The sequence below is a fragment of the Pipra filicauda genome, unplaced genomic scaffold (assembly GCF_003945595.2).
Source record: "Pipra filicauda isolate LSUMZ 115617 unplaced genomic scaffold, ASM394559v2 scaffold144_size1929842_pilon, whole genome shotgun sequence".
In the NCBI taxonomy this organism is placed as follows: domain Eukaryota; kingdom Metazoa; phylum Chordata; class Aves; order Passeriformes; family Pipridae; genus Pipra; species Pipra filicauda.
In genome coordinates, this window is record NW_024103929.1 from 960,962 (window position 1) to 1,249,319 (window position 288,358).

General features: G+C 41.0%; 3 protein-coding genes, 1 long non-coding RNA gene and 1 other non-coding gene across 7 annotated transcripts; 2 read left to right on the forward strand and 3 right to left on the reverse strand.

Annotated features, from left to right (window-relative positions):
• Positions 1-16,722: 16,722 nt before the first annotated feature.
• On the reverse strand, positions 16,723-68,659 carry HS1BP3 (HCLS1 binding protein 3). The gene is made up of 7 exons (XM_027710197.2): positions 68,429-68,659; positions 63,508-63,673; positions 54,096-54,303; positions 51,717-51,927; positions 29,764-29,915; positions 29,128-29,263; positions 16,723-18,478 (listed from the first exon to the last, which is right to left on the reverse strand). The coding sequence occupies exons 1-7, from the start codon at positions 68,470-68,472 to the stop codon at positions 18,256-18,258; spliced, it is 1,140 nt and encodes a 379-aa protein (XP_027565998.1). The 5' UTR covers positions 68,473-68,659; the 3' UTR covers positions 16,723-18,255.
• On the forward strand, positions 68,520-71,195 carry LOC120322705. The gene is made up of 2 exons (XR_005562546.1): positions 68,520-68,702; positions 70,909-71,195. It is a non-coding gene; the product is annotated as an uncharacterized LOC120322705 (long non-coding RNA).
• TRNAS-AGA lies at positions 68,613-68,694 on the reverse strand. Its single transcript has one exon. It is a non-coding gene; the product is annotated as a tRNA-Ser (tRNA).
• Positions 71,196-87,884: 16,689 nt separating the features above from the next.
• Positions 87,885-99,835, forward strand: GDF7 (growth differentiation factor 7). The gene is made up of 2 exons (XM_027710198.2): positions 87,885-88,215; positions 90,618-99,835. The coding sequence occupies exons 1-2, from the start codon at positions 87,885-87,887 to the stop codon at positions 91,538-91,540; spliced, it is 1,254 nt and encodes a 417-aa protein (XP_027565999.1). The 3' UTR covers positions 91,541-99,835.
• A 3,840-nt stretch (positions 99,836-103,675) lies between these two features.
• LDAH (lipid droplet associated hydrolase) lies at positions 103,676-221,633 on the reverse strand. Of its 3 annotated transcripts, none has more exons than XM_027710190.2 (7): positions 221,453-221,633; positions 207,437-207,595; positions 189,088-189,222; positions 169,271-169,440; positions 144,104-144,344; positions 119,700-119,782; positions 103,676-106,873 (listed from the first exon to the last, which is right to left on the reverse strand). In XM_027710190.2, exons 2-7 carry the CDS (start codon positions 207,588-207,590, stop codon positions 106,682-106,684), a joined length of 975 nt encoding a protein of 324 aa, XP_027565991.1. In that variant the 5' UTR covers positions 207,591-207,595; positions 221,453-221,633; the 3' UTR covers positions 103,676-106,681. The 3 variants fall into 3 exon arrangements, with proteins under 3 accessions (XP_027565991.1, XP_027565990.1, XP_039234652.1); XM_027710189.2 differs by lacking the exon at positions 221,453-221,633 and adding an exon at positions 220,698-220,801; XM_039378718.1 differs by lacking the exon at positions 189,088-189,222 and having other exon boundaries at positions 221,453-221,535.
• Positions 221,634-288,358: the final 66,725 nt, after the last annotated feature.

Below are 288,358 nucleotides of genomic sequence, written 5' to 3' on the forward strand. Positions count from 1 at the left end.
GGCTCTAGGTCATGGCTTAGCAAAGAAGGGCTGTTTCTTGAAAGAGGACAGTGTGCTTGCCTAACGTGGAAGGTTCCTGACAGGCCATCTCAGAGCCAGTGCAGTTTTTTGGTCTGCAATCCCAACATGCAAGGTGAGGCTCTGGGTTGTTAGGAGCTGGGTCAGTTACTGGGAAGCAGGTTTTGCAGAGTTGAAATGATGGGTAAAGCCCACGGGACAGCAGCTGATTTCTGACTGATTTCAAACAGGCAGCTGCAACCACTTCCCTCCACAACCCATCTGTGGCTTTGGTCTCATCTCCAAAAATTGTCGTTTGTTGCTACAGGGCCCCTGGGTTTCAGCCGGAACCCCTTGTCCTTATACACACCTGGCATTGGATGATGATTCTGGTGGTGTAGATCTCTGAGGAGGCAGTGCCACCACACGGTGCACCACCAGAGGGTGCACAGCAATCCCACGTGCCATGCCATGTGTCAGCTAGCTCTTTCCAGCTGCAATGGCTGGAGACCAACATCCTCAGAGGGCATGGAGTTACTGACACAGCTAAATGGCACAAGACCTTGGTGAGAACTTGGCCAGTGTAAGGCTCCAGGTGTATCCACGGCAGGACGTGGAGCTTGGCTGGATCCAGCATTGCTGGATGAGAGCAGAGACAACATCCTAAAATAGCCAGGGGCAATGATGAGAGCGTGGGGAGCATCTTGAGGCATGGAAGGCATATTCTGCATGGTAGACGGTCAGACACGTTTGTTCCCATGTGTAGTGGTTGCCTGGACCAACATTCAGCCTTCAGGAGATATGAGGGAATTCAGTGCAGCTGTGTCCTCTCTCACTGCAAGCTAAATGATGTCATACCTAACCTCTGCTGCCAGAGGCTCAGATCAGGCACTTGCTGCTGCTGAGGAGCTGTGTGATAACCTGCCAATCTGCAATCGTCTGTCTGAGCCTCTTAATGGGTGCAAATCAGGAGCAACTCCATAAAAGTCAATTACACTGGTGTAAAACATGGGCAACGAGCCTTCTGTGCACTTATCAGTGAGGCTGGGCCTGTTAGTCATGAATTACTCAAAACTGCACAGAAAAAAACCAAATGCCTGGCTGGCACTACTGAAACAACTGCTTCAAGCTAAGATTTATGGGAAATGGGCTGTGTAATGGGAAACAGCTCTTTCCTTCTGAGTTCACGTGCCAGTATAGTTTACTATCTTCCACGTGTCCTTGCCAGTCATCTTTTGTCATGTTGAGCTTTCAGTAACATCCCTTGGGAAGTAATGGCATTAGGAACTTTTTAATTTAGAAAACATCTTCCTTGAAAAAAGCTCATGTAGCAAGAAAAAAGGCAGTTCTGAGAACTGCTGTGCTCTTGCTTCATGTTGTGACTTCCAATAAATGCCCCCGCAAAACTGCAGTCCCAGTGCTTGGGTTGGACCCTTGGGAAAAGTCAACTGCACCAGCCCTGGGCTCCAGGCACCAGAAGGACTTTGCCTATGAAGCTGTTATGAGGTTCTTGTGAGTAGATCCCTTGGGGCACATTGGAGTGAAAAGACACTGAATAACTGGTGTATATGGCAGATTTATTTTAGAACAACTTCGTTGCAATGGAAAGGAGGTATGTAGCTGTTTTGGTTATTATCTGTAGAAATATAATAATATAAAAATATCATTTAAGAAAATATATAAACCCCCTAAATAAAAAGTTCTGTGGATTAATATACATTCAGGTCCAGATGGGAATGCCCAGGTACCTCCCCTAGGGTGGGAGTTTTACACTGTCTGATGCAAGACTGTGGATCATACTCATCCACTGGTGGAAGGCCCCAGAAATGAGTCTGGGGGCACTTTGGGGGTCTTTGATGTTTAATAACCCCTTCTAAGACCTCACATCTGAGTAGCTGAGCTAGTTATGCCTTATCAGAAGGGATAAATACCTTCAGGCCAATGTGTGAATGTCCCAACACCACCCCAAGGGGGGAGTTTTACAGGTGAGCCTTACTGGGAGGGAAGACACTGGCTAGATAAACATCCCACGTCACAGGATCTGCTTCCTATTTGCCTTCTCCCTTATCTGGCTCAAAAAACGACTTGTTGCTAAACAAAAGGTTGGTTTGTTGTGGTCATCCTCCAGTGGTGGGTGTTCATCCCCTCTGCACCTGGGCTGTTCTTTTGCAGATCAGAGGTTTCACCATCACACACCGAAAAACTCCCCTCTTCCCCTTGGTTGGGAGGTGCAAACCTGACCTCAGCAAAGCACCTGCTGCTTTTGCAAATGGCCGATTGTTTGAGCCACTAACCCTTAACATTTCAGTCTCTCACAGATGTTGAGGTGGTTGGTGGTCCCCAGCACACACTGGCCCTGATGGTGTCCCCAGGTCTGGGAGCCAACTCACACCATGGACCACTTCTACAATAACATGATCCCCCTATGCCAACTGGTCTCAGTGCTGGAGGTCCTGCAGGGAATCTTCTGCCAGTAGGGTTGTAAGATGCTTTTTAATAAACACCTGAGCATGTCCTGGGCCAGCAGAGAAAGGATGTGAGTAGTCTGTGGCAAGAAGTTAGGCAGCACTGCTGGGGGCTGAGAAAGAGTGTTCCTCTCATGGCAGGAGGTACTTTCCACATGTCTGAGCCTTACAGTTCTGTGTCAGGCTTTCCTCAACAGAGGCTGAGATTTCACTATCCCAGGTGAGAGTCCTGGAGAATGTATTGTTGAAGTGATGTTTCCTGGGAGGGGGCAACCAGACCTGCTAAAGAACATGGCCATGAAAAAGTGGCAGGAAGCACCAGCCAAAGCAGGGATGTTGAAGGAGAAAACTCTTCTGTACTGGTTCCTCCACCATATTAGGTGGTGATTAAGTGCTGCCATCCCCAGCACTAGCACCTCTGCTGGGACACCCAGTGCCATGGTCCCCATGATATGGCAGCAGTGGCGTTTGCTCTCCCAGGGATGTGCTGATGCACCCTGGCTGTTCGCTGTTCCCCCAGGTCTGGGCTGATGTGTGGTCCCAGGCCAGACATGGAGCCGAGGGTTTTGTAGCTTCAGGAGAGAACATGTTCATCTCAGCCTGACCTTTCTCTTTCAAATCCCAGTGGTAGAGGAGTTACTCAGATTAGGGACAAAATTGGCAGAACGCAGCAAAGATTTCTGAAAGGTTTCAGTATCAACAGAAATTTCAGCTTATTGAAGCAATTTCCTGAGTCTTTTAACCTAACTCTAAACCCAGCAGTTTTATTCTGAAGGGCAAGGAAACATTTGGAAACCTATTAGGCTCTCTACTGTTAGCTATTCCTATGGGAAAATGGAAGTTGGCCGTAGAAACAAATGAACAATAGTAATACCCTGCAAGTCATTCCCTGCCATTTTTATTGCATAACAGTACAGATCACACAAGTATTGTGTCTGTCCACGTGGAGGTGGGGGATATGGACTCTGGCATTCCCCCAGCCCCTGTAATGAGAAATATCTCAACACTCCCAAATACTTAAATTAAATTAAAAGCCAATTCTTCCTATATGACATGAAGGCAATTCCAAATAATCACTTGACACACAAAAGCCCCAGAGCAGTAATCCCTTTAAGGTCAAAATATCTGTGGAAATGTTTTTAAAAAGCAGTTACAGGTTTTAGGTTCCCTTGACACTTCTGCTCCCATTTGCTGGATTTATTTTGCTGGAGGTGTCAGGCTGGTGTCAGAAGGGCAGTAGCCAAGTGTTGGTACAGCAGCTCATATTCACATGTGTTGAACTGGAGAGGGAAAGAAGGTCCTGGTGCCCACAGCACTGCATCAGCTCCACAGCCACATGGCCAGGTCTGCCCCACAGACCACACCAGCAGCTGCTTGTCACTGATCGTGCTTAAAACACGTCTGAGGAAGATGTGTCAAGACCTGTGTTTTATGCTCTAGGTCACTGGTTAGGCAGCTGCTGGGGGAAATGTGCACAGCTGTGCCTCCCTTAGGGGAGAGAGACCTGTGTCCAGCCAGCAGACACTTTGGACAAGGACACAATAAGTTTTCCTTGTGAAAGGCGTTCTATTTTGTGTTCACTGGGAAAAAAAGGGTGTGAATGATGGGTACCACCTAGGAGTAGAGAGACCTGCTATCAACCCCCACTTCAGGGGATAGCTTGTGTAAAATTACACATCCTTCCTTTCATCTTAGTGGGGCACTAAAATCAGATACATACCCCCATGTCTATATTATGGAGACATGCTTATTTATGTGCACTCAATGGACTAGAGAACAATCACTCTTCCTATGCATACAAAAAAGATGAAATAATGCAAATTTGCTCCCTCATCACCATGTTCATGAGTAGGCTGTCCCCGAGCAGGTAATGACAGTGGCAGTCACTAAAACCAGGCAAATAAATAAGGAACTGGTGATTGCTGTCACAGATGAGCAAGTTGCCAAAGCAATGTCTATGGCTTGCTAGTTCTAAAAGCCATGGGGAGAAACAGCTTGGGTTGTTGCTAACAGTGGTTCAGCCTTTTTATAGCAAAATTGAGCACTGCTATTTTCCACCTCTGTCTCTCCCATGGTGGCACTGTGTTGGTGTTCACAGCAGATTAATCATTAAAATGTTATCTATCTCATTCTATATACAAAGAAAACACCCAGTCCTTAGAATCTGCATCCAGTGGAACTAGCAAAGGAAACATGGGTGCATATACCTGAGTGCTTTGCCTTGGATGAAGTGTGAACTTTTGAAGTTCCCTACCTACTACTTCAGTTCATATCAGGGAAAGGTCTCATCCCACAGGTCAGCTGCAGGTACAATTCTCTTTCATTATTCCTGAAATATTTATCACTCAGCCTTTCCAAAATACCCCGCTAATTCAATGGATTGCAGGAGACCAGAAGGTGTTTTTCTCCTCCAGTGTTCCCTCCCTCTGGGTTTTACAATATTCTTCACTTTGAGTTTGAAAGAAACTTGTAGTAAATATGAACTGTGCACAAGAGCAGGGTGACAACCCTCTGCAAAGGCTTTCCAATCGTCTTCATGTAAGCCTGAAAAACTGTAAAGCAACAAGAGCTTTCCACCACACAACTTGGATGTTTCTCCTCTGTGTGCCACTGCCTTATGACATCTCCACTCCCAGACACACAGACACCCTCTCCCCTTGCCTGGGGTAAAATGGTACAAGAGGAAACACATTTGGGTTTGGGTTCAACCCTGGCACAGCACTTTCATGATGGGCAATAATCTGCTGACATCATACCACATACTAGTCGCCACATGATGGGCAAATATTTAAAGGCTTCACAGCCAGAGAATGTAATTTTTTTTTCTGCTGAGAGGTCTCAGAGCCCTCTGTTCTTCTGCTTAGGGAGGCCGTTCTTCACATGAGTCGCCATTCTCGAGGAGATGATGCTTGGCTCCCTTCCTCCTCCCAAAGGGTGATTTAGATCTCTTAAAGAATCACCATAAAATGTACTAGCAGAAGCGGTTTTAATATAATGTTGTAAAAGTGCAACTTAACAAAATTTAATGGCAAGGTTCACTCTATTACTGCCCGGCACAATCATTTGAGCAATTGTTTAAAACTACCAAGGAACAAACTGAAGTTACCACGACAAAATCAAAGTAACCAAGTGTATTTGTGCTTAATTAGATGCTGCTATTTTTTGGCCTGTGGTTGGCCCAGCCACCAGTGAGAGTCTATTCTTTTCCTGCCAAGTTATGAGAAAACAAGCACTGATAAATGAGAACTTTGTCCTTGAAGGAAGCATCCTGTATAAACTGTAATTAATTAGTACCTCACTATTGGCTGATGGCCCTTCAAGGGCATTTGAAGAAGAAAGTGAAGAGGAGGGTGATGAAGTAAGCCCCCAGACCCATTTAGCCCCAAGGTGCAGCACGAAGGCATGGGGAAATTCCAGAGTACCCACGCATGCACAGAAGAGATGCCACTTGCATAATGGAGGGAGGGACCCAGCTTGTGCTGGGAGTGGAAGCCAAGCTTCACATCAAAGGACAACGTTGCCTCTTGCGGGGATGCCTGCTATCTTGTGAGCCTGCTGACACTCCAAGAATGCAGCTTCTGCTCTGGGTAGTTCTAGGCATTCTGGGGGCGGTAAGATAACTTTGTAAGCAACATCTGAGTGAGAGGAGGAGTCATACTGAGGGCTTATTTTCCTCCCCTTTCCTCTCTCTCGGGTTCTCGTTTTGTTGGCCACCTCTTGGTAATAAATATTGGGTTTGTTGAGCTTTAAACAGTGTACTGGTTTCAGTTTCAGCATCCTTCCCTGCTACACCAAGGCACAAATCAAAGTTACCATACTACAGGGTAATGTGTGATACCGGTCACTCAGTGAAGATCTGCCATTGGTAAAATGTCTCTCTGCCTTGAGGATTAACCTTGAGAGGTGTCCCAGCTCGGGGGGAGATCACCACCATGCAGCCAGGCTGCCTGGCCAGGAGACCCCAAAGGTTTTCTTAAGCTGTCATATTGATGGCATAAAGTGGTTGGCTCATAGTCAAATTGCATATGACGGGAAAAGTATGCACGAGACTCCTTATATCCACAACCTTCTTTGTTCCTTGATAAATGTGTCTTGGAAAAGGCACTGGCTATTCACGTGTTAATGGCATGATCCATGTGCCAAGCTCATATGCATTGGTGCTCCCTGTGTCACTCTGCTCCTTTGTGGGTTTTCAGAGAACAGATTGAAATTAGAGTTCTCAGACCAGTTGTCTCAGACCTTTTTCTCCTTTTCAGCCTGTACCAAACCACTGCTAGTTTGGTTAAGGGGTGCATCCATCACAGGTTAGCAGCCATATCTCTCCAAGGATACAGTGGCACAGCCCAGCTGAGGTCTGTAGTGGGGCAGAAAAAAATCTTCCATTTTAACACCCCAAACTGAACTTTTATTGAAATAGGGCAGTATCTTTCTGAATGAACTTCTGGTTTTCAGAATTTTAATTTTATTTTTAAAAGCTGTGGATGTCACAGACATCCATATATCTCATCCCTGTGTTTTGGTTCAAATTTAAAATTAAATTATAATTTTATATTTTTAGGGGGAAAATGATACTCCAGATGAAAACCTACTTCGATTGATTCTGGTTCTTTCTTGTATGTTTTTTCTTAGAAGCTTTTGTCAGTCTGTTTGAGATTCTGCCTTTGTGCAGTGATTTGAAACTGAGATTTCTGAGGTTTCTGAAACCTTCTTATTTCCCTACAAATAGACCCACCACCACAACACTTCCAGCTACTTCCAGCTCTCTCAGGATTAATATGTACGAATCAATTTTTTTAAAGAGTCCCTGTGAAAATGCACTTTTGCCACGAGGCCAGCCCATCCAGAGAGGGACAGACCTCTGTTCACCCATGGAAGATGGCCCTTCATGGCTTGAGAGGAGACAAGTCCCACATGGGACAAGCCACCCCCTCTCCACTTTCCCTGGGCTGGCTGACATGAACTGCCTCACGTACCCGCTGCCCATGCCTGTTTTGGCTGCCTTGTCTGATAACAAATGACCCAAAGCACATGTGCAGAACTAGGGCCAAAATAACACTCATGGCATGATTCCAGCCAGCGGGTCCCAGCCTGGAATAGCCTCCCAGCAGCTGATGGGAGGCAGCGGCTGCCTCCTCCACTTACAGCTCCAGGGAGACCCAGCATTACTTTTGGGGATAAGGGCTCCTGGGGCAGGATCCCTTTCACCTAAGTTTAGATGCTTACAGCCTGCAGCTGAGGCACTTCCAGAGGGCATGTCACTTGACCCCAGGTTAGGTGAAGGTCAGATGAAGCAGCCTGGAAACACCAGTTGTTTCACTGACTATAAAAGGGTTCTCAGTTGCCAGTTCTGGGATAGGATACACCATCCTTGAGGTTTGGTCCTTTGCCTAAGCGCAGATGTCCAATATCTGCTTCATCTGCAGCTGCTGACCCCCAAAGTCTTCCTTGTCCCCAGCTTGTCAGGTGCCACAGTTCCTTCAGAGCAAGACACTGGCAGTTGAGAGATGTGCTTGCAGGACAAGTCTTGCTCAGCCTCCTCCTGCACTGGGCTTTGGGAGGAGACATATATCCAGTATTCAGGTCTTTTTTTTAAAAAAATTATTTTTTCTTTCTTTTTTCCTTTTATCATACAGATAAATTTGGGAAAGTTTAGGCTTTATTTGTCTGCTTCTAATTAATAAACAAAAGGCACAACTCTTGAAATTCAAGTGATTCCCAAACGCTTCTTTCAAGATATGAGACCATAAAGACTTCTCATCCACACAGTTTTGAGAAAAAATATACAGGCTAAAAGAACTTTCTACAACTACTTCATCGAAAGAGTACTGAACTGTTTGAGCTGAAACTTTCTTAGTATCTCTGCAGGAGCCAAATAATGGAGTATGTGAAATGTTATCCTGTACAAATAAAACCTGGCAAAGTTTAAGGAGCTAAAATTGGGAAAAAGAAACATAAAGGAAATGGCTAGACATATTTAGCTGCAGCAGGAATAACTTGCCACTTAATACTAATAACCATCATGTTCATATTGGTTTAACCAGGTGCCAAATGGGATTATTGTCTCATTTGCGATTTGTAATCAATAGGGAAAGAACAGCAGGAAGTCTCCAACGATTAGCAACAACTCAGATCCCAGGAAACTATGCTTTTATTCATACTCCAAAATCTCACTTCTCACTCTGCCTGCAAGCGCCCTGCCCCCCCCAGCACGTAACAAGGTGCAGTGATGGCAGAAAAACCTGCTGTCACAGTGACCCAAAAGCTTCTGGGTTCAATCCCTGCCCTTGCTTTCCCTTTTAGAGAAGTGCACAGTCACACTCCTACGCAATGGCTCGTTAGTCAGCATTTCCTCACGCTGTGAGAATTTCCATAACTGTGTTTCTAAGGAGCAGGGCTGTCGTCACCGTGGTGCTTTCAGGCTACAACCCAACGCTCCGCTCAGCCATTTCCATTTCAGGCATGGCTACACCCCTGCCTGTGCTGGAGGGGCAGCAGCCTTTCTCTGTTTTGTTCAGAGAGCAGCCTGGGAAACTGAAAAACCTCAAAAAAAAAAAAAAAAAAAAAGGGCCTGTCCCATATTTATATCCAGTACCTATTTTTCTAAGAAACCACAAAGTCTATAGTCCTAGTGCTTAATCCTAGGGAAAGCCACAGAGGCAGTTTTCTAGTGTTTATGCCTCTCAAGGCATCTGTGGGGTTTGCTGTGACAAGTTGACTATGATTTAAAAAGAAGTTTCTCTAAAAAGTTTTGTCCCACAGTGTTCTGGCACAAATCTAGTAAATGCTTTATTCACTGCAATTCTGAGCAGTCTCGTGGTGACTGAACGGTGACTGGAGACTGAAGGGGAAGAGAAGGGTGATTTTTGAAGGAATTTCCAATTTGGGCCTGTTTTGTTGACATAATAAAGAAAACAATTAGGCCTTTCCTCTTTTATTTTTAAAAGTCAGTCATTTCCTTCTTATATTTTATCAGGAAAAAATAGGAGGAAACTCATATTCTCACACCCTTAGTATTGGGAAAACTCATTAGCAGACCTAACAAACATTGTTTTTATCTCAAATATTATTCAAATATTGTTTGTCATTTTAAAATGAAACAGGACTTCAACTGGAAAAGAAATTAAAACTTGTAATACCAAAACAGATCGTTTTTCCTCCCTTTCATCTGTTGCAAAGTCACCAGCTTACTGGCTATCCAGCAGCCAAAGCATCTTCATGAATTTCTAACAAAGCAGGAAGAGCAGGCAAAAATTTTTTAGAGGAAGAATATTTTGAGTCATCCTTATGCACATCACAAAAATGCGAAAACAAATCTGAAAATCCCTTACCCAAAAGATTGCTTGGTTTATATTTTTAGTTCAGCCTTGAGGTTCATGGCCAAGATAGGAAACCAGACAAAACTTCTGCTGGCTCTGCTACAAGTCCCTCTTTAACTGTGGGAAGATTAATGAACCTCTCTGATTTTTCCATGTTCTCATATGTACTATATACATACATATTATCAGACAGAGAGAAACACGGAGCCTATAAATGACTCCAAAGTCTTAAATCCCAGTCTCTACTGAAGTGTCTAAAATAACTGAATGTTGTTTTCATGAAATGGCTGTTATTAAAATAGCCACAGGAAAGAAAAGGAGGGCAGCAGACAGTGCATCCCCTGGGCTGTGCTCCCTCTGTCACCCTTTGGTCACCCTTACCCAGCATCTTTTGAAATGTCCCTGCTAAACAGCACAGTCTTCACAGCAAGGCAAGACAGCAGACAACAGTGATACCTACTATCCCAGGATCTCTTACTGGATCTCTTACTGCTGTCCTGTGAAACTCTCTGTGTGGATCTCTGGAAGAATTAAATGGAATTCGTTATTGAAACACGGCTCAAGGAAAACTTTTTTTCCCACTAAACTCTCAATTTTTCTCTTTTTCCTCTTATCATATGGCTGAACCATAGAAACACTATGTTTTTCTTCTACAAAACTGGTAAATCTGCAGGCCAAATTGGAAAAAGAAAAATTAAAAAAAAGAAAAGAAAAGAAAAGAAAAAAAATTAGCAACTAAAATGGAAAAAAGCTGTGGTAAATGAAGACACTACAGATTTCATCCACAGTAATTACAGGATGAGCCACTGCAGGCCAGTACTTTGAAGGGGAAGGTAGTCAATCTGCTAATTACTGCATAAACGGAAATGGGTCAGCTCATGGCTACTCTACAAAGCCAGTCCTCATGCACAAACTTGCAAATACCAGACTGGAGCTGGTATATCTAGCAAGTGCAACATTATTCAGGATAGCCTTTGCTTGTCAGTCTCAGCCAAAAGCACACCTCTGGGCAGAGCCATCCCAACCCCCTGACACCCCATCCAGCCTGGCTCTGTGGTGCCAGCTGGAAACAGGATAAAGCAACAAATCTCATAGTGACCCCCAGTGACTACTTTTTTTGAACCAGGCTTAGGATTGAGTTTCCTGTCTTGTTACTTAAGGAAATCTTTATTTCTTCTAACTTTTTCCCTGGTGCAGTGCCCAAAGTACTCACCCAGGAGGGAGAAATGTGAGCCTTTTGCCTTTCACAGCCACAGGGACTTTCGAACTCCATTTCCCATTTCTCCAGGAAATATGAAACAAGGCAGTGCCAAAATCATACATTACGTTCCCAGCCAAAACTGGAAAGAAACGAGATTTCTAAAAGACGAAACAGGGATTTTATAGCAAGTAGGACATCTACTCGGGAGTAGGAGGTGTGGGAATTTGCTTTGTCTCCTGCCATCTCCACACAATACAGTTTTTTCCTTTAGTTGAGCCAACTAAATACAAAATTTTGCTTAATACAAAACTTATGAACAGCCTGGAGAGCAGAGATGGATGAGCAGAGATCAAGCTGCTATAGGAAGGGGACCTGGCTGGGTATTGTAAAACCCATTCCAGCACCTGCTGACCAGGGAACTAGGTAGCTTTGATTCTCAACATTCAAGGTAAAGAAATGTTTGATTTTATTCACAGTAAGAACTTGTTAACATCCCCAGACATTACCAAACAGACTATTTCTTCTGAGGTAAAACCAGTGTCCTTAAATTATTATTGCCAACAGAGTAATCTGAGAATTTTGTGATCTCTAACACAAATTCGCTGGGTGAACTTAAAAAGCAGATAAATTAGCAGAGAAGTAAGAAAAGTGCTCAGTAAATACCTCAGGAATTTTGTAATTTTATTTTGTTTGCTTATATGTTCACCTGAAAACCCCTGGAGCTCCTCTCGCCAAAGAACCACTAAATCAATTGTTGATTTCAGCCTCACAGTCGTAATATTTCAGGGGAAGTGAAAGGCTCTGGAGCTGTGTGTATAAATCAGGCAGATGCCTTCTTTCATTCTGTCCTGTCACTCCTGTTTCTCAGTGGTGCTCTCCAAGTTGATCACGCTTGACAGTGGTGTCACATCCTATTCCTTTGCCTTCTCTCTCCAGCATCAGCATCATCAGGCTTCTACTGATCTGCATGGGATTCTGACAGCTTAGACTGACTGCATGATCCTCCCAGCAGCCACAGGAAACAACCCTTCGATGACATCAATGGCATATAAACATTGTCCTCAGCAGAAAATAGCTAAATCATATTTTGAGTGTACTAAATGAGTTCAGGGAGAGACTGGTTTGCACCTTTTTTTTACCAAAACCCAACAAAATGATGGTTTTCATACATGGTTGTGATTTGTCAGGGTGACTGGAAGTCCCCCATTGAGAGGCCACACTGACCACAATGCTTCCCCACAGCTTTAACAGCTCCAGACCTCCAAATCCGACAGTATGATTCCCTGGCACTGGTTAATAAAAACAATATATCTGGGTAACAAATTACAGTGCCTGTTGATGCAGCAGGGGCCAGTGGGCTGTTAGATCTTTCTGTATTTGGTGATGACTTCAAACTCCGAGGTTCCTCAGCACCTCACTGAAAAAGATCATGACGTAGCAGCAGATGGTCTGTTTAGGGGTTATTCCACTGCAATTTGCTGGGTGTTGTGATGATGCCATTTGTTGCCTGGTTACCTTGGGTAAATCTCCTCCATCTGACATCCTAGGCAATTTGCAGTATCTACTAACCTTATCATTCAGGGTGGGATCATAGAATCACACAATAGTTTAGGTTGTAAGGGACCCTAAAGATCATTTAGTCCCAACCTTCCTGACATGGGCAGAGACACCTCCCACTAGACTCGGTTGCTCAAAGCCTTGAACACTGCCAGGGATGGGGCATCCACAGCTTCTCTGGGCAACCTGTTCCAGTGCCTCACCACCCCCACAGTAAAGAATTTCTTCCTAATATCTAATCTCAACTCTCTTTCAGTTTGAAGCCATTTCCCCTTGTCCTGTCACGACAGCTCAAGCCCCTTTCTGGCTTCCTTGTAGGCCTCCTTCGCATATCGGAATGTTGCTATGAGGTCTTCATGCAACCTTCTCTTCTTCAGGTTGATCAGCCCCCACTTTCTCAGCCTGTCTTCATAGGAGAAGTGCTCTAGTCCTCTTATCAACTTCATGGCCTCCTCTGGACTTGCTCCAACAGTTCCACGTACTTCTTATGTTGGGGACACCACAACTGTAAGCAGTATTCCAGGTGGGGTCTCAGAGTAGAGGATTTGGATCTGGAAGAGCATGTAAGAATGGTTGAAATCTCCCTCTGATATCATCAGGACTTTTACTGCTCACTACATGTCAAAAGTGAGTTTTGAAAAAGGTATATATTGCAAATCAAAATTGCCACTGACTTCAGGAATCCTTCCTGAGTAAGTAGGAGAAAAGGCTTTGTTGTTACAAGGATCTTATGGAGGATGCCGGGAAGCAGGATGGTAAAGCACTGATGTTCTTTCAGTCACCAAATTCTTCCTGAGTAACTCATTTGGTGTGAGCTTTGGGTTAGCCCAGAACAGAATTCCTCACAACAGCCCAAAGCAGATCACTATAGAGAAATATCATAATACTTACTTGTTGAGTATTCTCCTTCTTCCCAGCAACTTGAAGCTCAAGGACTTCCCAAGCTCTAAGTGGCATAACCACTGATTGATTTCTCTTCCATGAGTCTAACCTTGAGTCTGTATAAATATTAAGTATCCATAACATCTTGGTATGAATAAAACTTAGTCCCTAAATATCTATGACTAATCAATCCTTTAAGCAGCTTCATTGACTTCTGAACTCCCGCAGCAGCACTTAATTTGACTATTAATTTAATTTACCACCTTTCACTGCTAGTATTTTAACTCAAAGCAGTGCACATGATTTTCCCATCACTTGAATTCTTCATTAGGTTCAATGCACGACATGAAATACCAGTATGCAGGAGGCCATAAAGGAAGATCAGTTATATGGTCAGGCTTGAAAAAATTGGGTCAGAAGGGTTTAAAGATGAATCAAGGAAGGAATGGGTGCACTACAGAAAGCAACTGAGTGACTTTATTCAGTCCTGTTGTTCATGTTGAGATGAAAAGTTATCATATAGATATAAGAAGAATATAGATAAGAACTCACAGTAAAAGCCTTCTCTCCTCTTGACTTACAAAGGTTTAAACTCACAAATGTGTGATCACACTGATCGATATGAAATGTGGTTGATGCATACACACACACAGATTTGAGAATCCTTGGTGACATTAGTTAGAGTCATGTTTTTAAGTGAAATATCAGTGCTTTCTGGTACTCTATATCAAATCTAAAAACCTCAGGGTTTGCCCATTCGTGGTAGGTAATGCCATGAGCGTGCTGGATTTTCATGACCTTAAATCACAGGCTGACTTATGTATTCTGCTGTAGCAAGCTCAGCTTCTCTGCAGAAGCTAACATCTGGGCAAAACTTAGCAGAAATATCAGTTTCAATTAATATATTTTTTTTAGAACTCAACCCAAATTGTCACTGACAGAACTAGGCCTTAGGTGCTACATGGGAATTAGCTTTCCTAAAAATTCAGCAACTGAACAGACCAGAGCAGATGACCCACAAGCCATCTGTGAAATACTCAGCTTGGTGAAGTAATTTGTTTAAATGTGACCTGAATAATGAAGTATACAGTGTTATTTGTCAATTAGTGCTGTACCACATAGCAAGCAAAGGTTATGCAAAACAAGAAGCTGCTTGTAAAGCAATAGAGATACCTCTTATGAGTGCTAATCACTAAAACCCCCATCTTTTCAAATCTTCTGATGAGCTGTATTACTAATGTTGGAAGGTGATGCCTGTCAGCCAAGAACAACATTAAAGACCATAATTGAATTTCAAGAGTTGTCAAGAGCAGGCTAATCAAATAGCTGCTACTAGAAGTGATATATGAAAGAAAGAAAAAAAAAAAGTTCTAGTCTGGTAGGATGCAAAGTATGTTGTATGGCTTCCCTATGGCATTTCAAATAATATGTTCAATTTCTCTGGGCTACATTTGTCTGACATTCTTCTCTTGTATAATAATGATTCATTACATATAATTTATTCAAGGATTGTAACTCACCTCTAAGTGCTCACAAATATTACTGCAGCTAGATATTTGCATTGTAAAACAAATGCATAACACCAGGGTTTATGAAGGATCCTATATTAGTTTCCTGACAGGAATGACAGATTTTTGGAAGCAAAACATTGACCTTAAAATAATCTTAAAAATTTAGCGCAGGAAGCAATTAACAGCTCTTCCTTCCCTCTGTTTAGGTAATTTGAAAATTTTAGGAAGGCCCCGGTGGCAAAGTATTCCTTGGCCATTTAGAATGGATACAACTGTAAGGCTGTTACATCAGTACTACCAGGAATGTTCCTACGATTATGAGGGTAATATAAAATACACACCCTCCCACTGCTCTGCAAAAGCATGAGCCATTTCAGAGTGGAGCTTTAGAGGTGGTGGAAGGCAGACAGAGGACATTGCTCTGAGTGAAACAGTGAAAGAAAAACAGTCCCAGCTGGAACAAAGGCTGTGCCTTGTGTCACTGCACTGAGCGGTTTTAATGACAGTGTGTGGGACATCGACATCCTTTACTGCTCCTGGTATACTGGTATGTGGATATGTAATAATTCTTCAAAAAACAGAGCAGAAATCCAGTGCAAGAGGACAATATTCATCCAGGGCACATCAGGTCGTGAGAAGCTGATACCACAGTGATGTCCTGACCCCTCTTGCTGCCACCCTCACTGGACAGAGTTGTTCAGTCTGGAAAAGAGACTGAAAGGAATATACTTTTCTCTCTTTCTGTGGTGATGAGAATTAGAGGTAACAAGATTAGCTGCAGGAAGGAACAGTTACGTCAAACAGTAGCAAACCATTTCTAATAGGATGGCAAAGAACTGTAATGGCACACCCAGGGAGGCTATGACATCTCCAGTGCTGCTCTCTAGACAGGCAAACTTTTAAGAGCAGGTTAAAAAAATGTCTATGAGAGATAGTACCAGCATAATTACTGCCACTGCAGGAATAATTCGGTGCCCATGTTCAGGTTTATCTCCAGCCTAACTGTGCTCAGCCACCATGTCCTGCTCTGGCACCTACCTTTTCTTCCAGTTGTGGCCTCACATCAGAAACACATTATCCCAGCCAGTAAGACCTGCTACCAGCAGGACACAGGACAGATGTTCCCACTCAGGACAGGATAGTGGACAAACTGGTCTCCCAGGGTGCTGCCAGCTCTGTTCTTCATTGATTTCTCTAATGCATTTCAAGAAATCTTAATCCTTTTCCCTTGTTGATCCCCCACAGAGGCTGAAGATCTGCACTCAAGGTCGCTGATCATTAATGGCCTGCAGTGTGGTGGTTTTAACAGTGTTCAGGCTGTGTGATGGGCTGCAGGTCAAAAATACAGGAATGCAAGCAGTGTCCCCACATAACATGGAGATAATGATTCCTCAGCCCTCAGTTAAATATACAGTGGCTGTTCATGACAGCAGGTACTGCAACAGGAAGGCTGCCCTGAATTAATTTATCCTGCCTGCTGCTCCCTGCCTGCTCTCTGGCAAGTCATTTATTTTCTTCCCACTGCTTCTGTTCCCCTTTTGCAGGCTAGGATAAATAGGATTCCTAATTGCACCAGGACACTGTGGGAACAGACAGGATCAGGTACTACCTTTGCCCATACATAGTTCTACTTTTAACTGCTCTCAAAGGAAATGTGAGTGCAGCTACACTCCTGGTTTCATACCTATTTACACTTTAATACCATGTAACACTCCTCATGGGTTAAATGGAATCCATCCTTTAACTCTGATTTGTTGCTAATGTACAACTGAGAGAACAACAACAATAACACCTGTGGGTTACCAAAATGCTTTATTATAGTAAAACATAATAGACATAGACAAAAGCCAATGGTTACATTTTATCTGTCCCATCAAACCAAAATACCTTCATAATATTTTCCATTGGCTTAAAAAGGGAATACTAATAGAAATAATTTCATTATTAAAAATATATATAATTATTAATTCTATTAATTCTGCTCTGTATTAGAAAGGCAAATATTGGGATAGTGATATGGCTTAAACATATTAAAATTTTCCCTCTGGGAAGCTGGTCTTCACCTCTGGCTAGACCACACGTGGAGCAAGTTCAGGAATCTCTTTCTGCATGATGGCAGATATCAACCCACATTAGATGCAAACTCAATATGTTCAACCAGAGCAGCTGAGCCAGACAAGAAGAGGGGTAGTCTGTGATGCCTATTCTACCATGGTTTTCTTTTCCTGCATATTAGAAGTTCTTCAGTATATTTCCTTTTTATTATTTTTCCTCTGGATAATCCCAAGTTTGTCCTCCCTCTTTTTATCCATTGCATAGTAAGGAATGGACTGTTGTTTTATCACAAAAACTCATTTTACCTTAGTAGAATCAAGCACCATGGCTGGTTCTTTAAGTTCTGGGTAAATTGAAGGAATAGGAGAGAAACAGTGACTCCAGAGAGCAATTCAGAGTTCTTCCATTAAGACACCTGCACTGAATCACTTCCTGGAGAAATCTCTGTCTCTCCGCTAACTACAGTGTAAGCCCAGGAAGACTTGGCTGGAAAAAATTAGCCCTTGTGAATCTGGAGTTCACAGGAGTCCTACAGCATCCAAACATCCCACGTACTGCAAACTCTGTATATGTCTGGAGCTGTGCTCTTACCCACCTTCAGTCATTTGCAGTTCTACCCAGGAGTCAGAGATGCACAGTCTGGTGTTCACAGGCCTAAAGTTCTCTTACAAGTTGGCATCTGTGCAGCAACTAAGGCAGCAGGTAGTCAGGCTTAGCTGGGATTTCAGTGCTTCTCTGAAATACTGAGGAACTATTACCTATACTCAACAGTTCCTGTTATAAATTACTGAGATACCAGTCAGGCAAGAAAAGGCTGCTACAAAAATGCACTGGAGAAAAGAAAAATGGCCTTTCCAGTGAGCTGAAATACACTGTCTAAAAATTACAGGAACAGCATCCTATCCTGCTTCAGACCATTTGTTGGACGTTATTCACAGCTGACATATGTACAACATTCTTACCATTTTCAATCAACCAGCCAAAACTGTAATATGTTGAAACTAAAACAGCAGTAGACAATCTGTAGTGCTACTTCCTTGTCCACATTCCCTGCAAACCCTTGAAAAACTAAGGCAACATTATACCACAGCTGCACTGTTTTGAAAATCTCAAGTTGAGGTTCTTCTACTCAAACTTGCTGCTCTCTGTGTCCTGGGACACAAATAAGCACTGCGACAGTAAAAACACCTGGTCAGCTTTTCCTTCTGTCACTAGAGCTCACCATGAGTTAGGGCCAAGAAGGCATCATTACATTTTAAAAATGCCTATGTTCAAAAAAGACTGGTATCTTCGTTGTTCATATTTTCCTGGATATACTGGAGAATGTCCACTTCATTCATTGTCTGTATCCTGCTTTCATTTGGCTTTGCCAGTGAAGATGAATTGGTGCTCCTGGGGGCAACTGCTGGCTTCTGAGACAGTGGTGGTTTTGGTGGTACCTTGGGTTTTGGTTTAGAGGTAACTTCCAAGAGTTTCTCAAAATCATCTGCAACTCTGGAATGAAAAGAAAATATTACTAAAATCTTGGGAATTTTTGAATTGCTTTTTGTTTTCTAAGAAAATGTAATCTTTCAAAATATAACTTTCTGCAGGAAAGAATCTACTTTGATGAATTTCTCTCTTTCCACAGAACTTTCCATAAGAACTGTCTTTTACAATGTGGCTTCTCAGTTCATTGTACAAGTTAATTAATTTTACAGCATGTTTTCAAATGTCTAAATTAAAAGCAATTTGCAATTATCAAATGAAAAAGAACTTTATTTTAGTTTGGGAAACAAACGTTTTTAATTTGTGACAGGATGATTTGCTTCCCATACATTTTCATGGGAAACTAAAATTTTTCACATTCAGCTCTGATTCCTCTTCATTCCCATCACCCAAAACTGAGACTGTGCTCAATCATGAGAAACTGGAAATGCTAATGGATTTAAAAATATCGTGTTCACATTTGCTTCCGGGAAACTGAAGAAGTTTTGCAATCTGTGACCATATACAACAACTCTTTTTTTGTGACAATTTCCCTCTATTTCCTAGTGAAATAACCCAGAGCACTTCAAACAGTTCAGGATATTTTCTACCTGCATTGTTTGACCTTATCAGAGATGCAGCAGACTGTGTGTGCCAAACTCTGTTCCCACATGAGCTGTTAAAGATTTTGAGAGAGCCCCTATAATAGACTGTCTTGTAACTCCAAGGGCTGTCTGCCTTTGAAAAGTGAATATGTGGAGGAAAAGAAAAGAAGGTTGCTCTCCAGCACCTCCACTCACTGGAACAGGATAACACATAGGAGTCTAAGGAAGACGCCTTTTAATTTCCCCTTCCACATGCCCCATAGGTAGGCAGTCCCTGGAGCATGAATGAGTCATTTCACGTCAGGTATTTTTTGGTTCTTCCACTCTTTGCCTTTTGTAATTAGAATCATAGAATCATAGAATATCCTGAGTTAGAAGAGACTCACAACGATCACTGAGTCCAACTCCTGGCCCTGCACAGGACACCCCAATAGTCACGCCATGTGCCTGAGAGCATTGTCCAAAACGCATCTTGAACTCTATGAGGCTTGGAGCTGCCCTGGGGAGCCTGTTCCAGTGCTCAGTCACCCTCTAGGGGAAGAACCTTTTCCTGATATCCAGTTAATATCTTCCTCACTACTGGGCAATGAGGTCATCTTAGGGGAGGTATTACCTATATCCCTGTGAAACCACTGGGATAACTTCTGTTGACTAAATGGGACACTGATTCCTCCCTTTCTTTATTTGCCAGTAGTCTTAGGAGAAATACTGTAAATGCCTCTGCCACATGGCAGAACAATTGGCAGGGCTTTCTGCAGACAATTAAAGCAAAGCTGAGCTTTTCCATAATTTGGGAAGCAACTGATGAGGGCAACTGTCCAGGACCATGAGGAACATGATCAACAGAAGAAGCAACCTCACAGAGACACTTTATCCTCCATCTCCAGTGAATATTGTTGAATGTAAAAACCACAGGTACTTCAAGAGCTCCAGACCCCTCAGCTAAGGATCCCACTATTACTAAGACAAACTGCATGATTTCAATGGTTTCTTTTTTGTGTTGACTCTCATTAAAAGCTGTGAGGAACTTACAACTGTTCTGCCCAGGCTGAGACAAACTACACTCACCATGAATTGGCCATAAAGTCAACATGGTTCAGCCCAAATTTTCTGCTGTACAGACATTCAGAATCTTTTAAGGAAAAGCCATTCCTGAAATCAGACAGGTCTTTCTGTGACTCCCAAAAGGAATCTAAAAAGAATCAGTTTTAACCAAGGCTACTCTTTTAAAATTAATTGCCTGAACACTGATATCTAAAACTGGGAAATATCTAAACAGATCAACTGATGGACAGAGCAGTCCACTGCCCCAGAGCTCTGCACCTTGAACTCTACCTGTGATATCCAGCAGGCAGCTCCTCAAATTTCATCCTCCAAATAACTCTAGAGATTATATTTTCCTTTATTTACATAAGATTTCTGATGTCTTTTAGTTTTCATGATTCCCTGTGGGTGACACATCCCACTTAACTTACAAAACACACTCTATGTATTTCTGAATTTCTCATCTACGTAGAAGAAATTAATTTCATTTAAGACCAGGCCTTTCTGTTTGCTGCAAACTCTGATATCCCAGAGATATCACACCTGTGATCACATTGCCAAGACATGTTCTTGTTCTCTTTGGTCTGTAATAAACAAAACATGTTAGGGCTGGTATTTCTGAGTCTCACTAACTGATCTGATGCCTCCTTTCCTGGCACAAACAAATACTGAATGAATCAGTGTCCATGTCACAAAGTTCCGGTCATAAATAACAGAAACCATAATAACCAGAGAACAACACACAATATACATACAGACCCTATGGAGGAAGCATGATTTTGAAGTAGATGCACTGCCCAGAAGGAGCAGCAGTAAATCCAGCTCATTACCTGATCAGATGGTACAGATTCCTGAATTCTCTACTCCTGTGTGGCTCTATACTAATTTCTGTGCTAACCACAGCAACAAAACTACTCAGCAAGCCAAAAGTACCCTCAAAAGGTCCAGTCCAGTAGGTTGTTGGGTTTTTTAGGAAGTGGGGGGGTTGTTACAGTGCTTTGAAGCCAAAGATTCTGCAGGGGATGATTTTTCAAAGTCTGGAATCTGTTCATGTAATTTCCTTTGTCCTGGATTTTTTCAAGACTTGGGTTAGACAGAAGTCTCTCACAGACAATACAGATAATATGTGGTCTTTGTCTCAAAACCTGCTTTTCAGTGCTGCAGTGGCAGGCAAACTGTTTGATCCACTGCTGTTTGATCATGTGAGACACAACTGTCTTTGCAAAACTAAAGAGGTAAAATGCAAAATGCCTCAGGCAGAGATAGAAACAAGGACTACTATTTCTTGAGAAGCAAATGTTGTTACAGTGCATAACTACTACCATATTTAACGCCAGGCCAGGAGGAGGAAGAAAAAAATCAAGCAACTATTCTGAAACAAGATTAAAGGAAGAACCTCCCCATTCCCATCTTTTTATAGACCACCAGGCACACAATCCATGTAATTAATCATTCTTTAATTAGTCTCTCTCATTTTCTGTAATGGAAAAGCAGTGCCACATTGTTTAAAATTCCTGCCATACTGTTGTGCTGATTCACAGACTCTATTGGTGCAAATTCTCTTTGTTTCCAGACACAGAAAGCAATCAAAACCCTTACTGAAGAAAGGCTGTCACAAAGCCCTACAAAATGACTGATGGCATGTGGTCTTCAGGAGAGCAAACGAGTTCTGACTTGGAGACGACACAGTCGCCATCCAAACATCAACATTTTAGATGCCACTTCTCTGAACTCTGTCCTGTCTCTTTGGACAAAATCTTTGGGACAGGAATGACTATGTGCATGTACAGCATGATGGGAACAGTGTACTCTGCTTGCTGGGAATGCTCTAATGAGAAGAATCAGTAATGAAAGCGAGAGACAAAGACTCCCATAATTTCCTAAAGTATCCAAAAAGGCTCTTGAAGCTTGAAGCTCTGTTGTGCAACTAACAGCAGTTCTTGCAGAACAGACTTTTATCTTTCCCTATCTTATTATCTTTATTTTGTCTGGTGTTAATTACACGCACAAGAGATACCTTAGTGAAGCCTTGGGGAGTGGTGTAATATCACATCTATAACTTTAGAAAAGATTTGGGCCCAAAAATAGGCAGGAGGCTTCAAAGTATCTCTGAACCATCACTGCTACCATGGTCACTGGAGACAGTGTGGTGTCTAGCAGGGCCCAGGGAAACACACAGGTTGGAGTTAACCACAGGAATGCCAAGCACTGGGGGCCATGTAGAAGGTATCTCCCTTTCTGCTTCAGCTTTCCCCTGCAATCCACTATAGGTAAATTCATAGTGGTATTTTAACCAGGACCAGGAAATATGTCTGGATACTAGAACGTGCGAATTTGTACTGCTGAAATGCTACAAGAACCACTGGCACAGCTTTAGTCTGGGACAGATCAGCCCTCCTCCAAAAAACTCTCCGGCACAACTCGGAGCTGGTGCAGGACAGGGACCATTCCCAGGAGGCAGTTGTATACACTCACCTTGTTCTGAAGCTGGAGAGAGTCCCAACAGCATGGATGCAGACCCTGGCACTGCCCGGCCAAGAGCCAGAGAACGGGCTCATTAGCACAGGTAAGTCCTACACACATATGCTCACAAGCCCTCTGAGGAAAACGGCCTGCTGGTTACATCACTCACCCAGGAAATGAGACAAGTCAATTTTTCCAGTCTGAAGAAGTTCAAACCTCTGTCTCCTGCTTCTCTAGAAAGTTCCCTAATCACCAGATAAAGGTGCAGCTGGGGCATGGGAAAGCAGGCAGCTTTTGCCCCCTGAGCTGACAATGTCTGTCAAAAATGCAAACGGCCTGGGGCAAGATCCTTGAAATGTGGTGAGTCTCAAGTCCCGCAAAAACATTTCTTGCTACACTAGGAGAGGTCAGGACTTAAGACCACCTCTCTGCATTATTCTGTACAACCTATACATGTTCCTAAGGGTAGGGCAAGGATTAATGTTTCCTGTCTGGCAAAAGCCTTTTTATTCTGTTAGCCAAGTTTATTTTATAGCTGTTCCAGTGTTTGTAAATAGCAACCCTAAACATCACATGAAGAATTAAATGAAGAAAGTAAATGCTTGAAAACCATCACAGAAGAATGTATTTGTTTATTGTAACCTAAATCAAAGACCTTTCCCCACAGTAAGATCACAGCAAGCGAGAGAAACTGCCCTGGAGTGGTCAGGAGCTTTCTGACTCAGTTACTGCAATCTCCTCTACCACCTGCCCATTGCCCAAACAACCCTCTGCCCAAAGGATCTATATTAAAACCCTCTGGAGTTTCTCAAAGCTCTTTTTCCAACTATGGTGCTGTTCTCATACCCCCAGAACGAGGCAGAAGTGCTGGAGATGGTGCCCCACATGACTTCTGGCTAGTCTGAAGATGTAAGTATTGTTCTCTGAATTCAGTATCTCCTAATGCCTGCTCAAAGATGATCACACAAACTTTTTCTGCCTCAGAGGTGGCAACGGCTCCTTGGCAAACTGGAAGCTGACAAACCTCTAGTCACACAACCACAGAAATCTTCTGAGTTGGAAGGGACCCTGTCAGAGACTGAAATGTTTGATGATTTATGCATTCTAGGAGACTTTTGCAGGCTTTTGACTTGCATTATACCTCTGATGAGCAATCCGGCCCCTCCCTCCCTCCAGTGCTGAAGATGTGAAGCCCTGAAAAAGCAAGAGCTGAGTTTGCAGGCTTTTGACGTTTGATGGGCAATTGAAGGGGCAGGACCTCTGATGGCCCATAGGAGTCCATCCTCCCCTCTGGCAGTCGGGAAAAGGGCGGGAACCAGGCCAGACACAGCAGCTCTTGCGCAGGGCCCAGGGAGAGATTGGAGGCTCGAGGCATGGCCCGTGACACTGACCATGGATATAATAACTCATAACTTCTTGGAGTGTGGGGGCTTCCCTCTTTCACCTCCGGCGGATCAAGGCCACCACTTCAACTGACATGGAAGCTGCAACTACCAAGTTTCATCGCTGGACCCCGTGGGCGGTGACTATATACATCTGTCCATTCTCAGCTTTTCTTTCCCTTACTCTTATCTTGCTTTTCTCTCCCCTATGCATTTTCTCCCCCCCCCCAAAGGTCATCTCTATGTCACATTGTTATATGACAGCACCTAAAATTCTAGCATACCTGTTGATGCAAAATTGTCCCCTATGCATTTTCTATCTCTATGCCACATTGTTATATGACAACACAGAAATGCTAGCATGCCTGTTAATACAGCATTGTTAAAATAAACCTTGCCAGTATATGTTTTCAGACACCGATTATTCAGTGTCGTTTCACTCTAATCCACCCCAAGGGAATTATTGATAAAACCTGGGTTACCCCTCTCCCTTTTTCTGGGGTGGGTTGTAACAGACCCACAAGGACCACCAGTCCAAATCTTCAGTCAACAGCCCACATGGAAATCAAGCCCATGACCTTGGCATTATTAACACTATGCTCTAATCAACAGAGATAACTTCAGGGTTTGTATAGACTGAATGGTTAGAAATGGGCAGTGTTAGGATGTGGTTTCACAAACAGCTTCAGCCTCTAACATTGCAATGCTCCTGAAAGGGTCATCGGTGTAATCCTAAGAAAGAACACACCAGGTCTGCCATCTCAGGGCAACAAAACTGGGATCCTGCTGCTAACACGTTTTTAAGCACTGGAAAAAGACAAATGTTGTGCTGACAGCTGCTTCCTTCCATCTCAGCTCCCTATTCATTATCAAAGGTGAAGCTAATTAAATCTCTCCTAAAAAGCTGCTCAGACAACTGCGATAATTACTTCAGGCTAGGATGTGCGATAATTTATGTAATTCTGTGGGCCCACAGAGCTGCTGCAACATTCACAGGATCAATTCTAGCATTGGTTTTCCAAAAAAACCTGATCCATCACACCAGACAGGCATGATTCAGATTAATGAGGTAGAAAAGCGCATGCCTGCAGGGCTATGATCTCACTGGCATAATGGAGACATGGTGGGAAGGCTCCTGTGACTGGAGTGTTGGATTGGAAGGATATAGGCTCTTTGAGAAGGACAGGCAGGGGACACAAGGAGGGACTGTCATCCCCTATGTCAATGACTACCTGGAGTGCATGGAGCTCAGCCTGGGGATGGATGAGGAGCCATCTAGGAACTTATGGGGCAGGATTAAAGCAAGGGCAGGGATGGGTGACATTATAGTTGGGAGTCTGCTACAGGCCACCTGGTCAGGAAGACTGAGGGGGTAAGGTCCTCTATAGACAGCATCAGACTCATGTTCACAAATCTTGGTCCTCAAAGAGGACTTCAACCACCCCAATATTTGTTGGAAGGACAAGCAGCAGGCCATAAGCAATCTAGAAGGTTCCTGGAACGTGTTGAGGCCAAATTACTTCTCCAAGTGATAGAGAAGCCCACAAGGAGAGGTGCTATGCTGGACTTTATTCTCACCAACAAGGAGGGGCTGGTGGAGAATATGACGCTCAAGGGCAGCCTTGGCTGCAGTGACCATGAAATGGTGAAGTCTCTTAGGGCAGTGAAGAGGGTGCACAGCAAGCTCAGTACCCTGGATTTCAGGAAAGCAGTCTTGGCCTCTTCAGGGACCTGCTTAGTAGAGTACCATGGGATAAAGCCCTGGAGGGAAGAGGGGCCCAAGAAAGCTGGTTAATATTCAAGGATAACCTTCTCCAAGCTCAGAGCAACACACTCCAACAAAGAGAAATCAGGCAAAACCATCTGGTTGCCTACCCCTCTCTTTCTCAAAGCACATCCTATGAAGGAAGAGTAAGACATGATCCTGTTTTTCTGAAGGCAACGCAAGGGGACTTGACCTTGCTGGTTCCTACCACAGCAATTATCTCTTTTCCACAGGTTCTGGAAGGACATGAAGTATAGACAGACACCTTACTGATGTATTATGGCAGACCTAGTGGTAGGAAACAGTGCCTGCATCTACTAAGCCAGTGGTTAGGGTGAGGTAGCTCAGCAAGATTTCCCATCACCATCACTTAATATCTGTCAGTAGGCCAAGAAATTAGTAACCAGTAAAAGGCTGGTCAATGGACAGGAAGAGGGAAGATATTTGTTTGAATGGGCATGGGTATTTTTCCATAAAAAGAAACCCTCCATTACATTTACAGAGAAATTGGTTCTTCTCTATGCTTGTTAATGTAAAGTAGGTGATTCTATTTAAAACAGTAGTTCTCATTTCATATGAGCAGGTATTTAGAGAGAGCAGTCTTCAGTTTGCAATGAGAATATTTATCATATTCTCTTCTCCCTCATGTTGTGACAAGTACAGCCCACGTACATTTTGCAGACTCGTTTGTCTCCCTAACAGTCTCTGCCTCAAGATTTACAGTCACTGCTGAGGATTCACTGCTGTGCTGACAGTGCTGCGGTGCTACTGCTGCTACAACCACCCAGGTACCATAAAGATCACGAAAGATTTGGCAGCTCCTGTGTTCTGCTCTGAACAATATCTTTTTCCCATCTCCCCTTTGGAAGAAGAAGGTTCTGCCTTCCTCTGCCTTGGGCAGTGCTCTCCTAACTCTGCCCATGATTCACAGTGAGTCAGACACTTCTCAGATCTACCACATGCACATGAACAGACTCTGTAGTACATGTGAATGTTCACTACATGAGTGAGGAGCTCCCACACCTGCATCATTCAGCTAATCCACTGGTGAACACGTCCAGGTTTCTGACCTGGACAGACCTGTTGGAGCATCATAGCTCAGGATGGTCTTGGATCTTAACAAAATGTGTCCAGGCAAACTTTCTGTGTGGTATAACAGAGTATGTCCAACAGACCCAGACGTTTCTGTTTTCCTCTAGCAGCTCATACAGCTCGAGCCCACTGAAGGAATGGGTTGTCACAGCTCCTAATTTGATCTGAGGGCTGGGGAGACATTTCTTCAGTCCCCTTTGGGAGAGTACTTGTCAAGACCTTCAGGGCAAAGGCAAGACTTATTCTTAGGCTTCAGAATATGCTCAAACCCCCATGCCGGGGAGATTGCAGGGTTCAGCTCAAGTTGAACATTTCCTTTCACCACAAAGGGTCACTGCCTGAAAAAGAGACTGTGGCACTGCCCTGCAAGAATATGCAAACACCAGTCCAGTGGTAAGGGAATGTGGGAGATAATTCAAATGCTTCCCCTAAATTTATGAGACCTGACAGTTCTGCTGAGGCTGAACAGAAAAAAAATGCAATGTGCTCAACCACTTGAGAAAGTTTAGATGTGGGGTTTCAGGTGACTGCAAAGAATTGACATAGAGGCGAGGTGAAGTGTTGGTTAGGTGAAAAGAGCACTGCCACTCCTCCCGCCCCATTAACAGCAGTTTCTCCTTGAGCCCCAACTGCCCTGCATTAAGACCACCAGCTCTCTATGATGTGCAGATAACACCATGAACTGGGGTTACTAGGGGAATTTCAGAGGGTGTTAGGCACCTGAACAGGTCAACAGATCCTGACCTATCTGCCTGTACCTCTTGCGCAGCCAGGAGTTGCCTCTGGATTCCCATAGCAACTTTCCCATTGGACCACTGCCATGATTTTCTGCTTCATTACGTGCATTCATTTCCAATTGGATCTTGATGACTTGTCAACTGTTGAAAGCACTGGGACAAATCAAGGATAAAGAAAACTACTGGAATTTAAAAGAAATATAATCTTTTCCCATGGGTTTCCATACCCATCTGGGTGTGCTGCTGTCACTGATGACCCAAAATGATTTAAAACCACGGTCTATTGGTCTCAGAGCAGACTTCAGAGACCCTTCTCTGCCACAGAGGAAAAGAACATACATAATCCAAAACACATTAACATGACAGAAGGAAAGGCTCTCTCTAGAGGATGAAAATGCAAGGAGCGCATTGGAACAGGCACTTCTAGCTGTATGAACACTCTGGATCAAGTGCTGTGTGCTGAGATTGCTAAAGCAAACATGAAAATATAGCAAGCACATACGTGTCTGCTCCCAATATACCACTGCACCAAATCAGGTCATGTCCTGCCCCATCAGCTTCTATAAACATCAGGTGGGCTGTCAGAATGTAATGCAAGATGGTACTCAACCCAATTTAACCTTTGTTTAAAGTAAGCCAGGTATTGCTGTTAAGGCAGACAGCACTTCTGCATGCATAGAAAGCAATAGCTGCAAAATTACCTGCTTCAGGAGTGGTTGGAAACCACACACAGCTTCTCTCTCCTGGGCTTAGTACCTGCTGTGGAAGTAATACATCCTAACAGGAGCTGGCTGGCACGAATTAGCACTGGAAGCAGGCTGGCCTCATCATTCAGATGCCAGCCTAAGATCCAGAAGGCATGAATTTGACTCATTACTGCAGCACAGATTCCCTGGTGATGCTGGTCTCTCCAAGCATTCGTTCCCTGCTTGATCTCTTGAGGATTATCAGTGCAGGCAAACTAGTCTTGTGAGAGAGATGTCAGGGATAAAACACATTATGTGCTGTTCCAGTGCTACACTATCAAGGGGGAAGCAATACATTATTCCCTCCTATAATTCTGAGCTCCAGTCCTTTCCACTAGATTAAAAATTAAATGCAGGGTGATAAAGATTTTAATGAGAGTCCTTTACTGCTGTGGAGGTATGCATAGGATTCCTCCTGGAAACATGCACAGAGGTCTGTGAACCATCAGCAGAAAACCCTTCCTCCTGTGGCAAGAGCCCCTGATTTCACCTCCCTGAAGCTGAACTGTTCTGTCTCTGGGCTTTGTTCCTCACTTCTCAAAATGGAGGTCAGGTTCCCTGTGGATCATTTGCAGAAAGCAGAAGTGTCATGTTAGAAAACAAGAACTAGATAGCATGCCTGGGGCCTTCAAGTCATTTCCTTTGGAGTCAGAGAATAATACCTTGCACCTTACCTTTCTCAGAGAGTCTTCCTACTTTCCTTTTTAATGTGTTTGATTTCCAAACTCCATGACACACGTCTTACATTTCACTTGTCAATACAAGTATTGATTCACAGTTTGCATTTGAAGTATTTAAGCTTTTCCCTCATTCACCCCACATGACAGATTTAAGATGAGTACCTCAGCAGTTCCTCAGTGTCCTCCTCGGGACCCCTGCTCAGCACATACTTGCTGTTCTCACAGGCATCTGGCAGCAGCAGTGAGTCACCCAGTCTCACCACCCCACCAAGGTCTGGATCTTCAAATAATTTCAGATCTAGAAAGGGGAACCAGAAAATGCTGTAGTTAGATCACACAATGTAACACGATGCTTGCACTAACACTAGCTAGTAAATGTGCCTACTGGGTTAAAAAAACAGATCATGTAGACAATTATGTTTTTAACAAAGACTTCCAATCCACAAAGTGCAGTGATACTCTGCACTCTCAGGACTTGGTAAATCTGCTTTTTCCTTGCACTCAGCAGTAGATCACATTACTCTTGTTAGAGTGGCATGAGTGACTGTGGGACAGACAGCTCCTACACAGACCTTAATATGCCAGTTCAAAATGTTTACAGTAAACATCTATGGGACCTGTATAGGTCTTATTCTTTCTGAATGATTCTAAATGATTCTGCTCAGCTGAAGATTTACCTTAACATTCCCAAGTCATTATTTAGCTTGTATATTCTGTACCACCATAATTTAAAAGCTCTATTATACACATTTTTTAGATAAAATAATCTGTGTGTTTACAAATATAGAACAGATTTACTCTCTTTCATCTTCTTTCTGGGACCAACTGATGAGAAATCTTCTTCTGGACCAAAGAGTCCTTCATCTGGATCCACTTCCTCTTCAAAAAGGGTTAATTTGGGTTTCTCTTCCTTGGTTGGAGGAGCAGGTGCCTTTTTTGCTTTTTTAGTTCTAAAACACAAGAGCAAAAGGAAGTCAGCTCCAATTCTTCATTTAACAAGGAAGATTTATGTTTAGAAAGTCTCCACTGAAAATACATGGCAGGAGGCTACGAAAGGTCTATAGAAAGGTGCACAGACATCTTTTAGTCACTGGCAGGAATGGGATACTGAGCTGGAGGGACTGTTGTCTGATGTACTGTACATATGCCTATGTTGTGTATTCCTAAGAACTGTCAAGGAGCCCAGCGGGAATGGGAAGAGCAGGGCTAACAATGCTGTACTGTGCAAACTGCCACTCAAAACCATTTATTTTAAGCAGTTATACTCCTCCCACACAGAAAGCTTAAAATAAGAAAGAAGGCCAGTTTCAGCAACACTGTCCTAGATGGACAGAAAGGGATGGCTTGAAAAACAAAGTGCAGGTTGGTCCATTGCATGATCCCTTTGGACAGGATTTAAAAAATCTCTTTGGCTCCATTTCCCCACCAGTTCCTGCTGCTGTTTCTGATTGCTGCATACTTCCTTCATAAAGGTGTTAGACACTCCCCTCATCCCCTCAGGAGATGTACTATCAGACTACACCACCTTTAAGCTAAAGCAAGCAGGAACTGGAAGAGACTTGGTGGACAGGCTGCTATTAGCAGAATTTACAAATGTCACCCATACTTTCTTGAACCAAAGACAGGATTAACTTCCTCTAAATTTAGTCCTCTAAAAATCTGACAGTGAGACAAAGTTAATTTTTAGGCTTCTTCTCTACTCAGTGGACAGAGACACACATCTCCATAGGGCAATGAATCCCACCTTATTTTTAACATTGGATATCTGGATACAATAAATCTCTGAAGATCTCCTCCTCTCCCCACACTCTGGAGAAAGAAGCTAAAACCTAGTTTGGATAAAAGGCCTCATTTGCACACGGCTTAAACAAGGAGAGTTGAATGCCCTTCCAAGAGCTGAGTGAAAAGTTCGTGCTGCTTACTTCCACACCCAGGACTCATGTTCCACTGGCTGAAACTACAAGGCCCCTCTCACAAGAAAGCAACTTGAGCTATGAGCATACCCCAATCTGTTCCTAAGCCCCCACCTTCCTTATGCTCAAGGGTGTAAAAAAGAAAATTTAGAGAACGGGACAAAACCTTTGGGTGAAAAGTCCAATTCAAACTAAGCTGAAAGAGAAGCATTCCTTAGGACAGCATGTCCTTCCTAAGTAATTGCCCCATTTCAGAGACCCTCAGAACCTTACTCTCAGCAGTCTTGGCCTTGCAATTTCTCAGGTAGACCCTTTGAGGCCTCTTACAATAGAAGATCTGATCTTCTGCTTTGCGTAGAGCAGGTCAGGTTTCAGCCTAAAGCAAATCCAATTATCAGCACTTATCATGCCACAGTCATCAAAAACTAAGAACAAGGTCAAAAGATTACACATACATTCCAATTACATTAAAGAATCTTGTAAAATCCTCTTCCGATTACAGCTGCACACAAAAGAGTGGAGTCCAGTTACTTTCAGTTATTTTCAAAAGTTTATTATCAACAAGAACTCATGGATGATACTACCTTGCTACCACCACTTTGTCTCAACAATGGCAAATGCAGCACTTAGGAGGCCCAAGAACAGGCCCCATGGAGAACTTAAACATGGCTTTATTTGGAAATATACCCTATTTGATATAGTAAAGGTATCTGCAGTAGTCAGCAACTAGTTTGCTGTACTATTTATGACATAAACCTTCACTTTAAAGCAGAAGAAACTTCCATTTTTTTTTTATTTTGCATTCATATTCATTATGGATATGCCTTGAGAGACTTCTGAATTTGAGCTACTTTTGAAAGCTCAGCTCCAAGGAACTGCTTCAGACTGAAGCATTTGTAAAAGACCCTTCTTCCAAAACCTGTCAAAATCTAAAGGTATAATATGTACAAATCAGACAGCTTTCACCCAGATTTCTACACGCACTCAAATTCTTTGCTTTATTAACTGTGGTAAGGAATCTATCACTCAAATGAATCTTAGTATTAAAGTAAAAGGTAAAAAATGAGAGCCATTATATTTAACCACAAAATCAGAAGAACAGTAAGACTGAGTCTTTCAGAGCTGACAAACTGACTAAAAATAGAATTATTAGACACAAATAAATCCAACCTACCGGGGAAGAAGCAACCTTTATTTGCATAATTCAAGCCTCATAGAGTAGTCTTTGAGAGGTGAATGACAAAATAAATGTGGATTTGCCAACCTACAGAATGCCAAAAGTCTTTGACAAGATCCCTTGTCCATTCAGAGGGTTACAACAGCTCCCTTGATGCATAAGAACCTGTTACGCCACAGATACTTATATCCATGAGCAGTACATTTCCAAGCAACTCCACCCCAGTGAAGTTAAGAAGGAGTTTACTAGCAGTCAGCTGAAGTATTTGCAGTAAAGTTTACCAGTGTGGTGGGAAATACCAAAGAAAGGGAAGAGAACCATAAAGACTGTCATAAAGAACAGCATGTAAAACAAAAATAATTGAACTGAAAGGTCCTAGTAACAACCCTCTGTTTAGTCCAACCACCAAACCAGCCCACTGACATGGGCTCACTTTCTGTTTTGCCAGGAGACTCCACCGGCAGTAACGGCACAGGGCCAAAACCCCAGGGCTTGACCTGCTACTGGTAGGAACATAAGGAAGTTGTTTTTGTGCCTTCAAGTTGTTTCCCCTCACTACCCTCCTAAGGAAGTCACAGCTGGACTGCCAAGTAATTCCAGCATATCCATACAGGGACTCTGTTGAGGTCAGGCTCTAACTGGGAAACAGGATTCCCACGGTTCTGTATTTAGCTGTGCCAGTCCAGACTGTGCACTGCTGAGCAGAGGTCAGTGGATGAGAATGGGTGTGTTAAGAAGTTTCAGAGCCTGTCTGAGTTCTGGTTTCAGAATCAGCTGCAGCTGGCTTGAGTGTGCATCTGCCTGCCCTCTCATTCCCCCCTCTACATATTCCTGCTACCTCCCCATAAGCAGGGACTTAACTGGAGCTGAGCTGATTGTGAAGCCACACGCTGGTGGCCCTTCAGAGGAGAACCTGCAAGGACATTTAATTTGATGATCATGATGTGCCAGGGTGCAGTAAACTTGTGCAGGGATGCAGAGGCTTTTGGGATGACAGAAATGAAGTAACATTTGGTTTTCCAAAGTATTACTGTACTCAAGCCCTGCACTTCATTAGAACTTTCCTCATACATCACGTTCACAACCTTGGGATCTGACATTTTGAAACTACCAGCATCCAGCTGGTGGAAGATGACCCGTGTCATTGCTATTTTTTTGTTGCTGAAATAAGTGAACCTTCGGAACATCACTCTAGTGAATTATTAAAAATATCAACAAACACCAAACCAGCCCTAAAGAAGATGTATCCTTTATTCAGTGAAACTACTTACCCAGTTGAGCCAATTGAAAGAACTGTGAGAATCACAGGAATAACACTGCTGTCTCCTGCTCTGACTCTTCCACTGGCTTCCTAACTGACATGGACCAAAACTGGATGGTCAAAAATGAGAGTATATGAATCCAACTAGTCAGTCTGCTGGCACACTTGAAAGTCCAGCTGAGACTCCTGGCTCCCAAATGATTCTCAAATCACCCAAGAAAATGCCAACAAAACCCTGCATGCAAAGACACTTTCAAACCTAACCTGTTTTGTGAGCACAATTCTCTTGTTATTGTTTACCAAACACAATGTAGGTCACTCATTTGGCAGCCTCCAGGTCTCACTGGCACTGCAATCATGCAAATATGCTTTCTGGTCAGCTGCAGAAAACAGCAACGAGGATGACTAAGACACTCCAAAGTCAGAAGATTCCCAGAACTGTATGTGTGATGGCTGTATTATGAAACATTGGAACTCCAGATCTAACACGTGGTGACGCATGGCTTAAATCACAGAGTATTGTGCTCTCTACAGAGGAGTCCCTAACCTATGATCACTGCTGGGTTAAAACAGTGAGTGTTGTTATCAGAGTATGTGTAATCTCAGCACACTGACAAAAATTTACAGAATTTATTGTTCTGAAAATGTGACCATCTCTTTTTTGTAGAAATAAAATTATGCTCCAGGAAAGAAATGTTACAGCAATATATTAAAAAAAAAAAAAAAGACTTATTCAGAATATACATACACCTATTTTAAGTATCCATGGGATTTTACACGGGAAGAGATCTCTAATATAAATGGACACCCCAACTCCTACAAATCTACAGAACAAAAGAACAAAAGAACTACAGCTAAAATAGCAGCAGTACTACCACATCTTATTGAAAATCATTTCTGAAAAACAAAGAACCTATACACTAGTTCCTGCAGAAAACAAAATGTCATCTGCTGCTTTCTTTTCATTCAACAGTGCTCATTTTCCAAAGCTGCTTGATAATAACAGACAGGACAAAAGGGGTCATTCTCATCCACTTTGGCCAAGGGATGCCCAATAGAAATTCTAAGCCCGTCAGCTCAGCACAGCCTGACTGCTAAGCATTAAGCAACCATGACAAGTGTTGGCCACAGGGATACTTTACCTCACACAGTAATCCTTTTCTTGTGGACATCACAGTAACATACAGTATTTTAAATGCCTCTGGCATATTCCAAAATAAGATAATGCATAATAGATGGGATAAATCTCCTATTAGAAATCATCTGGAAGAAAAGCATTCTGTTGCAGCCAAAGTTTCTCTGCTGCAGCCCCAAGATTAGGTCAGTCTTGGACTACTGTTCCAGCAGAGCAACAGATGGAAAGAAAGCCTGAAGGAACAGATTTTAAAGAGTTCAGGTCCCATCTAGGGACCTGCTTTTGCGGAGAGATTTTTCTGAAGGGCTCAGCACTGAAGTGTACCTCTCCTTCCTAAATGAAGTCAAGCTGGTTTTGTAATCTGTCCTTAAGCTTTCTGATTACATTAATTTTCAATTTAATTTGAAAACAGATGAGAAGACCACAGATGGACTTTTGTTTAGTACACAGCTCATTAGCAATAATCATAATACAGAAACATTTCCTAAAATGTTTTCAACTAAATAACTAATAAAGCACACAGGCACTCGTATGGCTGGCAAGGGAACTAGGGTTACAGAGTAGATTGCAAAGAAAGGAAATTATCATAAAGGAAATTTATAATTTTCCTCTGATTTTCTAGACTAAACCAGAACATGAGACTTGCTGAAATAAGGACAACAAAAGACAAGTTTCAAAACATAATCATGTCTGAATGAAACCACAGTAGTCCAGAACAAGACATAATAAAGTTGCCAATAATGATGTGAAAGAGCCAAAAATGCTCACTAGAATTTGGGGTTTCATCTGCAAAGCAGCAGAATGGTACTTTCAGGGTTTCTGCAACAGTGAATTTTTTCTTATCCTAATACTCATGGTAATGATGCACATTTTCAAATATGCAATACCAGATAGCACATACTAAGGTGTTTAGAAAAAACTGGCCAGGTGTCTTGGACCACCCTAGATACAACAACTCAACACATTTGAGAACTCCAGGAAGGTTACAGAGGAATAAAAATGAAGCCATTTCAGAAATCAGAAAAGTTAGAAAATCAGAAAAATAAAGAAGCAGAGGCTGGTGAGCATTGCCCTGGTGCTTGGTAAGATTATAGAAAGTCAGATAATCAGATGTAATCAGCAAGTAATTAAAAGAGCATTCATTATTAAAATCTGGCTGGAATCATGCTGCTATTTTCTTTTCATGAGCCTACAGTAATGGCATCTTACCCAAGGACTGACACAGCAATCATGAAGTTCCCACTGTTTTCTTCCAAAGCAGAAGCAGGGCGATGGAAGCTCCTATCCTCCAGGTGCTGCAGGTAGGGATCTCACTGCAGCATTGCAGGGATCTGCTTCTCCACAGAGAGATCTTGAGCTACCTCTGCATTAACTTGGACACACACATGCCTCAAGGAAGAAGGGATGAAACCAGAACACTTTTTTTGGTTTTCGTCATGTATTTGGTAGGACAAGGAAGAGAAAATATTGTCTTTCTGTTCAGTCTATGAATTAGTAGAAGAGGTACAATTCTGCCCAATTCCACTCTATTTCTCCTTTTCATGCCTCCTCAATAATTTTCCCAAATTTCTGGCCAGCATCAGATATTTTGTTGCTCCACCTCCAGAATCTGCAGTGCTGCCTTATCCTCTAGACTGCTAATTGGGCCTCCTTGTCATCTTCAGTGCTCTTCTTCACATTATGCACCTCTTACCTTCTAGACCTCTGTTCTGGACTCTTTCTGCTTTAACCCTAAAGATTACTATCATGGTCAAACTATGCTTTTGAAAAAGACCACAGGCAGTAACTGAAGGAGAAACAGGAAGCTTCAAAAAGAAAGTGGGAAAATGCAGATGGGAGGGAAAGTTAAAAAAAAAAAGTATAAAATCAGCAGAGGTAACAGTAGGCAAGTTAGCAAAGCGAGAGAAAGGGAAGAGGTTGAAACTGATAAAAAAAATAACCAGCTATAACCACCAACCACTGAAAATAAACAACATTTACTAGTCAGTCAGTTTTAAAAAAAAAAAAAAAGACAAAATTCATGTCAAATCTTAAATAAATGCAAAATCTTTCTGGAGAAAGGAAGCTTTATCGAAAAAAAATTACACTGAACAGTTTGAACCTAAAAAATTCTGCAAGAAATTATTCCTTAATTTATTTCCTTTAATGTCATTATTCAAACTAATGGAGTTACTTTCAAGAATAGGCCCTAGCTTTATGTTCTAACCCTATAAAAATTACAGTCTAAGAAAGAAAATCCATTCTCTTACACTAATTACTGACTGTTACAGGTCTGTAGCTCCAAAACCAACAACTTCTATAGCGAGTACTCTGTTTCATGCCTGTAAAGTGATGCCTACACGCAGTATAACTCAGCAATAAAATGTGCCACATGACAAGAATTTAAATGTAATGAAATCAACCTGCCAACATCGTGCCTGTATGAGACATTCTTCACAAAGCATCCTGAGCAGCTTCACAACCCAAGTCAACCAAGCTGAAACAAAGAGAGTGTGAAAAAACTGGCTAGTGAGCATGTTAACTGTCACATGACAACAGATTCAGGACCAAACTCAAAAAAAGAAGGCCTCACAAAGAAGGAATTGAAGGTACTGAAAGTATCCACTGTTGTAGTAAGAATTCTTACAGCTAACCAAGTAAAAGCAAAAAACAGCAACCATTTTGGAGAATCGACTGGTTTCTTCAACACTGAACCACACACACGTGTGAACATACCACCTTCTTGTTACTGAACATGAGAATACCTGATGACTCATTTTCAGAAGTGTTGGGTGCACCTCTGAGTCACAGAACTCTAGTGTCACAAAATGGCTTGGGTTGGAAGAAGCCTTAAAGATCACCTAGTCCAACCCCTCTGCTGTGGGCAGGGACACTTTTCACTAGACCAGGTCGCTCAGAGCCCCATCCAACCTGTCTTTGGACACTTCAAGGGATGGGGCAGCCACAACCTCTCTGGGCAACCTGTGCCAGTGTCTCACCACCCTTATTGTACTTACATCTCATCTAAATCCACCCTCTTTCAGCCTAAAACTGAAAGTTTTAAAGTTGTCCTCTCACTACAGGCCTTGGTAAAGTCAAGTCAGCAGGACCTGCAAGTGTTTGGTGCCTCCTCCCAAGGACAGGCAGCCTGACTGTTCCACATCTACTTCACACAGTTTTAACTTTGTGTTACCTAATCTTCAGCTCCTCACAACAGAATGCCATCATAGCCAGTGGCATCTCCTGCCACCTATGTTTGACAGCCCCTTGGCCTCACGTTGTGCTCCTCAGGAGGAGACCATTTCCCCTGCAGTGCTGCCTCACCTGAATTCCCTCCTCACTGCATCCTAAAGTAGAATGGGTACAGGAGCCCAGGCACAACTCTAATTTTCATCTGTCTGTGAACAGGAAAGCCTCAAAGAGATAACAGAACAAGAAAGGATGCTTTTATCAAAATAGTCTGGCCTTTCTAATCCCAGATACTCTGTATAAAACTCAGTCTGAAGGGTGCCTTTCCTTTTTTTTGCCTGGTACCTGCACAGATTGACCCTCAACCTACAGAAAACCACTAGCAACTTGCACATGATGTTCCAGTCTAAAATTCTGCCTGACATACCTGTCACACCACATCTAGAGAGCTTATGAAAAGCCTGAGAAGGGCTGGTTACCAGGGCAGTGAGCAGATTCCAGCAGTAGCCAAGCAGGATTTGGAAGTAGGGGCAGATTGCTTCCAAAGCACAGGGTCTTGACTGCCTGAGGAGGGACCATAGGGCTGAGCCTGGCTCCCTCACTCACATCTTGCTGTTCACAGAGGTCACTTTTTCCTCTTGACTATGTCGTGGGTAAACCAAACCTATCACCACAACTCAGAGATGGCTCTACAGGAACTACAATAGAGAAGGACACAGTGAGACATTGTCAGAGCTAAATGACACCGCTGTTGCAGAAGTAGCGCCCTGCTCCCGCTGCTGCCTCTCCTGATGATCATGAGATCAAATCCTCTTCCACAAAAAGAGAACACAGCTTTCCTGCCTAGAGGTTTCATGTGCTGATTTTGTTTTTTAAACAGAGGTAAGATAAAATTGCTCTGGGTGAAATATTCCCCAGGCCATGGATATACCTACTGCACGAAGCAACTCCGCTTGTGATGTTGCAGACACTGCTGGAGGTCAGACTGTAGGAACAGCCACACCAGCGAGCACCACAGACAACAAACTCTCCCTCCTAAGCAAGACACTGAGGCTCTGCAGTGGTAGCTTTTCTGCTGCAAGCAGAAAAACAGATGACATAATTCTGCATTTTTTTAAATTGGACTCCTGTTTTTATCACTAACTGGCCTAACTTCACAGCTCAGAAGCTTCTGCAACATAAGTAATTTCAGGGGCTGAGCACTGAGCTCAGTGTGTCCAGCAGCTGGTTGTCAGGATGAAGGGAAGGTCCTGCTGGGGAAGCACCAGGAGCCCTTTGTGGAGCACAGTGGGGCCAGGCACTGAATTACAGAAACCTGCTAAATGCAAGCAAACCACAACACATGATTAAAAGAAGAAGAAATAAGTAGTGTGCACAAGTACACAAGTATTCTGCCTTGTGCATGAGGTCCAGTGCAGTGCAGGTGTTATTTGGTAGACATGATAATATTCTAAAATTATAACCAACATCATTCCCCTCCTATTGGCAAAAAAACCCTCAGAGCTCAGCTCAGTCAGAGTGACACTTGCTATTCCCACAGCACTCTAAAGAGATGGTAGATGGATGATCTCAGCAAGGCCTCCAACTAGCACCTCATATCCCCAGAGAATTATGACTAGACATAAGTGACACAAGCCTGTAGATCCACACATCTGATTCACTGCAGACCCTCCTCCTCACTCCTGCTCAGCCACCTGATGATCTGCTACTGCCCACTGGCCCCTTGGGGCTGGCTCCATTAAAAATACTGACAATTCCTGTGCTGCAAGGGATGCTGCAGGGAAAATGGATCAGGGAACATAGCCTGTGGTAGAAATGCTGGCATGCATCTCAGGCTATCGCACACCAGATGACGTGAGAAGTCAGGCTTGCATGGCGGCAAAAAGCACCAAGCGTGTAGTGCTCTTTGAGCTCCTTCCAGGTTTAGCTGCTGTTGACTCACAGTGTGAGCCTCAGCCAGTAATTTGATCCTTTCGGTCAGTTTGCTGACTCAAAAATCCTAAATGCACTCAAAGAACATTAAAGTTATGCCATTTTACAACAGTGAAGAGTCTTGTGCCATCTAGTAAGTTGGAGGCATGCGAGAAATTACCTGAGGTTTGGTAAGGGGGATCTTTGGTTGAATACACAGAAGGGGGAGCAGAAACCATATCACTGATCTGCATCAGGAGAGGGACTCGTGGAAAAGTGCTGAAATGATGCTGATGACAGCAGGGGAGTAACAATTACAAATAACTGCACGATGTTTTAAGCTTTTACTCCCTGGTGTTACAGTGGGTATGGCAGCGTTGGAGAAAGAATGATGAGTTCAGACAGAAAACAGACCCAGGCACTTCAGGATTTGGATCCATAAGGCAGAATGCTACAGAAACCTTTCACGTGCCACATAGCTAGGACAGAGAACCAACACTACAGGGTCAATGTGGTCATAATGTCCCCCTGTGCTGCTGAGGGGAAGGAGGTAGAGAAAATGGAGAGTGAAGTTGAGCCCAGGAAGAAGGGAATGGTGGGGGGAAGGTGTTTTATAATTCAATTTTATTTCTTATTATCCTACTCTAATTTGATTGGTAATAAATTCAATTCATTTCCCCAAGTGGAGTCTGTTTTGCCCGTGACAGTCACTGGTGAGTGATCTCTCTCTGCCCTTATCTTGACCCATGAGTCTTTCATTATAATTTCTCTTCCCTGCCTAGCTGAGGAGGGCAGTGATAGAGCAGCTTTGGTGGGCAGCTGGTGTCCAGCCAGGGTTAACCCACTACACCTGCCTGTGGTCTCTCCAAGGAAGGGAAGGGTTTTGAGGCTGCTCACCTTCCCACGACTGGCAGAATTCCACAGCAGAGGTGCCATGAGCACAGGAGGCAGCACCCCCCCCCCCCCCCCCCGAACAAGAGAGCTGGGGCAGGACTGTATCCATACTATAAAACACTTGGCCTTGGTCTTCCCTTCCTCTGTGTGATGTTCTGGAATTATTATTTATTCTGTATCCGATTTTCAGTTCAAGTGCTTGGAATGACATGAGGGTTGTGCTAGAGCTCTGCAAAGTCACAGCCTGAAACAGTGCTTATGACATGCTTTGGGCACAGAACAAAGGCACATGGGGGTGTTTGAAGAAGCAAAGGTTGGTGAGATATTGCCAGAGGACTGTATATGGAGGCAAGTTTGATGCAGTCTTCCCTATGTCACCTTCTGGAAGTGGTCCTCGAGAGAGGCCCCTCCAAGGAAGAACCGATAAGCAAAGAGCTGAAAGGAGACTGTTCTTTGCCATGTTGTCCATTTGGCTGCATGGTTTAAGGACACCTTGGCATCCTTCAGTATCCATCAGTAGCACAGAACAGCACCATGACTGCATCCCTCCTGTGAGCAATGGTGCTGTGCTGCCAACAGCTGGGAAATGCCTGGCAGACCAAGGATGTTCCTCTATGAGAATAAGGGATACAACAGGCTGGGTAACATCTCCCACCACCTCCCAAGGGCAACTAAAACAATGCTTATTGCCAACAAACCGCTATGTTTGCCAGCAGACCCCAACCACCTCACAATCCTTCAGAATTCATTCTCTCTGCACCTCTGCATGTCAGAGCATGCCAGTACAGTTCTTTTACAGATCAGGAATAAAATGAGGTCCTGAAAACCAGAAGTGAGCTATCTGCAGCCTAAGCAGGATGTCTTTGAAATGAAGAATTGAAAACTAATTCTTCTGAGGCCTTGGCCAGCAGTTCTGGACCACATGCTTCTCCTTCCCATTTCAGCATCCCACATTGTGTGGCACTGCCCTTGTCTCTTGGCAGCACCACTGAACAAATAAAAACAAATAAACAAAAAGTGAGGTCAGGGTTTGCAGTAACAGCCCCTGAGGGAGGAAGAGAGGGTTAGCCCTCAGGAGCCTCCTGAAAATGCACTTGCCTTTTTTCATATTACAGGACAGTAGGGGCCACGGCTCTGTCATTCATAGCCAGGAAAAGTAAGATGGATGACTTGGGAACAAGCTTCCAGGACAAGAGTGTTATACACAACAACAGCCTATGCTGGCAGATAACACATCACATAGATGAAAAATGAGATGTCTGTTGCAAATGGGTCTAGATAATGTTATAAGTTGGTTTTGAGAGCATGACACTATGTTTTGTGTTTAATGAAGCCTTGAAGTATGCCTCAGATACTATCACAGACAAAAAGCAATAAAGGAAGAAGAAAGCTTGGAAGTCTTCCATCCAAGCCACTCCAATCCATCTGTGCCTTGTGCCAATAAGCAGCAGTTACTACAGAAAACTGTGGTTCAGAGAGCAGACCTCAGAAAACAGCCTATACTAGCAAAAACCCAAGTCAAGACCTTTTCCAAGCCACCACAGCTCACACCCTCATGGCTGAACTCTGTTACAGTTCAAAAGAGGCAGGCTGCACCCATCCAGTCCTGGGTGAGCTCCGGAGCTGTGCCATCATCCAAAAGAGTGCCAGTTGAGAGGAAACACAGCAGCCAGCTCCACTCTTGCTGCAAAATGCCCTTGGTGGTTTATGATCACAGAGCATCCTCAAGTGCCAGGCATACACTCATCACTGCCTGCACCAAGAAAAGCCTCATTACAGGATCCCAATGGCTTCAATCCTGACCTCTAAACACGCACTTTCTTCAGGCTGCCCTGTTGGCAACGAAAAGCCAACACGTATACCAGCAAACAAATTTAGTCAGAGCTTGTGCTGAGATGATGGCACATAGTAACTGCCCTGTGAGTTTCTAGCATGCTTCCTGGCATGAACTTGGCCCAGGCTAATCACTGCTTTCCCAAATGATGCCTGGACACAGTTTAGGGATCGTTACAAGCTTAGGGCCTTTTCTGTTTTGGACATGGCCAACTTGCTCTGAGGAGCAGAAGGATTTAGCTGTTGGACAGAAGCTACTTTATTCTAGTTGGCAAAAGCAACACTACAGTCCCTGTGTGCTTTTATTTACTAGTTTAGCCACAGTCAAATCACCTACCACAGCTGTGTATTTTACTGTGATGACAATCTTAGCCCCCTTATGATCTGGACATAACTGGGCATCTCAGGCAATATGGAAAGAAAGGTTTCAAGTCTTTCCAAAATTTATAGAAGGTACTGAAAAGCATTTCTTTCACTTCAATGACAATGGTCATTAACAGCTATCCGAATGCCACATTTTTGTGCAAAGAAATGAAGAATTTCTTTTCCCCAGGCAGATCTACAAAATTAGTTTTATTCCTTTTACCAAAGGGATAATGGAGAGATCCAACCTTTTAGTACTGTGATATGACCCAAGAAATTCAAGTGCAAAATGAAGAGCTGCTGAGTCCCAGATGTGTGTCTGTCCTTAGGGACATTCCTCCTTTAACTGGCACTTCAGATGACTCCAGACCTGGCCAACTGCTGCAAGGGCAGTAGGAAGAAATGTGATCCCCAGGTGTGTCAATTAGTACTGGTCTATAGTTACAATGGCTAATTCATGCATTTTTGGCAAAGTTTTACAGATTGCTTCCAAAAATGGTTTTCCAAAAGCTCATTCTTTGATCCTTTGAAACAAAGACAGAAGTGTCTGCAGCAGACCCATGGGGAAAAGGGAACAATGATTTTATTAAGTCTGCTGAATTAGGAACCTGACAGCATCAGATGAAAGGAAAAGCAAGTCTCCCATCTCAATTTAAACTGAGCACACATTCACCCTACAGACAGCTTCTTCTATGGCAAACAATTCTGTTATACTTGGTGAACAGAAAAGCAATAGGGCAGCTCTGAATCCATCCCTCATTAGCAGTCTGCCTCATCTAGGAGCAGTTCCCTGCATCTGTCGATTAAAGATTCCCCCTCGGTGCCTTGGTGAAAGGAGCAGGCTCATCGATGAGGTAATGCTTTTCTATGCTAATTAAGGATTTGAGTCATCCTATTATTGTAAAGTCCATGAAACAAAACATGTTTAAATCTGCCCAATTACATCATGTACAATCCTCTTCCAAAGCAGAGGTAAAAAAAGACACACTTCTGATTCTGTGTAGTCATAAATTTATCCTATGGCCCTTCTAAAGGATCTCCTGCCTCCTACGAACCTGTCTCAGTTAAGTAAGGACTTGCTGAATATGCCTGGAGAACGGCTCCTGCGTGCCTTCAGTGCTGCTTAGTTCTGCTACAAATGCCTGCACATCGCTGTCAAACAGGATGTGGAAACCAAAAACTGAGAGTTCACTCAGAGGACTATGGGAATTATTTGAAAGCTGGTGCCAGCTAGCGGCAATGGTATTTCATTCCAGTTCTCTGATGTTACTTTGCTCTACAGTTCTTCTATATACATAAAAGTGTGTGGTTTTATTGCTTTAGTACATTGTAAACAATGAACCAGGTCTGTTAAAAATTCTGTGAAATCTTCCTTAAAAGCAGACTATCTACTTTAGCAATCTAGTCGAATTCCAGACTGGGTATTTATGTTGATGCAATTCCCTCTACGTTCCCAGTTGAATTAAGTGTTCTTCACTTACAGTCTGATGCTGCAATGAAGTGTTGCACTAAGCTTTAGGTCCTTGCTGCATTTTACCCCAGGTGTAGTTACATTTGTGTTCTGCTTGAAAACACCACCGGATGGTACACACAGCTGTAACACTACACAGATTGGAGAGCTATTTTCAGCCCTTTGGGTTTAGGATGATGGCATAAACACAAATTAACTATTTATAAAACCCATTAAAGTATATTCTGTGTTCTAATCAGAAAGAAAATGAAGCACATTAAAATAATTACTTAAACTCCTTCCCAAAGGATCCTTGTGTTCCAGCTGTGTATGTACTGGAATCACTCAAGCCAGTCATGACAGAAACTTACCACTGAAGTATAAGCCAGGCAATTGCTTAAAAACCTGGGGAAATAATGACTGCATAATCTCATGGGACCAAAAATCCAACACTAGACAGGAAAATATGAAAGTAGATAAGGACAATGCTGGCACAGGGAAGGACTCTCACAAGTTTTCCTTAGGTCAGGGAAATACTATTTCCAGAATACAAGAAAACACAGAGTAGACAACTTTAGATCTCTAAGTTATGTATCCACTCCTCTCCAAACCTCTCCCACAGTGTGAGTTGCCTAGCTCTGATCCAAGGTACAGTTCTTTCTGACAGCCAGAAGCAGACATAACAGCAATCACCTGTCCAATACACTCTCTTGAAGGAGTGGTTATGGATATAACACATGGCAACTACAAGCCCAGAAGTACCAGAACACCTCAGTTTTCCTGACTGCACTTCCATTCAGTTGGCTCTCCCAAAGAACAGCAATGAGAGAAGAGGACCAAGTCCTTCACACATCCAACTTGATTCACATGGCTGGAAAGTACAGCTAGGAAAGGTTCTCAGTTCCACCCCTTGCAGTTACACAGGCCTTAGTAAAGTTCTTCCTAGAGAACAGGTTTATTCTAGTCAGAAGACAACACAGTATGAATATGGATTATTCTGTGAGATCCAGCAGCTAAACATGGTTTCATTTTCCAATGTTTTCTTTCAATCACCTTCAACCTTTCATCTGTGAGGTGACAGCAAGATTTCCATTAAAGAAACACACTGGAAGCTGTGCTCAGGAGATGGGATTAGCAGCACAAGAGAAAGGAAAACCCACTGCATGGGAAAATACCACTCACAAAGCACCTATAAACATAAAAAAGTTCAGGAGAGAGAAACCGGAGGGACTGAACTCCTGCAAGGAGAGCATCTCTGCCATCCTGCTTTACTCTCTAGCCACTCAGTTAAAACACCTTCAAGAAGAGGCTACAAGGTTGCCCCTGAAAAGGGTTAGAGCAGGCAATTTATGAAAAATAAGTGAGGCTTATCCTTTAACTGGGAGAGTAACAAAGACTTCTTTGCTGTCTTGTCTTCTTTCTCCTCACTTTGACAGGGAAGAACACCATACTAGACTATGTCCTTGGTTTTCAGAAGAATTTCAAATGGCAGTAGAGGACCAGCGGAGTTGTTTACTGGGATTTTGTGAGTTGCCAATCTGACAGCAGCTGGATTGGAATTGCGACAAATACTTGTGTCACTTGGCAAAGTGATGGTTGAGCATGCCTTGCAACCTAAGCTTGTGACCCAACAACCAACAGAAAATAAAGATCTGCCTGTTCAAATCTCTGAAGGCTTCACAGCTGTGAGCGTGCATACACACACTGCTAGGAAAACAAAGCTCTTTATTCTCTTGTTCGTTGTTTAAATGATCTGAATTAAAGAAAAATAACCTGTATCTTTTCTCTTCTCTGATGTTTTGACACCTTCACACTCTCTCAGCTGATCTAGACAGACTAGTGTTTCCACTGCTGTGTATGAATCCTACTGGATTCAGAGGGGAAGTCACACACATACCTGGCTAGACCAAAAGGCAGCTGTGAATTTGTGAGTGGCTGAGGAGTAGGAGGATGCCTGAGGAGCGGCAGAACAACCCTGCCAACCAAGGACCAGAAGGCACAGCAGCTGAACACACATTTTTACAAGTTTCCTCCAGACCATCTGTCCAGCAGACAGCAGCTGTGCCATGACACCACTCCAGCCTGCAGAAATTCTCTGCCTTGGAGGTGAAAATCCACCAGCAAGTACATTGCCCTCACCTATTACAGCTTTGGGCACTGCATCAACAAACATAGGACTCCCCTTAAGCTGATTTCTGCCTCTTCATCAGCCACTCTCAGCAGCCCAAGGCTTCTGGCAGAGGAAGCAAGATCAAATGTTGCCATTCATTTCTTCCCCAAAGACAAAAGGCTGAGGCCATCTTGGCTTTTTTGCCATGACAGGGAAGAAAAGGCAAGGGAAGGAAGTACTGGGATGAATGGTCAAACTATAGCCTGGCTACCATTAAGGGACTGGGAAACACGAAGGTGTAGGATACAACTAGGAACAACTGCTGGCTTGTGTGCCAACCCACCTCCTCCTGCAGCTTGCCTGGCTCTGCAGGGCTCTGGCAAGGCCAGGGCTGGCTCCTGGCTGCTCACTCCCTGCCAATCTGCTGCTCAAAGCCATCACCAATTTCATCTGCAGCCAGAAAAGGCCCTGAGTCCTTTAATAATCTCCTTACCAACTAAACCCAGCAACGGGAAACCTCTGGCACTGGAGGTGCTTGAGCTTGGCCCCAGCTACAACCAGCTACAAGGCTTTTAAAAACCTTTGGCAGAAGGCCCCCAAAAGGTCAGCCCTCACCAGCCCCATCCTTTCCTAACTATTGTCAGGACTTAGCTGTATCTGCATTTAAACACAACAGATGCAAAGCTTCAACCCACCCACGTGTCTGTCTGTATTCCTCAGGAAAGGCACAAATTTGGATGGGAGACGCCATGAGGGGAAATCCTCTGAACAATAGCAAAGGCAGAGAGTCAAGACAGAAACTCCCAAAGACTCATGAGGAGACAGAAAAACTCTTGCCTGGGGAATACCCAACTTTGGACCCTGTGCAGTCTGCCAGGAAAAACCTAAGGCTCAGGAAATATATGCTGTCACTGGAAGATTTAGAGAGGCAAAGGAAAAAGGACGGAAGGGAGGAACCATGTGGGGAGGAGAGGTTCCTGCAAGGGCTCTGGAGGGCTGAAGAAGACAAGAAAGGAAAGCACCGGAAAAGGTGGGTTCTCCCAAAATGGTGAACAAATATTACCTCAGAAGTTAATTGCAGCTGAAGAAATGCATGCACTGAAAGGGCTGCTGCATGTTTTAACCCATGAGGCAGTCACAGTCCTTCTGCAAAATTGTTGCTGCTTTGTCCAGAGGAGCTGGTTCACAGCCATTTTATTTTAATCAGCTGCTGTCTGAGGTTTATTGGAGTAAACTGAATACAAATACTAAGTTGAGTTGTTTTAACTACACAGTGAGAGGAGAGAGATAAAGCTAAAGCTAAAGCTCTTGGCTTCAACCTATAAACAATAAAACTCTGTATTTCATCCATAGTGGAAGAAGACAAAACCAAATTCAGTTGCTGTGATGTGTTTTTTAAATTGCTTTAAGATTCAGACCAGAAATGCTAACTTGATCCTGCTTGGATCAAGTAAAAAAAATCCACAACTGGATGCCTGAATTCCCTACATAAAGCAAAACTTTAGGGAACCTTGAGGGCAGACTGGGGCAAACACAGTGGCAGGCAGAAAGCTCTGTGGGCAGAGGAGCTCAGGGCCATACAGTCTTTTCTAGTAATTCCTTCACACCCCGGGCCTGAGCATAGGAGCTCAGTTCAAGAGTTCAGCTGTTCAGTTCTTGGTACCCACCCTGGTATGGGACAACCTGTCTTCTCCTAAGCTATCCTAATCACAGCCCAGGAGGCAGCACAGGTCAGCAGCCATTTCCAGGGGGGCATTCTGGATGCTGCAATCCACATTTGGAGGACAGGAGAATGTAATGGTATAGACACAGCCAGACACTGCTCAGTCAGGCTCAGCCAGGGCACCCTGGCACAGCTGAGCTGACTTAGCATTGGTGCTGCTCTGGATTCCTGCTTCACACAGCAATCCTCACTCCCTGCCAATCTCCCCTCAAACCACTGGCAAATTACACCTATTCCCACTGCAGAATTTTTAGCAGTACCATCAAGACCACACTGGCTGCAGGTGAATAGCTCATCCAACTTGTGGCTGTCTTCCTTGCCTTGCCCTTCAGAGCATTAGCCTCTTTCAGATCTAGTGCTCTTGCTTCATTCATCCCTAAAGGCATTCCAGTTGGAGAACCCCCTGCAGTTGTGACTAGACTCGCAGTACTACTTTGCAATTTATGAGGAAAATCTTTTAAAACACAGCAGTGTTAAAAGACAGTGCACCTCTAAAAATCCAGATGTATTGCCAAAGCAGCATGGTAGCCTACCAAGGGCTTAAAAATATGTATATGCAAATGTTGAGATAGATGGATTTAAAGAAGAGTGATAAAGAGTGGTGAAAAAGATAAGTCACTATACCTAACATTGTCCCTACAATATGGAGTTAAATATATATATGATTTCCTACTTGTACAAAGAATTAGAACATTTTAACAGAAATATTATAATGTTTGTGATTTACCAGAAAATAAAATGAAAAAAAAAAAGATGCTCACTTTAAAAAAAAAAGTTTGCTATGAGAGCTGATCTTTTCTACAAAGGTCCAGGAGAACTTGCAGAGTAACTGGCGACAATACATTGGAATGATAATACTCCAAACTATCAAGAAAGTCAGAGGATGAAGAAGAGAAAACATATTTCAAATGATTTTCAACACTGAACTCCACAAATGTAACATAATTTTGAGCAACCTTTATTCTAAGAAGAACTAGGCCTGGGATAAAAAATATTAAGGAGAAGGGGTGTTAAAAGCTGAAAACTTAACCACAAGCATGTATTATGGTTTTTGATATGTTCCTGATTTGGACAAGAAAAAAATCCAGTCTTTCTGTTGTGAAGAATCCCAAGATCCCCTTGCTAACACAGAAAGAAAGCTTTGAGGAATGAGAATCATAGAGCAAAGAAATACAAAGTTTGTAGATCATCATTAATACCCACAAAAGCTGAAGAGCTGAATTGGCAAGTGAGTTGCCCACCTGACATCAAAGAGCAACTCAGACAGCCTTGAATGCGAGGCAGAGCATCAGCACAACTGGGATGTCTCCTCCAGGCAAAAGGAACCAGGCCATTATGAGCTTCCACCTGGATGATCACCAGCAATACAAAAACAGAAAATAAAGGCCCTAGCTTAGCATTTTACCCCTAAGGCCAGTATATTTAACTGGATGTCAGGTGGTTCAGCAGCACAGCAGCAGCGCTGGGCTAAATCCAAGTCACAGCCTTCTGGCCCAGGAGGAGAAGTTGTTATCAAATGAAGCGTGCTGACAACATATGGAAGCCTGTGCTACTGGAGCAGTTTCATCCTCATCCAGAAAGCAAAAAACCTATAAGATTATGCCAAACACATGATTCAATTTAGGTCTGAGCTCTGCTGCTCACAGCACTCTGGCCACCAATACTGTATGGGATGGACTGGCTTGTTTCAGTGCTGACTTTACATCTTTTCAAAGGTTTTCAGAAAGAAAAGGCCCATGGATTTTTTTTTTCATTTTTATCCTGAATTTAATAGGCATTAGAGAGCAGTTTACTACTAAACAGATTAATCTGTGTCATCTCCTCTTTTATTCATTTCCATCCCAAAGTAACTTCAAGCACATCTGAAGCACTCAAGCTGTGAGGCCTGCAGCTCCCTCTTCAAAGCATGTAAGCACATAACACTTTAACAGGCATAGAACACAGCCTACAATGGTCCTCCAAGAACTGCCCATCCCCTGACAACTAAGCTCCTGAGCCTTTGGCCTCTTACCTACACACCTACTGCTAGATGGCACAGAGCTGGGACACAGTGCTTATGTACAGTCTGATCTCCATTGATGTCAGCTGAAAATAACTTCCATGGAAGCAGGGTGAGCTACATGAGAACAGAGACAATGTAAGATCAGATCCAGGATTCTCATTTCCACTTTCACGTTTCTGCCTCAACACTGTACATGTGAGATTTACAAAAATAATAAATACATATGCAGATTTCTTTTCTAGATAACCAACCAGTGGTTCAGAGTAAAAAACATCTCACTGCAGAACATGTCATGCTACAGCTCTGTCCCAGTGAAGATCATACTTATACAAATTAAGTTATTTTGATTCAGTAGGAATTCTGTTCTCAAAAGGAATGGAAGCAATAAACTAAATGAGGATTAAATACCAGATCTTGTCATCCTTCAATGCATTAAAAGACCAAAATAATCAAGATTTTCAAATAGTATGTCAAACTGTTCAGAGCAGAAAAGCAAACTTCTTGCTTGTTTTGGCATAGCAAGTTCTTTATAGCTTCTACTTGTTTTAAGTTGGAAAATACAACATTGCATTTGCTAAACCAATAGATCATTTTCCTATCCAAAAAAGGACAGCTTCTTTTGTAAACTTACCAACTAAGGACCATTTTATGGGAAGTACTGCTTTATCTAACTTCTCCCTGTAAATAGTTATTTAAATTTTTAAACTCTTCTTCAACAAAAGAATGATTTTGATGCTGAGTAATTAAGCACATTTTGTCAAAAGAATAATATTAGAAGTTTTCTGGTGATATGTAAATTACTAAATACTTCAAGTAAAAAGGCTTAGAGCCTAGAGTGAATGATCCCCTGGAAATGATTCAATGTAATTGGGAAACACCAAGAGTGGGCTCTGACTTGTTATTATCAGTTACTGCCTATTGCTATGAAGAAGCACTTTGACAGCACTGTCTGGACCCAAGACAAAGAACATTCAGTAGTGGCTCGTGGCTGAAACAGTTCAGTTGAGTCAGTCAGTGCTTACCGAAGATCAAGAACAGCTAAGCCTTCTCTACTTGGACATCTAAAGCCTGAGGCACCCTAAAAAAAGTTGTCAGTACTCATGATCCCAGCTGCCAAGAAACTAAATTTCCTTCCAGGCTTCAGTAGAAATGGTTTAGGAATTCAGTGAGAAAATCCATCTTGAAGTGAAGAAAATAACCGTCTGAAAATTACTGGACAGGTAAACCAACCCGGATACTAATATCAGGAAGCTTTGATTCAATTACTGTTTCTTAAGCTGTTATTGCTTATGCCTTAGTGGCATTAAGAATGTGACACCTTCAGACAAGGGAATAAACAAAGAAATGCCTATTTGTGAATATTATTACTGAAATGTTAGGTCTTTTGGTCTTTAAGATGCTCTAACTTTACCTCCTTGTAGACACAACTGAGCTCAAAAGCAGTTTCAGACACTGTAAACACCAGTGTACTCCAGAACAGCACATCCACTGGATGCTGATGCACTGATGCTTTGTGGTAGAGCCCTGCAGTGCCCAGTAAAGTGTCTCCTGTAGTTGGGATTGTAATCAAGGCATTCAGAATGTCCCAGTCACTTGGACTTCCTGAAGAATGCACTGAAGAACAATTACAAAGTCTCTTCCCTCTACCAAGGCACTTCCTTTGCCAACTGCAGAGGCCTCTCCTCCTCTGTGAAATTCAGCTGAAAGTGGTCAATGTGATAAAATGTTGGGATCAGGGGACAGTGACACAGAACAGCCTTACTTAGAAAACCAGGCTAAAATCTAAATAAAAAAGGCACTAGCAGCCATACCTGATTATACCAAGGGGGTCTAGAACTTCTTCTTCCTCCTCTTCCTTTTCTTCCCTCTTTTTGACATTCTGCACTGATAAAAGCTGTGAGATTAAGTCAGGTGTCTTCTCCTCTTTGAAAAAATCCATCACCTCATTTTCTTCATCTTCTTTATCCTTGTCATCAGGCACGTTTTTACCCTTGAAGTCAATGGCACTGGAAGATTTTGTTCCTGCAAGACATAATAACAGATGCAAAACTGAGTACACAGGATAACAACTAGTTTATTTAATACCTTGCACCTGCTCTTGATGGTTTTGTTTGAGGAATGAAGGACATGATCAGCTTTTGTGAAACTCTTTCAACATTCCCACTGTTCCCTTTATCCACTGTGTGTCATGTGTCCGATCTGTTTACTGATTTAAAGTAGTTAAGTAGATAAAGACAGAGGAAATGAACCTTTATCTGAGACACAGCAGTGCATGTCAAATCTGCTTATTTATGTTCCCTCTATATCCAACACAAACAATAGATTTTCCATGTGGTTATTCATCCCATCCAAATAAAGTCTTACGAGAAGTTTCTCTCTAAAGTGCCTTTTTCTCTCCACTGGCTACACAGGGGCTGTAAATACTCTGCTTAGATGTAGATAACCAACTTCCACATAGCTAGTTGAGACGAAATCCACTTTTTGACATTTATTTAATTCATTTGGGTTAAAATTAGAGTAGTGGACAGCATGAAAAAGTTTCCACAGCAGCTCTTCAATTTACACTCAAAAATGACGCCTGAAGTTCTAACACCCTTCAGAATGCAAGATCCATCCAACTGAGCAAATTCACGCAACTGAAACATGAAACTAAGTCTTCTCACCATACTTGTCATATGCAGAGCCCAGGAGAACGAGGAGAAAACTGTTCCTTGCTGTCAAGTCTCTGGATGTCCAGGAAGTAATTTAAAATAATGAGACTAGGTAAAAAAAAGGCTAGTGAAAACTATGATGGATAAAGTTAATGGTTTCATCCTTTTGACTTTTCAACTAACATGGCATGGGAAATTCATCTCACCCAGCTTTTCATGTCTGCATCTGCCAAATCACCCAGGGCAGACTTCACTGACTCAGTGTGGGTGTCCACGCTCATCATGTGGTTTTATGCTCCCCTTATAGGCAAGAGAGCACTGGGCAGGTAGGCAGTGAATGTTAGGATGCTGCTTATCTTATCCCCACAGTTATGTGTTTTACCATGTTGATTTTCCCTAAATATCCCTGACTATATCAACCAAGTCTCCAGAAAAGCGTACACAAGTAGCCTGAGGACCTGCAGTGTACGTACTGAATTCCACCTGCTTTGGTAGGGTGGCACTTAGACTATTCTAAGGCAGAGTTCGATGAATGGGTCACATTACCTGCACCCAATCTCTCCAGATATAAAGACAGTCCAGCCCAGTTTACCTGTAGACATGTGTACCACAGTTAGGTTATCAGCGTGCCAAGATCAATCGACATGAATTCCAAATTCTCTGTGCAAGGGGTCTACTTTCAAAAGAACGCTGCCAGAGGAAAATAACCAAACCCAAACAAAAACCACTCCAAAACCTTATTAGCAAAAGGATTTTACCCAGCATTACACAGCTTTGCCCCCCTTGACTTTAGGAAGCTGCCAGTTTCACAGAACTTCTAATGAGGCCACACCTGACACTTTTTGCAAAATGGGCTGTTCACACTTGTTAGCACCTTGCAATTTCACTTTCTTAAAACTAACACTCCACTAAGAATCCTGCACAGCACTGGGCTGGAGTATTCCCTGCTCAGCAGCTTTCAGCTGAATTAGAAGCAGAGAGCCCATATGTTCCATTCATTCTGTGACTCCCTTCTATCCCCAAGGGACATAAGAAAGAAACTATATGAATCACTGGAAAAGGTAACAAGACAAAAAAACCCAAAACAACAGAGGGCCAGAGAATGTGTTTAGCTAATAAAGAATCTGTCTTTTATTTAAATTTTTCTCAGAGTCAATAATTTGCATGAAAAACAGAAAAAACATGAAAGAGTTGCTCACTAAGGGAGACCTGTCCCTTTAGTGTCCATCTCTCCACTGACAATATATGATTATTTAGCCTTCTAGAGTTACATGTTCTAATTCACAGCAGGAAATCAGAGACAGGACAGCACAGTGCTTGCTTTGAAGGTATCTATCAACACCTCAGAATGAGGCATGTGTCCAAACAGAGGAGGGGAAAACACTGGCAAAGACAACTATGCAGCACTGTAAATGATGCACATGAGGATATTTTCCATGACAGCCTCTATTCTGGCATTCTCTAGTTTTTGACTACCTGAGACAAATGCCTTCATCAAGCACATTCATGGGAGAGGGGACACTCACATCTTTTAGTTACCTAAAAATTCCAGTAACTCAGGACTCGTTGCTAGATCCGCGTCTTTCGAGATGGATTTCATGATATCATTGAACATAGCTCTTCGTTCACAGATGTCAGATTCCCCCACGAAGAGAACTTTTCTAGGCAAGAGTGGAAGAGAAGCCTGTGGATATCGTGCTGTCAGCCTCTGGTAGAGCTCCTCTATCTCGCTGTACTTCTTGGAAACCTGCAATGAAATGTGCTGCCTGGGTATGTTTCTTTACAGGGGAGACAGGAGCAGCAAAGCAGCAGTTTAAGTGCTGTGAAACATTAACCATGGAAACTGAAGTGGAAAAACATGTATTAGCAAGGAGCTTTCCATACAGCCCAGTCAAAGCCTGTTATGTATCCAGTGAATCCCCAAGCATTGTTGCTGGTCTTCTAGTTCTGTTATTAAAATCTACTGCCTAATGGAATGGGAGTTCATTGCCAGATACCTAGCATCCATTTGTCTCACTCATCAGTGAAATACTGGGGGGGTCACTGCTCCAGATACTTTTCTACCATCAGAAATCCTTGTCCACTAAAAGTGATGCTCAGTCCCGAGAGATAGGAAGAAAAGCCCTGCCAGGTAAGTATGTGATGGAGAAAGCTACCCGAGCCTTTCCACCATTAAGCCAGACGTCCCATTTCTCATTCCTTGTGTACAGTGCCCTTTGGCTGTTTAGGCCTAAAAAACTGGCATATTTGCTGCCCTGCAGAGCGCATAACACAGAAACCTAAGGGCAAAGACCTCAGCTGATCCCTGACTATTCAGTTTATCCATGAGAAAATAAAACCCAACAACTTGGCCACAGCCTACAGGTTCTCATACAAGGAGAAGATGCCAACAGTGAACGGAGTCATTCCTCCTGCACACAAAGACAGGAAGCCTGAGGAGAAATAAGGCTCAAGATACTACAAGGAAAGCAACAGCTATGGGAATGTTGGGTTAGAAAAGGTGTGGCTACTATGTCACATTAGGTTTTAAATTCAGTACCTTAAAAAAAACAATACACAAAACTCACACAACAAACAAAACACTATCTTTAAGTGATGTTACAGATGCAAAGGAGACTGACTCTCATGCTGTGTGGTATTACACAAATAATATATTCATCAAGGCCTTCTATGCTCCCATAATCTATGTATGTGTTTTAATGAATACAGAGATGAAAATAAACAATCCAAAAACCTAGTGCTAGTAGAGTGCATACAGCCCAGGTCCTCTACTAGGGCCCAGCTCTTACTCTCCTGTAACATGTTGGTGAACTCTAGTGAAGTGAATCCTCATTAATACTGCAATGTGTGCAGTATTGCATTTACTGAGATGGATATAGAGAGACTCAAGCACCACATTTTGGGATGGCAGAAGGCAGAGTTCTTCCACCAGATGATAAAAGAAAGTGATAAAAGAAAGTCAACCTAACAAAAAGCACAAAAGTAGAAGGGAAATTAATTATAGATTAATGCAGAATCCCTAAACGGCATCTATGCCAGCAAACTAAATAGGAGCAGGCATATTCTCAGGCACTGGAACCTGAGAGTGTCTACTAGAAACCTTAATAGTGTCTACGGGAACCTGACGACGCCTGGAATAGTTTAAAGGTAGCACTCCCCCAGATAACTTGTCAGCCCGAGGTTTGGCCTGGTGCAGGGACTCCACAGGAGCCAGTTTGGGTACTGACACCCCCTGCAGATGGGTCAGAGTTTCATACCACAGATGAGCCAGACTGTGAGAGCTGCCCTCCAGGCCAGAGAAGAGGCCCTGACATTACCAGACACACCTCGACTAGTTTACTAAATCAGATTTAGGCATAAAGAGCAATAACCACCTCAGCTTTCACACTTCCCTGCCTTTCACAGTAATTATCAACCAAGCTGGCTGATTTGAAAAGCGTTTGTGTTTCAGCTGTACAATGTTCACTGTGGGTTCAGTGTCCAGCCACCAAAGGCAGGCAGCCCTGTAACAAAGACCTGAAGGAGAAAACCCAACTCGAGCCCTCAGGAGAATGAAAAACAAGTATTTTAGACTTGTCTCCTGAAAGCAGTGAAGGTGTCAGTACCACTGTGGTCCACATGCAGGATCTGAAACACAATTCACCAGCCAAGCACTAAAGTGAGGGCAATAGAGGATGTTCCAGAATACAGCAATCCTCCCTTCAAAAGATACCCCAAAAAGAGTGAGGAAAGCAATTCCAGAATTCTGAACTGCTGTAGTTTGCTAGGTCCCAGTAGCACTCTGAAGAGGGTATGACAGCAGAGCCTCTCCCAACAATGCCACATAAGCACAAATGTAAGGGCAGTGAGGAATTTACTAGTACTTTTTCAGAAGAATAAACACTATTACCCTCCACCCAGGAAAAAAAATTGAGTCAGATTTGTGAAAAACATTTAACGTCTAATTAATTTCAATAATAAATACCAAATTAATGTCTGAAAGCATTACAAGACAGCAGCCAATCAAGATTATGCCAAAAGTTTTAAAATAGTCTTAGCACTAAGCTGAGATACACAAACTTATTTCTTTCCCCACTTAATTTTCATTCCTTCTCTATTAAACTCTGTAAATTATTCATAAATCTCAATTTATGTCTAATTACACCACTGAACCTAAAGCAAATGCACATCCTAATTGAGCCTTTGTGGGACTGCGTGGGCTTTGAACAACACCAGCAACCGTACACACGACACAGCATACCAAGTGTGACAGCACTATATCCAAAGCATACTAATGTGCTTCCCCAAAGCCTGCACCACACCATGCAGGCCAATATCCAGCAGTGCCGGGATGCCCTCTGCTGGAATAACCCACAGTACCAGTGAGACGTCAAAACTTCAGCCGAAACCATTCCCCACTTACCTAAGCCCAGTGCTGGCCCCTGCAAGCCCTGCCAGCTGAGGCTCCTTGCCCGCTGCTCCTGTGCCTCAAACCGCGGCACCACTGGCTCCTCAACACCTTTGCTCAACACTGCTGTCAGCTTTTCCTTGGGTTTGGTGCTGGAAATGCAGCAGTAAGGCTGGCTGAGCCCAACAACCTCAGACTGATGCATTTAGAATCACAGAATAATTTGGGTTCTAAAGATCATCTAGTTCCATGGGCAGGGACACCTTCCCTAGACCAGGTTGCTCAGAGCCCCATCCAGCCTGGCCTTGAACACTTCCAAAAATGGGGCATTCACAGCTTCTCTGGGCAACCTGTGCCAGTGCCTCAACACCTTCACAGTAAAGACTTTTTTCCTTTTATCTAATCTAAACCTTCCCTCCTTCAGCTTAAGTTCATTCCCCCTTGTCCTATCACTCCAAGCCCTTGCAGAAGTCCCTCTCCAGCTCTCTTGTAGCCCCCTTAGGTACTGGAAGGGGCTCTAAGGTGTCCCCAGAACCTTCTCTTCTCCAGGCTGAACAATTCCAGCTCTCTCAGCCTCTGTCCACAAGAGAGGTGTCCCAGTCCTACAACCACTTTGGTACCACCTCTGGATCTGATCCAACAGGTCTTTCCTGTCCTCAGGACCCCAGGCCCAGATGCAGCAGCACAGAGGCAATGCAGGGGCCTTCTGAAGTGCTGGCCAAGTTCCATGGGGTGTATTTTCTCAGGTCAAGTCCCACACATCACCCAGAGCATTCTCACACCTTTCCAGTCAGGCACCACTGCTCTGCCGTGACAATTTCGTACCCTTTGAATTTGACATCCTCTGCCAATTTTACAGGAGAAAGGCATATCAGCACGTAAACAAAATCAAATCTTGCTTTTTCTGGTTATCACTCACAACCCTTTGAAAATAGTTGATGGATCATATGGCCCAAAATGTCAGGATAAAAATAAACATTGCTCTAAACCCCATTTTATCAATCCAATTAAGTAAACAAAGTCCCATTTGATTAATATTAAAATATTTTCCTTCTGTTGCCTGTAAATCCTCCAGGTTATGATCCTGCAGTTATCCTCCCCCCCTCCATGCCTCTAACTGAACTCTGTGAACACTGTGGAGCTAAACCTCCACCACCTGTAAGTCAGCCTGAATGTATACACTTCAAGGAGTTCTGTCAAGTCACAGTATCAAAGGCTCAATCTACTTCACTTCAAAAGAGTTAATCATGCAAATACAGCAAAGCATGTGCCTATTTGCCAGGTCAAGACCATATTTGCCTGTAACAATTAACATCCAACACAGAACTTAAAGAGAGACAGCGATGGGCTGAATATTTTTTTTTTTCACCAGGAACAAATAAAGTTGAATGTGATCAAATATAGCTGGAAGGTTAAGAAAACCACCAAGAAGTTCAAAGTGAAAGCCTGAATTTTGCTGCTAATCCCTCAAATCTCATGCATGTGCCTTGTCCCCCTTCTTCACAAGAACCTCATGCATGAAAGTACACACACCAGAACGCCTGTAGGATACGAGCCCAGGACTCTCAGTTGTGCCTAGAATTTGATCCCACTCAGTATTAATGGGATTTCATGTGCCCTTTCCCTTCAAAGCTCCTTTTAATGCCCCATTTCTGACCTCAAGCTTTTCTTCATATGCTTTGTATCTACTGCAAAAGTTTCAACAAAACGGAGATTTCAGAGCTAACTCGAACCCTTTGCCAGCCAATGCAACCCAGCCAAGAGCACTCTTGATTTTACAGTATTTCATGAAAAACATGACTATTGTGACATTCTTTTTACAAAGCCCACTTCTTAACACTGTCAGAAAATGGAGATCCAACAACACTATCCTTTAAAACAACCACTAGCTTTGGGTACAGGAATCAAAAGCGTCCCTTCTCCCAGACAGCACAACCCAAGTTTTCACTTGGACACTCCCAATTCAAGCCATACCAGAATTAATGTTGCTTGGTGACCCCATGGGTATGCATTACAGTAGATTTTAATTACATGACCACATGCTGTTCTCCCCATCTGTTTTGCCCAGCAGAAGAGCAAGCACTCAAATATTTCTTTTTAATCAACATGAATTCTTAATGGCTCCTGAACCCATCACTATGCTGAGCATTGATTTTTTTTTCAACCCCTCTCACATCACAGAGATTATAAAGTGAAGGAATTTATCTTCACAACACACCTGTATGGTCAGGAAAGAGCAACTCCAATGCACAGATTTTGAGGCCCACAAAGAGAAGGCCAACATATGCAAACAGGCAATGATGAAAACATAAATGAATACACACCCACATACTTATACTCCCTCATTTTATGAGAAGAGACAGTTCTATAGTAAATGCCTTCCTAAATTATGCTGTGCCTGTCAAACACCGGTAGTTATTTGTTCAGCTTTGAAAAAGAAAGAACTTGACTAACAAATGTAACTTGTAAAAAAGCATCAATTAAACTGGGTGCAGATAGAAAGAGAAGGCACTGAAGGCTGGGTGGATATTTAATAAGGTTGGGAAGACAGAGGTTAATTGCTAAAAAAGGTAAGATGTGGCTAGAAGAAATGTATGCAAGAAAAACAAAAACTTCTCTTCTTCTCACAGAAAATTGCAGATCCATAGGCAGTAATTAAATATCACCCTGGCAGCAGTACCAAAGAGAAAACAAATTTCCCTCTTTTGATGGGGCAAGAGTATTCTGACCTTTGAAAGAAATGCAGCTGACTTTTCCTTCAATTACCAATTATAACCTCAAGGTTAAGCAGTTCTACAACTCATTTGCCCTATTTTACAATTAGCATTCTTTAAAATTAAAAGATCTCTCCAGTTTCTAAGAATTTAGATCGTAAAGTCATCACAAAAGCTAATTTCTTCTTCTGTTAATGTTTCACAAACGTTTCCATTAGAAATGCTATGGTACTGATTTTGCATAGTCACATAAAGGCTGGAGAACAGGGAACTCTGGATTGTTTAGACCCACAAGTCTAGTAAAGGCTCCACAGGTCAAATCTGGAATATCTATTTGATGTTCATCTGGTTTTGGTCACAGGCCCTTAATATATCTCGATCTTGACAGGATGAGAGGACATAGCTTCAAGCTGCACCAGAGGAGGTCCAGGTTGCACATCAGAAGGAATTTCTTTATGAAAAGGGTTGTTAAACATTGGAATAGACTGTCCACAGGGAGGTGGTGGAGTCACCATCCCTGGAGGTGTTCAAGAAATGACTGGATGAGGCACTTACCGACCAAGTGGTGATTGGTCAAAGGTTGGACTCGATGACCTTAGAGGTCTTTTCCAGCCTAAATGATTCTGCGATTCGATCCAGTGTGGCCCAAACAGCATACCACAGACCACAGCTAGCTTAGAGGGTGCTTGTGCCTTGCTCACCATCATTTTCCAGGGACAACAGAAGCGCTCGTGGAACAGCAAACGCGGGTCCGCCCCTCGCTGCTGCCACCTGGTGCCGGACAGGGAGCGAGGCCGGCACCGCCACAGGGAAGGGAGAATGGTCGGACAGGGAAAATCCACTCACCTGATGCTTCAGGGGGAGGCAGAAGGGGAGGAGGAGCTCTCAAAACACAGACCTGGCTCCCGAGGTGACCAAAATTGGACTAACGTATGCAGAGCCAGTGAAAATCCTACCACGCCTGCCTGTCGTCTCTAACCTACCTGCCACCTCAGCACTGTGAGGCTCCTTCCTCTAACCTTTCATATCTAGCAGCTTCAACAAAAGCAAAAAAAAAAAAAAAGTCACCTCTCCCATCCTGCTCCAGAGCGTGCACACAGTAGTTTCTTTTTGCTCCTTCAGGTGTCTCATCTCACTCTGCTTTCTGATATAAATTTGATATGTTAGATCTGCTGCCCAGTGTACCCTCATTCTTCTCTACTGTTCTCCAGCCCCCTGGTTCTCTTACACTTCACCTGCAAGTCCCTGGGAAAGGGTGGTGGTTCTTGTTTGTCCTGGTACAGCATCCAGCAGAGCAGATAATCACTGCAGACACTGTGGGTGCAACTCACCTCTCCTGGAAGCACAGGGTTGAGACTTGTCTCCAGCTTAAGCAAACTGCCTACATGCAGGAGGTGCCCCAGCCCTCATGACAGACAGATACAGTCCCTACACTTTGGCAATATGTCACTGAAATTCAACTCACCTGAATACAGGCAGCTAGTGTTACCTTGGATGATGCCCTGTATCTCACCTCACTCTGTTCCAGGGCAGTGCTAATGCCTTTATGCCCCCTGTCACACCTGCCAGCCCTGTGCACATACCTCAGATAATTTAGAGTTTCTCAAATGGTACCAGCCGTGTATGTTATGCAAAGTGGGTTCCTCCACACCACAGATGCTCAGTTACATTCTTCCCAATAGCACTGCCCTGACTGGGATGGGAGTTTAGAAATCCACCAAATGCAGACACCTAATCATAGAGAGCGGATTTTTCTGCCTAGAGACAGGCATCCCATGGCATCCAAGGGGCTTGTGTGGGGCAGGCAAATAACACACAAGATCTATGGGAGACCCACAACCTTCTGAAGTTCGGGTGGAAAATCCCAGGGCACCTTTGACTGCACACATAATTTGTGTGCAACTCTACTGACCCTTAAGCATTTCAGCCTGGAGTTGAAGCCCCCTGCTGCAGCTGTCTAAAATATAGATGCTTTCCCTTTATGGTCAAAGAAGAGAGACATTTCCAGAGGATGAGTCACCTCATTCCCCTTCTCCCCACTGACCATAAAAGCAAGGACAGTCTCAGATTAAAATATCCAGCTTAGAGAGATAAGTTAGGACAGGTGAATCCCCCTGTTCCTTCCAGTAACACATACAGATAAAACTCATTGGAATGAATTGATGCAAAGCATCCATCCTCCAACCTCCCAGCTCATGGTTTTAAATTACTCTCACAAAACAAACTGTATATCAGATTCAGTCAGCTGAAAAAAATGTAACTGCTGAGATAAATGTTATTCCTGCCAGGTTCCACCAGTTTTCTTGTTCACGAAGAATGAAATATCAGGAGGTCTAACCAGAGGAAAAATCAGGAAGGTTCATTTCACTTGAGTGCTAAAAATCCTCCTAGAGAGAGCAGACATGGGAACAGACAATTCCAGCAAGCAGGGGGGCCACAGTAGAAAGTTTGTTTATCCTCTTTATAGACAATCTGATTTTATCAACTTATTCTTAAGTTAAGTAAAATGAATTTAGATGACAATAGCACAGTTTAACACCTCTGGATTAGTCAGATCCTTTTTTGCACAGAGCTGTGTGGGAATATTACATAACATAAACAGGCATTGCTGCATAAAAAAAGGCAACTGCACATCCCCTTCTCCCATCTGCCCATGCCTGGCCCTTCCCCTGTCTTAAAACAAACTTTAATGGGGCTGTGCAACTCACAGGCTCAAGAAATATGTGTAACTCTGTACTGAATAACAACCCCCCAAACACCCATTTTTAGCCAGGACCAGTTCCTCAGCTGACGTTATGGAACAGCCACATGACACTGGCACACAAAAGGAAACACTGAGGGAGTGAGAACAAGCAGTCAGGGACCAGGAGGGAGAACAGAACAGACTTACGCCAGCACTGCTGCTCTTACCATAAAGTTATATATAGCATAAGGTGTGGAATAAATGAATGAGCTCTCCTTATCATGCATCTCTTTACAACACTGACAGATGTTTATCTGCAAATCACACTGTGTAAATAACCATTTATCAACTATCTTCTATGGAGTGTGAGTTACACTACAAGTAATGGTCCACCAGGTAACCACACACTCACATCACTGTGACATTACAGTTACTGCCAAAACATCTGAAAAGAGCACATGTTCACAGCATGCAGCAAAATGGGTCCCTTTATAGTTAATGGACAGAGAAATGCACTTCTTGGGAGCGGTTCAGCAGGTCGCTAAAGAAGATCAAATAAAACATACCCTAAATGCACCTTTTTCCATCAACTTAATAGACAGTCCCAGGTGAAACAGCTTAAGTGGATGTGCATATGTTATAGATGAGATTAATTTCACCTGGTTTAAGTCATGTGCTGTGTTTTCAAACCTCTACTCTGCAGGTATAATGACAAAGACAATCCAACTCAATAACGTTTTATATGGACGCTTCCTTGTAAAACTCTCTTACTAAGGATTTTAAAAGCCATGCCAAGGCTAATATATCCATTCAAATAAGCTATTATATATTTATTTCAAGTTTATGTACCAAGTCCAAGAGCTTGGAAGAAGACAATTTTGTAGCAGGACTTATAAAAAGCTTAATTGGTTTCTATTTGTTGACCCATAATGCCAAATGCCTTTAAGGCAACAACAGTCATTATTGCTTTGAGCTCCTGGAATAAAGAGTTCAACTAATACATGTAGAATACTCCTACTGCAGAAATAATACAGACTGTGTTGTGCTACCAAGGACCTTGACCCAGAGAGGCTGTGATTGATGATAAAGTATCTGCTACATCAGGACAAAAATAATCAAAGCTGATTAAGAAAGTGGTCACCAACACAGCTCTGATTAAATACTTACCATAAACTGAACTACATCTTCAGGCTTGTGCTTTGCTGATTTGAAGGCAGCCAGTCGTGTGACGACGACGATGTGATACTCCACGTGGCCAGACATCATCTTCCCACGGATTTCCTGGTATTCTGGCACTGACAAATCCAACCCCGTGTGTGTATTCTGAATTTGCCTAAGGGAAGAAAATACATGCAGAGTTCAGGCATTGGCACAAAGACTTTTAACTGACCCTCTCCAAGGATCCAGTTCAAAGCACAAGAAAGTCAGTGCAAAGACTCCCACTGCAACAGGACACCAGACAGACCCTGCCCAAACACTGCTCCTACTCTGCATCAGGACAAATTTAGACATGGCTTGCTTCCTATCCATGACTTTCCATCCCAAAGCACCTGCCACTGGCCACTGCAGGCAAAATGTCAGAAGCACAGCATTTCTGCAAAGAGAAGATGTGGATTTCTTCAGAACAGGACTTCACTCACAGGAGTAGAAAATGCTCTTACTCAGCAGGGCAAGTAAGAAGATCCCATGATCTCTCATCTCAGTTTGTTTTGAGGCAAAGGTCTCTTCATCACAACTCATGCCAAGCCCTATCCAACTCTCCTCTGTCTAAGGACATTCCCAGGAATGGCAGCAACAATAAGCTAAAAGGGGCCACAAAAGGAAGAAGGAGTTTGCTGGAGCACAGGAACCACTTGAGGTTTGTGAAGAGGCAACAAGGGAACTAGATAAAAGCCTGGAACGCAAAGGAAGCTGCTGGAGCAGACTGATGGGCCAAGCATAGTTTCCATCTGCGAAGGTCATTGAGGAAAATTAGACAAACATCTATCAGGACTGAGCAAGTTAAAGGAGGACATGATCCCTTGGAGCTGCCAAACACCTAAGGGTGCACCAGCTAAAACATCTCAGCTTTCCCACAGAAAATCTTACTGGAAACAAAACTACCTGTCCTTTCATACCCAGTTAAATAGACAATCACAGCATTAACCTCTGAATGTTGCCAACGGTCAGAACCACCCAGAAAGTCAGAACGTCTCCTTTTGGGAGGAAAATGCAACAGAGGAGCTGCTGCAGCAGTTTACTCAATGCATTTTCTTCTCCTGCCAGCTTCAGACCCACGGAACCAGGGTGTCACCTTTCCCTAGATTCCCATCTGAGGAATTATCTATGGTATTTTTGTAAGAGGAATGCCAGAACTGTATTATATTTCTCACTCATCAGGAGTAAGACCAAGCAGTTGCTGTTGGGGCACAAAACAGTGTTTCCCATGTGTGAATGCTTTTTAGTGAAATCAGAAGGGATCATTTAAAAAAAAACAAACTAGAATCATTAAAAATTTTTTCTGCCTTTTTTAACCTTAACTATATGGGGAATATCAAGTCCCATCTTCCATGGACTTCTGTTGATTGCAGAGGTGTCTTATGGAATTTACTTCTTTCTTTAGCAAGTTTAGATTCCTTAACACAGGCACCTTTCACCTGAGGATGCACGATGCATAGAACTTAAAATATAGTTTCAAGAGGTTTAAACAATCTAGTTTCAAATAAAGTTTCAAAAAACTCCTCTCATCATGTTAAAACTTGACCAGTTCTTTTGAAACTTGAGCTTTCCCAAGAAGACAACCTCTGAATCTCCAATGCAAAACTTTAATAAAAAGCACTTCAAAGAGAGTATCTTGAGAGTTCTTGATAAATAGGACAACAACCAACAAGGGTACAGTCCCAAATTTTGTACCCAATCCATGTTTAAAACATTAGGACTTTAACAACAGCTCTACCATCGCTCACATTTTATAGTATTTACCTCAATGCGCTATTCTGTCTGCTCTGATTCTGTTCTCATTTTCTGCCAAAATGCTGACTCAAAGGGCACCTGCCAGTAAAATCAGCTGGATATGGAGTTTTTTAGAATAGACCTGCAGCAGAGGAAATGCTCTCCAGATGTGTCGTCACTCAGAAGTTGTGCCTGCAGCTTAGGCAGCAAAAGGGTTTGTCTGCTGGTACTCAGGAATAACATAGGGAATAGCTTGAGTCACCAGTCCTGGAGATATTTAAAGGTCATATAGATGTGGCACTTGGGGACATGGTTTAGTAGTGGACGAGGCAGTCCTGGGTTAATGGATGGACTTGATGATCTTAAAGGTCTTTTCCAAACTAAATGACTATAATTCTACTTCTGTTAACACAGAGTATAAATAGCAAATTAACCTGCTTTTCTCCTTATGTAAATAAAACAAATAACCAGCAGTGAACCATCCTCCCTGAGTGGTTCTCACTCAGCTGAAAACATACAGATATTCCGAGATGACACAACAACTTCACCTTAAGAGGTGTTGCCTCAGAGAGCCCTAAAAATGTCACGAACCTAATAAGTACTTTATCTATACCCCGGGTTTCTTTTAAAGTTGTTAAAAGTCTGACATAAAGTGACTGTAATGGGAAGCAATTAGAGGGAGGGGCAATAGCTACATTTTTGTTTGTTTGCTTTAGGCCTTATGATCACTTTCATTACCATCTCTTACAGGAACCCCCCCCCTATTACCTCTTCAACAGCAACAGGATTTTTTTTAAATATAAAAATGATTCTAAACAGAAATCAACAGGGAGGCTGTGACAGACAGTGTACTCTCCAAAGTGCTCACTGGTTTTTGTAATGCCTTCATTTCAAAATAAGCAGCCTCAGTGTTTTAATTCATTAAATACTGCTATTATTGTTCAAACAGAAACAGCACCTGCAAATCCCAAGACAGAACATAGTTTCATTGCATTTTTCACATAAAACACAATTATTTTTACACTTGTTCCTTTAAAAAAAAGCAACAAAAGGAGAAAGCTGGTTGTTTAAATTGGACACACAGGTTTATTGCTTCTACTCCTTATTTAAATCTAGCTTGTTTATCCCCAAGTTACACTTTTGTCTACAATACCGATGGTTCAGGGGAGACCTGGGCACATGGCTAACCTTCCTAAGACGAAATCACTTCACCTGAATACAAGGAGACCATTCATACCAGTAACACTGTGTTTGCACAATCAGATCATGAGGGGCTGGCAAGGGACAGAGGAAGTGGAACTTATGTAAGGGTCAGCTGAACAGAGCAGCTTCCACAGCTCATGGAAGAGACAGTTTTTCATTCCTGTCTTTTGATTTGCATGTAATAATTAAATTTTACTTTAATTAATCTCCTTTCTGTGCTGAAAGGCTAAGATGGGGAGTGGGGGAATACCCTCTGCAGGCAAGAAAGCAAAGTAAAAGATAAAGTGCTAAGACCACAGAAACTTTATTCCAACGTCTGTGCACCCAGGAGAGTGAACTCTGCACTTCCTGCCTCGATACAGTCAGCCTTGCCAGCAGCACCCAGCTCCAACAACCTCTGCCTTAAGGGGGCCAAAACATGGTGTTCCAGATCATAACAAAAGGAAAAAAACTTGTACAGCTAGTCTATTCATTAAGTGAAGGCAAAATATCTGACACAAATTACCCCCAAACATTTTATTCCTCTGTATAGTCTAAGTACAAGTATACAGATTACAAGCTCCCCAGGGCAGTGTTCACCAAGCCTGTCTGAGTTCAAGAAGTGTTTGGACATTTTCAGGCACATGGTGTGATTCTTGAGGTGTCCTGCACAGAGCCAGGAGTTGGATTCAATGATCCTGATGGATCTCTTCCAACTCAGCATATTCTAAGATTCTATGATTTTTATTACCACAGCAACTAGGAGTCCCATTCTCAAAACCAGTATGTGTAAAGAGTGGAAAAGGTCACAACTGTAGAGCTATTTTACCTCACAAGATAAAAAATGTTTATTTGCTAAAGTCTTAATCCCACACATACATATATATCTCATTTTATCACTGAAAGTATTCCAGTATCAATGGGACAATTTGCAAGTGTGTCTTTTACAGTCTACAGACTGTAAAACGAGTCCAGGTGTTCAGATTTCCATTTCCAAGGCTAAACCTAATATCAAGTCAGTCCTACAAAATATCTATTAGTCAAGTCAGATACATTTGAAGGTTCAAGGCCACTGCTCCAAAGGAAGCCAGATATTAAGGGATTAATATAACAACTTTGAAGTTAATGAGACTGAAATAACTGTTATTTATGTCCTAGGAGATAAGGACTTTGCTGAATCAACACTTCTTCTCATGACTCATCTGACAGGAAACTGCTTTCATGTGGTTTCAAATATTTTGTGGGGATAAAAGAAAAAAACAAGAGAGAGATCTCTATCATTTTTCTATAAAGATTGCCAGAAGCATTTTCTTCTTGAGGCATTTCTCGCGAGGGTTCCTTTATCACATCTAGGAAAACCCAGGTTTTAAAAGTTTAATGCAACGGAAAACAGCGCCTCTGCACCCGCCTGGGGCAGGTTTACAAGAAGGTGGGAAAAGAGAAAAAATCCATTTAGCCCATCACTGGGCTTCCAGCCAGAGGGGCTCCCGGTGGGCACGGGGATCGGGATACAGGGCACGGCAGCGGGGAATGGACATCAGCCAAACCACTGATGAAGCCAAAGCTTCGGGATAAATTCTAATTCCTTCTGACCCACCTCAGAGTCACGACAAGGAAAAGGCGTTTCCGCAGGGCGGGAGCACAGGCTGCGTCAGCGTGGAAGGGAAGCGACCCCAAGTTATCACAGGAGGAAAGGGCCAGGGAGGGATCTCTCCCGGCTGTGAAACGCCAGAAAACTCGAGGATCCGCACGTATCCCAAATGTCCCGGGGCAAACCCACGCAGCAGCCACCCGGCTTCCCCTCAGCTCCGCCACCCCGCGCTCCTTCCCTTCCTTCCCTCCCTCCCTTCGCTTTCCCGGGACGGCTCCCGCCACCAGCGCAGCCGAGGCACAGCTGGCCCGGGAGGGGCATCCCCAGGGGCATCCCCAGCCCCGCCGGGGCCGATCCGGGTGGCGGGGCCGGTGTCCCCGGTACCTGGTGGTGACCAGCACGGCGGGTGCCGGGCCGCGCTGCTCCATGGCCGCGGGAGGAGGTCCCGCCTCCCTTCCCGGGGCCGGCCCTGCCGGATATCGGGCGGCGGCGGCGGCTCCGGTGCAAATCGAGCGGGGGGAGGGAGGAAAATGTCCGGAACGCGGAGAAAAAAGTAGCGGCCTTGGTTCGTAGTCGGCAGGATTCGAACCTGCGCGGGGAGACCCCAATGGATTTCTAGTCCATCGCCTTAACCACTCGGCCACGACTACACCGACGGGTGGGAAGTTTCCCACGGAAACCCCACTAACTCATCCTGTTCCCCACGGGACCAAAACATCCCCCGAGCTTCGGTGCATCTACGCGCTCTCCTCCTCCTCCTCCTCCTCCTCACTGGAAACAGCTCGCGCGCGTCTCTGCCTTAAAACAATGGGCACGGCACTGCTCGAGAGCCCTGGCCTTACCCAGCCCCATCCCGAGGCAGCGCCAGCCGGGAGCAGAACACGGCCACGCACCTCGGCTGTGTGCTCCGAAATTTGTTTTGGGAAGGAAGAAAGAAGCAGCTGGTCCCGCTGCTGCCCCTCACGGCACCCGCGGCCAGTCTGGGCAGACCCGGTTGGTTTGCAGGTTTCTGAGCTCTCGGTTATCCCAGCGCTTTCTCTACACTGGTGCCCAGGGCTTCTGCAGGGAAGCAGCGGGGGCGGGGGGGGGGAGGGGGGGGGGGGAAAGGAAGCTTCGCACCGGGGGCTGCTTTCTGCAGTTATGAGTTATAGAGTCGTTATGGTTGGAACGGACCTCTAAGATCATCGAATTCAACCCTTAACCCAGCCACCATGCTCACCACTACACGGTATCCCCAAGTGCCACATCCACGGGTTTTTTTAGCACCTCAGGGACAGCAATTCCACCACTTCCCCGGGCAGCCTGTTGCAATGCCTGACCACCCTTTCAGTGAATAAATTTTTTTTAATACTCAATCTAAACCTCCCTTGGTGCAATCCGAGGCCATTTTCTCTCCTTTCACTTGGGACAAGCGACCGACCTGCAAATGTCGATAAGGTCCCCCCTGAGCCTCCTCCGGTCTAAACACCTCCAGCTCCCTGAGCTGCTCCTCATCACACTGTGTTCCAGACCCTTCACCAGCTCCGTTGCCTTCTCTGGACAGAAGATTCCCACTAATATGCAAGGGATTATTAGAAAAGCAACAGAAACCAGATTCTGAGACTGCATCAATGCAGCCAAACAAGGTCTGCACACCAGTGGGTGTGCAACATGGTCCAGGGGTGTCCCCAGAGAGGAGCAGCATCTGAAAGAAGACCGAGTGAGTGGATTAGGACTTTTCACCCCTGAAAGGAACAGCTAGAGGAGTTTAGGATGGGATGGAAATCTGTAAAAATAAAGAGAGGTCCAAAGTGGCATACACAGAACAGTCTTTTTTGATGCTTGTCGTGAAACAAGAAATCTGGAGCATGGAACTCAAAACAAAAAGGGGAGACTTCATAGGTGAGCTTCTTTTTTAAATCCCAGTTGTTGTCTCTCCTTGCCACTAAAAACTTTTTGTAAGCAGAGTGTAAACACCATCCCCCAGCTGCAGCCTTTCTGGCACAGGAGTCCTGGTTGCCAGAAGTGCTACAAGCCACCAGAAAGTGTTTTTGGAAGGTGAATTGTTCTCATGTGGCCTCTGACAGGTTAAACAGCTCTGGGCTGGAGCTCCTGAAAGCGCTGGTATATCATGAATAGTTTTATGTCTAAATGAATTGCTTCTCTAATGGCACTTTTATCCCCATTTGGCTTCCTGGATAATCCAATTTATTCAGATAGTAACAAGGAGTAAGCAGCTGGCAGTTAGCTGCCTGAGACAGCAAAAATAGAGCAGGACCTGAGCCATGAGTTCCCACTGAGGCTTGTCATGCTCACTGAGCACTGTCCTTCCAAATATTGCCAAGTGCCTGTGAAGATGCTTCAAAACCTGAGGCTTTTCTCCCTAAACAGAAGTGTTTGCCTGGCCCCTGTATGCTGCCCCTCTTTGTCCTGGAGAGGCTGTGTGCACTATATCAGTATACTCATGAAGAAGTCCAAGGGCTGCCTGTTTATCTGATTTCCTAAGAAGTCTTATCCTATATGGGATTTTTATAACTCCACAGCCCATATCATCGTAATAAATGAATAAAACAAATGCTTCAGTGGTGCTAAATTCTGAGGTTGTTGAAATAATCAGCTGACTTTCCTGTGAGGTTAGGGCAGGGTCTCTCATCAGATGGTGACTGTGAAGAGTGAATCTCAGCATAAAAGGTGCACGTAAATCAAACCTGACAGGAGAAGACTGTAATGTGCCCATAGAGCTGCCTGCTGGAGCTGAGCAACAATCTTTCCTTTTTCAGAAACAACTTCCCAGAATACTTGCAGTTTGATTCTCATGTTACTTTGGATGCAACAGACAAAAGTTCTTCCACTGAACCCTATTTTTTCTTTTTTTTTTGTTGCAGAAATGAGCCCATCGATGAACGTTGGCCAGACCCTACACCTTGGCCATCAGTCACGGTGGCACTGGGACTTGTTTAGTGTAGCTGGTTGTCAACCGGAAACCTGCAGGGGAAGGCTTATGGGAGAATGTGCAGAGAATCTAAGAAGCAATACCACTGAAAGTCATCACTAATAGAGTTATGATTTCCTACCAATACTTGGTAGGAAATCAGCTGCTCCTCTCACCTTCGTGGGTCTCCTTTGCCTCAGTTTAGTTGTGTATGAGTGAAGGAAAGATGAGTAAACTCTCTGAAGTTTCAGGGCTATTTTCTTTGGGATTTTTTTGCTTTTTTCCTTCCTCTTAACTCTCCAGTGCTGACTGGTTTGGTAGGTTGCTTCATTTATTTTTATTCATTCATTTTCCTTTTTTTTTCTCCCCCCTCCTCCCCACCCCCTTTCTTTCTGGACCCTCAACAAACTGAATCAACATACTTGTGCAGTCAGTATTCAGCAGCCTAACGTGCATAGCTGCAGTGCACCTCTGTAACAAAACTGTTAATGAATTTGCACGGAATAACTGCCCACATACAAACCCATGTTCTTTTGCTGCAGGTATGTGTGGTACTGTGGTAGAACCTCAGTGGTTTCTGACTAGATGAGGCAAGGTCAAAGATGACTGCTCCAAGTGAAAGAAGATGCTCAAAGAAAAGGAGGCAGTTGGATTTCAGTCAAAGGCCTCTAGAAAGTAAAGGGAAAGCATGAATAGGAGACAAGTAATTAAGCTTAATAAAAGGTTGAAGGAGTTTTATTTGTGTTCAGGATGTCTGAGCATTGGGAAGTGTCCATATAAGAGGAGCTCTTGATGAAAGGCGGTGTCATCCTGTGTTATGACCCGCCCCAGAAAAAGGGGAGGGGGGTTCTTATCAATAATTCCCTTGGGGTGGATTAGAGTGAAACGACACTGAATAATCGGTGTTTGAAAACATATATAGGTAGGGTTTATTTTAAACATATATAGGTAGGGTTCATTTTAACAATTTTGTTTCAACAGGTATGTTAGCATTTTGGGTGTTATCATCTATATCATCTATAGCAATATGGCATAGGGATAACCTCTGGGGGGGAAAATTCATAAGGGAGAGAAAGGAAAGACAGGATAAGGGTAAGGGAGAGTAAGAGAGAGAAAAGCTGAGAGTGGAAAGATGTCTATAGTCACCGCCCACGGGGTCCAGCGATGACGCTTGGTAGTTGCCGCTTCCATGTCTGTCAGTTGAAGTGGTGGCCTTGATCCGTTGGGGGTGAAGGAGGGAAGCCCCACACTCCAAGAAGTTATGAGTTATTATACCCATGGTTATTGTCACGGGCCGTGCCTCGAGCCTCCAACCTCTCCGTGGGCCTGCGCAGAGTTTCTGTGTCTGGCCTGGTTCCTGCCTTTCAAGATTGGCAGAGGGGGGGATGGGCTTTGATGGGCCATCAGAGGTATAATGCAGAAGTCCTGCAGAAGCCTCAAAAGTCCCTTGGCTACTCTAGAATGCATAAATCATTAACTGTTTCAGTCTCTGACATCCTGGCAACTTAAGATAATAGCTCCCACAACACAGAGGTAATGGAGAAGTCAGACTTTAAATAGAGTTTAAGGAGAGATGCATATAACCTCTGTAAATGGCGTAACTATTTCATGAGTCAAGTGGCTGTTTCTGGTTTTAATATGACCATCGTAAAAATCTTTTAGCTGTCACTTCACAGAAATAAAAGGAAAATGCGATGAGTTAGTCTCAGAATTCAAAACTCAGATCTCATGATTTTCAAGCACCTTTTGAACATTTGGGTTCAGTAGTACAGTTCTTCTTATCTGGGAGCACCCACTACATAACCACTTTATGGTCTGTCCCGTGAGCTGACTTCCATAGTAACCTTCTTGTCACACTGAAGTAGTTTGCTTCTGCTATATCCAGTGGGTTATCACTTTGTGCTATGAAACAAGAGCTGTTTTTCCTCAGAGTGTTTATGTTCAGCACTAGCAGGGCTTTCAGAGCAGAGGACTCCTGGAGGCTCATCAGTGGCTGGTAAATGAGTTGATATAATTTTCCCTCACTTCCTCATAAAATCCCACGACCAGTGTTTCTACTGTCCTTCCACAGTACCTCTGTGCTCTTCTACCCACTGACTGCACATGCAGGAACGGGTCCTTCAGGTGTTTCCTTCAACACAAGGAGAAGTACTGAAAAGCTGCGTAAATGGGAAGGGACTGGGATGTTACCTGTGAGTCAGCTCTTACCAGACAAGGTGTGTATCCTCTGCCACCCTGCACTGCTCCTGCATCAAACCTCTGCCCTGCAGCCTCACGGATCAGGAAGACTCAGCTTTGAACTGCCCTCCCAAACCCTGCACCAGACACTCAGCACAGGCCCGTGGTGTGCGGATATTACAGACCCAATGCCTGACACCCAGGTGAGGGTGACTGAAGCTCAGAGAGCGCCCCATCAGCTGTGTTCACCTCTGGACTTGCTTTTCTGTCCACTAGAGAGCACTCAAGTACAACCTATAGACCCGGGATGGGCTGCTGGTGCTGACTGCAATCCTCAGCTGTGTCTCACTCTGCTGGTTTTGGCGGGGGTAAAGTTAATTTTCTTCCTAGTAGCTAGGAAACCATGACACTCACCTTTTGGGAGTCAATGCCCATCTCCTGTCTGGCACCGTTCACTTGCACACCCAATCCCACTAATTCCATTCTAACCCTCAGCTCATGCTCAAAACCTGACTCTGGGACCAGATATGCTGGGATTTGCTACAGAGCTGAAGTCAGTCAGTGATATGACCACATTTTCAGTCAAGACTGATGTTTGTATTTATTTTTGATACAGTTTTATGCCCAATAGCTAAACTTTCACTGACACATAGCTCAGAGAAGTTTTCTCAACCACCTTCCTCAGCATGAAGAGGGTTGTAGGGGACCAAGTGGGAGTAGAGTGAAAAAGGGGGAGAAGAAAGAAATGAAAAAGATTGGAAGTCAACAGCCTACAGCTCCTATTGTCTGTGAGCTCTCTCAGCATTAACACAGCACTTTTCTGCCAGAGAGTAGATAATTCTCCATCCACCAGCCTGTGGCAGGACAGACAAGAAAATACAGATAGACATGATGGAGATGCAGCAACCACCCCCCTCCTCAGAAAGGGGCACAAACACATTTGATCTCCTAGACCAGATGTGGCTCAAAAGCTCTTCCCTTGGCCCTCCTTATGGCAACCTAAAAAGCATGTGAAAGGATTTTGCAAGGACTGGGGCAAGCCCTGATGGTCTGGGGGCTGGCAGGTGACTGCAGAGCTTGTGATCTGACAGCTGTTGGGTATCTAGGTCCTCTGCAGGGCTTATGCTCTGATGCCTGTGAAATAGCTGACAACCAGGTCCTGGCCTCCTTGGGGAACAGCTTGATGTCAAATTGGGGAACTGTTTGGTGAGCGGGCAAAGGGAAGCACTGTCAGTGAGGAGCGTGTTGGAAGGCAGTTGTAGTGGAGATCCCAGACCTGAGAGGTAAAGGGGATGATTCTCCCTCTCCTTCAGCCCCGACTGGGACATGGAAAAAGTAGGTTTACACCAGGTAGCCTTTCACCACCTGTACTGGAGGACTGCCCACCATCCATCTTCTGCAGGCACTGAGGTCCCACAAAGGGTTAAAGTGAAGAAGGAGAGCCTCTCAAAGCCTGTTAAAATATGGAGTGATTTGTGGCTGGGGTCTGTTCATTCCGTCCATGCAAACGGACTGCAGCCCTGCAGTTTAATCCCTCCCTGTTCCTCACAGGGGCGTGGGGGGACGAGGGGTCTCTGTCAGGGTCAAGGTGTGACCCCATGAACTCATCCCAGGGTCACATCTGTCTCCTGTACACTGAGCAGGGACCAGCTCTTGCAGCACTGTGTCCCTGCCTGGGTGTGATTCTTGGCAGCTCGTGGATTCGCTTTTCATCTCCCCCAAAGCAGAAGGAGAACAACAGTGAGTTTATAAGCCCAGGGGGTATTGTCCACCAATTTTTGAATCCCTGGCAGAGGACTCTGCCTGTAATCATGACAGGATGAGGGGAAATCAGAGCCCTGCTTAGAGTATAGTAAATAAAATGAGAGGGGAAAAGCAAGGGCAGAGGAACATATTTAAAAACAAAATAAATCAGCTATGGAAACACAGTTTAAAAGCTGAACATGAAACTTTTTTCAGCCTTGATTCATATGGGGAGAAATACAATATCATTTCATTACTGAAAAAGGCTGCACTAGGATTCCAGTGAGATGACCACTCACTTATCACTCCTAACACTCTTTTCAGATGACAATTACAAAACCCAGATGTGAACCACTAGGAGATTTTATATTAGGACTGGGCTTCTCAGTGAGTTTCAAAGGTAGCCAAAATGGTAGATTTAAAGTTCACTCTTGTTATATGATGTGGTAAGTTTGTTGATAGCTTGTCAGGACAGTCTTTTAATCTACGCACCTCCTAAACTCAGTATGGATTTATTCTGGGGAGAAGGAAGGAGAGTTATATAGCTGTTATTCATTATGCCTCATGCTTTCCTCCCCCCTTTAAACATTTAACCTGTAATATGATGAGCCACATGTCAGGAATAATCTAGTAGAAACCATAGGTAATCCCTGCTGAAAGATAAACCTGGCTCTTGACCTGCTGCAGCCCTGGAATTCAAATTCCACCTCTCTTAAGTTTGGGGACCCTAGGTAAATCGTGGATGAATTTCATCATAGCCAGTGAGGAAGAAAAGATGAGATTTCCTGGTTTGCCCCAGTTTAATAAAACCAAGCCTTAAAGTACAGAAAATTGTCTATATTATTCAAAAATCACATCTACAGTAAATAGGTAGAGTAGAATCTTTTTTTCCCCCAAAGGAACCATAGTTTTTGGGTAGTTGACTCTTTACATAGGTTCAATGAAAAGTGTTTCCCCAGATCCAGAAAAGGTGAAGGAACAGTCAACAAATTTCCAGGTAGACTCCCAAATATGCTGCCAAGTTTTTCAAGTCCATCTTCACCACACGCCTGACCAAAGCTGTTGTCCAAGTACTTTGCCTTGATTTCCCTCACTCCCACCAAATAAGTTCTGGAGGTGTTCGTGTCCATACTAAGTTATTTGGTTGGAGATGAGCAAGAGCCCAAGGCCTGCCTGGCTTTGGTGCTGGCTCCTGGTTGCTCATTAGCTGCATGAAGCATAGAGATGACTCCTTTTATGAAGCCTCCTGCCTGCAGGAGTAAAGGCTGAGACTCATGGAGACCCAGACTTCTCTGCTGAACTACCCACCACAGCACAGTGCGAGCCAGTCAGGTTAGAGCTGGCCAGATTTTTTTTCCTGGATTTCTTTATAAAATTAGGAAACCTTTCTGGGACATTGTTGGAACAATTCTTCCATTTTTATGACTGATGCTGGACCTGACTGAAATTCTCTCAAATGGAAAAATTTCAACTCTCTGAATTAGCAAAAAACTCAGAAGGGACTGGGAGGAGGGATGGTGTTTTTCTTCATCATCTCTTCCTAAATAGGAAGTGTATGCAATTGCTCTGTCTGTTGCTCCATGTATCTGCCAGTCTAGCTGTCTGCTCCCCACTTAATAACGTTGCAACAACCCAATGACCAATTTTAATCAAATACAACAGAAAAGAAGATGGCTGGACAACTTTCAGCTCCTCCAATTATTGTAAAAAACTGGCAGCTCAATAGGTGAGAGGCCTGGATTTGTGTCCCTCCAAGGGAAAGGCTGAGGCATAGACTTAAGCAGCTACCTGTTTGATTTGGCTCACCAGTAAGCCAGTCACTTCTGGTGTACCTCCAGTGCGTGATGGAAATAAAAGGGAAGTAAAATGCAGGGGTTTTGGTAAACTGAGTTGCATTAGTTCTGCTGCACTCTTTTCAGTCCAAGATAACTGATTTGGCAGATGCCATGAGAGAGATTGCAATCGCCCAACCGTTTCTTGGTGACAGCAAGCCAGGATAGAGTTGCCCAGTTGTGCAGGGAGATCTGTAACCGTGCATCTGTCTCATAGCACAACCAGTACAACCCATCTCGTCAACCAATCGTTCATACACAGCTGTAGTAGGAAGATGAATATCTTTCCAGGTCAATGCTGTTTCTTCCAGTAGCAGAGTTTTGCTCACAGGCATTTTACAACAAGCATTTTAAGTCAAATGCTCTGATTCTTACTTAGAAAGTGGCTGACAGTCAGACTCTGGGTTTCACCAGGCCATGAACACAGGTTTCTACATCCATGTTTTTTAATGAAGATGTTAGTATTGCAGTTGTAAAGATGTTATAAAGCAGTAACAATTTGCCTACCCAGATTCACAGAGAGATATCATTCTTGCTTAAAATTAGATTTTTTGGCCTCCTCAAAGTCTTGCTCTGTGCTGGTCTGGTAGACTGGCTTTGTAGTCAATGGAGAAGAGGAAAATTTCGGGGAGCACTGGGGTCTGCTTCAGGTGCTCACTTAAAGATTTGTACCCTAAAAGGGCTTACATTTTCTCCAGTGGCTATAGGGGAATGGTAACAACCAGCTTAGGTGCTCAGGTCTCAATTCAACTGTTCGGCTGTGGTTTAGTGCCCTTGAAGAGACCTTGGTGTATCCCGCATGGCATCCAACTGCTGCCCTAGAGGGTTTCAGGTCTTGTGCTGGTCTTGTGCTATGTCTACATGTCCAGGCAGGTGTCTTGGATCTCTGTTACATCCCAATTTGCAGTGTCTATGCGTAGAAAACAGAATGAGGCCTAAATGGTTGAAATTCATGACCTTAGAAGCAGGTGTTTGTGCTGTCATGTGCATTAAATATATATATATTGTAGTAATAGAAAATCAATTCAGTGCAGTCTTTGGAGTCCAAAGAGTGGTACAGCTGATGCATGTCTAACAAATTTCACATTCTAGATCAAGTGAAATGAATCCACCCTAAATGCTTCCTTATCACACTCCCCCAAAACAGTAACTACTAAAATAGCACTATAAGGGTGTTGGAGGTTTTATAGAAATGAGTGATTGTCCTTCAGAAAGACAGAGGAAAATACATCCCTAGAGACAGATGTAGCCATTTATGGTACAATGGTGTAGCAACACTTTGGATATTTTTCTCATGAGTCAAGTTCTCGGCTTTCCAAAATGCAGGAAGAAGCAACCACCACCTGGTGAGAAAAACAATCAGCCTGAGGAGAATGGAAATGAAGTCTCCTTGGGAGACCACATTTTTCTGTCTGGTCCTACAACCAGCTGTATCCATTCCCACTTCATATGACTGGTGCCTCTGCTGAAATCAGTCACTCGGGTGTTCAAATCTACAATTACAAAACCAGAGTGGTAATTTCTACCCAAACATAACGCAGTCAGGGGAGTTGGTCTGGGCTGTGATGAGCTGGGGAGGGGAATGGGAAATGCAGGACTTGTGGAAAAACTAATTGCAGGGAAGGTGCTTTTCTTCCTGAGACTCCATCAAGAACATCCGTGTGCAAGGTTGGAAATACACCTCTACTATTTCCTTAATCCTTTTCCCAAGCTGCCCTCGAGAGCAGGCAGGGACCTGTTACTACAGAGAGGGGAAAACTAAGATGTGAAGGACTGTGGCTGTCCCAAGCTCCCACCCAGTGGGAAGGAGCTGGAAATGAAGGAGGAGAAACAAGGAATACTCGCTTTTATCAAAGCTGAACTTGGTTCTGCAAGAAGCTGGCATCCCGAGCACAGCTCCAACCTGAGGGAGGGAAGGACAGAGAGGCTCAGCCAGGGGCTGGCATGGGCTTGGGATCCCGCTGGGATGAAGCTGGCTGATCACTGTGCTACATTTTCCCAAAAATTTAAACTGTTCAGCTACCACAACTCTCTTCTCTGAACTACCAGCACAAGCCCTATTTCTGCTCCTGGGATTGTGGCTTTTCATGAAAAAGCCAGAGGAACTGCAAAACTTGGAATAGTGGAGGAATAAATACCTAAATTCAGGAACTATGGTACAAGGTGACCATAATTGTGGTTGTTATTAGGAGCTGGACTCAATGATCCATGTGGGTCCCTTCCAACTCTGGATATTCTATGGTTATTCAATCATTATTGAGTATTTACATTCACAACCTGTCTTACACATACTGTATCCGCAAGCCATCACTGTACAGAGGAAAAAAACATGGAGAAGATTTAGAGGAAAAAACTATGGAGAAGATTCAGAACTGGGTTCACTTGCAGTTTCCACATTGCTAAATCATCAAAGACCAGAACAATCTTTCACAGTCCTTGTGCCTTTGGTTCTTATACAAACTGTCAGCCCAGACAGAATCTGCACTGCAGGACAAGGCCCTGCAGAGAGGACAGAGGCAGAATTTAATATCTCCTTGTTCCAAGTGCAAAGTGCTTGTTAGAAAACCAACAGGTGACCACTGGACCATCATTTTTTTTCATGCAGGAGTCAGTCATATTAAGTAATTTTCAGCTGCACTTTTCTTCTGTAGACAGAACAGGGAGCCCAAAATGGCATATTTTGACTTATGAACCTGGTGAGATCAGTATGTGAACCACAGAAATAGGCAGAGCTCCCTGTACACTGCTGAAGTGACCCACACACAGTGCTGTGCTCTTCAAGGATTTCTTCAGTATCAGAAAGTCCCATCTCATTTATTTTTTTCCTACTAAATTCTGATTATCTTCTCAGAAGAGCAGGTGCTTGGGTGCTAAAAGAGGCACCTGGGGGCTCTCTTCAGATTGCAGGGCACCCAAGATGTTAACATGGAATCATAGGATCTTTTAGGTTTGAAAAGATCCGTAGGCATGGTGCTGGTCAATGAGGCTGAAGGGGTAGGATCGCCTCCTTTTCTGAGGCAGCAGCTGGAGGTCTGGATGTCTCAGGTGGCACCATATGCTCACATTTAAGCATGTGAGATGATCTCAGGTGCCTGAACCTGTGCATGAGCATTTTTGGTGTATAAGAACACCCCAGCTGGCAAAGCAAAGCAAACATGTTCCTTGCATCAAATATAAATTATAGAACCATGGAAAGGTTTGGGTTGGAAGGGACCTTAAAGATCATCTAGTTCCAACCTCCCACCATTGGCAAAGATGCCACCCACTAGACCTGGTTGTTCAGGTTGTTCCTGAACACTTGAACACTTCCAGGAGTGAGGCATCTATAACTTCTCTGGGCAACCTCTTCCAGTGCCTCAACACTCTCACAGTAAAGAATTTGTTCTTAATATCTGATCTCAATCTCTCCTCTTTTAGTTTAAAATTTTTCTCCCTCATCCTGTCACTATCTGCATGTGTAAAAAAATTGCTTTGACTCTCTCTTATAAGCCCCTTTTAGAGTACTGCAAGGCTGCAATGAGGTCTTCCTGGAGCCTTTTCTTTTCCAGGCTTAACAAACCCCTACTGCCTGTCTCCACAGGAGAGGTGCTCCACCCTTGTGGTCATCCCTGTAACCTGCTCTGTTTAACAGGTCTGTGTCTTTCTCGTTAAGGCACAAATGGATGTTACCTAAATACTGATGTCAGCACGGCCCACACCAACTTGCAGTGTTGAGCAAGAGAGTTGAGTTGAGCAAAAGAGCTGAGTTAGGAAGTTGTGAAGACACACCACTGTAATGCATTAGGAAATCAAGTTCATTGCTAATAGGGTATTTGACATCTCACCCAGTGATGTGTGTCAGTGATTCAACTGCCACTGCCCAGAGGCATGGCTTTAACTTTAGTGAAAGCACTAAATAAATGTACAAGGACTGCAAGATTTAGTACATTGCTTTTATCTCCTTCAAATACATCTACTAAGGAAAAGATATGTGGGCAGAAAGCTTGTTCTGACTTGTATAGTAATACTATGCAAAGGACCCTAAAGTGAGGTGTGATTTGCTCTTTATATTAACTCAAGGGTGCTTTGAGAAGAGAAATACAAAGATGGAGCTTCACCTGATACACCCATAGTAAAACTGTAACATCTGATCCTGCACCTCACACTCAAGTCCATCTAATGCACGGCGCAAAGGAAAAGGTTTGTGCCCACATAACATATTCCTGTTTTCCATCTCTCTTTCTTGTATACAGGACACACTCATAGCGGGTTGATTTGCATGTGTTTCACAGCCTAAGGGGAGAGAAACAAGAGTGAGTGCCTTCGAAACTGCTAGTGCCTTCCACATTTCATAAGTGCGACAGGAAACACCTTACGCAGAGGCTCAGTGCTATAAATCCCTTCTCCAGGAGATGGTGCTCCTGCCCTGGGAGAGATCCCTGCCCGCGCGCTTCCAGATGATGCTCGGTCCCACCGCAGCCACCCGACCCCTCTGCTGGGCTGGGACGCGATGGTTCTTGTCGTCTGAGCTTCTCTTGCTGCTCAGCAGCTGAAGGAGAAAGAGACCTAGGGCATGAAATGTTTTCCAATAAAAGTTGGAAAAGGCAAGATGGAAAAAGAAAGCAGAAATTGTTGGGTTAAAATGCAGAACTGCACAGGAGACCAGAAGGTACGAGTGGTAAGTAGTTCATGAGCTACTTAGTTTGCCCTATGGTCTGTGCTGGTTTCTGTGGGGCCTTTTGGGTGAGGGGCATCTCTCCTGAGTGCCTGGCCCAAACCACCCACATTCATCATGAAAGGACACGCTGCCCTGGCAGGAAGGTCAGACAGACAGAATCTTCAACAGAAGTGATCCAGACCATGAGAAGTTGCAATCAAACAGGACTTTGGACCACATCCCTTTCCGCACTCAGGCACCCACCTTCCTCCATTCCTCCTCCTCCTCCTCACAGCCCAGCACAGCAGCTGGCACAGAGGAGTGAAGGGAGGAGGACTGGGCTGCAGTTGAGGACTGGCAGGTCTGCTCTGGCCCTCTGCACACCTCAGCTGACACCCATGGCTTGTTGGTGTCCCCAGAGCAACTGTCCAGGAAACCAAAGTTGATACCTCCAACTGGATATCTTGCGTTGCCAGCAGTACTTTGGTAGGATCCATCCCCCTGTTGATTCCTAATCAGGATGATATCCCCAAAAAGGAGGGAAATCAGTTCTTGGGGAAAGGCCTTCTTTGCCAGATCCCTCTCACTGGTGGAGAACTATCGGGCTGACCTAAAAACTTCAGAGTTTATCTCCATTTGTCTGGTCTATAGAGGAAAACAAAAACATGGGATTAGAGCACTGAAGTAAATGAGAGAGAAAAGAGTTTCTGACAAAGAACAAACAATACCAAAGGATGGGAAGATAACTTAAAGGGGAACCCCCCCCCCATTCTTCCTTCCATGTTCATAGCGGTGAACATCTGCATGCAGAAAGTTATGAGTGAGACAGAACTGGAGTTATGGGTAAGACTTTGTGTTGGGATAGAAAGCATAAGACTTCATATGGAGAAATTCTGTCTCAAGTGGCAGAGAAATGAGAGTGACAACAGTGGTGAGTAGCACTTGTTGGAGAGGGATGGGAAGAGGGGAGAGGACTCTCCTAGGAATAATTGGGAACTGGAAAGATGGGGGTGAGCTACTGTGAGCAGTGTTCCTTTTCTGGTGCTCCCTTGGGTCTCCACTCTACTCTCCCAGCCGGGTATCACCTTCAGGTCCTGATACCCCCACATCTGAGGGGCCTTTGCAAAGGGGCTGGGAGCTGGAGGACAAGAAGTTGGGGAGAAACACAATAATGTGGAAAACAGATGAGAGAAAAAAGGACTCAGTGGAGATCAAAGGATTAAATATGGAAAAATAAAGAATCATGGAGCAGAGTTTGAGGAAGGCTGTAGGAGAGCACTTCCCCTGGTGACCTCTCACATGGACAGCCAGGGGTGGGTAGGAGGCAGCTGAGGGCTTTCTGCACCTCTGTAACAGCTGTCCCAGCTGGGGTCTGTGTTAATGCTGTAAGAACTGCTTTCTGGAGGTACAGCTCACCCTGCAGTAACTAGTGATGGGAGGAAGGTGACTGAGAAGAAACCAGAATGAAGTGAATCCCACCCCTTCCAACTAGATGCTAGCCTAGACTACCACCATAAGAATACTTGAGTGAGTCGCCACCATGGTCCAGCATCTGGGCTTGGTGCATAGACAAATTACCTGCTGACTCTGCACCCTTCAAAAAGCAAATGGGCTTTTTTTTTTCTTTTTTGAGCACGACTGAGTGCTCAACTGTGCTTTGACTCGCTACTTTCAGGTGGCTTATGCCCAATCCTGTCGACCAGATGCTGAATAGGACAATTTTCCCTGAGGGGATTGGAAAGCCTGTTTCAAGAAGCTTTTATGTTTCCAGAAGGATTGAATTTTCAGTAAAGCATTTCCATAAGTCTCCTGTCCTCTAGCTAGAGCACAGTGTTCAAATAGAAAGTGATGTGAGACAAGCACAGCTTTAGGCATCCAGGCTGTGGTGACGTCAGGTCTCTGGGCCTGAAGCAAAGCAGCCCATGGGGTCCTTGAATCTGTCTGATGTTTCATGCATGGAGTTTGTACCTTGATTTGTCTTATCTTCTCTGGCTATCCCTGTGCAGACAACCAGAAAGAATTCAGCTTGGCTTGAGTTTAAGTACGTTTTGGAAGGAGTTGCTGGAAGATTTGGAAAGAAAATGATGCCGTTGCTTGGTTACTTGCTGAGCTGGCCTTGCTGTCACTTGTAGCCATCTCACTAGAAGACATTTGTTAAGTGAAGCCTCAAGAGGCTTCTTGTGTGGTCACTACATGAAAACACACTCTTCCAAATAGCCACTGGCATCAACATTCTGATCGCTCTGAACTTGCTCGAGACTTGAAAAGTTGATGGAGCCCCACTGACTTAGTTAACAGAAACAGCCACTCCAGCTTTGAAGGGTGGAGGGGACTTGTCACTGCAGTTTGGTTTTATTCCATCAAAAAGGGCTGATGATAGGGAACGTGAGGTGGAGGTGCAGAGCTGTGGGAATGTGGCTGTGATGTGAGGTACGTGGTTATTATTCCTTGAGGATTTCCCTTCTGCCTCAGTTTCCTCCTTTGAGAAGTGGTCTTCCGTGACTAGTGGGTTCCAGTTAAATTGAATACCCCGTTCTTTCCTGTGCCAAAGAGCATCTGTAGGGCAGCCCCTCTGCCAGGCTGGGACCTTGCCCACAGTTGCACAAGAGGATGCAGATGTGGTAGGGGAGTTCACCCTGCCCAGGACTCATGGAAATGAATCGGTGCTCCACACACAAAGGTCCCCAGCCACCATGGACAATGCAGGAGGACAAGCAGGGCAGTGCTGGGGACCAAGAGAGGGAGCAGAGGGACGGAGACTATGTCAGAGGGACTAGCCTAAGTATCAGCCAGGCAGAAATGATTCCTTCCTGATCCTGAAGGAATCAGCATCCAAAAAATGTTCCCAATAAGAAAACAGGCTTAGTGAGTTGACTGCCCCCTTCTTTCCAAAAACCTGACCTGTTGGTGAAGGGAGAAAGAGATCATAGTGGGACAAGGTGCAAGCTGTTATGGGAGTCAGGATCCATCCTGGGCATACAGCCACTGGCTTCATGTTGTCTGGGACTAGTTCTTAGGGAAAAATTAGAGGTAATTGGGGCCCTTTATCTTCATCTGAGGTTCTGGCACACTTCTGATTTAATACTTGGTGAACAGGGTGACAGGACAGTCTCAGAACTGTTTTTCAACCCGTGATGGAGGTACCCAGAGGATTTGTAAGTGTAAAAGCAAAGAGAGATGGAGCCAGTGAGCAGGTCTGGAGCCAGGATCACCACATTGGTTAAGGGCCCCCAAGGGCAGGAGCACGTTGCTGTACCCACAGCAGTGGGGAGTGCCCTCAAGAGGAACAAGTCTATTTACTGGTGGAGCCGAACGGACATAAAATCTCCCTCAGTTATATGGGTGTTTTTTTCTGTGTAAACTTGCTAATTGAGTTGTAAAATAAAACTGCAGTCCTTCCTCTCCAATTTCTGCTGCTGCAGCAGCGTGCTAATTTGGTTTTGGAAGGGGGCTGGTAGAAGGTGGCTCTTTGCCAGTGTGAAATTATGCGCAAAGGTTTGCAGTGGGAGATGAGGGAGCCCGTCCTCGGCACAGGGAAGGACTGGGGGCAGGAGCTGCTGAGCAGGGCTAGAGCGGCTTGGGAAGGTCCTGCAGCTGGGCTGGGCTGGGCTGGGCTGATGGAAATTCAAGAAAGCCCAGAAGGGTTTAAGTGAAGTTGCAATGGATTACAGATGGGAAAGTTAGCGCCTGTGCACCTCAGTAGATGCTATGTGGTTGAGAGGATGAGCTGTGGGATTTCACATCTACCCTCTGGCATGGCTGGGCAGGATTTGCCTCTTGGGTCTGTGTACCCATGTGTGTGTGGTGTGTGTGTGTGTGTGTGAGTGTGCCTTTGGTGTGGGCATGTGTGCCTGGTGTGTGCAGACATGTGTGTCCATGTCGCTCGGGGTGGTGTGGGTATGCCTGTGTTGGGTCTCCATACAGATGGTGAGGACAGGGATCTGGCTCTCATCACCCAGCAGCACAAAGCTCTGTCACGGGGACAACTGTGCACAGGAACAAGGATGGTGTGGTGCAAACTCATGCAGAGGAACCCACTGCTCAGCTCTGCTGACTTGCACCGGGCAGGGATTTGGCCTTGCTGCCCACACTGGGGGCTGAGAAGAGGACTGGTCTGTAGGGAAAAAAAAACTGTGATAAAAAAAAAAAAACAGAAGGCACAGCCTGGCTGTCTGTTGCATCAGTGTAACTTTAATTTTTGAAAAACACACAGAAAAAATGCAGTGACAGTTCCAGTCCCAGGGTGAAGCCTGGGGTTCCACATGTTTGGCAGGTACATGCACCCCAACATGCAGGAGGATGTAACGTCTCAGGGGACCCAGGACATGGACCACATTCACCATTTTTGTGTCTTTCAGTGTTTCACATAAAACTGACTGTGTGAAAACAATTCCAGGCAGCAGGCTCCAAAAACCATTGCGAGAAGCCCAGAGGTTTATGGATAGATTTGTCTGCCCATTTTCCAGAATTCAACAGTCCTTCCTGTCCCATCATCCTTCCATCCTTCTGCGGATCCCTTTGATCCCTTCTCTGGGCAGCATTGGGAAGGGATCGCTGCCATACCTTTCAGTGGGAACATCAGGAGCACAGTTTGTGACCCTGGAGCTGCTAGTTGAGGTGGGATTGAATGGGGCAGGGCTAGACAGTGTTTTTCAGCCTTCCCATCTTTGGGAAGAACTGCCCTCAGCATTCAGCCCTGCTGCCGCCTGCTCTCATTCTGTGAGGGCACACAAGTGGGATCTCAGCACCCTGGCAAGGGGGGAGTGAGGCCTCAGGGGCTGGAAGGTCTTGTCAGGTGCTTTTAAAAGTGACCTTTAGTGTCTGAAGAGCATCAGGCTGGATTTAATAAGGGACTGACAAAAGAATAACAATTACTAAAGCCTTCCTCTGCCTTCCCTTCCTCTGCCTCCTGCCCCAACTGGGTTAGGGTTCCTGGTGGTCACTAACTGCTGGGTGGGTGGTGCCAGTGGCAGCGTGCAAGGCCCTGTGGTCTGTGCAGAGTGTGCAAATGCTGTGCAAGCCACACAAACTCTATGTAAAGGCTGTGCAAGCCCTGTGCAAATGCTGTGCAAAGGCTGGGCAAAGTGTGCAAAGTGTGCAAATGGCTTTGGGCCTGGCCATCCAGCACTGCGAGAGACAGGGATTTCTCGGGATGCGGATTTCTTGGGATGGTGTCATGGGAGCTGTGTCTGTGTCTCTGCACAGTGTGTGCGTTCATACCGAGCAAATCCGCTGGCTGGCATTAGAAACCCGCTCGTGATACTGTGACAAAGCACCTGTAAAATCACAGCAGAAAGAAATCCGAGAGGTTGCAGTGACAAATGCTCGTGAGAAGCAATTGTTTGGGGGGGGAAAGGGAAAAAAAAAAAAAGCCATGTTTGTTTTGGCAAAACACCTACATTCCTTCAAATAAATCATCGCAGCCCTTGTTTTTGTATTTGTGGAGAAATCTCAACAGACATAACCAGGGACTTAAGAGACTTGAAATAACATCCTAGTAAATACCCCACTTTGTTATTTTAATCGAGACCCAAGGAAACATCTGAATTTTACCAAGGAAACCCTCCGTGCGAGGGAAAACATCAGCCCGCAGCCCGGCCGGGGCTTTGTTTTGCTCCGGTGTCGGGCTCCCGAGGCGGAATTGCCGGGGCCGATGGAGGTGCGGGGCAGCCCGGGACAGTCGCTCCGGCTCCCTCGACGCTCCCGGCCCGGCCCCGCAGCCAGCATCACCCCCGCAGGCCAGTCTGGGGGTGAGAAGTCAGCCCGAAATGTGGGGTGACGGTTCCTCAGTCCGAAACAGAGCCGGGGTGTGCCCCACGTCCAGTGTGGGACCGGGACCCCCGCCCCAGTACGGGGTGGCGGGTGACCCCCTCCAATACAGGGTCGCCTCCCATCCGCATCCCCCCTAATTAGGCTGGAGTGACGCCGCGGCACGGGGCTGTGGGACGCAGCTCTCCCCGACAAATGAGGGGGTACGGGTGCCCCCACGGGGGGCGCAGGTGCCTCCCACTAGGCGGGGCAGGAACCTGCGGGGGTCTCACCTGCCTGGGAAGGCGGGGAGGGGGCCGGGGAGGGAGTGTCCGGGGTGGGGTCTCACCTGCAGGCGGAGGCGGAGCGTGGACGGGGTTTCTCTCACCTGCCGGGGGAGGCAGAGAGGTGTCCGAGGGGACGGTCCGGGGGTTCCCACCTGCAGGTAGAGGCGGGGCGGGGTCGGGAGGGATCCGGGGTGTCCCACCTGCCAGGGAAGGCGGGGCGGCATCCAGGAGGGTGTCCGGGGGGGTCCCGTCTGCCGGGGGAGGAGGGGCGGGATCCAGGGAGGTGTCCGAGGGGGTCCCACCTGCCGGGGAAGGCGGGGCGGGTCCCGGGGCGCGGGCGGTGCTCGGGCGGGGAGGGGCGAGCGGCCGGCAGGGGGAGCCCCGGCGGCGGCGGGCGAACGAGGAGCGGCGGCGGCGGCGGCGACGGCGGCGGCGAAGACGATGTTCAAAAGCGGGCGGGGAGCGGCGGCGGCAGCAGCTCCGCGCCGAGCCCCGGGCCGCCGCCATGCGCCTCCGCGCCGCCGCCGCCGCCCTCTGCCTCTGCCTGCTGGGCGCCTGCCGCCTCCGCCGCGGGCTGGAGGCCGCCGCCGTGCGCGGCCCGTCGGCGGCCGCTCCCCAGCGACCCTCGGCAGCCGCGCCTTCCTCCGCCTCCTCCTCCTCCGCCGCCGCCGCCGCCTCCCCCTTCTCCTCCCCGCCGCGGAGGGACGGGGCTCTCCGCAACGGCACGGTGGTGCCGCACCACTACATGGTGGCCCTGTACCAGCGCCTGGCCGCCCGCCGCGGCCCCGGCGGCCGCGCCGACACCGTCACGGGCTTCGCGGAGCGGGCGCGCAGCGGTGAGTGCGGGGAGCGCGTCCCCCCGGGACCCCACCGTCGGGGATGCTTGGGCTTGGGAACGGGCTTTAGGAGGAGGATGGGGTTTGGGAACGGAGACGGGGCTGTGCGTGGATGCGAGGATCGGGCTCCTGCGTGGGAGCAGGGATGGACGCGGGGTTGCGCATCACTTTGAGCGTGAGTTTGGGGACGTGGTGGCAACGCGGAGAGGGACCTCGCGCGTTGGTCCAAACGCGAGGCTGTGCCTGGGATGGGGTTGTGCGTTGGTTTGAGCACGGGGTGGTTGCAGGGGCTGGGGGTAGCTCACGGGATATTGCTTCGCGGGATAGGGGCTGCGCATCCCGGTTGTTTAGCGGAAATGGAGCCGTGCGCGAGACCGAGCGTGGGAATGGGGACGAGGACAGTGCTGGGAGTGGGGCTGTGCGTGAGCATAGGGCTGAGGCGACGATAGTGACAGCAAAGGGTTTGTGTCTGGAGGTGGAAAAAGGGATTGCCGATGGAGATGAGCGTGAGGTCGGGGGTGGCGATGGGGTTGCGCGGTCAAAGATGACGCTCGGGGTTGGGGCTGGGGTTGGGGAGGGGGTGCGAGGTGCAGCCAGCCGGGCCGGGGCAGGCGGGGCTGCCGGCGGCTCTCGGAACCTCTCGCCACCTGATGCGGGGCCGGCGGCTGCGGCGCAGTTTTGAGGCAGCTTCTCTGAGCGGCATCCCCGGGACCGGGAGCGAGAAGACCCGACAGAGCCTTTGCAGCCCGAAAAACTCCGCAGGGCCTCGCGACGGGCCGGGCGAGGCTGGGGAGGGAGCGCAGCCGCGGTGCTCCGGGGAGCACTCCAGAGCGGCTCCCGCCGACCCGCCGGCTGAGCTTGGCATCGCGCTCCCCTTCTCTCTCTTCCTCCTCTTTTGCCCTCTTCATATCCGCGGATCTAATGATGATAACACATAAACGCATTTAACGATACATTTTTAACGCGTACATCGCGCACTGCCGCCGAAGTTCGCTCGGCTGGGGAAAAAAAAAATAAATTACGGATCGAATAAAATTAAAAGACAAACTGAAAAGCAGCCCCCAGCCTCCCTGCGGTGCCTATCGCCGGCTGCCCCGGGGTGGGAGAGCGGCGGCTGGTCGTGTGGAGCTCCCCAAGCCCCATCCTCACACCCAGAACGGGCTGTATCCTGCCGGCAGCCTTTGGGGGGAAGGGGTGCTAAAAGCTGATGGGGCAAGGTCAGGGGAGCGAGGTGGGACGCGGGGAAGATGATCCGGGAGGGTGGGCAGTGCCCGGCTTGGGAGAGCCGGGGGAAAACTGCGCATAGGTCCTGGGAAGTTTCAGAGCAAAACGAAACCAGATGAACTCTTCAAAGGGATCTCCTTATCTGCTCTTATCTGCTCCTCATAGGAACGCTAGATCTGCTTTTAAAATAATAATTACAATAATGACTATAATGAATAATAATAATAAGGATAATAATAACAATAATAGTAGCAGCAGCAGCAGATGACAGGGAGAAGATTGTTTCCCCCCTGGCAGGGGGTGCAGACTGCACCCAACGGCGCTGCTGGCGCGGGGCGGGGGCTGCGGTGTGGGGATGTCGGGCAGGGCTCTGCTGGCAACGGGTAAAGAGGCTCGGGCACAGCAGCGATGTTTGCAGCATGCTCAGGTCGGATTTCTCGTTAACGAGGGAGAAAATAAAAAACAACCCTCGCAGAAGTCATTCATGTCTTCTCCCCAGTGTCACCTCCTTTGGTGTTTTGTTTTTTTTTTTTTTTTTAATTCACATTGAGTATATTTAATCAGTGCTAGAAACTGCACAAGTCTGTGTTTGGGCTTTGGATCCACCAAAAATAGTGACAAAGTGAAGCTGGGCTCGCTTTCAGCCTCTAGTGGTGCCTCTATCAGACGTGTGTCTGCGAGGGGAAAATGGAATTTTTCACAGCTTTTTACTTGGAATGGATGGGGCTATGTGTGTGTGTGTGACACTTAGGGCAGAAGAAATCGGTGACCACCTCCTGACTGGGGATGGGACTGCGGCACAGTTTCAGATGGGGCTTCCATGCCAAAACAGAATAGTGATGCAACTGGGGTCAGTGGAACACCTATGAGGAGGCAGAGAAACCTCCTTGGGACATGGGGAAGAGTGCTGATGAGAAACCACTTGATTCAATTGATGCCTCTCTCCCTCTGTACTTTCTCCTTGTTAGTTTTTGGTTCCTCCAGCCAGGGTGACACTCCTGGATGCAGGACACACAGGCTGTGTCCTGCTGGGATGCTCGGCGAGCCTTGCTGCACGACAGGATCTTTCCTGTTAGTTCTGTGTCTCTTGCACCTCCATAATGAGAGCTTGGCTTCAACTTGCTGGGATTTTAATTTTTTTTTTCCTTTTTTTTCCCCTTCTGTGTTATCTCTTCCAGATGCCTCCCTATCCACCTCCGAGCAGCGATACCTCTTCGACATCTCCAGCCTGCCTGAGGCAGAGGAGGTGACGGGCGCAGAACTGCGGATCCTGCGTGCCCTCCCTGAAAACCGGAGCTTGGCCCTGTCCCCCGAGGGCACCTTCCACCACCTCCTCCTTTCCACCTGCCCAAGCCAGGATGGTCAGGAGCCCCGGCTGCTGGACTCCAGGGCTGCAGACATTTTGGACGCAGGCTCCTCCAGATGGGAGGTTTTTGATGTCTGGGGAGCCTTGCGAGATCGGAGGGAGAGATCTCTCTCGGGCAAGCTGCTGTGCTTCCTGCTGAGGATCGTCTCGGATCAGTCGGGGCAGCTCCTGCCCCCCCGACAACTGGGGTTCAACAAGCCCCAGCCCCAGCCCCACGAGCGAGCCCTGCTCGTGGCCTTCTCCCACACCCAGAGGAAGGAGAATCTCTTTAAGGAGATCCGGGATAAGATCAAGGCCCTGGGCAGCCCCCCATTCCTGGAGCCCCCTGACCCTGGCCAGGAGGTGTATCCCAAGCGGAGGAAGAGAAGGACCACGATTGCTGCCCGGTCTGGGGGCAGAGGCCATGGGAAGAAGGCGAAGACCCGCTGCAGCAGGAAGCCTCTGCACGTGAACTTCAAGGAGCTGGGCTGGGATGACTGGATAATCGCCCCCCTGGATTACGAGGCGTATCACTGTGAGGGGGTCTGCGACTTCCCCCTGCGCTCCCACCTGGAGCCCACCAACCATGCCATTATTCAGACCCTGATGAACTCCATGGACCCGGAGTCCACCCCCCCGAGCTGCTGTGTGCCCTCCAAGCTCAGCCCCATCAGCATCCTCTACATAGACTCTGGGAACAATGTGGTTTACAAACAGTATGAGGACATGGTCGTGGAGACGTGTGGCTGCAGGTAGCAATTTCTGCAGCTCTCCTCCTCCTCACTTCTCCCTGCCCTGCCCAGCAGCCCTGACCCATTTTATATATATAAATATAGATATATATATATAAAATATATATATATACACATACACATTTTGGTGTGTGCCTTTCCAAAAGCCAAGCTCAGAGCAGGTGTCCCTTGCCTTCCCTGGGCCACCCTGGCCATGAGCCCCCCTGAGGCTGTGAGGCTGATGCCATCTCTGTGCCTTGCCTGCTTCCTGCAGGAAGGGGGGGGTACACAGACCGGCAGAGCCCCCAGGAAATGCCTGTTCTGCCTCTGAGCTCTGCCTGCTAGGCTTGGTTTTCCCAGGTGGAGCTGACACTTTCTTTCCCAAAGGTTTTGGAAAATGTCTGGCCAAAATTGTCTTGGTGGGAATGATGACCTGGGGTTGGGGAGCAGACAGAGTGGTGGCTGTGGGAGAGGAATCTTGTCAGCATCACCTTCTGGCTGGGGCAGTGGGATGGAGGTGAGATGGGAATGCTCATTTATTTGAGTTAAAGGAGTTTTTCTGTCTGCCTTCAAATCACCACACCCAGGTTTTCTGGTGGAAAAACGAGGGATCCCTGGGGGAAGGCAGAGGGTGGAGAACCTGTGGCTGCTGGGGGTTGAAATCATTTGGTCCAGGCCTGCTTGTAGTGGGGAGAGATTTGTGAGTCTGCTGGTGGGGACAGGAAAGAAGGTCCTTGTAACTGGAGGCTAAAGCAATAGTCAGGTCTGAAGTAGAGCTCGAGAGCTCGTGCTGTCAAAAAGATGGGAATGGTCCTGGGAGGTGTTAGCTGGGGATACCCTGGCTCCATGTAGTCCTAAGTGCTGGCCCTGTTGTTGATGTCCTGCAGGGGGTATTGGCTGGTGGGTCCCCTCCCTTTCCTGCACAAAACCCCATTTCCAAGGCATACTGGGAACCTGGCATCAGGCCCACAAGTCACACAGATGTCCTCAGCGTGTCTGGAGAATAACAAAGGTCCTGAGTTCCCCAGGGAAGAACCATTTTGCTTGGGTTCTTCTTTTTCCAAATAATCTCTATAAAAGCACTAAACTCCACCCTATCTTCCTTTGGCATCGATTTCCCAGTGAGCTCCATCCCTCCCTGGAGCGCCGGCCTCTCCCCGCTCCATTAAGGGAACCCGGATCCGCCAGGAACAGGCCTTTCCCATGCTGTGGGCTGAATGTCACCCTTGGGGACTGCTACATAAAATGGGGTGCTTTGACCTGTACTGAAAGGGCTGCAGGATTTTAGTAACTCAGGAGCTGAGTATAAATTATGCCTTTAAATCAGAGAAACCTCGTATCCATGACAGGGTGTGTTTTGGATGCTGGGAAGTGTTTCTGCTGCACCTCAGTGGCTTTTAGTACCACACTCCAGCTTTGTGGCTGAGTTGGCATAGTCCACAGATGTATTTGCACAGACTTTGTGTTTGATGGTTTGTTTTTTTACTGATGGTCAGAGTGTTGGTGTGTAAACATCAGTGCTTATTAGTGACAGTAGTTTGCTTTTGGAGGAGATAAATCCCTGCTGGAAAACGTGGCGTTTTCCCTATATAAAATGAGTTGTTCTCCATGGTAAGGGTGTTCTTCTGGGAAGGCTGAGCCTGGCTGGGGCAGAGAGGGGTTCACCTCAAAGAACTCTGCTGAGATCCAAATGATTTCAAGGATCAGAAAAGCCTTGGTGAGGTCCAACAGCCGCTTCAAGAAAATAGTGCATCAGCAGGGAGTAAATTGAGCACACTGATAATGGTGATAGATCCACTGGACTAACACCCCCCAGCTTCCTTCTATCCTCATCCATAGAGGCTTGCTGTGCATCCTCAGGCTGTGGCTGGTGGCAACTCAGGAGAGCAAATGTGGTACCCATAAATCTCGTGTAACCCCCTTGACTCCCGTGGAGCTCCTCTGACTTTACATCCATGTAAGCAAGAGGAAAACCCATCTCCCTACCTCAGCATAAATGTAAATATATATTAATGATGTAACTGTCCCCAGGGGGATGCTCAGAGATGGAGGTTGGTAGGGGAGAGGAAGAATCAGGTCCATGCAGGTGGGTTTTCTCCTTGCCGGTGTCTGGGGAGTCTGAGGTGCAACTAGTGGGTGAGGAGGGGTCATAAGGAGGGCTAGTGTCTTTCCTTTGCCCTTTGGCTTTAGCACAGATGGTTTGGGAAGGAGAGTGGCACAGCAGTGCCTGAGTTGCTTGCTCTGGAAACACTGCACCATTTATAAAGTAACCAAGCTTTTGAAGTGCCTAATTTTTCAATTACCATGGGTTGTTTGATAGCTTTTCTCACTGCTGAGACAATATTTTTTAATGTTTTTGTTTCTTTTACCCCCTCCCCTTCCTCCAAATATTTGTGGTGGAGGTTTGTGGGCAGTTCAAATTCAGGCAAGATATATATAGCTCCTGGCAGCCCCTGCTGGCTGGTGGCTCTTGTGAGCCTCAGCCAAAAGGTTGGCCTGAGACCTGCTCCTGTGGGACCGATTCCAAGGGGGTGTTAATACCAGTGACCCTCAGTTCTTGTGGCTTTTGTTCAGCCACAGCTGCAGGGAACAGACAGATGTCACGCACCTCAGGCCTGGAGGTGGCTGACGGGGAGCAGGGCGATGGGTTGGATCTTGCAGTGCTTCACCTCGACCCCAGTGCTGTGTGCTGTGCTCTGCTGAGGCTCTGTCCTGAACCCCACCGTGGCTTTGCTGGTCCTGGGGGGAAAAGCAGTGACTCAGTCGCTGCAGTTTTGTAGCGTGGATCGCTACAGTAAATGAAAGGATTTGGTGAGAGCGCAGAGGCCGCTGCTGGCAGTGATGCCATCCATGGTTTTGCCCATGTGGGAATCAGTCCTGGCTCTCCTGGCTGCAGGTACCTCTTCCAGAACGGGCATGTTTGGTGGGACAGCAAACTTCAGCCCCCTGAGGTGAGCCCAGCAGCAGTGGGCCCTTTGTGCTCGCACCCCTGGTGACACTGCTGTGCCAGCTGCTATTTTAAAGGAGCACCTGTTCCTTTCCTGGGCTGACAACCTCTGGAGGACAACAGGAGGGAAAAGGATGGAGTCAGACCCTCTTTCTGCCTCACAAGAGGGAAGGCAGCCAGGGGCTGCTCCAAGGTGATGTGTATGGGTGGGGCAAGGCTGGAGGGGAGCAGGGCTGGGGCTCTTGGTGGGTAACTGTGTTGCTCCCCCTGGGAAAGTGTATCAACCGCAGTGCTCAGCTGTTGCATTGCTTATTGCTCCTAGAGGAGTGTTTCCAGAGCAAAAGCACTTCTTCTCCCTTTAGGGATCCCTGCATGCCAACTGTAAGGGCTGCCTCTCTATCCCCAGGTAGATTTGGAGATTGCACCCAAACACTGGAATGAGGCTTGGGCAACAACCATCAGAGCCATTGCAAATGTTTAGAGGTTTAGATTAGATATTAGGAAAAAAATTTCATGGAAAGGGTTGTAAAGCATTGGAACAGACTGCCCAGGGAGGTAACAGAGTTGCCATCCCTTGAAGTGTTCAAAAAATGTGTGGATAAGGCACTTGAGGAGACAGTTTCATGGTGAACATGGTGGTGGTGCTGGGCTGACAGTAGGACTTGATGGTCTTTTCCAGCCTTAATGATTCTATGACTCTCAATGGAAGTGGTGGGTGTGAAAGCCTTTTCCAGACAGGGAGATTCCCTCAGCTGAGTTGTTGCAGCCCTGTCATGTTGGGGAGCAACACAGGGACATGTCAGCAAAGGGCACGAAGCAGTAAATCCTGCCTGTGGAGGCAGGTAAGTGGGGCACTGGCTGCAGGATGGTGGCAATCCAGCCCAACCCTCATCTCTGAAGCTGGTCCTTGGCTGAGCATCACCCTCTAATGCCATAGAAACGGTCCAGGAAAAATGTATTTCTGATCAGTTGCCTCTTGCCTGAGCTGATTTTTGGCCACATGTAAACTTTATGAGACTAGAGGTTGAACATGGACAAATATGAATTCAGTAGGCTCAGAGTGATTTTAATGGATAATTATAGGTTCTTATTCTGCAGTATTTATACAACCTTTCCAGTTAAAAAAACCCAGTTTCCATGCAGTGTATATTCTCCTGGAGGATTTGTTTGACCTTGAGCACCATTTTTATCTGCAGGATATAATTACAGTGAAACTAGAAATATTAACCTTTTTAAAAAAGACTGTGTATCTATGCTTAACTGGCTCCTTCCCCTCAGACACGCAAATGTAATCGTGCAGGAGCAGGGAAACATGGACCAATCCCATTTAACTTGGAAGTGCTGGGGCTGTGATTCAGGGAAGCACACCTGGTTGGGACAGGACTGGTGTGTGTGCCTTGAGCTCTGTAAAACCAAAGCCTGTGCTTAAGCCATTGCCTGTGCTATGTCCTGAAGCTCCCTGTCCAGCGGAGCTCCATAGCAGGAATAGTCAAAAGCAAAATGGCTTTATGCCTAGTTTAACTGCCTAGTGACCAGGGGTGCTTCTGGCCTAGAAATAATTCCCCAAAATCACAGATTTCATCCTTTTTTCTTCTAAGGAATAATTAATTTTTAATTCTCTTAAAACAGGGCTTTTGTCTAACCACACACCCCATTTTTTTTTTAACATATTTCAAATCCAATGATAGAAGGGAAATTACTATCCTCTGGAAGAGAGAAGGGTGTTCATATGGAAAAGGGCTTGATTCAGGCTTGTAGAATCTTCTCCCTGGCATATTTGTGTTGAATCTGGTCAGCACTGGTAGACAGAGCCACGTTTTCTTTGCCTGTTGGTTGATGCTTGGCATACTCATAAGGAAAAGACTGCAAAGGTATTAAAAGTGAAGCCCAAACCTTGAGCCCTCTGCTCAAGTTCGAGTGCCAGTGACTCCTGGGTGTTTTTGCACCGTGTGGGTTTTAACTCAGGTTGTGGTTACACAGCTGTCACTGGGCGATGCTGCATTGATTTATCGGTCACACTCCTGTTGCAAAACAAGCAGCTCCTTTTACAGTTTTAAGCCTTATGCCACAAACCCAAAAGTGGTATTTAGGGACAGTCACCTGTGCTGGCCCCCACGTAACAGCAGGCACATGCTCTGCTGTTGGCAGCACTGCCTCTCCAGGGAGAGACAGAGAGGCTGGGGCATCACTTAGGACCCCTGGGGGATGTGGGTCCTAGGGGGCCACAGCAGGGCAAATGGAGCAGAGCACCTTGGAGTGCTGATGGGATGCCACAACTTTACTCTCCAGACTTAACAGGAGTTTTGCCATGAGCTTTGGTTTTTTGTGCTTGTCTCGATAGCAGCATTTGCAGTTACATCAAAACCCCCATGACCTATGTTAATGTGACAGATACGTCATAAATACCAATCCAGCTCATACTCTTATTGGAACAAACCTGGTGGGAAATGTCAAGGTTTCCTGCCAAGCATGTAGTGAGCTCTGAAATCCAAGTGCCTTCTCTTTTGTCTGTGCTGGAACAGCAGGGCCATGTGCCAGGGAGAAAAAAACCTAAGTGGGGCAACGGCAATGAGAGTCTTTCAGAGGTTGTCACCTGAAATGGGGCAGTACCACTGGGTTTGCAAGATGGTCAGACTGAAAGGCTGTCACATGAACCTTGGCTGGATGGTCCCACCACATTGCTTGCTGTGTCCCCTGTCCTGTGTGCAACTGCAGTTATGGTGTGAATTTTTCTCTCCACATCACACTCTGGGAGGTGAGTGGGTGGGAAAACCTGTGTGGGCAAAACCAAGCACTGGTCTTTGAGAGCAGTGTGGTTCTTCTTTTAAGTCACCATGACCAGCAGATGGAGAGACTACGTGTGTCTCACTGGAATCAGAACAGCTCCTCTGGCATCAGGGATCCCTTTATGGCTATGTGGGGCCTGAATGGAGATGCTGAGTGGCAGGAGCAGAGTATTGCACTATGCTCACTGTGGGAGTGCATCCTCCCTGAAAACACAAGTTGAGGGCTAACTGTTCATGGACGGGTTGTTGGTGATGGTCAGGAGCTTGTGACCTTGTGTGGTGGTGGGAGAGTTTTATCTTTGAATTAATGACTGGTAAAAGAGCAAGGTGTTCCACCAGGCTGGTGTGTGTGACACCTTTCAATTTTGTCATAAACTGGTTTATGTCTTCCAAGGTAAAACCAGCTGCATTCAGCTTTTTGAAGCTCCTTATTCCTAGTACAGAGTGTTGTGAGATACACAGAGGTGCAAAGATGTCTCTGAAAATCACTTTTACCCTATCAATCAGTATTCTGGGCCTTTGAAAAATGACCAAAATTTGGAACTCCTGCTGGTGTAACCCACTGACCAAGGAGCCAGAGCCCACTCTACATCTGAAAGGATATTTTACATCCTTGCACCTCAAGACACAAGTAGCCCAGGTGGCTGCTTTTTCCTTTTCCTGGCAGCAGTACCCAAACAGCCCCTGAATTTTCCATGTTGGAGAGGAACCTGATGTCAGTGGTGATGGAAAGGAGCACATGGGCAGGCTGGCAGATGCACTGTGTTTAACTCTGGCTGAATGGACTAGGGTAGGAAACTTGGGCAGCAGAGCATTTTCATGGAGCTGGTATTGAAACATCTTAAACCAAAACTCGATTCATTCCCAGAAATGGCTGAAACCAAAACCTGCCCATTTTTCAGTGGTTTTTCAGCAAGTTTTGCTCTTCGTTTTTCTGTCATCACCACTTAATAGTGCATTCATACATTTTGTAAGCTCGTTTTTCTGCTTTGGTACTGGTGTTCATGCTTTGGGTTTTCAGGATGGGGAGTGCAGACTTGCTGTGGTGTTTGGTGAGGGTAGGATGGGGGGGAAGGGAAGACTGAGCCTCAGCAGCAGGAGGATGGGGGTCAGTCTGTGCCCTCGAGTAGGGGACAGTGAGAAGATGGGTCTGGCAGGGTTGAAAATGGTGGGAGGAGGGGACTTGCTCATGATGGGTCCCACACTCATGTGCTTTGCTGATGGTACATGGGAGAGTTTGGGTCTCCCCTCCCCTGCTCTTTGCCACAGTGTCAGCCTATGCTGGTGCCACCCTGGTCTCCATCATCAGGAATGAGATGCAGAGACTGGACCAAGCCTGGCCTCCCTGGGAGCTGTGGCATCCAGTTGGTCCCAGGTTTTGGGGAGATGGTAATGTTCCCTGTGGTGTTTCATGAATTTCCTCCATCATGCCTTGGTGGAGAGAGAGGAGGGGAGCAGTAGGGAAAAAACAAGAGGCAAATGTTGGGGCTGCTTTGGTCCCAAGCTGGTCATCCTAGGGAGCTGTGTGCCAGCTGTGTGTTGGGAACTGCTGAGTACCAAGGGGCTCACAGAAGCTCAGCCATTAGTAGCAGAGTATGAAGCAGCATCCACAGGCCAGGAAAAGGGATGGTCAGACATGGAGGGACTGGGCTGTAGTCCTTGAAGAGGTGTTGGAGTTAAGTGGGTGTGTAGGTGGTCATCAGCTGGGGAAGAGCCACTTTGTAGGGGCAGCTCATCCCCTCCTTGCTCAAGGAGGGGAGGGATCATTCTGGTTGCATTCATCCCACGCACTGTGAGTAATGAACCTTTTAAAGAAGAGTCTGAGTTCCTGAGGTGTTGAACATCCAGTGCTCGCACGTGCTTCAGACGAAGCCATGTTTGTGCAGTGCCTTTGCAGATCAAGCTCTGACAGCCTGAGGAGCAGTTGGGGGCTGTGCCCAACTGGAGTCACCAGCTCCATCCTGCACTGTGGCTCTCCACTGGGAAAGCTGGTGGAGATGCTGCTCACAAGAACTGGGCATATGTCTGTGCAGGACAGACCTGCTCTGCTCCTGGTCCTCCCTGTTTTGGATGCAGCAGGAGCAATGTTGATCCAGTTTGCTCAGTCCCTCCATATCCCATCACCATGTGCTCTGTTTCTCAAGCCAAGTCAACACTATCTGGAGTTCCTTTGACAAAACGAGCCTCTCTGCTGGTCAGTCATGGTTTTATTTATATGTTCTTTTCTTTGATTAGAAAGGAAAATATCAAAAAATGAAAAAGGACTCGAGTTTCCAATAGCTGTATCTCTAGTAGTTATGAATTTTGAAGCAATACTCATATCCCTGTGTGTGCCTCTGAACTATCCATTTATTTGTTCAGCTTTTTCAGGTCTGAGTGTGTGAAATATCTCTAAAGAAGATAGCTCTGTACGTGATGGTGTAAATGCATTGTTTGTATGTATCTAAAGTTTAAATAGATTGTACATATGGGATTGTAAATGAACTGTAAACAGCAATCTATATTTTCTTGAATATATTATATAGCAGTATATATTTGTTAAATAAGTATTCTTGTATACTCTTCAATAACCTTTTTAATATTTTGTACAGATAAGTTTATTAAATATTTTATTGATAAATAGACCTCTCCAAGGTTTTTTTTTTCTTTTGAAGACTTGTGCCTGTGTCCTGAAACCAGATACCAGAACAGCTTTCGTAAGTCATCTTTACTCCCTGGTCTACCTAAGGTGTTAAAACCAAAAATGAAATACCCATTCATTTTAAACTGTCTTCCTATGCAGCCACAGTTATTTTCCAATAAATAAACTCACAGCACAGTGAGTGTTTGTGATGGATTTATCATCAAAATGTGCATCCCTTTCTTCCTTGTGTTCATGAATTCAGTTCAATTGCCTTGACTGCCGTGGGTCTGATAGTTTCCTGTTAGGTATCACTGGTACACGATACATCACTTGATGTACCTGAGAGATTAGGCTGCTAATTACCATGGCAGAAAATGCTTTATCAAAGTTTGCTTTTTATTGAATATTGGGTTTTATTAGTCCATTATTCCTGATTTCAAAGTATTTTTTTAATAGCTTTGTAAAGCACCCTGTGACATGAAATCCTTTTGCATTTATAGTAGTTGAACTTCAGAAGTTCTCTGCTTTTATCAAGAAAGCAGGGAATCTGCAAGATAAGTTTAATCCATCACATTAGATAAGTGTGTCATGCACGTTGAGAAATGGGCTGTCACATAGTGACATGGTCTTTTTCTCACCTGCTTTCACTGGGACATTACAGTGGCAAACCCAGAAGTTTGAGGGAGAGTTGCTTTAGTGCATTCTCCTGCAGTGGACATAACAAAATGCCTTGGAGACAATGAGTGAAGGTAATAAATAGGGTTGTGACTGCCTCTGCTACATCCCTATGCACACGATACTGAGAAGATGCAGGTGTGGAGCAAGGCACATTTGGAAGAATGGAAGAAGTCTTTAAGGCATCAGGTTATGTGTTTTAGACACAGCAGAGCCAACCTCAGCTTTCAAGACCCAAGAGAAACACATGGAGAACTGAAAAGAGACATTTGCCTGAAGGACTTAATTCTTACAAGACTGATATTTTCTAGGCTGTCCCTTCCTCTTAAGCACACCCACAAATATATGGCTCAGTTGGGGTGAGGCATGGTCATTTCTATTCCCAGTGGCATGTGGAATGACAGACCATGCATGAGTCAATTTTTAGGCAGTTTTCTGCATCCTCACATGCCCATTTATGGTCCCACTGGCTGAAGGGATCTTTCAGTACAAGTTCTCCAGTAGGCACGCAGAGGGAAGCAGGATGGCATTTGCCTCCATGTGCCCCTGTCCACTCTATGAGCAGTTTTACAGGAATGTGTTATCTTAACAAGTTATTTTCAACAGAACATTGAGGGATGAGAGCAAATGGTTATTCACAGACTTCCCACCATGTCTTCGCTGAAACCAGTGGGAGTGGTGGGTTTGCGTTCAGTGGAGACAGGTTTTTAGTCCACATCACTTCAGACTACTCGTGTGATTGACAACATAAACTAGTCAGTTTATATCTGAAGAGAAATCAAAGGCACAGCAAAGACAAGGGAGATGTTCAAGGTCACAAAAGGGTACAATGGAAGAAAATGCAGACCATTGTTAAAACAGGACATGGCCTGACATGGACACCTGGTGACTTTAACCCTAAAGCAAATGCCTAAGTCCCTCAGGTAGTAAAAAAACAAGTTGGTGCCTTCCAGGACCTCAAGACAGAGATCTGGTACCCCCTACATTTGGATATCTAAGTTAGACCAGACAGGGAATTTAGACATCCATTTGGGGAGCACTGCTTTATGAACTGCCAAGCTCAATTTTGCTTGGAGCACCAGTTTTCCTCTTAGCAACTAATCCAAAGCCCAGTGAAATTGGTTTTAATGTCTGTAATAACCTCAGTAGGTTTTGGACCAGGCTTAACTGAGGCCTCTCATGTACCATCCCACACTGTTCTCCATAACACAGCCCAATCCAGAGGTGCTTGGGGAGATCACTGGGACATGTGCTGGTGTGAGGCTCAAGTGCAGTCCCAAAGTATTCTAATAGGAGAACTTCATCTTGTTTTCAATAACCAATACTAGGCAGGCATGTTTTCATTGCTATGAAAACAAATCCATAGGAATCCATCTGCACTGGACTGTCCTATTTTGGTGCAAACTAGTAAGGATACGAGGATAAAAGGAAACTCATGTCTTGCACGTAGTATTTTTGTACTGAAGCAATTTGTTCATGTCATGGCCCCTCTGTTGCCCGAGTCTCAGTCAATCAATCACTTGGGTCTCCCTAAGCCTATGTGCAATCCTGTTGACTTTATTGAGGCAGTACTGGGGCTGGGTCACTCTGGATGATTAACATCCTGTGGGTTTATTTTGTGGGTGAGAATACATGTTATTTCCTAATAAACACAGATGAGTTGCAGTACCCCCTGCATGATGAGAGCAGATGATGTTAGCAATTCAAAGCATTTATATTCTGTAAATGGTATTCCTGTATCCTGCGAGTTAGATTGGAATAGCTGGATCCTTATCAAATTGTAAGGGTGCCTGTTAGGGAAAAGGAGTAGCTGAGTCCTGACACTGGGAAAGCCTAATTTTTTCCAATTCCAAGCCACCTCACCTTCATGGATTTGTCCCAATGCATGAAGCACAGTGTATTTCAGAGCTTGGGGGCTTTGAGATGAGTTTGTTGAAGATGTTCACAAACTGAGAGGTCTGGGGGCACCCCCCACTGCCTCTTTCAGTGTGAATTGCATTAAATAGGATGGCAAAAGATCTCCTTCAAGTGTCTGACTGGCAAACCCTGCAGTCAGGTACAGTCAGTCAGATGTTTTAAACAAAATCCTGTGTTTTATCAGCTGCTGCAAACTACTTTCCTCAACACGGCTATTTTCCTGCAAGCACGTTCCTGCAACAGGCAAGACCTAGGCCACTGACTGTCAGCTTAAGCACTCTGAAACAGTTTTTAATCAAACCTCTCCCTGCTGTCCCATCTGAGCACACGTGAGCCTGTCCCATAAGTTCTGCATGATGCTACTGAGAGCTGTGCTTGCTCCTGGCAGCTGCCTTGTGCTGTTACTGCTGTATCTGCTGCTTGTACTCAACCCCCATCAGCTGTTCCAGAAATATATGCTGTTTTAATATTCCTGGTCACTCACAAATGCTCTCTGGATTCTTATTTTGTAAATGTGCCAGGAAAGAGAACATTTGCCTGTAAGTGAAGAGCCTTAGAAACTTATTGTAGTTGGGAGTCTGAGCATGACCTGTGACACAGAGTAAAACAAGTCTCTTGGGTCTAGTAAGTTTATCCAAACCCAGTAATAGTTTGAGTGACTTTATTAATGATAACACTGAACATCTTGTTTAAAGTCTTTGCTGGCAATTAGCTAGACCAAAGAAAGGGATGGGGAGTGGATGTACATATAAACCCATTTTCTGTAAAATAAATACATAAATGACCTCAACTGCAGAGAAGAGATTATCTGCTGTGGCTCATGTATGCAATCTGTCTCCATGAGTCAAGAATCTGGTGTTTAGCTTGGAGTCCAACTCCAAATTCTTCACCATAAACACTGGGCAAGCACTCATCCAGCTTCCTGAAGGGACAAACCTCACTGATCCGTGCACTCTATAGCTCATTCAAAGCAGCAAACACAGAGCTGGAGGAAGCAAGGGGAAACACTGGTTGATTATTTTGGAGGGGCTCTGGATAAAAATGCTTAAGCGAGTCAGGTGCCTACCACCCACGGATTTTCTGTGCACTTGGCAGATGTCAGCATCGCATGTGAAATCTGGGGTTTGGAAAGTATTTTTGTAAATTTTGTATGCATGAAGTAATAGAGAAGGTGAACTAGGACTAAACAAGTTATCAAAACAAAGAATCAAGTTACATTTTACCATAAACGTCTTTATTTTTGTTATTGGAGTTGTGTACTTTTAATAAAAGGTATCGATCTAGCAAAATACTTGCACATGAGTCAAAGTCATTGAACTAGCAAGGGTTACTTGTGTGGTGAGAATTAAGCACAGATGTGAAAGACAGAGATTAGGTGCTACAGCATACAGTCAATATATTTGTGATAGGTTTCTCAAGAACTCTTAAGTAGTCTAAAATAGGCAAGACCACACTGTATTTTCATGGTAAGTTGGCACTGTATTTTCATGGTAAGTTGGCACATTTGGACCACAAGCACTTTTGACACTCTTTGCCTGGGGTGACGGTGAACACCACAGGCTTCAGAGAAGATGGATTCTCATTGTGTGGGATCTGCTTCTCTTAAGAAATACAGCTGTGGAAACTAGACCCATGCATTTTTGCAATGAATAGAGCAGCAAATTTTCAGATCTTAGCCTTACGGTAACAGCTCCTAAGAGGAAGGTAGCAATTGAATCAATATGGTTTTGATAATATTAGAGAAAATTCATTAAGAAAATTGTAAGGCATTCTCCTGCAGTAGATCTGGTCATCATTGACCAGACCTAGTCCCAGTTTAGGTCTTAATGCAGTCAGTAGGATTTATTATAATGGATTAACAATTGTATAAAAGGCATACACAGGTCAAGTATTGCTAAATTAATTCCTCATACAAAGTATACGAATAATGCACTGTAAACAACTGCTTCTTGTAGGTGCTTCAGTCCACAGGCTTTAATAGTTGCTTATCATCTTTGGTTAATACAAGATTTCGTCTGGTCTCAGGAGATCCACTACAACAGCTGAACTTCCACCAAGTCCTTGCTCGATTCCTTGATTCCATACACTTTGAAGAACACGTTTTGTTCAACCAGATCAATGTGTAAACCAAAACAACCAAGTGAACTGTAGTTTTTTATGTTGCTGACATACAAACGTGCACATGTATATATATGTGTGTGTGTGTACATTTATATATCTCCACGTATGTGAACGTGTCCCCTGGCTCTGTCCCAGGGAGCACCTTGGCCAACAGATGCATGGAGCATCTGACCCAAGGCCGTCCAACAGGAATGATGCCAACATCTGGGGGCTATTCAAACACACACAGACACAGACAACTATGGATTTCTGAAGTGAGAACAAGGATTATGACTGAAAATGGACCTGTAGAAAGAAGGAAAGTCCATGACTCTCCAATAAACAGAACTAGTTGCATGGGCACAGTCCCTTCACTTTGAATCTGCCCAGTTCTTCCTCACGCTGCTGCAACTGTGGTCTCAACATTTCTGCCTCACTTATCTGTACCATTTCATCACATGTCAGTGTAATCAGAAAATCCAGTGGTTAGTCCCAAAAACTAAACCAGTTTCTGATACAAAGAAGGTCACTTAAATCCACTGTCAGTCTGCAGGTTTGAAAACTCGTCCAAAATACCCAGAAACTGAGTTCTATCATAGGTTGCTCTAAATATCAGTGAAAGGTTCAGGGGGGGTTTAGAGAGCAGTGTAAGGTGTGTGTATAATTGTGTAAGAAAAGTAAGTGACTAATCAATCTTTCTGCATCACAGAGAACATTCTCCAGAATCGTTCTCACCGGTACCACATCAAAACTGTTAATAAATCATGTAAGGTAGATACCCAGTGCATCATTTAAATTCATCTGTTTGCAAGGGCAGGATCTCCCCTGACTGTACTCTGTAGTGTTTTGCTTATTTATAAATGTCTCTGTGAACTCCGCAGGGAGACTATTTCACAGGTTCATGGCTAGAAAGCTTTTCCTGATTACACTTGGCTCTGATCCCCTTACTTGCATTGTTTTAATTTCTAGCTTTTGCCTGTAACTTCTTCTGTTATCACAACTGGTACGATGTTTTTTTCTATTTTTTTGCCATTTGTAAAGGAGAGGGATGAACAACTGTGAGGAACAGTGAACTTGTCAATAATGTGCAAGGGTCTGGCTCTCAACATTAACATTTCATGTCATGTCACGGGTGCAGCCGTGGCACACTAACAGATATTTTCTGATGGTGAATTTATCTAATTTGTGGCTTGGCAGAAAATTTCATACTTCAGTTCTTAGAGCAAAAAAATGAAATTTAGACATGCAGCAAAACTGGTTTAATTCTTGAAAGTTGCTGAGCAAGCACTGTTCTCATGGACTTCATTAGGAGAGCTAGGCCACCTAGAAGTTGTTATACATGGATTCTGCAATCCATTTTAACCTTTTAATACTGGCACTTTTGATCAGTGTCCTTTCCAGTCTCTACAGTCAATTGAAAAATGAAACATTTGGCCATGTTCCAGACAAGAGCTCCTTGTGTATTCACTGGCTGAGCAGCCACAGTTACCTTATGGCATTTTTAATACCCTGTGGAGTCCTGGAGGCACCCTAAACCCCTTGTGAAAATAGGAGAAACTGCACATCTCCTCTACACATCTCCTTTGTACTCATCCTGAACTCAGCATGACCTTGGACTGACCACCAACACCATCTGACCCTGAGGAGACAATGTCAGGGTTGCCCAGGGGCCTTGGGCTGTTCTGCCTGTCATGCACTTACTTGGTTTACATGGAGGGATGAGACACATAGAGAGGGCCAGGTCTTTCACAGCATATCAGGATCCATTGTCAGAATCCTCCACATCCCTGACAGTTCTCCAGCAGGTGAATGAGGTGGTAGTAACTCAGGTACAATTGTACCAGTGTTGTCTAGAGCCCTAGCAGACAATAAATATTTCACCTTTTGCCAAGTCCTGCAGAGTCCTGAAGACACAGGACAAAACTACACCCGCACCGAATCAATAAAACTATACTTTGGACCAGCCAGTTTCTCTTTAACTTTCTCTAAAATATCTCAGTAGAAAACAAGCCATAATCTATAATAAACTGAAAAAAAATAGGACAGACTCTCTCACAAAAAAAATTACACGTTCACAAAATAATTACATTGTTTTCTTGTTAATCACTGAATCCATGCTTATAATTTGGTCAGATCATCCTGTAGCCAGTCTGTGATCATGGCAGCCATCTCCTTGCTGGCATCCAGCACAAAGGCATGGCGGAGCCCCTTCTCACAAAGCCGAATGTCCCCATCTGGAAAATCCATTTTGATCTCATCGTAGTAGTGCTGTGGACACCAGCTGTCTCCAGTTCCATAGTAAAAAATCAGCTAGAAATTAAAGCATAGCAAATAATTAATTTGAAAAGTTACTGGTGGAGCAACCAACAGATAATAAGTGATACTTCAAGTCCCAAGATATACCGTGAGGGATAGCAAATTGGTAGTTCTTGGTTGCTTCCAAGTCTGCAGTTATAATGAAGACAATTAAATGCCCTGTGAAACCGGGGAACATGGAACAGACTTAATTCTGAAAACAGAGATCTGCTGAGGGAAGCCTGGCTGCCTTAAGAAATTTCTTATTACAGATCAAAACATGTAGTTGTCCATGGAGCCCACCCCTAACCAGCCCAGCTGCTGTTTTTCCCAAGCTGTTAGCTCCTTTCTGTGTTAGCTTTCTAACTATTTAACCAAAAGCAATGACCAGGGACATCTTCACCTCTATCATGTTGCTCAAAGCCCCATGCAACCTGACCCTGACTGTTTCCAGGGATGGGGCATCCTCAACTTCTCTGGGCAACCTGTGCCAGTGTCTCACCACCCTCATTGTAAAAAACTTCTTCCCTGTGTCTAGTCTGAATTGATCCTCTTTCAGTTTAAAATCATCGCCCCTTGTCCTATCACAACAGGTCCTGCTAAAGTTTGTCCTCTTTTTCTTACAGCCCCCCTTTAGGTACTGGAAGGTGCTCTAAGGTTTCTTTTCCAGGCTGAAAACCCAAGCTTTCTGTCCTGTCTTTGTGAAATGCTGCCTGTGTGGAGTGAAAGCAGCTCCCAGAGATTGATGGGCAACTTAGTTTGGGTTCTAATGCGGAATAAAATTCTGCCAAAGTCCATTTTGTTTTCATCTTGCCCAAATAACCTTGGTGGATGACATACATGAAGCAGGGGCTACAGGGTCCACCTAAATGCAAAACTCATAAATTCCAGGCAAATATCATATTCAGTGAAGTGTCTTTTCTCTCTGTTAGAAACACTAAATGTTACATTTTCCCAAGTCACCACTTCCCCCCATTTTCATCTCAACTTTGCATGCTATAGTTATGTTTTTCAATTTCTATAAAGTATATGAGGGGAAAGTGGTTGTCTGGGAGAGAGTAAAAAACTATGGATTTAAGACTATACAAGAACAAGATTAATGACAAGCAGTCCTCATATTAAAATGTTTGAATGCAGGTACCAGAAGGATGCTGATTGCTCAACACATCACACACATAGTTTGGCCCAATTCCATTACTCTCATTTGTTTCATATTTCATTTCTGTACAAATTCTGTACAATTCTGTACAAATGAAAAATTGAGCATTACTAACATAAATTAGGGGGCAAGAAGTTTTCCTTTCATCACAAAAATCTTCAATTCCATAATTTTTGTATGGGGAATACAAATAAAGGGACCCACTGGGGTAGAGGTAGGCTAAGAGCCCAGACTGCATTTCACAAAATATTACAGGTTTTTGTCTAACTTACTTTTCTCTTGTTGAAGTTTACCCAAATCTTGTACATTACTGACTATGGGCTGTATCCAAAACATCTCAGTTGCACAGACACCAACCCAAGTTAAACTTCTACATATCCCATGTCAGCAAACATTATTGGTTTCCTTTGTCACTCACTAATTGCTGGAAACAAGGTGTGTCATTTGCTTTAGCAGAAAATTTCTTTTGATCTTGCCTTTCATTCATCCATCACAGGATGTCACACTAGCAAAAGCTCTTCAAAAAAGCCAATGTAAAATGGCCAGCTGCTTTCAGGCCTTTTGGAAGCCAACCATCTGACTGAATTACATTTAACCCTGGGCTCTGTTACCAACAGATACAAAAATAAAGATTATGAAACAGAGGGAAAAAAAGCAATGGAGCAACTCCAGTTTGAGTAGTTCTTGAATTCATTAGGTTTTTTGAAAGGTCAGTTGCAGAGTCTCATTACATAATGATCATTAACAAAAAGATGAAAAGCTATTTACAGTTACAAAGGTGGATAAAATACTTGGCTTAGTCTGCATGGACTGTGAAACGGGCTGTTCTCCAGGTAAGGTTGTAAACTTGAGAACTCACAGATTTGGAAATGCTAAATAGAAGATTTATGTGCATTCTTAGCTTGCCTCTGGTATATTTGCATTACAGTTTAATCTTTCACTACATGATCCAAGGGATCCTTGACTCGTTCAATCCACTGACAGGATGATGTTCAGCTGATGAGCTGCTATTTGATAGTATTTTTCGTTTTAAATTCTGTGTGTGGTCTGAGGATTTATTTACTACATATTTCATGGTTTACAGACAGAATTTATTTTCTTTATGCTCTGCATTCCTCTGGCACACATCACTACAGGATCTGCATGCTCACATTTATTAATTTAGTTTTGCAACACCTTAGTGGCCATTTTTATCTCCATTTTGCAGGTGAGGAGCACAGAAATTAATGTAAAACTACATATATTAATTTGAAAGCATGTAGTGTAGTCTGAAACACCTCAAGCTCGTTTTCCAGTGTGTGCAGCATTACACAGAATTGACTATACTCAAAGGACAGCACTCCTGGACTGCACTTGCAGGTGCTCTGAAACACTGTCTATCTGTCTGCAATACACATTTCAAGAACTTAAATGAGATACTCAGAAAAGTGAGAACAAACTGTGGCCATCTATGAAAAATATTAATGACTTCACCAAGAGCCCATTCTTGGATGTGCAGTTTACATGCCTTTACCATGAAGTTATTCCCTTTCATTTCATACAATTCCCTCTTTTTTTTTCAACAGGCATTTTACCCCTTCCACCACAGATAAAGTAGGAGTTCTTCATCCTGTCTTCTTCATTACACAGCTCCTTTGGTTAATGAAAGAGGAAAAAGGAAAATGAAAGCAGCTCTGAAAGGATACAGAGAAGGCATCTGAAATGAGACTGGTGTTCCCCAACTGTGAAATGCTTGGTAATGCAATGTCAGCTGGTTTTAGCAAAGCTTGTGTACACAGACTACCAGGCTTCGAGGAGGTAAACCAAAACCCAGGCGTTTTACATGTGGCACCTACATGTCTTGACAACAGTGTCAGCACCTCTAGATTTGCTGCTTTAGGCCTCTGTCCCTTAAGGTCATGGTGTAATTAAAAGAAATAGCACTGTCACTTTCTGGCCAGAGGAACATGGGACACTTTCCTGCTGGGTGTCACACTGGAGGTGTCCAGCACAGAAATCAGTCATCTAGTTTGAATATGTAATGTGTTTTTGAAGCAAATGCCAAGATTTTCCAGATTTACAGTACTGTGATTCACATCGTGGAGGGTCTCAGAGTGTATCAACTCCTTTCAACTGAAACTAAAGCAAAAATGCTCTGCAGGATCAAACTTGATGAGCTCAAGTCACTAATGGACATTCAGTCCATGGGACCAGACAACTGTTGGGTAAAGTAATAACGCTCTGAGATGCCTACACTGGGAACACCAGGTCATCACTAGTTACTATTTATCTCTACAGTTCTCTTCTATTGTGCTGTTCCTATTCTTAGGGGAAACATTGCCAATGGCACTTGATGAGAACAGAAGCAATAAGATTTTGGAAATTTAGGTTCCATTACCAGCAAAAAAGGGCAGAATATTTACCAACTACTGGCCTTGCTGTCCAGTCATTTGTCCACTCTCTCCAAATATGACTTCTTCTGTCTTGTCCTTTACTGGTCTCAAGACTGCTCTAAACCCCCTTTGGCTCATTATTCCAGCTCTATTCTCCTTACCTCATCATTTCCGGTTTCTACTCTGCTTTTTATTCCAGTCCCACATACTTGCCATGCAAAGTCCAAATTTTAGTCTTCTGGTTTCTCCATCCCATTCTGAGTCTGAATTCCAACCCTAGTTGCTTTTTCTAGAACCCCTATTCCCAGTGCTGCTCCTCAGACATCTCTCAGACTATCAGTTATTCCTAATGTCAGGTTCAGTTCAGCATAAAAACATCTAAATACAGTACCTGTATTGTGGTGTTTACATGTGTACCAGGCATCCAAACTTCCATCACAGAGTCAGGAAAGATGGGCTCAATAAAGGCATCAGTGCTTAGAAAGCTATTCAGCTGACACAGCAAGTGTTTATTGTGAGTGAAGCTGCAACTCAGGCTCCACTAAGAACTCAACTGCCAAAGTGTGGGTACCTACTGCCATGTGAGATGCTCTAGATATCTGAGGCACCTGCATGAGACTGGCAGGTATGACAGGTTAATTTATAAGAGACTCACAACATTCTGGCAAAACAGTTGGAGGCCAGGTGGGGATATTTCACAGTGCCCAAAACTGAACCAGAGGTCTACATTTAAGGACCACATTCCACCTTGATTTCTTCAATGGATTTCTGTTGACTCTACTGGGGTCACCTGCATCTCTAATGCCTGCTGCACCTTTAGGTTCCTACAAGTGTACTCATAAAGCACAGTTCAGGTGCCCATACATAAATATCTAGCCATGTTAGTTAACGCTTGGACTCCTTCTCCAAGCCAGGAATTGTTAACATGAGAAAACAATGCATTTTCCCCTGAGCCTTATTTGTAGATATTGTAGAATCCTTTCCACTGAAATAAAAACAGTCAAGGTAGGACAGACACTTGTGTCATATATGCAACTAAAGTTTGGGTATGTTATGACCAACTAAGTAAGAACAGTTTCAAAACAGGAGACCTGGGGGCCTTGATTTGATGTTACAGTCATTTTGTCTGTTCATTTCATGTGCAGATGTTGGTGTGCAGGCATTGTCTGTGTGCCTGTGCCTGCACATCCAAAACTTTAATGTGCTTCTTAACTGCCAATAGAATTCAGAATTGTTTTCAAAATGCTTCCTTATTAATGGTTTATGCAAAAGAGCAGGACTGCAATCAAGGTTCAAATTTTCAGTGATCCAGATGTTGGCCTATGAAACCTGACAACTACTTGACTGCCATTTGTGGAGTTGAGGGTCTCCCTTTGAATGACAAAATGTGTCTGCTCTTTGCCTGTGTCAGACACAGACGTGAAATATGCAGACTTTAGAATATCACCAACTTTCCTAATATATTAAGACAGAATAATTTCAGACATATTTAAACAAAAGTTTCCAGAATCTAAATCTTCTCATCTTCATTTTCACATCAGGAGTTTTGCTATTGCAGCAGGCAGGCAGGTATAATTAATGAACCATGTGTAACCAGAGGCACATGGGATCTCTATCAATTGTAGGGAACACTGGCATGCGCTGTATGGTTTGCATGGATCTATAAAGTGCATATTTTCCTGTGGACGGTGCATGGCTGTAAAGACATTCTGAGTCAGCACAACCAATGCACCAGCCATGGAAAGCTGTTGCCAATCTAAGCATTCAGAAATGGTGAGTCAGGCCCCCAAAATAATGAGACTAGCTTAAAAAATAAACAGATTTGCAAAACAATAAATAAAAGATTCTTTCTATTTTCTTACGGGCTTAAACTTCTCAATATTTGCATTTTTTTAACTTTTCTGCCATGAGGGCGAGAGGATTATTTTTATTCTTTTGCAATATTGAATGCTGAGACTTCCAGGTATTCCTGACTCAGAAGGGAAATGGCAGCTTCCACTGGACATGAGAAAGACTTTATGATTCCTGATGCAATATCCTGCTTGCTGTGAGTGACTGAAACATGTCCTCTTTCAGGATCTGATGAGAGCAGAGTAAAGGGGATGTGGGCTGTCTTTGCTGGTCATTTCAATACCATGTTTGAAATAGTTATGCAATTTCTAAATTTCAAATAGCTTTAAAATAACAGTAGTATTGTTGTAAGTTGATTTCCATTAAATGGCTCAGAAGTATGTTCAGCCTTAGCTTCTGTAAAAAACACGTCTGAGTAGGGCTCAGCCTCGTACCCTGTAATATGGTGTGTGTACTCTGACACTGCACAATGATGGCAGCTGCTAAGTAAACATCAGAAGAATCTGAGATTTGTATCAACAGGATGTTTACATTTTAAAGAGTTTCTAAGAAAATAATAAAGATTTCCTGCAGTTGACTCCATTGGCACTTGTTATAGTATGTATGACAGTTCACAAAAGTATAAATTACAGAGAGATTTCTTTTATGCCTCTTCTGTAACTGTCATAGAGCAGCACTGAAAAAGAAACCAAAAAAGTTAAAAAATATTGAGTTTCTTCTATCTCTCTGGAATTCGTTACATGTTATAACAACTTTAGGATCTTATTACATGGCCAGGCACCACTCCAGCTGATGGCAAAGAGCGAAGGTCTGATCTCTGTGGATATAAACGAGCAGCACGGGTGCAATAGCAGGACTGCACCAGTGTCCTTGCTGAAATCCTTGTCTCTGATACACTGACATTTTATCAGCATTACTCCCACATGCATTCACTGGTTGCCACAGCAGCTTCTCTCTGGCTGACATCTATCAACAGTAACCAGCAAATAGATTCATTTGTTCTTGGATGAAAACTAGTTTAAAAGGCATTAGCCCAGAATTAATTTTAGTTTCAATCATGGTTTATAGAAAATGACCTAGCTTCTCTGGAATTATGAAAGTGTCTCCACCTTATCCTGCTAAAAGAATAGGATAAACGACATGGGAACACACTGGTTTGGGACACGCTTTTTTTTTTTTATTATTTGCTTTAGTTGTACTTTGGCTTTACTAATGGGAATTCAAAGAGCTGGCATTGCCCTAGGAAGCCCTAAATGCTTTGGGATCTGGCTCTTCAAGACACCGTCTCTCTCCCCTCACTATCCTGGTTTAGATCAGCCAGTGTGATGGCAAGGTCTTGGGAACTTGCTTCTCAGCTTGTTTTACCAGAACTGGTTTTTCATAACTTTCCAAGGGCTGTGCAAAACCAAACATTTTCAGTTGGACTTTTTTGAGAAGAGGCAGTTGACAATCTGGGGTACACAATGCTCTTTTTAAATACTGCCCTGTAGGGCTTGCAGTAAAGGTGTAATGGGTAGTCCAAGTATTTGTGGTGATTTTATTTAACATAAGGATGGTGGTCAGTTTTGTTAAACCAACATAAAAAATAAACAAAACTCGCTTTCCTGTCTAGAAATGGGGTGGAGAAACATTTTGCTATTGGAGAAATTAAGATGCAAACCTTGAGACACAGCCTGATGCAGTGGGTACTTCACATATGATTTAAGGTGTGTTACTCCTCTCCCCGGTGTTGGGCATGGTGTCCTACGTACTGTTTCCATGCCTTTGTCAGTGTTGAAACTTGGTAAATTGGCAAAGGGAAAAGGGTTTCTCTTTAACTCTGCTGCAGTTTGTTAGCAATGCTACCAGCTGCTCTGCATGTAGAACCATGAGATCATGTGAGGCCACTTTTATTTCCACTTTCTCACAGATAATGATGGGTCAAACTCAATGCAAAGTAATACTGTGCTTTTAAAAAAGGATGCACAGGATTTATCAACAAATCAGGGTGAATAACTTATTTATATTATCTATGTCACTTTAAAGACTTAAAAGCATTTCGAGGGTATATATTTAGATGTGTCAGGGACATGAATATTTCAGAAGTCAAGTCTGTATAAATACCAAAATAAAAACAAACAGACCTGAAACCACTATTTAAGCAATACTATTACTGGGCTAGATTCTTCCAACCATATTTACTGCAAACAGTATTTCCCTCTGAGAATCAGCCCGACACCATCTACATTCAGTGGGACTTTATCTAAGGTGAATCAGTCAGATCTCTCTTGCAACAGCAGGATCAGCATCTGGCTGTCAAGCGCAATGCTGTGCATTGCTGTGCACAGTAGAAGGTAAGTATGGGGTAGTAAATATTCTACTTTTAAATATTCTACAGAAGGCTGGGGAAATATTGCTGTCAGTGCTTACTGTGTGCAGCACACACCTTATACTCACCTCAAAAATGTCATCGCTTCTTTACTAGAACACCACACAGCATGAACGATGGTAACAGGAGATCAGTTACAGAACAAGTGAAATATCACAGGTAAGTACACTGTGGTATACTGGACTTTTAAATGCTCACTGGGATTCTTTTCCATCAAGGAGAGAAGCTGACAGTCCCTGATTAGGCATTTTGGGCACTTCAAGGAGAAGGCTGTTCTTGTGGTTAAATGACAGGGGCACCAAAATCCCCAAGCACATGTGCAGCTTCCCTGGCTTCAACTCTGCACCTCCAGGGAGCGCAAACCAAACTGGATGTGAGATCAGACAAAAAAAGAGGTGTTCTTGGCTTGAGAGAGCACTTTGTACCTATTCGGAAAGAGCGTTTGGAAAGTTTTTCACAAATGTAGGCAAGCACCTCACTCAGACTGTGGGCAGGCAAAGTATTTGTAGTATTCTTTTAAGCACATATCTTCAGATCATGCTCCTCTCACTGGGAATAATTACTAAACCCCCATGGATGTCTACAGAGACTCAAACAAAAACACTGCTGCCCAAAAGCTGGGCAACATCAAACCAGCTGCCTTAGGGGTCAAAATAGTTCTTGGTTGCTCAGTTTTAAAAAATTTCTCTAGCAAAGACAATTTTTCAAAAGAAAAACCTAGCTCTTCTCTGTGGAAAGGAAATTCTTCAGCTTTTATTCTAAATTTCTGCATGCCACTGTTTAGTTGATACTCTTGGAGAAGACATTTTCTTTGGAATTACTGGTGTGATATAAACTTGCATGACTTCAAATTCTAAATACATCACTGAAATAAGCATGAAATAGTAAACATGTATTTCGTTCATTTAATTTTTACAAACCTGAATTTCTTCCCCATCTAACCATCTATATATGCCACTCACTATACAGACTTCCACTAACTTAGTGAAAATAGGTTAATGTGTCCATAAACTTCCAGTTTATACATTTCTTCTGAGATAAAAGGTTTTCTTTTTTGATCTTTGTATCTCTCCTTCAGATGTTTCCTGTCTTTTTCCTTATCCAATCAATATAACTTCTACACCAAACCACTGGCAAAACTAAACTCAAGGAGCATATAAACCTTTTTTGGTTTAAGATGCTAACCAAAAGAATCATGATTTTCAATTGGAGGAGATGGTTTATTGTCTTAAGAAATTATGATCCACTGCAGAAAATTCACTGATTCAAGAATTCCTGAAGTCTGTGGAAGTTCTTCTATTGATTTAGATGGACTTTGGAGCAGATTCTACACTTCAAAATAGGACTACTGTGTATTACATATGGAGCAATGGACCAGATATATCTCAATAAATATAAACTCTGAGGGGTAATTTTTTAGTGACTTTCCTCTGTAAGCACCCTAGTTTTACCTTTCGTGCAATATCTTCCTGATTTATACAAGGATTTACTTATTATAACAGGTTTATAAGCTTATTTGACAGAAAAAAGTCAATAAGGCTGTCATAAAATAGAGCAATGAATGGGGCACGATGCAGACAATAACAAGTTAAGTGCTATAGAGAGCCTCTATATGAAAATATTGTCCATTCCAGGCATGCTAGTGAATGCCCAACATATCCATTTTCCTGTTCAAGTTTTTTTTTTTAATTCTATTTGTAAGAGCTCCATGATGCTCAGTGCTGATCCATCTTTTAAGAATACAGAATTACACCCACTTCCTTTTGTGCAGGAATTACAATAAACTTCCTCTAGTTCAGTAGTATCTTTGCCTCCAGTTTCTGTTAGGAAAGGGAGTTGGTGTTATTACAATGAAAGAACATAGCTCAGCTGCCTTAGACACGATCTAATAGCTAATAATTAACCACCAAAGCCAAGCAAATCTTATATCAGTATCCCCTACCTTATTTGTTTGGATTTTGTGGTTTATCACAACCCCCATGTCACTGAAATATGAAGCTCAAATTCCTGTATATTCACATACTGCTTGATCCAGACAAGTGGTTTTAAAGGCTCTATCATATATTACTTTTTTAGAAGACAGGTCTCCATCCTCCTCATACAGTTCCACTGCTATTTAATGTGCACGACTTCTGACTTTAGAAGATTATAAGTGAAAAACCTCACTTCATTATTCAAACAATATTCCAGCTCCCATTCTTTCAACATAAATCCAAGCAATTAGCATTGTTAGACTAAGAATCTGGGGTCTGGTGATAAAATTTCTCCTGGTCTCTAACTAGTAACAATTATAGTTAAACCTGGTATGGAAAGATTGGAATAATTTTGTGTCTCTTCTTCCTCCTTCTTCAGATCACAGAATGCAAACAAGATCCAGAAATAACTGTTCTATTCCACAGCAGCTGGCAAAGTCAGGTGTTAAGATTGGCTTTTACCATATGATCACAGTGACTACTAAACAGTATAAATTTTTTTGAAGTAACAGCTTGCCAGTTCTATAGCAACTTGGACTATAGTTCCTGTTTTCATAAACTTCCAACCTTTATAAGTTAAGCCCATTTTTATTGTCAATACTCTTCAAGTTTAACGTGATGCCAATTCAAAATTTTTCCCTTAATTCTTACATTCCCAGAAATTACTAGGAGATGAAAAAAGAGAAGCATTTTTAGACCTACTTTTTCTTCAGTTTGCCAACTCTTATAAGCGCGCTTCAGCTTTTTGTTTTCTTGAGTATGTTTGCCACTTTAAAAGTATGAGGACATAGAAGAATCAATAAAAGAAAGTTAACACAGGTTTAAAACACTTCCAGCCTGCCAAGGCCATGCTTAGATTGACAGAGTCAACAAAAGCACAGATGGAGCAGACTTGGACACCTGCAAACTCTAACTGTTGGCTATAGGCCTTCATTCAGCACACAAAATCAGTATTTTTTGTAATGTGAGGCATCTGATAGACTACCTGAAGTCACTGGAGCTGCAGCTGATTGTCACCACCACCGCCATCCCCACCCAATGAAACTTTTATGCTTAACTTCAAGCACAACAATCACCAGTGTGTGCCTGTGATTTAACATTTTCATGAGCACCTGAAGTTCTGCTTCTGCACACTCTGCTTTTGCATCCTGGCTAACAGGGTGACCTGCAGTCTCACCCTCAGCTTCAGGGCACTAACAACCCTACCAGCCTCGCCTGGCACCTGACCCACACTCCCTGCCTATGGCTCCGGGGTCTCCAGCTCTGTCCTTCACCTTTAGTCTCTGTCTCTCAGGCTACACTGTAGAGTATCTGCCTCCAGCCCTTGCCCTGAGTCATAGATTGACAGTGGATCCACCTCATACAGTTTGTTGCCTAGATGGCTCCCACCTTGCACCTTGCCTTACCTCATGTCTTTGGCAACCCCTCCTGGGTGGACTTTGGACCCATGTTGTAGTCTTGTCTCCACTCCTGTCTCTGGCCCCGTACCCTTTTGATCCTGACTGGATTCTCTGAAGAGACACTGGACCTGGTTCATTATTTTGCCTTGTCTGGGACAGTCAAAGGACCCTGTTTCTGTATTCTCCTCAGGTGCTGTGGGACTGGATCGTGCTTGGTGAGGGAGGGCACTGCCTGTGTGGGGTCACCCGTGGCTCCCCTTCCCTTAGGGAACAGGCAGACCCTCCAGCTCCCTGGCACTCGGTGATTCAGTCAGTAAAATCAACCACTTTCCTTAAATTCACTGGGCTTTGGATCAAGCCATGAAGAGTTCTGTTTAAAACAGTGGGAATATTTGCAGTCTGCAAGATTAGCCTCTCAGTCTCTTCACAGAGATTCCCCATTCGCTCAAAGGAGAACTTTGTGAGTGTTCTGCAGCAAAAATGTGAAAGCCCAGGCACGCCAGGTGCAGTGTAGGGATCCTTGTTCATGTGTGCTATTTCAAGTCCTCTAAAATATGAACATACCTTTCAAAGTGCAGAGAAGGCAAATGGGATAAATAAAAAAAAAAAATCTATTTTTAGCCAAAAAAAGAAAGACTGATTTATGAAATGAACTTTGTACCATATCTACTTAAAAGGCACAAAGTAATTTTACAGAAGACCTCTGTCCCAGAAAATTCCATTCTCTGATGAAAATCTCTGCCAGTGCAACGTGGTGGAATCATTCTTCCAGTAAAAAGGCAGGGATGATACAAAAAAATGGAGGGAAGGAAGGGGACACAGTAGAATAATATGTTATACTGATTATCTACTCACACAGAGGCTACCCCAATAGAAGTTTATTAAATGTGACAGTTTTCTGGCTCATGAGCCATCTGGAATTGTCTGACCATGGCCAGACTATTAAATTATCTCAGCCTCCAAAACAGGGTGACCACATCAGAACTCCAATTAGGAACAGTTCCTGGCCTGTGCCAACCCCTGAACCATGCCTGGGAAGTGCCTGGGAAAATACTGTCAGTCCAGACAAAAACTTTACAAAATCTCTTTCAACAATAAATTGATACAGACAAGAAAGTTCAGTGCAGGAGACAGGTCCCTGAAATGAGTTACTTTACCTGTAGAGCAGTAGCTCCGGCCTCTGAGGAATTCCTCTTACTCTGCAGTTCAATAGCTGAAACTGTGGAGCCATAATTTTGCTGACTCCACTCTATTATCTTTTGATGCCATGGAAAAATTGAGCCTGCAGAACCCTGTGGTATTAACTGACACACCACAACAGAGATGTTCTTCTTGACCTGTTCAGCAGCAAAGTCAAGGGATTTGGTCCATCAGCCTGCACTCATTTCCTGGCTGGCCATCTGCCTGTCCGATCAGAACCCAGGCCTCACTGGGAACCACATCTCAGGCTCAACCAGAACACAGGCTGTTTGTCCTCCACAAAGGCAAACATACCAGATGGTTTGGAACATCTGATAGTGGTGAAGGCTACAATTACAAAGGTGTGGATCAAGACATTTTAAGGACCAGTGACCCCTTCTCCGAAGTAAATGAAATGACACCTCCAAAAAGGCAGAATCAAGCCTCCAGAAATTCTGGCTTTGCACAAATATAACTGGATGTATCATCTCCTCATGTCTGTGGGCTTCCTGTGAAAACTCTGAGGATTAAATAGTTACCTTCTTTAAATTTTGCTTTATGGTTGTACTGTCTCTCTCCACCACCTTCATCATTTCTTGGCTTGCCATGTACAAGATGTTGGCTGTAGAAAAAGAAACATGCAATAGTGTAAGTATACAGCAAATCTTTTAGGAAAAACAAGATGGGCCCAACCCTGAAAAAAGGCAGAGCAACCAGAGCAGTCACTGTTTCTACAATCCCATGGAAAAGAATCCCACTGACAGAAAGAGCAGAATTATTTCACCTAACCAAGTAAGTAAAAAGTCATACAGAATAAATTAAGTCACCTCTTATTAATTAATTCCATAATTAATGGAAAGGGAGACATCTTTGGAATATAACTCTACCCTTACAGACTTATGAATCAGCCAATGGTGATGACTCCCTCTCCTAACCAGAGAAGGATCTGTGATGACTAGCTTTCCCTACATGCTTCTAGAAAGGTAAAGGTAAGCATGATAAATCATCCATGAAGTGTTTACAAAAGTGGGCTTTTAAATACAAAGCATACAATAAAAGGCATTACTAATCAATAGATGATTACATTATTGACATCTCAACATGCAAGTCATTCAAATATTCAACATAACATATAATAAAAACAATGGCAACTACAAATATCATTGGAAACTGCAGTCCTGCATAATATTGAGGGTACCTACTGAGGTAAGACTGGACACCAAATGTCTAAGTCTTACCTTTCTGGAATGTAAAGTATTAAAAATGGCTCAGTGCAATTTATTGTGAGTTGGTCTGCAAGATACTGTCTCAGAGACATAAATAATTAAGTCTAACATTTGGACACCTAATTCATTTTATGAGGTGTTGAGTTCTGGCATGTCTCATGTATATTAGACAGCAATAGGAACTTAGCACCTCTGAAAAGTGGGTTGGTTTGTCTGGATGCCTAAATATTCAGAAATTTAAACATTTTGACACAGAAGGATCACACTGTGTCCACCTTGCCTGGCTTCTGTTACAGCAGAACCTGCAGAAGCTGAATGTACACTGCAAGACCTGGCTTTGAACAAGCACTGTTAGATTATGAGTTCTGCTGTAGAACAAACCTCATGTATTCAACTGCAGAACCCAGAGTTGCTACATGACCATCAGTGTTGCATCTCCAAAGGGTGTTTTAATAAGGGCTATCCATTTTTGACATCAGTGTTGTACTGAAGAAATGTGAAGCTAGCCAAAGAATTAGCACTTCATTTACCCTTTTTTTCTGCTCAGTGAGCTTACAGGGCTAATAAGATAGCCAAGCCTCTCCTGACCTCACAATATGAAGCCTCTGTGCTTATGGATCAGAGAGACATAACCTGTATGTGAAATGAAAATGAATTACAATAATCTTCTTTCTCAGCAGTTTGCAAAACCAGTGGAAGACACTGAGTGGCTAAATTACCTTAAAGCATTTCAATTTCCAGGTCCTAGAATGACTGAAAGTATTTTGAAACACTAAATCTTTTCTTGAAATACAGGAGAAAATGGAAAGACTGGCTGTTTTAAAAATCTGAAGCAATGGAGTTTTGTGCACAAGTAGTTAATGACAGTGTTGGATCCGATGCTGCTTTGAGACAGGAGTAATACATTCTCACGCTGTGAGATAGGGGAGGAAATGGTAATCACACAGGTCTTTGGTCACGACCAAAACATGGAGTTGGCTGAATTCCAGCACTACTCTAAGGAAGCAGAATGCCACCAGAGAGATGAGTGATGGCGCTGGAGATCGAATGTTAACAGACAAAGCCAGTGCTCTCAAGTAAAAAAAAAATTCCTAGAAAGTAGTATCTACTTCTGAGCCAGCCAAAGAAGATGTAATTCAGTTCTATACCTGCAGAGCTCTGTCTTCTTCAATTAAACATTGAACACAGCTAATTCAAGTTTTTTCTTTCCTAGGCAAGATGAAAGGGATGCAGATGTGACATCACATAGACAATCCAGAAAATTTACTGGTCCTATCCTACTCTGCTGGGCAAAGGGTTCTCTGTGCAGTTTTGTGTCTAGCAACCTGATCATCTAATCCCTTGGTGGAGCTGGCAAAAGTCTGCATCTACAGCATTGTTGAGTTCATATCCTGATTGGTGGTTGTCTTCTTAATTCAGTCCCAAACACTGGTGCATTATACACACATTTTAGAATGCACCTTCAAAAATTGTCTAGGAAAACCTTAATTGAGAGAGATGAAAGGCAACTGGCACAAGTCCACAGGAGAGTCACTAAACTGATCAAAGGGTTGGAGCACTTCTATGAAGACAGGCTGAGAGAGTTGAGGCTGTTCAGCCTGGAGAAGAGAAGGATTCAGGGAGACCTTACAGCACCTTTCAGTACCTAAAGGGGCTACAAGAAAGCTGGAGAGGGACTTTTCAAAAGCGCATGGAGGGACAGGACACAGGGGAATGGCCTTAGGCTGAAAGAGGGCAGGTTTATACTAGATATAAGGAAGGAAGTAATTCTTTACTGTGAAGGTGGTAAGGCACTGGCACAGGTTGCACAGAGAAGCCGTAGATGCCCAAACCCTGGAAGTGTTCCAGGCCAAGCTGGATGGGGCTTTGAGCAACTTGGTCTAGTGGAAGGTGTTCCTGCTCATGGTAGGGAGGCTGGAGCTGGATGATCTTTAAGATCCCTTCCAATCCAAACCACTTTGTAATTCTACAAGAAAGTCCATAGGTATTTAATTGATTTCAGATTGATTCCTGTTTCTAATGTTATAAACATGACTTTAGTGCTCAAAAGTCCTACTTATAACTGAATCTGTCTGATCTGTCTATCAAAAGCGCTGCTCTGTATCAGAAGGCAGGACATGGAGAGCAGCCCTTTCTACCTGAGGTGCTGATCCTTCAGGTGCATGTGGCTCACTATGGATTTACAAGATTTCACAAAGCACTAAGTGCACAAGCCTGGATTTGGCAATAGGACTTGTACAAAACCCCTTAAATGGGGATTTTAGTATGTCAAGTTTTCTATTTTCCAGTCCAGAATAAGGTTGTTGTTAGTAGGTCACTATTTTTTACTGTACCTACAGTCAGAAATTCTGCATTATCTTGCAGCACCAACAGTGGATGGTTGGCAGGGATGAAAATACTGGTGGGTCATCAGTGGAGAACCTGACACATACCAGTTCATTCAACACCACTGGGATTCTGCAGGCAGCTCTCCACTCCCAGTTCAGTCATACAGTGGGAATAGTAAGTACCCCCCTGCTCCCTTTCTCCCATCTTACTGGTTCCTCTGTCCTATCTCCTATTCTTGGTGGAGTTTGCTCATATTTCTGAGGTGCTTGTGCTTTTTTTCAGTAAACAATAAGAAATGAAGTGGAATTCACACACTTAGTAAACTTAGATTAGTCATAGGGATCCTAATAGTAAATGAATAAGACAGCAAAGGCAATAAGGGCAGTACTTTGAAGGCGTGGGTACTGTGCAAGAAAGGGAACCAGGAAGACAGGATTAAGCTAAACCGGATGAATGGGAAGGTTCAAGAGTCTATTTCAACCAAAAAAAAAAATCCTTCAAATTTTGGAAACATGATCCTAGGGAAACCAATAAACAAGAACTTAAACTTCAGCAGGCGTTAAGTAAGAGGAAATTGCAAAGAGCAAAAGTAGGTTTCCAAGAACAAACATTAAAAGATTTAAAAATAAACAATAAAATATTCCTTAGGTATATCAGAAACAAGAGCCCTACAACAGAATTTGTACAGCTAAAGAAGAAGCCAAAGAAGATAATTACGCTGTTTGGAAGGTAAATTACTTTCCTCTATGGCACCCAACTTTCTTATTCGATACATTCAGGAGATTTCTGCTCTCTATATTCTTTTTCTGGCAATAACAATTTCTATTTGAGTAGTGAGGTATCAAGAAGCAGCATCAGTGGAGAATATAGAACATATCAGGGTATATTTAGGAGCATTAAGAACCTTAAATAGAGAATTACTGAGTCGGTAACTATCTTGCTATGCAAGAATCACCCTGTCCTGTAGCTTGGGGAGTAGAAAATACTGTCCTGTCTAATTGCTACTGATTTTATAAAGGAAAATAACATTTTAATGATCTATAAGTTCTTCAGTAAGCACAACCAGATGACAAAAATTACAGGTCATCTAAAAGCTCTCTCTTACACATCACACAATAAACTTTGGCTGGAACTAAACAGCTGTAAAATGAAAGGTTGCAATGTGTTAAGAAGGAGCCTGGAAGCAAAGAAAAAAGATTAGGATTAGAATAGATAATCTGTTTTTTATAACAGCAAAGAATAAGGTCTAGATTCATCACAATTTTATACCCCTCCCAATTTATAGTAATAAAAGATAAATAAATAATAATAAAATAATAACATTTAAATTTTTATTTTAAAATATCTAATAATTATTGAACACACCTGGCAAACTGATCATTTTTGGGATGGATTAAATCACCTCTCAAGAAAACTCTCTTTTTAGTGATAAGACCTTTAGACTTAAACTTAAGTGCCTAAAAATTCAGGTGGAATAAATCCTGGCTTAAAATTCTAGTCCAGCTTCATAATTAAATAATTGGTAACTTTTTTCTTAATGATCTTGTCAATGGATAAGTGGTTTATTGATAGCATTTGCACAGGACACAATACTAGTCAGTTTGTGAGGAACCAGCAGGGAGAATGTGAGAGACCCCAAGAGGAGAGAGAAAAAAATCAATGCACTAGTAAAAGAAATTTAAATTATAGAAAAGGTAAGCAAGATACAGGCAGAAAAAAAAAATCAGAGCATTTTTTCCCATTACAAGCTTAACATAAAGAATGGAATCAGAAACCAGAGACCCTTAAGATGACTTCTGTTCACTGTCCACATTAACTCAATATTCGAATCAAAGCATTTATTATATTCATATATAGTAGAAGGAGAATTCTGTAGTACGAGTATAGAAATCACACAACATGCCCACACCTGAAGAGCTGTATATTGCTGTGTGCTGAGAGTCACAACCTCTGTAGGACACTGTAAAACCGAGAATGGTGGTGAAAACAATCAAAAGATGTGTCGTTGTCATCACGTTTGTGATACTTCAGGATGCACTGGTTTTCCCTCTCTTACAGCACAATATATTTAAATACAAAACAATAAAAGGAAGTACTTTTTAATGTCATATGCAATTAACTACGAACCTTGCTGCCACAGGAAACTGATGCACATATGTATTTGATGCATTCACATTAAGCATGTTGCCCTGAGCTCCTCTAATTGCAAATGCAGTTACTATAACTAATGTTAGGACCTCTTCATATGTACGAAAATCATGTCTCACTTTACAGCATGACAGGTTAACCCATATCAACTTGTGAGCCATGATATTCCCAGGACTTTTTCCTGCAGAACTATTGCTTAACCAGTAATTTACCATTCTTGTACGTAATTTATGTACAGAACAACTTGTCTCTTTAAGGAATGACAGCATTCTCCTCTCCTTGCCCCCCAAACACTTCTCTTAGCTTGTGAAGGTCACTTTGATCCTGTTCCTCTCCAGCATATCTGCTGCACCTTCTAGCACAGTGCCATCTGTAACCTCCGCAAACACATGCTGTGTTCCACCAGTCACATCCCTAACACAACTACTGAATATTAAAGAACTGAAGATAAAACTGTTACAAAACTCTTCTAGCTACATCTTTCAAGTTTCAAAAATCCTCCTGAATCCCATTTTCTGCAGTCACACATCTGTCTAGTAGTTGTTGTAGGTATGTCATATTTCTCAAACTTTGTTATAAGAACATAATAGGGAGACACTGTAAAAATCTTTATTAAGGTCAAAATAGCCTAAATCCACTGCTTCCTTCTAATCCACATTATACTGTAAGAAGTTTAATGTCTATGGAAAGCTATATTGAAAGAGATACCATTATAAAGCAGGAACAGTAACCTTCTCTCTTGCTGCTGTGGAATGCCAATCTGGGCTTCTTCAGAAAAGCTATTTTTCTCAAAAGCTAAGTCACAAGTTCAGGGAGAAATCTCTCTGCTATTTCCTAATGCTATACTCTGCTAACCTTGGCATTTTTTGAATATTTAGTTCTTTCCTTTTCAAAAAAACTTGTTCTGTTTCCCTATTTCATGAATACCAAGCTGCTTTTTCTAAGGAAATAACTCAGAAGAATTTACTTACTTTTTCTGTGCGCAATTAGAAAGTCATCTCAAAGGCTCTCAGGGACTGTTACTTTGAGCTTTTCAGCAGCTCTGAAAATCAGGCTGTGAACTGGGTACAACCAGAAGCTAAGACTTAGATAATGAATGACCTCTGAGATCTTTCCCTAGGCTTTGTCCTGTGAGATCACCTTCTCAGTGGTTGCTACCTGGTGTTACAATCTCTGGAAAGATTTCCAGCCCATGCCAGTGCCTGGTTTAGATGAAAATCTCTAAAGATTCTGAGAATCATTATCAAGAGTCCTGGAAAAAATATTTATTAGGTGGCGTTGTCATGATTTCAAGTAGAATATAAAATGCAACTTAGAGTCCACGTGCTGGACTTCCTGAGTAATGAAGTTGTCTCACCGAAATCTGCAGAACTAGTCACTGCACAAAATAAAGCACATCCAGAAATCTGCAGGACCCTGGCTCAAAATGCAAACATTGGAAGTGCAAACAATAGGCTGTGTGGAAGCTGTATTAGAGTTGTGACCTCAGTGTCCACACTGACTTAGGGTGAGATGTAGCTTTAATCTGTTTGGTATTTACCAGTGTATCTCACTACTCATTGAAGAGAGAAATATCTGGGGTTTAGTAAAGGCAAAAGGAGACTGAAATTAGTATTCTGGAAAATCATTACATGTGAAAGGTAAGACTGGGGGATGAAGGGTCAGGAGGCCTGGAATTTTTCTGAACTATCACTGAAATCCTCTGAGACCCTGTGTACATTACAAAATCTCTGTCTCAGTTTCCTCATTTTAAAAACATGCTTCAGGCTGCTTTGTCAAAAAAGTGTGTTTTGTAGACTGTAAGTACCTGTAAGTACCTAAAATCAAGACATGACTGAGAATACTGTGTTTGTTGAATTTAAAATTTTTCTCTGAACTGGCTTAGTGAAGCCAACACAAAATGCTTGGAGGACACAATACTGTGCACACCCCCCCTTATATGATGTGCTGCCTCTTTGCTTTCAGCAGGAATGCTTGAAGTGACAGTGTTAAATATTTGAAGGATCAGAACTGTCCTGTAGTTTGAAACAGGTGTGTCTTCCATCAGTCCCTAAGTGGTAATTGGTTCAACTGAAATGAGTTGCTCCTGCCATAGGTTGCATGAGCTTTATAAAAAGTTGTGCACTTGGTACAGCTTCCTACTGAAACCAAGTCAGTTCTACCTGTTTGCCAAAGGAGGGACTTAACCAGTGATAAATCATGACAACATTCAGTGTCTGAAGAACCCCACCACAGCACAGTTATAATGGGATGTGTGAATGAGATGAACACCACATACTTTAGGTAACTTGGATGTTCAGACCCCAAAATGAGAAAGGAGTTCTCATGGACATGAACGTGAGTGCTTCAGAACTCCAGCTGGAGACCCACAGTGGCTTGAAAGCACTTTACTTAGCAAGGACAGTTTGCAATATCAAGTCTGGAGCTGAATCCTAAATCCTGCCTCACCGAGATTTGAATTATGAAGCCATCTCTACCCACTGAAGGTATATAAAATGCAGTTATCTCCTGAAAAGACTGTGGAAGAAAGGAAGAAAGTTTTTTTTTTTTTTCTCATCCTTTCCTTGTAATGCAAAAGCCCAGTACATCTGTGCACTCAATTCCCATCTAGGAAACAGGCTCCTAAAGATCTGGTCTTGAACCAGCCTAGAATTTCTAGGAAAGGAACACACAGAAGCTCTTTCAGCTTTCCCTGTAAACATATATTCACTTATTCAATTTGTTTATCTGGTTTAAGAACAAAGACCACTGAAATTGGCTTTAGACTGTTAATTTGCATGGTGTAAATCCATTTCTTCAGATCTGTATTTATGCATATGCTGGACTGATGCATTATGAGTCAGCCTGAGTCAGTGGGCTAATCCAAAGTACAGAAAATGAAGCTTATAACACGAATCTTTGCAGTGTCATGGCCTTTGTAACTATTCCTTCATGTAGGTTTTTCACACAACAACTAGGAAAGGAAAAGCATTTCTCAAAAAACAAGGGAACAAAAAAAAGTGGTTGCAAACCTACAAAAACTGGTCAATGTACCTCGTGACAGCTGTAGAACCCCTAAGCGTTTTTATTACGTCCTATTCCATCTCAAGTTTTGCTGATACCCTTTGTAATTCATAACCAGGTCATCAGAGTTTAATAACAAAAAAAATCTATAGTTAATTATATAAGTATCATAAACAATTAGGCCTTAGAGCTTAAAAGTGAAATCAAAGTTTAAAAAGACAAATTCTATGCTTATTGTGCTTTAAACATATAAATATCTTCATAAAATATCGTAACCTTTTATATGCAGATCTTTTACATACAGGTTACCTTGAATATAGAAGCCCCTCATTTATTCCCAGGTCAGGCTTATGAAATTTACTGCCAACTTAGCTTCTCCCCATGATCCTGGCAATGACCTTTTTCCTGCCCTGGTAGGATCATTCCCTTTCCATGGATTAAAGGTGATTAAGGATCAGTGTCAGTTTAGTCTCATATATTTGCTAAGCAGAGACGACAAACTGTGCCAAAATGTGATAGATTTATTTGTGGGGGTTTTGTGATAGAGGAACCCCGATTGGGCTCAAATCAAGGATCCAGAAAAGAAAAGACTGCTTTATATCACTGGTAGCTCTTTAACCCAAAGTGTCACAGCAAGGACTTAATATCCTTCAGCTAAATTATTAGTTTTCACAAACAATAATGACTGAAATCAATCAAGCTTTTCAGTGCTTAGGGTTATTTAACCATCAATTCAAGCAGCCATTTGTTAGATGAATACCTGTATCTATTGAGCTGAACTTCAAACACAGTGATACAGCCACAATGCAGCCAAGCAAATAATGTGTGAAACAGAAAATTTCCTGATTTTGAAGAAATACACATCTAGCATTATAATTATTATTTTTCTAAAGATTTTAGAACTATATTCTAAACCAGAATGTTGTCATTTTATTCCATGGACATCAACAGATCTATGCTGGAACTTGGAAAGCTGTGCAGATTTCAGGGAAGAAACATATTTCTAACTCAGGACAGATAAACTTTATACTTGATGCTTGAAGCAATAAAGAGGTTTCCTGTACTTGGACTTAAATATGTGTTTTTCCTCAAGTCTTTAAATTTCTTGCTTGAATATCCAAAGATGACTTGTTTCTTATTTTCAAGAAAAAGATTAGATTAGAGCTAGATTAATTGTAAACTCACACTAAAAACTGAAGGATTATGTTGTCTGTGGAAAGCCAAAATGAGTTGGAATTTTGTCTGTATGTAATGAAATCTTGAAAAAAATTACTTACATATGGTGCACATATCTGTAAAATATAAAAGAAAGTTATGTATTTCTGACTTAACCCTGATAAACTTTGAGAGATATACATGCCTTTGATCAATTTGAAAATCAGCTCTGTGTTGTGGTGCCATGACTGAAGCTCATTCCGTGTGGGTTTGCTCTGTAGTCTGTATCTTAATTACATAAAAATGATACTATGTTCTTTGCTGGCCTAAGGAGATGAAGTTACTGTGATAGAAAGAATAGACAGAAAGAGATGCCATACTAATGAAACAAGAGACAATAACAAAGGAAAAAAAACCTTTTCAACTTCATTGGCTAATGAATTTCAGGAAATCATCAGAATAGTTCCTTTTCCAACAAAAATGAGTGGTTGTGAAGATAGCCACAATCTAGACACTTTAATGGATGCACACGCACATTCTTTAATAGCTTGTTCACCAGACTAAAATAAACACAAGGCTACAAAGGGTTACCCGAACTCACTTCATTTCCCCACTGCTGTTGGCGTCAGATTATGTTGACTCTGTCAACAAGATTGTGGCTGTAGGTGTAAATTTATTGAGTCCCACGCATCAAAATATTGTTCTATCTTGTAAGTTAGTAGGAGCTATGCTCTGGAATGGGTACAGGGAGAAACACAAACCAAATTTTTACTTCAAGGTCCAGATAATACAGTTTCAGCAGCATCAGCCTTGGAAGAACATACTATAAGAGTTACTAGAGTGAACAAATTCAGAGGAAAAGAAGACGACCACGACCCTGACTTCATCATTTCCCAAATGCAAGGCTGTTGCTGCTACTCATACCAACCAACCCCTTGGGCAGACGAATAGAGGGTGGAGAGACTTCTCAGCTGTTTGACAAAGGTCACACGTACTAAGGTATTGTCCTTTTTTCCAAGAAATGAATAAACTTTCTTTAGCTAAAACTGGAGGGGCTTTGTAAGAGAGCAGTGATCCCCTGGTGACTGTGGTGCAGGCTGTGGGCATTCTCTGTACTTCTCTAGGGTATTCTGAGACCCTGCAGCAGGGCAAGTTTTATCACCCCTCCTGGCCACCCTCACCCATCTTCTTCTTCTGGCTCCCTTGATTCTCTTCCCCACCTGTAGAGAACCTCTGCTTTAGATACCTTTTTTTAAAATTCTTATGTATTCCATCAGCTTTGTTTTTACAGGTTTAATGTTACTTAGTTAATTCATCTATTTTTCAAACAACATTTTCCATCTGGTCTCTGTCCTCCCTTGTGTTTGAGGCTTTTAATAAAACACAGCTCACTATGATTAAAAAACAAAAATCTGAAATGCAACCAGGCCCAGAAGAGATCCCTTTAGTATTTAAAATCTTTTGCAAATAATTTGTAATACAGAGGAATATTAAGAGGTAGAACTAATCACAACTTGTAAAAGGAATTTCATTTTACACCACATAGGATACAGCCCATGATAGTAAGGGCCTCTCAGGGTCAAGAAATTAGCAAGTGCAGACAAAGACACTGGAAGTCAAGAAACATTTAAAATTCTCTTAACAAACTACAACTGCAATTTAGAGCTACATAGCACTGTAAAAACCTCAGGCCTTTAAACCTTTACCTCTAAGAACCATGTTTTTTTACTAACTGGCAGACTTTTCTATTGCAGTGTTTTTGCCTATTTCTTGGAAGCATTTTGTTCTGACTATTGTTGGAAAAGAGAAATTGGACAAGATTGACTTTGGATCTCATTTCCAGATATTAGCTCCTGTGTGAGTCAATAGTATTTCTCAGTATGATAATGATCACATTCATCCACTTTTGAAGTAATTTTTCAGCAATATTTGCCACCATCTCTAAGAAAATAACTTGCTCGATTAGGACTGTAATAACAGAGTCACAAGTTCTACTAGACTCAGGTAAAAAAACTTGAAGAGTGGCTACAACTTGCTTATTTATTCCACATTTCTTACATAAAAGTCTGAGCAAAGCTCTTTATTAGTTTTCCTTCTCTGACGTTAGAGACTTAAAGGTTTGCTTTCAAACCCAGGGCATAGTATAGCTTTTCCTGGCATGGACTGACGGTTTGGCAAATGATTGCCTTGATGGTTTGCTTGATGGTTTGGAAAATGATGGTGCCTTTCACTGTATCATCATCAAGTATTCATTGGCTATGGAACAATCTGCTCTTGTTCCATAACTGCCACACATGTTTCCACACTGGCCTGCTTTTGAAAGCCTTTCGTCTCTTCACTGATCAATACCTTTGTAAAAAGGTATTTCCGAGTCTATCTTACACCCTTTCCAACATTAAATGCACCATCTTTTGCTTCGACTTATCAGTTTCTCAGCTTCTGCTTTGACAACTGTGAAGTCAAATTTCCACTGTCTTGTTTCCTCACAATTGCTCTCCAACAATCAAACTGTTGCTGCTTTTGCAGGAATAGATACAGGTTATATCTGCACCATTGTAGGAAATGAAGCCAGGAACTCTTCTGTGGCCCCAAGGCCAACTGGAATACAATGACTTGTTTTCACAAAATTAGATTTTTCCTCTACTCAAAGTGCTTATGGGGAAGATGCATGGCAGTGCCAACTCCTGAACCGTGCCTGAATACTAGGAGAATGCTAAGTGGAGAAGGCTAAAACCATACCAGAAAATTCATTAATGACTAAACAGTGTGGATATCATACTACAGTGCTACCACAAGTCCTATATTCATTCAGCTGATTTCTAGAGGTAACCTATCATTCTTTGCAGGTCCTACTATAACATTTCTATATCCTGCATTCAACTTGCAGAATTCAGGTTCATTCAGACATTCAGTCAGACCACATTTTCAGATTTGCTTTTAACTAATGTCTGACATTTTTTGCCTATATTTTGGATTCCTCAATCATACTGTGTTGCTCCTGTTTATCTGTTTTCTTTGGTTCTTCTACAGTAAAGTGTCCCTCATTAGAGTTCTGAAATTCAGGGTATCTTTAATTAGTGTGTATGAAATTACAGGGCTGGAAGGGATCTCCATTGGTCTTTTTGTCTTAAGGACAATCAATGATACCATGTTATTTTCAGCATATACTTATGCATCCTGTCATTGGGAAGCACAGATGATGAAAGGTTCATTTTCTTCATAGGGAATGCCATCTAGAGTTCCACTTGCAACATTAACTAAAATCTAATCTGAATCATTTTTGTTGCAATGTACTCCATTACACCTTACCTTATCTACCATGGACACATGGATTAAATTATTGTCCTTTACTTGAAAATTTTTACCATGTCCTCCAGTTGTCCCTTGTTCAGTCTAAATAACTGTATTTTATTTATTTTTTTGCCTTGAAGTTCATAATTTCTTCGTATCTGTCATGGGATTCACCTGATTAAATGTGGATATCTAAAGCTTAATTCTTCTTCCTTCACAGTCAGTAAAAAGTACACAGTTCATCTCATCCTAAAGTATTGACCTAGACAGATTAGATAACTGTTACCTATATATTTCTCCACTGACTATGGCAGGATTTTAAGGGGATTAGTGAATGAATAGAGCTCTATGCTGTAAACACGTTAAGTATTTCTGTTCTAGCACAGGTGTCACCCTTTTGTGAAAATACGCAGCCAATATGCCTTCCATCTTCAAATTCTTTGTATCAAACTGCCACATACTCTCTGCCAATTCTCTGCTTTATTCAATACATTCTGAGAACTAGCTGAACAGTCTGTATGTTGCTGGATTCCTTCCTCTACAAGCATCAAGTACACTACATACTGCACTTTGGATAGCTCAGAATGTTTGATGGACATAATATTCAATAGGTCTCCCTGCTCTTCTTTCCCAAGCTTGTTATGTCCCTTCATATTCATATACATATTCCGGTTTTTCTCAGTTCTTTCACCTGTGTCTGTTAAGACAATTAACTTATAATTGTGATGATTTTTAAAGGTTTGTAACAGAACTTTATTTTCCATACTTTTGAAATTTATATTATCTGCACATCACCTACCTCATCTACCATCTTCCTACCAGTAGTCCTTGGTCTCTAATGAATTTCTTTCTCTACTTTAATTTTAGACCCTTCATGAGTGCAAATTTGGCCACAGTGATATAGAGGACTTTTTTATCTGTCCCCTTAAACTCATCATCAAGCCTTCTTTACCAAATGTTTCAATGTTAATCACTTTTTCACGGTTAAGGAAGCCAAAGCTCCCATGACACTGGTCTTGATTGAAAGTGCTCCAACTTCTGTACACCTGTGCTTACTTACAAATATTCTTTTGAGGAACCTAAAACAGTGGTTTTAACAGCCATGTCTTATGTTCTGTGAAAAACAAGCAGCCTCATTACCCTGTCATTAGTTTCTCACTCTCTCTATTTCCATACATCTTTCTTTCCTGTGTTGACACTGCAGCTTCCCAGGACAGTTCTGATGCTCTGCCTTAAAAACTATAATTTACTGTCAAATTTTTCACAGAACTCCTCTGCTTTTTCACCATTTGCCATTTAATTGCTATTACTGCTATTACTTTAGACTCTTGCTTGTGTTGGCTAAGGACCGCAGTAGAGACTGGGGACACATTTTGTCAGGTACCAGCAGTGCTGCACACAGAAAAGCCTGAAGTGATCCTTTCTTCTGTCACACAAGGGTATCCCACAGAACCTCCACAAATTCTTAGTCTCCTTCTTCCAGAACACTTCACTTATGCCTCCCTTAGTAAATCCTGGCAGCAGGATAATTTCACAATAACCTGTTATTACAAAATGCTTGAGAAGTATTTTAAAATATGCAAAACATTGTCAACTCTAAAGCCCCATTCCTGGCCTCCGTAAAGGTAAACTGGACAATATACAATTTAAATTAATTATTTGCTGGTAATTTCAGCCAAAGGGAAGAGTCCTAACTGAGTGACAGATTGGATTTTTTTGCCTATAAGAATGAGTTATGCTGTGTGGGAGTGCTAAAGGTCCCAGACAAGAGTTGGCTTCAGAGGCTATTCAGGCCACCAGAAAAAACATAATTTCTATTCCACTGATTTTACAGTTTATTTCTAAATCCATGACTGCTCAACATTGACTTGCAGATATGAACAGAGTTTTGCTTATCCTTCTGAGGGACTACAATAGGATGATAATTTCCAAAGACTCTCCTATGAAGACAGGCTGAGAGTGTTGGAGCTGTTCAGCCTGGAGAAGAGAAGGCTCCAGGGAGACCTTATAGCACTTTCCAGTGGCTAAAAAGGCTACAAGAGAGCTGGAGAGGGACATCTTACAAGGGCATGTAGTGATAGGATAAGGGGGAATAGCTTTAAACTGAATGAGGGCAGGATTAGGTTGTATATTAGGAAAAAATTCTTTACTGTGAGGGTGGTGAGACACTGGAACAGGTTGCCAAGAGAAGAGGTGGATGTCCCATCCCTGGAAGGGTTGAAGGTCAGGTTGGATAGGGCTTTGAGCACCCTGGTCTAGTGGAAGGTGTCCCTGCCCATGGGAGGGGGTTGTAATAAGATAATCTTTAAGGTCCTTTCCAACCCAAACCATTCTGTGACTCCATGATTTTCGTGTGCAGCAGAGCTCATCTGTACTTTGACATGCTCCGATACAACTCTCCCAAAATTCCTCTAAGCTCTAAAGCAAAGTTGCTTAAATTGTAAAGTGAAGAATAAATTCTTCATTTGAATTGAAATGCCCTACAAAAAGTAGATTGAATTTTTGAAAATAAGTTTCCATCAGGAAATGTACTACTATCTGGTCACTTTTTTCCTGGTAAGTTGCCCTGTCTTATTTTGAAGTTCTTCAGTGGAGTGTAACATTAGTTTTCTTTCTAGTTTATCCTTTGCTCTTGAGGAAGCAATCTCTGTCATTCCTCAGAAAGAGTCAGAAAACAGTGGCAAGAACTAATAATACCAAACAGCACTGTAATTTCCTATGGGGAAAACATATTTTCTACCGGTAATTATTGCCAACAGCAATCTTGGAAATATCGTATAACTTATTGTTTAAAACATCAAACAGAAGGAACTGCTTTGTACCAAGGATGACTAATGCAGGAACATGTGCTTCCACACATGCACACACACATTAGATAAAATGTTGATGTTTAGAGGTTTACAAGATGCAAACATTGACTTTGGGGTCTGCTTAAGTTTATACTTGAATTTAGAATGAAAACATACCAGTTAACGTATAACCACGATCAACAGCAATAGGCAGAAATAGCTGCAATTGTTACGGATGGGGTTCTCCAATCTGCTTGGTACTACAGTTGCTGGAAGATTAGAACTATAGAAGAAAATCAGTCAGCTGTGCTTGAGAAAACACAGTGGAGGGTAAAGGCAAAAATAAAAAGTTATCCAACAATTACATCCAGGTGCTTTACAAACAATAGATACTTTGTTGAGGAGTGTGAAAAACACTCATTTACTTTGTGTGATGAAGCATGTGCAGGTGAAGTGGGGTGTGTGATGGAAACTGAAATGTCTGTGGACTTAATCCTGATCTAAGTTACTTTGGAACAACTCCCATCATCTTCAAATGACAGAACTATCCCTTAGGTAGAAAAATTCATCTCCAGTTTAAGCTCTGACAAACTGTGGCAGATGGCTGTGCTGATAGGATTTCTACCAAGGCAGGGACTTCTGGTCATGGAAAATGTCTGCTTTCACACTGCAAGAGGGGCACAGAAGGGCCTGGTGTAGGTGGAGCTCAGTCCACAGGGGATGGTCATGGTGGGCATTGTAGCAATTCAGCACCTCCACACTGTGGTTCCTGCCTAAGCTCCACTGGGATCACTTTGCTCTACTAGACAAGGGTTTATGCAGGTGAGTAGCTACACATAGGTCAGTTTAAGTGCTCTTCTGGAGTGCGACCTGACACTGACTCTATCTTGAGGAAGCCTCAGGAAACTCAGCAACTTCACCCATCTTTTGAACAAGGTGAACTTCCTCTCAACTGGAATGGCTTTGATCGGTATGAAAGGTGAACTTTATACTTCATTAAACATAAACCACTGTTTGTAAAGCTCATTTTAAATACACCTAACCAGTACATTAATCAGCAAGCCATCTCCTGAGCCACTGGCTTTGCTGTAGGCATTTTCTCCTTGTCAATATTGTCACATTAAAGAATCAGTGAGTGCTGGTGGACGTTCTCATGACAAGAAGCAGCAGCTACTGTAACAATTACATGCAAACCAGTGTCCCCTTCAGGCACATGGAATGGCAGGTGCGGCATTAGTTAGCAGGTTTGTAAATGTCATTTTCCAAAAAAAACCTTATTCCAAGACACAAATGTCTAGAGTTTACCCATGGGTATGGTTTTGGCATATGTTTAAGTGCTTTGCTGGTATTGCACGATGAAGGACTTCGATGAAGGACTTAGATGAATCAAGCTAAATTCCCAAGCAGTAAACACAAGTCATGAAAGAGTCAGGAGTTCTACTCCAGATATTTCCTGGGGGAATTTAGATAGATACCTCTGAGACAAAAGGCATGAGCCTACTGCAGGAGGGAGTCCTTCCCCTGAATTCAGGGGGCTTTGTCTTGGGCTCAGGGAAAATAAAGTGCCAATTTGCAGATGACTGCTTGGCACAGGCTAACACAAAGCAACTATAGCTGGTAGCACTTAACTGGCATATACTTATTTTTAACATCCTTTCTCTTTGTTGATGTTACCTCTTCCATTTTTATGCCATTTGCAACACATCATTAGACTTGCTGTGAATTTGTGGGAGTAAATCATGTCCCTGGGGATGAAACCTCACCAGGGGTGAATAAACAATCTCCCCTTCCCCAACCAAATCCCAACCGTGCCTCACATTTCATGGAAATGATCAGCAGTTCTGCTATCAAAACATTCACGCCTTATGAGTAATATTTATGATGGGAGCTTTTTATGTTGGGTTTTCCCCCCAAGAAGAAAAAGAGGAATAATTAACAGAAATAAACCCAATGAGAAATTTCCACATTATTACTATTATTTTCATAAGGCTTTCACAGGAAAGTAAAAGCTTTTTCAAGTAATAAAAGTCCTCATTAAACATCTTTCTTTCTTTCTTTCTTTTGGAAATGGGGTAAATTATGAAGCAGATTGACTTTAAAAAATAAATAGGACTATAAATACATAAAAGTCATTGCCTTCCTCCAGTAATTTAATACGAGCATCCTACTCTAAAATAAGGAAAAGCTTAGTTCACTCACAGAGAGAATAAAGCAGATGTGAGGTTTTTCCGTCAGCTTAAGTGCTGTCTTGGTAAGGTGAGTTGTCCGACTACATTAAACAAACATTTTAGTCAGGCATCACACAGGAAAATAAACAGTAGCAGAGGAAACATGAAAATATTAAAGACTGTTATTCTTTGGCCCCTTTTCCTGCGAAGCAGGTGATAAAATATTACTGTGTTTCCACAGGTAAGGAAACACGCTCTTAAACACTTTGCAGAAATACATATTACGATCATCACTTAAAATGTCAGAAGTGGATAGGACTCAACTGTGACAGCACACAGGAGCCTGCCGAGAAACTCTGCAGGAGCAGAGGATTTAGCACGCCAGGCCAGGCTGCTGGGCTACCTAAAGCAGCCTCCTGGCAGCAGCAAATTCAGAGAGAGGCAAAAAACAACTTGCTGGAGACAGCTGTAGAGCTACCTGATTTCAGGACAGACTTCTCTTGAATCCTAATCAGTTAGATGATAATGAGAGGGAGGGACATTATCTACTGGATCATTTTTGTCCTCCTTCTATCTCACTAGGCATCAAAGAATGCACATAGGAAGAAGAGAGGCGACGTGCTGAGCTCCATCCTTTTAGCTCACCACTGATATACTGCCCTACGCTGCACAGATGTACCATTATTTAGTTTATGTGGATGTAATTTACGTACCATGTCGGTAATTTCTGTATGCCACGAAATTTTGTCTAGCTATCCATCATGTCTGAAATTCTATACATATTTAAATATAAAAGTAGGAAAATATCCTTGAAATTATTTCTGCATTATAGCCAGAAGTTATCTAAAACTTACATTCATCAGAAGAAACAAAGAAATCACTTTTTACTACCAGGGCTTTGATTTCAGTCAGCCTGGAAAACCAACTTCAAAATGTCCTGGTTTGGGTTCAAAGATCTGCACAGTTGCCCAGTGGTGAGGGGGTAGGGAAAGCTCTTATTCTCCTGCGCACTATGAAAAATGTAGGTGTGAGATTGCAAGGTGCTACCTGAAATCTGGTAGTATCAGTTTCTGTCTCTATTTCCAAATGCATTGTATGCACACCAGCCTGTCTAGCCAGTGTGGTTTGGGAAAGCTGCTCATGAGTAACATACATATATATATATATATATCATCATCATGGCTAGGCTTCGTGAGCAAAGATTTGGGAAGGACTCTATCCGCATTCGCTACAAGCGCGCTGGTGGTTAAAGAGGCCAACGTGAGATAGACAAGTCCGGTTGAAATATATATTTATAAAGTTAAACTAATGGCTAGGAAGGTTCACTCCCTGAAACAACATCTCAGCCTTGGCCATATTGATCAACATAACTGGTCTACTCTGGCCTCAAATCGGGAGGCCTGGAGACACACCATCTATAACGCTGCTGTCTCCTTTGAGAACACACGCAGGATCACTCTTGAGGAGAAAAGACAACGCAGAAAGAACCGTGTCTTGCAGAATACACCATCTAAGGAGTCTTTCTGCTGTGCCTTTTGCAATCGGATATGCCTGTCACGTATTGGTCTCATAAGTCACCAGCGTGCCTGTAACAAATGTGGATAGAGCCTTCCCCAATCTTCGTTCGCGAAGCCCAGCCATGATGAGGAAGGTGTAGTACATCAATTGCTGTCCTGGGATGTAGGTCTAGATACAGTTCTGCTGCTGACCAGCTATCTGATGCTGGCCAATAGCTCATGGCCTGTTTTGAACATTGGGTTTCTTTTTCAACATACTGGTACAGCATTTGAAATAATAAAACCTAGATGAGAATATAATGGACATCTCCCCCTTGGCCATGCAGGCCTCAGCGGACAGGTTTCATTCCATTCAGCACGGAAGGCAAAGCTCTTTTGATTTCGTTTTATAAAACATAATAAAAATCAAAAGAACTATGCCTTCTGTGCTGAATTTAGTCATGCTTATCACAAATTTTGTCACTTTTACGAGTTCAGTTTTAGTTTCAATGCAAGAAAAGAACATCCCTTTCATTTCAAAGCAAAGAAAGGAAAGTAAACTAAATTTTAGCTATGTAATTATACAGTTTTTAAAAATACTCTTTTGGGGGCAAAAACTTATTTCACCATTTCAAGTGAATTCATTTCTCAAGAGCTTACCTAATACTTTAAACACCAGTTTTTTAACTCTGAAAAATATAAACAGGATAGGTGGAGGTGCTATTGAGCTCCACAAGCACAACACCATGCACTGTCTTTACCCAAGTATTTTGGTTAGATGGGCATTTCCATAGCATTTTAGACCCAAAAAAAGAACTCTCCAAAAAACTCCCATCTTGCTTGTTAGGAAATGGAGGTGGAAATGTAAAATCAGTTTTCAAAGAAGGCAGGAAACAAACAACAGGACTCTCACTAGAAACCGGCAGCTGTAAATTGTAACGCAGCCAAAGCATGAGATATCTGACTGCCCTGGCAGCAGCGGTAAAGGTTGCGTGGACAATTCAGATCACACTGTTTTCTGATATCTGAAGCAAAATGAACAGTTGGTAGACACTGAATGGGATTTATCTCCTCTACTTTTAGATTTCTAGTGAAGAGAGAGTCCCTTTTGTGGTCAGTAAAGTGCAGCAGTCAATTACAAGGTGTGATTCCCCTGTCCTGCTTTAGATGCCAACTATTTGGACAGCATAATGTCCACAGTGGTCAGAAGAAGACCACTCATAATGCTGAATTTAAAATCTCTCTGCTAAATAAGAAAGAACTGGAATAGAAACCTCAAGCCATGATAACTCCCAAGGTTGGGAGAATTCAAATCCAGAATGCAATTTTCCAGTTGGCTCCCTGGAGATACAATTTTAAAATAACTTAATCATTATAAAAACTTCCTATTCCATTTTCATGGCATCTGGAAGCTTATGTTTCACTGGTTTTTGATGTAAATTTATCTTCCAGATGCTATTTGATAGATCTGAAAAATTTATCCTATAAGAAAACTTTTACTCTATGGCACTTCAGGGATGTAATTTTGCCATCCTGTACATCCAACAGAGAGAAGCAGCCACTGCTGGGAGACAAGCCTCAATACCTCAGTTAGGATTTTCACTTCCTGCACAGTCCCGTGGGCATAGAAGTGGAGTGCCTGAAACTGCCTTACCCATTTTCCTCTGTAAAATGAGGGAAATGTAAACACTCCACATGAAATCTGAATGTCTTCACACTTGAGATAAAATTTGAATCCAAACTCCGGAGTTTAATCTTAGTTCTTTGCCTTACAACATCTCTTGGGTGCTTCAATTAAACTAGGAATCTACTGTTTCCAGTCCTCACTCATGTGACAGCCTAAACTCATCTGAAAGCCTCACTTCAGGTTTCTGAGCCCCCTCCTCCCCAACCTGCCCCAACAGCAGAAACCAGACCTCCCCCTGCCCCAGCCTGTGGTGCTGCCCTGTTCCCCGACCAGGTTAAACAAACAGGCAGATTCCTCCAGGGAAGTCACAGGTTCAAGATCACAAAGGACCCACCTCGTTTGGGCCAGTTGGAGCTTTTTCTTGCTATTGTGCTTATCTGTATCTTCCCTGTCATCCAGACGTTAACCCCTGACCCATGAGCCCGCTTCTCGAAAAAGCCGCGCGGTGTTTACCCATTATGTAATGTCTGTGCTTCTGTGGAAATTCTACAGAAACAAACGGAGGAAGTTTGCCAGTCAAATGGCTGGACAATAAATCCTGTCCCGTGCAGATAGAATGGTTTACTGTCACTGTAAGTCTGCTACTGGCATCTGTCACCGAAGAAATGTTTATAAATTTCAGGGCACCGGAGTGCCAAAGTATTCCAGCACAGCAGGACTGTACATGATTTGTAGAACCATCACCACTGCGCTAGATATGGGTAGCCTTGTTTTGCTAGCCTGAATAAACAGAGTGACAATGTTTCAGATAACTCAGGGTCACTAATGTTCAATTTTTCTGTCTATTCATCTCCTAGGTTCAGGAATACAAGTACCCAGATGCTTGTTTATTCATTGTAATGCTTTTTTTGCCCTAAGGTATCTTTACTACCCAGGTAAGCAAAGCCCCTTCAGCCCCTTTTGCTTATTTCTTATAGGTCCTTTATTATTTATACACCCATCCTTCCTTACAATCCATTTTCTTTACAGTTGCTGCTGTCTCTCCTCTTTCTGTACTGTTTCCCCTTTGGGACAAGACATTATATTATGTTCCCTGTCTGCAGTGTCATCGCAATTCCTCCTGCTGTGTGACTGGGGCTTCTACGTGTCATCAACTATGAAGTTAGGACAACAGAAAGAGATTCCTGGATAAGAAGCAGGAGCAAACATAATTTGGAACAGTGGGACAAATAGGTAAAACAATTCTTCCTTCACAGACTCTTTCAACCAACGGCCTGATCCTGCTGCCACTGAATGGAGCTTTTCACTCTCGGTGTCAACGAGAGAAGCACTTGGTCTCAGAGTTTTGCTCTAATTAAGTTTTCAAATCTCATTTCCTTTCAGAGCAGAGAAAACATTGTTGTGACTAAGTTTTGGATGTAGTAACAAATCCCTGGCAGGTTGGTTTGTTTTAACGGACGTACTAGTTTTAAGGAAACTTTTACCATCTTTTCTGCTCTTAATCACAGCTTTTATTACAATTACAGTAATGCAACAGAGGTACAGGCCAAAGGCAATATGGGTATTTTTAATGAGTTGACATGCAAACTTCCTGCAGAGGAGAAACGACTTCATTTCTGAACCATTAAGGGTTCAGAATTATTTATTAAGGGACAAGGAAATGTTCAAAAAAGCATCCACCATAAATTCAGAGGCTTCAGCAACTCACAGATGAGCAGTCCCATAAGACAGACTCAGTTGTTGTGCTAGGTTTTAGCAAATTTTTGCTGAATGGTAACATTTTCTATTGTCCTCAAACAATGAAAGAGAAGGTTAACAGGCAATATCCGGAAAGCCCAAAGATTATTAATCCACACATGTGGTCCTGAGTCACTGGGCTGTAAAACATCATCAGTTTCCAAAGATGAAACCAAAGCGGAATTCTGCTTGAGAGAGATGATATCACAAGCCCAAAGGAACTACTTGCATCAATAAGGCCTATTTATGCAAGTTTTACAAGACATTAGCTCCCAGGGGTTTTCATTCTGGTATAATTAATGCAGCCAACAAACTCACCATAGGGAGAGATCACATCCTAGGAGTGAAGGACCTTCAGCCTTGTTTCTTGCCTCAATTTACCTTACAGCTCAGACACAGGTCAGACACTTGTGCACACAGGAAATTACAACAGGCTGACAGGCACACATCAACTGGGCTCATTCACCTGGGGACTGAAGGGCTCAGGGAGTCAGGCTCCAACAGCAGCATCCAAAATCTGTTCTGTTCAATTATTCCTGCCACTGGCTGTGGTCTGGGCCAAACAACACACACAAACAATGGCTGGCCATGCCTTTTTGGAGGTTAATGCAGGCCAAGGACCATTTCCAATACAACCCTGGCTGTGTATAACCTGCTTTTTAGAGGTAAAAGTTTATCTGTGAGGACCAGAGAAGGATTCCTGGCTTGTGGAAATGTGACCCCACAGTCCGCCACATACCTTTTCTCTGAGACACAATTACCAAAGGAAGATGCTTGAACATCTAGTGTAGGTATAACTGTGTGCTTGCTTTCGCCTTTGCCACCAGGAAACTGACATAAATTAATAGGAACTCAAGCAACAAACTATAGGACTTCTATCAGAAATCCACATTATCAATCAGGAGATTGATTGTGTCAGGCACAGGGTACTGCAGTGGAGTGACTGTCATTATGTTCAGTTTGTACAACATAAATGGGGCTGTCTGGGTTGGCACTAAGAACCCTCCCTTTCCCATCCTTCTTCCAGGCTCTGTACCGTCCTACAGAGAGCCTCCCACACAGACCAACACATCCAGAGATCCACAAAAGGTACAGGACCTCGCTGCAAACCCAGTTACTCTGGCACATCTGTTCAGACAATTAGTAAGTAAAGTTTAACTGATAGAAGACAGAGCCCAACTGGAAATGTAGGAATGTGTTTTTATTACTATTAATGCAATCAAAACTTCCTTCTTGCTATTATTACTGCGTTAGCATGTCAATTCTATTCCAAATTGTTTTGAACTGCTAACTTACCAAAATACCTGGAGTATAGCACAATTCACGTTCTGGTTTTCATTCTAAACTTAACATAATTTAACTGAAATTACTCCCCTTCTTAAATTTGTTTCTCTTTCTAGAATGTGCAAAACACGCATACAATATGCACTAGTGGAACATTAATCTTTCTCTTTATGCCCAAAAAAGTGCTGAAATTCTTTGCATAAAGTAACTTCTATATGTCGTTGTAGGCTGAAGACTCTTTTCTGAATTTACCAATATTCCAATTCAGCTGGCTAAATCATAGCTTTAAAAAAACAGATGCAAAGAACCCTTTGTGAAACTGATTACTGATTTATATTCGCCATCCAGTACGAATGAAATGCAGAAAGTAGGCAGACATAAGTCACATTAACTAGATTGTAAAAAGAGTGTTTCAATCACATGAGAAATCACGTTAGTAGCACAGGTCAGTTTTCTTAAGAAATATATATCCTTTGGGAAAATATTTTGTTAATTTCCCCCCGTGATTTTTTTTTAATTGACTCATTTGAGATTTTCCTGTACCCACGGTCTTAATTTCAGAAAAGATCAGACCTGTTATTCTTAAAAAACTTGTGCTTTAATATTAAGCTTTTGGTCCACAAAACTAAATCAACATTTGCTAAACAAGGAAAAGTACAAAAGATAGTTTTAACACAGAAAAGGTGCTCACCGATGCAGTCGACGCTGAAGAGATTTATGGAGGTTGTTATGGAAGATTCATCACAGGTCTTCATTCCTCGCAGTGCGAACCGCACCAGGGAGGCCTTGACGCCCTCAGGCAGGAAGGACAGCAGGTAGACAGGCATGTACAGAGCATAGCGGAGCTTGCACAGCAGCGGGGTCATGAGCTTCCCCTGCGGGGACTGAGCCATGCGCTCGATCGTCGGGAACAGCAGCACGGAGCGAAGAACCTGCCAGGACACGAGAAAACCACTGTCAGAGGAGTCCTGCAGCACCACAGCCCAGCCCGGGAGGATGAATTTGGAAACGAGTCCCCCACTTGAAATGAAATGGGGTTTCCAGGCACGTTGCACCTCAGACACGCAGCCAGGATTTGTGGAGTGTCCATGTTAAATTTTTTAAAAGATGAAGCAAACAAGTATATGGTTATGAAATGCTCAGTTTTATGATAAGACGGCGAAGAACTTCAGAGGTGAGTCCTTTGGGGATCATGATGTACCTGGAAGCACCAGCAATGCTGGTTCCAGCAGGAGTAACCCCAGCAGAGGGCAGCAGGCAGGAGCCCTCCGCTCAGTCCCGGCGGGCTTTACATGTCAGGAAAAGTACATTGCTTTTTATTTCTGGTAAACTATTTTCTCCAAGTAAACCAACCAAATTAAAATGCGTCAGCCACTGTGATGGCTGTGTTACAGTTTGACAACACACAGGGTTTTCAATTTGCAGTTCAACATAGGTAAACTTGGTCAGTACAAGCATAAAAGCGCACAGCCCTTTCACTGTGGTGCGTACACTGACACATAATGTTGCTTTTTGTATGTTATAATGAAATAGACATATTCTATAGCTGGTAATCGGTTTATATGGTGATAATAGAACACACTGTAGCCTTAAAATACAAAGAAATCAATTAAAAACCCATCCACACTAATAAAAAATGAATTAATATACCTACTCTCAGCTATATTGCAATGTTAAGATCAAGCAAATATTCTAAAAGGATAACTGCAACATTTTTCCGGAAGTAAAAATATATTGTAATAATTCACAGAGGAATAACCATCAAAGACACACACAGTACCTAACAGAAGTATCAACAAAGTAAAGTAAGAGATATTCTGGATATTGCATTTGCAGATAATTAGGTATAAACAGTTGGGCTTTCTTGGTGACTCAAGATAAATAAACCTGATGTAGTTACATATGCCTGCTCTACTGCACATGTCATTCTATATATTGTGCAAATTAGATTAATATTTTTATAAAAAATATTTAAAAATAATTGTCTTTACTTTCAGATGAGACAGCTAATGTATGCCACTACACCTGTGTGCAGCACCCCTGGTCTCAGCGGCTCTCCAATGGAAGGCAGGGCATGTCAGTAAGAGATGCTTACAAGATCTGGGCATTGTAACATAGCAAACAGCAAAAATTCAGGAAATATGATAAAATCACAGCATCCTTTGGGTTGGAGAAGGCCCTTAAGATCATCAAGTCCAACTGTTAACCTGGCACTGCCACATCCACCACTAAATCAAGTGCCTCATCTACACATCATTTAAATACCTCCAGGGATGGTGAATCAACCACTTCCTGGGGCAGCCTGTTCCAGTGCTTGATAACCCTTTCCGTGAAGGAATTTTTCCCAATATCCAGTCTAAACCTTCCCTGGCACAACTTCAAGCCATTTCCTCTTGTCCTATAACTTGTTCCTTGGGAAAAGAGACTGACTCCCACCTGGTTACAATCTCCTTTTAGATATTTGTAGAGAGCAATAAGGTCCCCCTGAACCTCCTTTTCTCCACTCAGCTCCCTCAGCTGCTTCTTATCAGACTTGCACTCCAGACCCTTCACCAGCTCCGTTGCCCTTCCTTGGACACCCTCCAGTCCCTCAATGTCTTTCTTGTAGTAAGAGGCCCAAAACTGAACACAGGATTCCAGGTGTGGCCTCATCAGTGCCAAGTACAGGGGACAATCACTGCCCTCGTCCTGCTGTCTACACACATCTGTGTGTCTAAGTTGTGTAGCAGATCACCAACCAATTCCTCTCAGATTACTGCAGCTTCAGTCTGCTTACCATCCCTATCTTCCAGCTCAGGGGCCTGGATACCTGGAGAACAACTGGTCAGAGTAAGGTATTGATCTGCTGGCTCTTCCTGTTTCTTCCCTCATGATTCCCTGCAGCTGGAAGACAGAGGAGAACACTACTTGTGCTCCTGATTCCCTAACCAGTTGTCCCATGGCCCTGAAGTCTCTCTTGGTTTCCCTCAGACTGCTTGTTGCAACTTCATTGCTGCCTAGGTGAAAAATCAATAGCGGATAATAATCCAAGAGCCATACCAGAGTGGAAAGCTTTCTCTTCACATCTTTAACCTGGGACCCAGGGAGGCAGCAGGTTTCTGTAAGAAGTGGGTCCTTCTGTTCCCTTCAGGAGGAGTCTCCTATGAAAATGAACCATCTTTTTTCTTACAGAAGCAGTTTTGATGAGGGGTGCAGGATGACAACCTCAGCGACACCTCCAAGCCAGGTGAACCATTATCCTGATTACTGTACTTGCAGAGCCTCACATCTGTTATTCTACAGCACCTGGAGAGGTGGGGCAGTCTCAGAGGAGACACAGCAGTTGTGCCAGGCAGGAACTTGTTGCCATTGCCCTGTCCCTTAAGTCACTGTGTTCAGCCAGGCAGAGAGAGGGCAGGGAATTCTCCATGTCATGCATCCATCACTGGAAACTTGCCATACTGTACTTTTTACACTATTTTAAAAGCAGACTTTGAAAGAGCTATTTATATAAAATAAAGAATTATTTTAAGAAATCCTTCTACTTTCCAGTTGATCCTACTTTGGTTTGAGACAAAGAAAAATACCTTCTCAGGGAAATCAATCCCAGGCCTCTTTTTATTAAAGGCAACCAGCAGCTGAAGTATAGGAATGCAAAACTTGTACTAAATTATATGGTAGTTTTCTGATACTTCAGCTAGGAGCTGAACTCAAACTGTTGTGATCTAAAGCAGATTTGACCTGCGTTCCCAAGTACACTTTAATCCCTTAACATTGCAGTTTATAGATATAGGATTAGTTGCTTGGAGGGCTGCACTAACCACTGGGGAAGCTGCTAAAGCTTGCAGGAAAAGGACAAACCAAGAAAGTTGTTCCAATGTCCTATGCATTCCTGCATTTTGTAATTGCACACTTATTTAAAAGATGGTGGTAAGATGGAGGATAATTTAATTTTTTTTTTAAATATTTTTTCTCTTAATAGAAAAATGTAAAATTTGTATTTTTCAAACACTTATCAACTATTTCTTACTTTCCTGCTACATTCTCAAGCCAGGATTTTGAAATGTGCATTTCACTGTAGAATTGCTTAAAGATGTAGTTCAACTTCTTTGCAACAGAACTGCAGATACAACACATTTAACCCATTTTATTATAATGATGCATGTGACCATAAAAAAAAGTCATATTTGTTTCTTGAAATAAGTGAAGCAGAAATATTCAGGTAAAATGAGGGAAATTATTAATATGCAAATGGTCAACATCAGTTAATAGTTTTTTTTATTTTTCAAATGGCTGGATCTTATCTATATGAATTAACACCAGCTGAAATCAAGTAGATGGCACAAAATTATATTCAAGTTAAAACTTTCAGAATTATTATAAGACCAGTGAAAATATAATTAGAGAGAGAAATCCAGATTCACCTGGTTTAAACTACCCTCAATTCAATGTCCAGTGATTTTTATGTGTTAATCACATGGAAAAGCAGAGAGCTGGGTGAACAGAAACACAGGTCACAGAGATTCAAGTGGATCTTGGGACCACAGAAAGTTGGCTGGTGAATCTACTGAAGGCAAACACACCCTCTGTCCAGGAGTTGCTGAGAGCTGTGGGTTGTTTCACCTACCTCTGCTGTGCTTTGGTCTACCCACTAAAAATAGTACATGTACTATGAAGTTATACTGGAATTGCCACTGTTGATTGTTGTGACAATAAACAGTATTTGTAAATCTGTCACTCAATTTATTTACCAGTTATTTATTTATCATGCTATTAAGCTGCAACATTTCAACACTCAGGATGACGCACATATCAAAGTTCAGTGTTCAAGCATAGATGCTCTTTGGGTTAGTCACTAAACAGCTGCTTCTATTTCATCACTAATTTTTAACTCTAAATTTCACAGGGCTCAAGACCTGAATGGTTCAAGCATCTATAATACGATTCAGTGTCTCAGAAGTTCTACATCTTCTTAAGAACCAAAAGCTAACCTGTAAACTCTTCACATAATTCCTGTGGCTGCCATGGCAGCTCCTAGTCCCTAGTCAAGCAATGTATAAATACATATATATATATATATATAGACACGTGAAACTGCGAAAACGAAGTCGTGCATGGCCTGAGCAAGCATCCAGAGAACAAACTGCCCTAATAGCCTAGAATGTTCTGCCCTTTATTTCTTCAACACACACCACAGTAGGAAGGTGTATGGACTTCAAGAATTTCCCTCCTGTCACTGTTTATATACTTCGGTATTTAGAGCAATCAGTCCATCAACTTCAAGAATGTATGACCTGCACAGTAAATTTTAGAACACAGAGGGAATAGAAACTATTTATTTTATGGGAAAAGTGAGCTTTCAAAGCAAAGATTATTAAATATCCATTCCCTGAAAGCATGGCAAGGTGCTTTGTTTAGGAAGGATCCCTAAATGAATGTGATTCACTTCCATGTGATTACTCCTTCATATAAATATTAAAAATAGAACAAAGGCTTCCTCAAAACTACCTAAGTAAAGAACACATACATTCCTGTACATCTGGGCTTTGTATTCAGCTTTTAACCTATCTAAAACAAGATGACAAGATGACAACTAAGTACCTTCAGACTTCACTGGATAATAGTTATGTCAACATGGTTTTGGATTTACAGAAATAGTTGGAAGTTTTTTTGTTTTGATTAAAATGAGAACATAGTACAAAAAGCCTAACAACTAAATTTACAGTAAGTTGATGTTTATCACTGCACAATTTAATAGTCTCAACCACACCATCAAAGGATTTCTGTGAAGTGTTTAAATGGTTTCCTTACAAGAACAATAAAAGTATGCAAATCATATAAAGCTAAAAAAACCCTGCACAGTAATATTTTTCATAAGTGCCCTCTACTGAAAGGGTTGAAATATATTAATCAGCTACAATTTAAAGTTTGAGTGGGTAATATTAATTGTACAGGGCCTGGTAAATGACAGTGCTGAGGAAGCAAAACCATACTTAAAAACTAGATGCTATTCACAACCAGTATACCAAAAAAGTGACTCGATTTTCAGATCAGCTAAGTCCTTTGACGACCACAAGAGGAGCTTGGTACTTTTGAAATCAGTCAGTTTTGATTACACAAGAAATGCTGGTTAGAGACTCAGGTACCCCAGGTGTGTGCCCTCCTGAGCTCACATAGCCAGTGCCACCTGCTCTTAACACAGAGAGACGTTTTGATAAGAGAAGTAAAATGGGAGAGAAAAGCAGGGAGAATGTGAGAAGGCAGACAATGACTGACAGAAAGGAGCAGGAGCCATTCCAAAGATTTGTTTCAGAAGAGATCCCAAGTAGGTGAATTCATTAATTAACAGCCAGGCTTTCTCAGTCCTTTGGCTCTCAACGGAGAGACCACCCCTGCCCATGACAGCCCAATGGTATGCTCAGATATCTCTGCCAGAGTTGTAAAATAACAAGACCCTGACACACCGAACAAAAGACCAGAAAGTGAAACTTCCTCAGAAATAACCCACTGATTCACTTTGTTTTAATGGCAGAAGCAGCAGTGGCTGGGGGCTCACATTGGATTTGCGCGGGGACGGACCCATCGCACGGCCCGATGCTCAGTAACAAAGCACTCAAGCACAGCTCTGTGGCTCACCCACAGCCCCACAGCCACAGCACCACTGTGTGCATGGCTTCAAATCACAGGGCTGGGAAGTTTTATTTAAAATTCCTTCAAAACCCTGAGAAAAGCAAAAGCTGCTTCTCTGTCGAAAGCAGTACTTCTTTTGATATATATTAGTTCATCAAATGTATTAGTTTGTTATTCCTCTGCTGTGTTGGCAGAGGAAAAGCTATTATCTGTCAGGTGAAACCTAGTAAATTTTTCAAAGATAACATAATGATGCACTTAGTGGTAATCTACAGTCTACCCTTGACACGGAATGCCACATTAATCACAATTTCTTCTACTCAGTATGCAGAAATCTGCAGGCAAAACAACGAGGATCAGGGAAGTATTCCCTGCTTTATTGCCACAGCTGTGCCGAGCAGATTTCCAAGAAAACACACAGGACAAACCAGACAGTGTTGGCTTCGGCTGTCCTCTCACTAGAGCAGGACTTGCTGGGCTTGCCCCTTCACTGTGGTCAGTCATGAATTATATGCAATATAACATAATAAATATTCTACTATATATAATATAGTAGAATATTATGTAGTATATAAATATAATATAATACAATAAAATATATATAATACAGAGTTCTATTTTAAAATCTTGAATAATTTCTTCTTCAGCTGTTCAAGATGCCATTTGGTTTGCTGTACCAGCAAGCTGTCTGTCACAGCTCGATATCAACAAACCCACAGGATTTCATGACACCAAAAGAACCAAAGAATGATCACAAGTGACAAAAAATTGTTTTTCTCCTGGTGCGAAGTCAGACCATACTGTGTGCACTTTCTGCTATTCTACCTTATGGATCTCCTGTGATTCTAAACAAATATTTGGACATATTAAATAGGTAACAAGTATCTCAAACACAGTTAATAGAGAACCTTATAACCGATGATTTCAAAGTGCTTTATAAGAACTAAGCTTTTTATTGACAAATAAACTGAAGTTAGATGACTCCACATAAAAATATAAACTGTAAAAGCAGGAATATTTAAAACGACTTTGTGGTAATTCACAATACTCTGCTCTAACCAAAGCTTACTCTTCTGGGTAATCAAACTGTTTCCATAAAACAAAGCGGTAAAATATGCAAATAAGCAACATTTTGCAGAAAATGTTGTATTTTTTTATTACAACAAATGTCATGGTGGTTTAGTTCCTTAGTAGCTGCTTTAGTGAAAGGGAATATTCTGTTATCATCTTCTGTAGCCTGCTCTCAACATACAGGGTGTTATAGAACAGGGCAGGGGCATGTACATCTGATTTCACACTTTCAACCTAAATTTTCTACATTTCCTATTTCTTAGTTCCCAAATTTTCCCTTTGGCATCAGATGAATTTAATTTTTTCTATTACTTTCATTCCAGACTTCTCATTGTATTATGTATAATCTGCGAGAGTATGTGACAGAAGGAAGGATTTTTTAATTTTCTATGAAAAGCCTTTGTATATGAAGAGCATAATTTGCTCCCTGCAGAGCTGAGTTTGTTTTCCAAACAAAAGCACAGTTAGTGTATGCAACTCTGTGAACCTGCTGTTAAAACTCTAAAAAATACACTTAAATTTTCTCTGATGGGCTGAATGAATTCTTGCTCCCTAAGAAAAGCAAACTTTTTGAGTGCCACTAACAGCATCGTGGTGATGTTTGTCAGCTCAGATTCACTACGGGGTATTTGAATTTTCAGTTGGAGAACAGATTGGATCTAGGATCAAGGAGTGATCACAGGACCTTTTGGTAGAATTTTCACAGGCATACTGAGGATCTAGCTAGGGATCAAGTTCTCTAGGGGAATCAACACATGCAGGGCTGTGAAGGCACATGGAGGATGCACAGACACAGGCAGAATTGCTCTCACAGTATCTGAAGAAATTACGGTTCAGTTGAGCAGAACTACTTAATGCCATCTTTAAACATGCAATGACCCAGTCAGCTTTCTCATGTAGGTGAGAGCACAGTAGTGTAAATGCAACAGGACAAAACCAGAGAGCAATGTGCTTAAAGATGATCACGAATTACAGCCAGGACATTGTTTTCCTTTTATATAGGCACAAATGCACCCAAACAGTAGCACCAAAGACACGAAACACAAGTATATAAACACTGAATGCACTTTTAAAGACTGAGCAAGAAAATGTGCAAGCAGTCCATAGATCCATTTACCAAATAAACCTTGTACTGAATTTTGCTTGACAACATCAGTGCCATTCCCTCTAAGGTGCTGGGCCTCGGTTCTGCCTTGGGTACGTGCCAAGTCCAACATATGCACACATGCACACGCACACGTGCACATAACGACCAGGTACATGCTTCTAATTCTTCACTGAATAAATACAGCAATACCTAGGGATCTCCATCCAGCACTCCGGCTACATGAATATTAATGACATCTTACACTAAAAGAGCAAATTCATAAAGAGAGTAAAGTATGCATATATGCACAGAGCTGAGCTACGCCAGAATAGCAGTATGGCAAACAGTTCTCTTTGTCAGTGCAGCAATAATCTAAGCTTTATCACATTAAAAGCACTGATTTTTGATAATCCGTCATGTTTTTTTCCCCCTTGTATGCCTTCTGTAAATAGAAAGAGGTGAAACTAGTAGAAAATTTTTATCACCTAAAATGTGATAAAAATTGTGTCTACCAATTCGCATTGTAGCCTCAGTACTGGTAAGTGGAACTGGGCTAGGACCTAAGCTCCAGGACCAAAACCTTTTAGTATGTTCTCTGCCATGATTTTGACCAAAGCCAGATGTCCTGAGATGACATCTGGGCACAGGTTAGAAAATAGCACAGACCAAGGACTCTCCCAAACACAGAATGTGTATGAAGTGATCATGTTTGGAGCTAGGAGAAAAGGAGAAAGTTTCACTGTTGGAATCTAAGCTGTACTTTCCCACCTGCTGTCAAGAGCCACAGGATGGGCCCTGGTTTGTTTTATACAGAAAAATAATTTAAACACTAGCTTTAGCACATCTACCTCATTCAATCAGAAATACCTTGAATTGTTCAGAGAGATTTAATAATCAATTTTGCCTACATGACATTCTAAATACACTGTGTGTCATCCTTGGCAACTACATACAGATCCTCCCTCTGTTATCAAGAGATCACTCATCAGATGCTCAGCAAGGAAAGAACAGCCAGTCGCTAACTCCATATGTCTTTACATACAGAGGTGTTAATGGCATCTGCTGAAACTGCACCATGAAATGGTGGGAAAATAACTGAGAATAAACCTTTGTATTTTTCAGAGTTCATTTTGGCTTACTGTTATCCAAGTTCACTACTGGTTCTTAGCTGAGGCACCCGAGTTAGGAATTAAATCACCCCAAGGCTCCCAACTGAAGTTAGTCATGGACAGATCCTCAGATGGCAAATGAATTAAAACCACTTTCTAATAGAATCTTCTGCTTCCCACTAACTACAGAGGACCTAAGACTCCTACTTAGGAGCTTCATAATATAGAACAAAATGAGACTCCTCCTCCATGGGAGAAGTAGCAGAGCACACTTTCAAATAAATACTTTAAGGGAAACAAACACTACTATTAAGCAGTATCTGAACAAGTGTTCTCTAAAGAGGCCCATTCATAGCAGTGTATTAGCTCCAGTACCAAAACCACTATGTAAATATATTGGTACCCCTTAACATGGCAATGTAAAACGACCAGAATTTAGTATTTAGTTCTGTAAAAGCAGAAGATATGCAGTAATTCCAATATCTGGTCAATGTTTGAAGATCTGATTTTCAAATTACAGACAGGCAGTGTAAGAGAAGAAGCTAGAGGTATTTCATACTGATTGTCACTACCTCTTTTGTAGCTAGACTGCAGTTTCCTTGGACATAGTGCTACAGTATATACCAAACTACCTTTCTGAGATCCAACTTGGGTATTTGCTTTATGATGCTTAAGGCAATTTTTCCAAGCAGAAGTACAGAAAAAACCCCACTTACAAACAAAACGCCCAAAACAACACCCACCTTCACCCCACACCCCGAACTGGAAAGAGATGGTATAATGATGAGGTTCTGTTAAGTTAAATTTGGCATTTTAAATATTCATCTCACTGAACCAACTCGGAAGCTACTATTATCTTTAAATATGCCCAGGAAAAATAATCTAAAGCATGAACGAGTAGGAAAAAACCTGGCAAGTAATTCAGCTGCAAGGACATGTGGGAGATGGTGATATGCAAGTGTGCAACACGATATGGTGCAGAAAGCAAATGAGAGAGAAGTTCTGCAACTTCATGTTTGTTACACACAGTGAGGAAACACAACACAAATGCCAGAGGAAGCTCTGCCTCTGGGAGACAATGGAGATTGCATTTTGTGCTCTACATGCTAAAGGGAAAGATTTCAGCCAAAAACCAGCCGCAAATACAGCCTAAAATTAACAAGGGGATTGGATGATAAAATCTTTGAAGGAAATATTTATAGAGAAAAACTATGAATAGCTTGGCAAAATGGGAGCAAAAAGGTAACGACGTGGAGAATTGTAACTACGCAAATTTTTAAGGGCTATAAATGCAAAGGATGTGAAATAATATTTCGGGTGGAACAAGTGACATAAGTAGATTGTGACAGAAAGAAATGAAAAAATTGAAATGCTAAAGCAGGTATCAGAAGTCTGTATTGACACAAATTTTTATGCTGCACCAAGCTATCGGGTCCCAGCTGTAGAACCATTACCAACAGGGATGGTGCAAGAGAGAGCAATGCCACCTTACATGGATGTGACAGACAGCCTTGATTTCCCAAACTGCAATATTGCGTCAGGAGATGTAAAAAAAATAATCAACATAAGGCCTGATAATCTTATTTATATATTCAACTTCTCTCATGCAACTACGTTGTCCTGAGACTATGGCATATTACATACACTGACTAAACCAATGACCCAGGAAGAATGAAAAACAAATGCATTGACTCAAAACATGGGTTCCTTCTATCCTTTGTTTTGTGTGAATGTTAACCACATTCAAAAATTAAAAATTTAAAGCATGTTTCAGCTATACAGCAAGCTGGCACAATATTTGCAGAGTGGCTATGTCCAGGAAAGAAATATATCCTTTAGGGAGGAGAAAACCAATCAAACATTATGTTGACGGTTTTACCACTCCTCCGAAAAAAAAATCAGAAAAAACCCTGAAGTAGAGAACTCTATGGAAAAAATATTTCTCTCTAATTCAAAGAATTCTGTTAATAAGATGAGCTTTTCAACACTCAAGCACAAGACTGATCATTAAACCCAGTCCAAAACTGTTCTGCATTTCCTTTCCATCAAGCTGTAAGAAATCCTCCAGCACCCAATGATAAATTTTATGATGCTTTGGAAAAAGATCCAAATCCCCCAAACTGATGATCCAGCACAGGATGATAAGACAGCAGACTTACAGCACTACCACTGTCTTGGGCCCCCTTTTCTGATATGGAACTCATGAAATTACAATGGAGAATACTTTTGTGATTTCAAATCTTTGATGAATTTTACTGTGAGCATGTAAACAAGGTTTTCAGTGTTATGGGGAACACTGTATATACTGTCTACCTGTGGTCAATCTTTACCACTTCCAAGGAAGGCAAATGAGGGCACAGAAGCTATACCTCAAGTCAGGGCAAAAAATATTTGTTGGACAACTATGGGAAAGTCCATAAACGGGAGTTTAGGTACTGAAATATTATGCATACTTTATACTAATGATTGAATTTCATACACATATATATATGAATAACATTTACAATATATGTGCAAAAACGACAGCCACCACAACAAATGTACTCTCTTAGCTTTTTTTATACTCCATTAACTACTCACATTCACTAAAAACAATATAGTTTTCTTATCTGTTACTTATTTGGATGGTTTCTTCAGATTTAATAATTTCATGTCCAGAAATCCATTTCAAATTCCTGAATTTATTTATATCTATGTGATCCTATATATATATTGTATTGTAATATAACATAATAGATAATCACATAACAATTTTATTTTTCTCTGTATTTATTCCTATCACTGTTTATAGAAGGCACTCCTATACACATAATGAGGTAAAACAAGCCAAGATACCCTGAGCTCCTCCCATAATTTAGGTTCCTTATTATCTTCCTAGGGTTTCCTTGTTTCCCTCTACTTATTTCAGCCTGAATTCCTTTTTCTTCAATACAGCTGGCTGGAAATGACCTTGTATGACACTATTTACGCTTTTCTGTCCTATAAACTATATTACACTGGACTAAAATGTGACATGTATCATTCATCTTCCCAAGAGCACTGATGGAGACCCCCAGTCCTTTATTTATTACTCCACACACCCAGTGGGAAAAACAGGCTCCTCTTAAACCTTATCTGTACAAATATGACTTATGAGATGTATAAGAAACAATAAGTGGAGAGTATATGAAGAAAACACTTTTTAGTCCCATTCCTTCACACCCAGACTTGGGTGTGTAATTCTTACAATATGTGTACAGCAGACAAGGCTGCCTCCTTGAAGTGCTCTGCTGATGCGAATGTCTTCTCAACATTCTCACTCGTGCTCCTTGGCCTGATTGTCACTCAAAGGTCAAACTAGACCACAGTCAGCAACAGCTGAGGCATGGGAGAAGTGGTAGCCAACCTCTAATCAATGTCTCCTCTAGAGATCTGTAAAGCAGCTAGAAATTCATAACATACTTTTAACAAAACACTGTTGCCTTACTATTGTGGTGCATCAGATCGTAAGCTCAGCCTGGCTGTGTGACAAGGCCTGTCTCCTGTTTGAATGCTGCTTTCCGTTTATCTTTGATGTCAGGGATGTCTCTGCCTCTTGGTAGCTGGTGTATTCTTCTTTGTTCGTTCTTAACCTTATGTTTTTACAGATAAAATTACTTACAGTATACTCTATAAGACTGGGACATTCAATTCAGTGTGAGGAAAAGACCACTCTCCTTTCTCTGTGACCACAGGGACAACCCACACAGACCTTTCTCACCTCCAAAAAACTTCACTATTCACTGACCTTAGGGGAGCTGGTCAACTTAGATAGGTCTCCATCACTCTGAATTACAAAAGAGAGAACTTCAGAGCCTCCAACAGGCTGGCTGCAGGGTAACATAAATTCAAACAACCATGTATCCCACGTTTTTAGCTCTTCCTATATGGAATTATACAGAAAACATCAGCTGTATTAGTTCTTCAGGAAACAGTGTACCTAAATATATACTTCCTGGAAGGTTTCTCTAAGAAACAACATACATACAAATCTTCCTGAACACCTCAGAAATGTATTGTTTCCAAACATTTCAACAGTATTAACTTCATTCAAGATACAGGGTAATGAAAGATACAGGGCACACTGAGACTCATCTTGTAAAGTTGTGCACAATCTTCACAACTTCAGTGTTCTACCGTGGTACCAACTGTTGCAAAATGTAAGGTCATACTAAGATTTATTTTTTTTAAGGGAATATTAAAGTTGTATGGACAATGCTGCCCTCAGTGATATCAGAAAAAGTCACTATTTGAAAATGGAACATAAATATATGTAAGCCAAGCAACAGGTAATGAAATCTAAGGGAAAACTCCCTTTTTGTGTAAGCTGGTTTGTATTTCTCAACCATCAGTTTTCTTGTATAACCCTTCTGAAGTTGTCAATTGTAATACAATGAATCACAACAAATTTAATTTTAACCTTATAAGTTATTTAACTTATAGTTACTTCCATTCAATATATCCAGTATTATTATATAAATGACACTTCCTTCAACATCTGAATTTGACCCACTATGTTCAAATATATATAAACCCCACACTCTTCAAATAGATTAAAACCTCAGCTTATTTTTTTACTATTTTCTTTCACCGTCTACCTGATGATATAAATAGCAGGCAATATTCTCATCTGTTTAAAATACTCTACAGTGATCACATGGTTTTTCCACGTTCTGGCACCTTCTTTATTTAACATATATGATCCAATTTTATTTGAAGTACATCTTTAAGACCCCAAGCCTCCAGTGCTTCCTGGCAGTTCCACTTGGATGGAAACAGAATTCAAGGACCAGCATTTTTGCTAATGTATTTGTATTTCAAACTGTAATCTCCAGTGTAACGACAAATACAGTGATTATATCCTTAGGTATATAGACCTGAGTGTCATTTGCACCAAGGTGAGGTGTGACTAAATTTATGTCTACTTTAAGGCCACTTTCCACTGACTTAGCATAAATTTGATTCTGTGCCTTATAGGTTGCAGTCCTCCATCCGAACTCATTGGACCAGCCATACAAAGAGTCCTGTTAAAACATGAATCACAAGCAGGCTTCTACAGTATTAATTTTTGTGCTGTATTATTAGGAGAATACTAGAAGTTGCCCTTCAGAGTTTAATTACAAAAGAACTAAAATGGGACGAAACCAATTGAGGACATATCTTTCCATAGCAAGAAAGTGAGAAGCATGGAAATCTTGGTAGTATCCCACTTCAGCTGCTAACAGTAAGAAATCAGCTTTGTCAACAGTGGTCACAAGCAGAGTAATCAAAAAGGTAGACCCCTAATGAGACTTCACCATGTCCAGTACCCTACTGAATACTTCTGGTCCTCTGTGATTCCACCTACTGCACAGTGGGGGTGTAATCTTGCTCCTGTTGAAACCAGCAGCAAAATTTTCATCAATTTAATACATCTTACTTCTGCTCCATGAATAAATTCTGATTTCAGGATTTATTTTTCAGTTATTAAACGTGACAGTCTACAGTCATTGTAGATCTCACCAAATTTTCCCAGCTCTAGAAACCAGGATTCTTATCTATTCTTGGACAGCCAGATGAAGACCATGGTTGATCATGAAGACCATGGTGAAGACACTGATCATGATAGTTAGGGATTAACCTCTCGGAGTGACAAGTAGATGGATACTTTTCACAATTCCCTTTGAAATCAATATGCTTTCAATCACACCTTTCAAAAGCTGTCAGCATTTTCCCTGTACCTGACTTCCAATGCTGAAATCTGTTTGATAGTAATGGGAGAGGGACCATCCATACCTCACCTTACAAGTGGGTCACAGCACAGGAAAAAATTATCTGTTGTTTCACATTACTTGAAATATTTTCCAGTAAGAAATACTCCTAGAATTTTTCCAGCTGAAGCCCAGAATTCTGCTAAATACACAAAAGACTCAGAAGTGTTCTCTACAGACACTGCAAACTATTTTTCAAGAGGTCAGCTCTACATACTGAACTATTTGCAAATTATTAAAAATATAAAAAATATTAAACACACAGACTGTTCATTACATTTACAAGTCTCACAGGGTTGAAATGCAAATTACTCTGTACTACAAATATTTGGGTAACTGAAAACTTGCCCAAAATGTTTGAATTAAAAAAAAAAGAAAAAAGAAAAAGCCTTTTTATGGGTTAAGGTAATAATGAGAAAACTGTTCTCCCAAAAATCTGTATCTTATTGTTGGACTGAAAATAGTTTAATAGAGAAAATATTCATTGACAGGGCAGTATTTTACATAAAGAATTAAGCCCCATCAAAGTGGGCAATGTCATTCCATCTACAAGGGAAGTGCCAAAGGAGACGGCCAAAATTTGCAACGGTGTGATAATACCAGCAGGGATGGATTTGTTGCTATTATGATTAAAGCATATAAACAGAAGAAGATTAGGAGGGGTGAGAGTGAAAAGAGAGGAAGAATAGTTTATTGGTTGGAAGAAGGGCTGGGAGAAGCTTATGTTGGAATGCAGTGTCACAGTTACACACCATAAAGCTTTCAGTTGCTCCCATTACATGAATGTCAGAACACAGCTGCCACTTTCCAGGAGAAATTCTTTCCTTTTTCATTTTGGAAGTACAGGGTGGTTTTTTTTTTTTTCAGTGTAGCACTCCCATGAGATCACTGCATTGCATCTGCAGGTACCCTTACAGCACACGGACTGGTAAATGTGATCCTTGTAGACATGTTCTGGGACATTCACCACTTAGGATGAACCAGCAATATGTCTTTAAATTGGAGAGGTGGCTCAACCTACACAAAGCATTAAGATTTTGTGTTGCCTTGAATCAACTGCCTTCACAGTCATCAATGTACAGCCATAACTACTAATAAATCTCAATGAAAATCCACTCAGTTTAAGGAAGTGTGGCTGAACAAGGTAAATGAGAAACCAGCCTTACAATTATAATCTCATTTTGCCGATGAAAAGGAAAGGCCATAATTTTCCATCAGTGCCTTGAGATCCTTGGAAGTGCTTAGTGCTCCACTCAAGACATTTGGAGATGTATTTTAGCACTCACTGAAGTCAGCCCTCAAAAAGGCATCCAGTGAACCCAAGCCCATAACCCTTCTTGGCTCAAAGGGTTAGTAGTCAGACAAGGAAAGCTGAGCGGGCATTGAATGTTGGAAGGAGTTCATTCCACTACCATTTTAACCAACTGAAGTCACTTAGTTAATGATGTGCTCTGGAGGAAGAAGAACAGTCAGGTTCTGCCTTGTGGTATCAGTGAAGAACAGAATGACTGTCAGGAAGTATACACTGAGCAGAACTTTGCATTTTTGTCAAAGAAAGGAAGGAAATCAGGAGTATTTGAGGTTCAAGATAGAACTTATATCCCAAAGTCTTGTCAGGATATCAGAAGAAGAGAATAAGAGAGAGGAGGGAGTGGGGAGTTCTCTCAGTCAGCTCATTTTTCCATCCTTGCTTTGACCTTTCCAGAACTGTAAGCATTTTAAATAAGAAGGGGAAAACAAAAAATTCCTTCCTTCATAATACTACAGAGTGCTGCTAGCTTTAATTACTATGACAAATGGAATATAGGCAGGAATCTGCTAAGAGAGCAAAATTATCATATCTAATTTATTACACAAATAAAACTGGTCATCAGGTAGTAAGGGCTTTAGTTTAACTGAGAACAAGAATTTGTAGAATATCTTTCAATTGCCCATGCCAGGTAAAAAGTCTAAACTCTGCCAGCTGCCATTAAAGGTCACAATTTAAATTATATTTATTGAGAACTGGGGGTTTGTACCTTTCATCTCAGTAAAATATACTTACAGTAGTCATACTACTGTTCTAAAATAGAGAAGTAGAAATTCAATATTTTCAAGAACAATTAGGACTCAGTGAATTCTGCTCCTTAAACAGAACTATGCCTTGTTTTGGAATTTTAAATGGAGCGGAATGTTCTTAAAATTTTCCAGTGACTAGAAATGTTGTAACAAAGTTATTAGAAGCATGTTTTCATTAACAGCAATTGAAATTTCTTACAGGACTCCAAAGTTATAAGTTTATTAAATACATTTTTGTTCCTGGACTTGTGCTCATATGTATACTTAACACTGAACTCCACATGAAAGAGCAAACTCCAATGATTTTTTTTTACAAAATGCCACAGTTACATACACTTACATCCAAACAGTAGAAATCAAGTATTTAAAATATTTACACATTGAAATAAATAGAAAAGGAAGCAGACTTCTATTACATTTAATTTTGAAGATAATCTCAGTCATAAGAGTACAGAGGGGGATTCTTAAGAAGAAATCTAGGGCTTGATTTAGTTCCCTAAATATAGACTTACAGTCACTGAACACATCCTCAGGTATCTGAAAAGATCCACAGTGGCATTGGCAAAAACTCCCTAAATAATCAGCAATCACAGAAATAATAAAAAGATACAGGAAAAAATTCTCCAGTATTTGCCTGAACTTAATTTTATGGTGTATTAGAAATGCCCTAAATGCAGTGAATGCACTGTCCAAGCTCTGAGATATCATAACTGTTTTCTATAAAGTTTGTGTCTTTTTCCGATTCCTTTCACTCCTCCAATGAACTCTTCAAACAGGACACACCATTCTCGGGATAGAAGGCAGTGCAGCAGAAGCAGCCCTAGACTTCAACATAAATCATGGGGAATGAACAAATTAATAATACGGCAGAGTAGAAATATTGTAATTAAAAGACTGTCCTTTCTAAGTAACCTCTTCTAACTAGAAGATCCAAGACAAGTCCTTCCCCGCTTCCTGAGTAACTATCACATACAACACAGGCAGGAGCTGACAAAGCAGCTCACCTTCTTTGCTGAGGACTCAAGATTGACAAAACCCATCTATTTTAATATAGAGCTTCTAGGAACAGATATTGTTTATTAAAGCCATGCTTAAAGTTTAACTACATCTTTGCAAAGTCTATGTTCAAAAACTCCACAATATCCCTTCAGCTGCTCCTTTCATGAACAAGTATTTAATGTCCTAACTGACTCCTTTCTCCTTTTCTCTACTTAATATTAAAACAGCATGAAAACTGCAGATTTCTGGCTCTGTTTTCTTCTGTAAAAGCACATTAACTACACTAAAAAAAAACCAAAAACAAAAAATTCAAGCTATGTGCAACATATACTGAATTCCAATCGTTTGGTCCAACTCTCTGAAGAGATGAGACTCTCATTTTCAAGTGCTATGCACACACATCTGTAGACAGGATTTCGAAAGATCTCACCACCCAGCATAAAAAGTTCTTTGCGAAGTGTGGCTTTTGAAATGGTGTTGAGCTCTTTTTAAAACATATGCCATAAATCCTCATTGTTTTTGAAACTCACTTCTTGTTGTATGTTTATGATTCTCTCATTTCTATCAAATCAGTTATTACAATACGAATCTAAATTTCTGGAGATTCAAAAAACAAAATTTTATGAACAAACCTGTAAAAATTCCCAGCACTTAACAAATCCTGTTATTCTGCCATTTACTATTTTAGTCATCTTTTTATTTTTACTCCTTAATTTCCTCTTCATTCTGATGTTTTCCTTTGGATTCTTGATGAATGATCACAGATTCTGCTTTTCAGTTTATTTTTCTTCCTTTTATGTTTGTACATTTGGCCACTTCGATGTCTTTTTACTTCCTAGAAAAAAATAATTTTTATAGGTTTATCTGAACTTTGACTACATACATCTGCAATCAGATGTGTCATTAGTAGTGAAACACAATGTTACTAAAAAACCCCAAGTCTCTTGAAAATTATTGTTCTTATGTTTTCCTACTTCAAATTACACTGACTAAAATCTCACTTTTCATATTGTTTCTATATTCCTCTCAGCAGTGGTGAGGAGAAGTAGAAGAGAATATGACTGGGGCCCTAAGGATTAGGGTCTGTCATCAAGCCAGTGAAAATAATGGTTGCTGGCAGTCTCTTGGGTGAGTTGACACTCTCAACCCCATTCCGCAGTTATCAGCCTTTCACCAATGGTGTTCCCAAGGTTTGTTGAGCTTTTAAATTCAGGCTGGTGGCTTTTTATAGGTGTCTCAGTAAAAAAGCCAGGATCTCTCTAACAGGTCTTTGCCACGAACTCACCAACTGTTGCTCTTCGCTTTGCAGCCTCCCACCCTAAAGAGAGAACGTTTTATGTTTGTCTTAGGTTTTCATATGAAGGTTGTTTTCGATTTTTTCCTTTTTAAAAAAAAAACAACAAACCTCTCCACAAATCTTCACAGAAACTTTGATGCTTCAAAGATACAGTATTTTATTTATTTTATTTGGTTAGATTTAATAAATCACCTGCATTACTTCTCTCTTTTTCCAAGTAAGTGAGCTGTGAATGTTTGCATGTGCCCCAAGTTCATATTGTTGCTTTGCTGGCTGTTCCAGACAATATCAGATTTACTGATATTGCCTGAAGCGTCATTGAGAGTTGCAAGGTGGATTTTTCAGACTCTGCAATGTGTATGCTGTCAACTAAAGCAAATTTTTGCCTAATTGCTGCCTCGGACCACCTGGGCTTCATTGTACATACTCCCAAAGACTTGATATATCAAGAACTGATAGAGAGAATTGCCAAAAAAAAATTATATATATATAATAGAAATAGTCCAACTCAGTGACCAACTTAAAACATCCATAAAGTTAATAAAGTTAAATTAACGCACACGCAGCTCACTGAAGACAGCTGAACTTAGGTTCATGTTTAAATCTGTGCAAAATTGTGTTAGTCTGTCTTTTTTTGCTTTCTCAACACTTAAAGGGAGATGAAGGGTGGGTTTATATAAGCCCAATGCTGTTTGCTTCGGTTTTTAATATGTAGTCCATTTATCTGGGTGGATGGACTGAAGAAGAAGAAAAATATACCAGACTTGGTTTAGTTTTATATCATGGCCTAGAAATTCATAGCTCTCTTCACAAGATATGCATTTATCTAAAATGTGCACCAATTCCCTTGTGAGGTCTGCTAAGCAGAGCCATCTGCTTTTCTCCTGCATAATAATTTTGAAAATGTTGTCATTGGGTTGGCGTTACTGTAAGTCTTTTAACCACTTTAATTTTTATGGTGATTTTTTGCACTTTTCATTTAAGCCTGCTACAAACAAGAAATTCATATAAAAATAGTGTTTCTCCATATTGTTTCTCCCGATCATGATCCCTACTGCTAGACATAACCACATATCCATATGCCACCTATCAGTCCAACCCCTTCAGGAACCAAGAGCAAACAGTTCTCAGCAAGGACAAATCCAAACAAGCTGCACAAACCAAGGATATTTATTTATGCTTCTACCATGCTGTTGGTTACACTGCACCCTGGCACACAGGTACACAAAGTATAGAGAGAAGATATCTTCTTTCTTCAGAAATCTTCTGGCTATTTTTCTGTATTTCTCTATATAAGAAAAGAATATATATAAAATATATATTTATTACTCTCTCTCTATAGAAACATATATTTCTATAATATTTTTCTATTTTATGCAGTCTCACTGTACTCTTCAAAATATCTGAGATAAGCTTACTTTTGTAAGAGAGCATTCAAGGTGGTAAAAATATATTTCTTTGGTAAGTATATTTTAAACTTTATAATCAGTGAGATCACCAGAATCACCAGAAATTTATTTACCAAGACAACAGCTATGTAAACTGACTTTGTTTAAAAGTACTGCGACATCTACTTTAGGTGATCAACACCGGAATTAGATACCAGTATATTAAATAAAACTTTCAAAAATGCAATAGAAATTTATATTCTTTTTTACTTTTTCATCTTCTTTCTACTTCCAAAATGCACTAGAACATCAGAGCCTGCTACATTACCATCCTTTCAGAAGATGTTTTCTGTAATGGTAACACCACTAGTCTTGGATCACATAAACAGGTTCTAAACTCAGCAAAATAGAAACTGAACAAATGTAATTTCCTTCATATGTTCCTTCCCTCTTCCATTCACGCAGCTGAAAAGATTCCCTATTATCTCAAACGTCAGAAATGCTTACTAGTTCCTGTACTGTTAAAAAAATCTCCCTCACAAATCCAGTCTCACAGATCCTGTGGATCTCCAGTAATTCCACAGTAAAGACACTTGTTTTCCTGTAGAAATACCCATATTTAAAAACATGGTGAGGTTTCTCTTTCCTAACATTATGAAAGTGCTTCCCAAACTCATAATCAAGTGTTGAACTAAACAATTAACTTGTATACAGAAATGATGTGACCTATGAATTTGTTTTATACACAACTATTCCAAGTTATGGGGTTTTAGCTATTATTTGTGAAATCAACCAAGTTCTAGCAATACCCAATATTCTTTTACTTCACTGAGACATAGTAACAATGCATGGGTTTGAATTACATATCACAGAAATTTTATTTGCTTAAACTAATACATACTCGGAGGTTTCAAGCTCTTTCTCACCAATGAGTTTCACAGGAAGAGCAATACTTACTTTGTACCCATTAATAAGTGTTAATTTATTACCACAAAGGTGGCATTTCAAAAGCATCACTGCAAATGAAGACTAATGCTGTAACAGACCGAATTTCATTAACAAGGAAACATGTCAATCTTTGACTAAATTAATGATCAAAAGAGGTGTTTTAGGAAATGCTCAGTAGTGCTGCCAGCAAAGCACAAGGAAATCCTCCAAGTAAGGATCTGCATTTTAGAAGAGAATGCCCAGAGCTTGGAGCATATTTATGAGTCAGGCTCATGTTCCAACAACTGATAAAATCATTTTGTCACTCAGTCTCATTTTTCAGTTCTACTATCTGAATGAAGAGCAAAGATTATGAGGTTAAGAGCAAGTATCAAGGAAGCTGTACATTATTGCAGTTTTCCATCTTGACAAAGTGAGGCTGATCTTTTTCCTTCCCAGTGTCAAAATTTTTTAGCAGTTCGGCAAAATCTGGATGCCACAAAATTGAATATTGTCAAGATTCAAAACCCACCATGGTATCTAAAAAGTGTTTGTGGTTGCATGTGAACCAGAAAACAGACTGGCCAGGAACCATTCCCTGGCCCTGTCACTAAACAGGAGGGCATGGGATGGTCTGTGCCCACAGGGCTGAATCAACTCCTGCCTCCGAACAGGATGTCTTCATCCAAACTAACTCCTGAGAATGGTCCTGGACCTCTGCCAAGCCCAGAACCATTCCAGGTTGTTTCGGGGAGTTGCTGGCTCCTTTGGGCTGAAAAGTCACTTAAAGACAACTTTAAAAACATCACTAGACCAGTACTCAAATCTGTGCAGTAGCCCCACGTAATTACAAGTGTGGATGTAACCTGTGTGCCCTTTCTCTACTAATCAGACTTACTCAAAGGCATCAAGCTAAGACTAAGCTTGTGCTAATGGGTCTTCTGAAAGAGTTCGTAACAGAACTCCCTGAGAGTCAATAGGAAAATATGGATGGGGTCCAAAACTGAATTTATGCTGGAGTAAACTGGCAATTCCTGTTTAATTTCTCTTAATGAAATAAGAAAGCATAATTTCACAGAAGTTTTAGAAAAACAATGCAGTACCCCATTAACCTGCAGAGCACAGAGGCCCAAGAAGCCAGCAGCATTCGTGTCCAAAGGCCAATGAAGCTGGTAAACAAGCTAGAAAAGCCAGAAAACAAGCCTGATGAGGAGCAGCTGAGGGAGTTGGGTTTTTCAGTTTGGAGGATAGGAGAGGAGGTTCAAAGGGGATCTCATTGCTCTCTGCTGCCTTAAAGGAGGCTGCAGGGAGGTGGAGGTCGGTCTCTTCTGCCTTGTCTCAAGTGAAAGTATGAGAGGAAATGGCCTGAAGGGAGTTTCGGATTAGATATTAAAAAACCTTTTTCATTGAAACAGTGATTAAGCATTAGAATAAGTTGCCCAGGGAGATGGGGGAGAGATGGGGGAGTCACGGTCTCTGGATCTGGATGCGGCACCTGGGGATATGGTTTAGGGGTGTTTATGGTGGTGCTGGGTTGATGACTGGACTCAGTGATCTTGAAGGTCTCTTCCAACCTTGATGATTCCAACCAACAGCTGAACTAAGAGAGGAGCAATCTAGTCTGTATTTGGCTAGACCATGGCAGGGCTTTAAATTGTTCAATAAAATTTCTTTACAGAAAGGGGGTCAGGCATTGGAGCAGACTGCCCAGGGAACTGCTGGAATCACTAACCCCTGGAAGTGCTCAAAAAACATGTGGATATGGTACTGTGGGGACAGGGTTTAGTGGTGAACCCTGTGCTGGGTCAACAGTTGGATTCAATGACCTCAGAGGTCTTTCCCAAAGTTAACGATTGTATGACTCTATGATTCTAAAAATCAAATCTGCTAAACATACATACCAAATATAAATGTTTACTGGATTATTTGAACAATAAATACAACACATTAACCTCTAGCTCAGAATAATAAACTGTAAGCTATGAAAGACTCTTAAAGCAGTGAATTTAAGACCTAAACAAAAATTCATGTAATGAAAGAATATCACATAAGAACTACACAAAAATAAAATCAAATGATCTAGCTACTAAAATACATATATGTGCTCAAAATCTTGTGGGAATCAAATATTCCAGTAAAAATAAAGGGAGAGATGGAAACACAAGTTTCTTATTATCACACTTCATATGTTACAAAACCTAAGAGTTAACTTATTTTTGGCAAAGGGACAAAGGTTGCACAATACTCCGGCTTACACAAATATTTTCTATTGTTAAATGCATCTTAAATGTAGCTTGTCATATATTAACTTTATGCACACAGTGCACCATGCAGCCTAAGAGTGTCCCAAAGATCTCTACGTTTCAAAACACTGATGAATAGTAAGCTGCCAGAGTCCAATGAACCAGGTGTAAAATAGTTACTCAACAATTTATAGTTTAACTGAAACCAGATAAAATCATTTGAGCAATAAATACTGTACACATTTTGACCAAATTGGTATTTTTGGACAAATTACTGCATATGGTATTTTCTAGAATACTCCTTCCTGAAAAGATAAAACAGTAATAAAAGTTCTCTCAAAAAATGCCCTTGTTTATAATCGTAAAGTGAAATATGCCTGTGGAAATATATCCTCATGTTTAACATTTTTAGTTGCTCTTTCCTTTAAAGGAAAAAAAGAGCTAGATGTGCAGTGGAAATGGTTATGAAGAAGTGGATATGCATATATTAACCACATGCATATATTAACCACAGACTTTATGCTAACACGGCACTTCCTTCCACTGAGGATTTTATAATGTAAAGAAAGAGAAAATGATTTAGTAATATTTAAGAATAAAAATTCTGTATTCTTCATTCATCATCCACTTCTAGAGTGAGTTATTACTGAGCACTAACAGTTTACCATCTCCAGAGGGGCAAGGACATGGTCCTGCCTCAGCCTTCTTATTGCTTCACAGTGACAAAGGGAAATGTTCAGATACACAGAACATGCAGTAGCAGCTCTCATTGAGTTACACAAACCAAGACTGAGTTGCATAAGCAATGATATTTGCATACGTATTAAATTTTAAAAACATCTTTCATAGTACTCATCACAATTTATATTACTAGTTATTTCCACACATTTCCCCATGTCCAGCCAGCAATCTGGTCGCCTCGAGATAAGAAATCACTATTAAAACCATAACCAGTCTTAATTTTTGGTGTAATACATAATGTAATTGTCAAATATCTAGTGATCTACTTAAAAATTACTTAAAGATGAGAACAAGAAAGTCTTAAATATATTTATCACTGTTATTAATTCTTTATATTCCGAGGGCATTAAAGGCTCAAATTCAGACTCAGAACTTATTTTTACATCAAACTACTATATTATATGTTAGTAGGATTAGCCATTAACTTTTTGTTTCACGTTAATTGAAAGTTTGTGTATAGCAGAACAGAGCTTCCACAGGAAATCCTTGGCATTACCCACAGGCTAAGCACATGCCCTGCTTTGCTAATAATGTAACACTTATTTGAGAAGGTTGAGGTACCTGAAGTTCTGATGCTCGCTTCATCATCTCCAGGGTGATGTAGCAACCAATAGAATGTGCAATCAGTACCAGCTTTATATCTTTTGATACATTCTTTTTGAGGAAGTTCAGCTTATGCTCTACTTGTCCGTTAAGTCCAAAAACATCCTCTAGCTCCTTAATATCTGTGTCTGAAACATAAAAGAAAAGAAGTCCTTTGGTTCAATGATAGAAATCTCAAGTATCTCTCGCCCCCCACCTCACTTCTTCATAAAACACTGAAATAAATACACATATTAATTTAAAAAAAAACAACTGAAACCACCAGACATAATAATTTAAGGTTACCACCACTGGCAAATATAGACTGATGAATCACATTCACAGGATATGAAGCCTTATGTGTAGCTTGGGAACCAGGGAAGGATAAGGAAACATGGAGCTTCATGGCACATCATCCAGTATTGTGGTCTCCTTCATTAAGGACAAGACCAAACTCAGAACATTGGATCAGCTTAAATCAATCCAACTTCACAGTGAGCAATCAGGACCTACAACAGCAATACTGCCCAGGAATAAGAGTCCCTCCTCACAGAAGACAAACTATCATGTATGTCATCATGCACTAAAACTTTCAGATATTCAAAATCTCCTGTCTTTAAACAAAGATGCACAAAAATGTTCCATGTCATTAGGAAAAACAGAAATGCCTATGTGTCAACACGGAGCGCTAGCACCTACACAAACTACCCTTATTTATGCAGGTTCTTATCACTGTCAATTCAGTCACAAAGAAGATCAAGTTAGAGCTTCATGCTTCTAGATTACGGTGCAATTTGATCACTGCTTTGCCAGGGACCTCTTAAGGGAGCTTGAGCAATCCCTTATGAGAATTTGGATCATTGCTTCCTGGCCAGTCAACAAGACAAAGTTGAAACAGTGTCTGTAAGAATATACAGCAATTCAGGCATCTTTAACTCTTGCTCATGAGGTGGGTGACATGGATCTCAAGTTCCACAACCTAAGGGGGTTCACAGCTCCTTCATCTGCTAGAAAAGTGCTCTACTCACTAAACTAAATGCTACATTGAGGATATACCACTCTAAGCTGGACTACTCCACTGAAAAGACTGTAAGAAAAAATACTAAAATAAGAATGAAAGAAAAGAGGTAGAAAGCATGAAGGAATGTATGCCTCTACCTTACCTAAAGGAGATGTAGTGGCATTAATATCACTTAATGTCTTAAATCCATACTATTATCTCAGGATTCAATTTCATACTTCAGTATAAAACTCTGATTTTTATACTCCTTGCAGGCTGACTTTGGATGCAGCTTTAGTCTGAAATAAGCTAAATCTCCTGGCAGCATGGTTCAGACACATGATGGGGACTGGCTCATCACTGATCCATGGTCCTAGAGATGGCATCTAGGTTCCTGGCAAATGTCACACACCTTTTCAGGAGTAGCTGACAGAGATAGTGCACCCACAGTCCTAACCAAGTATTAGGTGTGACTTCCCACTTGGTTTCTTTTGATGTGCTCTGCAACAGTTCCCTGTGTGAAAAATAAATGTGGAAGAAAGCATCCATCGATACTATAAATACATTAAAAAGACTGAAATGCACTGAAAAACTATTGTAAGAGAAAGTCAGATAGTATCATAGATCCATTTCAGATGGGAGTTGGTTTTGCATCTGCTTGGAGAAAGTGACAACTATGGGTGAACTGCCTAGGACTGTGAACAGCGTTTATCAAATCACAAAGGCTGACGGGATTTTAATACGTATGTAGTAAGTTTGATGGCAATTGGACAGTAATCTCAAATACCAAAAATTACCAATGTTACCGTACTGAAGCTATTGGAAGGCTGACAGTGACAGTACAAATTAGTAGCCCAAGTGGGCTGGCACTATAACATCTTTTTGATTATCTGCATGAAACATAACCTTTAGAAGCAAAATAATTGCTCGAGAACATGTTCTGATGGCTCTTTTCTGAGTTTAAATTATTAGCACAAAGATGACAACAAAGAAGTTCTTCAGTTAAACTAATATTTCTACTAAAACTACTGATGGTCATATGCCAGCATAACTTATAGTAATTTACTCAAAAAGAAAAAAAGGTTTACTAAAACACACTCAAGGAATGTAAAATTAGATGAGAAGTAATATTTTGTTTATTAGGTCTACATTTTATTTATTTTTTTATATATATTTAATTACACAGCAGCTCAGTCTCATGAAGGAACAGGCTGTCTATATCACAAGTCTAATTACAGGTATACATAACACAAAACCCCCAGAATACTTGAAATACAAGAGGCCACTGGATACAGAAACAAGTGACAGAATAAGTTCTATTGAGTATATGATAATATAACCATGTGTTGGGTTGTGCAGGTCATTTTGCTATCATTTCCATACTGTTTTAGTCAGGCACTGTCAACTCAGTAACTTATCAGCACATCTTATAATGTTTGACATTTCATTTCAATTCTTGAAAATAAGGTTTTTTACAAGAATTTCAGCTTATTTGCTAGTTAGAACAAGGGAAAAGGAGGTAAAGTAGACATATAAATCTTCTAGAGAATTCTCATGGTTCACAAGAACCCAGAAACCAACTAGGAAAGAAAACAAATTTTTATTTGCATTATTCAGTCTCATGAGGTTAATGGCTTCTTTTCACTATATGAATTCTGTATCTGCTAAAATAGATGCTGAACATTGCTGCCATGTACAGCAGAGACAGTCTAGCCCCATCTCAACATTTTCCAAGTTTAGATAACTATGTCAGACGAATACAGTTACTTATTTTATTATTTATTATATTATTATTTATGAAGACATTAGATATCTAATTTATTATTTAGTTATCTAATAAAGAGTAGTGTAGAGATTCTGGTCAACATATTCATAGCTATTACTGACTTCAGCAGAGATGTGCCTGTTCAGAACCAGTTGTGTTGCCAAAGAGGAAGGATATGGTTGGGATTAAGAGTACAGTAAAAAGAAGGGCTTTTCGTCCTTGCATTTGCCCACACTTCAGTTTAGGACTTGAGCATACTCAGCTCAAGCCTGTGCACTAGTGTTTCCTTATGGGAGCTGGGGAGAGCAGAGACTGAAGAAGCAATTTTTAACTGGATGGGTTAGTTGTGATCGATGATGACCATGGACACCCGTTCTACTGCACTGGGCTGAATCATCCTCAGCACAGCGTATTTCACACCACTCAGAGCAAAGATGCTCCAATTCCCAGGCTACTGGTCTGTGTCACACACACATACAATCCCTCTGAGGCTGCGAGTCCTGACAGCCAAGGCTGACCCGAGAGAAATATTTCAGCTGTTTAATACAACCTTTCCTTTCCTTCCAAAATACTGGTTTGTTGCCAAACCCAATCACCTTGGCACTATTCCTGGAGAGCCACACTGGAGGATGAGTGTGCAGTGTGGGGTTTGGTGATCTGCATGCAAAGCTCTCATCACGGACTGACCCCGCTCTCGTCAGGTGAAACTCCAGTAACCCTATATTGAAATACGTATCCTATTTTGCATCTGGACAAATATAAAGTTGCCCACGCCTCGTGTCACTTCAGGTTTCCCCAACACAAATGCTACACTTCTCATAGTCCAAAGTATGTGAGAGCCGGGCTGCGTCACAAGTTTGGAAGATTTATTTCTTTATTTTACAGAATAAAATCGCCCAGGAATTATCCAAAATCAACATGAATTTCTTGGGTGGAGAAGCTTAAATGGGTTCTTTGTATAAGCAAACAGACTTGCACAAACACACTGGCAGTCAGCTCTCCAATGGCTCTACATCAGAGAAGGGACCAGAGTGACTTCACCTCAGGTGTGGAATACATGCCATGGCTGAAGGACAGCTCATTTAAGCAGTTTTCAGATAGTAGAAATTATAAGACTTGTACCTTACGCTGCAAACACCCCATCTGCGCCAAGACATGTGATTTTAAGACTTTATTTAGCTGAAGTGTATTAAAAGAAATACTGTATTTCTTTATTTTCTTTGGCAAAGCATTAATCTTCTGATGTGCTTTTGGAAAAACAAATGCGCCATCACTTTAATGAATCTCTTTTTCTGACCTCTGCTAAAACCACAGGCAGAAAACAATGACAGATTAAAATAAAGTGTTTGCTCTAAGATTAGTCAACAAGTTAATCTTGCTAGGAAAGAGGACTTTGGTTTTCAGGGAAATAACCGAGAATTGTGTTTGTTTGTTTTTTCTGCTGTGTATACAAGGGAAATTCTTAAGCAGAAAAAAAAAGCACAGCAGTTATACAAGCAGACTTTAGGTTGGCAATTCACAAAATGTAGCCCATCATTAAAGAGTCTCCAAAAATCATAGACTTCTTTTTACTGGATGATTCAAAAAGATACTAGAGGCCAGATTTTCCAACAGTACCCTCAAATGCCTGTGTGCTTTTGTACTTTCCGAATTTCAAAAGCAAAGGCTTACATGTCCAAACTCCAAATTGCTCTGGTCACAACAGGTGACTGAGTATTTGAGCTCAGTACATACACTTGTTCACTTGTCAGGGAGTGACTTTGAAGTTTGTCCCAAGATCTGCTCATACACAAGGTCTCCAAATTACTCATGAACAAGTAAGGAACTATGTGAAAAGGTAACTTGTGATTATATGTCATGAAGGAATGGGAGGTAAAAACCACTGGTCTATCTGCACTGCGTCCTCTTCCCTGGACCATTTACTCTAGGAGGTGGTAGCAGGATATCTAAGAAAAATCTCTAATGAACCCCTTGTCTAAAATCTTCTGGTCAAGAATTTTCAGAACTGGACCTTTTGCAGGATAAGGACAAGTAAGTATTTGGAGACTGAACCAGGGGGCTAGAAAAAAATTCACCTCTTCCTCTGAAGATGATGCTCATTTCAGCTGTGTGACACATCATCATGCAGCTTAATGTTAGCAGTAAGGAGAAACAACAAGTTTTTAAACACATGAAAATGCAGTAACAAGAAAGTATCAAGAGGAAGCAAAGCAAAGCGGGAGAAAATACTGACAGGTCAGTGATGACATCAAAGCTTATGAAAAGGCACAAAGCATCAAGTACAGCCAACCACATGGTTCAGGAGAGTTAGCTCAGGGTCATGTTAAGTCCACTGCATCTCCACCAAATACCCTAAGTACAATCAGCATATTGGGCCAAGTGTTTTACACTTTACACATCACGTCCTTTTTCCACTGCAAACATACACACTGCCTGGTGGGAGGAGCAGCAGTTGTGACTGAGTAACTTCTGTGCAGATGAAGCAACCCCTGGGAAGTTTTATCTTATGACAGGGAGAAAGCAACCCCACAACTTAATTACTCAGAAGGATTAGCTGTTAAAATGGTGTGCATAATCAGGAGTCTAATTCTGGAAATTAAATAAATAATTTGACTGCTTTTGTTCTTATAGCAAAAGACAATAATTTCTTACAACTGAATGATGCCACTTGAAACTGTTTAGATAGAACTGTAAGGTTAAAAATTGAGACTTAAGGTGAGTCTACTACGGGCATCCCCTAAAGACATATTGCTTAAAACCTGAATGTTTCACCCAATCTTTCATTTGATTAGTGAACCCTGGATAATTTGTATGAGCAAGCAATAAAATGCCAAAGAAATGGGATGGAAACCGTGAAAGAATGTTCAATAAATACTGAAGAACTGCTCCTGACACCAGGAACCAGGACTTAAAGCATTGTGTTTTAGATTAACCTTTAGACCTTAGGCTGTCCCTAGCACCCTCAGGAACTGTTCATGCAACTTTTAAGATAAACACACCACTCATTAGTGTTTATTGGAGCAATTACTTTTTGTAAAGGTATCCTCCACAAATAAATTACCATTTACTTAAGATACTGAAGTGGTCGTATGTTGTATTTTCTTTACTAGAAAAATAACAAGACCTTATTTTACAAATTGAACTACTGATTTCCTTTGCTATCTGCATACGTATTGCTGGGACACTTGTTTAACACCTAATCTGTTTTTCAAAGGAAGTTGTATTATAATTAAATTAGTACAAGCATAGTGTGACAGAATGAACTAATAAACATGACAAATACTAAACCACAAATTTTTATTAAAAGCATACAGGAGCATATTGAACTTATTAAATTTAGAAATCTGTTAGAAACTTATTTTATTTTGCGTTCACAGTCTTGCTTCCCTCTGATTAGGGTAACTTATTACCAAGGTATGATGAGCACAAACTTTGTCTCCAATTTTGGCAAGGCAAACACCATTAAAGAGTGTTTTATTACACAGTTTTACACCAATCAATGTCTCCATTCCAACCACTCTAACACGCATGAAGCAAATATAACATAGGTGTTTTACATAACATAGATGGAAAAGTTTTCTGTATTTGAATGACTGCATTTTGCAGTCATTCACTAAGCTGAACAACTGCAGAAAGTACAATCTGTTAGAATTTTCAGCATCATATTATAAAGAGAGAAAACAAATAGTAAAACAAAAATTAAAAAACAACCCCTTAGCAAGGGAGAGGTTAGAGAACCACCACTCTATAGGAGTAGATCTGAATTTCCAACATGAAGTGATGTCAAGGAGCAAAAACAAAGAGGTCTGAGCCCATGGAAAACTGATTGTCCATGTTATGTTTTCTTGTTTTCTGGACACACTGAAGCCAAGTGCAAGGCTCTGTGAATGCCTTCCACTTGCCCACACAAACAGAACTTCACACTTCAACAAAACTTGCTTTTATACAGTTTAACAATGAAAGAAAACAAGAATAACGATGTTCTGCACATCACCAAGACTGGGTAGATATAGCATAGATGGCAAAGAAAGGAGAGTGGAAATTCTGTGAGTCTTGAAGGAAACAAAAATAGATGAATATCACTTCACAGGCATTGATTCCTCTGGTGTATGACAAATGAGGTGCTGTGCTGCAGTAGGCAAGTCCAACAGTCACACCTATTGAAAACAGCACTTCAAAACTTTGGGAAGTTTAAACAGATACAAATAGAGAAAGAAGTACTGAGAGCAAACAAGGGAGAGCCGAAGTTTGGAGCAGAGTAAGACAGCTGGCCAAGGAAGACAACCCATGTTATTTCATAGACAGGAAATAAAAAGAATTATTTCCAAAGTAAGAGAAAATGAGAAGGAGCACACTACGATGTCAAGAGAAGGAAAAGGGAAAAAGCAAGGAGCTGAGAGGGGCCGTTACGGATTAACAATAAGAATTTTTACCTCACAGTGACCATACACATTGATGGGTGACATTTTATGAAGTGTTTGATCCTTCTACTGAATTCAACCTATAACTTTTGTTAGGTCAATCTCAATTTTTCTTGAAAATCCCTCCCAAAATTTTATTCAGAACTGCAATAGAGACCAAGACTGAAACATTCAACTAATTATGACTCTTCAAAATAATACCAAAGTAAAACTTATCTTGAGAATAACACTAAAATAACACTAATGCACTTCCGGCCTCACTAGCTCCTATAATGGCATTAGGATGGCACAGAGTAAACTTAGTCCTTTTTCTTTACTTTTGTGTATATTCATCTTGGATGATACTATTTCAACAGAAATATAAAGCAAAGTGTAGGTTTCTATGTTCATTTGTCCATGGAAACATTAAATTTAATATTCAAGTCCAAATTATGTAACAATACCATCTGCATCCTTTTTAAGTAGTAAATGATCCACTTAGGCAAATATAACATTTTTCCATCTTTCATCCTTCAAAATTTATTTATAGATTATAAGAGGCTTTCAAAATTGTTATCTCATATTCCCTGTTGCTGTAAACTGGTGCCACAGTGCTGACTGAAAAGAACTACGTCAGTTTATTCCAGCAGAGAACACGACCGACCCCCTGCTACCAGTGCCAAGGGCTGTAGCACAGCACGTATGCAAAATATTCTGCCATGCAGTGCTACCTCACAGCACTCAATCCATGCTCCTAAGCTGCTACCTGGCTTGAAAAGCCCTGTAATCTGTGTGGGCTCCTCTTTGCACAAGGAGTGTGAGCTGACAGCAAAGGGAACCAGCCACAGCTCAGTGACTCCCAGTACTGATCCCTGCTGGCAAAAGAGAAATGGACAAAACAGTATATGTAAAAGCCTGAATTTATGAAAATCATTTCACTTTCTACTTTATATAAATTTAGCAAGTTTCTTTATCAGTTGCTGATGCTTTAAATAAGCATTTGCACGTGCTGTGCAGTGCAAGTTTTGTATGTTTCAGGAGGAAACACAGTTTTGCCAAATGACCACTTCAAATTCTGATTTATATCTCTTCTTCTCCAGTGTTCTGTTACATTGTTTAAAAATTAATTCTCTATTACCAAGATAGCAATTTCCTTTTTAACCTTCCTGAAGAAAATGCCGAAGGTTTCATTCTTAGTCACTGGCCTGAACTGCCCAGCATGGCAACTATGGCAACATGCCCAAGGTAATGTGATGGTTTCATTTTACTTGGAGTCTTACCTGACAGCTGAAATGGAGACTTAAGTGACACCACTACAAAACTGAGTCCTAACAAGAAAGCTGGATAGGAACTTCTACAAGGGCATGGAGAGATAGGACAAAGGGGAATGGCTTTAAACTGGAAGAGGGTAGGTTTAGATTAGACTAAAGGAAGAAATTCTTCACTATGAGAGTGGTGAGGCACTGGAACACATTCCTCAGAGAAGCTGTAGATGCCCCATCCCTGGAAGTGTTCAAGATCAGGTTAGATGGGGCTTTGAGCAACTTGCTTCTATGAAAGGTGTCCCTGCCCATGGCAGGGAAGTTGGAACTAGATGATCTCTTCCAACCCAAACCATTCCAAGATCTGTCACTACAGATGAATAAGGGATTTTTTGGTCTTCATTTTGCACAGGTGAGAGGTCCTACATGGAAAGTAAACCAATTAACCACAAGCAGTTCTAGAGTCACAGTTGGACAAAGTTTGGTTTTCTCACTCATTTACATTAGCAGATATTAAAGTAACAGCTCAATACAAATGCTTTGAAACTGCCTGCAGCTTTGCAGTATAATTTCTATAAAGACAGCAACTGAGTTTGACCTGCACTCTAGATATAAACAGATCCAAATATGATCAAGTAGAGTTTTATAATAAAGTGAATTCAGAAATACTGAAATTGTTCTCTTCATGATTAATTGAAGAATAAAAGTTCTTCCTCCAAATCATGTAAACACCAGTACAGAAGTCAGCGGAGTGTCTGACAGCAAAGACTCATTAGTAATATGTTTGAAAACATAATACTGTTCGGAAAAAAATGACACTACAATGGCAACCCCTGAGAATTTTAATTATCTGCTATAACGTTTAACCAATGGGGAATAATTTGAAAACTAAGTAGTCACCTGACCACACCAGTAATTTGATAGCTAAATTAGATAATTTTAATAGATGTATGAATCCACTAATCCAGCCTTTAGGAAGGTACGAATGTCTGGCTTAAAGAAAGAGAGCAGTGCCACGTGGTGTCAAAACTAGGAAAAAACAAAAACTCCTTCACCCAGCAAGCAGCTTTGGGACCCCCTCATTCAACCTGAGTCCACAGTACCATATAATTTTCTTTATAATTTCTCTAAGCAGTCATCCTCTACTCAGATCTTACTGAGAGATTTAGGTAGATACACTGAAGGTATGAGTAATTCACTACTGATTATTTCAGAATGAGACCATTTGCAGTTACTTCTTCCTGCACACTCTGCCTTACAGTTTCCTGTATTTCCCTGAAATGCCTACATTGCTCCTTAAAGAAAAGGAAACTCCTAAAACCAAAACAAAACAAGAAGGGGTCCATGTTCCAAACCTGATTGATTTTAGAATCTGGAATTATGTTGTGACGATTCCTCAGTCTTACAGCTGAAGATCACTGTCTATTAAAAATAAAAATGCCACCAAACATTGGATCCCATCAAGATCTGCACCATTTGTTGCAAGCTTTGTGGATATCAAATTAAATCAAAGATCTCTATCATAAAGTAGAAACTCTTAATAGTAAATAAAAGTATTGATCAGCTTTCTTCCTACAGCTAACCTATGAAGAAAATAAACTTTTTTGACTCAAGTATAAAAAAAAAAAATCCAGACCTGTTACACCTTCAGATACAAGGAATTATTCTCTGCTATGGGGATACTTTTTTTTCATTCTGTTAGCAGCCATAAATATATCTTTCAAAGTGAGTTGGGTTAAAAGATTCTTAAGTATACCCCCCAGGGAAAATAATCTGAATCATCTCAATATTGTGTTTATTGAATTATGTTAGGGTTTTACTTTCCCTATAATAGTATGGTATACATTTAAATAAGTTACTCTGAAACATGACAGTGCTGGTCTGTCCTCCCTTGGAAATCAGGACACCAGAAGATACAACTGTTACCTCTTCATAGGGTTCACATTCTTGAACACTTTCCCCCCCCCCCAACAGCCATCTGTATGTAATCAGAAATGATGGTATCAGTTGGAGAACATATCTGTGTCATGGGGTGAAAGGCAGAATATGATCCATAAACAATTTCAAAACCTACATCCAAAGTTTCCTGGAATGCAGTAAAGACATTGTACTCTCCAATGGATGGATGTCTTGATGTCTTTTTTTTTTTTTTTTTTACATCTTGTTTTCTGGATAAAGATCCAGAAGATTGCATCAGGTTTCAAAAGCTATTACAGAATCACAGAATATGCCAATTTGGAAGGGACTCACAATAATCATCAAGTCAAACCCATCTTCAGAAACAGAATTATATTACTCTTATTTGTAGATATGGATGAAAATTTCTGCTTCTTTTAACTGAGGAATTAGTTGAATAAAGTACTAGAATTGGATTAGAAAGCTCTTATGGACATTTTTCAAAAAATATGCCAACAGGTATTCTGCTGACAGACTGAGGGGAAAACCTTGAAAGAATCAGAGAATACAGAGAACCTATTTTTCATGCAACCATAAGAAATGTAAAGACAAAGTTCTATTCTTAGTAATGTCAACAAAAATTAGTCACGACTCCATTGAAGTCAATGGAACATAGAGCTATGCATTAAGTGGTACTAAAATGAGCTTAATAGTGTTTAAGTGATCATTACAAATAAATACATGGCTGCTAAGGTATGAGCAGTTAAAATTGTTATCATTTTGGATGGCCAGAAAAGAAAACAACAGAGCAACTCAGAAATACTTCACATATGGCAAAATTTTATTTTCTTAGTTTTGATTTTAAACAGAACAGGACCTTTAAACACATGCTGAAAATTAAGCAAGACTGATAAAGTCAATGCCAAATGCCAAGATTTCACTCTAAGGATGTATTTGCATAATTATGGACATGATTATGGGACCTCCATGAATAATTAACTGAATGTGGCTAAAAGGAAAGAAGTAAATGGAGTACTGCAGCATCCCTAGGGCTGCTTACTTTTCACACATTTAGATTTCAAACATTCCAGTGGGTTCATAACATGAAATGACCGTTTGTTTCCTTAAAATAGACACCTAGCACTAAAACCATACAGTAAAATTCAGATCTTACCAGGCAAAGACAAAAACCTCAACATTTAAATGCCTCATAATAACTTTTACATGTGCACACACACTTCCTTCCTTAGGCTGCCTTTTCCAAGACAAGGAAGGAATAGGGTTTCTGGGCAACAGCAGTTGCTGGATCAGGAGGGGCAGGAGCACTGCACTGCACTGAGCTGACAGTTCCTGTCCCATCCTGTGAAAACAACCAGTTCCTCTGTGCACACCCCGATGTGGGATCCCTTGCTGTTGACGAACACCATGTGAGGAGCTCAATGTGATTAATCAGTGCCAAGGCCAGCTCTGTAAACAGGAAGCTTCTCCTCTCTATACATTAAAAAAATTACTCTCGGCTATGAAATAGTTATGAAACTAGCAAAATTCTACCTGAATGGCATGCCTGATACTTGGGGGTTTTAATGTATCTACACTGTGATACCCCTAGGCTGGGAGAAATCATGTCATATAATTCTGCATTAAAATTAAGCAGAATTTGAATGTGGTCTGGGACATAAACATAACTACAGAGTTCTCTGGGTCTGTAATATATACACATAACTGACTAAACCTCAAAAGAACTTACATTAGAGATAATCCATCTTTCATTGATTCTCAGGTATTTTAATTTATATGCCTAGGAAGCAGAAAATGTTATTGAAATAGAAATTAATGTGAATTAAATGTGTGTAATGTGAATTAAATGTGTGTATGCATAAGCTTAAAGTATGCATGTGAGATGCCAGCCCAGCTGCCTACCTACTGCTTGTCTCCCTATATATATGTACATATAAATATGCAAGACATAAATGCCTTTTAAACCCAGCTATCACTGTGTACCTCAGCATGGCCACATCTCTGCTGTTATTACTGACCAAACAGTGCTGAAGCATAGATAATGATTTGTTGGTCAAAAAAATTTCTAAGTACTACAGAGACTAATTCTGAGGTGTTTTTGTACTGACCGAACAGACTGCCAGTAGCTCTGATTCACCTGATTCAGCAGTGTAGGTATTCTCCACCATCAGCAATCACTAAAAATATCTATTCTACTTAAAATACATGAGTCACAAGCCAGTGAAAACTACCAAATACATATGGAATCCCTGTGCCTGTGTAACTTCTCTCCCTGGAAACGTTTAAGACCAGGTTGGATGGAGCTCTGAGCAACCCACTCTAGTGAAAGGTGTCTGTGTCCATGGTAAGGGGATTGGAACTAAATGGTCTTAAAGGTCCCTTCCAACCCAGGCTATTCTATGATTCTATGATACACAACAACAAGGATGAGTCCCTATTTTTAGGAGCCCAGTTCTTGGAACACCCAACTTTCATGACCTCCTCCTCTCCTGTTTGCAGCAGTACAGACCACAATCCCACTGCTCACCCTCACCACACATCTGTGGTGGCACAACATCTCTAAGGGCACCGCAGCAAATGCTTACACAAAAGAAGTGTTATTGGAAAAGTATTCTTAGTTACTATTCATTCCGCTTAGCAAGTGGAAAGCGGCCAGAGTGCCAACTTCATCTGATCAGCCAGCTCTTCATGAACCACAAGCAAGTGTCCTGGGAACCACCAGTGTCCCACAGATCACAGCTTGGGAATCACTGTCTCAAATAACTCATAACCCTCTTATTATAGAACACCATGCCCCTTGTCTTGCTCAGGCTACTATTTTAGACTTTTTCCTGCCAGCACAGCATATCATGATGGTAGAAACTTATGGTTCAAATCTGCTAACCATGCCCACACTTTTATCTGACATTTGGTGGACAACTACCTAGCAATTAACAAGATTATTAATTTGCTAAAGTAAAAATTCGGTTTGACCCAAATAATTTCAGTCATTTTTTGTAGATTTATATCACTTGAGCTAGAAGCAGACTCTCACTCATAGTCAATTCTGCAGTTTCATTAGAAACCGGAGGGCTGCAAAAGCAAACTCCGTTCAGATGAATTGTAACAACAGCCAAGAAGCAATATATCAAATAAATTCAAGCTCCACACGGCTTCCAAATTTTCATGTAACACTAGAATTTATTTTTTTTTTTATACACAACTTAATTTCACTTCAAAACTTCACACTGATGGTACATTAACATTTTGGGATCACATAATCAATGTCTTCACAGATAATTTATTATCCCTTCACCACTTTTGTGCTTTTTCCATATTCTTTCTTAAGGATGTAATGCAGTTTCAAAATGGCCTAAAGGCCCTACACTCCATGTGTAAAGAGAAAGCAATGGAAATATTCTTTTGATGGACTAGAAATCAATCATTACCTACCTCTTTTTGTCAAGAACTATGAACTAAGGCTAGCTTAACAGATTTTAAGGACATACTATTATCTTCTACAGTCCATAGAACATAAAAGATCAAACTAGAATTTTATCTTTTAACTTGACTATTAAGAATGGCATTTCATTCAAAAGGAAGTTAATAGTGATTCAGATGCAAAGCAACATTCAGTAGACAATCTGTACCAAAGAGAAAATATGCCTTGCTGACACTATAAAAAGTGTTTGTAATTTGACTTTGTATAGCCCAATACTCATCCGTACAGTTTAGAAAGTTCAAGAGATTTATCTTTAATATAATTTATTACTTGACCAAATATTGTATCATTAAGAGATGACTGATGACTAGCTATTTGTTAGGTATATATTTTAACGCATCAGTTGTGTCTCTTTAATCAATTAAGAATCACACGATTCCATATTTCTGTAGCGCTTGGCATACAAAGACTATTATAACAAATAAATAAACAAATTGACTTTGATTTAATTTTTCTTTACTCTCAATCTTACTTCACTATCAAAAATAGTATCTTGGCCGTCCTAAGGACAAACCAAACCAAACCTGTGTCCTTTTTCTTGAAGGACACTGAAGTGCTGGAGTGTGTCCAGAGAAAGGCAAGAATGGGTCATAGAATCATAGAATCAGTCGGGTTGGGAGGGACCTCTGAGATCATCAAGTCCAACTCTTGATCCACTACCACCACGGTTACTAGACTATGGCATTAAGTACCACATCCAGTCTCATCTTAAAAACCTCCAGGGACAGAGAATCCACCACTTCCCTGGGCAGCCCATTCCAATGTCTGATTACCCTCTCTGTAAAGAATTTCTTTCTAATATCTAACCTAAACTTCCCCTGGCACACCTTAAGATCATGCCCTCTTGTCTTGCTGATAGTTGCCTGGGAGAAGAGACCAACCCCCACCTGGCTACAACCTCCTTTCTGGGAGTTGTAGAGAGTGATGAGGTCTCCCCTGAGCCTCCTCTTCTCCAGACTAAACAACCCCAGCTCCCTCAGCCTCTCCTCACAGGACTTATGCTTGAGTCCCTTCACCAGCCTTGTTGCTCTTCTCTGGACCTGCTCCAGCACCTCAATATCCTTCCTGAACTGAGGGGCCCAGAACTGGACACAGCCCTCCAGGTGTGGCCTCACCAGTGCTGAGTACAGGGGAAGAATCACTTCCCTGGACCTGTTGGCCACACTGTTCCTGATCCAGGCCAGGATGCCATTGGCCTTCTTGTCCACCTGGGCACACTGCTGGCTCATGTTCAGCTTCCTGTCAATCCAAACTCCCAGGTCCCTCTCTGTCTGGTTGCTCTCCAGCCACTCTGTGCCCAGCCTGTAGTGCTGGAGCATAAGTCTTATGAGAAGCTGCTGAGGGATCTAGGGGGGCTCAGCCCACAGAAAAGGTGGCTCAGGGGGGATGTTCTCGCTCTCTACAACTCCCTGAAAGGAGGGTGTAGCCAGGTGGCTACACAAGGTGGTGGTCGGTCTCTCCCAGGTAACAAGCAATAGGACAAGGGGAAATGGCCTCAGTTGTGCCAAGGGAGGTTCAGGTTGGATATATAGAAAAATTTCTTCACTGAAACAGTGGTTAAACATTGGAACAGGTTCCCCAGGGAAGTGGTGGAGTCACCATCCCTGGAAGTGTCCAAAAAACGAGTGGAGGTGGCACTTTGTGATATTGTTTAGTGGGCATGGCGGCATTCAGTCAAAGGTTGCACTTGATGACTCCTTAATGACTCTATGATTCTACTCTTACTTCCATCTGAGATCTCTTATTTCCTATTTCTTGTCAAGCCACAGCAGATGTCCACAGAATTAGACCACTTTAAGACATGGTTATGTATGTACACAGGCTGTCTATCCATTTTTAGTGCCAATTTAAAACAGAATAAGAAAGAGCTAGAAAACTGTTCTCCTTTTTGTAATTTTGCCTACACCTAAGGATTGATGTGGGCCTGTTTTGCAGCCACAGCAGTGTTCAAAACAACTGCTTTTTTAAAAGCTGAGGAGGAGGAGAAGGATGTTGAAATTGAGGTATAATTTTTCATTGTGTTCACTGAGTAAAAATAAGTTTCAAATTATTTTTCACAGTGGACTGATTGCTGGAAACAGAATTACAGCTATGAAATGTTCAATTAATGGTGTGTGTCTTTGTGGAGCAGAGCCTGCAAGAACTCTCTGAATAGAAGGATATCATAGAGAAGTAAAAATGAAGGGTGTAGCTTTGTTTGGTTTCCAAACTGCTAAGTGCCTCCAGTCAAATAGGAAGTAGTCTATGATTGATGTCTGCTGTTGGAAAACTTGTTTTAGTCTTTCTGAGACTTTCAAAATTTACCTGATCTACATATAACCAGACATAATACTTCCACACAGTTGGCCTAATTTTAGACCCCTTTACAGCATCATCACTTACAAGTTAAGTGCACTATTTAAAGGCATGCACACTTTAAATCAGTAGTCTCTGAAATGAGGTGTATGCACAGTGGGGTACAGGAAAGAAGTACCAGAAATGTAGAGGAACATGTATGTAATTTAAATTTTTAAAAATGGTATGTTGAGGGTGTGTGCCCCAAATTCTTTTTACTGACAGCAGTGCAGGAGCAAAAAACTTTGTAGACCACTGTTGTAAATGCATCAGTATGAATTGTTCTTTTCTGCTAGCTCCCCCTCCTCCCCCACTTTTATTTGCTAGATTGCAATCTGAAAAATCTCAATAATCAATGGTGTCAGAGATTCAAACGTTTTCTGCATAAATTTATGCCCTCACCTTTGTTATCAAGAAATACTGAACTTTCTCAGAGGATCTGCATGTGGCTATTTTAGATAAGGCTTTATGAAACGTCTATAGGAAGGACATAGGAACACATGGAATTTTTACAGTACACCTTAATTTTTAAAAAATACTTTGCTGGGTCAAGCATGTCAATCCCCCAAGGTCAGCAGTGGCAAGAGAAGATGCTATTCAGGCATCACCAAGCCTGGACACTTTCTGCCTCCCTTCCCCTTGTGGTGATTCTTTCAGGCTCACAACCCTGCCACAGGATGGCACTGGGACCAGGAGCAGCACAGAAGTGTGAAGGTCAGTGTCCAACGCAAGGACAGGAGTGCACCCGCATTTAGAGAACTTCACTCTTTCAGCAGCTGTTTATGAACCACCTGTCCATCAGGTTGTTTTATCCTTTTAGGTCTGCTCATACAATTTGCCCACAATATAGTGCTTTGGCTGTTAATTCCTTAAACTTTTTACCTGATGCATAAATAAATAAATACATTCTCTCACCTGTTTTAAATCAGCTTGTTAAGTGATGGTTAGTTCCACTACTGAATCTGGTATATTTCATCCTGTATTTACCTTATTTACTGTCATGATTTTGCATAGAATCATAGAATCATAGAATCAGTCGGGTTGGAAGGGACCTCTGAGGTCATCAAGTCCAACTCTTGATCCACTACCACCACGGTTACTAGACTATGGCATTAAGTACCACATCCAGTCTCATCTTAAAAACCTCCAGGGACAGAGAATCCACCACTTCCCTGGGCAGCCCATTCCAATGTCTGATTACCCTCTCTGTAAAGAATTTCTTTCTAATATCTAACCTAAACTTCCCCTGGCACACCTTAAGATCATGCCCTCTTGTCTTGCTGATAGTTGCCTGGGAGAAGAGACCAACCCCCACCTGGCTACAACCTCCTTTCTGGGAGTTGTAGAGAGTGATGAGGTCTCCCCTGAGCCTCCTCTTCTCCAGACTAAACAACCCCAGCTCCCTCAGCCTCTCCTCACATGGCTTGTGCTCAAGTCCGTTCACCAGCCTTGTTGCTCTTCTCTGGACCTGCTCCAGCACCTCAATATCCTTCCTGAACTGAGGGGCCCAGAACTGGACACAGCACTCCTGGTGTGGCCTCACCAGTGCTGAGTACACAGAAGAATCACTCTCCTGGTCCTGTTGGCCACACTGTTCCTGATCCAGGCCAGGATGCCACTGGCCTTCTTGGGCACGTGGGCACGCTGCTGGCTCATGTTCAGACACTCAGTCATGCTCCTGAGAAGCATTATGCTCCCCAAATCAAAGAGTCATGTAATGTCTCAAAACGAGAAAGCTGCTTTCTCTGTGTTGTTTTAGTTGTCTTTCTGCATTCACTCACCAACTTCACTCTTGAAAAGTTGTCATTGAGATGCCCATCAGAACTGCACTCTAATAATCAAGGTGTGGGTCCACTATGGTCACATACACTAACAAACCAATGCCTCCTGCCTTGTATGTAACACTCCTCATGGCCAATGCTTTGTTGTCTTAAATTTTTGTCTGCCACTGTGCAATGAGAGATGATTAATATTACAGAACGGTCAGTGATGACACTAGTATCTTTCCTGAGTTTTATAAATGTACTCAAAGTTCAAGATTGCCTAGGCAGAGTTAAAAAAGATCTTTTTTGTCAGATGCATTAATTCATACTTATCTATCCTGAAACTTGTCTACCATCTTCTTGCCCAACCATTAAATTTTGTGAGATGTTTACACAGTTCCCTCACATCTAATGTCTTCTCAGTAATTAAATGCTATGAAGTGCCATTCACAAACTGAGAAATTTCTTTGTTTACTCTCATTCTGCAGGTCATGGGTGAATATATTGAATAAAACCCGACACAACACCATCATGGTACTTCACTTCTGACCTGTCCATCTTAAAAAGCTACCACATTCTTGAAAATTCCCCCTCTCACAGAAGCATTGTCAGTGCAAAAGGATACAGTGAAGTCAGCTAAACATTTGCGTTCAACTTAGATCTATCAGCTGCTTTTACCGACTGGAGCTGTCCTCCACCCAGATTTACACTCTTTAGTAGTACAGGGACTGTCACAGTGGAAATGGGACAACACCCCTACTGACTCAATCTAAAATCCTTCCCCCTTTCAATTTGCTCAGCCATTTCAAGTCACCAAACACATCTCTCACTATCAAAGGTTCTTTTTACTAACTACACACTTACAGACACGATCCCAGTGCAGACCTTCAAATGTTCCCTGCAATAAACTCAGCTCCACTCTGTTGCCAAACTTCTACCTGTTCCCTGTGGCTACTACTGTTCCAGAAATTATAAAGCTAAGGATTTCTCACCTGTCAGAAAAAAATGCTAGTAGCCAGTAGCTTGATGCTTGAACATAATGACTGGCAGGAATTTTACCAAAGAAATACAAGTTTCATATTTAACTTTCAAACCTGAAATTAAATAAACCAATAAAAAGGCTTAGAAGCTCAGGTGCAAAGGTTAGTGAGGGAAAGTTATGCTAAACAGCTAAAATGGTTTCTTCTTCAAAATTTTCAGGTAAATTTACATTGCTGGACCTTTTGGACCTAAGAAATCATACTGATTTACTGCTACATCACTGCAGCCTGACCAAGTCCAGAGGTATTCTGACAATAAGCAGCTTTCAGGGCAGGATTTGCTGCTGGCTCCCCCTGTTTTACAATGTTCTACATTAACAATGTCTGTTCAAGTTGGCTACTACGTCTTGCTGGAGATCTGCATGTCAAAAGACTCGTAAGAGATACACAAACAATCTCTCCCCTCCAAACACCCCACACCCCAGACTCAGAAAGATGTAATTGCTTCTAGGAAATTCAGTAATTTAGTACAGCTATTATTAAATTCAGAGATAATTAAATCTCTCCTAACATACTCAATCTTTGAATTGGACATTTAATTTAAAAACGTACTTTTCTAATCTACTCTTCTCAACACAGACACATTCTAGATCCTCTTCACTGTAACTTGTCTCTAACAACTGCCAACAGCAAATTCTTATTCTCTTAATAGCACTTATTTGTCTGGCAAATCTAATTTACCTAAAAATACTTTTTTTCCCTCAGTAAATCCTCATACAACTGTTCTGTGGAAATACAATTGAGACACTTAAAACTCATATCCTTCTAACAGGCCATGTTCTGGTAGTGAAATGGGAGGGGTACAAACATTTGTATGCACAAGTTGCAATATTGTACCTTCTATCATTTCCATCCCACTGGGAGGTTTACAATGTCCGGCATGGCTCACAACCCACACGGGATACTGCTGGTTCAGTCCACAATATAAAGCCTGTATAAAGGTCCTGTAATAACCTGCCAGTCCAGGGTTACCTGCCAAAAAACAGAAAACGTACAAGCGCAGTCAATATTAACCTTCCTACAGCAAGCATTCTGCTTCAAAGCAAACTAAACAGCATTATACAGCAATTTGTTAATTTATTTTCTCTAGTGCATTTCCAATTTTTGTTTTCCCAAAGTCGGAGGCTATGCTATTCAACTGGTTTAATTCCATCGATCAATGGCGTTCATGGGAAGCATTTTACAGATTACACTGAAATGGTAAAACCTAAAACTGAAGTCCAACACAAGAGAAAATTTCTTTTTCCATCAGAGGTCTAACAGCTTGCTCTATCTGTCTATCCATCTATCTATCCATCCCATCAAGCTACAGAAACACGAAGTGAAAATATCACAAAGACTATAGCATATGTCACTTGATCCAGATGTCTGCCCTTCAAATATCTCAGTGTTACCACTTCCAAATATCTCAGTGTTACCACTATAGTCATTCTGATTATACAAAGGGTTGCCCTGACCCTGAAAGAAAGGATGATTTTACTTTAAACTCATTGGAATAAACTTATTTTTCCCTGTTTGCAACCTCATATTCTCTCTGTCCCTTTCCACACCACTGGAGAAGCTCTTTCCTTTTCAACCTTCATGCTCTAGAACCACAGGAGAAGCTGTGCTCTCTCCTGTACTCCATCAGCTTTACAGAGGACTTCTTCGAAGATGCTGGTGTCTGAACGAACACAGTTTGCCCCAGGAGAGCAGACCACCTGCTCTAAAATCCAGTTTAACAGTGACAATATCAACAGTCAGGTACCATTGCTGAAGTGGAAACTGAAATACTGTCTCAAAGACAAAAATATGTATCTGGGAGGGATTTCAGGACTGCCAAACAAAACTCTAATATCTGTTCCTCCTTTCTTTCTTTTTTGGTTATCAGTAGTGAGATAAGTTGGAGAGTAAAGCCATATGAAGATGAAGCAGAGGTTTCCTAATTTCCATACGATGCATAAAAATTCCGCATAGACATAAAAACATACAATTGCTATATATTTACTGATTTTCCAGAGGAGTTTCACTGATTTCTTGTTATCATGTTATCATTTCTTGACATTGGACAAGCCCACCATCATAGTTAGGATTTTTCATTTACATTTCTTTCACTCCCACGTCAGGCAATTCTTAGTTTGGATATCATCAACAGCAAAACGCAACAAGAGCACTATTGTGTAAAAAGGTTGCCATTTTTTAAGACGAAGACATTCCAAAATAACACCAATGTATTGCAAAACAAAAAATCCTTCATTAAAATTTTGTCAACCCCTTTATATCAGTCTGATTGCAATAACAGAGGCTGAGCTGTCTAAGTATTGATATGACAGAGAAGAAGAAACAAAGACACAATCAAATTAGTACTTGTGGAAAAGGTGCGTGGAGATAAAAATGGGGTTTATTCCAATTCTTCCCTTTCTGTAGTGGGTATTTTCATATTTTCTTCTTTCACTTCCACCCTTTTGTTCTTCAGGCAGGACACAGTGAGTTCATCGCTCTCCCAAGAGGCATTCCCTCAGCCCAGGCCTTCCAGAGCAGCCTGTTCACCACTGAGCAGGAGTGTCCCAGGCACCCACAGCCACCTGCAGCACAGACACGTGTAGGAAGTGATGCCACGGCTCACAACGGGGATCATGGATGGGCACAGGAGGGAAGCCTTCCACTCTAGGTCGTGTATCTCACATGTTTCACCCCTCACTTACATGTAAAAAGAGTCTCTGATGGTTTTTAAACCTTAATAAAACTACCCATCTTACAACAACGTTGTTTTTACAGCTTTTTACAACGTTGTACACAGCTTTGGAGGGAGAAAAGAAACCACCAAACCCCAGTATCAGTTACTACATATTTCTAAGCATCTATTTGCAAGCTTGACATTAAAGGAGAATTAAAAAAAAATAAAATTGTTGCATTATATAAACTCCAGAATGCATGATCTAATTTTTGTAATCTGATTTCCAGAAAAACAACTTAAAATCCACAAGGGTCACACATCCATACAACTGTATCACGCTTTCATACGTAAAAATATATAACACAGAGGGCCCCAGAGAGAGTAAAATAAAATCTAGACATCATCTGTCAAGTTCCTTGGATTGATGTTACACAGAGGACATACGTCTTTCAGCAAGGTTGAAGATAAAAGTAGCAACACTCCAAAATAAATTGTGTCTTTTGTAGTACAAATGATCACAATATTTTGGCACTATGCTTTGTCCTGAAATATAATGCAATTAGGAATTTTGAGATCAAGGAGTCACAACATTATTCTCTATCAGAGCCTTTTTCCTTTACATTTTTCTCTCCTTTAATAATGCAGAACAAGGAAAGGAGAAGAAATGACAGCAGCTGTCTTAGACATTTTGTTGCTCTTTCCCATCATCAGCCAGGTGAACCTAATGCATAAAATCTCAGGATTTGGCCACCAACTGAGGAGCAATCAAGTAAGAACAGCTTAAGGACAGTGAGGCTCTGCATCAAATACTATACAAAGCTCAAGACACAAATATTTCTTTGAGGGAAAGGGGATTTTTATCCTGTGATAAATATAATGTGTATTTTAGGCAGGTAAAAACAAAAATCCATAAATGCAAAAGAAATGCCATTTCTGCACTCCTCATGATCATGTGCTCATGTTAAAAGACATTCTGAGAGGTCTGAGATGTTAGAATTGCTACTGGCACTTTAAAATGCCTTGAAGAGGTATGAATGAGAACTGCTGGCATAAGCAGAAAGGAAAACCAACACGAATTTTAACAGTAAAGATTTCTATAGAGAAATCACCACATGTAAAGCAGCTATAAATTTATTCTTTATTGAACTTGCAATTCCAGTGGAGTTATTGCAGACTTGCACTAACTTAAGTAAATGCAGATCAACAGCCCTTGCTCTTGAAAGCTGGCATCTACAATATTTGTAAGTGGAGAATGTTTATCTCACATTTCTGTAAAGTAATTTTATATGTTTTTACTTGAGCTGCTATCTGTCAAAATACTTTAAAGGGGAACAAACAAAAAAACCCTGATCAGATAAAGATTCTTTTCATACAACGGAATAATAGTAAGAGCTCATGGAAATAACTGGGGTTCCATATGCACAACAGTCTGTGATCAATAATATTTTGGGCTCATCTACTGCGACTGAAATGTGCTCAATTAAATTATTTTATTTTATAGACAAGGTTAATCACAAAGGTGCCCAGGCAACACAGTGCTCATTTGAGCATTTTACCTATTTCCCAGTACATCAAACCAAAACTGCCTATGCTCTATCACTCAGCAACCAAGTGTCAAAAAATGGAAACCATAAGTAAATTCAGTGTTAACCTCCATGATTTGAAGGTTACTCCAGTTATTTGAATACCACATCAATCCCTAGGCACCTCAGGGCAGCTGAATCATTCATGCACGCCAGCAGATCTCAAGTTGCAGTCATCTGAACCAAGAAGCACATTGTAAGCAGTTACTCTCAACTGTGCTTAATTTTCAACTGCATTTATGTTGTTTCAGGAGTCTTTTAAACAACAGCTGTAAATGGTGACCCTAACAGAAGAAGACACAAAACTACAATACACTGAGCATTTGCTTAATTTGCAGAATATTTATAAGCATTTCATGGGAAGAGTACGTCAAATGGACAATTTATACAGTGAATCAGAACAGTGGGGGCACTTTATTTGGTGTACTCATAAGGTGCAATAGCCAAGGGACTCCTGCCTGTTCTTCTCTGTAGCACACAACACGTCACCCAGTTATTCTACACTAAGCTCAGTCTTTCCATTTTTAATTTGAAGACAGGAATCTACTTGTTCCCTTTCCAATCTGTTTCACCCAAGCTAACACAGAACAATTGAGTGCAGAGGTTTAACCTTGAGCTATAGTAAAAGGTAAATATTGTCCACTTTTATATACTGCAGATATAAGCTTTCAAAAACTGGAACTACTATTCTTTAATTATCCATGTAATTAAAAATATGAATATTACTTATAAATATGCATTTTCCTACCCTTCACTTTCACACACATTCTTGTTAATACTTTTTCCATCAAATCAGGATTTTAAATGCCATCTGCTTCCTTCTTATGAAGACAGCTAGAAGCAGAGAAAGAACAACTTGTACAAACTGAGTATCTACCCCAGGGTATCACTGCTAAAGAATAACCTTTATCCTGATTTCACAGGATTTCCTATATAACACATCATAAAGTCAAACTTGGCCTGTTTTAAATGAAATACATACTAATATTTGAGATGCTGCACTTCCAAAAAAGAAGTTACTCAGACTTGGTAAGTTCAAAGTTATATATGGTATGCCATCACTGCAATTCAATCAGTTTAATTCTGAATGGCAAACATGTCCATTTAAAAAGTCACAGACTACAGCTACTGCTCATAAGCAATGACTGTTTATGACAGCTTACAAATTTTCAAGCATTTTTAATTCTTCAGCAACAGAAAATATTCATGTAAAAGGAAAATTATAATTAAGAGAACACTACATGCAAAAATGTTTCCGATATACACCAAACCATGACAGAAAAGTCTTCTGTCCAGAAAGGCATAGGTCAAAAATATATACAGCTTACTGAAAAGAAATTTAGACTAAAACATAAAATTAAAATAATTCTTAGCAGTTCTGGAAGGGATGGCTGAATTGAAAAAGATTTATTTGAGTAGTGTACAGTAAAAGGCAAGAGTGGAGGGGAGTGAAGGAGAAGAAATTTACGTGTAGCTAAGTCATCTCAAACCTTGTTTGGAAACAAGCTATTGGGTTCCATGCACTGTCCTGTGAGATGTTCCCCAGTGTTTCCAGTTGTGTCTCCAGAAGCCTGGCCACCTGTGGGAGCACTAGCTGGCATTCAGCCGTGGTGCTTTATATGCTTTCCAGCAGTTGCTTTCTGCCTGCTCTGGGACCTCAACAGGACCATAAAGAATAAAGGCAGCTACATGAATACAAGAAGGGAAATACACAGCCAGCAGTGGGTTTACAGAGAACTCTGAGGAATTGGAAAATATGCCAGCAATTACCATGTGTTTAATTTTAGAAATAATGCACAGTTTCAGAGTTAAATGTGTATGATGCAGTATTTACATTATAATCTCCTGCAAGAAAAAATGAATGCAGACTTTTAAAAAGAAAAAAAAAGAGCAGCCATAAATCAAACTTGAAATCCAGGGGTGCACAGCAGGACCACACAAAAATCATTTTTGTGGCAATGATTCTCACTGCCTCTTCTCAGAGCTGCCAAAGCTCCCAGCTCCAGCTCGAAGAGCCTAAATGACAAGTTCCTTGCTCAAGGAAACTTAATCTGCCTTTGGCATCTGACCAGCCACCATGGAAGAAGATGCAACTCCCCTATGTTAATGAATGGAAAGCAGCCCATACAGATGTCAGAAGGATTTAAATGGAGCATGTAAAAAACACAATGATGTTCTCACACTTGGGAGAAAACAGCAGAATCTGACACCGTGGCTGATGATCAGCCCTTAAAAGGCAACACACAGGTTTCCCTGACATGCAGGGTCAAGGGATTCCAAATAAAACCTGTCAAATAACATCTGAATGACCATCATAAACTCACAGCAATTAAGCTTTCACCTGTTTGCACGTCTAGGGGACTGGCATTCTTGGTCCTGCATCCACTAATAGTCCCTACACTAGAGGAGCAGCATCAGCAAAGGAGCAAACAATTGCAAGGATGTTGTACAGAAACACATGTGAAAGCTCCGTTTGATCCTCTCTTAACTCTGGAATTGTGAATGTGGCTGGAAAGCACCTTAATATATTTGCTTGGATTATGAAAATAGGGAATCTCAGAAGGATCCAGCCAGCTGTTTGTAACACAGCTTATTAGAAAGGTTTTTCAAGAACATTTCACATTTTTTCCCTATATATACATATATAACACATACTTTTATTAGTTTCATATAGCTATAAATCCTATATTACATATAGGATTTTATAATACACATTCTTTATACACATTTTGCAAAGCCAATAAGCTTTCCTGCTGTTCTCTAATGCTGTTCCACCTTTAGGATAAATGTGAGTCCATTTACCTCTAAAGAAATCCCACAGACAGCCTGATAAACCTGAATTAACCTAACACAGCTGGTTTTGCCCAAGTGACAATTGTGCCTGAAGCCTGAGAATAAGAATTCCCAGCTAAAAACTGTGACAGTACATGCTTGTTTTCTCACAGGAACGATTAACAGCATGTATCCAGGCAGACAAAACATGAAGTCCAAAATATTGATTTCACCCACTGCAAACCTACTGGACTTTGTGATTAAGCGATATTGCACAGGCTATAAAGTTCACAGATGTATTTCAATAGTTACCTCTAATGCCTCAAGCAAAGTAGGTACATAAATAAATAAAAAAAAAAGCCTAGATTTTATTTTTTTATATGTTTGTAAACTAATATTTCTTGGAAGGAAGTTAAGATCAAGATACAAAACTAAAATAATTGAGTTCCTAATAGAATAGCCATTTTTTCACATTTTTCAAAGGTAGAATCCAGGATTTTCTAGTGCTTACAACTAAATAATTTTTGTTCTACTTTGTCCACAGCAAAAGAAAAATTAAAACATTTAATTAGACCTCCTAGTACACACCTACACATACACAGTCTCTTAAACCTCTCCGTAGGCAGATGAAGACAGATATAAGTACTTTTAACATCCCAGAGATGGTTGGTCTGATCCAATCCATCCTAGAACCAACTGATGCTGGCAGAGAGGCTACTGCAAGTTCTACACTGGGTCTAGAATTCCCAGTGGGAATTTTTCAGCCAGCTTCACGGACTGAAGCAGAACAGGACCAGTAGAAAGCAAACCTCCTTCTGAAATAAAGAGGGAGCACAAAGGAAGTGCACAAAGAGGAACACGAGACTTGATGTCAAATGGGTTCACAGGAATGCCTATGAAACATCTGAATAACACAACCCTGATGAGACAACAGTGGCAGGAAAAAGACAAAGGAAAGAAAAATAAATAATTCAAACCCAAGATAACCACAAATTTTTTGTTTTGTGCCGATACACAGCTCTGCAGATGTGATCACTTTTGAATAATATGCAAGGAGAAGGAAACAATACACTCAAAAGGCAACAGAAAGAACATTTTCAAATATGTATCAGAGATTTTCCTATGCTGTACCACTGATAATAATTACAAAAAAAAAAAGCATAGGTTTGGGGGCTTTGGGGTTTGTTTGGTTTGTTTTATAAAGATAGCAACAGATAGGAAACAAATATCAACACAGAACACCAAGACAGCTAATTTTAGAAAAGAAGACTGAAAATGTGTTTCTGCGTTTTTTGTGTTATCAAGAGTGAACAGAACGTCACACTTGAAAACAACAGTCTAAGGTGATTTTGCAAATGAATTTTGCATTTGCATTTTTGTCAGTCTTCAGAAATGCAAGATAAAAGAACAGACTGTTCTGCAGGTGGATAAACCAACATTTACCAATCCACATCCTTAGGAAAAAATTCTTTGCATTGACACCACTGCATTTCTGATTGAAGAAAAAAGCCTTATAGTTGGGGTATTAGTACTAGTCCTAAGTAGATGCTCCATGGAAACTTCAACTGAAACACTTTATTCAGGAAAACACAAAACCCAAGTCACTTCCCAAGCATATTTGTTTAGTCATTTGAGGTCTATTATGAAGAGTTTCTGCCTCTTAAGAGAAGGCTGTGATACGAGATAAAAAATACCTAAAATTTAAAGGTGAAGGGCAGTTACTTATTCCTATGGGAGATTTTAAATCCATCATGAATAACCAAGAATTGTTTTCAAAAATGGAAATCAGGACAATGATCAAAATTTTTCCATCATGTCCATAACAGGAAAACAAGAGCAAGAGCTATGACTTAATTTTTGGTTCTACTGTTTTCTGTAATCCAGATATTGAACATAATGGGTCACATTTATTTCTAATACAGATTCAGTGATCGATAAGATTTACCAGCAGAACAGAAATGAGGCCTTCTGTTAACTTGAAGAGAATTTTTATTTTTCATTATTATCAGATATAACTAAGTCAAAATGTTTAATATCAAGGCAAATCCATATCAGCTCAGGTATTTATGGTAGCAGCTCCCAGGAAGGAAGCACAGTACATGCTGCTGTAGCTTTAAACATTTTAACTGCATTATTTGTACATGATGCACATGGAAACAAAGGATTTCCTTCATAGGTAGGTCCTCAGTAAGTAATTTCTTCTTCCCTTCTGCCTCAGACACCCCATGAAGAGAAACAGATCCTTTTTTAAATTGTCAAATCAAGCAAAATACCCTAGAACACAACTTTCCCATAACTCTGGCCAACTCAAGCCACTGCATGCTGCAGGAGAGGGATCACTTCCTCCTCTGATGTTGCTTCCAGCCAGGCAGGAAGGATCCATGCTGAAAACGCCTCATTAGCAGGGAGAGGACACTGGGAGAAGACTGCGGATTGAGAAATTTCAGTAAGTCACTTCAGTAAGTCACATCTGCCACCCAGATTTAGTGGAGGGAAACACTGTCAAGCACAGCTGGATGTTCAACCATCCTGTCATTACTCTGCCTTCTCAAGCTTAACAAGCTCAGCTGTGCCAAGCCCCCATCAGAGGTACTTCTGGAGCACTGGGAAATTAACAAAAGTGGCACATTTCAAGCCTAGATCTGACAAACAGGCCCCTCTTTGCATGAGGAAGTTTTTATTTTTAATGAAAGATTATGTTTTTTTCTTCTCTAAAGACAATGGAAGCTGGTGGGCTGACCCAGTAAACAAAGCTCAACTGTCAGCATATTTTAAAATATTAGCCACAAACAAGTAGTCCATAAGCAACAAAAAAAATGGAGAACAGTGTCCTAAGAATTGAATTTTTAATATATAATACGGGGTATGACACACACCTTTCCTTCAGGGGGTACTTTACCAGCATGTATGTTTTCCAGTCAAATGCATTTTGGTATCATTTTGAGTCCCATGTGTCTCAGAAAAAAATTGGAGAAAATTGACTGAGGTATTCCAAGTTTTAAGGGGGTTAAAAGTAGAAATCAAATAGGTACAGACAAATTAGTTTTATCTGCAAATAATGTTCCCAGGAAGTCAAACTATTTAGCTCAGTAAATAAAGGGGAGGGCCATTTTGTATTTATTCCCATTTTATAAATAAGAAATAGACCAAGTAATCTATGCATGAAAGTTAAAGTATTGCTAGTCACTGAGCTCCACCAGCTTACAGTGCCTTATACACATTGCCATCTCAGAAAATATATGGTCAGCTGAACACAAGACTGATCTCATAATCAAGTTATGAATATTGGTACTAAAGAAATGGCTAGAAAAGCTGACAGAAGCGGAAATATCATAGCTGATGACTATTTGGGAATATCAGGAAGATAGAGTTGGGTAGTTTTTGTGTTTGGGGTATTTTTGTGTGTGTGTATATATGCTTTTGCTCCTGTTCAAGGTGTGAATATACCAAATTTGGTGATACACATCCCATGCAAGTATAAGAATAAAATGTTCTGCTGTGTTTATGTCTCACTGAAATCAAAACTGTGCTCTTACTTCCTTATCTGCTGGTAAGACTACCTGTATAGGGAAAGGGGAAAACATGTTATTTTACTCTACATAAACCTTTCTACCTGCTTTGCTATACTACACGAACTTTTAACCCTACAGCACAGTCCGTTCTCATTGATTGCTTTTGTATAACATATACCAGTTACTGGAGAGTAGGAAAGCTCCTTTCCCATTGCCAAATCTTTTTTATTCAGGAAAAAAATAAAAACAAAGAAATGTAAAATACAAATTCTCCATGTCAGAATCTGAGAACTCGGGGTCAAATGCAAAGAGTTGGCAGCTTCATCTGGAGCTGCAGTGTAAACAAAAGCAGAAGCCCTGAGGGAGAGGCATTCTCAGCGAATCACTACCACCTGGTGAGGCTGGTGGGGTACCAGCTCCTTTCAGAGCAGTCTTCAGACAGAGCATGTGAACCCACGTGTACACGCTTCATGTTGTGGACTGACACCGTAATTTATCAACAGAAAGTTCTGTGGCAAGTCCAGCTGAAGGAACTCCCACCTTCTCCCTTGACTGTCGTTCCCACCCTCCCACCAAGGCTCACCAGCCCCTGAATTACTCTGGCACAACTCTGTGGGGCCCTGCTCCAGGAAACTGTTCCAGCTGTAGAAAGACCCCAGAAATAAATTTATGTATTTATTTAATTCACAGCATGATCTCTCAAGCTATTGTTCTGGCATAACTGAGGGATGGAATGGCACAGTGTGGTGGGAACAGGAATACCTTATGCCAGCATTGTTGACAAACAGTTTGGATTGTGAAATAATGGCCTTAGGAAGTTTTTTAAGTGCTTCAAGCACTAATCTCTTAGATTTTCAATATCAAGTCACTCTTAATATACACTCTAGAAACAGTTTCTAACTTCCACACTACTTCAGACTCCGGACCATCTGCTTTATACCCAACTTCACGGTTCTAAGAGCTGTCTGAAGGCAAGAGCTCTATGAATGGCCCAATCCTGCTACCCAGTCCCTTCACAGGCTGCCCACATCCAAACAGAGGTTCAACTACTTAAGTAAATAAAAAAACAGGGAATGGTAGAGACTTTCCAGGAAAACTGCTATTACATGATGCTGATCCCATACAGTCATAACACAGACAGGTGGGATACAGTGAAAGACACCCTTGAAAATTTTAGGAACAGCATCTAGCTTTCCTGAGCAGCCCAGCAGGCAAGTAATACATTCAAAGCCCCAGGTTGCTTCAATTCCTGTCCTGCAGGTGAGGTCATGATAAAGAGCACAGCATTTCTCTTCCTCTCTCAAGGAAAAGGCTGCAGATTCACTGCCATCCTCTCCATGAAGTCAGGCAGGATGTTTTACAGTGAATAACTCTGCTCAAGTATAGTATTTTCAGTTTAATTTCAAGCACTGGAAGTCCCACAGAACAGATGAATGCTGCTGCTAATCCAATACGTAAAAGAGAAATCTTTCTTAAATAAATAGAGTGAGTATCTGTGCACACACAGAAGGAGTTCTGCTTAGCTGTTTGGATATGAACAGCATATAACCAGGATTTTAGGTGCAAAATTTAGACTTTTTTAGTTCCTGCTGATTAGCCACATGTGACTCAAGTGTGCCAGCTGGACTAGATGCCATTCTGAGCTCCATAATCCTCCACATGCCTTGTCAAAGGAGCCAAGACTCCAATCAAACAAGATTTATAAGTTGATTCCCTGGACCAAGTGTGTTACATAACACCATCTTTACTTTTGAGAACCCAAATTTCCCTTTTTCTCTGCTCCATTGCTTCAGCTGAGGATGGACAATAGTAGCACTGCTCCCCTTGGGATGATATGGTCAAAGTATGCAAACGTAGTAGAACTCATGAAACTTCTTGTATCTCACACTAGTAGAGGTATGTGAAGATAAACACACATTGCACAATGTTAATATGATGGAAAACATACATCCACATAGGAAAAAGCTTTTCAGCCTCAGCTTTAGGTCATCAGAACTATGTGATACAGGATTAAGCAAAATAAAGTGTAAGTCAGTGTGAAAAAAGGGGTCTTATAGAGCTTATTTCAACATTAGTACTACACTTATTGTAACTAAAGCAGTTACATTTATGACTTTCACTTAGAAGCATTCAAACCTCCAAAATCCAAAGTTAAATGAATGATTCCTTTAAAACAAGAAGTATTTTTATGTGATGAGTTATTTTCCTTAATGTCCTTTGGGTATTTAGGGCTGTACACTAGAAGGTGATATATGCCCTGGCAGAAGAATTTCTCACAGTAAGTAAGAGTGGAGCTGCCCATGGAGCTGGCCAATGATTTAAACATTTCAAGAGAGGAAGTATTTGTTGCCTCACTCTATGTAACTGTGCTTTACTATTAATTTATTTACTTAGTATTAGCTGATTGTAAGTGAATGCTACCTTGGGTAATTGTATAAATATAAATGTTGCAAAAGTGAATGAAGATTTGTTTGATCGTTTGGGACACAATTTGTGAGGATGACTATCCACTGAAAAGCAATCCAGTGAAAAAGCTGGGAACAGAAGCCCCAGCACTCCCAATTCTTATATTCTCCACTCAAATTGGACTTCCTTTATCTCACTCCTCCTAATGCAAGTAAAAGGCATTTTTATGATCCCCAACAACCAACATAGCTGATTAATCACTGTCACACAGTCTAATTAAAGTACTAATTTTTTTTCTGATACACAAAGTAGAGAAACAGTCAGTGCTTACCCGTGCATTGAGATGAGAGCCTGAAACCTGTACGTACATGGTATAACCGGCTATTACAGAAATAAGTTTGCCAAAACCCACTATTTTTCTAATCTTTAAAACAGCTCCCTCTTCTGGTATACTCTGTCCATACTGTGTTTAAGTCCCATACTTTGTTCCTTACAATTTTTAATTTGATTCTTAGCACTTAACAAACCCAATTTCAGCATTAAGACCCTCACTGTGCAGTGTGGCTGTGAAGGCAATCTACAGCTTTTGAAAGGGCAGCTAATTCTAATCAAGTACTTATATAAGATTATCCATAGACCTATCTTTACTGCCTTTTAAAGGTACCCCAAATCAGTCCAGATCAGATCCAACACATGGACAAGGAGCTTGGATGGCGAGTCCACGGGTCACGTTTGCAGGATCACTGCATTTGGAAGGGATCACCCAAGATCTTGTAGGTCAACCCCTGCTCACGCAGAGTCAGAGCAGGTTGCCCAGGTTTGCACACAGTCAAGTTTTGATTATCTCCAGAGCTGGAGACTTCACAACATCCCAGGGCAACTCAAACCCTCAGCAGGTAGAAATGCTCATGGCTGTACCCATCCCTACCTACTGGTTCTACAAACTACCCAGAAATTTATACTACTCACTTTATCATCTTAATTAGGTGTTTACTATTAGGTTGGGTAAAATCAGGCCTTAGAGTCCCTTTCTGCACCAAGTGACAAGGGCTCAGCCTGACCCCCCAAAAAAACCACACCAATGAAACACCAAGCAAAAAAGCAAACAAAAAAACAAAAAAACCCCCCAAAAAACCCAAACCACATGAAAGCTCTCATAATCATGATGACAGTGACAAAACTGCAGAGGTAACAGATGAGGACAGACATTTTTTCCTACTGTTGATGTTCTGGTACTATTCATTTAAGAAAAACTCAAATCACAAAACCAAAGGAGGAAAAAAGCAACTTTTACTGCCTAAAGCATTCAGACAGAACAGGTTCTCAACTTTGTTCACAGAGTTGTCGCTGGAGCTCGTTCAATGACTGTAAACACAAAGCATACATGACCCAGAACTAAGAAGTCCCCTTGCCCAGGAGGTGAGAAGTCATCTTTCCTCTTAACCTGGCTGTCCATTGCCAGCAACATTCCCCTTTCCTCCAGTTTCAAAGGCAAATTCTGAACACTGCTGTGTCCTAGCAGAGGAGACCCTGGCTGCCAACTTAGAAAGCAGTGTCTGAGAAGATAAAGTATCTTCCTTGAGTAACTCAGTGGTCTTGACTCCAAAACCAGATTTTGCTTCACATAAACAGTTCTGATCCATCCACGTTAAATGCCAAGATTCCATATAGGGTTCTGGATTACATCCTGGCTAAGGTTGCCAGAAGCTACACACTGCAAACTCATCTGCCGATATCGAAAGTCCAACTCAGTTGCAGACAAACAGTTATAACACACAGATTACATACCAACAAGCCCATTTAATCACATGAATTTTGTAAAAATCGAAGCCCATTGTAAAACAAAACTGAAGAGAAATTGGAGTAAACATACTTTACACAGTTTGTAGAATGAGGAAACAGATTCTTTTAATATTAAGCAAACCCCTTGGTCTCAGTGGTGACAGAAGACCTCTGAAGAACCATTCATTCCAGTAACTGCTGAGCAGAGTAAATGATTAATAACTTTCAAAAAGCTGGTTTAGTGGGAGCCAAAAAAACAAAACACAAAGGAACTAAGCTTTAGGGCTGTACAATTAGTTTTATTGTAAAGTATTATTATATAGCGATTCTAACTTTTCTTATGCAAATATTGAGGGTGATGACTGTTAAATAACAAAACAGCAGGTGAAGACAAAGCCAGATAATGTACTGAAAGCTTTTCAAGTCCCTGTATTACAGTCAAAAATAGAACTTCAAAGACTTTAAATCTATCAGGATGTCTCATCTCAAGGGAGAACACATTAAAGGCTTGTCATAATCCAAGCAAATTGTTTGCACTGTTTTCACTGCTGAAAAATAGCTAAGTAGTCCTCAAGTGAAACAGTGTTGTTGATGTAAATTGATGTAACTACTCCTAGGAGAAGATGAAAAGATGAGCATCCAAGTCCTCACCTTCTGTTGTGTATAAGCAATTCTTGACTCAGGAGATAAAATTTTTATATTTTAACAAAAATGTTGGGTTAAGTCCTCATAGCCCTTAAACGTCACCAAGTCACCACATGAATTGATAAAACAATAAGATGATCCAATAACCCAGCAGCAATCCAACTGAAAGCAGGCAGATCAAGAGACTTGGCAAGCATAGGGAATACTCTGCATGCAGGCCAAAGAACCAGATTCTGAAATTATTTCTGTATATTAATGAATGAAACTTGTGTCACATGCTTTACCACAAAGAATGTTATTTACATTACACAATATCAACTGTGAACTAAGCTTCCCAAGCACAAGAGTGAAAATAGCAAAATTGCTTTGTTTTTACAGCAATGGTAACACAAATTAGGAAGTCTGGAATGAAGGTATTCCAATGCACTCCTGCAATGAAATGCAAGAAAAACTTTGACGAAAAGCAAAACATCATGAACTAAACAGCACAGTGGTTTTAAAATTTGTACAGTATTTATTTACAAGGTTAAATGTTTCATAAATATACAGACATAAATAGACAGATACTCTTAAAACAGTAACAAAATATTCCATTACACTTTGTGGATTCTGGTTTTCAATGAACACAAGCAATGTTAAATATTGCTGTAGTAGATTTTGTACTTCACTGCTAATTTTACACTAAACAAACACTGCAAAGGGGGAAAACAGACCTTTAGAACACAAGAGGAAAACCAGTTAATTTCTGTCCTTTCCATAACGCCTACATTTCCAGAAAACGATGGACCTGATCCTTTAATGTTATGCTCATTAAATGTTACATTTAATGTTACTCTCATGAATAAATCTCATCAATTTTAACAGAGAAGAATTCATAATAAGAAAGGTAAACAAGTGTACACATATATTCTGGACTGAGGAAAATTTGGACCTTACACACAGTAATTACTTTAGTGGACACATTATTACTCCTATACAGAGGTTTTGCTTACATAAGGAAAAAATGTGATAGAACAAAAAAGGGCATATTAAATGTTTCAACTAATAAAGTAAAACTTTATTTAAATTTTAAGTTCACACAGACTGCCATTAATAAAACAACATTAGCTTGTTGCAGTTAAATGAGATTGAACTCTGCTGCATGTTCTGTATTCCAACCCCTTCAAGCACAGCAAGCTGTCAGTCCTCAGGAGACAGAATCCTGCCTCATTAAAGTCAATGGGAATTTTGCCATTGATTTCTGAGCAGAAAAATGTTTGGAGTTAGCTTTCTCTCTCTCCCCTCTTTTTTAAAAAAGTAAGTCAGACCAGAGAGAAATCCTCCCCATTCCAACGAACATGACTAAAACGCAGAAAGAAAATAAATATACAGGATTTATTCTAAAATGTCTGGCAACAATTCGATTCCAGCAGAGGTCGAGAATTTTATCATCTTTCTTTTCAGTAGCCCCCAAACAACCCAGTTTTGTATGACTACATATTAACAAAATCATATGCATTAATTTCGTTAGGACTGGAAAAGTCTGTACCAGAGCAGTTTAATATGCAGAACAGGATAACACATGCAGCAGAACTAACCACCTTCAGTTCAGATCACTCAACGCTTGGCTGTGCATACTCTCCTTTTCTGAGCCAGAGTTGCCCCTGTCTGGATGTTTCTTCCCTTGACTTGTCCCAAGCTGTCCCTTTGCCCCTCTTTCCTTCATTCCATAGAGAGTCTCAACCAGGGATACACGCCTTTCGAGTGTGAAAATTGCTGGACTCCAGAAGGGCTCCACAATGCATACTTGGGAAGCTACGAAGGGGAATGCTATCGAACCCTAACTGTTTAGGTACACAAACACGGTGCCAGATGACCCAATGTCAGGAGTTCTCCTAAGGCTGTGTTTTTTGTGTTGGCAGATAAGCCTTCCCTTGAAGGCTAAAAATGAGGCATATACCGGCAGGGAAAAAAGCCAAACATTTGATTTATGAGAAGCAAAACTGGGCTTTGTGATGCCAGGTTCTAGTCAGCTCCCTGCCAGCCACAGCAAGAAGCTCAAGTAACTTGATTCACTACTGAATTTGGGCATCTGAAGTGAAGATAGCATTATTGTGGTTGCTGTGATTTTAAATTGTGACAGAACTTCCAGTTTGTTACCAAGATAATTCTGAAATAAGAGCAAAACCATAAATCAGCTGCTTGCAAAAGCTTGCAGGCCATGACAAAAGCACACTGAATATTTCACTGATGTCTGTTTCTGGATACCTACATCATTAATATAGGATGTTATTAAGCAGTCTTCACAGAACTGCTCTGCAGGAAATAAGCTCCATGTAGCCCTGCCACTACATTTTCTCGCATGAAAAGCTCCCTATGATGAATATGGAGACCATACAGTGTGTGTGTATTGGTATATTTTGAGCAGAATAATTTACGTGCCTTGTAGAGCTACCTTGTCTTGGATGCTCTTCACCCACATATCTTTCTACTGATGTAAGTTAGTTTTACAGATTTATCCTTGTTACATCCTCTACTACCAACCTAAACACAAGAGTACCACAACCTGAAGACAGGTGAAAGGTCCAGAACCTGGGGGAAAAAGGAACTTAGCTGTTCAACTAAGCCTTCCAGAAATGCCCTAAGTGTAAGAAAGCAGCAATTCAAAAGCATTAAATTAGGCTTGTACCTCCAGAAAACTGTTTGGTGATTTGGATTTTTACAAATAGTCTTTTACCAAAGAATTACACTATGCAGTATCTGGTTTAAAAGGTTATTCCAACAAAACAGGAACAAGAGGTAATCATAGGAGGTTTATTTCTTCTTTTCAGTTAAGGAGAGAATTTAAATTTCACTGTCACTGGGTTAGAAGTTACACTATTATTCAACTCAGAAGGCAGGGTACATAAAATCATTGTGCCCAAAGAAACTAACATAAAATATTCCATGGGCCTTCCAAAGCCTTGCAAAAAAAACCCTGAAAAATTGAACCCGTGCTCACTTTCACCACTAAGTAAAGATCAAGCCATACACTGTCCCATAAACAGCAACAGGGTCCACAAAAGTGAGCCAATGTTGTGGACAATCAAAAAAAGTCATTATTGGCACCACTCATTCTGTGGGAAGTAACCAGAGTATCCAATACATTCAAATAAATCATAGGAAGTATTAGAAATCTGCAAACTCTAAAGCAGTGAAGGAGTCACAATATCTGAGCTTGAGTAGGCTTGAGCTCTACTTTTGCTAAAGGCAGAATTCATACAGTTCACTGGCAGACCTCAATGAATTTAGGACTTCTCCATTAATTTTACCATATGCTAAACAAAAGTTCAGACCTCTCACTTTAGGATGGTCACATTTAAATAGAACTGTACAATGCTCATTGAGTTCATGTGGCTCAGCATAAAAATTCAAGTGCAAAAATCTAAGTTAAAAACCATTTGCTATTAAAAAAACCCAACTTATAAAAAACTACTGGATCCAGAATTTTTCCTCTAATACTGTAACTTTCCTTTTTCAGTTGGCACACAGCTGACATTGCAGTAACGCTTCAACATGCAAGATATAAATGGAAGAAGAGCAATGGAAAGAAACAAACTAAAAACTGCAATGCTCCCAGCCAACCACCACCACTGAGAAAATGACTGAGACATCCTAATTTCTCAGTACTACCTTATGGCACAGTTACAAGTACCGGTAGTAACAGTAGTAATTGATTGTAACAAAAAAAGTCACCATTGCAATCTTAGTGATACACATGAGCCAAAATTTACCACTTAAAATAGAGAGATATTTCATACTGAACCTGAACATCAACACACTTCTGGACTTAAACACAATAAGACCCTTACCGGGAATAATCATGAATAAGAGCCGGGGTAGATTTTTACTTTCATCTTTTGAGAGGTCTTTCCAGGGCCCACACTTTAAGACATGGGTAGCAGCTCCACAACAGTAGATAAATTCTTCATGTAATGGGACTGACTCTTCTGACGGCGACCTCATGTTTGCTGTGAGGCAGAATATGGTACTGTTATAACAGGTCAACAAACATTTACATGGTTGGCTCTTTGCTATTGTACCTTCCCACAGAATAATTGCAAAAAACCCCACCCAAACCACCCCCCCCTCCCCTGAACAGCTCTCATATCCAGTAAACTGAGGTCCAATTCAGTATTTGATGTTTGAAGAGAGTGTAGAAGGGGATACATATTACTACTGTATGAAGGCACCTTTCAGTTTTGTCACAGAAATACACGGCGATGAACTGGACAATAAGATCTATTCTACCTTAAAAGCAAATAATTTTAAATTTCTTAATTCATGCCATCCAGTGAAAAGATTTATCTGAAACCCACCCAAAGGCAAACAAAAGAAAAAGCACCAAACACACTGAACTACTGCATGACTGTCTCTGCAAGTTCTGTGTGCCTCATAATAAATCTGGATATTGTTCCATACCACCATGACTTTTAAACCATCAAAAGCATCTAGTTAAGGATAATCTTAGGTCTTTCAACTATTTTTGTTTAGTGAAAAAGGACCATTCATTTTTCCGTACAACAATACAAATTCTATTTCCTAGTCAGTTTGTGAAGTTTTAGGCATGTAAACCAAAGCCTAAAAAGATATACAAAGTTTGCAAGTCTATTTAGGTACTACCTTCATAAACAGTCACTGGAAAATTCCCTGTACTACACACCAGGACGGGAATAGATCTAAGCGAAATTTTAAGTAATGACACTCGACAACATTAAAAAAGTATACTTGAAGAAACAACATTTCTTCACTTCCTCCAGTTTTAATCTGAAGTTTTGAATTATTTAAGGTAAAGAATACCCAATGCAGAAAAGACAGATAATGTTGGTTTGAATTAGCAAGTACTACCTTGAAAAAAATTTAGTACAAACAAAAAACACTTCTAGAGAGAAGGGAGAAGAGTTCTTTGATACTTTCAATTACAATACATCTCTCTGGATTAAACTTTTCCCCCTACCTCCCTATTTCACCCCACTCCCCCCAAAAAAGAAGGTTTTTTAATGACAAAGGAGACACTTTTACTACTTCATTATTTGCCATGTTGCTGTCTTTGAGCAACTAAAACGCAAGTAAAGGGAATTTTGTCAAACTATAAAAAGGTGCATTCTTAATGCATTATTCCTACTTTTATTTCTTTATTATTTGAAGCTGAAAGAAGCTAAAACCAGTTCTGACAGAGAAACCCAGTTACTCCAACAACCACAGTAAACCTTAAGCTTCTCACTCCTTTTCTGAGGTGTTTACAATTCAAGAAGCAAAAGTAACCAGTCCTTACCCAATAAAGTAGGTTCCATACAAAGTTTCTGATCATGAAATCTGTTGCAAAGTTTCATTTTGACTTGATTTCATGGAACAACTCCAAATGGAAATCCCACTGACAACTCTTCATTCACAAGAAGCATTTGCAACGTAAGTCAGAAGTTAAGCAATGAAGAAAACTCAGCAATGTATTCTGGACTGGAGAGGTAGCATTTTCAGGTTCACACAGACTTCTTGTACTAGCTTTGGTCAAGTTTTTAACTTCTAATTTTAAATACACACAGTGTTGCAGTACCTGAAAGGAAGACTGCACACTGGAGAAGAAATGGTTCTCTAAAAAACTGCCCGTCTGAGACAATCCCAAAGTTTCCTAGTACTAAGTCTATGTAATATCCGAGGGATTTTTTATTTATTTATTTATTGTTGGGTTTTTAATTTGTGACTCTATGGCCTTTGGTAATAGAGATGGACAGAAGACAAAAACAGAGAAAAGACAGTGGATGTGCTCCTAGATACTGCTCAGGCCTGTTTTAAGATCAAATGAGTAATACCCAAAAATGCCTCTGGATCTCCTTCCCTCTTCTTAAATGAAGCTTTGAAGAACAGTTTTTCCATTACAGGCATCTATCTTTGGCATGAAATGCCTGCATTTCCCCTAGAAATATCTTAAGATGGCCTATCAATTTCCAAACAGATGTAACAGGCAGAAGTCTCAAGAGATGAGGTTCCTATCAGCTCCGTCAGGTGGTAGAGTGGGCACAGTTTGTGCCCCAGTAGCAATTTCAAGAATGTTGAGGAGAAAACAAAACCACAAACTTGACCAGTAGGAGTTTCATATGAATCATCACAGAGTCAAAGAGGTGCAACCACTTAGGAAATCAGGCCTTATTACGTCCCATGCAGGTTTTTTTTCCTTCTCTTCAACCCCTCTTCATGAATTCTCTAAACGTACGCGGGAAAAGTATTGCAAGAAATGCAGCTTCTATCAACAGTACTTACTCTTGTTACAAAACTTTGGTTAGAATACAGAAATATGGGCTTTGACTGACAGGGCTTTAGCACTAGATTAACACACCCTTAATGTAGGTGTCTACCTGAACGCAAACTCCTATTACAGGATACAAAGATTTAGATGTCAGTGTATGGCCTGATCAGGGAACAATCATCCTCTTGGTTTTCATCTCAGGATGAGACAAATCCTCCCCTGGTTTGCAAAGACTATAACGAGAACTGAGACACACACTTGCACTTGCAAACCAACACATATATTTAGGTGTTTTACTACTGATCTGGATGCCACCTACAGTCATTTTTTTCAGATAGGAATATTTGAAAACAGAGTTATCCACAAACAGCACATTACTTCTGCCATATGACTAAGTCTCTTCATCTGTGGTTCAACTGACCCCAAAGTAAAATGCTGATTGCAAAACAAAGTTTCCTTTGCACACATTGTGCTAATTATTTATGCAACTCTCCTGATAGCATGTTTTAACTGCTCCATCACACATTATTACTTGGACTTGGCATTTTATTTAAAAGATAGCTTGGAAATAACAAAATTTGTGATTTGCATTCAAAAGAATGTTTAGTGACAGAATTGTCATAAACTGAGACTAGCAGCACACAATGTAATTAGAGTCAGTTGATAGTTGGCATATAAACTATCCAATAACAAGACAGGACAAGCAGGCTGGTGTACCTGAAGCAAGAGAGAGAATGGTAACCACAAGGGTAGAGTTGCATAAATCAATGATGAAACCAAAACAAAGGAGAAAGGACTATTGACGCAGATTTAACATATGGGATTACAAAAAAACATAAGAAATACATCCCAGGGTTTCCATGGCCAGGATTGCTCTGAGACCACTCTCTATGCTTTTTGGTAAGTCACAATAACATTGGAACAAGGTACACAGGAAAACGGTGGAATCACTACTTCTGGAAGCATTCAAAAGTGTCTGGATGTGGCACCTGGGGACATGGTTTAGTGGTGAACATGGCAGTGCTGGGTTAACAGTTATACTTGAGTCTGACTTAGAGCTCTTTTCCAACCTTAATGATTCTACGACTGTGAGACATGCCTGAAAACTGCAAAGAAGGCAACCACCATGCCCATGTTGGAGTGCGCAGGGAGCTCTGGGCCAGTCAGCCTCAGTTCACAGAAAGCTATCAAACAAAATCACTCCCAAAGTTGTACTCAAGCACATGAAACAGCCATTAACTTGCCAGCAATGTCTTTCAAGGATAAGTGTTGGGCAACAATGTTCAATGTCTTCATTGAACACCTACACAATGGGACAGGAGGCCCTCTCAGCAGGTTTGTGAATAATATCAAGGGAGGAAGACGCACCAACTGAAACACTGGAGGGCAGGGCTGCTATCCAAACAGGCAGCTGGAAAAACGGGAACTACATGAAAGCCCAAGGCAAATGGAAAGTTCTTGCACCCAGAGCTCAGTAACCCCATGTAGCAAGATGGGCTGGGGGCTCAGAGGCTAAGAAGCGGCTTTCCAAAAAACACACTAGTGATTAACAAGCTGGAAATGAGTCAGTAGGGTGCCCTTGCAACCATGTGTATACAAGACTGCATAAAAAGGAGTAGCCAGCAAGTTTTGGGATGTGATTATCTTCTCCTGTTTGGCATTGGAAAGACTGGAGTACTGTGTCCACTTTTGGACTCCTCATACAAGCACGACATCAATATACTGGAGAGACTCAACTAGATGATATGGACCTGAAGCATGTGATGTACATCCAAAGGACAAGGAAAAACAGTCAAAAGTTGCAATGAAGGTAATTTCAATTACAAAGGTTTCCCCACATACACACTGAGGATTATTAAATAATGAAAGAAATTGCATAGAGAGGTTGTGGAATCTCCAACTGGAAAATGCTTTCAGCAACCTGACCTACTTTGCCCTTTTCAAGAAAGGAGCTGGACTACAGCTTAGGGATAATGTACAGAAGTTGGATGTATGTAAATTCCTGAGACCGAACTTAGGTACACCTTAAATTGCCAAAATAATTGGTTGATCCAATTGCAAGGCTGCTGCTTATCAAAGATCACTGTAAATCAGGGGAGATCTTACTGCTAGGAAGAAAAAAAAAAAAGGCGAGGGAAAAAAAGTATCTAAAATTATAACCATTTTCTGTCAAAAAAAGTAAGGAGCACCCAAGGCACTGTAGGCTGATCTGGCTCAGCTGAGTCCACAGAAAAATCACAGGAGTATGTATTCTGTATGTTCTTCTAATCATATAAAAAGGTTATTCTTGAATAAGAGACCAATTTGCCAATGGCAAATCGTGATCAAGCAACACAATTGCTTCAGTGATAAAATATTTGGCTACAAGAATGAAAGAAAATATGTAGATGTAATGCACATTGTCTAGTAAGAATTTTGGCACCATCTCCCACTGCATTCTCCTTTCTAGGCCTAGGAAATGCAGGCTCAATAAACTGACTTGCATAGTTTGAAAACTAACTGAATAAGCTGAAAAGACAGTCAGCTACTGGTTGTCAGCTGAATGTCAAGTAATCCTGGGTCAGTACTGGAGCCTACAAAGCCCAACATTTTCATCAGGAACCTGGATGGTGAGACATAAAGAGCAAACAATGCTAAATCATCTGGAATGGTGGAGACAGCTGGAGTAGAGCTTCAGTTCAGAGGGTTGTTTCCTTGAGAACCTTAAGGACTGGGCTAACAGATCCCTTATGAAGCTCAACAGTAGAAAGCACAGATCTGCCCCTGGAGCAGCCATGCTTCAGAAGGAGCTCAGAAGTAACTGGCTGAGCAACAGCCTTGCTGGGAAAGATGTTTGTCATGATGGATGACAAACAAAGGCAACAATGCACACAGCAAGGCAAACTATATATCAGATTGAAATTTCAAAAGCAAGGCAAGTAGTTGCATGGAAGTTACTCTTCCCTTCTATTCAAAAGGTAATGAGGACATACCCGCAACGCTGAGCTCACCTGTGTTCACCCCACCAGGTTAAGAACACAGGGAAACTTCAGAGGGTCAAGTAAATTTCCAGGCCAGAGGTTTAAGGAAAAGCTTTATGAATTGTGCTTTTTCAGTCTGCCAAGATCTAATCAAATAGCAACCTAGAGCCATTTGAAAGAGACCTGCAAAAGCAGCACAGCCCAACTTTGCCTCGCAATGGCAGATGGTAAAACAAGAGGCAACAACCACAAGTTGAGTCTTGAGAGTTCAATGCACCATAAAAAAATGAGTTGCTAAGGAGGCAATGGAAGATTGCTAGGAAGGTGGCAGAACCTCTCTTGTTGAAGGTTGTTAAGACTCAGCTCGACAAAATACTAATTTTCATCTGACGGATGGACTAAATTTTCTACAGAGTTTTCTAGAAATCAGCAGTGTACAAACCTTATGGCCCTAAAACATCAGAAAGAATAAAGCGTGCGAGGTACAACAAGGATCTCAGTCAGTTCTTCTAGAACCTGAGCAAATGCAGAGTTTCATGCATACAGTACATGACAATAATTAAGTATATAGGTCAGAGAAAAGAAATCTAAACTAGCCTAGTCCTCCAAAAACATAGGAAACTGAAGTAGATGTACTCTGAGGATTAGCTGTACCACTTAAATAAAAAAAGAAACCCTGCCCTAACAGATGATCTTACATGATTGAATTCAACATCACAATGGAAAAGAATAGCTGGAAAAATAGTGAGATTCCTTCAGCTGCCTGCTATGCTAAGACTCTGACAATTTCTGCAACAATACCCTCAGAAGAGAACCCTCCAGATCTGATGTACGCTCCTTGATTTGCAGACTGGAACTTAGATGCTTATATCTGAGACCTAGAAACAGAAGCGACAGACTGACTGACCTGGTGAAAAAACTGCAAAGAGGAACAAGGGATAGGGGGGACGACATGATGTGTCAGATGAGGGACAACACGACACAGGAGGCCTAGCTCTCATCGAGGATTTATTCGGACAAAATACAAACAATGGATGCCAGATTGTCTAAGGGAACACAACAAATACAGGTCAAAGACTTTGCAACCTGTTGTGACACTAGTCACAAATCTTGACTAATTCTGTATAAGTAAAGCAGCAGCAGCAGCCAGTAGCACATAAAAATGAAACATTTCTTCATTGTACTTTGCAGTACAATTCTCTGTCAAAGTTATATACTAATTCCTTTTGCACTTGCTCTGAATTATGTCAGGTGTTATTTGTAAAAATGAGCAAAGCTAAAAAGTTAACATCTCAAATGAAGCAATGTAGTTATACAATAGAACCCAATAAACCTCAAACATGTCTACATGGGGCAGTTCAAAGCAGCTTTTCTCTAGGACAAGTGAAGTAATTAGACAGCCTTGTTTTTAGGGATCGCTCGATACCTAGCGATCCGATGTCTTCATTTGTTTTGTTCCTGTATCATTATCCACATGCCCCTCCCTCAAGCAGTAAAACAGCTGCAGGAATTTCACTGATGACTGTGCAAAAATATCAGTGAAACATGTGGAAATGGGGTATAGCTTACTGAAACTTTGGGCTGCAGTGATAAAAAGCTAAAGTGCAGAATGAAAACGGGAATCAGTTTTCATTTCTGCACCTTGTTCAGAGACAACATACAGGGGACTCTGCACAGACCTAAGGAGAGAGAAACCTAGTTTTAAGAACTGCACCTACCTGCAAGACCTTTGTATCATCATAAAATTTGCATTTTATTACCACCAATACCCTTGTAGCAATGATCAAGGAAGTGCATACTGTCCTCATAGAAGGGGAGCAGGGAAAATGATTTCTGGGTATCAATTTTGTACAGGACAAGTGGTCCCTTGTCAGTGCCAAACATGGAACCAGTTATTGAGACAGCTTTTCAGCAAAGCAGCATTGGACTCACAAATCAAAAAACTATTAGCTTGGGAAGGCCCATTTGTGGATTCAAACCAAGAATAGATGGATCCCCCACCAACCTTATTCCAACATGGTGCTTTGGTCTGATATGAACAATTTCAAAGGAGTTTTGGGAGTAAGGAATCACGAAATCAGAAAATATGTTCAGATTACACAATTAATCACGTCTACATTGGTCTGGTACAAAATTATTCAACAGAGAGGGTGATTAAATGATGGATTAGGAGGGTACACCATAACTTTTAACCAATATTTATATCTCACTAGCATTTTTGGATTTAAGAAGTTCAGCATGTACTAATGACTACAAAAAAAAATGGAGCTCTTGTAAATTATCATAATAGAACTATTACAGCACTCAGTCTCCATTTCCACACTACTCTCAAGAGGATGAAACAGCAAATGAAAGATTTCCATGGGGATCAGGCACAATGGCAACCTCTATGAAAGCAGTCTGAAAGCATCAGCTGTTGGTCTACAGCACTCAACAGTCAACAACATTCACTGCAGTTCTGGCAACAAGGCACTAAGTTTGATGTCTGGTCTCTCTTTCTCCTTTGGTAATCACAGACCTCAGTTTAACAAAGGTCTCAAAACCCCAGTTATGCGTCTCCAGTGCTCAAAGAGCACAGTCCATGCCCCTTTGTTACCAGGTAGATCAAAGCTCCTCCATTTGCCATTGTAATTTGACACTCAACTAGAAACATGGAGCACTGGAGTCAGAGCAAAAATAAGCAAACCCTGAGAAGTCACCCTGGTGTGGCTGACGGTCCCTGAGGCTTCATACAACACCAGCAACTATAAATGTATCCAAAGAACAAAGACATGACATTCTAAAAGCAGAATACGTTTTATCAAACACATTTCAGACGACAGTGGAAGAGGTCCTACACACAAGGTCCTGAATCATACCCAGATGGTCACTTTTACTTTCTCAAAAGAGCTAAAGCATCTCAAACTGGTTGTGAACTGTTCAGAGCTACCAACATGAAAATTACCCCGAGTTCAAGTTTGTCTTGGTTTGTTGTTTCTTCAAGGAACTTCATAAGCATAATTAGGTTGGGAACCCCATGGATTACAAGAAAGTGGTAGGTATGCTCCCAGGAAATTCCCAATTTCCCAGTCAATATGCAGGCCTGATGATAAAGCGAAGAATGTCCATGACCTAAAAAAGAAATTAGCATGCAAGTTGTTGCTTAAAGAAAAAAAGGAACTCAGGGAAGTAATGACAGTTTCATTTGCATGAAAGCAAATAGGATGGTTTAATTTGATGTAATATGAGGTATTTTCCAGAACAGAAAGTGGGATTTTGGGAAACTTTTTAGTGCCAAAGGAAAAAAAAGTTGTTCATTTGCACATAGAATTGAGATCTACTGGAGAAATCAGGTAACTTTCAAGGACAGCTTTCCCTCCAAATACTGCTTTAAAGTATTGGATGCAGAGAAAAAACTTGGGGATTTTAAAACTGAAACCTCACAGAGGGATAAACAGAAGGTGGTGAGCATGAATAACATGTGGGTATAATAAATGTACTTTAAGTATATGTTCTGAGATTAAACTGCAATGCTAGGAAAACCTTGGTCAAATAAAGACAAAATATCTATGTGAAAGAACCTAAAAAGCTGCTGCTGAAGTACAACGTCTATGTGGTAAGAAAGGTTTCCCGAAGAGAAAAACTATGCCAGGTCTCTTCTGATCAACAAATTTCAAAGGCACAGCAGACTCATGTCAAGAGAATCTTGAAATAAACTTTCCCAGCTGCCTGCTACATTAGAAAGTCAAAGGCAGATAAATCAGTTTGGAAATCTAAATCAGTTAGCATGAGAAAATTGTCACAAATACAGTAAAGTTTGCAAAGTATGCAATTTGTTTATTTATGTTGAACATCAGTACTTTGGGAGCCACTGGGCAAAACTGAAATGTAACACCATGATTACAGACTGGGTTAAAATCTGGCTGAAGTTAGAGGTGGGAATGTTATACTTCTCAAACAAGAATCCATCATGCTTAAGTTTGGATACAGAGAAAAGTAACATTAGTGGCCTTCAAATTTCAGCACATATCAACACACAAAACAGAGCACGTTCAAAAGTTACGTGAATTATGGGGGAAGACATGGTCTTTTTGCTTCAAAGGAGAGAGAGAAATATCAAAATATATTGCAAAAAAAAAGTGAAGGAACAGGTAATCAAGGACACACAGGAGAAGAAACTGAAAATGGTATTGAGAGAGAGGAACATACACATGCAAATAGGTTTGCTTGTGGTCTAAGGTTTTGGATAAAATGCTTGCTCACGAAACAAAGATGATGCTTCTTTGCCATTTGGTTCCTATTATCTCCAGGGAAAACGAGAATTTTGCAACTTTTCTAAAGAAAAAAAGGCAAAGAATTATTTGGCTTTGCAACCATATGTTCTATAATCTTATTTTTTCTCCTACTACAAAAAAACTACAAGCCCCACATTTCTGTTGGACAGTTGTTTGAGTCATACAGGTAATCTGGACAACATTCAATGAAAAACAAAAATGCAATAATTTCAGGTAATGGCAACCTACATATTCACTTAAACCACAGCATCCAGAAGTTAAGCACTTGAAGAAACTTCCATCTTTCAGCAGCAGCAATAACAGGCAAAAGCAGTAAAAAGCAATTGCTATTTCATCTTATGTTCAATAACTCTTTTTCCACCTCCTATCAGAATAAGATTCACTGCTCCATGGAGAGCACTCTTTTTTCTTGTTAAGCAATGCAAAGTTCAAAGAGCATAATGAATACTAATAAGAGGCAGGAATCAAATAAAAAAATAAATCAAAAAACATACACCAGTACAATTAGCATCATGCTGCCCTTGATTTGGCTTCCCCCATCCTCTCCTCTACTGTTCAGTATAAATCTCTCTATAGAACTAACTCTTATTTCTTTGTTTCTTCAATTTTTTCATGTTAGTTATTCTCCTTTAACCTAAAACATGCTTTGAATTCAAAACACTTTTTTCTTCTCATTTTATCATTTCAATAATTTTATATTTTCATGTGTTCTTACATCAACTGTGTATCTCACCTTCCACTTAGCTCTCCAGCTGTTGCCCGTTTTCCTGCTTTCTAACAAGGACATAAAAGAATTAGTCAAAATCTCATCTACTCACAGTAGACCAACTTACTAGTCACAACAGCATTCTCCAGTAATCTCTCAACCTGTGTTACCACCTCCTCCTTACGTTTACTGCAGCAGCTGTACATTCTGATATTAATTTACCCACCCAAACAGGTCAGGAAGGCACTGTGAGCAGAGACGTGGGAACAAACAGAAACAGACTGTAGGCAGCTCTGTGCAAAGGACAAAGGAAATCAAACAGGAGAACCAATGAACAGGAGACACGAATAAAAACGGGTAGCATTAGATCCCTTTCAGAGTCACTACAGCAATGTAACTGTACTACTAATATGAGGCCTGGAGTCTAAGTCTTTCCCAGTAAGAAGCACTGGTGATGTTCCTCATTCTGCTGATCAGGGGGACAGGACAGGGAGTTGAACAGTCAGGCTGGACACAGTGGTGCTGTAGCCAAAAGGTTTCTCTTAGAACCAGTGTTGCAGGAAGGCCTGCACGTGCCAGTGCTGACATACAGACCTACAGTTCTGGTCACAAGAGTATCCAAGCCATTTTGGGAACACTCCAGTGTGCTCCTCACAACACCAGTAACTCTGGTAATTACTCTATTACAGCATTTTGCACAAGGTCCCAGCTCCGCCCATCAAGATAAAGCCTGACAAGACATGACTATGTATGAATACATACATGAACAAAGCCTGTGCTCACCACAGGTGCAAACAAGAATCCAGTTATAATCTGATACTCATTTTATTCCCAATTGGTGCTACAATTTCTTTCAGGAGGTAAAATTTGAGGAGCCAGACTTCCACAGAAAGTTTGTATCACTAAATATTCCTTAAAAAAAAAAAAAAAAAATCAAAAAATTTGAGAAAGAATCAGTCAAAACAAAGGACAGTGGGAATGGGATCTAAACAGAAGCAGGAGATGAGATGGAAAAAAGAAAGAACCAAACGAACACCATGGTTCCTGGTAGCTGAAGAAGGAAGCAAGGACACTGAGGAAAGAAACAAGGATACTGATGAAAGAAACCTTGCCAAACTTGAAGTTGGAGCATCATTGGTTAGAGGTGTTCTGGCACATCAGGATTACCTAACATATGGTAACAGGGCACTTACCACACAGTGCACGGCTGTGTGGGTGGTTGTGCAATTCCAGCTAGATAAACAAACAGTTCTCTCATTCATTTCACTATTGACTAGGTACTCAGGCTGGTATTCATGAGAAGACTCAGATTTGTTTCGATCTTAATTCTCCATTAAGCTCAGACCTTTCATATTACATTTTTTTTCCTATTATGAATATTCTTTCATCGGAATAATTTACTTCTCTTAGTATAACCTGTTCACAAACCTTACCAGACATCTAAATGTCGTCACACTAAGTGTAAGCAGGAATCCAATTCTGTCAAACATTTCACTGAAAATTCAAAGTGTTACACTGTAGTTTGTCAAGAGCAGAAAAAACATACTTATATTGCTATTAGGAGCACGCCTGATTTAAATAAGAGAAAACTACCTCTCCTCTATATCCTGTAAACATGTTTTGTGTACAAATGCATGCACAGCACCACTAAAGCTGAAACCTTGAAATTCTGCTTCTAATATTTGGTAAAAATAACCTAGACATTACCCAAAATGGAGATCATCCCTTTTTCCAGAAAAGGTGTCTTAATTATAATAAATCACAATAATAGAAAAAACAGTGTAATTTAAAAGAAATCCGAGCTATCAATAAAAAAAAAACCCAAAATAGCGAGAAGAGTGCAATTAGGAAGCTTTAGAGTAAATCTTGTCAAATCTACTGGTAAGTTCTTTGGCTTGGCAGTCATATTGGTAATTTTGTTTTACCATTACCCATACACAATTTATTGTAATTGCTTTGGTGAATCAAATGATGCAGATAAATAGGTAATGACCCATCAGTGTCTACTCTAATTTAAAAAGTAGGAAATACGAAATAGAAGTAGCAGAAAGCATGCTGAAAACCAACAAAGGTGCCCCCTGAGTTAGTGGATATTTGACCCACTTGAGGCTGGATGTCGGGAAAACTAGAGTTCCACAGGGGTCAAAGGCAAGGATGAGTTGATGGATAAATTCACTATGGATCTTAAAGACCTCAATACATCTGTTCCAGAAAGTTCCTGGGCTGCAGTTTGTTGAAAGCTGAGTGGATATTTACAGAGTGGAACTAGGTGAAGTATGCTTGCCTTTTTCATAGGCATCTGCTTAGGACGTTGTCAAAGCCCCTTGAAAAAAATCACTGACTTCAATTGCTTTTATATTCTTGTAGTAATTCCATGATGAAAAATATTCTCAGTGCTGTTGCTTACCCAGTTCTGTAAACGTGTGACCACTTCCCTCAGTGACATCATATAAGCAAGTGCCACAAGAAAATAGGTAACTGCAATAATCCCAATTAATAATTGAATTAGTCTCAGAGACTAGTCTCTAGTCTCTGAGACACAAAGACTGCAGATTCATATCCAGATTCTGTCACAGGCCCATGCAGACGGACTCTCACATTTAACTGGACATCACAAAGTCCCAGAGGGCCAGGAGCATACAACACCTAAAAAATAAGCATCTGCATCATCCAAGCCATTGAAGTCTTCTCATGATAAGGCTTTATCATTATACTTTCGTTGCAGGAAAAGAAGCTGTCTCATCATTTTTGCAACACAACAAAAAACCTACTAGTAAGAAAGCTCCCAACAACTGCCACATCTCAACAGCACTTGATCATTAGCTTAATTTCTTTAACAACACACTTCCACACCAGCATTTACACTGCTTCCCTGAACCTGCTGCTCACCTCCTGTCTGGCACAGGCGTTTTTCCTCTTCTGTAATAAACGCAGGCTTGAAGGCAGGTGCTAACAGTGGTGATGCTCTGGGACCAGTCCTGAGAACCACCCTGACAGACAGCGGGTTCCTGAAGGGCGTACGCGCCTGCCAGCCTTGCTGCTTTTCCAAACCGACAGCTCCTCTACTAAAGCGCGCTTCTTTTCATCTAAAAAAATCTCATCTCACTTCTAACTCCTAAAAATTTATAACCTTATTTTCCTCTTTTCCTACTTACAGGCCCTTCAGGTCACAGACTTTTCCTTCATTTCTTGTTTTATAACCTGCCACTTAGATAACAAGCACCAGTCAGGCTCCGACAGATGCTTCACAGAAACACGTGCTGACATATAGAAAAAAACCCTACAAGCAGCATCACCTCAGTTATTTTCTGGAAAAGGAGACACCGCTTAAGGACTCGTTTCCTGAAGTCTCCTCCCAATCCATGACAAAACAAGTCAAGGGAGCACGTACGAAGCTTTGCTTACAGCACGGGGTGCGTTACTCCATCCTCAACCGCACGCCTGGAGATCACCAGCGTTATTTGGCGGAACAGGGCTCTACAGACCTGACACCCGACACAGAAGGGATGGGGGCACCTCCCTGCCGGGCGAGGCTCCGGGTCAGCCCCGTGCAGCGGCGGGGGGTGACCGGCCGCCGGCTCAGGGAAGCTCTGGGAGCCGGCACAGGGGCAGGGGACGGCAGGGTCGAGCCCTGCGACACGTACCTTCCCCGTCCGCAGGCACCCGGCACGGCGGCGGCCGGCGCTGTCTCTGCCGAGGCCGGGCGGAAGCAGCCGGCGAGGAGGGGCGGGGGCGGCGGGGCCGCTCCTTCCGCCGGGGCCGCGCGGGAGCGCCAAGGGCGGGCCCGACCCGCCTCTCGCTGCTCCGTGAGGGCGGTGGCTGGGACCCCCGTCAGGGAAGGGGAAGCTCTTCCCTTCCCGGGCCTGGTGCTACCCGTCACCCATCACCCGCTTGGGAACGGCGGGACCACGAGCGAAGATCCCCCGGGACGCACGTCTTGACGGGGGTGGGGGTCCTTCAGCCTGTCAGTCACGCTTGCCCAAACCTCGCAGTTTCTTTGGGAATTCTGGCAAAGAAAAAAAAAAAAAGATGCGTTTGGAAGAGCAAAATAAGCCGGGCTTCCTAAGAAATGGCATCATCCATTCGTATTCATCCCTCAACGTGTTTGAAGGATAGAATCACAGAATCATGGAATGATCAAGGTTGGGAGAGGCCTCCAAGATCATCCAGGCCAACCGTCAGCCCAACAACTGGAACCCTTGAAACACTGAACCACATCACTCAGCACCAGATCCAGATGCCTCTTAAACACCTCCAGGGGTGGTGACTCCACCACCTCCCTAGGCAACCTATTCCAGTGCCTGACCACACTACCAGTGAACATTTTTTTTTCTAATATCTAATCTGAATCTCCCCTCTCTCAAATAAAGGCCATTTCCTCTTGTCCTCTTTCTGAAGGTGGTGAGAGACCACTCCCACCTCATTACAACCTCCTGTCAGGTAGTTGTGGAGTGCAATAATGTCTCCCAGAACCTTCTTGAGACTAAACCCAGCTCCTTCAGCCATTCCTCATGAAACAGGTTTCTAGACCTTTCTCGAGCCTTGTTGCCCTTCACTGGACACACCTGTGAGGCCATGGAGTCAGAACAGATGCTCTATGAAATGTTGGTTCCTTGTGTGGTCAAAATCAAGGCTTAGTCAAAAATCAAGACTTAGTAGCCATTTGGAAATGAATGCCATGATTGTCACTCTGTGTGATGGTGATGTGCTCACTGCTTTTCTGGAGTCTGCAGGTTCAGTAATTCTCACCTCTCAGAAAGGGTACAGTAAAACTACAAAAGATCTAGAAAGTGTACCAAAGGTTTTCACAGATGTGAAATTCTTCCACATAGGGAGCACTAAATGAAATGGAAGTTGGAAGACAAGATGATGAGAGAAAGAACTTGGGGAAATAATGACAGTAGTTTGTGAAAACAAGTTGAATGGACAGTGATTCCTCATTGCAATTTCTAATGCAAAAACTGTGATAAAAAAAATTAAGCTCATAGGCAGAAGTTTCAAAACAAAAAGGACTTTAATGTAGTCTTAAAACCTCATTGGAAATGTCACAGATTCCTAAAATTTCACAGGAATTTGCAAAAAGATAAGGCAGGTTTATGAAAAGGAAATCCATCAGGGATTATTAAACATGAGAATACTGCTTAGTAGGCTTAAAGTAAAGGAAGCCCTGAGAGCTGTCATTCTTCTGGAGATTGTAGCAGGGAAGTAGCCCAACGTGCTTGCCTTTTCCTTACCACAACTGTTGGATGCTGCCAAAGACAGAATGGACTGTTAGCTTGATCTAATACAGTTTCCATGTTCCTATTTGCAACAACATTCACATCAAGTCCTGCAGGTCATTTGTTATTCCAGAACTCAGTTTGTCTAATGTACATTTAATATATAGAAGAATCATCTAGGTGCTTGAGCCACTGTTGATCAGACTACAACATTTTATTAAACTCTTTATGAAATTTGATTGTCAGCAGCAGGTAAGCTCATGGGTGAAATTAAAATAATGACTGTGTGTATTTAATTTGATATGAAGTTCGTAAATTCCCATAGTGAAGTCACAGAAAATACTCTTTTTCACTTTGTAGAAGAGGTACTTTACCCTGGTCTGTGGGCAAAAGGAAACTTAAGTAGGAAAAGGTCATTGTTCCACATCTTTGTGGAAAAAAATTAACTTGACATAGTGTTGGTTGTCTCATTGTGCCCTTTTGTGTCGGTACATGTGGATATTGTGATATGCCTTTGAGTTTGTTCCTAGCATAAATGGCAGCAATAGTGTTTTACTGTGTATTATAAGACTGAAAAACCCAACTGCAATCTTTTGGAAATGGAAGTTGATTGGAGATTGTATATTTTAGGTATCATATACATAGTATTGCTCTCATGTGATTTTTTTTTTAAATATATCAAATCAGACCAGCAAACACAAAACTTTGAGCATGGGAATGGTCTAATATCGAGCACTGGTCCCAGAGTTTCTGGACATGCGTAAGCTTTGCTTAAAGAAACAGCACCCTTGAAAACAGTGAGCTTAAGGTGGCTTACGCGCATAAAAATTTTGCTGTATCAGGGTGAAATAGAATAAGTACATTTAAGTGCTAGTTTAATTCGGGGATAGGTAAAAAGTAGAATTTATGTTATGAAGCTTGGGGTAGCGCTTTATAAGGTCAAATTTTCATGAGTATTTTGCATTACTTCCCTGGTTACGTTTTTACTGCTACATAAAACAGGACCGGTGAGTGTCCTTCAGAGCTGTCCTAGCAGCCTTTGCACTCTCACCCATCACATACTCTCACACTGCATACAATCTAGGTTTTGTGAAATGGAGAAATCACAGTGGATTTAGCAATAGTCTTTACATTTTTCAGGCACTTATAAATGAAAATACCTCTACACAATATAACAATTTTGTCTAATGGCCACAGTGGTACCACCCGTGTCCAAAAGAAGACTCGGGCCAAGTACTAACAAGTGTAGATGTGGCCAGGCTGTGGCCCCTTGGCTGGTTAAGGGTCCCTGGTGTTGTTTCATTTAACTGCAGGGTCAGGGCCTCTGACAAGGCCCAACTAGGAATGTTTTATATAGTCAGGTACCAGGCCTTGAGGAGTATTGATGTTGAAACAAACAAGCCTGGAATATTTTTGCTGGCATCAAATGAGAGGCACAACAGCATTCAAACAGCTTTGAGAAGTTTAGTTGGTAGTATCTCCAAGCACCAAATAAATCTGCAGGAGATAGGTTCTTCTGGCCAGGGCCCTGGAGGCCATCTGCTGTGGACTTGTTTAGTAATGTAAATAATACAATAATTGCTATGACCTATATATTTAAGGCTATTTTCATAGTTCAGTTTAAAATACTTAATCCAAAGAAAGCACAATTAATGTCCAATCAAAATATAAAGTGCCCTTTACATGTCAGCAGTTACAGGATAGCAAATCCTGTCAAGGAACAGATGGAAGTGTCTTTGTTAGTGTTGCCCCACAGATGAGTGGAAATTAGTTTTCATGCAGCAGAGACATAAAAAAGTGCATATATATACAGAGTTCGCTGAAAGTGCGTAAATACATGAAAAAAAGTTGCTGGTAAAACTTCCTGAAGAGGCATTTGGTTCTTGAAAGTACCCACTAGTGTAAAATGTACTTGTAGTTAGCTGTTAATGCAGCTGTGTGTACTGGAACAACTCACACAGCAACTGCCTCATATTTAATAGCTGCAAACTGTAATATGAAATAAAACATTGAATTTCATGAAAGTAAATTCCGTTTATAAGTACATTTGAGAACTAGTCGAATAATTCGTTGTTTCTTTTTCCCTTTGCCTTCCCCTGTTGCTGTCTAAAACTGACCATGAGAACTGTAAGTCGTGAGTCACACCAGTGTTTGGCCAGAGATTTTCTGATGTTTCAGAGGGTGCAGGCTTCAGCTCAGGTGCAGAATTTAGTCTCTTGTAAAAAGTCAGCTCCAGCCCTAACTATTGCCTAAACCCCATGGATCACATTTTTGCTTAGTCTTTGCAGAATAGTGTATTTTATTCTGAACTGCTATTTATGGTTCCTCATATGTGGTTTCTGTTTAAACAATCATAAAACCATATGCACAGTTAGAGGGAGACAATGAAATACAAACCACTGGAAAGTGTTGAACATTCCAGACACTTTTCTACACTTTTTCATTCTTGTTATTGATGAGACCAAGTACTTTACCCTGGAGGTCAATATGCAGCAAAAACCTGTTGTGGTAATGTTTGTGTTTTAGTCCCTATGCAGATAGTAAATTAAAATTATTTCTGCTTCAGCCATTTTAAAGATATGTAACTTTTCTTCTTTACAACAGGTTTTGCATAAGTTTAGGTACACTAAATCCCCTAAAAAGTCATGTATATTGTGACTGTATCTTTGATAATAACACAATATTCTTCATATTCTAAAACTCTATTGTTGGTGAAATAAAATCTGTGGCTGACTTTTAATTTGTCTTATTTGTCTTATTTGTTTTAATAATGTCTTATAACTTTCACTTAATGTATGTCAGCATTACATGAAAAAAAGTTTTACATTTTCAAACCCTTGTTCTCCCCTCCCTGCTACCATTATATTGGTGCAGTACTTTTCAGGGCAGAGTAGGTGACTTTGATTTTCTGTTTGGTTGTGTAATTTTGTAAAGAGAGGTAGTTCCAAAACAAACATGAAGTTTAGACATCAAAAGAAAGAGAGGTCAACCTGTCTGCTCCTGAGTGTAGCACGAATGGGGAATAGAGTACATGGATAAGTGTAGGTACATAGATATAATTTTACTCTAGAAGTAAAGCATAGGGCAGAAAAAACAAAATGCTTATTTTTCTACTTTTCACCTGCACTTTTAAATTTCACTTACAGATTCAGAGACTCACGGAAGGATGACATTGGAAGGTCTAGAAGATGGTCTAGACTGATCCCCCTGCTCAAAGCAGGGTCAGCTGCAGCAGGTTGCTCAGGGCTTTGTGACCAGCTGAGTTTGAATCTTTCCAGGAGCAGAGACTCCACAGATATTCCGGGCAACCTCTTGCAGAGTTTGACCAGTCTCACCGTAAAAAAGTTGGTTCGGGATATTTTAATTTTTTATTTTATTTCTTGTATTTCTGGTTGTGCCCACTTCCTCTTATCATGTCACTGGCTCCAGCTTCTTTACTCCCCTACATCAGTTATACCTGTTGATAGGAGCTCCCTGAGATTTCTCCAGGTTAAACAGTCCCAGCTCTCACAGCCTTCCCTGGCATCTATCCCTCAGTCATCTCTATGGCCCTTTGCTAGACTTGCCCATGTAAGTCCATGTCTGTCTTGCAGTGGGAGCCCACGGCATTCCAGATGTGGCCTTACCACTGCTGTGTCAAAGACAGGGATCAATGCTGTTGACCTCCTAGCAATGCTTTTCCTAGCACAGCCTTGGGACACTGTTGACCTTTCTTTGTTGCAAGGGCGTGTTGCTGGCTTACAGTAAAATTGTTGTCCACCAGGACCCCCAGGTCCTTCTCTGCAGAGCTGCTTTCCAGCAGATTGGTCCCCAACATGCACAGGCACGTGGGATTCTGTCTTTTCCTGGTGCAGTGATTCATATTTTTCATTGTGGAACTGTGTAACATTCCTCTGTGCCCACTTCTGCAACTCATCAAGGTTCCTTTGAATAGCAGCACCTCCACCCCACTCCTCCCAGTTTTGCTGAGGGTCTGCCCTGTTGCCCAGGTCGTGAGTGCAGTGGTTGGATTGTACTGGTCCCAGTATCAACCCCTGAGTGTACTATTAGTGAGTGGCCTTCAACTGACCTTGGTGCCACTGATCACAGGCCTTTGAACCCAGCAGTTGTTGATATTTTGCCATGGTTTCTGGCAGTTTCCCAATTTGGAATCCATCAGATTTTCTCACATTTTGCATGAAAGTGCCTAGGATGGCTCATCCATTATTCTGTGATTAATTCTTCTGCTTTACTTGTGTTTCTGACTTCACAGGACATTTTTTTTCCCCTGTACAGAAGACGGGAAGCCCATTCTGGCTAATTTCTATTTTCAGTCAGTTAGCAATAGTGGAGAAGCTTTTCCTGTATGCCTCCCTCCAGAATGCTCCCTGGGCACAGACTTTGCAGAGAGTCTCCATTTCTGTAACATTACTCTATTTTTTCCCCACAAGCTTCTAAAAGATGGCAGACTTTCCTTTTGGCTTATAGACAGACACATCCCTGCAGTTTCTGTTTTTATCATTCGGGTCCAAGGCAGGTGCAGTTACTATGTAATTTGGGGAAAGGGAGGGGAGGACGCCGGGGATTGTGGTCTTTGTTTGTTGCATTGCCATACTTACCTATTTAAAAATACAAAAATATGGCAATGATACAAATGTTAGTCTGTGAGTTGCTGGCACATGAAAAAAAAGGAGGGTAGATTACATTTAAGGAGAAAATTATTAATGAGATTGGTAAAACACTGGAGCAGGTTGCCCAAAGAGGTGGTGGATGCCCCATCCCTGGAAACATTTCAGGTCAGGCTGGACAGGGCTCAGGGTAACCTGATATAGTTGAAGATGTCCCCGTTGATTGCATGAGAGTCAAACTAGATGACTTTTAAAAGTCCCTTCCAACCAAACTGCTCTATGATTCGATGATTCTATGACTGACAACAAACTCCTGTTAAGTTACAAGGTATGTGGAAATAATAAAACCAGACAATTCCATTTCAGCAATACTCTGTAATGTTCTGTGGTATTTTCCTTTATAGTCTTAGAGAACCTATTGTTTTGGTTTTGGGGGGTTTTTTTGGATTGTGTTTTTCTGAGGGGGTTAAATTTCAAGAAGTTGCTATTTCCAGTACAATTATTTTTGAATAGCACAGAAGTTGGGTTAGGCTGTTACCACAGCTACTGAGCTCTCAGCTGTTTTGCTGTTGTGGCCAGTTAAGCTGTTCACTCTATTTGTAAGGTGGTTGGAAACTGGATTCAGGTGTCTAAATGTAGCAATCCAGTGCTATTTGAGATGTCCTTGTTCCCCTAAGACATCTGCAAGGGTATGGCACAGATGAGACAGGACCTATGAGGCACTTTCTGGTCTGGCAGCTGATGTCCAGACATCTCAGGACACAGCAACGCACACTAGGACATGTTGGCTTGGAGTTTCCTGCATGTTTCTGCAACTGAATCCTATTTCAGCACTCAGCCATCCTTGACTGAATTCCAGTGAGCAGCACCACCTTATCAATTGAATTTAAAAAGCCTCTAAAATTAACATTTTCAAATTTGCCAATAAATTCATTGGGTTACTATGTCTGAAAGAGGGCAGAAGAAACGTATACGCATACTGACAGCTGTACGTGTGGAATGTGATTGCATATGCCTGGGGTTGGGATCCTTGGGAAGACTATAAAAAGGTCTTTAATAAGACACACAAGACACGGACGCAAGACACGGGTGTGAAATAAAAAAGACTGTGTATTTACTTAAGAAAACAATCTGATTTGCAAGCTGGGAAGGACATGCACTAGATTGTGTTTTAGAGAAGCAGCATTTTCTTACATTTTATGTATTTTTAGAATGTTAACAGCCTTTGTTACAGAAGTGGCATTCTTGCACTGAGTTTGAAAGTGTTAACTAGCCTCAGCATAAATGTGCATTAAAGCTGCTCTTGTTACACATGAACTGGAGCTGGGGGCATTGTACTCATGTAAGTGCCGAACTTTCTCCACTAATTCCTGGGCAGGAGCCCTGTAATCCTCTGGGAAGGTGTTTTGACAGTCCGTTTCATTGCTGAAAGCTGTGCTGAAAGGAATTTCCTGCCTTAGATTTCAGAGGTCTATTGGAATTGCTTGCCTTACTGAGAGACTGACTCTTCAGCAGGCAGGAGGGAGGTGGCTATGGTAGGGCAAGGCTTGCTTCATGAAACTTGGCCTCGTTGCAGCTTCCAAGAAAAAGAATAGGAATTGGTCAGTTCTTTCTTCAGACTCAGAAGTCAGCAGCTTGAGCTCGGCATTTTTGAACCTTCTCCCTCCCTTTCTATTTCTCTTGTGCCGTCTGTATAATTTAAATAGAACAAGCGTGTTCAAGAATTTGTTATCAGCTTTTTTTAGGTCATATTTCTGAAGACCTCACAAGCATCACGCTGCCATTTGCCAAAAAATTAACATAAGATAAAGTGAAATTCCAGTATATGTCTGGAAGAAATCCAAGTGAGTGCAATGTGTAAATAATCAGATTTTTAGCTTCTGCCCTTTACTAAAGGTGTTTGTTACAACCAATTCTTTATTATTTTAATATCTCATGCCATTCTTTTGATCAACAAATTCTTCCTTTCTCAAACAAAATAGTAAAAAAATGTGTGATTTGCTAAAACATACCAGATTTAATATTAGATTTTTTTCATATGGCTTCATACTAATTAACATTGCAGTATCTCTATTTTAAATGTTACTTTGCTAAAAAATGGTAAGGGAAATTAGAAGTTATAAAAATTAACACTTTTTTTGACTGCTGAAATTTAAATTCAATTGAATATAAACATTTAGAGATTTTTTCCCCCTTGAAACTGAGACCGTAAGAAGACAACCAAATCTTTCACAATTTCAACTGTCTAGTTACAGATTTATTTTAAGCACAGATTACTATTACTGATGAATCTTTTATATGTTTATCTTCACAATATCCCTGTAAATGTAGGAATTGCTGTTGTTTCTCCTTAGAAAACAAACACATCAGTTGCACTAGATACTGAAACAATTTTAAAATCTAGCCTGACTAGAACAACAGATTTTTATATAGAGCTGGCCTCTTGCATGAGTTTTCAAAGGTGTGTTTGAATTATTTGTGAAAATCAAAATTCTATAACATTCCCAGATATAAAACAAAACTGAATTCACGTTATCACGAGTTAGTTAATTCTTCCATCCAAACCAGTACAATGGTATGAAACAATTCCTTTCTGTTAGCACTGAGGATAATTTCTCAGAATAAAGTTTTCCCTGGTTTGGGAGACATATTATTGTGAATCTGAGAAGAGAGGCCACTCTTCCTAAGCTGCCATGTTCTCTGGGTACTCAGGCCAAGTCTTGCTGGGCTATAGCTCTCTCTGATTTCTTTTTCTGTCTTTACTCGTGTAGCAGATGATGAACCCCAGCAACTTATCCAGTCCCTTCTTTGTTCTGTTAACCCCTGTGCTGCCAGGTAGCAATTGCAGGAGCAAATGGGTGGGATTTATATGGGGTTTGTTAAAGCTGGCAGATACTGAGTATTAGCAAGTTTTGAATCAGCACCGTGAGCCTCCGATTGCTCATGCTAAAATCTTCACTTCAGAACAGAAATCAGAAAAATAAGCTTTTAGATGGGTTTAGGGGAGTCTTCTGTTTCAGAGGTTGCCTTTTCTTCCACTGCTTTTAAGAAAAATTTAATTAAGCTTTAATATTCTGGGTACCTTTTTTTTAAAGTGTAGTCTATGTTTATATTATTTGTCTAATAGTATATGTATGAAGTGGCCACCACCTGCATTTAATTTATCTTGTGACATCTCTTTCCTGCCTTGATATAAAATTCTTCAGAACACAGAAGAAATGACTATTTTCTGCTTGGACTTTCCTGGCTAGCTCCAGTTTGATTGTTGTGGGCCTCTTAGAGCCTAAACAGATAGCATACACCCAGCACATGGGTTTTTAACTAATTACTAATATTCCTAGAGCACTTTGAAGAGAAAAAGTACAATACATGTGTTAATTATTATTAAGAACCTAGCTTTGAACATCGTGTTCTGATATGAAAAATGTTAGTGAGTCCTCACCAAATTGTAGCATTATAAATGTATTTCATTAAGAGATCATTAAGACATTAAAAGACATCATTATTAATCTATACATGATCTAAGCTTGGCAAACCTCTGTAATCCAGACTCATTATATTAGCATGAGTTCCTTTCCAGCCAAAAAAGTGCTGAGATTTTGCATGGTAGCGTTTCCATTTATCAACGATATTACAGATGAAATAAAAACTCTGATTTTTGGAAAATCTCCCTTTCTAGTCCCATTACTTTTTCCTGGGCTTGATATAGTGCAGTTGTTGTTTCTGGCATTAATGTCTCCTAGGTTCAGCGTTACACACATTATTTGAATTGAATGGTCTTATACATGAAGTGAAAAAGATCTTCAGCAGGCTCTATCCAGGGGTTTCTTGGATGTGCATCAGTGGATTTTGTGGGAGAAAAAATCCTTCTGGTAAATAAGAGTTGTATGTGTTCTTTGATAATGTGTTCTAGAGAAACTTAATTTTTCTAAATTATTAATTGTGATGTGTAGCACAATAAATAGACTGTTGAAAATCATGGTGATTTTCTTTAAAGTATGTACAATGAAAAAACCACTTAAGTGATGAACTTCCAAAATAAAAAACCCTCAAAGAAATCTGCTAAGAAAAATCCAAGAAAACCAATGGGCTGCCTTTTCAGTTTTCTTGCAAGCTTTTATCTGTCATTTACAAGTGCACAGTTGTTTCTTAATTAGAGCTTTTCTGCTTTAAAAACTAAAAATGTAGTGAGACACTCACATGTGAAGAAAAATCCAAGTTTTCTCCTTATTGCAATGTATTCTCTAAAATGCAATAAGAAAAATGAAATATTTTCTTAAAATGTGAAAGCAATTTTTCAAAATAAATTTGATGCTTCCAAATGTGAATATGCATTTTCTGGGATAAGTTGATGTGCTATAAGAAAGTTAATAAATTTTTAAAAACGGGTTAAATCAATCTAAGGAAAAATGTGCCAATTTAATATAATGACTGAGATGCACAAACCCCATTTTGCATGTAATTGCAGTGTTGTAATGGTACAGTGCAATCATCATGTCACTGTTCTTGCTTATAAATTCTGAAGTGTTTCACCAAAATCATCTACTCTGGCTAATGTATTTACTTCACTGTAAAATGCATTTTACTCAGAAGAATGTAGAAGATTTTGTCCTGTGCTTGCAGACACATATTAGTTCATTTGATGTCATCAGTTAATATACTGAAGTGCATAGATATGCAGCACTGGAATTTGCAAAGCTTCTAAATGTCTAGTTCTATGTATATAGTTAAAAAACTAGGGATTTTACCTCTGATTCCCTTTAAGCTTTCTGTAATAGAGGTCTGGTTAATGTACTGGCTTGGAAAATACTTTCTTTTCAGTTATGGAAATTTATGCTTAATATTTAGATGCCAAGTCAAAACTCCTTTTGGGATTTAGATTCAGATTCAGGTGCAGGCATTTAAATTGAGATGCCTACAGTACAGCCACCTATGTATGACCTAGATAAGTAAACAATTGATTCAGTTGTTGGCATTTGAGTGTCTGCTGCCACCTGAGATGCCCTTGGGCATTTGAGACAACTGCTTCTGATTGGCAGATGTGATGGAGGATCTGTGGGAGCTCCTTGACCTTTTGGGGAAGTGGCAGGAGGCAGGTGGAACACCCTGGGCATCACACATGAAGCCTGTACATAAGCAACTGCCCAAGGTGTCTACTGTCCGGTGATTGTACTGAGCAGATCTCCACTGGCTGCAATAGGAGCTTACACGTCTAGCTCACCTGTAGGCACTTATAGGGTAGACATCCCAGTCCAGATGGCTGAATCTGAATTCCACTGCTTGGGCTCCATTCAGTTGCCTGCAGATGTATCATAGCTGTTTGAGATGCTTTGCAATATCTGTCACATCTGCCTTTGGCTGGCAGGCGAGACAGGCAGTGTAGGGAAAAACTGCCTTACTCAAGTAGCAACTACATGCTAGACTGTAAATCCCCTGTCTAAAACGACATGAGGGGCTTATGCGTGTGCAGCCAAGTACAGCTCCTTATATTTATAATAAAGATGCATATTTGTCATCAAAGCACTTCTAGTTTCCAGATAAAGACATAGAGTCTTCCTTCAAAACCTGAGCATAGTGTGAAAAGTTTCTTCTAAGTAAGTGGTGAAGAGTCTGCATATAGGGAAATACATTTATATACTGTGAAACGTTGCAGTTTCTTCAACGGAATAACAGGTCTGTCGACCACAGAATTTGCTATCAGCACTACAATTTTGCAATGTAGAAAAAAGTCCACTAGAGGCTCTAGTGGCACAAGCCAAGTGAGTTTAGTCCTATTTTCAAAGGTGACATAGCGCTTTTAGGTTGAGGTTTTTGTCATTGTTATGCAGTGCCCTATTAGAGATTCTTGAGTGGTTTCCAAAAAAGCTGGCAGGCCTGTACAGCACAGCCCTTCTGAAAACTGATACTCATGGTCTTGTGACTTTAGCCAGGCATATTTTGACAAATATTCTTGAGTAAGGCAGAGTTGACAACTGAAAAGGATCAATATTTTCTCCAAAATGTTATGCTGCAAGAATCTTAGTGATTCCTGCAGAATAGAAATTGAGAAATTGAATATTTTTTTGTTTTACTTTTCTGTTTGTAAACAATATTAAGTGTACTATGCAAATATGATCAAAATAAAATCCTTTATTATTATTATTAAGAACTTTTTAATGGTGCAGTGTTAATATTTTCTACCAGTACTTCAAATCTTTGTACAAAAGAAGACCTGCCTAGTGTAAATGAGTTGAATGTTTGAGACCTGCACTTTTGGTCACAGACTGACTGGCTGACTCATTTGTTCCAATCAGATCAGTCAAGTCATAGTTCAGTGTTACAAAGCTCAGTCTCAGGTTGAGTATCAGATAGCAGACTAATATGCTGCAGATTACATTAATCGTACTTGTTATCTTTTCCTCTCTGCCCTTTCTTTCCTATTTTTTGTGAGTTTGATTCTATGTTTGTTTTCACTGTTCCGTAAGAAAGATTATCTTTACAAGACATAAACTATAATTATATATATGCATATCTCCTATATCTCATTTACTTATGACTGGTGTTTGAACTCCTAGTTTCTTTGCTGTATTATGTACACTTAGTAAAGAATAGTTTAAAAAAACCCCCAGCCTTAACTGATTTATAAGCTTTTATGCTTATCACTCCGAACAAAGCTTGAGAGCACTTGGCTATGATATTAAACATGTAGTCATGGTTGAATAAAGACTTCCTTAGTCAGCATGCACTTGGATTTTAGTATCTTAAGCCTCTATGCATCAACCCCCGGAGCAGCAGCAATGTCTTTTGTATAGAAGTTTCACAGTTTCACGGTTAAGGTATGTGCCTAACAAATAGGATGGGGACTGGAAAGTTATCCCCTAGTCTGAGGAAGTTTGCTAACCACAAAGATGTCTGTCAGCTGAAGAGAGAAGGAAGAAGTAAAATAGTTCATATTTTATCAGTGTTGTTGAAGCCAAAACATTGTGCACTTGTGAATGAGAAAGTAATGTGGCTGGAGAGAGAGGAAGCACCAGGACCCCTGCTTTTGGAGTTTACTCAGTTCTCACTGCTAAGGAATATGGAAACTGGTTTTACAGTGTCCAGTGACTGTCTAACATAAACAACAGCCCTAGGGTCGGCGTCTATTCATCCCAGCAGAGTGCTCTTTTCTCTTTGCTTTTGGGTTTCCTTATCAATCTTTCTTGTTAGTGTGGCTTCACTTTTTATGATGACCAGATGTTCTATTGCTGCAGTTTTTGAAAGACAGTTGTCCACACCCTAGATGAGCATTTCAACATCAGCAATGAAGAGTCAGGTTTCATAGAATCACTGACTCACAGTACAGCTGAGGCTGTCTGGAGGTTCCTTAGTCCAATCTCCCTGCTCAAAACAGGGTCAATTAGATCCACTTGCACAGAGCTTTGTGTCCAGTTGGATTTTGAACATCCACAAGGATGAAGTCTCTGCAAGTTTTCTGGACCACCTGTTCCAGTGTTTGATCACATTCTCAGTAAAAACAAAAGAAAAAATTCTTTTTCTGAAATGGAATTTCTTGTTTCAGTTCCTCTCATGCTGTCACTGGGTGACACTGGGAAGAGTCTGGCTCCATTTTTTTCATCCCTTCCCATTTGAATTCATTGAGCTAGTAAATGTAGGAAGCTTTTAGTACTATAGACTGTATAGCACACTTAGATACTAAGTTTATTTAAAATTATTGTAGTTCTGCTCAAATACAAACACTCGTCTTTTCAAAAAGGCACAGTCAAAAGCCTGAGAAAAATCTTGAGCAAAATCTGATGAAAAGCCATACTTTGTCCCGAAAGTGAGTAAAAAAAGATGAAGAATCCTAGGACAAAAAGCATCACTGAGGATACCACACCATTAACAGAATTTCATGCTTTAATCTGTATGCTCTAATGTCAGGCTATGCAAGTAAGCTGCACTGTTATAATGCACTATACAGAGAGAGGGTATCTATCAATTTTATATGATCAAAGTCATAGTGGGTTTTATATCTAGAAGCCACTACCTTCAGTTCTTTTCAGGGACAAAAAAATAAACCTGAGGACCCAGGAAAAATGCTTGAAAGAGTTTTCCCTTGACTAAATGGGCTCTCCAAGGCAAAACATGTACAGAAGAAATATATGGACATTTACAATAATATTCAGACACAAAGCTCATAAGTATCCCCAGGAGAGGGAGAATCAGAATTTCATACGAGAAAGAAAATGCTTAACTGGCTTGAAACACTATGCAGTTATGTATGTTTAAGAGATTTAAGCACAATCTGGAACACACTCATGGTAATAAGAGGAGAAGGTGATCAATTGCAGGAGCATCTAAATAGATTGTTTGGGAAAGGGCATAATTGTTATTTCTGGCTGTATCAAAACAGTGACCACTAAAGAGGGAAAAGAGCTAAGTAAACTAAAGAACAGCATAAGCACAGCTGGGTATAGACAAGGTAAACAAGGCATGACCAGTTTAGGTAGGGCATTACAAAGAGACCCGTGGCCTTTGCAAGAGTCAAGAAATGAGAGCAGCCTGCAAGGCTGCAAATACATGTAGGCTTTCTGTTACAGATTTTAAAAAGTTTACAGATGGAATTTGTGATATGCAACCTGTGTCAGCAAGTGACGGCATGGGGTTAGTCAAAGTGTTTTTCTAGCCCTGAAAACTCAAAAGGTGTGAGATGACTTCATGACATAGGACTTGAACTTGAAAGTGCTCTTCTAGTAAGAAACAGCAATTTAATTTGTAGTTGAGAAATTATGAATAAACATGAATAATCCTGAATTCAGATAAATAATCGGAAAAGTCTTTCAAAAGGCAGAAAGAGTTTATTGCTATCATCAATTGTATCAGTCAGGACCTCACAGGCTTTGATCCTGAGAAAGATTAAGGACGTAGAGATAACTGCTTTGCTGCAAGAAACGATAGTCATCAAAGATTAGAGCTGGGCAAGATTTCTGAGGTTAATAGATTTTTCTAAATGCAGTGCTGAGCTCTTAAAAAATATTTAAACTGAGGTTTTTCGTATTGAAAGATCATTCTGAATGCCGGTTTATTTACATTTAATTTAAAAGAAGAAAAATCACCTTGAAAACTGAAATAACTCTATTATAATGTAGCAAATATAAAGCCTAGCTCTTTTGCAACATGACATTGTTATTTCTCCTCTCATGGTGTCATCTGAAAGCATAATAGTCATGTTCTGTCTCCCATTATTTAGATCATTAATGAAAGTATACGGTGTGGTGTGCTACTCATGTGCTTAAAATTAATTCAGCATATAAATGCTTGCAAGACAGATCCTTTTGTGGTTCATAAATCTCAGAGGTTTTGGCAATTTTGTACTTTTTAAAGCAATTGAAGCTTTTGGGTTTTTTTGTTTGGTTGGGCATTTTTTTTGTTTTGGTTTTGTTTTTTTTTTTAATTCTTTTGTTTTAATAAAGCCATAAATTGCAAAACAGGCTTTTTAAACATTTCTGATATTCTCTTGTTCTGACCTATTTGAAAGTCTATATAAATCTTATCTGCAAAGTTTGGAATTTCCCATTAATAATAATGAAGAAAAAGAAAAGAACAATAAATTGTTCAAGAAGAGCCTGGAATTTTTCACTGTGAGTTATCCAATAGAGTAGAAAACTGAACAAAGATTTAAACATCAAACAAATGAAATTCTGATTGTCGTTTATGAGGAGAAAACATCTGTAATGGATAGAACGAGCAATCTTGAATCTTAATATTCAGACTTTAATGAGTAAACAGATATTTCACCATCTTGTAAAACAATAGTATTATGAGCTCAATCTGGTTAGAACTACTCGGGTGCTTAAAGACAACCTTAAGTGTTTTTCTGGATCAGGCCAGAATGGTCAGCACCCTGCCAGATTAATTCTTGGAAGAGTTTACCAAAAATAGTGAGAAAACTTCTTGTGCATAGCAAGAAATCCAAAACAGTGACCGAACAATGTGCATTGACAACAGGATAAGCCAAGTTCTTGAAGAGAATGATCTGAAGTACAGAGTGTCAAAGAAAAAATTATTTTTGTTTGTTTTTTTTTTAATAGTGTTTTTCCTCAGTGAATGGATTCTAGGCCAAAGTTGAGTTCCAAAACTTTTTTTCTATAGAACATCAGATTTGAAAACCCAGTTCCATTTGCACAAGCAGCTGAGTGAGCTCACTTGTGGTTGGGTTTGGGGGAAATGCTAATGTAAAAAAATCGCCACCTTCTCTCATAGAAGAGTGCAGGGAGTGTGCTCAGATATATGGAAGCTGCTCAAAGCTGTAAGAACTTTAAATAATTTGCCTGATTTGCTGGCTTGATAACCCCTCTTCATCAGAAGAAAGAGTTTACAGGTACTGTTCACATTGCAATATTTTCAAGAAAAAAAATTATTAAGACTTTTTCTAATTTTCTAATTACCCTTTTTTCCTTACAACCCCTCCTTTTCTCACCAGAGAATGGGTGTAGTTGCCAATTCTGTAATATCGCATGAGGATGAGGTCCTTCACCTTCATGAAATACTTTACTTTCTCCTCTCCTCCCTTCTTGTGGGATCACTGAAACTCCTGCAATCAGTTCAAGCCCAGGTTGGATGGAGCCCTGAGCAACCTCATCCAGTGGATGGCTCGATGGCAGGGTTGGAACTAGATAACCTTTAAGGTCCCTTCCAACCCAAGCCTTTCTATGATTCTATGTGGGTTTTTGGACAATGGAATCCTCAGTTAAGTCACTATTTACTGTTAGTTTGTGACTCTTCTAGATGCATCTTCTGACCACAATTCGTCAACCCAGTTATACTTGAATTAGTCTTTATTATGTATTTACTATCCAGCCACTCAGACAAATTCTAATTTCCCTTTGGCTCTGCTTGGGATGGAGTTAATTTTCATCACATCAGCCTCTGTTTCTGTGCTCTGGATTTGTGGCTGAAACAGTGTTGATAACACATCAGTGTTTTGGCTCTTGCTGAGCAGTGCTTGCTCAGCATTGAAGCTCTCTCCCCCTTCCCTACCCACAGTGAGTAGTCTGGGGTAGGTTGCAGGGAGAACCCACTGGGACAGCTGATCCCCACTGGCTGGAGGGATATCCTGAACTGCATGTCGTTGTGCTCAGCAATAAAAGCTGGGGGAAAGAAGAAGGAAGAGGGGATGTTACAGCATTTTGAGGCCTCTCGCTGAGGAGCTGCCTCTGGCTCTCTAGCTTGAGCACATGTTTGGTCTCCCACAGCATTTGTCTTCCCAAGTAACCATTGTGTGTGCAGAGGTCCTGATGCCCAGGAAGAGGCTGGACATCTGCTGGCCAATGGGAAATAGTGAATTAATTCTTTTTTTTTTTTTTCTTGCACATGCAACTTTTGTTTTTCTCTTAAACTGTCATCTTCTCAGTCTGTGAGTCTTCTCACCTTCCTTCTACTTTCTCCCCGTCCCACAGGAAAGAGGAGTGAATGAGTGGGTAGATGTTTGGCTGCTTGCTGGTGTCAAGCTGATTAAGTACTTGAATTAAGTAGGAACCCCTTCATTGTATAATTTAGGAAATTTATCATTTGTATTGATCCTAAAAATATAGTTCACCATAAAATGCATAAAATCCTGATTTCTTTTTGTTCATTTTATCCATCTTTTTTCTATAATGTTGAAATTTCTTATATGTTTCCAAGTCTGTAGGAGAATGTTACGTTGGCAAAACTGCAGCAATTTTACAGGCTCCAGCCTCAAGTCACATATTTCATGTTTTCAGAGTTCTTTCACTACCTACAGTACATCTGAAGACCTTGTCAGTTTGTATCCAATTTTACACATTTTTGCACTCTCTGGGTAGACTTTGGCCTATTTTACAAGATGACTTAGCTGATCTTGCCTTTGAAGTCTGGAAGCACTGCTGCAGAGATCAGCTGTTAAAGGAAAGGAGGCACAGTGCTTGCTGCAGGGGGATTTCAGTCCTCATTGATCTCTTCAACATTTCCAGAGAGCAAGTAATCCTGATAACATGACTGATCAGTTCAGAATAGTCTTTAAAGCAGATCCAGACTGACCAAAGCAGAGGGGTAAACTCAGTGAATTAAATATGTATCCTGAATACTCAGCTCTGAATAATATATAATGGCCAGTCTTCGCGAGCGAAGATTTGGGAAAGGTCATTAACCCTTCCAGCCTGCGCAGTGGATTTTTAGGTGAATATTGCAGTGGTTATTTATGAGGTTAATGGATACTGAGACACTTGATAGATAAGCCTCACTCACTTAATTAGAATTCCTTATATGAAGTAAATATACATTGAGAAGCCAAAAATAATAAGAATATATATAATTCTTTGACTGTCCTGAATTCAGTGATTGCTAGAAAAGCCAAATATTAGGACATTTTTACATGGTATTAGATATGGCACTGGAATTGTTGACTTCTTTAAATGCAGAAATAACTACTCTACTTGTGATGCTTCAGTAATTGCAGGCAAGCATCAGTAATCAAGGAAACATTGATAGTAAATCTTCATGAGCAGAGACATAATTCTGACCCCAGCGGAGCCAATAATTTATTAATTTGAATAATTGGATAATTTAAATAATTTAATTTAAATAATTTAAATAACCCAAATATTTTAAACCATTTGAATAATTTAAACAATTTAAATAACTTAAAAATTTCAATCTGGTGAGACTTTAGCTTAAGAGCATAACATAAGCAAGTCTTCCTTTTACCTACCATCTCTGCATCAAACACACCATTATTAATTCTTTGATCAAGTATTGTGTGATGCAATGAAACATAGACTTGTTCCCTGTATAACAACCGGTGCAACTAAGAAAAGGCAATGGGTAACAGTAGTAAGAGACTCTCTTCTGAGAAGCACAGGAGCACCCACTTGCTGGCCTGATGTGCTCTCTAGAGAGGTTTGATAGTTACTGGGGGCTGGTATCAGAGGTGTCACCGAGAGACTACCAAGCCTTGTACAGTCCACTGAGCATTATCTGCTGCTGTTGTTTCTCATGGCACCAGTGACACAGCCAGGAGCAGTCTGAGGAGGATCAAGAAGGATTACAGAGCTCTGGGAGCAGCAGTGAGGGACTTTGGAGTGCCAGTGGTTTTTTCGTCAATCCTCCCAGTCAAAGCGAAGGGGTCTAGAAGGGCCAGTCAAATCTGGCCAGTCAACAAATGGTTACAGGAGTGGAGCCACAGCCAGGGGTTCAGCTTCCCTACCACAGGAGTTGGAGATCCGTAGGGTGGCAAGGAGGGCACACAGCAAGCTTGCTACCCTAGACTTCAGGGGGGCAGACTTTGCCTCTTCAAGGATCTGCTTCACAGTGCACCGTGGAATAGAGCCATGGCGGGAAGAGGGGCACAAGGAAGCTGGTTAATGTTCAAGGATCACCTCCTCCAAGCTCAGGAGCGATGCATTCCAACAAGGTGGACGTCAGGCAAAAACTCCTGCAAAAATGAACAAGGAGTTCCTGGAAAATCTGAAACATAAAAAGAAAGACTACAAGAAGGTGGAAGCAAGGACAGGCAGGCTGGGAGGAATACAGAGAAATCGTCTGAGCACCCAGGGATCAGATTAGGAAAGCTGAAAGCCCTGATAGAATTAAACCTGCCCAAGGACATTGAGGGCAACAAGCAAAGTTTCTATAGGTACCTCAGTGATAAAAGGAAGACTAGGGAGAATGTGGACCGTCTCTGGGAAGAAATGGGAGACCTGGTTAACCAGGAGACGGAGAAGGTTGATACTCAATGCTTTTTTTGCCTTGGTCTTCACTGACAAATGTTCCATCTACACTGCCTAAGTTGTAGAAGGCAAAGGCAGGGACTGGGAGAATGAAGAACCACCCACTGTAGGAGACAATCAGATTTAAGAACATCTAAGGAACCTGAAGTTTGTGGGACTCGTGAAATGCATCATAAAACACATCGGTAACTGGCAGATGAAGTTGCTAAGCCATGACCCATCATATATGAGAAGTCGGGGCGTTACGGCAAAGTTCCCTCTGATTGGAAAAGGTGAAACATAACTCCCATTTTTCAAAAGGGAAAAAAAGAAGACCTGGGAACTACAGGCCAGTCAGTCTCACCTCTGTGCCTGGCAAGGTCATGGAGCAGATCCTCCTGAAAACTATGCTAAGGCAAATGGAAATCAAGGAGTTGATTTGTGACAGCCAGCTGTGCGATGTAAACAGTGGGGGATAACATGAAGGGTAGGATTAATCCTCTGTAATTTGAGGGTTAGAATTCAGCTTTTAATTCAGAATGTATTTCAAATTCAGAGTCTAAACTTAAATAACTGTCTGTATTTATACATCTACGTGTGAGCTGGGTATCTAAGATTCCCTTACTGCAGATGTAGGCAACTGTTCAGTTGCATAAATATAGGTTCCTGATGCCTGTGACATGGGGTACCTGAGATCTTCATCTGGAGCATGCAATGTACAACAGACCCATCTGGAGGCCAGAAAAGATTCTTTAAGACATATGAAATGGCATATTTGTATTGACAATTGCCATGGAGCCATGGAGCCATAAAACTAGGTGGGACAAATCACGCTTTTAGTCCCTATGGAAAGAGTATTTAGCACAAAAGGAGTTATTATGGCCTGCAGTCATAAGGAGATGGCTAAGACTACCTTTCCATTTTACACAGGTGATAGAAAAACTGTCAAATGGTAATAACTAGCAGCCAAAAATTAGTTAGTTTACATTGTCAGGTATCCTTAGCTCTGGTGAAATGATTCTGTGTGGGGATTTTTTTTTAAAAAGAATGTCACATTTAATTATATATTGGCATTTTATAATAACTCCTCCCATTACTGTTATGTTTATACAGTCCCTTCAGGATTTGATCTCTTCAGCAAAAATATCTCTCTGTTGCAGCAGCAAGTGGGTGGGTTGCCTTAGATTACCTTTTTACTGCTGACCCAATTTATCTGTTGTTACTCATTGTGTGCTTGATAATCACCATAACAGCCATAAATATAGTAGGTCTGTATTCTTGGGAACTAAGGTCATAGAAACAAGACTGTGTGCCTGCTCAGTGTAGCAAGTACAGCTCTAGGTAGTACATCTACAGAAATCCAACAAGTGGAACTGGAAAATATGTTAGACTGCTTATTATGCCAAGCTTTACTGCTTTTATTTAGAAAAGAAAACACAATAGTGTGTCTTCAAAAAACTCAGTGTAGGGTTACAATACATGAATCTTGGTAGTTCTGCTCGTTATATAGTCCAGAAGAATCCATAAGCATCTTAAACCCCAAGATCCATCAAAGCATGTGTCTTTGAGGAGGAACACAATCTTGTTATGTTTAAATCTGTAGTATCCTAAGGCTTTTTTTTTTCCTTTTCCACGACTTATGGGAAGAGATTGGAAACTCAGGTATGGAAACAAAACAGCTTTGTGCTGCTTCTAGCATCTCTAAAGGCAACCAAGTGCAGAAACAAACTTTCCTGAGTAGAAACAAGTAGCATTGACTGCACTACTCAGTCTTCTTTTTACTTTGTAGGTATCTATAAAGTATTACTTCTTACCTTGTTAAACTATATTTTATAATGATCCACTCTCAATCATTAACATTGACTTATCCCAATATATTTAATATCCTTCTGATACTCTACAGCTTCCTTAAAGGAGACAGAATGCTTACCTGCTGTAGGGAAAAAGGTTTTATGGCTAGTATGGGTTTATTAAAATATTGATGCTTGACATAGAAGTTACAGAGTTGTCTGAAATAACAAAATACAAGAAATATTTAAAGAAGCCATAGATGCTTCCAGCTGAATGCTAGGGCATCCTGACCGCAGATGTGGAACTACAAGAAACAAGTCATAAACCTCAGGACCTTGGAATTAGGAAATCTGGCTCAAAAAAAAAGGCAAAACCTATCTGTTCATCCATAGTTAACAGTTACGCCTTTTTTGCAATTATATATGCAGAAGCAAAATACTTTTTGTTGAATAAACAGTACTTACCTCAAGCAAAAAAAACTGATGTTATTGGAAAAGTGTGAAGCACATTGAGGAATAAAATGGTCATCAAGCTGGAGGCAAATGGAGAAAATGCAGAAAAGAAGTGTGTAAGAGACAATGACATCCCTGGTGGTTTCCCCAGCTGCCTTTGTTTTATTTTTTGCCTTATTTCCTGCTCTCTAATGCCAATGTGTGTGTACAACAGAAAGTGAGGTACAAGGGAGAACCTGAAAAAAAAAGGGCAGAAAAGGAAATGGAAAATAAGAGAAACTAGATGAAAGTGAATATGAAAAAACCAGAAAATTGAATAGATAACACTAATAGGAAAGGAAGAAAAGTAAGAATCAGAAGAGAGAGAAGATTAATCACATGCGTAAGGGTAAGGAAGATGATGGAAAGTAGAGAGAATCTGCAAAAGGAAAAAATTAACCTAGTTACTGATAAAATGGGCAAATTTTAATTTTCTAGGGTGTAAGGGAGAAAAAAACCAACCCAAAACATAAAGCAAAAAGTAGATAGGATGCCATCAAAAAGGAAATGGAATAGCAAAATACAGAGGAGCAAACAATAATTGACTAAAAATACTAGAAGTAGAACCTGCTTAAAGACTTGCAAGTAGATGGAAGCTGAATAGACAAGTGTATCAAATTGCCAAAGTATCTGAAGGGGACCACACTTGCTAAGTATCGGTTCTTTTGGATGATGCAGACTCCCTTGCTCTTTCAAAAGAAGTATACTTTATGAAATGAAGTTTGCAATGTACCACCTTGTAATTCTTCCTCCTCATTACCAGAAGCTTTATCCACATTATTTGCCTTTGCACTGTCATGCCAGTAAGACAGTCAGGTTTCTATAAGCTTGCCAGGTGGTCTTCTTTCTTGATTTCTCTGTGTCTGATGCAGAGAATTGATGAATTGGACGAGACTATTAAAAAAAGGGAAAAAATATGGCAGTTCTAATTTCATTGCATATACTTCCCACTTCACCTCCTAGGAGGCTGGCTTAGATCTGAAATGTGATGTTGGGGCCTTGTTGGTGTTTAATGCCAAAAAAAAAAAAAAAAAAAAAAAGAGTAGTAATTAATATCAGACTGCTCTGGGCAAGTGGTAAAACAGATCAGTAGGTAGAAAGAGCAAAAATCAATTCTAGTGTGGAAAGCAATTCCTCCAAACAGGAAATCCTGTGGAGAGAAGTACCATTGTTCATAAATTGTTTCTCTTTCTTAGCTAATTAAAAAACATCTTTTATAGCGTGGTTAGGCCTCAGCTGGCTGGAATACGAAAGTCTAGTCATGTGAGGCTTGATGAATTAAAATCACAGTTTTCTTGTCTATTTGGCTTGCAAAATTTTCCCCACATTTCTCTTATTAAAAAAAAAAAAAAAAGAGCTTGGTTTTTGTAATATTTTGTTTTACATTGAGAGCAAGGAAATGTTTTGGTAAGTCTCTATGCTGTCTTTTATCACCAATTCCATCCATAAACTATGTATGACTTCAACAGATGTTTCTTCTACTGCAGACAATAAGATGTTTTGAAGTCCTCAGAAGCAAATTAAAGTAAGGAGGAGAAGTTTAGAGAGTTGCATGGAAGTGAGAGACATTTTTCCACAGGGATTTAAAAAAAAATAACCTTTGATGTCCTATTTGGGCCTAGTAATAAAAAGCAGAAAGATGTTCAGGTAAAGACAACTCTGTGTAGGAAGAAACATCTACAACATTCACAATTAACCACAGTTAATGCTCTATCTGCAGTTTAGATGCACCATGCCAGGTTTTCCTTTCGTGTGACTGTAACTTCTTTGACTTTGGACTGACTGTTTTATATCAGGTAGGATCTGCCCCTTGGAGTCATGTTGTGAACAACTAGAAAAGAAGGAAGAAAACTTGAAGAAGGATTAGAAGATGCCTGGTTTGTATCTCATTTAAATTCCAGTTGGTTTTCCAAAGCATCATGAAGGTTTTTTTATTTTGTGATGTCTGATGTTGTAAGCAGTATTATTAAAAGTACCTGTAATGTAATTCTTCTCTACGTATAAATTATTTTGATTCAGATGTTAGATACATATTCAGATATGTGAGAGAAGGGTTATAGTATTTCCTCCTGTTTTCCTATCTGGGATAAACCCAGAAGTTTGCCATCTTTACCCATTTCTGTGACATTTTAGACTTTGAATGGTGCATAATTGTCTTATATACAAATGTTGAAGCCTCAAAAATGTAGAGAAAAGACAAAAACTCAAATGCTGGTCTCAATGTTTATAGAATTTAGAGGTGAAACCACACAAAATTAATGTATTTCTAACAGCATTACTTGTAAGAATCTTGTCCATGAGAGGACAATACTGCAGAATATCATCTAATGAGACTGATGTTCTGGGAAGCAGTGACCAGTCATCTTCCAGAAAGCTGGGGGGGAAGTTGTGCTAGAAATAGGAATGATCCCAGAGAGAGCACAGACGAGACTAAGGAGGAGGTGAAAAGGCAATTTAGTAAATTCCCATACAGCTGAGCTCCTACCGACAAGTGGACCAGGAATTTCTACCTTGCTAGAAACTTTGATCTATGGATCAAATTCCAGAGCAGGGCTGGAACAATGGGAATAAACTGCATAAATGGGATTCATGAGGCATCGTATGTGAGATCCCACCTGACTTTTAGTTGATGAAAGATGTGGCTTTTCTGTAGGTTCTGTTTAATAACTGTCAGAAGGTTCAGATATCTAAAATGGCATAAAAAAGGGCTTCTGGTGTCTGGATCTCACCAGAAGGTCTTTAGCTGCAGCTGCTGCAGTAGGCCTGAAGAAGGCTGCACAATGTCCGTCACCGTGTGGTCATCTCAGACACAGCAAGGAATGTGACACTAGACACCTAAATGTAGGCAAATGAGTGGAACCCCAGGGGCTGCCATGTAATTCATCTTTATGACAATCTCTTTATTCTCAATGAAGAGGGATGGTTACTTCCTCTCTCCTATTTTACATATCTCTGTTAGAGTGGGATGAGTGGATGTTACTCCCAGAGGAATTTCCTGCTTCCCAGCGGCAGCAGATACCTCTGTTTAGGTAACTGAATCCCACCCTTAGTGTTCCAGGTGAGTTGAATTGCTGTTTCAGTGCCACTGACTGTACTGGTTAAACTAGAAATTCAGATTATAGTGGGAATATTGTTGTTTCCCAACTGACCTCCAGCGTCTGCTCCAGAAAAGTGGTGGTGGTACATCAGAGCTTCAAGCTCTGTGGATGTATCGGACCTCTTACTGTACCTTATGCATTCAGCACCTTCATCCAAGTATACAACACCTAAATTTAGATAACTGATCAATTCCCTAACATTCATTAGTATTAGAATTCGGTGAGAGGAATCACAGCCTAAATAAATGTCTAGACATAATTATTTAAAAACAAAAAGGTATTTATATCACAGAGCTTTTGGTACTTAGATATGCCCTTCTGACTCTAGCATAATTACTTTATGAAGAATATTTGTATGAGATATTATTTATGGTATTCAATAACTGAACTCACTACTGTTTCTTGGTTACCATGTTATTAAGTGTATTAGTATATAATACTATAATAACTAAATATAAAAGTGTTCACAGAGCTTATTTATTGGTTGCCAGCTATATCTAATTGTATTACAGGTACAAGAAGGGAGGTATAAAATAGTTTTTAAACACTTAACAAAACAAATAAACCACTGCCTTTATCAAAAACACTTCCAGGGAGAAAAGAATTCATATCATATAGTCAGAATTAAACTATAATTGTTTGAAAGTAAAATACATAAGGAATTTTTTTATCATATTATTTTAGAATTATTTTGGTTGACACGAATATTACTGAATGTTTTTAATAGTAAAACTTCCCAGAAGATGGTATAAAAAGTGATCTTGCAGTCACTGTGTATGATATAAAAATTACTCACTAAGTAATCAAATTGAGTTCAGTAGCACTGGAAATTAACATAGTGGGACTGGGGCTGGATTTTTATTTATTTATTTATTTATTTATTTTCACACAAAAGGCTTTTCTTTCTGCAAATATAGAATTTGAGTGACTGAAACTTCTTGAAAGTGTATATTTGGTGAATTGTAGAAATAACTTTGAAACACAAAAAAATACCACTCTTTTAATCCTATCTTCCACAGAAAGTGGTATTACTACTACTACTAGTATTCTACTATTATTTTTATTATTGTATTATCATGCCCATTATTACATTTCCTCAGTATTTTTTGTGTAGCATCAAAAGCTGCTATTGGGATTCTTTACCCTGATTCAATCATTTTTCTACAACCAGAAGGAAATTTGAAGTTTTTGAATACAGTGAAATATTCTGAAGAAATATATATAGAGCTAATCTGAATTTTTTTATTTGTCCATTGAACTGAACTAGTAACCCACAGAGCACTAGCACAGATTCCTACTTCTAAATGACACTTTATGAGAATCAGTCAGATATTTGTTTAATAAATGTCTTTTCATCTGGCAGCAGATAAACGTAGCTACTTAGTATATAAGCATATACCTTATAAGTTTTCAGAATTATATACAAATTCAAATCCAAATCAAACAAAATTAGTTAATTTTCTATCACAGTAAAATGTTGCTAAACTAATATGCAGGTGTACTGTCTGGAAAGAGGCCAGGAAAAACAGTTGAAAAGTTGCACAGTGAAATCATAAGAATTTGCAAATGGTGATGGCTTGTGCTTTTAATTCTACAAAAAGTTACGCATTGAAGCAGGCAAAAAGGGTTTTAATCATGGGTGAGTGAGTTTGAGGAAATGCAGTCTTGTTTTAAATGTTTTGTAGGTCACAAATATTCTCAATCTTTTTGCCTTTTTTTTTTTTTTTGATAACTCAAATTCTTACTGACAGCCTTTTAACAAATAACAGTTGCTGTCCTTAAGGTAAAGCTTTTCCTGAAGCAGGAAAATTGCTGTCTGAGGACTAAAAAGGTATAGAACTCTGAAGAAGCCTGATTGTTTACTGAATTTGTTTGAAAAACTTTGTCCTGTAAATTTGGCTCATATAAAGACATATGGGTTTAATCCTCCACTTCAGTACAACAGTTTTACACTGGTGTAACTTCATTAGAGTTGCAACGGTGTGCAGTTGGAATAACAAAGTGGCGAATCAGACCCACATGTGTTTCATATCCCCTGAGAGTTGTATATCATGTGCTTCTTGGATCTGGTGCATACTGTGGGAGAGATACTGTATCATGTTAGTTCATGTGAGCCAATATATTATCGCATATATTGTACTAGATAAAATATATACTCCGCAGGTTCAGCCTCTGAAGAGGGAGAAAAAGTGGATAAATTTATGCAAAACCTGCTTTTGGAATAAGCAGTAAGTGTTTTCAGCTCTGTCTGTGTTTGGGTATTTGAGATAAAGAGTTAAGGTACTGGTCCAGTTGTTAGATATGGTTCACCTCTATGAGCACAACAGTGAGTAAACCCAGTATTGGTTTGCAGTGAGTACAGAGAAGTGAATAATTTTGCTTATGGAAAACGACCACTGCTTCTGAAAACCATCTGAGTGGGGTTTTGAGGTTTTGCTTTGTTTTGTTTCGTTAAAATGGCAACCAAGCTGTGACCCAGCCTAAGCCTGTTTATGTTACAAGAACTAGTGGATCTGTAGCACGAGGCAACAAGACTTGACTAACAGCTGCAGGAAAACAGTGCAGAGTCCTGATCTGTGTACAAGATTCACAGCATATGTTAAATAGTTATTGTGTACAATGGAATGAATTTAATTGTATTTAGCCATGCTGTAATTTGCTAACCAATTGTTAAAAGATGCTGCAGGATGTCAAACTCATATTTTTAATAAGCTGGGCAAACTATCAAGTGGTCAATGTTCTTGTGCTTCAGCCTTTTTTGATTAGTTTCCTTGCAGGCGGGTTTGGACAGTTATATGGAAACAATACAGGGATGAACAAAGAAGGGACTGGAGTGATAATTTGAGAGAGTAACTGGGAAATTGGTCAAAGGAGAAAAAAACATGATGTAGATGTTTCACGGCATGTTGCTTTTTATCCTGGTCACTTAAAAACAATGTGCTGTAATTTATGTGTAGACAGACCTAGTTAATACTTGCTTGGTTTATGTAGATGCTTGGGTGTCCAAAAGCCCTAAATCAGTTTTATAGTATGCATTACATGTACTGTTGACTGGCTGACCTGAATAAAATGAAGTTTACAAACTGGTTTTGATTAACCATGTCTGAATGTAGACATTTAGCCTATTATTAAATTTAGAAGCCATTGGTTTATATTTTGTTTTATTGCTAATCATCTTTTACATTTCTGTCAGAGTTTCCATAATGTTCAATTAAAAAACAAACATTGTGCACAGATAAATAAAAGTTCTCCAGGCTTGTGAGAATAGTGTAGACTGTGTTTGGAAATCACCCATTCAACTGCATTGTATTACTATGGAAGAATTACTGCCAGAGACAAAAGAGATCTCAGTCTCTTTTTACTACAGCAGACTGGATGGATGGTCTGAGTTTGACCAATACAGCTCCACTGGGTTTACTTATGACAACAAAAACTACTGGAAGCATAGCTTCCCTGGCCATTCATCCTGATAAACGAGCACCGTCCTAGACATTGCATATGTGTTCGTTGCAGTGTTTCTGTTCAGAGGCTCAGAGGATAAGGCACCCAAAAGCAGTCCTGAGGGTATCCCACCCTGGAATCTCATGTCTACTTAGCACTTTGACATCAAAAAATTAGAGCTAGATGCACTGACTGCACCTCTTCTAATAAAATAACCACTGCTGGTGTGGGTCCAGACGTGGCCACATGTTGTCCATATTGTTTGTTAGCACACGGTCTCAGGCGTGCATTTCGTTTGTGCCAAAAAACTGTGTCCCAGGTGACAGAACAGAGACCAAAGGGTGGCACATACCAGAGGCTGTTCCCAGAAAACAGTTCGGAGGTACCACTGGTTTGGGGAGTAAGACAATTCAGTTGTATGGATGAAACTGCTGCCCCGTGTCAGCTGGGCAGAGCATGAGTCCTGGTTCGTTTTCATTACTGCTGTAAATGGGGTCATTAAGTTGCTTTCTGCAGAGAGGCACGACTGAAGTTCCCGAGGTATGTGCTGCCTCAGAGGAGGCCCTAAATGATCCACTTGCATGTGTGCCTCTCTGAAAGGGAAAATGCAGAGTTTGAACAGATATTGTGCTTTGGGATGCTTACAGGGGGCTTAGCTTCCATCTGAAATCTATTTCTCCTGATTCAGTGCTTTGAATATGGCAACTCGTTAAGATATCAAGTATCTTAATGTGTGTTACCAGCAAAAATACAAACTGTAGATTAAAATCTGTTTTGCATTGAACCTGTGGGACTGAAGTATTCCACTCCAACTTCAGCATTTACTTTGAGTATGTGAAAGGGCTGGGAGCAATCAACTGCTAAAAACCACTCACCTCAACATATCTCAAATTGATTTCCAGCTTCCATTTCAGGGGAAATATCCACACGTTTTCACGATAAAAGTAGTCAAAAGAGAAACAAAAGAAGACTTGATGTGCTAACGGTTAAAGAAACATCCAGCTATAATTGAGAGGGAAAGATAATGGCACATCATGTGCACCTTCCTCACAGCATGAGTTGACCATGTCTTGTTGCATGTACCTTCACAGCCACTGGTCTGGCTTGGTTTCAAGTCAGTGATTGTAGAACAGGACATACTTGTGTTAAGTGAAAGGCAGTAAAAAATCATTCATTTTCTGTTCCCTGGCTCTTTGAGATTTATCAGACCTTTGTAAGTATTGTTTGCAGTTCCCTTGAGATGTTCATAAGAATGCAGCCCTTATTGCCTCCAGCCTTTGCTCCTCCTCAGCTGAGGTTCAACTTGCATACCTTACAGCAAGTCTGTTAACAAACCATCCCCTCCAGCTTGACATCCACAAAATAAATGTTTCATCTCATAAAAGAAACCAAAGCTCTTAAGAGGAGCAATTACAATGAGCCTCTTACCATACTGCAGCCTGGAGTCTGCAGAGCTTAAAATGTGGTGAGAGTTGGGAACTCGCTTCTTCACTCACAGGTCAGGAGGGGATTGCTATTTCCATATAACCACACCTATTGACTGCAAACAGGAGAAACATGAATGCTGCAAGAGTAAAAGAAGTCCTGTTTTCTGTCTGACCATCCAGTAAAACAGACCTACCTTTATCATCCATCTACATTCTACATCCTCTCCATCAACCCACGGGAGTCCATGGGGAAGGCTGTGGTCTCCCATTCCTGCTTCCCTGAGGTACAGTTGAGCAGTTAAGCAATCTGAGCAGAGACAAATGCTGGTTGGAAAATGGGCAGATAGGTAAAACTGGTTGGGCAAGAAAATAAAAGCTATATTCAATGGATTTTCAAAAGTTTAGAAAAAAGTTGGGAAAGTTTCATTTTTATAGAAGGTTTAAAATGTGGAACTGATTAATCCTTTTACTGTCATACAAGCAAGTTTTCTCCTGAGAATGTTTAATGCATCACTGCCCAGCTGAATATTTTTTTACCTTAACATCTTGGCAGAACACTGTCGGACTGTGTCAAGATGTTCAACGTTTTGTGCAAGATTTTTTTTCCCCAATAATTTGAAGATCAAGATTTTCTAGACTTGACTTCCTAAAATATTTTACTGCATCGAAATGATATATGAATTTCAAAATAAAAGAATTGGTATCAGCATAGACTGCAATAAGTGCATTCTATGAAGTTCATGGAGTTCATGGCCAAAATAATGCTATATCAATCCATATAATTTTATTATGTAGTCTATATATTGTAAATTTCAAACAATTACTGCTTCTTGTGTGTGATACCTTGTGGTTGGTTAACTTGTAGTTGCAGAAAGAGTCTTGATCTGAAGATACTAAGAGGAAAACCAGATATTATATCACTGTGTATTTTTTCTAGTGAATACTTTTGGAAATGAGTGCTTTTTCCTACTTTGAATTTTCTGTCTTAAGCTTATACTTATGTGCAGGTTGTCAAACAAGAGCTCGCCTATTAAAAGTTTTGAGTGCTACTTTTAGACTTTGGACTTGACAACTTTTTAAATATTAAATTTTGAGACATTGACAATGATATCTAATAAAATAAAAATTGTAAAAGTTATAAAACTCATATAAGTTGGGATCTTTCTCATAAGTTCAGCTGTAGCTAGCTCAGTTATAGAAAGTTATTATCTGCCCAAATTAAAATTCACTTGGTAAATCTCAAATAGAGCAAATCTCTTTTCCATTTACGAGAGTGTAGGCAGCAGCAGGAAAAGCAACATCATCTGACAGACTTGATTATCCTGCAGTAGGCCTGAAAGTCATAACTATATTCCAGAGAGGAGCATATGATGGGATGATGTCAAAACACCTGTGTGGAACTCTGTCAGCTCTTTGTCTCCTGTTTGTGTGATTCCTGTGTGGCTGTCAAAGAGACCGTACAGTGTGTCGGGTTTAATAAAAGCAATGAGTGAAGGGAATGAAGCAGTTGAAAGCAGGTCCTTCACAAATGATTGGATAATTAAAAATATGAATGTAGCTAATCCATGTTGACATTTTTATAGCCTTTACATGAAACAACCTTTAAGGGTATGGTGGAGTGGAGAGATAAGATTCTATGGGAGGACCACTGGCAGTCGATCACAGAAAAAGAAGGTATCGTATAAAGAAAATGTTCGTTTAAATGGAGCATAAGAAAATAAACTGGATGCCTAAAAATAAACATCAATGGGAATCTCCTACATGAAAATCACTGCTAAAGTAGTTGTACACATAATGATGAATCCATAGCAACAAGCAGTAAGTTATCCAGGGGCGATCGAAGTGCAGAGTTGCACCCCCTTAAGTGACATGGGGACTGGCAAATAGTGAGCAGAAGTGAGGACAGTATTATGATGTCTTTTATATCACTTATATGAGTTATTCACTTAATGCAGCCACTTCTGGCAAGCTCTGTCCGTTCCCTGTGTCCATGTTTTATAAAAGTAAAAAGTCTCAGAAGAAGTAAAAGAATGGTTCACAATTTGGAAAATAAAGCATAACAGAGTTCAGTGACATATAAACTGAATGAAGAGATTTGTTAAAATACATCCATGTGCACAGAGAACAAAACAATTAATATTCCAGCGTTCTTCAATGTAATAAAGAAAAGAGATGGCAGAATATAATAGCATAGAATTTGAAGTCCGGGAAAAAATAGAAGTATGCAGCTTGATTTTCACAGTGGTGCAGTTCACAGTGAGTGTTGTACAGTGAGGACAAAATTGGGTTTGACATCAAGTACAATAAATACCTAACGCAAGTCTTTCTATCAGATAGACTCTAGCATGTCAGTTGATAAACCACGGGACTTGATAAATTAGCTCTAGTTCTCTGTAGTACTTGGCATAAGGTATTTGACTAGTGCTATTGAATAGACAAAATCTTAATACTATGCACTGGAAGATGATGGATGCTTTGTATTTCAATATTGTTCATGTTTGCAGGTCATTGAGTCATTTTGAATCAAACACAAAGTCCAAAAGATTTTGTACACAGAGGTAGTTTCTAACCAATGTTGCAGCATATGAACTGGTAGTAGCTGGGAACCACCGGGTTAAAACAGCATAAAATATTTAGTGATAACATCAAGAACTCTGTGAAAGTATAAGTGGCAGGGGTAGGACTCTCAAATTCAGAAGAGTTTTTTTGTCTTTTCTTGACATCAACCATACATTAAACTAGCCCTTGAGAATATTTTAAAACATGAATATATCTCCTCACCTGCCCATGACCTGCCCTCTTAGTTCATGGTGCCTGGAATGTGTTCTGGTGTTCTTACATCCTCTCCCTTTTACCTCTTCTTGCAAATTGGGTCATGCTCTCCTTTCAGCCAGGGAATTTGTTGTCACTACAAAATTAAAAGCAAAACAGGCCATGGTATATCTTGGTTGAATTGGAGCAGATAATTCATAACAGTAGACAGTGAGATTTTGGCATGAGACACCTATAGAGAATCTGAACTGTCATAGGACATAATAATGAAAAAAAGGGAAAACAGACAAGGAGAAAATGTTATTCTTTGTAAAAGCGGCAATGAAACTCTGCACTGTGCTATCACGGGATGTCGTGGAGGCAGTGTCAGCATGTTCAAAACAGGATTAGGCAAATTAATGGACAACAGCCCATTGACTGATACGAGAAGGACCAAACAGGTATGTATTCCCTGGCATCCCTCATGTGATGGCTGTGGGGTATGGGAGTTTATGAAGGGCATGTGCTGCAAAAAGTAGCCACAATCATGTGCTGTCATGTGCTTCTCTTTTTGCCACTACTGGGGACAGCAAGATTAGGTGGTCTGAAGACAAGTTCTTTGCTCCAGAAATGCCAGAAAATGTTCTTATTGAACAAAATTCTGCTTTCAGTATTAATCCAGGGGAAGACTGTGAACATGAGTGGAAGTGAATTAATTTTACATTTGCAAATAGCTGTGGAATATAAGCCAGAACATTGAAATTTCAAAGAATATATTAAAAAATGTGGCACAAAATATCCCTAAGTAGAAAAACCTTTGCAGAAACCTTGACTGTATTCCTTCAGAAGGAGAGACTTTTATATACATAATATTCTGCTTATTTTTTTATGAAAAGAAAAAGAAATAATAGGCAGTTTCTCATCTGTGTAAATTGACAGAGGTCACTTGAATTTGGTGTAAATATTCTGCTATGCACAAACTGAGCAACTGACTTAAAATTTATAAGTCCACACTCTCAAAGGTATTAATCAACTACTGCACTAACCCTGAAATCACGGAAACTTTGGCAGAGGGTGTATCCCAAGAAATTTAAGTGAATTAGTCTCATTTCATGTGGAAAATTGGAGAGAAATATGCATACATTAAGGAAATATGCAAGCTAATGTTCTAGATGTTTATTGTTTCCATGTGTTTATTTCTAAACAGAGTAATTTAAGAAGCTCACTTTGGGCATATGGAAAAAATATAAGAAAAAAGTCTGACAAATATAAGGAAGCAAACTTAAAATGAGAAGTGCTTTGAGCTTTTTCTTCAGTTCTTTCCATCTGTAGGAATGATTTTTAATAGTGAGTTCCTTAGACAACTGATGTTACTGATTGGTGTGCTGGTTGCTCATCTCTCTCTCTATTCTCTCTATTTTCATTTTCTCTTTCCCTCCTCTTCCCTTTCTTCCTCCCCTTTGCCCTTCCCTTCCCCTTCCATTTTCCCTTCCTCTCTCCTCACTTCCTTCCCTTGTTTTGTCTCCTGGCTCTCCAGGTAGCACTGCAGATCTTCTTCCTTGGCCATCTCCTCTGTTTGGCCCACTTTGGTTTTTCACATGTGCAGTGAATCATTTCATCCTCACAGCAGGATCAACCAAAGCATGATAACCCTTCCCACCTATCAGCATCCACAATAGCACCTGTTCTCTGATGTCTGTATTCATGCAATGAATCATATTCTTATTTTTTAAATTCTCTTCTGATTATTGTCTTTACTTTCTTCATTGTGACTTCAAAACCCATTCCTGTCTCTTCATCCAATTGCAGAAATATTACATCATCCCTGATTTCTTCTCCTTTTTCTTCACAGCAGCCACTCCAAATACATTTTCCAATAGACTTTTTGTCTAATATGAGCAGTGAGAGAGAGAGAGTGGTGTGGCAATATTGCACAAATGTTGTCTCTGCCTTTTATTCCTTCTCAGGTGTAACTTAGAACTTTTCTAGATTCTCAGTTCTCAGGCATTGGTCACTTGATGTCTCGGAAGTGAAACATTTCCTCTGTAGTAGAAGAGAGGGAGTCACTTTGCTTCTTTTGTGGGTACTCCATGAGGAAATCTGCTTCTGCTTAGGGGATGTCTTCTTTTTAGTCAGAGGGGTGTAATCTCACACTTCTGGTACTGAAGAGGATCTTTAGGAGTGGCTTGGAGTTGATTTTTAGTGAGTGAGTATCCTCAACTAAATAAATAAAAGAAAAAAGTACGAACGTAAGTAGAGAACCATGTTCCATGTCATTCTTGATAACAATGCCCATTGAGCTTAGCTTTGTACAGCAGACAAAGAACTTAGCTGGGGGAACTGTACTGCTCGACTGACCACATAGTCAACCCAACCCTAGTAATACAAATTGTGTGAAGATTATTGAAAGGAGGTGGAAAAAATGAACTGTAAAGGTAACTCTTTTCTTTCCCTATCCTTACAGATGTGCAACTAAACCACACTGAACTAAACAAAGATTTCATTATTATTAAAATTCAGATCCTTGGGATCCTGTTGTGCTAAGTGGTCTAAAAACAAAGGAAAAGAAACCTAGAGGAATTTACAGTGTGGTTATAAGACAAGAGACAACAGATAGCTATAGGAGAACAGGGAACATGGGGAAACTGTAAAATAATTTTGGTCATCATGACAAACAGTGATCTCAGCACTCTAGCATTCTCACTAGCATTAAGTGTTTTGCAGACATCATGGAAAATAATGGGTGGAAACAAAACTCCTGTTAGTTTTTATAAACAGAGTGTTCATAAATTTTTCTGTGGTCTGTTACAATTGTAAAGCAATCCATTTAAAATTGACTGATACCAACTTTCCTCATTGTGTAGTAACAGGATGAGTAACTTAATAGAGGTAAGTAAAGAACTGGGGTGGTGAGTTTTGTCTTGCAAACAAAAAATTCCAAATGAGATATACCAGAGCAAGGCTTACTGAGCAAGATGGAGCTTTACTTTACTGATATGTGAGCCTTGGGCCAGGACAAGATCTGTAGTTAGGACCATGGCATGTCATAGGCAGGGTGTTATAATTTTGTAGAAACTAAACTGCATGTATTCTTTGAAATGCCTGGGACCATGAACTTTGGCTGCAGGATCCAGGACCACACAGAGGGGAAAGAGATATGGCTGAGTGAGAAACCTGGAAGGAACCTTGCTTCTTCTGCAGCTCTCACAACCGTATAGAAGGGGTCAAGGTGGCAACTTGCTGGACAAACAAAAATGTTATTACTGGTTTCTGCTCAGCATACTCTATTTCTCAGGCTTACATGGGTCTTGCAGTTACCATGAGATGAGTCTTCATCTGAGAAAACTCCATGACTAAGATCCTAATGCAACTGAATAGCAATTTTTACCTGACAACACACCCTTTCACCATTTATTTGAAATGGAAATTGTTTGCAGGCTCTCTGTTTCACTTCTGCATTAAAAAGGTGTCCAGGTTTTTGCTGGGATAGAGTTAATTTTCTTCCTAGTAGCCGGTACAGTGCTATGTTTCTTGGATTTAGTATGAGAATAAAGTTGACAACACACTGATGTTGTAGTTGTTGCTAAGTAGTGCATACGCAAAGTCAAGAACTTTTCAGCATCTCATGCTCTGCCAGTGAGGAGGTGCACAAGAAGTCAGAGGGACCATGGCCAGGACAGCTGTTCCAAAACTGGTGTCAACTGGCCAGAGGGATAGTCCATACTGTAGAACATCATGCCCAGCGTATAAACTGTGGGGAGTTGCCCGGGAGGCAGCAATCGTTGCTTGGGGATGGGATGGGCATCAGTCGGTGAGTTTTATTTCTCTCCCTCTTTTTTGCTCTCTCTTTTTTAATTGCAGTTATTATTTGTTGCTTTTATTATTGTTATAGCATATTTTATTTCAGTTATTAAACTGTTCTCACCCCACAGGTTTCACCTCTTTTCCAATTCATCTTGATGTGGCGGGAGCAGTGAGCAAGCAGCTGCATGGTGCTTATTTGCCGACCGGGATTGAATAATGACAAAACCCAGCAATTTTTAGCATAAAATTGCTCTTCAAACTACATATAGCTCTTGGAAAAATATTCTAGATGATCAAAAGAACAGGGAAATATTTCAACATACCCAATTTTTCTATCAGTGTTTAAATTCCTGAACAGAAACACGTACGTCCTAAGTGATACAGTAATGAAACTACTGGATTCAGTTCAGATATGCCTCTGCTCAACTTAATAGAAAACCTAAGGCACTGGGGTGCTGTAGGAGTTAACAGCAGGAGCTAAAGGTCTGTTATGTTGTGGATGTCTAAGATGAGATCCAGAATAATACAAAGTTGCCCAGAACACAAGTGATGTGAAACGCCTAAATCCAAGAATAATAACCGGGATTGTTATAAGGTCTAAAATATTCTGGTAAAAGCCTAAAGTTTCTACAGTTCGGCTGTAGCATGTGTTTTAAGGCACCTTTTGTGGCAGCTGAATGTTTTGAAACCATGTCCTCAGAAGGCTGTATAGCGTTTACACAAGAAAGCAACACATGGCGCCTGAGCTACCTGATGCATAGGCAATGTTAAATCCAACACGGAGCATAACAGTCACAGCTACACTTACAATACAAAATCAAGGGAAAAAATGGGGGATTCAAATTAGCAGCTACTGCTTCTACTTCCCAGGACTGTGGGTCGCCAAGCAGATTACACAATGAGCTTAGTTAAGTGTCTGTCTGGCCCCATGAATCTTGAATTCTTGGCTGTGGCACAGAAGAGATTTCAACACCTTCTCCCCTTCCTTTTTCTGTGTACATGCTCACATGTTTGCATAAACAAACTGTGGTGCACAGCCTGCTGCCCAGAGCACTGGGAAATAGGAGCTGAGGATTCAGGATGAATCCTGAGAGGATGGAGAATTTAACTTCAGTTCAGTTCCTTCTCTTCTCCTTGCAAGGCTGCGGTGGTGTAACAATGAACACTTCTCCAAGGTTTCACACTGAGTGAAACAGGCATAGAACCATAGAATGGCTTGGGTTGGAATGGACCTTAAAGGTCATATAGTTTCTAGCCCCTGCCCTGGGCTGGGACACCTTCCACTAGACCAGCTTGCTCAAAGCCCCATCCAACCTGGCCTTGAACACTTCCAGGGATGGGACACCCAAAACTTCTCTGTGCAACCTGTTCCAGTGTCTAACCACCTTATGAGTGAAGAATTTGTTCCTAACATCTAATCTAAACCTACCCTCTTTCAGCTTGAAGCTGTTCCCCCTTGTCCTATCACTTTGTGCTCTTGTGTAAAGTCCCTCTCCTTTAGGTACTGGAAGGTGCTGTAAGGTCTCCCCAGAGCCTTCTTTTCCCCAGGCTGAACTTCAGCCTGTCTTCATAGCAGAGATGCTCCAGCCCTCTGAGCACCTCCTCTGGAGTTGCACAGTTGGGTCCATGTCCTTCCTGTACTGGGAACCCCAGAGCTGGATGTAGTACTACAAGTGAGGTCTCACGAGAGAAGAGTAGAGGGGCAGAATCACCTCCCTCAATGCTTCTTTTGATGCAGCGCAGGACGTGTTTGGCTTTTTGGGCTGCAAGTGAACTTTGCTGGGTCATGTTGTGCTTCTCGTCCACCAGCACCCTGAAGAGCTTCTTCTCAGGGCTGCTTTCAATCCATTCTCTGCCCAGCCTGTATTTGTGCTTGGAGTTGCCTTGACCCACATGCAGGACCTTGCACTTGGCTTTGATGAATACGAGGGTTGAACAGGCCCCTTCTCAACCCTGTCAGGTCCCTCTGGATGGCATCCAGATGGCATCTGGATAGTCACGCTTCCATGTGTGTTTTCAGGAATGGGTGAATGTATATTTAAAGGAAAAATCAGTGACACCACAGCTGAATTAATAGTTTCAAGATAAATTTTCTAGGAAAGAAAATCCATGTCGAGTAGCCTGTGTGTCCTGTGGAGCTTGCCACACATATCTGAGTAGTGTACTGCAACATATGAATACAGTTATCCACTGAGAATTCTGATTAGTGCAGTTGACATCAACCTATGGCTGAACTGGTTCTTCAAACATTGTCAAAGTAGCCCTGGTCTGAGTTGTCAAGTGCCTCTCCAAGTTCCAACAAAAGCAAGAACTAAGCACCAATAATTGTTACCATGTTTATTTCATGTTTCTTAGTTTCAGAAAACAATTATGTTCCAATGAAAAAATACACGTATAAAATATGTGAATTCAGGATTAATATAAAAGTGTCATCAGTGCAGGTCTCACAAGGTAAGTCAGATACATAATCCAAATGCAAATCCTAGGCAGATGACAGCTGTTTTTTCTGTCTGTTCCCTGCTTATCTTTCTACCCTCAAATCCCCATCCTCCTCTTTCCCTTCTCATTCCTCTGGTTAGAATCCTGGATTATCTTGGGTATGGTTTTTAAAACGTCTGGAAAGGGGCAAATGCTGGACCGAAGAGATGGCTAGTTTATTCTAATCAAATTCAAAACACTTAATTAATGCACAGTTCAGATGACGGAAGTCAGCCAAGTCTCTGTTTCTGTTGGAACCTCAGCATGTAGATTTCTTTATTGTTTATGATTTTTAGCTGTACAAGCCCATCAGAAAAAACTTTTTCGTCTCTATTTCTTTTTTTTCTCTCCCAGATAAAAAGATTAGGGTTTTGGGGGCAGAGAAGGGCTTTGGGGCTTGCCAAAACGATGGGAAACATTTAGCTAGGAAAGTTCGTTGCCTTTTTGCTAAAAAACTAGAAATTGAATAGCTATTGCTGGCTGTTAGTGCCACCTCCCATGGGAGAGCCTGTGGTGCCATCCATACACCTATACTCAGAAGTTCTTATAATGGGCAGAGGCACTGTAAAGTCAAGCTACCTATATGTACATTTTATTTATTATTACTGATAGCAGTTTACCAATATCCAATATCACTACTGTCTGGTGCTAGTCCAGGTTCAGATTGCAGCGTCTGTTCATGCAAAACCCTTTCTGAGGAAATACAGTCCAACAGATGTTGTGCATCAAAGCAGTGCAGCTTGGTGGGGTTGAGCTGTTGATCAAGACTTGCCTGGGGTGGTAGGGCATGGCCAGGGACTTTGGGGGGAGGAAAGCCCATAAGCCCTCTTAAATGTGCCCACAGGAGTGATCTCAGCCTGTGACTCCGTGATTTATCACTGAACATTTCCTGTTTGCAATGGGCAACAACTGGGTTGTGACTGTTTCAGCCTGGACATGGTGCTGGGAATACATTCCCTCTCACTCTTGCAATGGCACAGGAGAAACAGATGGAGAAGGAAGAGTGTGAAGGACATTATCTGATACAGCACAGCCTGATCCTTCCCTTTTATTTGTTCCCTGGTAGAAGCAGCAGCCTAGAGGAATAGGAATATGATTCAGTTATTGAGTATGTTTCTCTGGAAACTCAGATTGTGTTACATCTGCACCATTGTGAAAATCACTCAAAAGATGCAAATATAAAATATCCCAGCTTTAATTGAGTTCTGTCTGCCCAAAATCCTTCAGCTTCTTGAAAATCTCAGCCTTATTTTCAACACAGTGCTCCAACTTCACACTCAAAGCTCAACCAAAGGCTGAAATGGGTGAACCTGACTTACTTAAAGGAATAATAATCTACTTTATTTAAACAAAAAAAAAAAGAAAAAGAGAAATAACGAGCAAAAACAGAGCACCTCCCTGCTCTACAGCTGCAGGCTCCTTCTCTGACTGATCTGTCTTTTGAGAAACACTTGCAGGCTGTTCTTGTCCACCACTCCTGGCTAACTGCTGGAGCTGACTCCCTCCAGATGGTTTCCAAGGATCACTGAGCAATTAGCCTTTGTCTCTTGAGCTAATATCAACACAATGCACTACGATCTTTTTGACAGTCCTACACCTATTGGGTCAGCAGAGGACTGCAACTGCACTGACAAATGCCCACAAGAGCTCCTCAAAGAGAGATCAGTCAGAGAAGGAGAAAGACATAAAAGGCAAAGTGATCTTTGGCATTATCGTGTGACACATTTTCTCATCCTTTCCTGCCATGTATATTAACTCACTAGCAGAAGTTGCACTGGAGGGGTCAGCAGGGTGGACACCTGTCTGAGCACAATGACATGCAACAAAAAGGTAAAATTGTTTTGGTTTTTTTTCATAATAAAAAAGAGAGTAACCTATTTGAGACATGAATGGTCAAGTTTCATGCAGATCATGAAAGATTTAAAATCCTAAATCAGCTTTGATGTGCTGGTGAGAAAGCAGCAGTGAGCTTAGAGTTTTGCAGAAGACTGCAGTGATTCAGTTAGGTAGCATCAGTTTTACTTTAGGCTTTTTCAGAAGCCTAGAACACAAAAGAATGTCTGGGAAAGGCTTAATAAGCAGAGGAACAGAACTGTGTTCTGTGATAAATTGCATACATAATGAGTAATGACAGAGCTTTTTGCTTTGCTTTTCAATTTGGGTCACAAATAAGCAAAATAATTAACCAAGTACTCTCAAAAGAGAAAATTTCTTTCTCAGTGAGCATCAGCGAGGACTGTATTTTTTCAGCTGCACTGATTCAGAGTATTTTGTATCACCTTTTACAAAGCCAAACAAAGCTTAATGGTATTTCCATTAAATTTCAATTGAAATACTTCCAAAACAGTTCTTCCATAAAGATAGGCTATTTGTCCTGATTCAGCTCTCTGATAAGACCTTATCTGGAATAGTGTGTACTGTTCTGGTAAGCATTTTCAAGAAAGCAGAAATGTCCAGCACAATAAGGGGAATTAAGTCCTTATCAGATGTGATGGAGTACCAAGCTTGTTCCGCACATGAAACAAGGGCAGGGGGTACACACTTGCAGTCAAGCAGTGTATCAGAGAGGGGTGAATACACAGAAGGAACCACTCTTGCACAGTGCAGGTCCAAGAGCAAACTGAGGTAAAGTGGTCATGAAGTCTGACATGGAGAATTGAAGGGGTTTAAGCATCATGTTCTTGGATAACATTCCAGTGGATGTAAAGGGCTTTGTTTAGTTTTCAGGCAGAAATTGTTCAGTTCACAAAAGAAATTGCATAATATAATTCCCTCTGACAAAAATGGATGTTCCTCTCAGTCACATGTCCTAAATGACAGCAAGTCCTAATGGTTGTGTTCTTTACCACCTCCAACCTTTTTAGAGCAGAAATAAGGATTTTTAAAGCAAAGCCAGCCAAACTGGGAAGGGCAAATATCGACTGTATCTGAAGAGAACACATTATTAAAAACACAAGCAAATCTGTCTCTCTCACCATGCAACCATTCCATGGTAAACCAAAAAGCATCAGGTTGCATCAAGGAAAAAAGAGGAAACTCTGATTTAATGGCTCTGTTTCTCTTCCCATTGGTGTTAATAAGTAATGACTGTGAAGTAAATAGAATTATATCAAGGAGACTAGAATAAAATCCAGCCTTTGTATGAGAACAAAATAGGGGAAAAAAGATTTCTTTTATGTGTTGTACGTTTAACTAACTAGTTACTGAAATCGGTGAAATACTTTTGTCAATTGGATGTAGAATTATAGCATAAAATGGTGTTGACACTGTAAGAAAACCTTGTAGTTAGGTTTTTTTGGTGTGACAGAAGAGGTTACCATGTTTGATCATGTCTTGCTAAAACTTTGTCTTTCCAAGATAGACATGTTAATGAGGAGAGTTCCATCAGTTTTCAGCTAATGCAATTAACATGCAGGACTTGAAAGCTGCATGCATGATTGCTGGAGCAGTTATATAAAAACTTGCGAAATTGTCAGTTCTTGCAGGTGGACTTTGCTATAGACTAGCAGCAGCTTTAAAAAAGGAATTAACCCTTGTTAACTTTGCTTCTGAAACCAGTGTCCCTATAGGTACTTTCCAAAGCTTTTCCTGTTTCCTACAGAATTCATTCTAATGTATTACATAGGAAATGTATATTCTAATGTATATATAGGAAAATACTGTTTTCTACCTTAAATGATAAGCGAGATTATTTCTCAGATGTTGTTGGCTGTTATTATAATAACTGGAGGAGGTTCCTTATATGGGAAAGAGAGATCTTGGGGACCATTTGTTATAATGAAAATTGTCATCAAGAGGACAAATTTAGGAAGACAGTATTTTAGAGAGATGGGAAGTGTTGTTCTGTTGTACACTGACAGTTCTCTGTTTTTTTTATGCCAGCGTTGCAAAATTAGTCTTTCATGAGCTGTGAACTGATACTCTCCTCAGAGGATTTTAATGTAGTATTTGAACAATGAATGTGAAACCTGCAGGATGTATTCAAGTAGCACTGTGAGCTAATATACTGTACTAATTGCATAACAGTAATGTATGATTAGTATAAACCTATAAACCACAGCTACCATATCCATCCCTTCTGACAACTAACAAGCAAGCATCCCATCTAGTGAATCTATGATTTTCTTTATTCATTCAAATTTGTCTCACATCTTTTTCTTTCCCCTACTTTCTGCCTGTAATGACTATGTAGCCTACCCAGGGCACGGAGAAGGGTGTCACTTTTCACAAATCAGTTGAGATGGTCTCATGATCTCACTCGCTAGCTGTCGGTCAGAAAAGGGCTTCACGGGTGCATGGGTGAATGCCTTCCATGTGTAAAGCTGTGGACAACTTTATTTGGGCTCTCCCATCACGTCATCTAGCTGGCCTAAACCTCTTGAAGACTAATGATAGAGACTGACGTCCAAAATCTGCTTTACAGGAGACACCTGACAGTGGGGTCAGATTTAATGCAGCATTGCTTTCACATGAAGTGACATGGATCTCTGAAGTGTTTTCATTTTAGTACATGTCCCTTTAGTTCATAAATCAAGAAAGTGTTTTTAAAATTATCATTCATTACTTGGAATGATAATAAATCTTCTAAACCCTGCTTTTCCTTTAAATATTGTACCACAAGAGTGAGAGATCTCCACAGCCCTTATAAAAGCAAAACTTAATTTCATTTAAGGAGTCTACCTTAGGTCAACTCATTCCACCCTTGCTCTTTATCCATAAGAGTCTTCTCCTTCCCCCTGCTCATGGTAGAGAAATAGAAAGGTCAGTGCAGAGTACATTTTAGTAACTTTTATAGTATTATACATTGACCAAAAAGTTTAAATATGGAAAGTATTATGGCACTATGCTATGTTACATGATTAGAAACATGTTTCGCTCGAGATATGATCTGTGTTACCAACAAAATAAGTATGTATAAGATCTGGTTTAACTTAGTTATCCTTTTGTCCTTTTTTTCTGCTTATTGTTATGTAACAGTTGTGATGGTGAAATGCATAATGACTGTTCCGGACAGTATGATAGAGCATCATATGGCATTTATATTGGAGGGTAAAGCATATAAACATATGAAAGTCATTTAAAGATACAATTAAACTTCTAAACAAAGAACTTCATAAATATTTCATTTGAAAACTCAGCACTGACCAACTACCTGAGGGCTAAGGGGACTTTTTTTAATACAACATAATAAAGATTTAATAAAAATGCTGTTGTTAGAAGTGCAAGTGTGTTCACTCTCCCTGACAGAGGGCTATTAAAATGTATCCTTCAGTCAGTTCTTTCTTGCATTTTATTTAAAACAGCAAGGTTTACTGCCTAGGATTATGGTAAACAATAGAAGCAATATTTACAAGTTATATTATATCATATATATCTATATAACCCTTTAATTTAGATAACTCTTTTTATCCTGGGGATTTTCTCCTGGTTGATATGAATTCTGAACTATCAACATTACCTGTGATCAGTTTTACTCTAGTCAATCTTTTGCTACCCTCAGTACAACAGAACAGACTTCGTGGGTTTTCTTTCAATGTAGGGCTAGTGCTGGATCGTCTGTTTTTCATGACTAAATACACCATTGCAAAGATGAGGCATATTTGCCATTGCATGGAGATTTTAAATCCACAGTGAATATGAATCTGAAACATGTTCTCTAGCAAATAAAAAAATTATGTGAACAATGTGGAAATTGTTGTGGGAGATTTATAGTATGCTATGCAAGACAGATTAGGCAGTCATAAAACACTCTTTGACTTTAAGAAATAGGAACTATTGAATAAATGTGATTTTTAACTGTCTTAAGCACTCCAAACTGATATTCCTTGAATATCACTACTGTATTTCATTCCAGGACAGTGTTTTGTAACAATATTGTTCAAAAGTCTGTGAAAGATGTTTTAAAGTTTTGAAGTAAATCCTGGCCCATAAGACTGGAATCCAGGGTAATCAGGTGCTCTTCAATATGTTGGGTATTGATAGAATGGAAAAATGAGAGAGAGATGAAAAAAGAGGCTTCACCAGATTGCAATACACAGAGAAAATGAAAATGCATTATCTGGAGATTCACTAAGCTGCATTAAAGTAGCCAGAAGGGTGTCAGAGGTTAGGCCCTAGACAAGCCATGCTTTAATACAGGGAAACAAGGAAGCTCAAGGACTCTAACTTAATATTTACTTTTTTTTTTCTTTTTTTTTTCTGGCAGATTAAAGTTATATTTTTTGTTCTTCTGTTTTTGGACTGAGGTGAAGAAAGCTCAAGACACATGCTGTGTTAAGGTGGAGAAGTATATGTGTCTTTATTTTTCAGAGTCAGGATGTGCTATTTCACATTTTTGCATGTTTGTTTTTTCTCCTTTTCATTTAACCAGGACACTTTTTAAAAGGACTTTTCTTGATATTTGTTTACACACATAATATTTTGTTATGTTTAAAGGTTTTATAGGTGATAGAACTGCCTATTATTAAAATTACCTAATACTTCCTATTATGAAACTTTGATTTTGTCTACTTAAAATAGTGCCAAACTGTAACTGCTTTGACTAAAGTTTTCCATGGCAAGTAGCTGTCCCAGGCTGTACTTTTCTGAAAAGCTCCAGCCAAAACAGGTCTGCCATTTCTAGGAATGATGCAAGGAAAAAATATGTATTTCTGCCCAAGTCCCTGAAGTCTGTGAAATATAGGCTTTGAAGTGCCCCTTAACGCGAGGAAATAAAAATTAAAATGTTCAGGGGACCAGTTTGCCAAGAAAAGGTATGCCCTCAGTGATTATTTTGCTACTTCAATGAAGATGGAGGTAAAAACCATCAAGTTTTTCTTTTCTGGCTTATATGGACACTAAAATGAGAGCATGATATTCTTTATGATGATTATCTGTTCTCAGCTATAACCCTTCTTCTGTCACAAAAAGGTAAAGAAGAAATCACATACTCTATTAAAACAGAAACAAAAGCTAAATTTGAGAAAGAAGAGGGCTGGAATGAAACAATAAATCTAAGAAACAAGGCCTCAGAGAAATAAGGGAGAACTGACAGAAAACAAAGGAAACTAGAGAGGAAATTTAGAGAATTTTAAGATCACAGATGATTTGGGTTGGAAGGGGACCTTGAAGATCATCTAGTTCCAAACCCACTGCCATGGGCAGGGACACCTTCCACTAGACCAGGTTGCCCAAAGCCTCATCCAACCTGGCCTTGAACATCTCTAGGGATGGCATCCACAACTTCCCTGGACAACCTGTTCCAGTGTCTCACCACCCTCATAGTAAAGAATTTTTTCCTAATATCTAATCTAAACCTACCCTCTTTCAGTTTGAACCCATTCCCCCTTGTCCTGTCACCAGATACTCTCATAAATAGTCTTGCCCCATCTTTCCTGTAGGCTCCCCTCAGGCACTGGAGGGCCACAATTAGGTCACTCCAGAGCCTTCTGTTTTCCAGGCTGAACAATCCCAATTCTCTCAGCCTTTCCTCATGGTAGAGGTGCTCCATCCCTCTGATCAACTTGGTGGCCTCCTCTGGACTCTCTCCAACAGGTCAATGTCCTTCTCTGCTGGAGACCCCAGAGCTGGAGACAGCACTGCAGGTGGGGTCTCACTAGGACAGAGCAGAGGGGCAAAATCACCACCCTTGACTTGCTGCCCACACTGCTTTGGATGAAGCCCAGATTGGCTTTCTGGACTGCAGGCTCACATTGCTGGCTCATGCCCAGTCTCTCACCCACCAGAACCCCCAAGTCCTTCTCAGCTGGGTGATTACCTGGGCAAAGAGTCAGTAATAGGGAAAACTGGAAGTGCAAGATGGGACATTATGAGCATTGAAAATTCTAGGCATCAAAAAGTAGGGAATTCTACTTTAAAGGTTTGTCTATATATCGTGGCACAACTTTTAGTTTGAGATCCATATGTTTTTACGTCTGGGCACTCTGTCCCCATGAGAGGATGGAAATGATCTTTCTATAGTTCATATCACAGATAAGGTTACCTCTATCACCCATTTGTTGCAGAACTGGGAAGGAATGTAAAGCTGTAGCAAGAGATTTCAGCAAGAGAAAGAGAGAGCCTCATTACGAAGATGTGGATGCTAGTCTAGACAACTGAATTCCCATCCTGACTCTAGATATATGATACTGAGGAGGTAACGTAAACCAAACTTTCAATAGATTGCTGCTAACAGAATGTATTTCATTTTCTTGGTACCCAAACTCAGATTGTGGACAAATATTGGAAGAAGAGCTGAAGACTCCCAAGTGTAGCTTAGATCAGTTGGATCTGTAAATCACACCCAGGGTGTGTCAAACTGGATACTCAAAATTCATGGATACTAATAACTGTAGTGTCCCTGCTTCAGTCCTGTATTTGTAGGATGTGCATAAAGCTCACATGGATATTGTGGATATAATTAATATTTGTGAAGGTTTCAAAATTACACCGATTAGCATCATAAAAGAAAACTCATGGGGAGGTTAATTAATATTTTTTAGAGAATAGTTTGGACAGTGTGCAACAAAGATGGCATGAGGCCATCCACTGAACAATGGGGCCATGTATTGAACAATGAAGTAAATATTGAACAGCTGTTCATTAAGTAAACACCATTCACTTGGAGCACTGAAATGGCTGGGGTGCTATAGAAAAAAGTTAATGAATATGTAATTAAAACCTGTATCAAAATGCATATTCTCAAAATAAATCAGTTGAGATTTCATGGGCAAGCTTATCTCTGCCACAGTCTCACTTTTGCATATAACTTTAAAATGTTTTTTTTTTATGTTATTTGTATACATGCATGTTCAACAAAAATATATGCTCACCTGTTAACGAACACAATAAGCAATAGAGATAAAAAAATGGAAAAAAAGGCCTATGAATGGAGAAGAAGAATGAAGTGGATGCAGACAAGGGGAGAATAGGGAAGGCTGTTCTCCTCTCTGCCTGGGATATGTGTAGGAAGACACAGGAAGACTTCATTTCTTCATCATATAAATGCTTTGTATTTCCAGTTGAAAAGTGCACTTAAGGTAATGGTTTTCAAATTCACTTCTGAAAATGAGACGTGGATTTCTCATTGATTTTATCAACTTTTGAACCTTTTAGTCAATGTTCAAAAAATCCCAGCCTTTGAATTTTCCACATCCATTACAGATCAGTGTGTGCTTCATTGACATCCAGCTGATTTTCCTAACAATATAGTTTTTCCTGGAGCTTAGATAAAAGTGACTACAAGTTCACAGTTCTTCACTTATCCACATTTCCATCTCATTCAGTATCTTCCATCATGTTTGAATGACACTTTTTTGTAACAAGTGTCTTAGATTTTATAGTTTATATTGCCTTCTATTGTGAAAAAAGTAAAGCTAAAATAATAGCTAAGAAAAATGTCTGAAAATACTTTACATGGGAGTTGACATTGGAAGACAGTAAAATCACGTAGAATATATCACACTGAACTGTCAATGAGTTGTCCTTTGAAGTCAGAGAACTCTAATTTTTGTTCTTTTCAAATACACATTTATATCCCTTTTTATTTTCGGTCACATGCTGTTTCACAGATCAGTCGAGAATGGTCACTGAGCAATTGCTGTCCAAATTCTCTCACTATTATTTTATGCTCTCTGCCTTTTAGGCTCATTAACTCACCACCTGCTGTCTAAGATGGGTGCTCTTTGGTACAGTTATTGTGGGATTTACCAGATTTTATAATATTCAGTTTGACAAAGTTCAAACTTATAGCTGCTTTAACAGTATATAAAGTATTATTCCAGAGTGAATTTATTTCAATAATTTTTAGACTAAGACTAAGGTAAATATTGCCTCAAATCATTCTTAAAAGTAAAGAACCAGAAGCACAAGGAAGAGTAAAATACTGTAAAAGATAGATTGGGTCTGTTTCTATTCATAAATACTGATATTCCATACAAATATCCCCAAGATACTGCTATGATTTGATCTTTCAAGAGTGCATTTTAAGTAAAAGTCATGCTGAAGATATTAAAATATATTTCTTGACCTAACCATTTAATTTTAACAGAGGTGGACGCGATCATAATGATTTCTGGAGTCTCTAGGTCAGAACGAGAGGTTCTTTAATAAAAGCTTTTTACTTCACGTAGCTTGACCTTTATACTGGGATTTTATTATTTCTATAACATATCCTTTCCTTACAATTACTTGTGTTTCTATAAAATGCTAGGCTTGACTGTTTTGAATGATGAATCGTAGCTGATTTTTTTTATGGTAGTTAGAAAAATAGGGGAGAAAGGTTTTTAAAGAGTCTAGTATTGCACTCTGAAAAACAGGACGCTGTATTAAATACATTGAATTTCCCTTAAATACACAATACAACTTCATCATTAAGCTCCGTTTGATGTTTTCTTTACTTAACTTACATTATCTCAGTGGGCAATCATTCCTTGGAACATTTTAAAACAAATGGTAATTTCAGTTTTAACCAGCACAGTCCTTCAGAAAACACCCTTCACCAATCATCATGCCATGTGCTGGCCTCAAATTTTAAGAATCTTATCAAGCTAGAGAAGAGAAATGCACAAATCATGGGAATACAGTATATTCTGATAATATAAAGGAACACTAACAATATTATTTCTTTAATATATAATTAACAAAAAGAGAGAAACTGTAGAATCAAATAAAAGATGATTGATGTACACGTGTACAATGGGCAAATATTAGGATAAGTATGGTACAAATACAAATACACCCATACTGGTTCAGGGATTTTAATTAGACAATTACCCATAACGTTTATTATGAATTGATTGAATTTTTACTTGCTTTGCAACTTAAGAAATGTGGAGCTCTCTGAATTCAAAGCAGAGTTTCAGTTAAATAAAAGCAATTCTTTATTTCCGATTGTTTAGTAAATCAAGTTGCTTGAAACATTTGGGCTCAACAGTGTATTATTCTGTTTCTATAGAATTCTGAAGTAAAATGAAACTTGAAATCTGGCCTCTTACATCCAGATTTTTATATAGCTTGTGAGCAGGTCTTTACTGTGCTTAGGATTTATGGGACGATCAATGATCTCATAAATAGTTCAGTCAAAGTAAAGTATTATTATTGAACATTAGGAATTTAAACTACTTAAATCAGCTTAAATATACATCCCTTATGTTCTCACAGCATGAATTCAGGGCAGCTAACTATAGGCACCAAATTTTGTGTCAGTTTTTGTAACACATGCAGTATGCAGCATATTCGAGTGTATGGGTAAGCATCAGTCCCCAGAAGAGGGGAGAAATGAGAAATGCACTCTGAAGCGGTGATTAATCAGTGAATACCTTGCACCATGGGCTATCACAACGGAGTAGGATTCTGGGAGTATCAGTAATATTCATACTCAATAGTGGGTAAGAGCAGCTGGAGACCGGTCAGAAATGAAGACCTGGGAAGAGCAGTCAACAAGAAATAGTGCAGGGAGTTGTACCATTTCATTTCAAGTCTGATGGATATTTGAAGGTAAAAGCATTCCACAAAGGGTCTAGGACCCTAAATGAAAAGTCATGGATTCTTACTCTCGCAGCTGTAGCAAGAGGAGAGATACATGGGACTAGGCATTGCAAATCCATGCTCCTGCAAGTATTTCTCTAGACTCCACTCCAGGGAGTGCCTCTCCAGGGCAGAAGCTTCACTTAGATACTTTTACTCATTCTTTGGGGTAGGCTTTCTCTCTCTCTTTCTTTCTTTCTTTCTTTCTGTTGATGCCATAATAAACATGCAATATTTAGGTGATAGAAGTACTGGCCACTTTTAAAACTTTTCATATCTGTATTTGGGGGAGTTGCAGTCTTGTGTACAAATTATGAACAGATTACATTAGTGTAATCCAATCTCCATCTGCTCTGTGTGTCTTTTTTTAGGTTTTGTTGCTTTGCCATCCCCCTCTTGTAAGTGCTTTGTGGAGCTTCCACTTGGTCTTTCTTTTCAGAGTAGTGTAAGTTTCTTAATATTCCCGTGGGCCCTCTGAGGTTAAAATTTTTTTTGTCAGTAACTTTTATTTCTTCTTTAAAAAATCCATTTTGAAGCTCTGTGGAATTTAGAGAGAGTCCTTCCATGCACTTTTGGTTGTATTTAATTGTTTTTCTCATAAATCACATATTTTGTTTTGATGCGAAACACGGCGACAGAAAAGAATCTAACATTTTATGTAACTGGCATGTCATTTATGAGATCTCCATTAGACAAAACATTTGTTTAGATACTCTGTTATTCATTTATTTTTATGTCAACACCAAAACCAACAGCAGAAATGAAGAGAGATGAATAATAAGGCAAACTGTTGTAGTATCAATGTACTCTGCCTAAGGCAATATACTGTGCAACTGGTGAAGAATGCTTATTTCCTTCCCAAAACCTCTGCTGAGAACCAGCTCTTATAAACAATCTCTTACTCTTTTGTCTTAAGGGACTATTTTCAGCTATCTCCAAGACAAAATTTCAGTTGATGTGTTTCACTTAAAAGATTTTTTATGGTAAATTGGTAAGTAATAGCTTTCAATTATGGTTATCTTGTCTACAGTTGCATTATCTTTGTTGCATCTGCTCTTGGCCAATTGCTTTTCTCAGTGTAGTATATAAAAAAGACAGTATACAGGAAATAAACAATAGTCTCATCAGCAGACAGATTTAACAAGATATGGCTTCTGAGAGAGATATGTAAATTTTATAGACATCACAAACAAAAATAAACATTTCAACTGATCTGCTGCAGCAATGGCAATGTTTCTCTTATTAGAGCTGGGAGGTCTTTCTTGAGGAACGATGGTGGCTAGAAAGTAGTTGACACCACCTGCAAAGCATATGTACCCCCAAGTTGCCTTGTGTGGTAGTTTGACCTAGGCCTTCCTTAGTGACCAGTTTGTAGCCAAGGAAGGGTCCAGATTTACCCAGTATTCTCTATGATTTTTAAATAAGCCAGGCTATAAGAAGAAAGGAGGAGAGGCCTTCGCTCTCTTTCCTTCCGGCGGCTTGGAGGTGCAGGTTCCCTGCTGTTGGGTCTGTCGTGTTGGGGAGCGAGGCCTGGTAAGGCCTTGTCGACCTTGGGAGGCGGAGGTTGCCGGCGATCGTTCCAGAGCGACTCTCGGTTGTCCCAAGGAGAGTAGTGAGATATTTCTTTGCTAAGTCTTTTAGTTGTTAGATATTGGACTACTAATCGGGATATATATATATATATATATATATATAATTTTGGTTTTGTTCCTTTCCCCTTCCCCCTTCCCTTTCCCTTGTGAAATTGTATATATATTTCAATTGTATATAACTGTAACATAACTGTAAATATATTTATATATATATTGCTTTAGCTCTCTCTCCCGTTTCGGGTTTTCTTGGTTGTTTTTCTCCCTCTTCTCCCTGGGATTTTTTGTGTGTGGGGGGGGACGGAGGACTTCTTGTGGTAAGGTTTGGAGACTTGGCAGGGAGCCAGCTTCAAACCATATCACCTTGGGAGGGAAAAGGCAACCAGGAGTAATCTGTCCAACTGTTAACAGCAGAAGGAGCCTGTTCTCAGACACCATCTTTAGCAGCCAACTAAAAACTCCCGGAAACTTCTGGGTCAACTTATGGCAGGTGATGTTCATACAGTAAGTGTACTGGTTCCAAGAGCAGCAGGAATTCTGGATTCAGGTATGTGAAAGCAACGCACGTGCAGTTCAGCTGATTCACTGATGTGCAGTACCTTTACTGCTGTCTGGGAACTCTACATCTATACACATATAGATACTGAACATGTGAACTGAGTTTTTTGTGGTGAAGCATATGTGTCTCCAAATGTTGACAAAAGAAGTTGTAACTTACCCAGCCAAAATAGTTAAACACTTCAGTGTTTAGGACTTTCAAATATATGTCTGCTGTTGTTATGTTCTCTGCTTTAGCACTTAACCTTCTGATGTTCACACATTCATTTTAAATCAACTGCTATGAAAGTTTGGACAATTTATGCACTTTCCTGTGAATTCCTTCCAATTTGTCAACAACTTCCAAGCACCGAGGTGAGTAGGACCATGAACAACTCCAGGAAGTAAAAGAAAAAAGAACATTCCTTTTCCTATATATGTAGTTCAGAGATATATTTGCCTCTAAACCAGCCATTTCACTTTTTAAACTTGCACTGAATTTGCATTTGCATCTTATACCGAAGTTTTTCCAACATTACTACTTGCTGGGTGTTTTCTACAATGTGAACTAAGTGTTTCTGCTCTGCTCCATTGTTTGGTCTAAGAGACTTGAGTTTTTTTCAGATTAAATAATATTCTTTTATCCGCTAGCATGTTTTTGATTTTCAACACTTGTGTTCATTATGTGTATTCAGAGGGTCTTGAAAAACATATTATTTAATATCAGAAATGTTGGGTAATATATCACCTGCCAAAGGTCTCAGATGGCAGTTTAAAACAGGTATGTGAAGAATAGAAATCTGATGGAATATATGTTAGGGCACAGGACAGTTCAATTCTCCTTGGCAAAGAAAGAATTAGGAGCATCAATCTGAAAAGAAAAAAATATTAAAAATGCACACCCCAATATATGTAATAGTTCTGTAGCAGACAGTTCATTTAAGAGATTTAGCTCTTGTCTTGTCTCTACTCAAAACTCTCATTTTCTTCCTGACCACTAGGTACCAAAATGGAGAATATCTCACAGATACTCATCCTCACAAGGTGCAAAGGAAAAGGCTTACCAATATAAAAACATGGATTTTTGTTCTGAAGACTGCTAGTATCATTCTTGGGTAGAGATAATGTGTTGAAGTGTTTGGGACTAAGTATTGTCTCTGATATGTGCCCAATCTATACTGGTGTGGGGTTGCCACTTAATGCAGATTTCTTTTTTTAGATGTTTATTGTTGAAGAGTTTATAAGAATCATGACTGTTAAAGCCCTGTTTGTAGCTGACAAAGGTGGATTTCTATATTGATAGGGATTCCTCCTAGAATCACTGGACTTATGAGAAGCAGAAATCATTCCACCAACTCAAGCTGAAGTTTTTCCTCTTGATGTATTGATTAGAAATGGTAAAATGGAGAGAAAATACCATCAATAATTTATTTACATTCAATCATGTATCTCTGTTATTCATCCCAAATAGACAATAAATGTGGCATTTCAAATGGTGCTTTTCAGATAATAAAATCAAGAAGTCAGTAAAAATGCTTATCTGGTTAAAATATCTGTTCTTTGTGGGTTTTTACACATGCATATATGCCCATATTTTATTCTGTATAGTACTGAAAAATAAAAAAAAAAAATTAAGCTTTGCCAGCTGGAGGGATTTGTCAGCTTTTTTTTTTTTTTGTTTTAAGTAGATGTGGAATAGATAGGAACTTGCTAGATTTTGAGATGCTTCTGGTAGACCAAGTAGTGGTTATGGTCTTCTGTCAGATGTATTTTACTTTTTTTTTAATCTTTGAAGACTGGTGCGTAATTGTTCTCGATGGAATTCGATATATAGGATATAATTCTATGTTAATTGTGCTTAAAAATAAAGCGGCAAATTCTTCAATACCCATAAATAATATTTGTAATAATGCAGATTAGGATCTGGTAGCTTTTTTGCATCACTGTAAGTCTTTCAGTCAAGACTAAATGGCTTTCTAAGGAAGAGAAGTTCAAGGCAGACAGTAGTTAAGAATACACTGTACTAGTTATTGGGCCTGTATACCTTGAGAGTTCAGACCAGTGGCTTTTCTTCACTTTCTAGATCTACATGAACTGTTGGTACAGGACAAAAATGGTGGGTTTTTCAATAAGAAATTACTTAGAAAGTTATCTATGATAATGAACTAATTAGATAGGGAGTAAAAATCATAAATACAGTGACAATTATGAGATGTCTTTTAAGAAAATTATTTATTTGATACTGTGTTTAAGTTAGAAATGGTAAATTTTCCCATTCCTAGTGCCATGTTTGAACATAATCAGCTATGACAATTACTACTCTCTTTCGCTCACCATGGAACTTCCTCATATCAGCTGTTTTCCATGTACCCGTGAAAAGGGTTGACGTTGCCTCACCTGTAATTTTGGCATGGTGGTAACTTATGCTGTGGTTGCACCTGTATGAAGTGATGGCTTCCTTGAAAGGGTTTCCCCCTTTGCCAATAAAATGCCAAATTATTTTTTACTCTCTTGATTTGTTTTACAAAAAAACCCCAGATTATCATGTGGTTACAATGGCTTTCTGGCATGTGACTGTTTCTTTTTCTAGAGTGCTGGCTCTACTGTTGATATGATCTTTCATGGTTTGAACCTACTCCCATTGAAATCAATGGAGAAGTTCCCACTTTACGGAAAGTAGTATTGTAGCCTCAGTTACTAATTCGGTGAGTTTTAGCTGTTTATTGCAGTCCCAGTGCCAAACCTCTGTATTGGCCTTGTAGCTTCACCAAGTCCCAGAGGTGTGTGGATTCAATACCAGCTGAGCTGCTTTGTGCCTTAGAGTCATATCTTGCTTTTCCTCACTACGGTCTCCCAAATATTATTTTCTTTGAGAATATGGTTTCCAGCACTAAGCTCTGTCTTTAACTGACTATTCACTCTGTCCAAATAGAGGGAAGGAATTTTTTTAATGACTATACTTAGTGTTTGATATAGTGTCAAATCGATACTGGGAAGAAATCTACAGTTTAGAGCTCACCTGCTGTCCCAGCTGGGCTGTCTGTCTGTCTGCCAGGACTTTTTTCATTTTCTTTTTTCTTTTTTTAATAAAAGGAGACCAAGAAAATGGAAATAAAAATCACAATTATCAGAACAATAAGAAACAAAAATTCTATGCATGCATATATTAAACCCTGTTGTACCTAAAATTGAACTTTCCTCAGGCAAAAAGATCGAAGTGGTAAAAGACTGAACTTGACCCAACAGGTTGTATACACCTTATCTGGCAATATTAACATGCATTTGAAAGTTATTAGTGCCCCAAACCTTTCAGTGCCAAAGTGTGCCCTAAGTGTTATTTGATACTAGATGTTACATAAATTTGTATTTTCATTACTAAGCAACTTTAGGATATGTAGTGTGTGTTTGAAAAAAAGGCATGGTAATAATTCACTAATAATGGGTGCCATGTGGGGGGAAAAGGCAATATTACCTACCAAAGAAATATAAAACATGGTTTATATTTTCAACAGTTTGAGAATGAAATGAAAACAGAATATTTGGTGCACCTGTAAAAACACATTTGATCATAATGGCAAGTACAGCATTCTTAGTGTGGGATTCATATTTCATAACTCATGTTCAAACAAGAAAAATGATTATAATGTTAAGTATTTCCTGAGTTTATTTTGATGGATGGCAGAATAAGTATCTTTTACTCATTAAAATACAGATTGGTATAATTTAATAAATGAATTTAATACACAGATGTTCAAGACTGTTTGAACAGAGTGCATATTAATCAACTTCTCTATAACTGATCCTCTTTTATATTTTTTAAAAGAAATTTGCAGGAGCCAAAAGTTTATTAGATCTGTATGATCTTGGTCTGGTGTCAGATATCAAGTATGTTGTTTGAATCATGTCAGGTGATCAAAGTGTTTCCTTTTGATTGATGAACCTGTAAACACCAAACTATTTGAGTGGTCATTGCTTTTGCATCTATTTGAGACACTGACACATCCTTTGAAAAAATGGCCAAGATTTTTAAGAGTGACTTGCAATACTGAAACTTCACTTTTGGGTGCCCTGCAGAAGACTGATTGTTAGACAGTATTAAGTACTCTGGTTTGAAAAGCTGTTTTAAGTTAGATACATCCAAAATAGGGCCCCAAAATCATTTGTCGTATATGAGAATTGCAACTAAGAAATGCAGAGTCTGATTTTCCCTCTAGCTTATGTTCGCTTTTTCTTCACCGGTTTCGGTCATTGATTTCAATGGAGTTGCACTGAATTTACATGGACATAAATGAGAAAAGAAATAGGACCTTCATTTTTTAAAGCATGTATTATGGAAATATGTGGAGCTGCAAGGTATCCAAGTGAGCTTATAAGAGGTCTTTGCAGAAAACAGTGGATCCCAGATAAGCCTAGGATCCACTGAAAATTGTCCCTGTCTTGCTGCCCTTAAGGCACCTGAAGGAGCCTGGTCTCTCGAATGGGCTCCAGAGCCTTGAGAAGGTGCCAGGGTACTCTGCAGAGAGATGCTCAGGAGTGAGCGTGTGAGGGTCACTGATATGTGACCCTCTGAGCTACCTTTGCCAAATGATGAACACTTCAGATATGTTTCTGAAATTAGTAAAATAAATCCCTCAGGATCTCTTATTTGGTTGTCTGTTTTTAAAATGATGCTCTCTCCTTTTTTTAGTGATAAGTTGGAAGGGTTTTCTGCTCTTGAAGTGGGGTGGTGTAGAGTCCCCTCCTTCCTGCAGCAGATTAGGACCCTGCAGTGTTGGAGATGTACAAGAATTCAAGTCCTTTCTCCTCCACTGAGAAGTGACCTAAAAAAATCAGATGCTATGTAATTCTACAGTGGAGATGATTGAATTTAAATCACTTTGCATACATGATCTCACACTTTCTTATACTAAGAAGGACCATGAGTGAGCAGTGGTTCCCTACAGTTGACTATAGGTGAGTGAGGATATCCAAGGATCATTTCCCCTTCTCTGATTTAGAGCTTCTGCCACTGAACAATCGAGTAGAACAAAAGTTCTTCCTCTTTGTCTCTTTCAGGAAAGGTTCTGGTCTGTAGCTTTTTTTCTGGGTTTCTTTCTTGTAGGTGAGCTCTGAGCTTACACCTCAGCTTGTAAAAGTAAGAGTGCAGGGGCTGGCAGTCTGGCCGTGTCTTCCTACTGAACAGGGGATTCAGATTCAAACAGTCTATTGGGAATGTTTCTTGGCTTTTAGTAACTTCCTGACTGTGCCCAGAAATTTAGGAGAGTACTAGTTGACCTGGGATATGGGTGTGCCAGAAAGTACTCTATTAAGTTCACAGAGTAGTTTATTGAATGCTGTAACATGTGCCAGTGTGCTGCTGCTGCTGCTTATGGTACTAGTATATTTATACACTAGTATATATACATTTTATACCTATTTTTAATATACATATACAGTATCATATATAGGTTCTTCCCAGAATAAACGCTGCAGGTAAATGTGCCTGGGAGGTATCAAGTCTATGAAACACATTTAAGCAGAGATGTGAGACAGTCAGCTATATTCTTGTACCTCAAGGCAAGGAGCTGGATGATTGGCAAGCTGGAAGGAGCACTGCTAAGCATTGCCGGGGTTAAAGAGCAGCTAAGAAGGCCCCAATGCTCAAAGCAAGTGTTGTAGGTGTGTATGTGCATTGGTGATGTTTGTTCACAAAGGACAAACTAACCTTTCACTCCAGGCTTTGTCCTTAAAGAGGAATACCAGATTAGAAGTAGAAAGTGAAAATGACGAGGTTTATATTTTTTAAATTATTAGAGGTCCCTATTCCACCTAGTGACCATGTGTTCCTGGGTACATTCTCTGTGGTCAGGTAAAGCATTTGGGAAACTTTTAGGTGATCACACAGGTTTCCTTTTTGGTGTGGTTAAGACTCTTAGTGTTCAAATTAAAGACTTTTTGCCTTCATAGCAGCAGTTCCAGTCACCCTGACATCAAAATCTGAGAATTAGCTGACTTATGTGTTTGTCCCTGACTCTGCTCCTACCAATTTACCAGAACATCTGGATGGAGACAGTGCTGCAGTGGCTCTGACAGAGTTCATCCAGGGGCTGCTGGTAAGCAGGATGGCTGACTGATTTGTACTCAAATTCCCAAATCTTTCTGAACTGCATGTTCTTGCTCCTTCACTGTCTGACACCTTGTAGCCGTTTGCACCTGTACAGAGTGAATGTAAAAAACTGCCAGTCTAGATGGCAACACTGCTCACCTACTTTGCCCAGGTTTTAAAGCCTGCACAAGCTGAAAGGCAGCAGGAAATCCTACCGAGGGATTTTATCCATTTCTGCTGTGACTCATTTCAAGGTACATGGTCTCACTTCCCCAAAAAGGGAGAAAGGCAGGAGTAGTACATGGAAGAATTATTTGCAGCAACCTTTTCATCTCTAATAGTCAACAGGAAAAGTACAGTTTTACTTTGTTTTTCAGATAACTTAACCATGATATCATAATGATAAGAACTTTGCCTTAATGTCCACTTCTGTAATGTATCAGCCAGATAATCAGTTTCTGGTCCAAGAATTTTAACGAGAAGTTCGTGGTCTGCAATCAGAACAGCTTCTTCCAATGTAAAGACTCATGGAATGTCCTCATACCAAAACACCATAATCAGAGGGTGAGTCTTGTTTCATATGTTTCATGGAAGTGGAAGCAATTAACATCTTTGTTCCATTATTATTTTAGGTGAGAAGCATCTGTTCCTACATCAACTGAGTTGAAATGAGGGGAAAGGCAAGGGTTTTATTCATCTCTTCCTAACTTCTTGATTTCATCTAATAGCTTCTAAAAGTTTTCAGTCTCAAACTGTCCAAGTAACATTTTTGTCATTGGATTTATTAATGTAGATAAATCAGAGAGAAACTCGCCATAGTAATTAGCTGTATGTAAAGAGGATCTGTAACAGTGCTTGGCACAGCGCTTTTTTTGTCATAATCTTACTTTTTCTGGAAGGGGTTTAAAGCCTCACATGTCACTTTCATAACCCAGTCAGTTACTTGTGAATGGAAAAAACCATATTTGTCCTTTTGCTCTACCTTTACCAAATTGTGTTAGACATTGCAGCACAGTTTCCAAGCTTCTCAAGTGTGTTTTCTCACTTGGATTTGAATAAAAATCTCTTTCCACTTTTATCTTGTGCACTTGTTCTGTTATAATTTGAGATGTCACTACTACACCAGCTGTGTGGTGCTATCCAGAAAAGAACCTTATTCATGCTAATGATGATGTATATCAAGACACTGGTTCCAACTCCACCTGCTGGTAAGCCTGAGACAGACCTACCTTTGTTAAGTTGCTGTTCCTCATTTAGTGGTGGAAACAATCTTCTGAAACTTTTGCATAGGTTCTGGGATTAATAGTTTCAAGTGCCACAAGTCACGTCGTTCTGAGATTTTACTTGACTACAGAAAGCGAGCCTCTGTGCTCTGACCTTTTACCCTTTTCTCCAAGCGTGATGTCCTAATTGTATCTATAATAACTGAAGAATCATGGCTAGGGTTCACGAACGAAGATTTGGAAAAGGCTCTATCCACGTTTGTTACAAGCATGCTGGTGGCTAATAAGGCCAATACGAGATAGACATGTCCGATTGCAAAAGGCACAGCAGAAAGACTCCTTAGGTGGTAAATTCTGCAAGACACGGTTCTTTCTGCGTTGTCTTTTCTCCTCAAGAGTGATCCTGCGTGCGTTCTCAAAGGAAACGGCAGCGTTATAGATGGTGTGTCTCAAGACCTCCTGATTGGAGGCCAGAGTAGACCAGTTATGGTGATCAATATGGCCAAGGCTGAGATGTTGTTTCAGGGAGTCCTTGTATCCTTTCTTTGGGGCTCCTCTCTCGCGACAGCTGGTGACAAGTTCACCATAGAGCAGGATCTTAGGGAGGCGGTGGTCCTTCATCCTGGAGATGTCTCCTGCCCAACGCAGTTGTGTTCTCAGTAACATGGCCTCAATACTTGTGACTGCTGCTTGTTCTAGAACAGATGTATTAATGACATAAAACTGAAGAATATGTGACCAATTACGACACTATGACTAATACATAGAATAGTTCAATAATGTACATTTATTCAAAAGCACAGCACAGAGATTCAAAGATAAAGGTTCTTTCTTTACATCTGGATTAATTATTTCCCAGTCTCAGACTGTACTTTTAATGTTTCCATTCTAAAGATAAAACAGCAACTAACCTGTTATTGAACATCAATCACCTTGCCTTCACTTTTTCTTTTAATGTCAATGTAATGTAGTGAACCTAAACATACGCTTGACAGAATTGACCTACCTATAATATGTTTACATAAAAGTGTGTCCACCTCTGATGTTCAAAGACACACAAGGTTTAATGGAAGTTTTTTGAACAAAAATCTTTTCAGAGTCCTGCTGGCTTCAGTGAGTTATGAACCAACTTCATGGTGATGTCTTCCATTGGAGAATAATGTTGTGCTATTGCAAACAGGTTAGTATCAAGTTTTCTGCAGTTCTGATTCTTGTAAAACAGGACTCAGAAATCTGGACACTCTTGGCAACTTGTAAAACCTCAACTAATAAGCAACCCACTGAGAAATCTTTGTGTGTACTTTTTTTTGGTGAAATAACTCAAAGATTTTTTTTTCCAGAATAATGAAATGCAAGGTAAGTTGAATGGTGAGCCCCAAGGATTATGTTTTTTTATAACTTCCCCATCTTTTGTGCCTTTGGCACTCCTTCTCTTGCAACAACAGATATCAGGTACCTCACTTAAGAACTGCTTATTAAAGCAATAATCACTGATCTTCACAGTGTGAACTTCAGCGCTGAGCCAAAGTCACAGGTGCCAACTCCACCATATTTGGCAGCAAATCTTTATACATCATCTACTGTCCTGCTGCTTTTTTGGCCACGAGTCTAAGAATTCCAGGCAATTGGCAGGCTTGTTGGAGAAGCTCAATAGCTCCAGTGAAGCTGCCCTGTGCTCAGATATCTTGAGCAAATGGCCACTGCAGATGTACAAATTGACTTCACGTTTGTCTAAAGGATTAGATAGGTGAGATCAGCTGTATCAGTGCAGCAAGGCTACAGCAAGTAGAATTCCATGACTATGCCTATGCTAGTAAGCGAGTCAGTGCCAAGGGATATTTTTGAGAACTGGATCCTGCCTCTGTTCCAGCAAAGTGTTTGAGGGCCTCTGCCACAGTTTTGTCTTGGTCCGACTTGAAAGCAGCACTTGTCACAACACTCTGGTGCTACAGCTGAGTTAATGTATGTTGTGGAGAGGGAGACCTTAGTAGCTCACACAGGGAGCAGTGCTGGTACAGCCCAACTCTTTTAACAATGAGCTTCTAAGTGCTACATGAAGCCTTTTGGGTTGGCATTAACTTCTGTGTCTCAGAAACAAACACTACTGAGTTAAAAGGTGCTCCTTTAAGATGATGAGCAAAGCCTACAAGAAGAGGAAGCTCAGACACAGGAACAGAAGTTCTCACACAGGACATGTGTAAAAGCATTGGAGTAATGTTCAGAGGCACCTGAACTGGCTCCAACACCATCAGGATAGAAGCATTGCACAGCCTGGCCCTGTGAGAAGCGAGGTCAGTTGCCTTAGAGCTGTGTGTGTCCCTGCTGCTGAGAAGCTGGGCTTATCTTCTTGTCCATCTCCCTGTCCTGACGCTGCTAAGGTGGTGCTGATTCTGAATCTATCAGGAGATTTCTGCCTTGCACTCCACTGCACAAGGAAGATGTGTTCTAAGGTTAGCATGAATCCCAAAGTCAGTGGTAAACGGATCCTAAAAGCCCAGCTGTTACATGGACTATTTATCATCAAAGTCATTACAGTCAGGCTGTACGTGTGCACACTACACATATTCTGCCACATACGTAAGAATGAAAATTGACCAGACACACAAATGTCAGAAACTGGAAAGAGGCAGTTCCACTATTAAAAGTCCTTCAAAGTTTTGCCAGGTTAAAGCAGGCCGCTTTAGGCAGGAGATTGAACCGTTGGTAAGCTCATAAATGTCTTCTGTATCCAGTGAAGAAAAAGAAAATATGATTTAGGATATTAAAAATTACCTTTTGTTTTTTATCTACCCTGATTATTCCAAGGTTTATTGCAGTTATAGGAGCATTATTGGAGTGACGAGTGAGTAATGCCCTCATTACAGGAGAGAGGGAGCAGGGCTGAGCATGGCTCCCCAGGTGTCTGGAAATGTGCCCTTTGCCTGTGCTGCAACAAAACTTCATAGCAAAGGTTGAAACTAGAGTGTAATTAAAATACAAGTATGTATATCTGATGCTTTTTATCACACTGTGTTTTCATTTAAATTCAAGTCATAGAAACTTCCTAGGTATTCTCTTTTTTAGCATTGTTATCAATGATTCTAGCAAGCTCTTTTGAGAAAGAGCTGTTTTCAAGTTACACTTCCCAAAAATTAGTGTACATTATCTATAACAGATTATTGGTTAGCCTCTCATTTTTTTTCCCCATGTACAGATTGAGTTTGAATTTCCACCTGCTTTTCCTGACTGACATCCAACATAAAGCTAGGTAGATTTATACGTATTTTAGTATATTGCGGTGAAAGTAATAAATGTTGTTGTAGCTTGGCAGTTCAGAAAACATGGAGGGGAAATAATTGTCAGTCAAGGCAGTTTAAATTATTTTGATTTTCATTCAGACAGAAAAAATTGAAAATATTTTGAGTAAAAAAATGCTTTGTTTCACTTAAAATGAATTATTTTGATTCCTAAAGCATTTTACTTTTTGACATTTGAAAAAATACATTTGAAATTCATTTCAAAGCTAAAAGTCACTTCAAATGGGAAACCAGAAATCTTTCAACTTCTAGGGTGTTTTCCAGTTCTTTTCTGTTAATGAACAATTTGTTGGAATTGATTAAAAGTCTTAAAATGTCTGGTCTGTCTGAACCCACATTTTCCACAGGAAAAAAAAAAAGAAAATGCCATGAGCTATTAATTTATCTACTTAGTGGAGAAAAAAGAAAATAAAGAAAACCAAAACCCAAAACAAAGTGGAGGCCATGTAGACAGCTCTCGTGGACTTTCTTGCCCTTAGTTTCATATTTTTCTTGCCCTGCTGACAGACTCCTCTCACCCACTAATTGTATAGAAGGAAGGAAGTGGTATAGGTTCCTTTCCAAATTGGCCGTCAGCTACTTGGTCACATATTTGCTACTTGGTTGGATTTTGCGGAGAGCTGGTAATATTTTATTTTATTTTATTCTCTCTCTTTTTTTTTCCCCAAATGTATATTTCAACTCCTGAATTTCAAATGTGTCTTGTGTTCTACCACATTTTGTTACATCTTTTCAGACATGGTAGTATGAAATAACACAGTGTGACAGCCAATAGCCAGTTATAACTTGAAACGCTGTACAACTGGGAGGAAGAGACTTCCACATTTTCATTTGGAGATTGTTTCATAGCAAAAAGTAAAGTTAGCATGACACAAAGATACAAATCCTGTAATCTTATTACACGTGACTTTGACCAAAGTGATATTGCTGAACATTTCTCTAAAGTAATGTGCAGTATATACTATATCAAAGTAGAATAATTGAAAGTTATGTTCACCTTTATGTTTAACTGCAATGACAAATTTGACTGCTTAGCTGTCTCAGTAAAATCCAATTCAAAATCAGTTTTGTGTTTATAAAGTAGTAAGTTTCAGAATTACTCAGATGAACTGGACAATTACAGTCATTTTCACTGACATATTTAACTAACTTTGGCATCCTTCAATGCAGAAATATGGCAATTTATTAATTTCTTTCCCATATTGTATCCTACACCTCAAATTTGTCATATTATTAAAAGAGGTTAGATTCATAAGTTAAATAAATACTTTTAAGAGATGGTTGCTAATGGCTTACAAATCTAGATGAGTTTTTTTCCCTAAAAACTGGGGTAAAATTTGTAAAAGGCTGTGTTGTCTGCAACAGGAGCTGCTTCAAATTAACAATGCATGTGCAATCCAGTCATTTGGATTCATTACAGCATCTGGCTTTGAGATCTCATCCTTGTCTTCAATGCAGCTTGGAGGTATGATGCCACCTCACAGGGATGTGCCTGAGTTGCCAGAGGGGGGACATTGGGCTCTGGCTGCCCCTGCTTCTTGCACTCCACTGGTGCAACTGCAGCCCCATCAGCATGGGTACCTTGCTAGATGTGTTAAAATAAGCTTGAGGAGGTCTCTGGAGGCCAACCATACCTGACTGCCACACTGACTTAACCAACTAGACCTCCCTCCTCCCTGGCATAATGATGGGCAAGACAACTGAGTCACTTTGTATCACGTCTGTCTGCCTTTGATAACCACAGAGGGATTCAGCTCAGAGCTACCTGATCTACGCTCCTCAAAGTAAGAGTGTTCAGAATTGAAGTCTGAATTTAGTTAGTAGGCAGTTGCTTTTCTGGCATATTGTTTGTATGAAAGCTGCATCACATCATGTTTTTTTCTATACTGTAGTGTTATGCATGTTTTTAAGACCAAACTATGAATTTTCACATTTTAATACTTAACATTTAACATTTAACAGTTAACATTTTAATACTTGCTGGTTAACAATTCAATACAGTTAATTAGGCATTTCATAATATACAATATAGTTATAGAATGCATATGATTTCAATAAAGAACACACACACACTCCTAGGTGTGAATTATATATGCACAAGCTCTCTCTTCATGAGCAGATAAGCACACTCATGATAAATAGATCGCTCTGCGTACAAAGGCAGATGAATTTCCTTAATCAAGACGATGTTTCTTATGCACCTACGCAGATTTCATAGAATAAAGCTCTGCTGGAATTTGCCTGAAAATAACAGGGGGCAAATTAAATTTTCGAGTGGAATTCAGAACAATAGTAATATTTCCTGAAAGGCTACTAATTCTAGTGAAACTATTTCAAAGGCCACATTCTTTGCAGGTCGCTATGGAAGGCTTGCTCATGTTATAAAATGATAGCACCCTTTTGTGGTCTGAGCTCTCTGTTACACCTGCTGTGTCCACTTTTTTCCCTCCTCGTTTTCGGTTCTGCTTGGTCTAGCACGGACTGGTGCTGCATGAATACAAAGCAGCAATATAAAGAAACCTGCCCCATATCTCAGGGATTTTTTTTCCTTTCTGACTGTGTCTAAGATGCAATTAACTTCTCATAAGACATAAAATAACAACATTCAAAGCCAAAATTGCTAGCCGGTATTATTCCATGTGTTAAATTACCAGAACGCTGAAGCTAAAATGGGAAACACCCTATAAAATAACTCATTATGAACAATGCTGGTTTTCTCTTCTTGTTATTTTGGGTTTGCACATCCCTTTGATAAATTTTGTTAAGAGAGACAGTGCACCCACTCTAGTGCTAAGGGACTACAAGAAAAAAATCCTGTTCCAATCATAAAATATTTTCAGATGAACCAGTAGGGTGTAGGCTATAGAGCTATTTTATATTTATTTGGGTTTCTCTGAAGATGCCAATATATGTCAATCATACTTTTAAATAAGCTCTTTGAGACTCTGAAGAGAGTGTATTCTGTGGCTCTGTGAAGCTCAGCCTGCTTTTGCAAAATCTGTTCATAATCTGTAAATTCTCAGAGAGTAAATTGAATCTCCCTCTTCTGTGGCTAAATTGGTGTCAAAAGAACTTTAGTCACAGCAATACACCTGCTCGCTTTTAATAGCTTTCTCTGGTATTTTTCCACAGAATCTTCCTCATTTTCAGTAAATCAAAAGCTTGTTGCTTTTTTCCCTCCAGTGTGACTTGTCTGATCTCTGAAGTCCTATTTCCCCTGTCTAAAAGACTGCCATACCCCTGATCAATGTATCTTTGTAACCCATGGTGAGTCTATTCCTGCAGCTACAGAAGGGGAAAAGGGAAACTATTGAGAAGGAACACAGTTCAGATATGAGAGTCTTCTCAGATGAAATCAAAGGAACAAGAAAAGCAGAAACTAATGCTTTCAGGGCACCTGAGATATAGTCTTGAATACCAATGATATAAAATCAAGCAAAAAGACATGGGGAAAAAATGAAATGGAAAATGCCTCAGACAGATAGGGATGTCTGTGAAGAAGCAATTCTAAAAGATACAG

Excerpts from the sequence above, each read along its gene's own strand:
- GDF7 (XM_027710198.2), top strand. The coding sequence starts at position 87,885 with ATGCGCCTCCGCGCCGCCGCCGCCGCCCTCTGCCTCTGCCTGCTGGGC. Across the intron at positions 88,216-90,617 it reads CGCGGAGCGGGCGCGCAGCG|ATGCCTCCCTATCCACCTCC; the intron begins GTGAGTGCGGGG and ends TATCTCTTCCAG.
- HS1BP3 (XM_027710197.2), bottom strand. The coding sequence starts at position 68,472 with ATGGAGCAGCGCGGCCCGGCACCCGCCGTGCTGGTCACCACCAG. Across the intron at positions 63,674-68,428 it reads GCCGTGCTGGTCACCACCAG|GCAAATTCAGAATACACACA; the intron begins GTACCGGGGACA and ends TTCTTCCCTTAG. Across the intron at positions 54,304-63,507 it reads AAGATGTAGTTCAGTTTATG|GTTTCCAAGAAGTACAGCGA; the intron begins GTAAGTATTTAA and ends ATTTCATTGCAG.
- LDAH (XM_027710190.2), bottom strand. The coding sequence starts at position 207,590 with ATGAGGTCGCCGTCAGAAGAGTCAGTCCCATTACATGAAGAATTTATC. Across the intron at positions 169,441-189,087 it reads TGGGATGGAAATGATAGAAG|ACACAGATATTAAGGAGCTA; the intron begins GTACAATATTGC and ends TTTATGTTTCAG. Across the intron at positions 106,874-119,699 it reads TAAAGCAAAATTTAAAGAAG|CTGATTTTTTACTATGGAAC; the intron begins GTAACTATTTAA and ends TTTAATTTCTAG.